The 274,829-nt window shown below is 34.3% G+C and overlaps 43 protein-coding genes, 1 non-coding gene and 1 pseudogene across 66 annotated transcripts; 19 read left to right on the top strand and 26 right to left on the bottom strand.

The window, feature by feature from the left end:
* Positions 1-6,068: 6,068 nt before the first annotated feature.
* LOC110819194 (Outer membrane OMP85 family protein) lies at positions 6,069-13,165 on the bottom strand. Of its 2 annotated transcripts, XR_002540629.2 has the most exons (5): positions 12,422-13,165; positions 11,239-11,724; positions 10,180-10,680; positions 6,375-6,516; positions 6,069-6,281 (listed from the first exon to the last, which is right to left on the bottom strand). XR_002540629.2 is itself a non-coding variant. In XM_022048306.2 (4 exons), the coding sequence occupies exons 1-4, from the start codon at positions 12,986-12,988 to the stop codon at positions 6,436-6,438; spliced, it is 1,635 nt and encodes a 544-aa protein (XP_021903998.1). In that variant the 5' UTR covers positions 12,989-13,165; the 3' UTR covers positions 6,069-6,435. The 2 variants fall into 2 exon arrangements, 1 of the variants encoding a protein (XP_021903998.1); XM_022048306.2 differs by having other exon boundaries at positions 6,069-6,516.
* Positions 13,166-13,990: 825 nt separating this feature from the next.
* Positions 13,991-18,564, top strand: LOC110819302 (Mad3/BUB1 homology region 1). Of its 2 annotated transcripts, none has more exons than XM_022048440.2 (6): positions 13,991-14,224; positions 14,328-14,472; positions 14,834-14,991; positions 15,968-16,049; positions 16,126-17,321; positions 18,187-18,564. In XM_022048440.2, the coding sequence occupies exons 1-5, from the start codon at positions 14,124-14,126 to the stop codon at positions 17,311-17,313; spliced, it is 1,674 nt and encodes a 557-aa protein (XP_021904132.1). In that variant the 5' UTR covers positions 13,991-14,123; the 3' UTR covers positions 17,314-17,321; positions 18,187-18,564. The 2 variants fall into 2 exon arrangements, with proteins under 2 accessions (XP_021904132.1, XP_088068912.1); XM_088212786.1 differs by having other exon boundaries at positions 18,178-18,564.
* On the bottom strand, positions 17,871-18,395 carry MOP10 (Pollen Ole e 1 allergen and extensin family protein). Its single transcript, XM_022048360.2, has one exon. The coding sequence runs from the start codon at positions 18,393-18,395 to the stop codon at positions 17,871-17,873; it is 525 nt and encodes a 174-aa protein (XP_021904052.2).
* A 1,979-nt stretch (positions 18,565-20,543) lies between the features above and the next one.
* LOC110819213 (putative inactive receptor-like protein kinase At3g56050) lies at positions 20,544-24,651 on the bottom strand. Its single transcript, XM_022048333.2, has 9 exons — positions 24,396-24,651; positions 24,173-24,311; positions 23,458-23,529; positions 23,196-23,339; positions 22,962-23,102; positions 22,314-22,708; positions 21,831-22,021; positions 21,614-21,746; positions 20,544-21,326 (listed from the first exon to the last, which is right to left on the bottom strand). The coding sequence occupies exons 1-9, from the start codon at positions 24,502-24,504 to the stop codon at positions 20,728-20,730; spliced, it is 1,923 nt and encodes a 640-aa protein (XP_021904025.1). The 5' UTR covers positions 24,505-24,651; the 3' UTR covers positions 20,544-20,727.
* Positions 24,652-40,013: 15,362 nt separating this feature from the next.
* On the bottom strand, positions 40,014-41,018 carry LOC110819338 (uncharacterized protein At5g39865). The gene has a single exon (XM_022048496.2). The coding sequence runs from the start codon at positions 41,016-41,018 to the stop codon at positions 40,278-40,280; it is 741 nt and encodes a 246-aa protein (XP_021904188.1). The 3' UTR covers positions 40,014-40,277.
* Positions 41,019-41,622: 604 nt separating this feature from the next.
* Positions 41,623-48,344, bottom strand: SYN1 (Rad21/Rec8-like family protein). Of its 4 annotated transcripts, none has more exons than XM_088212783.1 (21): positions 48,075-48,344; positions 47,817-47,885; positions 47,637-47,695; positions 47,485-47,529; positions 47,361-47,380; positions 47,152-47,228; positions 46,707-46,824; positions 45,298-45,373; positions 45,137-45,215; positions 44,776-44,930; positions 44,190-44,242; positions 43,948-44,100; positions 43,378-43,531; positions 43,227-43,300; positions 42,981-43,137; positions 42,780-42,866; positions 42,602-42,680; positions 42,310-42,440; positions 42,126-42,210; positions 41,886-41,998; positions 41,623-41,756 (listed from the first exon to the last, which is right to left on the bottom strand). In XM_088212783.1, the coding sequence occupies exons 1-21, from the start codon at positions 48,125-48,127 to the stop codon at positions 41,674-41,676; spliced, it is 1,920 nt and encodes a 639-aa protein (XP_088068909.1). In that variant the 5' UTR covers positions 48,128-48,344; the 3' UTR covers positions 41,623-41,673. The 4 variants fall into 4 exon arrangements, with proteins under 4 accessions (XP_088068909.1, XP_021904051.1, XP_088068911.1 ...); XM_022048359.2 differs by having other exon boundaries at positions 42,981-43,155; positions 48,075-48,343; XM_088212785.1 differs by having other exon boundaries at positions 42,981-43,155; positions 44,833-44,930; positions 48,075-48,343.
* A 520-nt stretch (positions 48,345-48,864) lies between these two features.
* Positions 48,865-50,929, top strand: LOC110819130 (Peptide-N4-(N-acetyl-beta-glucosaminyl)asparagine amidase A protein). The gene has a single exon (XM_022048209.2). The coding sequence runs from the start codon at positions 48,931-48,933 to the stop codon at positions 50,734-50,736; it is 1,806 nt and encodes a 601-aa protein (XP_021903901.2). The 5' UTR covers positions 48,865-48,930; the 3' UTR covers positions 50,737-50,929.
* A 1,138-nt stretch (positions 50,930-52,067) lies between these two features.
* LOC110819391 (S-adenosyl-L-methionine-dependent methyltransferases superfamily protein) lies at positions 52,068-56,945 on the bottom strand. Its single transcript, XM_088212781.1, has 8 exons — positions 56,392-56,945; positions 55,343-55,492; positions 54,866-55,136; positions 54,617-54,727; positions 54,259-54,430; positions 53,840-54,094; positions 52,933-53,127; positions 52,068-52,510 (listed from the first exon to the last, which is right to left on the bottom strand). The coding sequence occupies exons 1-8, from the start codon at positions 56,839-56,841 to the stop codon at positions 52,318-52,320; spliced, it is 1,797 nt and encodes a 598-aa protein (XP_088068907.1). The 5' UTR covers positions 56,842-56,945; the 3' UTR covers positions 52,068-52,317.
* Positions 56,946-57,313: 368 nt separating this feature from the next.
* Positions 57,314-62,100, bottom strand: LOC110819234 (putative methyltransferase PMT22). The gene is made up of 8 exons (XM_088212780.1): positions 60,718-62,100; positions 60,177-60,326; positions 59,595-59,865; positions 59,336-59,446; positions 58,924-59,092; positions 58,352-58,600; positions 58,020-58,214; positions 57,314-57,786 (listed from the first exon to the last, which is right to left on the bottom strand). The coding sequence occupies exons 1-8, from the start codon at positions 61,264-61,266 to the stop codon at positions 57,603-57,605; spliced, it is 1,878 nt and encodes a 625-aa protein (XP_088068906.1). The 5' UTR covers positions 61,267-62,100; the 3' UTR covers positions 57,314-57,602.
* Positions 62,096-62,177, bottom strand: TRNAS-CGA (transfer RNA serine (anticodon CGA)). The gene has a single exon. It is a non-coding gene; the product is annotated as a tRNA-Ser (tRNA).
* Positions 62,178-62,814: 637 nt separating this feature from the next.
* LOC110819155 (protein MID1-COMPLEMENTING ACTIVITY 1-like) lies at positions 62,815-66,246 on the top strand. 2 transcript variants are annotated; one of them, XM_022048242.2, is made up of 7 exons: positions 62,816-63,384; positions 64,257-64,609; positions 64,698-64,813; positions 64,975-65,046; positions 65,363-65,469; positions 65,668-65,761; positions 66,023-66,246. In XM_022048242.2, exons 1-7 carry the CDS (start codon positions 63,004-63,006, stop codon positions 66,073-66,075), a joined length of 1,176 nt encoding a protein of 391 aa, XP_021903934.1. In that variant the 5' UTR covers positions 62,816-63,003; the 3' UTR covers positions 66,076-66,246. The 2 variants fall into 2 exon arrangements, with proteins under 2 accessions (XP_088068904.1, XP_021903934.1); XM_088212778.1 differs by lacking the exons at positions 65,668-65,761; positions 66,023-66,246 and having other exon boundaries at positions 62,815-63,384; positions 64,975-65,158; positions 65,363-65,470.
* A 74-nt stretch (positions 66,247-66,320) lies between these two features.
* LOC110819153 (histidine acid phosphatase family protein) lies at positions 66,321-71,732 on the bottom strand. 3 transcript variants are annotated; one of them, XM_022048240.2, is made up of 12 exons: positions 71,312-71,732; positions 70,627-70,714; positions 69,597-69,890; positions 69,291-69,449; positions 68,952-69,092; positions 68,765-68,821; positions 68,319-68,457; positions 67,663-67,767; positions 67,269-67,459; positions 67,027-67,068; positions 66,853-66,940; positions 66,321-66,715 (listed from the first exon to the last, which is right to left on the bottom strand). In XM_022048240.2, exons 1-12 carry the CDS (start codon positions 71,431-71,433, stop codon positions 66,693-66,695), a joined length of 1,449 nt encoding a protein of 482 aa, XP_021903932.1. In that variant the 5' UTR covers positions 71,434-71,732; the 3' UTR covers positions 66,321-66,692. The 3 variants fall into 3 exon arrangements, with proteins under 3 accessions (XP_021903932.1, XP_021903931.1, XP_021903933.1); XM_022048239.2 differs by having other exon boundaries at positions 66,321-66,940; positions 71,312-71,722; XM_022048241.2 differs by having other exon boundaries at positions 66,321-66,940; positions 69,597-69,906; positions 71,312-71,702.
* Positions 71,733-72,481: 749 nt separating this feature from the next.
* On the bottom strand, positions 72,482-75,468 carry FER4 (ferritin 4). The gene is made up of 8 exons (XM_088212779.1): positions 74,933-75,468; positions 74,456-74,539; positions 74,309-74,369; positions 74,137-74,224; positions 73,339-73,400; positions 73,082-73,147; positions 72,926-72,989; positions 72,482-72,827 (listed from the first exon to the last, which is right to left on the bottom strand). The coding sequence occupies exons 1-8, from the start codon at positions 75,262-75,264 to the stop codon at positions 72,772-72,774; spliced, it is 813 nt and encodes a 270-aa protein (XP_088068905.1). The 5' UTR covers positions 75,265-75,468; the 3' UTR covers positions 72,482-72,771.
* A 15,274-nt stretch (positions 75,469-90,742) lies between these two features.
* LOC110819157 (LOB domain-containing protein 12-like) lies at positions 90,743-91,909 on the top strand. The gene is made up of 2 exons (XM_022048245.2): positions 90,743-90,956; positions 91,314-91,909. Exons 1-2 carry the CDS (start codon positions 90,801-90,803, stop codon positions 91,686-91,688), a joined length of 531 nt encoding a protein of 176 aa, XP_021903937.1. The 5' UTR covers positions 90,743-90,800; the 3' UTR covers positions 91,689-91,909.
* A 2,204-nt stretch (positions 91,910-94,113) lies between these two features.
* On the bottom strand, positions 94,114-106,631 carry ENGASE85A (Glycosyl hydrolase family 85). 2 transcript variants are annotated; one of them, XM_088212775.1, is made up of 12 exons: positions 106,020-106,631; positions 105,357-105,494; positions 104,952-105,061; positions 104,697-104,808; positions 104,517-104,624; positions 103,826-103,938; positions 102,856-102,937; positions 102,666-102,746; positions 102,408-102,463; positions 96,868-97,000; positions 95,909-96,626; positions 94,114-94,598 (listed from the first exon to the last, which is right to left on the bottom strand). In XM_088212775.1, the coding sequence occupies exons 1-12, from the start codon at positions 106,386-106,388 to the stop codon at positions 94,537-94,539; spliced, it is 2,082 nt and encodes a 693-aa protein (XP_088068901.1). In that variant the 5' UTR covers positions 106,389-106,631; the 3' UTR covers positions 94,114-94,536. The 2 variants fall into 2 exon arrangements, with proteins under 2 accessions (XP_088068901.1, XP_088068902.1); XM_088212776.1 differs by lacking the exon at positions 94,114-94,598 and having other exon boundaries at positions 95,704-96,626.
* Positions 106,632-108,039: 1,408 nt separating this feature from the next.
* LOC110819152 (P-loop containing nucleoside triphosphate hydrolases superfamily protein) lies at positions 108,040-112,833 on the bottom strand. Of its 2 annotated transcripts, XM_022048238.2 has the most exons (11): positions 112,221-112,832; positions 111,627-111,863; positions 110,694-110,954; positions 110,507-110,586; positions 110,321-110,426; positions 110,106-110,219; positions 109,839-109,937; positions 109,618-109,707; positions 109,400-109,506; positions 109,165-109,308; positions 108,040-108,842 (listed from the first exon to the last, which is right to left on the bottom strand). In XM_022048238.2, the coding sequence occupies exons 1-11, from the start codon at positions 112,485-112,487 to the stop codon at positions 108,575-108,577; spliced, it is 1,773 nt and encodes a 590-aa protein (XP_021903930.1). In that variant the 5' UTR covers positions 112,488-112,832; the 3' UTR covers positions 108,040-108,574. The 2 variants fall into 2 exon arrangements, with proteins under 2 accessions (XP_021903930.1, XP_088068903.1); XM_088212777.1 differs by lacking the exon at positions 109,839-109,937 and having other exon boundaries at positions 112,221-112,833.
* Positions 112,834-113,899: 1,066 nt separating this feature from the next.
* Positions 113,900-115,980, top strand: LOC110819399 (RNA-binding KH domain-containing protein). The gene is made up of 2 exons (XM_022048570.2): positions 113,900-114,039; positions 115,121-115,980. Exon 2 carries the CDS (start codon positions 115,140-115,142, stop codon positions 115,785-115,787), a length of 648 nt encoding a protein of 215 aa, XP_021904262.1. The 5' UTR covers positions 113,900-114,039; positions 115,121-115,139; the 3' UTR covers positions 115,788-115,980.
* A 1,946-nt stretch (positions 115,981-117,926) lies between these two features.
* LOC110819184 (autophagy-like protein) lies at positions 117,927-132,131 on the top strand. Its single transcript, XM_022048280.2, has 11 exons — positions 117,927-118,300; positions 119,349-119,391; positions 119,663-119,716; positions 119,845-119,908; positions 120,132-120,188; positions 125,626-125,732; positions 125,851-125,889; positions 129,453-129,541; positions 129,651-129,729; positions 130,478-130,525; positions 131,663-132,131. Exons 1-11 carry the CDS (start codon positions 118,116-118,118, stop codon positions 131,741-131,743), a joined length of 846 nt encoding a protein of 281 aa, XP_021903972.1. The 5' UTR covers positions 117,927-118,115; the 3' UTR covers positions 131,744-132,131.
* Positions 132,132-134,036: 1,905 nt separating this feature from the next.
* TBL33 (TRICHOME BIREFRINGENCE-LIKE 33) lies at positions 134,037-137,348 on the top strand. Its single transcript, XM_022048492.2, has 6 exons — positions 134,037-134,505; positions 134,696-134,924; positions 135,774-135,945; positions 136,159-136,358; positions 136,476-136,634; positions 136,885-137,348. Exons 1-6 carry the CDS (start codon positions 134,301-134,303, stop codon positions 137,222-137,224), a joined length of 1,305 nt encoding a protein of 434 aa, XP_021904184.1. The 5' UTR covers positions 134,037-134,300; the 3' UTR covers positions 137,225-137,348.
* Positions 137,349-152,148: 14,800 nt separating this feature from the next.
* On the bottom strand, positions 152,149-153,195 carry LOC110819232 (abscisic acid receptor PYL4 pseudogene; annotated as a pseudogene).
* A 2,799-nt stretch (positions 153,196-155,994) lies between these two features.
* Positions 155,995-163,486, bottom strand: LOC110819231 (SNF2 domain-containing protein CLASSY 1-like). Its single transcript, XM_088212774.1, has 6 exons — positions 163,089-163,486; positions 161,907-161,990; positions 161,193-161,443; positions 159,136-160,521; positions 158,813-158,950; positions 155,995-158,284 (listed from the first exon to the last, which is right to left on the bottom strand). Exons 2-6 carry the CDS (start codon positions 161,953-161,955, stop codon positions 156,368-156,370), a joined length of 3,741 nt encoding a protein of 1,246 aa, XP_088068900.1. The 5' UTR covers positions 161,956-161,990; positions 163,089-163,486; the 3' UTR covers positions 155,995-156,367.
* Positions 163,487-165,467: 1,981 nt separating this feature from the next.
* On the bottom strand, positions 165,468-168,071 carry LOC110819350 (dehydration-responsive element-binding protein 2C). Of its 2 annotated transcripts, XM_022048510.2 has the most exons (3): positions 167,879-168,071; positions 167,769-167,797; positions 165,468-167,173 (listed from the first exon to the last, which is right to left on the bottom strand). In XM_022048510.2, exon 3 carries the CDS (start codon positions 167,111-167,113, stop codon positions 165,983-165,985), a length of 1,131 nt encoding a protein of 376 aa, XP_021904202.1. In that variant the 5' UTR covers positions 167,114-167,173; positions 167,769-167,797; positions 167,879-168,071; the 3' UTR covers positions 165,468-165,982. The 2 variants fall into 2 exon arrangements, with proteins under 2 accessions (XP_021904202.1, XP_021904203.1); XM_022048511.2 differs by lacking the exon at positions 167,769-167,797.
* A 3,428-nt stretch (positions 168,072-171,499) lies between these two features.
* On the top strand, positions 171,500-175,542 carry LOC110819331 (cation/H(+) antiporter 15-like). 3 transcript variants are annotated; one of them, XM_088212772.1, is made up of 4 exons: positions 172,158-172,285; positions 172,484-172,553; positions 172,938-173,930; positions 174,044-175,542. In XM_088212772.1, exons 3-4 carry the CDS (start codon positions 172,986-172,988, stop codon positions 175,196-175,198), a joined length of 2,100 nt encoding a protein of 699 aa, XP_088068898.1. In that variant the 5' UTR covers positions 172,158-172,285; positions 172,484-172,553; positions 172,938-172,985; the 3' UTR covers positions 175,199-175,542. The 3 variants fall into 3 exon arrangements, with proteins under 3 accessions (XP_021904181.1, XP_021904182.1, XP_088068898.1); XM_022048489.2 differs by lacking the exon at positions 172,484-172,553 and having other exon boundaries at positions 171,500-172,188; XM_022048490.2 differs by lacking the exon at positions 172,484-172,553 and having other exon boundaries at positions 172,046-172,285.
* Positions 175,543-175,772: 230 nt separating this feature from the next.
* Positions 175,773-178,602, bottom strand: LAC5 (laccase 5). The gene is made up of 6 exons (XM_022048397.2): positions 178,404-178,602; positions 178,112-178,263; positions 177,613-177,857; positions 177,336-177,464; positions 176,260-177,219; positions 175,773-176,173 (listed from the first exon to the last, which is right to left on the bottom strand). Exons 1-6 carry the CDS (start codon positions 178,524-178,526, stop codon positions 176,043-176,045), a joined length of 1,740 nt encoding a protein of 579 aa, XP_021904089.1. The 5' UTR covers positions 178,527-178,602; the 3' UTR covers positions 175,773-176,042.
* A 4,389-nt stretch (positions 178,603-182,991) lies between these two features.
* MRLK (meristematic receptor-like kinase) lies at positions 182,992-186,614 on the bottom strand. The gene is made up of 2 exons (XM_022048225.2): positions 184,377-186,614; positions 182,992-183,842 (listed from the first exon to the last, which is right to left on the bottom strand). Exons 1-2 carry the CDS (start codon positions 186,310-186,312, stop codon positions 183,211-183,213), a joined length of 2,568 nt encoding a protein of 855 aa, XP_021903917.1. The 5' UTR covers positions 186,313-186,614; the 3' UTR covers positions 182,992-183,210.
* An 11,419-nt stretch (positions 186,615-198,033) lies between these two features.
* Positions 198,034-199,228, top strand: LOC110819201 (PRA1 family protein B1-like). 2 transcript variants are annotated; one of them, XR_002540632.2, is made up of 2 exons: positions 198,034-198,764; positions 198,995-199,228. XR_002540632.2 is itself a non-coding variant. In XM_022048318.2 (2 exons), the coding sequence occupies exon 1, from the start codon at positions 198,034-198,036 to the stop codon at positions 198,685-198,687; it is 654 nt and encodes a 217-aa protein (XP_021904010.1). In that variant the 3' UTR covers positions 198,688-198,730; positions 198,995-199,228. The 2 variants fall into 2 exon arrangements, 1 of the variants encoding a protein (XP_021904010.1); XM_022048318.2 differs by having other exon boundaries at positions 198,034-198,730.
* Positions 199,062-201,916, top strand: LOC110819200 (Tetratricopeptide repeat (TPR)-like superfamily protein). The gene is made up of 2 exons (XM_022048317.2): positions 199,062-199,202; positions 199,718-201,916. The coding sequence occupies exon 2, from the start codon at positions 199,897-199,899 to the stop codon at positions 201,742-201,744; it is 1,848 nt and encodes a 615-aa protein (XP_021904009.1). The 5' UTR covers positions 199,062-199,202; positions 199,718-199,896; the 3' UTR covers positions 201,745-201,916.
* Positions 201,917-203,296: 1,380 nt separating this feature from the next.
* LOC110819146 (neuronal PAS domain protein) lies at positions 203,297-205,026 on the top strand. Its single transcript, XM_022048227.2, has 2 exons — positions 203,297-204,177; positions 204,256-205,026. Exons 1-2 carry the CDS (start codon positions 203,330-203,332, stop codon positions 204,893-204,895), a joined length of 1,488 nt encoding a protein of 495 aa, XP_021903919.1. The 5' UTR covers positions 203,297-203,329; the 3' UTR covers positions 204,896-205,026.
* A 181-nt stretch (positions 205,027-205,207) lies between these two features.
* LOC110819230 (biotin/lipoyl attachment domain-containing protein) lies at positions 205,208-211,384 on the top strand. 2 transcript variants are annotated; one of them, XM_088212769.1, is made up of 9 exons: positions 205,208-205,775; positions 207,359-207,568; positions 208,027-208,103; positions 208,559-208,612; positions 208,992-209,252; positions 209,351-209,413; positions 209,820-209,888; positions 209,975-210,020; positions 210,921-211,384. In XM_088212769.1, the coding sequence occupies exons 1-9, from the start codon at positions 205,742-205,744 to the stop codon at positions 210,980-210,982; spliced, it is 876 nt and encodes a 291-aa protein (XP_088068895.1). In that variant the 5' UTR covers positions 205,208-205,741; the 3' UTR covers positions 210,983-211,384. The 2 variants fall into 2 exon arrangements, with proteins under 2 accessions (XP_088068895.1, XP_088068896.1); XM_088212770.1 differs by having other exon boundaries at positions 205,214-205,775; positions 207,368-207,568.
* Positions 211,385-212,165: 781 nt separating this feature from the next.
* LOC110819208 (protein RETICULATA-RELATED 6, chloroplastic-like) lies at positions 212,166-217,279 on the top strand. Its single transcript, XM_022048326.2, has 8 exons — positions 212,166-212,952; positions 213,187-213,316; positions 214,018-214,548; positions 215,158-215,265; positions 215,595-216,143; positions 216,369-216,482; positions 216,613-216,760; positions 216,915-217,279. The coding sequence occupies exons 1-7, from the start codon at positions 212,285-212,287 to the stop codon at positions 216,757-216,759; spliced, it is 2,247 nt and encodes a 748-aa protein (XP_021904018.2). The 5' UTR covers positions 212,166-212,284; the 3' UTR covers position 216,760; positions 216,915-217,279.
* A 395-nt stretch (positions 217,280-217,674) lies between these two features.
* On the bottom strand, positions 217,675-220,996 carry LOC110819121 (cation/H(+) antiporter 3-like). 2 transcript variants are annotated; one of them, XM_022048194.2, is made up of 4 exons: positions 220,578-220,996; positions 219,222-220,229; positions 218,551-219,126; positions 218,288-218,438 (listed from the first exon to the last, which is right to left on the bottom strand). In XM_022048194.2, exons 1-4 carry the CDS (start codon positions 220,821-220,823, stop codon positions 218,424-218,426), a joined length of 1,845 nt encoding a protein of 614 aa, XP_021903886.1. In that variant the 5' UTR covers positions 220,824-220,996; the 3' UTR covers positions 218,288-218,423. The 2 variants fall into 2 exon arrangements, with proteins under 2 accessions (XP_021903885.1, XP_021903886.1); XM_022048193.2 differs by having other exon boundaries at positions 217,675-219,126; positions 220,578-220,995.
* Positions 220,997-222,784: 1,788 nt separating this feature from the next.
* Positions 222,785-223,635, top strand: LOC110819325 (protein EARLY RESPONSIVE TO DEHYDRATION 15-like). The gene is made up of 2 exons (XM_022048480.2): positions 222,785-223,129; positions 223,237-223,635. Exons 1-2 carry the CDS (start codon positions 222,847-222,849, stop codon positions 223,401-223,403), a joined length of 450 nt encoding a protein of 149 aa, XP_021904172.1. The 5' UTR covers positions 222,785-222,846; the 3' UTR covers positions 223,404-223,635.
* On the bottom strand, positions 223,462-224,387 carry LOC110819326 (Heavy metal transport/detoxification superfamily protein). The gene is made up of 3 exons (XM_022048482.2): positions 224,224-224,387; positions 224,024-224,099; positions 223,462-223,897 (listed from the first exon to the last, which is right to left on the bottom strand). Exons 1-3 carry the CDS (start codon positions 224,230-224,232, stop codon positions 223,749-223,751), a joined length of 234 nt encoding a protein of 77 aa, XP_021904174.1. The 5' UTR covers positions 224,233-224,387; the 3' UTR covers positions 223,462-223,748.
* A 300-nt stretch (positions 224,388-224,687) lies between these two features.
* Positions 224,688-226,535, bottom strand: LOC110819300 (peroxidase 4-like). Of its 2 annotated transcripts, none has more exons than XM_022048435.2 (4): positions 226,153-226,535; positions 225,904-226,020; positions 225,408-225,573; positions 224,688-225,283 (listed from the first exon to the last, which is right to left on the bottom strand). In XM_022048435.2, exons 1-4 carry the CDS (start codon positions 226,384-226,386, stop codon positions 224,883-224,885), a joined length of 918 nt encoding a protein of 305 aa, XP_021904127.1. In that variant the 5' UTR covers positions 226,387-226,535; the 3' UTR covers positions 224,688-224,882. The 2 variants fall into 2 exon arrangements, with proteins under 2 accessions (XP_021904127.1, XP_021904126.1); XM_022048434.2 differs by having other exon boundaries at positions 225,829-226,020; positions 226,153-226,534.
* Positions 226,536-227,843: 1,308 nt separating this feature from the next.
* Positions 227,844-230,241, top strand: CAN (Ca-2+ dependent nuclease). Its single transcript, XM_022048341.2, has 9 exons — positions 227,844-228,109; positions 228,519-228,574; positions 228,697-228,811; positions 228,884-228,994; positions 229,078-229,265; positions 229,354-229,410; positions 229,508-229,667; positions 229,768-229,836; positions 229,926-230,241. Exons 1-9 carry the CDS (start codon positions 227,963-227,965, stop codon positions 230,022-230,024), a joined length of 1,002 nt encoding a protein of 333 aa, XP_021904033.1. The 5' UTR covers positions 227,844-227,962; the 3' UTR covers positions 230,025-230,241.
* A 2,154-nt stretch (positions 230,242-232,395) lies between these two features.
* On the bottom strand, positions 232,396-234,895 carry LOC110819131 (uncharacterized). Of its 2 annotated transcripts, XM_022048210.2 has the most exons (4): positions 234,268-234,877; positions 233,911-233,980; positions 233,701-233,791; positions 232,396-232,748 (listed from the first exon to the last, which is right to left on the bottom strand). In XM_022048210.2, the coding sequence occupies exons 1-3, from the start codon at positions 234,601-234,603 to the stop codon at positions 233,739-233,741; spliced, it is 459 nt and encodes a 152-aa protein (XP_021903902.1). In that variant the 5' UTR covers positions 234,604-234,877; the 3' UTR covers positions 232,396-232,748; positions 233,701-233,738. The 2 variants fall into 2 exon arrangements, with proteins under 2 accessions (XP_021903902.1, XP_021903903.1); XM_022048211.2 differs by lacking the exon at positions 232,396-232,748 and having other exon boundaries at positions 233,708-233,791; positions 233,911-233,964; positions 234,268-234,895.
* A 1,030-nt stretch (positions 234,896-235,925) lies between these two features.
* Positions 235,926-238,538, top strand: LOC110819400 (LURP-one-like protein (DUF567)). 2 transcript variants are annotated; one of them, XM_022048571.2, is made up of 3 exons: positions 235,926-236,321; positions 237,578-237,799; positions 238,167-238,538. In XM_022048571.2, exons 1-3 carry the CDS (start codon positions 236,073-236,075, stop codon positions 238,305-238,307), a joined length of 612 nt encoding a protein of 203 aa, XP_021904263.1. In that variant the 5' UTR covers positions 235,926-236,072; the 3' UTR covers positions 238,308-238,538. The 2 variants fall into 2 exon arrangements, with proteins under 2 accessions (XP_021904263.1, XP_021904264.1); XM_022048572.2 differs by having other exon boundaries at positions 235,928-236,321; positions 238,176-238,538.
* A 1,858-nt stretch (positions 238,539-240,396) lies between these two features.
* Positions 240,397-241,947, bottom strand: SAG20 (senescence associated gene 20). Its single transcript, XM_088212768.1, has 2 exons — positions 241,091-241,947; positions 240,397-240,883 (listed from the first exon to the last, which is right to left on the bottom strand). The coding sequence occupies exon 1, from the start codon at positions 241,793-241,795 to the stop codon at positions 241,433-241,435; it is 363 nt and encodes a 120-aa protein (XP_088068894.1). The 5' UTR covers positions 241,796-241,947; the 3' UTR covers positions 240,397-240,883; positions 241,091-241,432.
* Positions 241,948-245,912: 3,965 nt separating this feature from the next.
* LOC110819305 (uncharacterized) lies at positions 245,913-247,911 on the bottom strand. Its single transcript, XM_022048445.2, has one exon. It carries the CDS (start codon positions 247,771-247,773, stop codon positions 246,091-246,093), a length of 1,683 nt encoding a protein of 560 aa, XP_021904137.1. The 5' UTR covers positions 247,774-247,911; the 3' UTR covers positions 245,913-246,090.
* Positions 247,912-249,569: 1,658 nt separating this feature from the next.
* Positions 249,570-253,967, bottom strand: ALPHA-SNAP2 (alpha-soluble NSF attachment protein 2). The gene is made up of 9 exons (XM_022048523.2): positions 253,631-253,967; positions 252,828-252,877; positions 252,617-252,689; positions 252,293-252,372; positions 251,937-252,088; positions 251,010-251,169; positions 250,823-250,870; positions 250,464-250,544; positions 249,570-249,839 (listed from the first exon to the last, which is right to left on the bottom strand). Exons 1-9 carry the CDS (start codon positions 253,773-253,775, stop codon positions 249,759-249,761), a joined length of 870 nt encoding a protein of 289 aa, XP_021904215.1. The 5' UTR covers positions 253,776-253,967; the 3' UTR covers positions 249,570-249,758.
* A 589-nt stretch (positions 253,968-254,556) lies between these two features.
* LOC110819354 (amino acid transporter AVT6C-like) lies at positions 254,557-256,597 on the top strand. Its single transcript, XM_022048516.2, has 5 exons — positions 254,557-254,999; positions 255,179-255,331; positions 255,468-255,668; positions 255,779-256,244; positions 256,393-256,597. The coding sequence occupies exons 1-5, from the start codon at positions 254,621-254,623 to the stop codon at positions 256,499-256,501; spliced, it is 1,308 nt and encodes a 435-aa protein (XP_021904208.1). The 5' UTR covers positions 254,557-254,620; the 3' UTR covers positions 256,502-256,597.
* A 649-nt stretch (positions 256,598-257,246) lies between these two features.
* LOC110819272 (amino acid transporter AVT6C-like) lies at positions 257,247-259,877 on the top strand. 2 transcript variants are annotated; one of them, XM_022048401.2, is made up of 6 exons: positions 257,247-257,356; positions 257,520-257,944; positions 258,116-258,268; positions 258,657-258,857; positions 258,958-259,423; positions 259,565-259,877. In XM_022048401.2, the coding sequence occupies exons 2-6, from the start codon at positions 257,572-257,574 to the stop codon at positions 259,671-259,673; spliced, it is 1,302 nt and encodes a 433-aa protein (XP_021904093.1). In that variant the 5' UTR covers positions 257,247-257,356; positions 257,520-257,571; the 3' UTR covers positions 259,674-259,877. The 2 variants fall into 2 exon arrangements, with proteins under 2 accessions (XP_021904093.1, XP_021904092.1); XM_022048400.2 differs by lacking the exon at positions 257,247-257,356 and having other exon boundaries at positions 257,409-257,944.
* A 1,122-nt stretch (positions 259,878-260,999) lies between these two features.
* On the top strand, positions 261,000-263,244 carry LOC110819311 (amino acid transporter AVT6C-like). Its single transcript, XM_022048456.2, has 5 exons — positions 261,000-261,696; positions 261,794-261,946; positions 262,111-262,314; positions 262,395-262,860; positions 262,950-263,244. The coding sequence occupies exons 1-5, from the start codon at positions 261,336-261,338 to the stop codon at positions 263,074-263,076; spliced, it is 1,311 nt and encodes a 436-aa protein (XP_021904148.1). The 5' UTR covers positions 261,000-261,335; the 3' UTR covers positions 263,077-263,244.
* A 993-nt stretch (positions 263,245-264,237) lies between these two features.
* Positions 264,238-268,852, bottom strand: LOC110819310 (ARM repeat superfamily protein). Of its 3 annotated transcripts, none has more exons than XM_022048454.2 (8): positions 268,540-268,848; positions 267,843-268,036; positions 267,028-267,186; positions 266,842-266,905; positions 266,500-266,607; positions 266,219-266,317; positions 265,774-265,899; positions 264,238-264,587 (listed from the first exon to the last, which is right to left on the bottom strand). In XM_022048454.2, exons 3-8 carry the CDS (start codon positions 267,055-267,057, stop codon positions 264,442-264,444), a joined length of 573 nt encoding a protein of 190 aa, XP_021904146.1. In that variant the 5' UTR covers positions 267,058-267,186; positions 267,843-268,036; positions 268,540-268,848; the 3' UTR covers positions 264,238-264,441. The 3 variants fall into 3 exon arrangements, with proteins under 3 accessions (XP_021904146.1, XP_021904147.1, XP_088068891.1); XM_088212765.1 differs by lacking the exon at positions 264,238-264,587 and adding an exon at positions 264,619-265,092 and having other exon boundaries at positions 268,540-268,852; XM_022048455.2 differs by lacking the exon at positions 267,843-268,036.
* A 550-nt stretch (positions 268,853-269,402) lies between these two features.
* Positions 269,403-273,837, bottom strand: LOC110819261 (Nop53 protein). The gene is made up of 13 exons (XM_022048384.2): positions 273,416-273,837; positions 273,033-273,211; positions 272,172-272,341; positions 272,038-272,086; positions 271,925-271,950; positions 271,672-271,752; positions 271,472-271,582; positions 271,248-271,339; positions 270,734-270,853; positions 270,529-270,651; positions 270,003-270,069; positions 269,807-269,886; positions 269,403-269,609 (listed from the first exon to the last, which is right to left on the bottom strand). Exons 2-13 carry the CDS (start codon positions 273,199-273,201, stop codon positions 269,603-269,605), a joined length of 1,095 nt encoding a protein of 364 aa, XP_021904076.2. The 5' UTR covers positions 273,202-273,211; positions 273,416-273,837; the 3' UTR covers positions 269,403-269,602.
* Between the last annotated feature and the right edge of the window lie 992 nt (positions 273,838-274,829).

Here is a 274,829-nt window from a genome sequence, read left to right as displayed (position 1 = left end):
ATAAGCATGACTTTGAATACTATGCTTTCACATTTCTCACAATTTCTTGCCTATATCTTGCTGGTAAGTTAATACAAAAGGCTGAGATTTATTTCTCATATATATATACACTCCCATATATAATTCTTTTCAATATTTATATATATATATAGTAGCAACCGGGAATATTAAGGGTTGGAGAGTAATAATAAATTGGTCCAAATCAAAACCCTAGTCTAATTGGGAAATAAAACCTGATCATCAGCTCCCTAACATTTTTTTAATAATCTAAAGTTGTGTATATTTGTCATTATCTACATCCATGTGCGTTTATACATATTATACATAAATATATATACAATATTGCATATTATAACGTTTATCATAAACCATCAAATTAGCATACCTTAAATTCTAATTTTTGAAAAATTGAATGAACAAAGTATGTGTATAAAGAAAAACAGGTAGAGAAAAAGAAAAGGCGAGGGTTGTGAGCTCATGATCCCAGAGCTGTAAACCAATTCAAGAAACACATAAGAACATATTTTCTTCAAGTACGTTTTAGGTAATTGATTGGGAGAAAAAAATGTGCATGTGCATTTGTGTTGAAATTGAAATTCACTGCTGAACTGTCAGTCACTCATTATATATACATACATGTGTTTTTCTGTATATACATATATATATATATATATATATATATATACATGTATTAAACCAAAAAAAAAAAAACATTGACAGAAATACTGGTACAGTCATCCCGTCGAGAATCACGGATTCTTTGTCTCTTGTCTATATACACACACACATATATATACATGTAAGGATGTTAATTTGTATATACATATATATGCATGGTTACATGTAAGGATGTTAATTTTATATATACATATAAAAAAAAAAAAAAAGTATTCGAAGACTTGTGAGAGACTAAAATTGTCAACAGCTAGGCGTTAGTATAAAAGCAATGCACGGGCAGGTCAACTGTGAGACCCAAGCAAGAATCTTGTGATCAATCAACACATAATACCCAGCATTAGCTCATCGAATTTTAAATTTAATATTAATATTGATTAATCCCAAAGTTAAGAAATTTATTTTTAAACAATAAATCTTTTATTATCTTTATATATATATATATATATATATATCAAAGTAATCGATTAACCAGAAACTATATCATTTCCATTAATGAACATATACATATATATATATATATATGTATGTATCTTTTGAAAACAATAAATATACAAAGAATATATATAATATAATATATAATTTTAATACTTGTTACTTTATTTCATATTCACATTAAAGTTTAACTTTCGGTATAATACTTTAATAAGTTCGTCACATTATTCATGCAAGAAACTGTAATATTCCATCCTCGTGTGTCCTCCATATTCATTAATTCTTTTCGTGTACCATGACAAAAGATTGACATGAGACCACAAAATTAACTGATATTAATAATAATTCTACAAACCCAGATAGAAAAAAAAATATATATATATATATGAGAAAACCAATCAAATGGTGTTATATATCCACATTGGTGTTTTTGAATACATATAATTTAAAAGTATCATTTTCTAAATCAAATATCAAATAAAAATTATTTTATGTTGTGTAACAATTATATATAAGATGATAGTAACATTATATTTTCAATAATAATTTGAAATTGTACCCATTACATACAATAGTTAAGGTTGATCTCATGGTTTTTAAGCTTTGTACAACCCACAATGGAGAGGACCGTAATTTATTATGTTGGGGCAGCTAGAATCATAATAAGAAAGCGATAGGCTACACTTTGATTTAAATTTAAACCCAAGTAAAAAGGCGTGCAAAACTCACAGGCATCTCGAGAGAAAATCACACACCACCCATAAAAAGTATTCGTCGTTTGATAATATATATATATATATATATATATTATATGCTGTTGCTATAAATTGTCAATTGAGAAGTCAGTCTAGTGGGTATTGAAGACTGAAGTTGGTCACGCAATTTGTTGCGCTTAGGCCGCTACAGTTATACAGAAATGCAATAATTTGCATTGACAAACACTAGTCAAGAATATACAGGACATTAGTTCAAAAATGTGTACAACATCATCGAAAGAATAAAAACAATGTTCAATTAATATTTGACTATGTCACTATCTATATACTGCCTTTTTTATATTATGAATATAAAGATAATATTTCACAAGTTAGGAGATATTTAAATCAACTTGTGCATATTTTAATGAAATCAAATTTTAATTTAACTAAAGATAATTTTAATTACATCATTGTTAGAGATAATAACAACAAATGTTCACTATAAATCTTAAAGAACTTGACTTATTTTTTTATTAATATAAGAGATGATATGAAATATTTATAATAATTATGAATATTCGTTTTACTAATCTCTTTTTTTGGATGGTCATAGTATACTTAAGTCAATTTTAGCATACACATACTAAAATTTCATTTTGGTATGTGAAAATATTTAATATTCGTTTAATAAATTTATATGCTTATGCATATCTTTATCTATAAAAATACACCCCAAAAAAAAAATTGCATTTCTGTGGAATAATTAAGCATAAACAAAATAATTTTCTAAAAATCACTAAATACAGCACCTTAAAGCTCTTGTTTGTCGTCTTTTAATTTTTTATGTTCTAAATTTATTCATATATTTTTCATTCACAAAATCTTACCAGTTAATAATTATAATAAAGAAAATAATCATAGTATTAAAAAACTTCAAAAATATTATTTTATATTTCGATAAGCATAGAAATTGTACATGTTTATATTAGTGAAGGTATATGTATAAACATTAAAAAAATATAAATTAAAAGACACACTCATGGTACATAGTTGATCCAATAAATGGTTTAGAAAGATAGCAGTGTTTTTAATAATTTATTAGTGAGGTTAATTATGCAATTTAATATAAATGTGGGGCAGTAATAACCAGTTAAAGCAAATTAGATTATTGCTAATAAGCAATAATAATAAAAATAATAATAATTACAAATTATCTTGATAAAATATTGTTTCACGTGTGAATTAATAAAACTAGTTAAGCAACGGAAATGGAGAGGCAATTGGATGAGCAATGGCAGTCTGGTTGGGCTGTGAAGATAAATAATATAAAAGGCCTGACAGATTCGGCCTCAACCAACCTGTAAAGTCAACCAACCAACACTCTCTATCTTTTGCTTATTACATTTTTTAAAAAAAAAAATACACATACAGACATAAATTTTAAAATATTAAATTAATCTACGTTCTATTTTTAAATATTTAAATTAATTTATGTATATATATATTTTATAATTTTAATACCTATAATTTTTAAATATTTTTAATTTAATATTAAACTGATAATACAAACTTAACACCTTTAGTAGAAATATCACATAAAAATAATTTAAACATGCAAAAATGCATAGCAAAATTAAATACAAGTAGAAAATTGGTGTAAATTTTTGGATGCTTCATCTGAAAGTTATGTTATTTTATATTAAAATTAATGTAAGGATTATCCAAGAATAGAATAAAACAAGGTAAATGGATTATAGATTATCTATTTTAAAATATTTATTTCAAATTATATTTAAAAGAGAATCGAACGCCCCCTATTAACGCGGATCTACCACTTCCATTCTCTTCTCTCTTAAAACCACAAACAGAGAAAGAGGATGTTTGTCTTTTCTTTCATATTATTATCTGACAATTTGTTTCTAAAGAATCCCCCACATCATCATGAATTGTTTTTCTAACGTACATGGGACTATAAGAGGATGACATGACATGACATGACATGACATGGCATGGCATGCATACCATGAAGTACCTACATCATCATACATGCTACTACCAACCCCCCCTCCCCCTTCAAGGAATCCAACTCCAACATGACCTCCACTCTCATGAACCATATGCTTTGTCAGAGCCACAGCTGCTGGAATAATCAGTTTATGGGTTTTATCACAAGGGGTAGAAAACTTTCGTACTACCAGATTCATAGTCCTCGACTTCAATGGTGGTATATGCTTAACTTGCTATGCTCTAAGTTCATGGTATACTGCTGCCCAGATAATCACATATTAGTTTTGGGTTTTTAAATAGGCCAGTGGATTCATCAAATAGTCCCCTACCGTTTTGTTCTAAGTATTAAGAGGCTGAGTTTCACCAAATGGGCCCTTTTTTTTTTTTTTTGGATAAAAGTAGCATGCTTGCAATTTTTTCTTTTTAATGTTTTCATGCTTCAGATTCTTTTAAACATTTCTTTGGTATCTAATCAGGTACCCAAAATCAACATTTTTGCAGAATGAATTTACCTAGATAGATGAAAAACAATAGTTTTGTTAAATACAAAACCAACTTACTACTTAGAAGTATATTATTATAGTTTTTAGTAACTTTAAGATTTTATTCTTGTTAGTATTTAGTTTCCATATCTGTTCCAATTAATATTAGTATTCTTTGATCTAATTCTATTTGCAAAAGATTATTTATAAAGTATTATAAATATCTTCATAATTTTATTCTTATTTCTTGTGATAGACTTTGGTAATTCAATAAAATACTTGAATTTTTCAATTGTAAGGTTGTACATGCAATCAAACCTTTTATTGTGATGCTACGACTTTTTAAGCAGTGTAACAGCTAAAAAAAATCCTAGGCAGACCCTAATTTGAACTACATTAAACCCCTAACTGCACAGTATTTAGTTTTCACAACTATCATACCTTTAGAAAAAAAACTTCATATGATTTTCGAATTCTATGCAATATTCTTTTTCATTTAACAGTTGGATGCACGAAGAGACTCAGACTATGAGCATTTCGCAGCATTTGTCTACAATTCTGTACCACTTTTGTACCATACAAGTCAGCATGACAACATCCATATCAATGGCTTTGTCGTGCAACCCCAATACAGTCCTGGAAGCAAAGCCATTTCTTGTCCTTACTGAAGTTGATGGGTGTTCGATAAGAATATAGCAGATAAAAGAGACATTCATTGTCATGTCTCCATGCACCAGTAAAAGACAATATATTATTTTTTTTTTGTGCTGTCCTAAAAGTATACCCTTTATCTAGTCCTGCAGCTATATACCTTCGTCTAAATCTAGGGGAATTAGATTGCATAATTTATCTTAGTCCTGTAACATAACACTACCAAGATTTCCTTTAACTAAATCTGGGAAAATTATGTTGTACCATTTATCTAGTCCTCCAATATAAACTACCAAAAGCAACTTCTGTAAACCAAGATTTGTTTTCCTTATCAGACTTACTGCAAGTAATGCTGTAAGAAACCTAACCCCCCCCCAACCCCAATCTTCTATCAGATAGAGAAAATTATAAATGAAAATTTTGAAGATTAATACTCTTTGAATGTTATTATGTAGCTTTTCTTAGATCTCATAAAGCATTTCTTAGAGCAAAAATTAGATGTTAGCAAATCTATGTCAATCGCATGCTCAGTAACTGACAGGCTAAATAAAAAATCACAAAATGATGTTGGCCAAAATTAGATTCTCATGCTCATGGAAAAAAAATATATTTAAAATCCATGTCAATTGCATCTAAATGCACAAATGTCCATCACATCTACAATGCACAACTGCCAGCAGTACGTCAAACTCCCACATACAAATCCTTCGTTTTTCAACAGAAATTAACCATAAGAATACCATATCTATTTATTATAGGTAGAAACTCATGAACAAGTGAACTTATAATTATAGATGCATGGGTTGTTTAACGGCCCTAAAAAAGCTTTTGTCAATAACCCAGGTTCCTAAACCAACTAACGGTAAAACCTTAATGTAAGCCATTTAACCAGTCCCAAAACCATTTAAACGAGTGAAACAACAGATGGCTGCTTAACTGATCAGTCTAATCAAGCTTGCATTTCTATCAGATTTCTTGGGCTTTTCTTTTCTTCATTCTGAATTCATAATTTATATCATAGCAATAGCTTTAAAAACTCTCAGGGAATAATAACATTGCAATTTTATGGGGAAAAAAAAAGTCGATTGCATTATGATCACCTCAAGATCCTCTCCTGGACTTAAAAAGAAATAATGACGTATTCCTCTTATTTTCCCACAAAACCAATAGTGACAATAACATCCTCTGGGGAAGTATAGGAACTTGACCATTCAATGGTTTTGCCAAACACTCAACAGATGGGGTTACTATGTTTATGCTAACGCCTAAGACACAAAAAATCATTCTCCCCCGTTTGTGCATCATAAAATGCCTGCTCTCTGACCTTTACAGTCTGGGTACAAAACACAAATTGAAAAATCAATTTGTCTAAACTGAGATCCAGTGAAAAAGCAGAATAATCAGAATTATGGAAAGACCCTACTACCTGAAGTGACAGTGTTCTATGTGTCATCTCCAGTGGTAGACATTAAAAAGAGTTCCAACATCTATGAAGCAGAGAAGGTCAGGAAAAAGCCGGACTTCCCATGATCATGATCGAATTTTTTAAGTATGTAGCAGTAATTAACCTGAAATCAAAATTTAACCACATCAGTAAAACAATATAGAATGGAAATGAATAACCAAACAAATATTAGAACAAGGGGAATAAGGTGAAGGAGGTTGTTGTTCCTAAGATTTCCTGCATCTTCGTGCCCATGCAAGGACCACTAATGATTCTTCGGTTTGAATCCTATTCAGTCTTCAAGTATTCATTCTTTTTTAGTACTAAAAGAAAAGATAGTCTTTAGTTAAATAAAATAACTTAAAACTATCATTCATTTTCTTGTGAATTTGTTATATTATCTCTCATCATATCCACTCTATGATTATTTCTCCGTCATATAACCGTTTGCCCATGTTTACTGACACCAACTTCAAAAAGTTACAAATGAGTAGGTATCATAGCTATTTCACTTGCTATTTTTTAGTTCTTTTTAAAGATAGAGATAGTCATTTTTTGTACAGTTCGTAGTTTGGGATCCAGTTATCAGTTAAGATATAGAAAGATAGAATTGAGGTTTTTGAATAACTAATACTAACAGTTTGTAAACACTTAAATATCCAGTTATCAGTTCGAGATCTAATGCTAACAGCATTTGGAAGAAAACCCATAAGGGTTTTAAGCATCGGCCGCACAATTCTCCCGCCCGAAAGTAATTAAGGGACACATGGCAGCACCCACGGAGATCTGGAGGGACGTGTGTCACGATCATGGAAGAAGTATTTAAAACTCCAAAACCCAAGTTTGCTGGACTGCCTTTTCTCAGTGAACCATTGAACTGAACCGTCTCCATTCGGGGAACCAACCCTTCCCCTTCCTTTCTCCATTTGGTGCACCCGACGCCTCTAAACCTTTACTCTCTGATTCCGTGGTGGTGATTGGTGTTTTGAAGGGGATGTTCATGCATCACTCCATGTATTTAAAGTGTTCTATTGTAAACTCGAATAAATCAAGTAATTATTCAAGATTAATCTCATACTTTCAATCCCAACCTCTCTCTCTCTCTTTCTCTCTCTCTCTCTCTCTCTCTCTCTCTCTCTCTCTCTCTCTCTCTCTCTCTCTCTCTCTCTCTCTCTCTCTCTCGCTTCTCTCTCTAAACTCTATGTTTCTCCAAATCTCATTCTCCTTCTGCTCTCATCTTCCCCAGTCTTCTTCCTCCTCCCTCAGCAATCTCAATCTCGATCTTTCTCTTTTTGTTACTATTCTCTCTCTACTTTTTTTCTCTTTATAACTCTTTCTCTCTCCCGATCTTCCCCTACTTCCATTTTTCTCTCCTGATCTTTGTCTCACTTTTGCTTAATTTATTTCTTTTTTTACTGTCTCGTGGTTCCGACATGTCAAGGTCAGCTCCTAACAACTTGGTATCAGAGCCAATGGAATCCAAAAAGACTCTTGAAAACTTTATTGTTATGGCTAAGAACAAGGGAAAAACCATAATGGCTGAACCTCAAAAGATGCAAGCTTTGGGAGAAAATATGCGTGAGGTGGACCAAAAGCTTTCGAATGTTAGGTCCAAAAATGTATGGATCTCAGCAGCAAGCCCAAGCCATTATAGACCAAGATTGGCTATGCTCAACCAACAATTAGAGAGGCTCACCAATCTCTTGCAAGACAATGCACAGCTAGGTGAAACAGCCGCAAAGGTAAGCCCCTTTGCTTCTGTTTTGAATGTTGATAGAGGAATTTTACCAAGCCTTAGACGGGGTTAGCAATGGGTCGAAATAGAGGAGTAACCAAGCAAGAAACCCTACCCTGAAAATTAAAATACTTGACTTTGAAGAAAAAAACCCTAAAACTTGAATTAGAAGAAGTAAACAAATGTTTTCATGTTTTCAACATTCTAGAAGAAAATAAAGTAAAAACAGCTTCGATGTATCTAGGGGACAGAGTGGAAATTTGGTTTCATGGGCTAGCAAATGACCCTCAGATGTTTGAATGAGAAAATATTTGAGAAGGAATTGTGTAGAAGGTTTGGAGGACTAGTTGGAGTAGACATTGTGAAGGAATTTAACAAATTGATACAAGAGAATACCATTCTCAAATATCAAGAAAGTTTTGAAGAAACGAGGTCGTTGTTATTGACTGAAAACTCCAGACATTCTTAAAGATATTTTATTTCCAGCTTTATAAGTGGTCTAAAGGAGAAACTTAGATCGACAATGAGAATGTACAAACTGCGCACCTTGATTCAAACATTTGAATTGACTCTATGACAAGAACAATCAGTAGATGTCATCAACCATCATAATAAACCAAAGCACTCAAATACCTTTACAACTTTTTTAAAGAAAATCTTCCCAGCATTCAAAATTTTCAGGAAGCACCACCCTTGAGGGATCCAAATCATCCAGAAATGAGGAGAAGCAATATTTGCTAGATGCAGGTAAAAATGCTTCCCAGGACATCAGTGTAAAGAAAAAATATTTATGACCATGGAGAACTGTGAAGAAGAAGAAGGACAAGGTGAAGAGAATCAATCTTTGGAGGAAGAGCAACAAGATAATGCAGAAAATCCTTGACCTTATCTTTGCAAGACATAGCAGGGGGTTCTTCAAGTAGCACGGTAAAAATAAAAATTAAAAATGAAAAAAAAAATTAAAAACGAATAAATAATAATAATAATAATTCTTTGGCACCATATATTTGGAAGCTGAATTTCAACATTGGAGACAAGGTTAATGTTTAAAGGGAGAGTATTGTTGAGAACCTGTTGCATCAGAATAAAAATAAGCAGGGAAGTGTAGAATCAGCAAGGAAGCAGAATACTAAAGATGAAACCGACTGCAGAAAAGCAAAAATCAAGCAGCAAAATATGAAAGATACAATCGTTTGCAGGGAAGCAAAACCCATAAGAGTTTTAAGCGTCGGCCATGCAATGCTGCCACCCGAAAGTAATTAAGGGACATGTCATGATTCTGGAGGGGGTATTTAAAATCCCAAAACCCTAGTTTGTGGAACCACCATTTCTCGGTGAACCGTTGAACCAAACCGTCTCAATTTGATGAACCGACCCTTCTCCTTCCTTCCTCCATTCAGTGCACCTGAAGCCTCTGAACCTCAGCTCTCCAACTTCCATGGCGGTGATTGGCATTTTGCAGGGGATGTCCATGCATCATTCATGTATTTAAAGTGTTCTATCATAAACTCGAATAAATCAAGTAACTTGTTCAAGATTAATCTCATACTTCCAATCCCAAGCTCGCTCGCTCTCTCTCTCTCTCTCTCAACTCTCTTTCTCCCAATCTCACACTCCTGCTCTCATCTTTCTCCATCTTCTTCCTCCTCTCTCGGCAGTCTCTATCTCTCTCTAAATTCTCGGTCTTTCTCTTTCTGTTACTATTCTCTCTCTGTTTGTTTTTCTCTCTCTATAACTCTTTCTCTCTCTCTCTCAATCTTCCTCTATTTCTATTTTTCTCTCCCGACCTCTTTCTCACTTTAGCTTAATTTATTTATTTGTTATTGTCTCTCTGTTCCGGTGAGTTACATGTCAAGGCTAGCTCCTAACAATTGCATCAAATCAAAATATAATATCAAAAACTTAATTATTTTGAAGAAGCAGCCAGTCAGCCAACATGAATATTCCTTCCTAACCATAGAATGACCCAGTAAAAGGAAACATAATCATTTATAAAAAGAAATAAAAGAAACTATCCAGAAACGAGAGGAAAAACAAACAGAACAGAACTACCTCCATGCGAAATAGATTTGTGGGAACAACAATCCCAGCTCCCACAGAGCTTCGAAATGATTCCAAGAACTTCTGTCGAGAGAAATTTCGATACTCATTCTCTGTTAACTTGGCAAGATTCCCAGCACTTGCAAAAACATGTCCATGGATTCCCTTTTCTCTAAACCACCTCAATGGAAAATCAAAAGAAACATCAGCAAAGGTAGTAAATGCCAGGTCTCCTCCAAGACAGTCCCTTCCAGCTGGGTCAGCATCCTCATCATGAATTTTCCTTCTTGGCTCCATAGGGCCAAGTCCTCTAGTCTTAAATCCCCACAATGCTGCTGGCCCTCCCAAACTGCAAACAGGAGATATGTTGCCACCCAAGAAGAATCTCTCTGGCAAGGACGAAGGCCTGTCCAAGTATCCACTTCCCCAGGGAAAAATAACACCACAAGAAACCCCAAAATTGAGTGCAGCATGATAAAATCCGAGAGGAAGAGCATAACGCAGGTCAAATTCCTGTCATAAACATCAAAAAGATTTTTAAGAAAACAGTGATTCACGTACATAAAGATTTAAATATTCGATTAGAGTGAATAAGTGTCATGTTTATTAGCAATTATCAGTAAACTAAAGCGACATTGTTGGCGGTTAGCCACAAAATTAAAGTCAAGCAAATATATGGTGTTATGCCAGACTTGCAAAAGCTTCAAAAGCTTTGTGAAGGGAATAATAGTTTACATGAGAGGACCAAGAGGATCCATCAAAGATAAGCCAAACCCCCAGGTATTTCAGACTGGTAACACAAAATAAGAATTCGTGACATGATGGGGTCAATGTCTTAGATTAGTACAATAAAAAGCCTGTGAAACTCTTCCTGAAACATCCGGCAATGTTAGCATATCTTTTCCTTGGATCGTAAAATTTTTTCAAAATACAATATACTTCTAAAAACATTATCTTCAAATACAGAAGGGAACATATCATGTAAATACTCTTTGCTGCAACAGAGGAGTTAACACAGTAAATGACTTAGATTAGTACAATAAAACCACAAGGAAATGAATTGTGCTAAACCTGGCGTAAAAATCGTAAGCTCCGACTATCAGGTGCAACGCCACCAATTTGAGTGGTTGATGCAAAAGCATATCCCCGAGTTGGCCTCAATTGAGAATTTCTCCGATCAATCTTAAATGTGTACTTCAAGGATGAAAGTAAATTATGTCCAAGTTGCCTCCTTATTGATTTCGATGACATTTGAGATGGATCAGTCAAGGTACGCCATGCAAGATTGTATGCCAAGTCATGGTTCCTACTTGAAAATAAGCCAAGAGAAAGACCTAATGACCTTTCTTTGTAAGAAGAAAACTTAAGCCAATCTTGGGACAGCAAGTATGCTCGTGCGGTCAGAGGAGTTACCAATGCTCTGAATCTGGGCAAATACACACCAAAACTTACCTCTGCAGAATGGTCACAGCCATAAGCTAAAGAACCATCCCAAATATCTCCATATCCAAAAATGTTTTTGTACTTGAGAGATCCTTCTATACTTGAAGATCTAGCCTACAACAGCATTATATAATTTCAGAAACCATCTATACATAGCAAATCCTTCCTAGTAACACAATTTAAGCATCAGAATTTAGAGAAAATCATTTAGATAGCTTAGCTTCCGAATGTATTCTCAAATAATAAGTGGGATTGGTATTACACAGGAAAATACATGAAGTTCTTGAAGTTACAACTCGTACAAAAACTAAGACTATGACTCCTTGAAGAAAAGGACATGAAGCCTATACTAGTGATAAAATGGATTATGCAAATTTCTATTGGCCATAGCTCTGCACATCAGTTCATAACCCAATCAGAAGTAAAATAGGTAAATGTTTTAAACACCATTAACCATCGATTACAACAAAAAACTGACGTTATTCCACTCTATCAAAATAAGAATCTTATATAGAACTATTACTGTTAGTCTAGGACTCTAAGTTCAACATATCTCAAAATCAGTACAAGTGAAACAAACAATTTCTCTTCGTTTCATTCCATATTTTCCTTTTCATTTCCCCCAATTTTCTCGGCAAACAAACTTAAACTAATTGATTTATTAAAAAAAATAAAAATTAGCAACATATACTATAATCCCAACAAAGCCTTCCGGCACACTTACTCCAAATTTCACATCAACCAAACATAAAAACGTATATCCCACCGAACCAAATGCAATGGACACACGCAAAATCGAAATGAACCATACCTCAGGTTTCGTGTATGCTCCGATTTGACCCGATAAAGGGCTTTTGGTCTCAATAACATCGATAATAACATTAGCGGTGCCGGGAAGCTCGGGCGGGCCAGAATCGAGCGTTATCTTGACGGAATCGAAAATCTCAAGAGCTTGAAGCCTGAAATTGACAAGTCTCGCCACGTTAAGGAGCTCTTGCATGGAGGTCACTTGCTTAAGCGATTCCAGCTCAGCCTCTATCACCTGATCCTTAGTCTTCGTGTTGCCCTTGACGATCACATCATGGACGCGCACTGGCACGGGCCCCGCTTGCATCCGCCGAACCAGGGCCTCCGTCTTGAGCCTCTCCTCACGGGATCGGGCCACCGAGGTTTGGGGGCTCGGTGGGGGCGGTTCCTCTTCGTATTCCTCTTCATCTTCTTCTTCGTCCAGTTCTCCCACTTCGACGTCGTTTTGGTCGTCTTCTTCGATGTCATCCAGGTCTTCGTCCTTGTCAGCAGCATTCGGGCGTTGCTGAGCTTGAGCGTAGGGCTTGAAGGCTGAAAGATTCGGGTCCAGTTTCATTTCTGGATTCCCCATGAGAGAGAGGGGCGACGAAGGAGTGGAGTAAAGAGACACAGAGGGGTTTTAGGGAAGTTACTTTCTGCCTTGGACAATGACGATCGTCTGCAGTCTTTACTACCAGAGTATTTGCGGTGGTCACCTAACTTATTCGTATTTACGTCCCCATTTCAGGAGTTCTGTACTTTTTATCTGGTGTTTTTCTTTGAAGGCTTTTAAACTAAATGCTTTTTTTTTTATTGGCTTAAATACACAATTTGTATAATTTATTTTCTTCAAATTAACTTATGTATTATAATTTATTTAAAAAAAATTATACATTTAAAATTTATTTAAATATTTCAACCGTTCATATATTCTATCACATTATTCTACATGTAATTGCATATTTTTATTTTATATCTTATAATTATAATATGGTGCTATGCAAATACACACTATGCATTTTTATCTCAATCTTATCCTTTGTTTTTTTCATCTATTTCATAGGTCAACCTAAAAAAATTTAGTTTTACAAATATGACAAAACTTAGCATAAATTAATAAAATTAAACATTTTTTTTAAACTATTCTTCATTTTTTTTTCAGTTCTCACATATCAAATAGTTATTAATATTTTTAAATCATTATTTAATTTAAAAAAAAATTCAATAAGGTAACTATGACAGATTATTTTTTTATATTATAGAGTAATCAAATTAAAATTTATCGATTATAATTTTATTTTTAATCAAAACTCATGATATTTATCAAACCCTAAACTCCTCCTTTTTTTATTTAAATATAATTGAAAATGATTAGTTAATAATACAATCAAAAAATTTTAGAGTAAAACGTAATTAATTCAGAAATAGTAATAAAAATTCAAATTTAGAGGGCTATGTCTACATGGGCTGCAAACGGATGGAGGGGAAGTCACTGGGATGTAACAGCGGGCTACCCTGCAAAACGGCGTCGCTTCGATCATTTTTAAGAAAATAGAGTGGACGTAAGTCCAAGTACGGTACCGTTTTAAGCACCGGCTCTAACTGGTTAGAGGGAATTCCATTAACGGGCCGCGTCAGTTTTTTCAAATTCAAAGATCTTGGCTCTCAGCCTTCCACTATCGTCACTGTTCTTTTGGATTTTCCGATTGAAAAATCACACCTCCCAGATGGAAACCAGCAGCAAAAATCACCACAATGAACTCTTCGCTTCGCTGATTTCAGACATCAAATCCTACTCTGGCAAAGATCCTCTTCTCCCATGGCTAAGGTATAAGAACACATGCCCACACCTTTATGTACAGCTCTTCTTGCTATTTGCTTCTCCTTTCACTTTTGGTTTAAATATTTTATGGGTTTCAATTCTGAAACAGAGGTATTAAGAAGATGAAGGAGACGCTGCCGGGCCAGATTTTAAATGAGAAGCTACCTCGGTTTCTGCAGAAATGCGTGCAATCTTTTGAGTCCGATCGGCGATATCGAAACGATTTACGGTTTCTTCGTGTTTGGTTACAGTTGGTAATTCAGTACCCCCATCTTTTTGCTTATTTTTATCTGTTTATATTTTGCTGGTGATTTAATCATGGTTTATTCAGTTCTCGGTTGGATTATTGAGCACCATTATGATTTACTGGATAGATTGTTTTGTTCGTTGAAGATATGAAGTTTTGCAGTTAATAGCAAAAGAGCTGCAAATTTCTACTAGGTTTAGTTCATTGATCTTTTATGAATCCAACACGACATTAAAAATAAGCTTAACTTGTTCTACATTTTCTCAGCTAATAATAAGGTGCTGACTGGTTTCGGGGTAAACAGATGTAAGCAATATAGAAATTAGAATCGTTTTGATTTTTTGTTAATTCTTTTGGGATTTGAGTAGATGGATTTCGTGGATGATCCCAAGACACTGTTAAGAACCATGGAAGCCAAACGGATTGGAACAAGGAGATCTTTGTTCTACCAGGCATATGCTCTTTACTATGAGAAGATGAAGAAATTTGATGAGGCTGAGAAGATGTATCATCTTGGGGTTCAAAAGTAAGCTTTCTTCTTGATTTAGATGTGTTGAGATATCTTGGACAACTAATGGTAGATGTTTAAACCTCTAACATTGCGTTTGATTCAACTTAATTTATATTCTTATTCAGTTTGTAGATTCTAGCTATATGATCAATAAATGATAATCATACTTTATATATTTGATCTATAATTAGATGAACTTTCCTCGTATCTTCAATTTTTTAACCATGATTTTATAGTCTCACCTCTCAATGAAGGAATTGGAAGAAAATATGTAATTGGAATTGGACATGAGCTTAATTTTGAATTAGACTACTACTTTTGTTTGAATTTTCATTGGAATTTGAACCAAAATATTATAGCTACTATTTGTTATATCAGTCTTATGTTTGTGGTGCCTCTTTTCCTAAAGTTATATGTGAGTTTAAATATTTATGCTTTTGAAAGTCTTTCATGCATCATGTTGTTCTGGAAAGAAACAGAAGATAGTTACTGTGTTCTTTTATGTCTAATTGTAATGGCAGTTAGTTTAATCCCTTGTTCACTGGGGAAATTGTGATTTTATTGCCTTTATATAACATAGTTAATTAGGAGGGTGTGAACTACTTCGCCAACACACTTCTTGAAGCTATGCTGCATGCAGCAGCCAAATGCTGTACACAAGTTTTTAGGTTTCTTGGTTCTATATCAAAAAGACAGTTTGGGGATGGGTTGGCACAAGCCTCCACACCTTCTTGTATTTATGATATTTCATTTGATTATTCATGAAGTCCCTTTTCTTTTTGTTGGTTGAAAAACTTTTGAATGGAGGGCTACTCACCTTATTTGTTGTGAGAACAAAGGATTAAATATAGTCTTAAATTTAATATTTCATTAAATTATTCTAGAGTTCACTTATACTGCTACCCATTTATTTATTCTAGAGTTTGTGTTAGAGGCTATTCCTCTAAATACAACCTTGAGGTTACTCACCTTCTGTAAACTAATTATGCAGCCTTGCAGAGCCTCTTGATAATCTTCAGAAAGCGTATGAGCAATTCCTTCATCGTATGGAGAGACACAAGAAGAAGATCCTGGTAGTTCTTTGTGTTGCTTGTGTGTTATTCTTGCATTAATTGGATGGCTATTTAACAATTGCTAGATTTCTTACAGTGCTATGAAAGAAGAACTGCCAAGAGGCCTCTGGGTCTTCGCGTGGAGATGGAGAACTGTGAAACTATATGTAAACTTGAGGATAGGCCTAGAAGAATCATGAATGAAGGATGCATCCATGAAACAGTTGCTTATGATGAAAATTCGAGGCCAGTTGGGACATCTAACCATAACAGAATTCTGGGAAACTCTCGTACAAGTACAGAGAATAAGCAAGTGATACCTGAAAGGAAATTGAATGAACCCAAGATTCTTTGCAGTGATGACACGGTTGTGGTGAAGTTTGTTGATAATGCAGTTATAGGAAAGTCTGAAGCAGAAGATGCTTGCCATCACGGACTTCTAGATCCTACAATAAACATGAAAGAGGCCATGAATGATATTAATAACATGTTTCGAGAACCCATAGAAGCAGCTCCAGTTCGAAGGAGATCACAAAGAAGCAAAACTGAAGAAGATCATGTTGAAGAAAATGGATTTAAGATTTTCGTTGATGAAAATGTGGATAGTAGAATTGAACTGTTAGCTCAAAAAGAAAAGGAGAACTGGGGAAGAACTCAAATAAGTCACCCTAACCAAGAGCCATTTCAAATATTTATTGATGATGAAGAAAATAATGAGAATGTGGAGGCAAATGAAAAGCAATGTAAGACAGTTAAGGTTGAGGTTCAGAATTTTCCAGAAGATTCTGTCCCATCTGCTTCGCATCCAAATGCTTTTGTTTTTCTCTGTCCCAAAGATAATTCATCTGAAAGTTCGGATGATCTTGATTCAGAGGCCTCTGTGAGATTAAGATTTAGAGAGGATACAGTTGTTCACAGGTTTGTTGGGTCAACCATCTTAGATGCGCCAGAGGTTGAAAATGTTTGTCACCATGGCTTGGTAGACCCTACCATCAACTTGAAGGAAGCTATGGATGACATCAACAACATGTTTGGGAAGCCAATAGATTTCGCAAGGGCTAAAAGACCTAAGAAGCAAGAAAAGGCACCTGTTCGGGAAGAAGATTTTGGCAGATTCTCAATACTCCCGGATGATGACATGGAATATCAACAATGCCAGCCAGTCCAGCCCACAGCCAAGGCGTCAAACAATTTAAAGGAACATGATTTGTTTGAGCCAACTATTTTTACTAAGGAAGCTCTGGATGATATAAATAAGATGTTTGGAATGCCCTTGGACTTCTAGGACATGAGGTATTTGTTATTTGTTCCATATTTGTTGCTAACCAGAATTTATTTTTAGCTTTTATGCTAATCTGGCCTAGATGGATAGCAATGATGGTGATCCTGCTTGGTAAAAATTTTCTGTGATTCTCTTCCTGATAGATTATCTAATGTCCAATAGACATGTATGTGGCCAGTGATGAGTACAAAATCTGAAACTTAGGTAGCCATCCTAAGGTGCCTAAGTGGTAGAAATTATTGGACTGAAGACTTAACAAGTTAGAGGTCCTCAATGCAAGCTGTAATCCACTCTATTTGTTGCTTAGTGAGTCTCACATTATAATTAGGTTTAAAGGGTTAGGAATGCAGTACTCCTTCCTCAAAGTGAGTCCCTTTAGGAAGAGAAGAAAAAAGAATCTAGTTTAAAAAAAAATAACATGCTGCAATCGAGCAGAATTTTAATTTATTCATGAAACTCAACACAATGCCTTAAATAAGCCCTTGTACTGAACAGAAGATACAAAAAGGTGAAAATTATTATGTAGATCAGTCAAAAAGATGAGAACTCATAGTATAGTATTAGTGGTGAGCTGTAACAGGGCAATAATTTGGCCGGAAAGCCAAAGGACCTGCAGCATATATCACAGGCTCATAATACTTCTCCTGCTGTTTCTTCTCCTCATAACGAAGTGGGGCGCCACTAAGTCCATTGTTAATGTTGGTGAGGAGACTGCAGTCCTCAAGAGGAGATGAAAGGAGTTTGACATGGCATGACTGCAAAGGATGGTCCAGAAGATAATGGATCATCTTGAAACCATCTAGGCGTGCATAGAAGTAGCCATTTTCGTTTGTTTTGAAAACCTTATAGTAGATTTGATCTCTAAAGTTCTTGCAGATAACGCTGATGTTTGCATACGGGATTGGTTTGGCTTCAGACAAAGACCATGTTCCATAGTATTTACAGCTCTGGCAATACACCATACCTTCCACAACTACATCAATTTTCTGTTCTGCTGCTTTTCCTGGGACATATGAATTGGTTGCTGTGAACAATGAGAGAAGCAACACCGATAAGGTAACAATATTGAGATTCTTGCCTGCCATTTTTCTTGGTGTATTTTTGGCTTTGGAACTTGAAAGAAAATGTGAGAAGAAAGCTAAGTGAACTCTGTGATGGATAAATAGAAGATGAAGTGAGCAATTATATAGTTTGCTTCCTTTTCTTATTCACACTCCCTTAATTAATATAAGAACTCCTCTCACTCTTTTCAAATAGTCTGTTTTACAAAGAAAGGACAGTATCAATAGTAAAATTTGGAGTGGCAATAGGACTTGCCTTTAGTTTAAGCTTTCTTGAGTCCTCTTAATGGACGTGAAGGCAACTAATTAAGGTTTCATTGTCTACCATGAAGTTCTTGGTGCATTATTATTGTCAACGTGAGGGCCATTTTCCACTTACAGATTATTAGGAAATAGTTCCACCTACACATATTTCTAATATTTGCATATTAGCCCCTCCCAAAAAATTATTTGGATATTGATGCCAGACAAAGTAAGTCCTTTTTTCTTGTTCTCGGCCTGCTGGGCTTCCATGTGAAGGCCCAGAAATTCGTCTATCAAATCCAAACCTCAAGATGGTTGAACCAGAATGCGAGCAAAATTAGTTTTATTATTGGATAAAGCTATTAATTTTTATTATTAATAGAATTATTGATTTATTATATAATATTTTATTCTAATTTTACTTGAAATTTTATATAAACTAAAATTTTTATTATTTTTTTAATAAAATCTTCATTCCTTTTAAATTTTCTAATAATTTTTCCAAAATCATGTGTGTATGCCTATCCCTGTCCCTTGTTGATGGGATGAGTGCTAGCTAAGCTGTAAACTAGAAATGGGGATAGGCTGGAAAGTAAATATTCATCGTGTGTATGTGTGTATTGCGTGTGTGTGTATATATATGTATATGACTTATGATATACATATACATATATATATATAGAGAGAGAGAGAGAGAGAAATTTTAATAGATAAAATACATTCCATGCACACTTATTGAATCAGTCAGCCAATCGTAAACTTCTAATTCCATTAATTATATTTTCATACATTCCATGCACACTTATTGAATCAGTCAGCCAATCGTAAACTTCTAATTCCATTAATTATATTTTCATATCTGAGAGCTCTTCAAGTTCCAGCTAGGAATAACTTGAAACGCGGCAATGGCTGAGCATTGACCTTGCAATTTCAAGTTAAAAAATAGTAAGATATATATACTCAGTATATATACACACACACACACACACACACACACACACACATACACTGACAAGACAGGATAACGCATGATTTGCTCAATTGAAAATAATCAATTCCTTGTTTTTATTTTCAATAAAAGAAAGCAATTGATTGTCGCCACCAACTTTTTTAATGGCAGTTGAGGGAGACCTTGAAACAGTCTACAGAGAGAGAGAGAGAGAGAGAGAGAGAGAGAGAGAGAGAGATGAGAACAAAATCATATGCATTTGTTTTTGTTTTTTTTAACAAAAGGGGTGTAATATATGGAAAGAAAATTTAAGATGGAAAACTGAATTTAATGGGTCAAATCAGTCACCTTAGGACTAAGTCATTTCTTTTTTTATAAAAAAATTTATATAATTATTTTAATTGAAAAAATTATTTTTTACAATTTTTTTTAAAAATATTTTAATTTATTGAAATAAAATCTAATTTAATGAAAGCTCTAATTTTGAATTTCTGATTTCTAAGTATAACACATGAATATTAATCACTAAATTATTATTTTGTAATAAAAAATTATATAACAAAATTTAATATATATTATTATTTTAATTTATGAAGACGAATGTTAATTTTTAAATTTTATAAAGAATAAGAAAACAGAAATTTGAGAAACGTATAGATAATTCTGTATTATTTTTACTTAAATTTTGCAGATTATAATTAAAAAAATGAAAAAAAAAAGATGTAAAAACTATTTTTCTGTTTTTTTTTTCTAAAGATTTCAAGTCTTGATTCATGTGTAACAGAAGCTTTGTGTTTTAATCTTTCAACCACAGGAATAAAAATATCCCCTAAATTTTAAAAGTGCAGCTCTCTTGACATGAAGATTGGCCAAGTATTCACACTAGCCAGTGATCACACTGACAAATCTTGAATTTAATTGGCAAAATAAACTCTTCTTGTGAATTCTCTCACAGCCAATTCATAGCAGCAAAAACAGGATGAGGAAGAATTTATATTATATACAACTAGTTTTACATTACGAGAAAAGATTAATACATGTAATTTTGAACCTAAAAACGCAAAGTACTTGGTTTACATATCACCCACGGGCACCATGGAAGATCAGAAAATTTCTTTGCAACTTAATACTTACAGTCTGAACTTCCACATCTAAGCTAGCTTGCTAGGCTGCTTCAGTCGACAAAATCTCAAGCTCTGCCCACCAAAGTGGAGAAAGTTTTGGGATTGACCCATCTGGTGTTAGTCCAGTAATCTCTCTCAATCTAGCTGTGACTTCCCTCATTTTTGGTCTATGTTTCGGTTCGGGATTGACACATAGTTTTACCAATTCACCAATGTCCGCCAGCTGATTTTCATCAAAAGATTTTAGAGTCTGATCCACCATTTCTCCAAGGTATTGGACTCCCGTTAAATAGTCCGATGCCCAGTTTTCGAGTAAGCCATCGTTGAGTGAGAAAGGAAGCCGGCCAGTCATTATTTCGAATAACAATACACCAAAGTTGTAAACATTAGTCTCTGTGGAGATTGATGGTGCATGGATGAGCTGTTTGCCCTTTATTTCCATCTCAGCTGCAGCCATCTCATTCCAGAAACTGTAGTCTGAGACTTTGGCGGCGTAGTCTTCGGTGAGGTTGATTGATGAAGAGGTTATGTTGCCCAGAATTACTGGTGGGTTTTGCTGGTGCATATGCTCAAGGCAGTAAGCCATGCCCATTGCTATCCTCAGCCGCATCCCCCAGTCCAAGTGCTCTGATTCTCTAACTGCAATAGCAAATTGAATTATCTTATAAGACATTAAGCTAAAGCTTAGTATCAAGATGAATCATCAAGTGACAAAATAGGGTACCAAATACAGTGTATAAACTTGTTAATAAGAAATGTTTTCAATTAAAAAATAAATTTATTAATAAGATACAGAAAAGAGAAAAGACAAGTTATATTACGTTCTTACAATGCATCGCTAAGAAAAAATAGTTCTTTCTACTAGAAGTTATCAGTTAAGGTTGTGATGACCTCTCAGTTCTTAAATCAGGAAGTTAGGTACTTACTGTGTAAATGCTCATAGAGTGTTCCATTTGGAGCATACTCGAAAACCATCATCCTGGTAAAGGGCTCATTTTCCTCGCAGTATCCAAGAAGGTTGACAAAATTCTTGTGATTCACTTTTGATAATGTGTCAATCTGGATTGATAAGCATAGAAAATGCTTAGAAGTGATAACACCAATTGGAATCATTTACAATTATATATGAAGTGCGGTAGGTACCTTCTTCCTAAACTGCACTTCTAAATTTGCTGACCAGTCCTTAATAGATGTAACAGCAACTGAGACCACAGATATTTCGGTTCCGCTAGATAGTGTCCCTTTGTACACCGTACCAATTGATGAAGAACTAATTACATTACTAAAATCTTCACAAGCTGCTTCAAGCTCTGATCTCTTAAGCTTTGGTACACCTGAAAGATATGTACATAATACATATATAAATCCATACAGTTACATACAAAATGAAAATTTCAACTGAAAATCCAGAGTTTGGTGGTGTAAGGATGCTGATCTATCCACATGATTAACATGAAATGCATGAGGCAGAAGTTTACAGTTCCATCATGAAGAACCTCGTATCCCAACATTTACCAAACCAAATTATTTAATCCAAACCAAATAACTACGCCTTCAATATATTTGGAAAAAAATATGAATGTCTAATCATCTATCAAATTGTCCCTGATAAGAAGGAAGAATTACCAGTTATGAATGCTTTCTGAAGTTGTCCACTTAATCCTGTCCGCCATGGTTTAACAGCACTTACAGTTTTGTTTCTGTAGAGATATATTCCGACTATCAAGATGAGAAAAGCAACAGCAGCCCCAATAGAGACACCCAATATTAAAACTTCGGGAGTGTTTGAAGGGGGAGAAAATCTTTGTTGAGGAGAAGGAAGAATGGTAGGAACAGTTGGTGACAAAGCAGGCACTTTCGGTTCTGGTGCAGGTGAAGTCTGATTAGTTAAGACAGCAACAGATCCTGATGGTAGTGGGGATGTCGAAGGAGAATTAGGGTTCATTGAATTATTCGATACATTGGAATTTTTAGTATCCAGTAGTCTCCTGTAAACTGCATGCTCAGTTTGGATGATGTTCCTGAAAAGGATAGAAAAGCATTAAATGAAAGAAGCATAATAATAGGTACAATTCTATATAAAGGAAAATTCAGAAGAAACAAGACCAATATCCTTCACTTTATCTGACTGATGTTAAAAGGAACTAGCAAACTTTACAAAAGATGGGGGGTGATCACTTCCTTCCAACATCGTTAACTGGTCAGTTTCCAAATGTGTTAAACTACAAACACATGCTAACATTCTGGATCTTCAGATTCAATGAAGAGACATACCATGTACTGTATCTTTTGCTGGAACATGATGTCTTAGCATGATTTGAGAGTTTCTTTTCATCTACTTGAGCTTCAGAAAGTCGTTGGAGTTCATAAATTTCAGGAGAGAGACCACCAAGAAGCTCATTGTTGTCAAGCAAACTGGAACACAAGCAGGAATTATGTCAGGAAAACAGTAGGAAAACAAAATTTCCCTGGCACTTAGATTTTGATGATTTTAAATTATCAACATACAGGATTGTTAGTGACAAATTATTGCCAAGGTCCCGAGGAAGGGGGCTGCTGAACTTATTATATCCCAGATCCAACTCCTCTAGTTCCTTCAGCTTTCCAAGTCCTTCTGGAATAGTTCCACTGAAAATGTTGTTGCGCAAAATGCTGCACGAAACATGAATATGATGATTTGTAGCAAAAACGTAACAAATCTAAGGGAAAAAGCTTTACAAATGAGGCTTATAAGAGATGATGCATGTGTGAATGAACTAATGAATCTTACATTGACTTCATATGGACAAGGTTTCCGAGTTCTGGTGCCAATGTTCCTTCGAGGCAAAGATCTTTCAAATTCCTGCATATTTTATCCTCTATGAGATAATTATGAGATTACATGCACCTTATGCTCGACAATTAATAACCAGATTATAAAGTAAACAACATAGAGATCAATGTTCGATGGTCACACACATGCCGGAAAATAAGTTCAGTAATCACCATAGTAAAGCCTATAAAACTCACAGATCTATTCATGGTTCCAAACTTGTTCCCTTCTGATCTTTTAAGAATCTATATATAAAGTGAATACCTACCAATATAAATTGAAGACCCAAAAAGGAGCAGCAGGAAATTACTAATTAGAAACCTTGATTTAGGATTTTCTCAAGTACACAATTGATAATCATATTCTCGAAAAGAATCATGTTTTCTTCATCGATGATGAGTTTTATTTCGCTTGACCTCGTTAACAGTGCGTAAATGAAAATCTTTAACTTCGATTTGGAGATCGTAACACCGAAGTAATTGCCGGTTCTTCCTTGAAATTTAATGTTACAACTGGTAAAAATTTTAGTTCTGCTCCCTGAGGAAAAGGATGGGATGAAAAGCTTATACCTTCCATTTTCTCGGCAACCAAACAGAACCACTAAGAAATCAATCATCAGTAAATTAAGTTCAGTTTCCAGGAAGTAAAAAAAAAAAAGAAGGTAGGTACTTACAACTGCACAACTTTTCCACCGGAACACCCAACACCGAACCACGAACACGGGTCAACCTCTCCATCATCATCATTCCAATTGGATAACGCGCCAAACGGATCCTTCACCACTCTCTCTCTAAACCTCAGCAAAGCCACACCTGCAAACCCCAAACAATTTCCTTCATTTTCCGGCTCACCAAACAGACAACAGAGAAAAATAAAGAACAACACAATCACGTCACCTTCATCATTCAACGACCAGCACAAGGTGAAATACAAGCACATAAAAAACAACACCGAAACTTGCATTCCCGGCCTCAACCGAACGAACTTCCAGCTCTTATCCATCATCGTTTAAATCGAGATTAAACTCAACTCAAAGTTAACTTCAAGACCACCAGGTTATCCTTAATCAGCTTCAAATAGTATCTATACTGAGTCCAAAACCGCGCGTAACTGAGCTAAATCGAATGGATAGTCGAACTTGAAAATCCAAATATTTCCACCGGATTTAAATTTCTACAAATGAATCAAAGAAACAAACAAAAAAATGAATCTGTTGGATCAAACTGAAAACAGAAGAAGCAAAGAATAAGAGAAAGAGATAGAGATGAACATAGAAGAGAAGGAAGTAAAATGTTTTCGCGTTACTTCAGGGCACTCTACTTTAGACCAGAACTCCGAAGCTTTGAAAACGCGCTTACACCCCAAGTTGGGCAGTAAAAAGTAAAAAGTAAAAAGGTAAAAATTAAATGCTTATTTTTTATTTTTTGAATTTTTTTCTGAAAACATGATAAACACTCAATTTATTTTTACTAGTAAATATAAAAACTATAACAAATTACTTAACGCTATTCATCTCATGAAGTCAGAAATATTTATTTATATTAAAAATGTGAGAGTGTAAAATTAAATTAAAAAATAAAAATAAATTGGAAGAGATAACTTCATAGACTGGGTCATTTTCGTCCTACGGGAGCCAAGGGCCCACACGCCTTGTAATGTAGTAAATGAGACATTAAATATAATAATTATATAATTAATTATTTACATTGAAATGAATTTTATTATGGCGTTGATCGGGTGGGTGATTTTGTGTTAGTTTCCTTCATCTTTCCTCTTAAATACATTGGACAAGTAATATAAATGAATATTATTATATATAAATGAAATATTTTTATCACAATTTATTTTTTATTTTTGAAAAAAAAAAGTGCGAAAATAGCCACTATCAGAGAAAATGTCAACTTAAATTTTTATTATTGATTAGAAAAAAAATCATTAGATTATTAATATCAATAAATAAACTTTAGTATTGATTGTTATATATTTAAGAAATATATTTTATTCGTGACGATATCTTTTAAATTTATAATTTTTTGCAATTAAAAATATAGTTGTGTATAATTAATGACATTACTTTTATACAATAAATTTAGTTTATAATAATAATAAATTATTAAATGTTATAAAAGTATAAATGAGTTGACAAACCTTGCAATATAATTGATGCACTTCAAATTTTATTTTCGTAGATTTTTAGTAAAGATTTAGAATAAATTAATTATATTTATAAAATATTCTAACTTATTGATACTTCTTAAGTTGACTAAATTAGATTACCGTATCTAATAGATAAAAAAAAAAATTATGAATAAGAGTGTGGAATTGAGGATAACTAAATAAGTAATTTGCATATAATTTCATAGAATATGTTATACCGCTCAAGTTAATAAAAAAATAAAGTATATATAAAATAATAAAATATAGGTAATGAGATATTTAAATCACTTATTAGTAAGTATTTATAGAACTTCTAGTTTATGTTGTTCTTCTATAATTATTAATTTATAACAATAAATTTATTATAAAATATTAAAAAATTACTAATAATTATAATATAATAATGATAACTTTATAAATACTGAGTAAAATTAAGAATTTACGTTAATTCAACTGATCGTAAAATAAATATCATAACATTTATGTAATCTGTAGTTAGTTGTATGTTTATTATTTGTATGATTTTTTAATTAATAAATAGATATGATTATATTTTAATTATATAACTAATTATGAAATTAAGGTAAATTATTTTCAAATAAAAATAGTAAAACTACTATTAGTTTATATTTAGATTTTGAATGGAATAATCGATCAAAAGCTGTGTGCCACTTTTGTATAATATGTCCAACCCATGTAGATACAAATACTAGTATGCACAAATTAAAATTTTAATGATAATTTTTTTAAAACTAATTAAGTAAGCCGTCTTTAATTGCCTTAATACTCACATAATAGTCCCCATTCACTTATTACAATTTTGACTTATTTTTTATGGGGTTTATTTGTAGGATTAGGTATTGACTTGATTTGGTATTTTTTATTTTATATATTATTTTAAAGATATAGATTCGTAATATTCTAATTTTATCTTAATTATTTTTCTATTTTTATAATTTTTAAAAAATTAATAAAAATTTAAGTTGACTAATATTATTGTTAACGTTATTATTACTTAAATCTATCTACTTACTGGAATTCTTTAATTTTTATCATTTTAGTCCGAACCCAAATTAAATCCCTATTTCTTCTAAGAATTAAACTTCTCTGCAGAGTTTCATCTCATAACAATTTAAACAATTATAGTTTTTTTTTTTTTAATATCAAAGTTATTATTTCAAAAAACATTCACATGTCTAAACATGAAAATTGAAAGTTCGGAATGCAACAAATCAAAACTACAAAAAAAAAAAAATTATAAAATTATATTCTTGAAAATAAATAATTTTACGTGAAGTGATAAAATTTAAATATCAGAGATTAAAATACTACAAGAGAATTTACAGAATATGAATTACTATAGAACAAATAATAGGAGCTAGTAAATCTTAATTTCTTCTTTGATTTAGCTGGATATATATATATATATATATATACACACACACACAGAAAAATATGGTATTTAAAATTAGAAAATAAAAATAAAAATAAAAATCCAGATTAATTGAGAAAGATAATAAAGAAGAAGCAGCAGTATTGAAAAGGAATTGTTGAATAGTGTTATATTTCATAAATGAAGAGAGAGGAACAAGAACATACTCATAAAACACAGTGGAGCAAAGTCTTGGTCCCCACATGACTTCTTCTTAAAGTCTCTACTACTTATAATTATGGGTCCAAATTTTGCACAATTATTTTATTTTTAGCTACATCTATCTCCAAGTTTTGTCATTTTAAGTTATAAAAGATTGGAATTTTTTTGAATCTTTTTAAAATATTATTGAACCATGAATAATACTTCTCAACTTCAACTTCTAATGTAGATATCTCAAAATAATTGATTCATTTGAATTATGTATATATTGATTGCTTAATTTTTTTTAGAATAGTTCGCATTAACTTAATTTCATTTGTGTAAATATATACTGATATACGTGTTTTTAATTTTACTATTAGTTATATGTTTTTGGTTTTAGGCTTGCGCGTATGCATCGATTCTTAATTAATTAGCTCTAATATTCAAAACCAATGTGCAAAATTTCAATCTACATGCAAGAATTTGGTCCTTCCCAGAACTTCAAATGGAGATAATATGGACTAGTTGATAAGATTCAAAATAAAATAAAAATTAATGTCTAAATTTGACTTAATCCACTAGTAAAAAGAATATTATAGATTGTTGAAAATAATTATTAAAAAAATGATAATTTGGATAGTATTTATGGTTTCTAAACGCCTTTTTTTCTTGATAAATTTGAAAAGGAATTAAGATTTAAAAATTGAATTTTATTGAAATTAAATCACTACTCTAGGTCTTATCCTAGGATGGAATTTGAAGTAAAATTATACCATAAATATATGGGATAGTTCACTATAATAAAACTTCACAATTATAAAAAATAAATAACTATGCTACTTTAGTAGCCAATGTAATTATAATCACATATGTTTAATTAGGGATGCTATTCAGCATTCAAACCCACTTAATATGACTTGAACACAATTTTAAATATTTATTTTCTTTGTTAAGTGCATGTTGAAGTTGAAATGGGTTCAAATAAACGAGAAGAGAAGAGCAGGTTGGAGCTCGGATTTCGTCTTCATGAACTCCTATGAATCTAATTGAACCCAATTTTGAATACTTTTTTTTGTTAAAGTGCATGTTGAAATTGAACCGGGTTAAAATAAATGAGAAGATTGTTGGGTTTTGGGTTCTCTCATAAGTGGAAAAATCTAAATCATTTTTGAGCCCATTTAATTTTTGGCCCATTAGAGTTATCAGAATTTTTTTTTTATATATACCATTTGAACCCTAAGAAATAGTATAAAACAAGTTTTCAGTCACCAAAAGGTAGAGAACAAAAAAAGAAAATTTTTGCTGAAAAAATTACATCTAATGTATCTTGCTTCTTTCCACGATCAGACATTGATCTTTATTCATATTAGGCTGAAATTTGATGGGTATTTAGAAGACTCAATTTTCTTCATTCTAACGATGGAGATCGAGTTTGAATGATTGGATTTTCGGTACTTTTAGTTCAAAGTTACTATTCAAGTTTTTCTTCTCTGCATCGACCAGTTTGACTCTCTCCGACGATTGGATGGATATTTGTGGTTTGATGAGGCTGAAATTTGATGAGCATGTTCGGGATAATTATTTTTTAATCTGAACGGTGGAGATCGGATTTAAACAATCAGAATGCATCCGTTTTGCATGAATAGTAGCTGCTTTTGTGATATTTCTCCATTCCCTTGTTTATCTCTTGTTGTTTAGTTGATTTGTTATTGAGTATTTATTTGAAGATTATATTGATTGCTGTAAACACTAATTTTTATAGTGGAGCTCTTTTTACTTTGACCAGGAGAGGTCCCGTATTTTTTATCTTTCATATTGAATGGGTTTTCAACGTTAAAAATTTTGGAGTCTTTGTGTGATTGTTTTTGAGCATCTTCGGGTAGATCTTATCATGTTTATTTTGACTGAATTTTTGCTTAATTTTTACTCCTCATAGATTCATTCAAGTGGTTCCCTACAAGTGATATCAGAATCAGGTTCACTAATTCATTGGTTGATTATGTATTTTCTTTTGCTTGTTTGAATGATGGAGGTAAATGTGAGTAAAATAGTTTGTTTGAATGACACAAATTATTACAAGTGGAAAGAAAAAATGAGGGATCTTTTTGCTGTGAAAATGTTGCATTTACCTGTGTTTGCTCATCAAAAACCTGAGTCTAAATCCGATGAAGATTAGGAATTTGAGAACTTACAAGTATGTGGTTTTATTTGACAATAGGTAGAATATAATATGATGGATCATATTGCTAATGAAACAAATGCCAAAATTTTGTGAGAAAAGGTTGAAACCTTATATGCTTCAAAGAGTGAAAATAATAAGTTATTCTTGGTTAAACAAGCTATACACTTACAATATAGAGAAGGTAGTTCTATACTTGATCATGTGAATGAATTTCAAGATATCTTTGATCAAATGTCTGACATGGGTGTCAAATTTGATGAAGATGTTATTGGACTTTGGTTGTTGACTACCATTAAAATTTAATTGCATGTTTCAGGTGCCGTACTTCGTTGATCCCAACACTGGCACCCAGAGTGGCGACTACAAGAAGATCTTGTCTTATTTGTTCAATACCTATTCAGCGGCCAACTTATAGTCTTGGCATTCATTATTAGATGTTTTACCAAATTGATATCAACTAAGGTGTTTTCAGTCCATCACCTTCTGTGAAAAAATGGAATAGCTCACAGATGATGACACAGAATAGAAATCATCAAAGACAAAAAAAGACATGTAGTTTATGAATATTGTCCGGTAATCTATTGTGTTTCCTGCCATGATTGTCAATCTTGGTTCCGAATGCAAGCTTAGAGTTCATACTTGTCAACTCTATGGGTTGGAAAAAATATCTCAACTTGATTCGCTGGTTGTAACTCATGATGTTGCCTATGTTCTATTATCTCAAGTCTTGTTTGCTTAAGATGTAAAAGTACATCGAGGATGCTACTGCAATTATCACAAGTTGTTAAATTAAGTTGCATTTTATCTCCACTAGTGAGCTTGATGATATGGCTATTGCAGCACTTTTAATGATGGACAATATAAACTCAACAAAGGTTCCTTAGTTGTAGATAGAGGAAAGAAGGCTTCGGACTTATATTAGTTGCAAGCTTCAATCTCTACAGATCTTGTTAATGCAGTTGAAGATGATAACTCATCATAATTATGGCACAAGAGACTTAATCATATTAGTGAGAATGGACTTGATTGTCTAGCTAAAAAGAATTTACTTTTAGGATTAAAAAGTGCAAGATTAGACAAGTGTACTCATTGCTTGGTTGGAAAACAAAAGTGGGTTTCTTTCAAATATCATTCTTCGTCCAAGAAAGATGATTTGCTTGAGCTAGTGCATTCAGATGTTTGTGGTCCTTTAAAGGATAAGTCATTTGGTGGTGCACTTTACTTTATGACCTTTATTAATGATCATTCAAGAAGACTTTGTGTTCGTACCTTAAAGTCAAAAGATCAAGTACTTGGTGCATTTAAAGAGTTTCAAGCTTTTGCTAAGAAAGAAACTGGAAAAAAGTTGAAATGTATTTGCATTGATAATGGTGGTGAGTATTGTAGGCCATTTGATACATATTGCAAAGAAAAGAGTATCAGACATAAGAAGACACCTCTTAAAACTCCTCAGTTGAATGGTTTGGCAGAAATGATGAATAGAATATTGATAGAGATAGTCAGATGTGTGCTTTCAGAGGCTAAATTATCTAACTCTTTTTGGGGTGAAGCTTTGTATACTGTCACATATGTGATCAATCTAACTCCCACTGTTGCATTGGGAAATGATGTTACTAATAGGTTCTGGTATGATGGAGATGTTTTTTATAAATACTTACGAGTGTTTGGTTGTAAATATTTTGTGCATGTTCCCAAAGATGAAAAGCCCAAGTTAGATGCCAAGACTAGGTAATGTATCTTCATTAGCTATGAGCAATACGAGTTTGGTTACAGATACTATGACCCAGTTCAAAACAAAGTTGTCAGAAGTCAAAATGTAATCTTTATAGAAGATCAGACTATTGAAGATATTGATAAGGTGGAGATCTAAGTGAATCAAACCACCAATCTAAGTCTTAGATTGGTGGTTTGATTGACTTAGACCCATCTCCTACAACTTATATGCCTGATGCAGTTGAGGTTCAGAATCATGATGTACAAAATGACAATCATAATACATATGAGATTGGTGCTCCTGAATATGAAGCATTTGATGTTCAACAAGAGGCACATGTTGAGGAACTTAAAGTTCCACTTAGAAGGTCTACTAGAGATCGAACGCATTCTACCAGGTATTCACCTAATGAGTACATATTTTTGATAGATGAAGAAGAATCTGAATGTTATGAAGAGGTAATTGAGAGTGAGTAAAAGGTAGAATGGATTACAACTATAAAGATGAAATGCAGTATTTACTTGATAATCATATATTTGAATTAGTAAAGATTCCTAAAGATAAAAAAAATTAAAAATTAGGTGGGTCTATAGAGTGAAGCAAGAAGAGAATTATAAATCTCCACGATACAAAACCAAATTAGTTGTCAAGGGCTTCGGTCAGAAAACGAGAGTTGATTTTGAGGAAATTTTCTCACTAGTCATCAATTCGTATTATTTTGGGGTTAGTTATTAGTCTTGATTTAGAGGTTGAGCAAATGGATGTTAAAACAACTTTCCTTCATGGTGACTTAGAGGAGGAAATCTATATGGAACAATCTGAAGATTTTGTGCTAAAAGAAAAAGAAATTATGTCTGAAAATTAAAAATAGTTTATATGGGTTGAAACAAACACCTATGCAATGATATAAGAAGTTTCAGTCAGTTATGATTCAACAAGGCTACAAGAAAACTATTTCTGATCATTGTGTTTTTATGCAAAAAAATTTTAATAGTGATTTTATCATCCTGTTACTATATGTTGATGATATGCTCATTGTGGGTTCTAATTCTTCCAGAATTGATAGCTTGAAGAAAGAATTGAGCAAATCTTTTGTAATGAAAGATTCAGGGCTAGCAAAGCACATTCTTGATATGAGAATCACTCGCAATAGAAAATGCAAGAAGGTGTGGCTATATCAAGAAAAGTACATTGAGAATGTACTACAACAATTTAATATAGTTAGAGCTAAACTTCTAAATGCAACTCATGCTATGTCTTTCATATTGATATATTTTTCATATTGTATGTTATGGTTTGTACTAAACCAGATATAGCTTATGCAATCGGTACTGTTAGTAGATTTCTATCTAATCCAGGACAAGAGCATTGGAATGTCGTGAAGTGGATTTTGAGATATCATTATGGTACTACTAGTTTGAAGTTGCATTTTGGGATTGAGAAGCCTATTCTCAGTGTTTTTATAGATTCTGATTTGGCAAGGGATACAGATTCAAGAAAGTCTATTTCTGGATATCTGATTACTTTTTGAGGAGGAGCTGTGGCATAGCAATCTAGGTTGCAGAAATGCACTGCATTGTCTACTACAAAAGTTTGAGTTCATTGTAGCGACTGAAGCATGTAAAGAATTGCTCGGGATGAAAAAGTTTGTGAATGAGCTGGGTTTTACACAAAAGAGATGTCTTATTTTGTAATAGTCAGAGTGTTATTCATCTTGGTATGAATCCTACTTTTTATGGTAGATTCAAACACATTGATGTGAGGTATCATTGAATTCGTGATATTTTGGATTCTAAACAACTTGAATTTGAGAAGATACACATTGATGATAACGGTTATGATATATGCACAAAACTTTTACCAAGAGTGAAATTTGAAGCATGTCGAATGGTTGCCGGTTTGGCAAACTCTACATAGTCGGGAGGGAGAGAATTGTTGGGTTTTGGGTTCCCTTCTATGTGAAAAAACACAAATCCTTTTTGAGCCACTTATTTTTTAGTCTATTAGAGTTATTAGGATTTTTTTTTGGTATACCATTTTAACTCTAAAAAATAGTATAAAAATAAGTTTTCAGCTACCAAAAGGTAAATAACAAAAAAAAAAAAAATTTGTTGGAAAACTTATATCCAATGTATTTTACTTATTTCTACAAGCAGACAATGATCTTTATTTCGATCATGCTGAAATTTGGTGGATATTTAGAAAACTCATTGTTATTCATTCTAAGCGGTGGAGATCAATTTTGTACGGTTGGATTTTTGGTACTTTCAGTTCGAAATTACTATTCACGTTTTTTTTTATGCACTGACCAGTTTGACTTTCTCTGATGATCGGACGGATATTTGTGGTATGATGAGGCTGAATTTTGGTGAGCATGTTCGGGATAAGTTGTTCTTTAATCTGAACGGTAGAGATCATATTTGAACAATCATAACACATCCGTTTTGTAAGAACAGTAGCTGCTTTGTTGATATTTCTCTATTCCCTTATATCTTGTTGTTTGGTTGATTTGTTATTGAGTACTATAATGGTTGCTTATTGTTACGGTAAATACTAAATATTATAGTGGAACTTTTTTTACTTGGACCAGGAGAGGTCCCGTGGCTTTTATCCTTCACATTGAAGGGGTTTTCTACGTTAAAAATTTTAGAATCTTTGTGTGATTGTTTTTTAGCATCTTGGGGCAGATTTTATCATATTTATTTTAGCTGAATTTTTGCTTAGTTTTCACTCTTCATAAATTCATTCAAGTGTTTCTCTACAAAGAGAAGAGCAGGTTGAAGCTGTAATACCCAGGCCCGAAAAATGACATGCGATAAATTTTTTTCCCTTTAATTATTAATTTAAAATATTTGGTTAATTTATTTTATTTTTATTTAAGTGAAAATTTTGAAAAAATAAATAAATTAATGACGAAATTGAAAATAATTTTGAGAAAAATGAGTAAAAATTTAGATTCTATGGGTGTTATTTAAAGAAAAATTAAAAATATAGGGTCAAAGTGCAAATAGAGAAAGTTTGACCACGTAGGACTGTCCAGTCAGCAGCCTCGACGAACCGGAAAGCGCTGCGTGGCAAGGTGTGCTAACATTGGTGCCACGCGGGTGATTCGCGTGCCCCGCGATCGAACAACTCAGGATCGATCACGCGCATGTGGATGACCTGGATCCATTTCTCCCTTAGGCGCAATCGGACGGTTGAGATTAATCGCAATGAACGATATAGATTTGTTTCCTCCTTAAGCGTGATCGGACAGATGAGATCGATCGCGATGGATGGTCCAGATCAACGCGGGATAGTTATAAATACTTCGCATCATACGAGAACCTAAATCTTAGCTGCCAGCTCCCACCAGAGAATAAAAATCAAATACCGAAAAAAGAGGCCTACCACTTAACGCCGCCACCCCGGAGCCACCGTCGACCGCTAAAAAAAGTAAAAATTCTCCATACCCGCTCAAAATTTGATTTCGAGTACCTCTGTGACCAAATTATGGTAAGAGAAATGACAGTGAGCTGGAAACTGCGGGCAAAGTCCGGTAGAGTCGTTGCAGCTAAAACTCTAAAATTTCTCCAATGAACCCCTTCCTGATTCCCGTTTTACGTAATTTTTTGATTATTGTATTCACTGTCCTTTTTTGTGTTGGGTAGTCGAAGAAAGAACCTCAGCCAAGAAAGAGGACCGACAGACTCGCCACACTCGGAGGTCCTCCTGCCAATAGGTTCGATTTTTTGTGATTTTTCGGCCAACTGAGGCCCTTAACGTGTTTTTCTGCAGGGATACGGCTAAAACCGACCATGTCGAGGTGAACCACCGCTCTGGGTGGCGAAGCCAGTGCCGTATCTGGTGGTGCCATTGTGCTAAAACCCCAAAATTGGTCAGAATTAGTTTTAAACACTGATTTTAGATTTTTGAGGTATTTTTAGGTGTGTGACGAGTGTTTTGAATTTTACAGAAAAAATTCAGGGAAATCAGTACCCATTAGGAGGTGTAGTAAACAGCTCGACATCTCAAAACACCGATCCAGATAAAGATTCCTCACTTTATTCTCCGTTACGATAAATTGAGACTTAACGATGTATAATTTTGTATTTTAATGAAAAATTAGAAAATTTTAAAAATAATTACAGGTCATTAGTGGAACCGGAATTCGTTAATTCACAATTATCTTGATTCTTCTCTATTTTTCTATACTGTTCTACTTACTTGATTTTCATGTAGCACATGTTCTTAATTTATAGTTCATTAGTTTTATCAACTCATCTAGTTATTTTGTTTATATACTATCAGTATGAATGTAGTTTGATTGATATGTGAATATGATATAAGATATTGGTATAAGTTTATTGGGTGTTTACTATGAGAATTTTTATGTGAACGACTTACTGGGTACTTAAGGAAAGGGTGGACGGAACCGGTGCATAGAAAACCTTACCGCGATTGTTATCTCAGTCGGACGGAGCTAGGAAGTTCCTTATTAGGAAGGTTTGGGAGATATGGTTCACCCTCATACCAAACAGGGTATCGAGACGATGAAATATTTGACACCCATTACTAGATAATGTATAAGGATTGCCGGTTAATTGTTAAAATTGGATATTGGGTTAATGAGTAAGGGGGACAACCTATGGACCCCCAAAAGTATCAGTAAACAGGTAAGAAAGGAAAATTATTGTTTCTCATTATCTTATGTGTGAAAGTGAAAAGTGACATGGATATAAGTTTTCATAGGTTATTTTTGAAAAATTCGTTACATTAAGTACGAAATAAATGGTTTTCTTTATATTAAATGAATTTACTCAAATTAAGTGTTCTATTAGTTATTTTATGATTTTTACCGATATTCAATTTTTTGTATATGTGATTAGTGTGATATTTTTACTGGGTTAATATAACCCACCATTTCATTAACCATTTTAGATCAAGAGTACTAAGATCCAGATCCCGATCAGTAAGAGAGTTATGAGTAGCTCATTATCCAGACTCCCTTGAAGTGCTAGCGAATGTTGTCCTAGGATGTTTAGTTATTCACTTTTTATTTTATATTTTTAATTTTTGTCTGTTTTTTAAAATGAATATTCTCGTAGTACTATTGGACATTTAAAATTATTGTATAAGAAATGTAAACTATAACTCTATTAATCACTTTCATATTAAATTTATGAATTTATTTCTCTTTAAGTTTCGGGTCTCTACAGAAACTCGGATTTCACCTTCAAGAACTCATATGAATCCAACTAAACCTAATTTTGAATACTTTTTTTTATAGTTAAAGTGCATGTTGAAGTTGAACTGGTTTTAAGTAAATGACAAGAGAATAGTGAGTTAGAGCTTGGATTTCACCTTCAAGAACTCGTATGAATCTAACTAAACAGAATTTTGGATACTTTTTTTCTTTGTTAAAGTGTAGGTTGAAGTTGAATCGGGATTCAAGTAAATGAGAAGAGAATAGTGGGTTGGAACTCGGATTTCACCTTCAAGAACTCGTATGAATCCAACTAAACCCAATTTTAATTACTTTTTTTCTTTGCTAAAGTGTATGATGAAGTTGGATCGGATTCAAGTAAATGAAAAGATAAGAGTGGGTTGGAGCTTGGATTTCACCTTTAAGAACTCGTATTAATCTAACTCATTATGTATATATATATTTAAATTTTTATTAATATGAATTTATTTTTATATTATTAAATATAATATATTATAGAAATAAATATAGTTATACTTGTATTAATGAATATATATGTATTAATAAATAATTTTAATTTTTTAAATATAAATATAATTATATTTATGTTAATATAATAAAATAATTATAACGGACTCAAGTTAAATAATCTATAAATACGATATGATCTAAAATTTAAAGAAAAAATCAAAATCAGAATGAGTTCAAATTTGCTCTTCATAAATGGAAATCTAATGTTGGGTTTGGGTTTGATAAAATTCATCTTGAGCTTGTTCTATTACCATCCTTAAATTCAAAGATGTTTTTATTTAAAATTTATTTCACAATCATTAAGAAATAAACTAAATTCAAACACAATTTCTGGAGTTCTAATACATTATAGAAACTAATATATAATTATTTATTAGAATGAAGTAGACAATATGGTTAATATATAATGTATTGAAGTAGACATGATTGATAGCTTTTAACAAGGTCTTTAGCCATCTCAGGAAGACTTCTAGTAACTAATCTTCACCAAAAGACTTACATCTTTCTAAGATTTTGGTCTTCCATAAATGTTTTCAGATTTTAGTTTCTCATCAATAGCAATTGAATCAATAGATTCAAGAAACTTGTAGCGAGATATATATATATATATATATGTATGTATATAGACAATTGTTAGAATTTAGTTATTAGAATGTCAGCCACTAGCTTAATTTTTATAGTTGTGTGATTATCAAATATACATACATATGTGTATGCTTTTTTTGTGTGTATTTTCTCTTTTACTTGCTGGAGATTGGATTCTTTTTGAAGTAAGGAATACGACCAAGTAAATAATGAAAGATTGTTTAGTATCTGCTGATTAATACTTTTCTGCTAAGATGAGTGGTTACGATATCATCATCTCAACTTTTGCATGAGATTAAATATTACTCCAAGTTTAATTAAATGTAAGTCATTTATGTCTCACACTAAAATATTCATTCTAAAAATACATATATTTTTGCCCAAAAATGCCGAATTATAGACCGTACCTATAAATTAATGTTTGATTACCACTCAGTTAATTTTTCGAATTAATACGTCTTATTTTATGTAATAAGAGAACTTATCAATTTATATATTTCTTATATAGTATATAATGTACGATATTTTAAAATATACTATTTAAATGATTAACTTATCTAATAAATACTTGCATAAAATTTTTTATGGTATATAATTTTAAACAGCTTTAAATAGATATTTTTTAACGTAATTGACATAAAAAAAATAAAAAAAAATGATTTAGTCACTTATTTATAAGTACATAGATAGATAATTTTTTTATGATATATAACATTAAATGATCTGACAACTTTTAACCTAATTATATGAAAAATAAAAATAAAAGGAGTACGTCTAGTGAAAGATACAATATAAGCTCAAAATAATAATTCAGTTATAAATATCTTTATTAATCGAATCAAATTCTAAATGTTGGATTTATTTAATAAAATTTATAGTGTGTAATATTGTAATATTTTAAAATATATTACTTAAATGATTAACCTATTTGCTTAAATACATGCATGGACAATTTTTATGGTATGTAATCCTAAACAATATATGCATACATGCTTTGACGAATAGTTCCTTAACATAATTTGCATGAAAAATAAAGAAGATGAATTAAATCTAGTGAAAGATGTAATATAAATTCAAAATAATGATTGTTAAATACACTTATTAATCGAAACAAATTATAAACATGACGTATTTATTGATGTTTGATTACCAGTAAACTTGTTTCTTGGAGTTGATATGTTTTATTTTCTTACTCATATTATTCATGTAATTTTATATAAAAATTCTAAATATATGATAATTTGAATAATAATTATTAGAAAATAGTCTATTTATACACTTTTTATATAGTATGTAGATGTTTGATACTTTAAAGTATATAACTCGTAATAATTAAGTTATCAACATAAGTACATGCATAGGCAATTCTTATAGTATATATGTAGTTTTAAGTGTTTTAGTTTATGGAGGCATGCTTAATAAATAGTCTATTGACTTAGTTTACATGAAAAAGAAGTCTAGTTGCTAAAAAATATTTATAAGCTCCAAATATTATAGAACATTTTCAATCTTGAATCACAGTCTAATATTTAACTCAAAGAAAGAGAGTGTACAAACAATACAAAATCCATAAGTGTCTTTTTATTCATAAACCAAGACATTTACTAAAATCTTTTAATTAAACATATTATATAATGTTTTCATTAGTTTAAAATCTAATTAACATAAAAAAATTGATTAGAGAAAATGAACATATTCTCCATAAACAAGATGTTAGTGAATATATATATAATTGAAAATTTTAATTGTATGGATATCGAATGAAAGTTAAATTTAAAATAGTTATAGCTTTATATGTATCTCAAATTAAAATTGTACCTAAACGTAAATCAACAAACCTTTAAGACTCTTAAAATTTATTGTTTGGATGTGTTTAATCTATAGTATATTGTACGCAGTTTCAGATTAATATGAAGAAGCTCTAAGAAGGTGGCAGATCAATAAAATAAGTATTATTTTGACTAATAAAAATGAATAAAGTGATAGCCAAATCAAATAATAGATTTATTTATTTTCAAATAATGGTTATATAGCTAGTTTGACTAAAATAAAACAGTCAACGATATTTATATATTAAACATATAGAATGTTATTAAATAAGATTAATAGTATTATATATTTACTTTTTTTTAATAGAAAAACTTGAAATTTTATTGAAATTTTTTTATAAAGTATATTATATTCAACTGAGTTACTTTACAGATACACGTAACTATTTATTAATTTATTATTATTTTAATATATTATAATTTTTATTTAATTATATATAAAAATTTATATGAAATGATTCATTTAAAAGTTACATTAATTCACAATGACAAACATCTCAACAAAAATAAAAAAGAAATTGAGTTATTCACTTGATTCTCTTCCTATATTTTATTTTTCAAAAGGGAAAAATAGGAAAAGAGAAGCTAGGTTATGAGAATCGTTGACCAAAATGAAAAATACCAGGCATTCTCTATTTTTAACAACTGAAATTTAGAATAAATGCAAATACCATAATGACAAAAAAAAATCAGCCCGATTACGTGATTGATAATCATTCATCAAATAAAGTATACACGGATAGTAAAGAAGCATAAAAACAAAATCAAGGATAATATGTTTTTATATTAATATATCGAAGATATCATTCCTAATTAAATAAGAATTTATCAACAAGTAGACAAATCCATCCGTTTTTATCAGACTGAAAAGTCAGAACTGCTCTTGGGATTTGTCCCCATTTAACTGTGGTTTATGAAGAAAATAAAAAATTACTTGAAATTAGAAAGAAAATCAGAAATAACCATATTAGGGGCCTATTGTTGTCTACTACGACAGATCAGCACTGGAGGAGCCGCGATCAGATGGATCGGCGGGACAGGGGACAGCAAGAGGAGCATCTGATCAGACCATTCAAATTGCAAGCCATGCAGCGGACGAACCCTCTGCGAGAGTAGATCTTGTGGCTCCCACAGCACTGTTCACATACGACGAATCTCAGTCCTCCACAGAGATCACACACAGGGGTGGGGTCTACGAAGGTCAACCGACCAATCAACATCGAGAGTTCGCCACTCTCGTTCAGCTGCTTAACCTCCTCCGCACCACCAATGTACCTCCCGCCAATGAAAACTCGGGGAAGAGACAAGTCTTTAGAACCAGTGATCTCCTGCAACTCGTCCAGGAAGTCAGCGTCCATCGACAAATCGCGTTCGTCGATCGGGACGCAGAACCCCCTGAGGATTGATCTGACTGTCCTGCAGTCCTCGAAGGTCCTGCGGACAACGCGGAGACTGGTGAAGTAGACGATGATACGACATGGATCGACGTTGGGGAGGGTGATTGACGGCTGTGGTGAGGAGGGTGAGACCGCATTGCTGCTGCGGCGGGTAAAGGCTCGGAAGAAGGATCTGGATAACCGAACCCGGTTGAAAATGGAGATCCGTTTGGGAGATTCAGGTTCAGGCTGGGTGTCTTCGTCAAGGACTGCTTGAATGTCTTTGAAAGAAGAGAAAGAGAAGCGCGATGATGAGTTCGGTGTCCTGGGTGTGGGGGGTTCAGACCTCCTACGAGTATGTGACTTTAACCAGTTTGACAACATGAGGGGAGACAGTCTTGAGAGTGAGAGAGAGACAGAGAGACGGAGAGCTTAGGTGGAGGAGCAATGTGTGGGTTGGTAATAAACTAGGGGATTAAATTTATATTTCTTGGAGATAAGGGAGATTAAATATTAATCAAGAAATTGGGTAGGATAAGTCTTAAAAAAATTTCAAGGTATGAAATGACCTTCCAAATGAAAGGGCATCCGAGATAAGAAGGGAAATGAATTGAGCCCTTCTCTTGTTTTAGCCTTTAGTGGTATAAATAATTATAATTGGTGGTTGGTTGTTCACTAGCCAATACAATCTTTGTCATTATTAATCTTCTCTTTTTGGCGAGAAAATGGTAAACCCGCTTTTTTTATTAGTAAATAATTGAATAATTAGGCGACCCGGCTACCACCAGAGATAAGAGAACTTGTACTCCTCAAAAAAAGGAAAAAGAGAAAATGCTAAGTCCAAGAAACAATGGCGTATATTTCATTGATAAAAGAGAGTATTCCAGTCTTATGCAACTAACAGGTTTTAGATTTAAACTTAGGTTCTTGGAATTTTTTAGTTTTTAGTCATAAAATCATAAGCTAGCTGCAAAATTACACCAAGAAAACTAACAGAAGAAAATTTTCAAAGTTTAGATTGTGACCTGACTCTGTCCCGTCACATCTTTGCTCCTCTAGAGATGAAAATGTCACCGTAAGGTACATTTTGTTCAACTGTCAAGTAATCTCGGGTAGCAAGCACTGTTCACAAGTTAGTTTATGTTGGTAATTTTCATAGTCTATTATCTGGTTGTAATTACTGGTTTTAATTAGATATCAATGAAAGGATAACAATATAATAAACTGGACGTAGAAATAAAAAATGGGTACCACAAGTCTGATAAAAGAGCTGAGCTGCTGCTTTTCTGTTCATTCCAGCTGCAAGCTTGTTCAGGGATTCCACTTGAGCAGTTCCTGGTGTCTCAAAATGAGCTTTCATCTGCCTGTAAAATTGGGTTCCGAGTTCAAGAATCAGTAAATTTTAACCATATACATAAATATTATACATATACATGGCATGCCTGTGCATGCTTAAGTAAAGTGATGAAGATATTGAAAACGAGGTTATACATTCGGATACAATCAGTTAGCTTGTCATCAGAGTGGTTGATATTTGGATACTGAGTTTGTGTAGGTCCAGTTTCCACCAATAGTTCTGTGGGAAAAAAGTGAGTGACAAAATCTTCTTAAATGAATAAAAAGAACAATGATTATGATTGCTACAGCAAAAAAGAGGTTTCCGAAGCCATTGTACCTTGATCAGGTATCATGCCATTTTCTGTCAATGAAGACAACTTGAAATTTGGGTCAGGATACTCTTCAGCTACTGGTTCAAGGCCATGTCTACTGTTTCTAGATGAAGAATTAGGACCTCTCCTGTTGGATCTGTTAACACGTGGGACATCCAATAACATATTTCGACTAAGCTTTTATGGTGCATAACTCTAGTCTTCCAATTTCAAGACAGAAATTATCAGAGCATCAAAGCGGATTTTCTCAGAAGACACTTTTGTTCTTCCTTGGGTGAAATGATATCGTGTACCAACCTTCCTGAACTGATTTCTGAACCGTATGATGGCATATCTTGTCCAGGTGCTGTACTTAGGATGGATCTCAGTTGATCCCCTGTAAGTTTGCATCAATCAGAAAAACCTCAAATTATCATTCGTCAATCCTCAGATAAACGGTTAAGACCTCACAGGAGTATTTTGGGAAGACTATTACCTGACATTTGTCCTAAATTAACTTCTAAATTATATGATGGTAAACGATGTCCAGATGCTGAGCTTGGAATGGAGCTCACATCATCGGCTTGCAAGTGCACATGGAGCAAAAATTAAGATCATTAATCTATTATTCACTGAGAATTCTTAAGGCTTGTTAGAAGAGAAGTGAAAGTAGCTAAGGTAGTGGCTATTAAGATACCGAAGTCCATAAAATTGACGGCAGTTGCTCCAGAAAAATTGTTATTAAGATTGCCTATCAGCTCATCAGGTAAGCCCTCTCTTGATATATCAGCCTCAAAAATTGTTGCTCGTTGCCTTTCTGTTGGAGCACCAAGGGATTGGGACCCGGCTCTGCTCTGAAAGTCCTCCAACGGCTTGGCATTTAAACTCTCAATTAGAGATAAATATATGGAAACCAACTTAAAGATTTGTTTTAGTAACTTACATCTCTCACTTGCTCATGATAATGCCCTCTCACTGGTGGTGAATGTTCTGGGGGTAGGGGAGGAAATGACCTCTCTGCATACAGTATGACAAACATTACACTTTCATCCCGTGAGAAAATTTCAAACGCAAAAAAATGGGTAAGCTCTAACCAGGAGACTTGGTATGTTGCAACCAGAGATTCAAAAGAGGTGCAGGGTAAGGGACATCTCCATTTCCCATTTTAAAAGAATAATCTGTTTGTGCCACTGGTGGCAGCTTCATCAGGTTATTCAGTTTCACAGTTGAAGTAGAAAATCTGCGTTTCTGCAACACAGAGAACATAAGAACCTCATGCCGGCTCCCACTAATTTAACTTATGATATTTGTTGGAGTTTGAGATTCTTTCTTGTCAAACTTTCCTAGGATTATATGTGTTTTTGTCCAATATTGTTTACAACTTCTATTTGGGGTTAGTTCCCCTTTTTTGGTTTATTTCCTGCTATCATGGATAGCCAAGAAGACCAATCTAAGTTTGTATTTAAGTTGGACAGCCAAGAATACTCCTGCACCATATGTTCTTCTCTAATTAGTCCAAGGCGAATAATATTGTTTATAAACCTTTCACAAGCAAAGTTCGTATGAAATCCACATTTTTCTACTGAAATCTGGAATTAGATGACATGCACACACCGGACAATCCTAAAAACATGATAGCAAATGTGTAAAAACTCTCTACTTACCCTTCTCTGATTTCCTCTTCTGAAGATAATATCCGAAGTGTTTTGAAGCCAAGACTGGTAAACATGGCCAGGGATAATTGTTTGTTCGTAATCCATGATAGATGCTGTCTTCATTCTCGCCTTTTTTCTTACTCGTGCTTGCTTATTCTGGTCCTGCACGAAACCAAATTCATGTCAGTTCTGTTGTTTAAGTGCTTATACTTTTATCAGGGTCTTTAATTCTTGAGAACGTTATTAAATACCTCAGTTTCTTGTTCAACTTGGTATTCTTGTTCTCGAACTTCAAACTCAGCAGCTGCAGTAAGTCTATAAGTTAGTATAGGTATTTAGGCTTCTAATTTTTACAATTGGTTCTACTTACTGATATAAGTTTCGTATGTGCGATAAACAAAAACCTTAATCCGTGTCTATGCCCTTCACAGAAATACTAGCTAGATTATAGTGAGAAATAGAACTACATGCTTTGAAAGAGGTTATTATACATGGAAATGCCAAGTACTTGGCTTACTTAAGGACTTCGTGCATGCGTGTACACTAGCACCAGCCGATAAATAAAATATATGCATATATAGATTAAATTTTTGATTCCATATGTACAAGGCTAAAGTGCATGTAGATCGCGGTCATGAACCTAACGTATTTCGGTAAGAAAAATAAGGTAATCAAGCTTTTACTAAATATCTGAAACATTTAATGTCTGCTATAGTACATAACAGCGAAAATTGGAGTATTGAAACACAGGATTTGAGCATGAGGAGAGTTTTTCATCGCTAACACTCAGTATACTTCTTAACTATACAGTAAACAGATGTGATAACATATATTTACTTGCAAAGATTCCAGAGTGCTTAAGACATAATGTTTCATGACCTCTTTCAGGAGCACCTTGTGGCGGTGAAGATGGCTTCTGAGTTGGGATTTCACATGAATGATCTACTGAAGTGAAGTTTATCGGCATTTCGTCATCCCCTTCAACTTCAAATCTGCTCCATCATCCAAGAAAACACAGAAAACAGACAAAGAATTATCAAATTCTAGAGATATATTGCAAGGATAAAGAATCGTGTTACTTTTTTTTGGGTGGAAATTGTGTTTATTTATATATGTTAATTGCCAACAACTTATTATATTATGAAAACTTAAAAATAAAAGAGGGAGAAAAATCAAGATCAAATGATTGAGAACTAACCTTTCAAAGTGATCGTGCATCTCCATATTCGTTTCAAAGAGATTAGCACGATCCCAAATTGTGATCTTCTCAAGATCAGCTACGAGGGTTGCAGAAATTAGCGAGAGGAAATATATAATTTGTTAACTTCAATCTGTGGAGTAACAAAATTAAAAGAAGACCTTGATGAGATTGTCTGTGTGGATCTTCCTCTTCAATATTGTTATATATATAAGACTCATCCACACTGTCTAACCTCTGCAAGCACATGAAGGTTTTGATTAAATTAGCTTGACGTAAAGAATAGCAGAGAATTTCCCTAACAATATCATAACCTTATTTCTTTCCATCACTAATTTTCACGTTCAATGATATTTTGAACTAGAAAAAAATTAGATGTCAGAAGAAGAAATATTCTCTTACTGGTCATAACTTTCCAGAAAAGTAGGAAAGCTCAACAAAATCTCCATCATGATGGATACTATTGAAGGAATCAATTCTATACCGAAACAAGCGAAACAATGCGAGAACAATGTCTAGGAGGACGTTAGAAATACAAGTGATGAGCAATCTCCTTAAGATAATCCTATAGCTATTTATAGAATATAAATTGAATAAATATATCTTAACTCAACTTTTTGAAAACAAAATAAGTAAAATATACACAAACATACATGCAATATATTTAATTCGAAGGCAACGAATATAATGCAACTCATACATAAATAAAAGCAAAATCAATACTTTAAAAATTATTCACGTTATATTTAATTTGAAGACAACCTGAATAATACAACCATGCATAAATAAAAGTAAATAATATAACCATGCATAAATAAAAAGAAGATTGCAGTTCAATTTTTATCATAAAAACCTTTAAATAAAGTTAATATTAAATAAGGATTCATAATTTTATTTAAGATATAAAATAATTAATCGCATATATTTAATAATAATTATGCTAAATATGAGAGAAAACTAATATTGTATATGCCTATATAATATTTCACTTCATCTAATTTTTTAAATAAATAAATTTTTCATTCTTATTTTAATAACAACCATTCCAAAAAGAAATAAAATTAATATTGCATATATTTACAAAATATTTATTTCGTCTAATTTTCTAATAAATAAACTTATTCATTCTCATTTTACACATATTATATTTTCTTTTGGGTTCAAGGGCAAATAACGCAAGGTAGACGAGCTAACTTAAGCTTTAACACATTATTCTATCCCACCCCCTGGTAAAATTCTAAAATATGTTTTTCTTTTTAATACAGGGGAGAAACCATTTATTAGTGAGGCACATGGAATTTTAAGACTTTCATCCTGACTTACAAGGACGACGAGGTATCGATGGGTGATGTGTATAATGTTTAGATCCATGTCCTGGCCAATCGGCATCCATGTCTGATGTGTGAAACGTTTAGCTTCCACGTTATTTCTCATTATAATTAACGTGTACATAAATAATCTTAATCCAGCATAAACATGAAGGCTCGAGGATGCTATTCCAAAATTAAGTACGTTTAGTTTACTTTATAAAAAAAAAAAAATGGAAGGGTTATGTGTAAACAAACTCTACCATCGCAATATAGTCCATGCTTTGGAACCTCATTACGGTGTTTCCATTAGAGAAGTCAAGTGACTGTTCATCTCCAACATCTAGCTCTCGGACGTCAGAGAGGGTAACTGCTTCTTTCCTGCAAACATGAAGATCCCACAAAAGCCAATTCTATTTTAACTACCATTCTACCATTTTTTTTTTGTTTTTTGTTTCTCTTTTGTCAGATGGTGCAGAGAAATTAACATAGTTCATCTGCCCAGTTGTAAAACAAAGATCACAGATGCTTTAGACCAACTCAAGAATTATTAGTGTTATATGCTCTTCTCAAAATTAAAGCTAATGCTAAAAAATTCTTCCGTGAAAAATCATTTAGTTTTTCTTAAGTACGAATTGTACGGCCACAGTGTTTCGAAATTAAAATATGGTTAGACTGGAGGGGAGAAAAACAAGAGGAGATGCGCACTTGGCTTGGGTTCTTCCCTGAGGAAGAATGGTAGGATCCCTTTCTGCTTTGACTTTCCATGCATGGTTTATTTCAATCTGCGGAAAGTAAAAAAGAAGATCCAATTGAAACTAGAGAAGGAAAGAAAAAGAATATATCAACATGCTTACCTTAATCGAAGAGGATGAGAAAAAGTAAGAAAGGAAATAGAGGATATATGATTGATTTACCATGAGACGGGTAGCATCCTCTGTGATAAGGGGATAAAAAGGTCATTAGATCATGCTTATTCTAAGTTGCTTCGAAACTCAAATTTAAATTTGAGAAATAGAGAATACGGATTCAAAAAATTACCATAGAGTAACTTCACTTTTCTCTGGTATACAATAACTACGCCGCCTGAGGACAGAGAAAATATGCGTCTATGTTATGACTTACATTAGAAACATATATTAAGGCTGAAGCTATCACATCCAGAAAACAGAGGTTAAAACTGAAATTATCACCCATAAGAATCCCTGAGAGCCTAAGAGCCATGGGAATTGAAGGATTCAAGATCTCTTCACTGTCAAAGAAAAATCACCAAAATAATTTTAAAAAATGAAAAATAAATATAGTAAGCTCATTAGATAAACTATATCGAGGGGAAAAAAGTGGAGAAAAATCAATCGAAGAAAAACATTAACCAGATTTTGATCAGATCAAGCTTGTCTAGCTTCCTCCGGTTTATCTTCGCATTCATAGTCGCAGCCCGCCTTTAGTAAAGAAGAAAAATGAGAGAGAAGCCAACAAATAAAGGTTAAATGCTTAAGAGAACAACGCCATTTCAGAATGTAGCATTCTTATATTCTCACTAACATGAATTTTAGCCTGACCTTCACGCAATGAGAAGAAAAACCATAAGAAAAGATCAGAATAAGCTAAAGAAGAAAAAAGAATCACACCATATCTGGCCGAGAGGAGCTTTGCGAGCTAGTAGCTGGTGTGAGTAGAACATATTTCCTCGAACAAAATTTTAAAAAATAATACAGTAGATAAACAAACAGAGGCAACAGAGAGTTGAGAGAGCTCAGAGGTTTGTTAATGGCGTTTAAAATAACAAGCTCAAATCTCACTCTAAAATTTTCGCGTTTGAAAAAAATGAAAGGTATTGTTAGATTTGTGTGCGAGAGAACATTGAAGACAGAGGAAAAGCGCGGGTTATAGAGTTACCAGCGGTTCACAACAGGATTCAGTTGCCTTGGCCTGTAAAGAGAATTTCTGGGGGGACACGTGTCTACAGGTGAAAAAGTAGGTTTTGTGCTACAGGATGTCAAATAAGCATATACTCCTTTTCGTTACATAACCGTTTTTTGAAGTAATAATATAATGATATAGCCATATGGGACCGGAGTGGCGAATTGGGCTGCCTTGGTTCTTAATCTGGCCAACTCAGGCCCGCCTGTTGACAATTTTGAATGAGTCAGACAGAGTTTAAAGCAATAAAGGCCAAATTCCTTTTTGCTTAGATTTTATTTAATTTCTATGCGATTAAAACATTCTTATCCTTAAAATTGTATCATAAAAATAATATATATTTTAAATTAACTTTATTATTGTCAAAAAAAATTTATGTATGTATTAAGACATATTTAAAAATATAATAATTTTGTTACCATGCTTAATGGCCCCACCATCATGGCCCACCATAGCCTCCTTTTGCCCGATAAAGACTCCTTAAGTAACCAGAGTCTCAATACAACTACACAAAAAAAAGTTACTAAAACAGAAAAAAGACGGAAAATTCAAAAATCGGAAAAAATGGAAACATTTCTGTTTCTCATCTTTCTCTTTCTCACCGCCAGTGCAGCTTACTCCCCTTTCCCTCCTCCCTCTACGGACCGTTTTATCAAATCTTCCCAATCCTGTGAACTCAAACCCCAAGAATATTTGGAGCTTACGCATCCTCTGCCGTCCGATTTCCACACGCCGTCATGCAATCTGACGATCATCCACCACTCCTTCGCCAACACCATCAACTCCCCTCCGTTCACCACGCCTTACTCTCCCCCGTCCGATTGCCCCTCCCCGTGGTCCCGCGTGGTGCTCGAATTTCATGCCGAGTCGAGCGGGGAACAGTATGACCGCATCTCTGGCTTGTGGCTCGGCGGCGTCGAGCTGCTCCGCACCAGCACGGCCGAGCCGACTCCGTGCGGAATCTTCTGGAAAGTCCGTAAGGACGTTACAAGGTACTCCTCTCTGTTATCTCAAAATGGACTCAATGTCTCCATGATGTTAGAAAACGTCGTCAACAGAGAGTACACCGGCGTTTACCATATCCACGTTAATCTCGTCTTTTATACTAACACGTCCGTTAGTGTCCCGTTAATTTTAAACCGAACGTCAAAATTAGGCTTCGTAAACTCTCAGATAAATCTAGGTGATGATAATGGTGTTATGGTGCGGGGTTCGTCGGGATTGTTTGGACAGGAGTACCAATCACCGGCTGATTTGATAATACCGGTATCGGATAATGGGGACAGGGGCTTTTGGTTTAGAATTGATAGTGAATCGGATATACATTATAAGAATATTCGAATTCCGCGCAATACTCGTCGACTTATGCTGGAACTGTATGTGTCTTTTCATGGAAACGATGAGTTTTGGTATTCAAATCCACCAAGCTCATATATTACAACGAATAATTTGACTACTGGGCGTGGCAATTCAGCTTACAGAGAGGTTTATTTTACAATTGATGGGAATTATGCAGGATCGGAGGTGCCATTTCCAGTTATTTTCACAGGCGGAATCAATCCATTGTTTTGGGAACCTGTTGTGGCCATTGGTGCATTTAATTTACCTTCATATGATTTTGATTTGACACCATTTTTAGGGCTTCTTGTGGATGGTAAGTCTCACCAAATTGGGATTGGAGTGACAAGTGGCATTTCATTTTGGCTTGTTGATGCTAATTTGCATTTGTGGTTAGATCATGTATGGCCTAAAGTTGTAGCAAACTCTGTGGTATATAGTAGTCCTTCTCTTAGCATCAGGCGACGCGAACAATTTAAATTACTTGATGGGTTATTTCAGATTAAAGCAAAGAGAAGCAGTAAGTTTTCTGGGTGGGTTTTCTCTAGTGCAGGTAATTTCACCCACACTGTTTCACAGGAGTTTAAGATGACCAGCTTGGTGAAATTCACCAATAATGGAACTTATAAAGTGGCACAGCAGAGAGTTAAGTCAGAGAAGGATATGAGGTTGAAAACAGAATTGGGTGCTTCAATTATTCGTGTGAATACTAAGAGGAAATACCCTTTAGATGTAATTACTCGGACACTACCTGGTTTTAGCGGTGAAGACACATATTTGCTTATCACCAATGTTTCTCATGCATTGAATGAGAGACATTTTGTTGGTGGTGTTTTGTGTAATGTTCATAACAGCCAGTCTTCTTCTGGGTGGATGGAGATTAGGGATCACTCTGTTCTATCAGGTGAATCAAGAACCAACCAGAGTTACAGTTATGGAGATGAGTTCATTTGCTACAATAGAGATGTTGCAGCCTTAAATGGGAGACTTATCGAAGACAATTCAACTTTTTTATGTTCCTCTTCCATTTAATTTAGGTGCTAACAATTAATCTGCACTGTTTTTGCTTGTGCCAACAAATTTCTCTGTTGCGCGGATAATCTCCATTTCTTGTTCGGGTGTGGTGTACTTCAGTTTGCACCATCTTTTCAACTGTAAATAAATCATGTTGTTGAATGTAAATTTCTTGTTTCAAAATGTTCGAATAATATTTGCATTCATGGTACTTCATATCCTTTTCCTTTTTGTTAAAGAGCACTAACATATTCTGGGTACTTGATAATTACTGTGCATGAGATTAATATACAGGTTTCAATAGTGTTATATATTCTGAGCACTTGGATCTGCATTTTGAGACTTAATGGCTCTGATAGACTTTTCCATGCCAAGCCACTTGAGTCCTTTGAAGCAGACAGCCATCCTTTAGCAAGCACTGCACTTGCGTTGGACTGGCAGATGCTACAATAGGTAGAACCTTTTTTTCAAAGAATAATTTCTTGAAAAAAATGGAGGCTTATCATGTAGTTGCTCTTTTCAACTCGAATTACCTTTATTACCGGATTCTATACCACCCCAACGCGATATTATTCAGGCTGAATAATTGGGTCCTGTATTTGCAGATATTTGCTGGATATTATTGATAGAAGCAGCTTGTAATGATCAATTTCGGGTGTTGCTGTTTATGTCGTGTAATGAAGTGTGAAGGTGAAGGAAAAACAAGGTGTGCTGCGGAACAAAGAAACATACAAAGCACACTGGATAACATGCTTAGAGTTGGAGGCAAAGGCCGTGGCCATGAAGCTTCAGTGAAGGAGCACAAATTTGTCTGGATTCATGGATTAGGCAGTTTCTGCTAAAGTCGAAGGTGCTTGGTAGAACCATGTGACCAAATCATCCCACTCTCAACCAAACCAACCAAAGTTCTCACTCTGGAAAATGCTGGATTTTCGGGATTTAGTTTAGTGATAATCACTGTCTTCTAACTAACTTAGAATTAGTTATATTGTTGATTGAAGTAAAAAATTGCTAAATCTTGAACAAGATAATTTTATCTTGAGTTCTTAGTTTGAGGGTATACTTGCCTGTCACGAATTAAAATTAAATTTCTAGTAGTGCTTTTGATTTGAGTGCAAACCGGTTTAATTTCCTATTGACTAATTAAATTATAATTTAACGAGTACAAGCTCAGAAATTACAACCTAAATAGCAGAGTTGAAAATCTCATCTTACCTCAAATTCAAAGCTATTCAGATCAACAAAGTATCTTTTTTGTTATTGTTGTAACCTTAGACAATATCAATACTTGACTGTAAATTTAAACAACCATAGAAAGTGGCAAAACTTATATCTGATGCTTACAAATCTTAATAGGAAATAGGCTAAGTTAGTTATTTACTTTTGTTTAAACCCCAAAACATGTACTGACAGTATCTTGTCCAGAGCAAGTTTACAAAGGGAAGAAAATGCTTGTAACCTCTATTTCATGTTTTTGTAAAGAGTGGGTCTCGAACCCAATATAGTAGAGGGTGGGGAAGCACCACCACTACAGACCCAAATGGCTGGTACTACTCTACGATTCTTATTCATGACTTGAACTCTTATTCATGACTTGATTTAGGTAGCCTGCGGACGCCAAAAACTTTTCTTACCAACTAGAAATTGGCCTTGATAGAAGTTAACTGACCACCTAAGCGATTCAAGTATTGGTCTCAGTTTCTTCATCATTTCCATAGTGTCCTGGATCAGAACATATCCACCAGGTCGCAGTATGCGGTCCATCTCCGCAATGACTACTAACAAGTCACACCTGAGAAAATGCCAAAACGTCAGACAATGAAATAACCACAAGCCTAAGTAATCTGCAAATTGGGTTCCGGTCATGATTCCCAAGCAGCAAAAAGAACTCAGGTCATTGTGGCAATGACTCGGTACTATAGCAAGTTGCACTTACCTATACTCTATTCACACCAAATTATAGGTTTACTCATCGTAATTTGACCTATTTTAAAATAAATTGTCGTTTGTAGTAATACTTAACTAATTTGATTACTTAATTAGTTAAATAGTTTGTTTTCTGAAATTAGAACTTCGATATCAAATCAGTTAGACTTTGTCTTAACAAGTCAATTTTATTATTGTTCTCTTAGTTAAGGACGGTCTAAGAAGCAAGAGTTAATCAGCTAAGAAAACAAAAAGACCAAAGCAATAATAGTTGTGATTATACTGTACCTTTGTGTAAGATTTCTGAAGAGAAAACTGGAATGTAGTAGATCATATGTTCGAGGGTAAGTACTGAAAGACTCACACCAATCATGATAAATCCCAATCAAGCCCCGGTCGAAAATGATAGGGAGAGTATCTTGCATCTCAATAGGGATGACATTCATAACCCAGACAGGTTGATCAATAAGTGCTGCAGCAAATCTGTCAACAACAAAGCCATAAGATCCTATTATTTTCCATGAATATGAGAGAGGACTTCGTAAAAAAGCTGTAGAACAGAGTCAACCCTTTGAAAAAACAGTAAAACAACAGTTTGGATGTTAATTTCTTTTTTATTAGTTTGATATATAAGATTATGCAAGTTCCTAAAACTCCTCACTGCAATTTATGCAAAGGGAATACTTTTCAAATGTTATAACTGTTGGCCTTCAGTCCCGAATCTGATCTGTCAGTATGATCACAATCTCAAATTAGAATCACTCATTTAGGATAAAATTTAGACTTTATAACTTCTACATATGAATAATATAATTGTAAGAGGAAGTTCTCAATTTCATCTCTCTGCTTTAGCTTCTTGATCTGAAGCCTCAGGCCAGAACACGAGCACCTAAACAACAAGACTTCCCAAGAAAGGGGAGGTACGTAAGCTCTAATTTTTCTGAACTACAAAAAGTAACTGTGTCTAACTACTTAAACCTAAAGATATCGTTGGTGAAAAAATTGTGAAAAAAAACAGCAACAAGTTCATGCCGTATAAAAATTTCCAAATGTACCACAAAAGAACTCCCCTACAAGATATAAGGCAAATTTATAATTAATTAGAACTCTAAACTAAAAGAAGTTAAACCAAATCAAGGCAGGGAAGAATGCAAGAAATAAAAACTGAGATTATTTGCAATTACTTATCTCTTACCCTCCATAACCCGCATTCATGTCCATTACATTTCGCACGCTTGACCAATTAATAGCAAGCCCATCCAAATAAACATCTGACACAAGCGCAGACCAATGTTTGGTGTCCTCGGAGAATATTTCTTCAGCATCTGGTTCAGTTGGGAGACTTGGAGGTTTACTGCTGAGTCTCTCAGGCCAGGAAGAGGGCCATTGATACAAGTTACCGTTGTTATCAACCGGAAGTCTGGAAAGACATGTGCTAAGAGGTTCATACCTACGTTGTAAAAATGCAAATTATTAATAGGCAGAACGGTAATGTAGGCATACTATGTGATTGAGATGGATCCTGGCTGATATATGGGTTCTATAGTCTCCTTTTGCATGTGCAGGGGTGTACTTCTATACTGCCAAGATGGAGATAAGACATTAAAAGATTACCAAGAACTGTTGTGGTCATCTTTCTGATCACATAAAGGTGGATTATCTTCTTTGCGTTTATTATAGCAGGAATACGAGTCTGGCTTCTGATAGATTACAAGACCAATTCCTGACAGATCAGAAGTCTTAGCCACAACCTTCCAGCACATGGCTTCAGTTAAAGTTACCATAGCTGCAAGAAAAATGGAATATGAAGATCCAACTTAGATCAAGCTCACATATGCAAGGTTCTGTAATGAATATATTCCTGGGAATGATGATTCTCCAATAATAGGATATCACAGGGCAAGTATTATAAATAGGAGGGGAGAGGAGGGAGGGGAGGGGTACTCAGAAGGAAACGGAAATGCTTACAAACCATTCCAAATATTACGATCCCTTTCATCATCTCTGTAAACTGGCGTGGCAGACCATACAAAAAAACCTCCTGGCCGAAGAATTCTGTTCAGCTCCGACAGCGGCTTTCCCCCTGCCATTTTCAAGAAAAAACAACATTATCAAAAGAAGAATTCTTATTTGGGTAGTAGAGAGAAAATCAACGTAAGTAAAAGAATCGCATAACGGAAAAAAGGACTTCAAACCAAACAAAAGAGTTTATGCAAAATACCATCTGCGTCCCAGTGAACTCTGCATCTTGCACAGTGAATTAAATCATATGCATTACTTGGAAATGTAAGCTTTTGTGTGCCGATCACAGAAAGTGTAGCAGGAATTCCTCGCTCCAGAGCAAACTGTATCTGAGCTTCATGTTCATCCTTTGGGGCAAATGACATGGTAATTACATTTTTGTCCAACAAATAACCACCAAAGCTCGCAACACCACAGCCAACATCCAGAATAACTCTAATGTGCTTCCCCCATTGAAGAACTGGTAAAGTCTGAAGCAGAAAAGAAAGTAAAATAAGGACAGCACTCAATGAGGAAGTCATTATGCAGCTTAATGCTGAACAACGATGTACCACATTGTCCTAAAGAAAGTGTACACCAAATTAAAAGAACAACTGAAAGTTGAAAAGTTTTTCAACAGTATTGCACGGATGTAATATTTAAAAAAGATATTTACGCTTGCATATCTGCTTCATACCTTCTCTATAAACTCAATGTATTTAGTAACCCCATCCTTAAATTGAGTGCCACCTCCAGGGAATACAAGATAATCACCAGATTTACGCACCCAATTCTGGTCCTTTTTGTACTCAACAAGCTTAGGATGAGGGACATTGTCATACCAAATCTGGAAATAGAAGCAAGATAGTTCACCAACTCTTCCAAACAATTAGAGCATAACAGAAGTGGACATATTTAAAAACACTGTAACTATCCATGTTACATAAATAAAAGCAAACTTTCTGTGGTAGACTATAATAAACACATGCACAATTGATGAAAATAAAGAAAGCAATGCCCAAACATGAACATCTACTTGACAGAAAAATAAGAATTACCCTTTTTCAGTTCTGAGTCCATTATAAGATGCACACATTATGAACCCTAAATAATGAGTATACCCAATATGCGAACCAGAGAGCTCAAACCCTCTTCCTCTTAGAGAGGAAGAGGAGCACCAACAATCCCTGCTAAGTGCAGTTAATAGGCTAAGCTAGTACAGATCAATACAATTTTGTCTTTGGCATTTCCTTGGTTTGTCCATAGATAGCAAAAAACATTGGGTTTTGAGCACTGTTTCTAGAAAGTAGAGTCTTAATGCAGTGTTCCCATTTTGGTTTAAACTATATAACAACCCCAATTTGGCAATTCAACATTACAGAAATTGTAAGCAACGGAATATACCAACGCATTTTGTAGTCACATTATATGGTAGCTAATAAGCATCCACTTCACTGAATTTCTAAGATACTATTAGGTTATGTTTGACTCGATTTTGACTATATACCCAGATCCAATTAACTACTGCAAGCCTAAAGGAGACTTCTCTCTTTTAAATTAAATAAAAGGCCAAATAAGGCACCAATCGGCTCCATTTGCATTCTCAGCCTTGCTTACGGAAAGGGCAACCCATTAAACAATTCTTCCTAACTGATTCAGCTCGTACTCTAAAAACTGAAAAGTAAATTAGACAAAGAATCCAATAAACAACTATAAACAAATCTTACCAAAACCTATCAGCCTCACCATGTCCCTGCTCTTCGGCCAAGGAACCGGCATCTTATACCCTTTTGGCAAAGGCAGCAGACACCGCGGACTTGGCTTCGGACAATGCCTCTCTCTGTGCTCCATATGCCGTCTTGACTTCAACGCTTTGATCGCCTCATAGTTATCCAAACAGGGTATGTAATCAACATTCGCTGGCGCTTGGCACAATTCCCATTGGAAGCTCGCATCGTCAACCGAGCTTTCGTTGCTAGGAAATAACGCGGAAACGGCGTCGTCTTGTACTGAAACAACCGGGGTTCCAATGGTGGCGTTTTCAGGATTTTGGATCGTGGGTGTCGGTTGCAGATCGTTGGAGATGGAGAAGTCAGGCGATTTGGCGTAGTTGTTGGTGAAGAGGAAAATAGTAACGAATATGAGCAGTGCTGAGAGACCGGAAACGACGACGTTGTGTACGGATACCGCGGCCATGGTCCTGTTCTAGCAGAGATTGATAGTGGGAGGTTCCCTGTCAGCAGACTAGTGAAGGAGCTTGTCAAAGATTCAGTGAGCTACAGATTTTGAGAGAGAAAGAGATAGATGTGGTTAAAAAGGATGGTAAGTTTTAAAAAGTAGTTACATTACGATTAGAACCAAAAAAAAAAAAACATTCTTTTGAAGGAAAGGTAAGAGTTTTTTTTTGTTTTTTTGACCTTATTTAAAGTTTACATTTTTCAATTATATTTATATTTATTTTTACTTTTAAATTACAAAAAGGAATAATTATTTATTTTCAGTATATTTAAATTAGATTGAATTTAAAATAAATTATTTTTTTTAAGTAAGACCAATTCAAATTATTTTAATTTTTTAATAATTTATGTTAAATTGAATATTAATCTATAATAATAAATAACAACCTTGTCAACTCTGCCTAATCACTTTTGATGCGTATGTTCTCTTTTCATAGTCTGTGTTCAAAGTTCATTAAACATGATAATTACATGTAATTATAAGAAATTGGTAGGGATTATTTAAGCTAAAAAAGTTACAGTGATTAATCAGAAAATTGGAAATTCTTTAACCCATTTTACACATGGAAACTATTCAATAAATTTTCAAAAACATAAAAAGAAAAATATGAACCCAAAACATGTAAAATGAATTGTTACTCAGACCAAGTTTGCTGGGGCTAGTGATCAGATGATTGGCACTCTCCTTCCATGGCCTTGGCTTTAGCCTTCTATGCAAAGCTATGGACGCCAGAAACTCTTCTGACCGACCAGAAACTGGTGCTGGTAAAGTTTCGTCGACCAGTGAAGCGAGCGGAGAACTGGATTAAGCTTCTTGAACATTTCCATGGTGTCTTGAACCAAAAAATATCCTCCTGGTCTCACCATCCGATCGATCTCCACAACTACGTCTATTATGTCACATCTAAAATGGGAAACCAATGTGTAAATCAAAAGGCAGAAGTATTATTAGCTCTAAAACACAAGCTTTGGGAATCATTTCATCAGAAATTTTTTGTTATATTGTATGGAAGTCCTTGAGTGTGTTACTTATTTTTAAAAAGTATGAGTCCAAATGTAACTATAATTATACGAAAGTCTTCATTATAATTTATTCACAAATTTATCAATTTAACAGAAGCTATAATGAAAAGGTACCTTTGGGTAAGGTTACTGAAGAGAAAACTTGAATGTAGTAGATCATATGATCGCGGGTAAGTACTGAAAGACTCACACCAGTCGTGATAGATTCCAATCAACCCTCTGTCAAAAATGATGGAGAGTGTGTCTTGTGAATCAATGGGGATGACATTCATAACCCAGAGAGGCAGATCAATAAGTGCCGCAGCAAAGCTGTAAAGAACAAGCCTATTATTCAGTTTAAAAAGCCATAGCAGCAGAGCCAAGAAGCAGTTAAAAACTGATAACTAGGTATAAAATGGCCAAAAGAAGACTGCTTTGTGTAAGAAATTTGCAACTCTATTTCTTACCCTCCATAACCAGCATTCATGTCCATTACATTTCGAACCTTCGACCAGTTTATAGCGAGTCTATCAAGATAAATGTCCAAAACAAGTGCCGCCCAATGTTTGGTATCTTCATAGAACAGTTCCTCCGCATTGGTTGAAAGGCTTAGAGGTTTGTTTCTGAGCCTTTGAGGCCATGGCAATGGCCAGTTTCGGAACTTGCCCTTGCTATCAACTGGAAGTCTGGAAAGACAGCCACTTAGAGGAACATACCTATCTCACAAAAAACATATAAAAAGCAATTTCAGCATATTTATGTTGCGTTTGGTTCAATCCCCCTTTAACTTCTACATAATTTCTTATGCTAATTTTCATATTAGTGCAATATAAGTAAAAGTAGAGATTGATTAGAATTTAATAAGTATTTAACCAAATCCAACCTTAGAGTTTAGATAGTTAAATCTGAATCAACACTATTAGAGCACAATGTCACATAAATGTTGCTTGGTTTGATGTTGAAGCTTATGAATACTAATGGAAGTGTGTGTTAGTCCACATGGAATGGAGATGATAGGTTCCAGTTTCCAAAAGATTACCAGGAAGGATTCTGATTATCTTCCTCATCACACAAAGGTATGTTGTTGTCTTCATGTTCTTCATAGCAGGAATTCGAGTCTGGCTTCTGATATATTACAAACCCGACTCTTCCAAATCTAGTCTTGGCAACTGCCTTCCAGCACATTGATTTCGTAAGAGATACCATGGCTGCAAGACAGATGAAACGGAAACATCCAATTTTGATTAACGGAAACTCTAAAGCTGCATTGCAAACCTATAAATTCTACCGGCACAATAAATCAATTAGTGAGACTATGAGCTATGAAGTGCTTAACTCATCCGGAAGAGTTCACCCAAAAAAAAAAGTCATCTGGGTGAATTAATGGAAGCAAAAAATTGTATATGAAGTTTGATAAAAGGAAAAGTAGAGGCAGGGTGATCTTCACTAACAATTCCAAACATTACGATGTCTTTCATCATGTTGATAAACTGGTGTAGCAGACCATACGAAGAAACCTCCTGGCCTAAGAAGCCTGTTGAGCTCCAAAAGTGGTTTCCCACCTGCATTTTTCACCCAAACTTTTTCCTCAAATGTTGGAAGAAAGATTAGAATATATTGAAAATAAATCAAAAGTACAATACAGAATTCAGACTGCAAATCTTTGCTAAGAATTCTATTAGTCCATTCTGAGAAAGATAACTGGAGTACCATTTGCATCCCAGTGAACTCTGCAACGTGAACAATGAATCAAATCATAAGCATTACTAGGAAATGTCAGCTTCTGTGTTCCAATCACAGCTAGAGTAGCAGGTAATCCACGCTCTAAGGCAAACTGTATCTGAGCTTCATGTTCATCTTTTGGGGCAAATGACATTGTGATTACACCTCTCTCCATCAAATACCCACCAAAGCTAGCAACACCACAACCAACATCTAGAACAACTCTAATGTTCTTTCCCCATTTAATTACTGGTAATGTCTGGGTTAGCGAAACAATAAAACAGAAAACAGAATGGAAAAGTTAGCAAAAATAAAAGGTCCTATTAATACAAGCAATTGATAGGACTTTTCTGTTTTTCAAATACTCAATACATGGTATAGAGTTTGAATATATTGCCCCAAGTTTTAATTTAAAAGTAAATTCAGCATAAGGTTTGGAATGCCAGTGATCAGGGCACACATTGTTTCCTACTAAATTAAGTTTAAACCGGTTCAACTTTATTATTTAATATACTCAAATCGGAACAAAGATTTTCAGCGGAAGATCAGAGGAAATTGCATCTTAATTACCTTTTGTAAAAAGTCGATGTAATTGGTAACTCCATCTTTAAACTGAGTTCCTCCTCCAGGAAATACCAAATACTGACCAGACTTGCGAACCCAGTTCTGGTCTTTCTTGTACTCAACAAGCTTTGGGTGGGGAACGTTATCATACCAAATCTATATTTTTTGAAAAAGATAAACAAAGAAATCATAATCATGCCATCAAAGCAGTCCAACAAATTAAATCATAAAACAATATTTTAACAAGACAACAAAAAGTGTTTATAGGTAGCTAAAAATTTGTTAATATTACTATGTCAAACTAACTGAGGTTTTCACACCTCAGAAAACAGAGTAAGACTCTGGTTCTTCCTCTGTATTGAAAATCATAAAAATGGCGATATAACCAACACTGACGACAGAGAACCAAGCATACCAATAAATGAAACAAGCTTTGAACGCATGAGACAATGGCGTTAACGTATGAAACTAAGTAGCAGTAAAAGATTTCAACAGGAAAAAAAAAAAAAAACAGAAATAAATCTTACCCAAAAAGTATCAGTCTCACCATGTCCCTGCTCTTAGGCCACGGAAGGGGGATCTTATACCATTTAGGCAAAGGCACCAAGCACTTGGGAGTCGGCTTTGGGCAATGCCTCTCTCTATGCTCCATATGTCTTCTAGATTTGAGCCTCTTGATTGCCAGCATGTTATCCAAACACGGTATAATATCCACCGCCACCGTCCCTTTACACCTCTCCCACTTCACGCTCAACCCACCATTCCCATCATCGAGGTCAGCTTCCCCGTCATCGCCAGCGTCGTCATGAGCATTTATAAGTGTAGGAATTTTCTCAAACGACAAGGCGTCGTTCCGAGATCCGGGAGAGAAAACGGTGACGTTTTGAGGAAGAGGCGGCCGTGGCTGTGGTGGTGGTGGTGGTTCAAGGGCTGAAGAAGAATAATATCGTTGGAGGTCGGAGAGAGATGAGATGAAAGAGAGGCGGGTAGTAGAGGTGTTGATCGTGATGAGAATAACGACGGCGAAAAGGAGTAAGCCCGAGAGCGCGAAAACGAAGGGGAGCTTTCTCTCGGTGAAGACGCTTCGGACTGACATTTTTGCAGGTTTCTGCGACTGAGTTTTGTAGATTGTGTTCAAATCTATAAAGAAAGGGATGATGATGACGATGATGATATGGTGAAGTATGATGTTGTAAGAGAGAGGAGACTAAAAATGGAAAATGGGAAGGGTCAAATTCGAGTAAGCAGAGTAGATAACACGTCTAGTAGTCTAGTGGAAGCAAAGAGGAGCTCACCGTAAAGGAAGCAAAGCTAAGCTAAGCTCTGGTTCTGTTCTAGCCATTCTCGTCAATGCTAGTAATGGCCCAGAGGACGAATAGACGCTGATTTCCACTTTGTTAGTTGGCGGAGAAAAGAATCGGTCTGAAGTCAGGTTTAGATTTTACCCCTCTGTAAAAGTCCAGACTCCCATTTGGCTAACCTTAGTTAATCTTTGTCAAGACGATGATCCCGTCAGATCTGAAATGTCGTTAAACATGGAAAGTAGGATTTGAAATGCGTTTGCTTAGATACAATGAATTAAGGAGAAACGTTTATTCGACAGATTAAATTTCCATAATATTTTAACCGAAAAACAAGGAATAACATCAATTCATTTTTGTCAAGACGAAGATCCCGTGTCGTTAAACATGGAAAGTTTTGAATTTGGTTCGTGTAGATCACTGAATTTGCGAGAAAGGGAATTTGTTTATTTGACTGAATAAATTTCCATATTTTAGTAACCGAAAAAGAAGCAGTTAATCCAAAATGGAAAAACGAAACGTTGAAGGCAGGACCTGCGCGGGAAAGCCTAACAGATTCGACTTTGTTTTGAAGGTATCGAGAAGGCTCAAGCAGCAAAAGAGAAAAAGGAGAAGAGAAAACCACGTCGACAGCAGGATTCGAACCTGCGCAGGCAAAGCCCAACAGATTTCGAGTCTGTCTCCTTAACCACTCGGACATATCGACTTAATTGTTATCAAGGTAACCATAAATATTTATAGAGAGGTCTCACCGTGTAGTCAGGCCTCTTCTGTTTCTTTTCAACGCCATGTTAACTAATCTGGAAGCTGAATTCTTTAGCAAAAAACAAAAGATTCAGAAATATTGTTTTCCTGTGAAAAGTTATTAAGATGCAATATATAGTTTTAGAGGAAGAAATAGTGATAGACTAAAGCTCACAAAATTAATTATAAATATTATTTTTTTCAATTGTTAGATTTTAATATTTAAACTAATTGTAGTTTAACCATTAAAATTATAAAATATAGATTTATAATAAGACTATCTTTTTTTTTTTTTATAGATGTGTTAAAGTTGGAGTGAGTCATAACAAGGCTAAATAAGTACTTTCGGAACAAATATCAAAACATTTAAAGCGAAAGAGTTTTGATGATAGAAAGAAACCATTTTGCAACTTTTTCTTTTTGAACTTAAGCAAGAAGGAATTTTGATAATGCATACCTACGGATAAGAATATATATATCTATATATATATATAATATTTGTTTCAGTAATTTTTCAGTTTATAAGTATGTTTTTATTAAGCATATATTATCTATACTGTTAGTAAAAATAAAATTATATTCTAATTATTTTACATTTTCTCTTTTAAGTTATATAATTTTTATATTAACGGTGCGTCGAGAAACCAATAAATTAGCAATCTTCATTAATTCGATAATTATTACATCAATCCACACATCCTGTCCTTCTTTGCCCGGAAAAAATTTTAAGCGCGCACAAATAGTCTCTCTCTCTCTCGAGTTAATTATTTCCAGTACGTCGCATTAGTATGGCGAGTATTGCAGCGGCGTCGGGGGTGGAGGCGCTAGGGCTGATCAGCCTGATCGTATCGTCGGCGAGGAATGCTACGATGCATCGCAGGAATTGCGAGCAGCTTGCGGAACACGTGAAGGTGATAGGAAACTTGCTGGAGCAACTGAAATCGACGGACCTGATGGCTCTGCCGGCGATTCGAGAGCCGTTGGATGGAATGGAAGAGGCGTTGAAGAGAGCGTTGGAGCTGGTTAAGAGTTGCAGAGAGAAGAGCTGCCTCTACATGCTTGCCATGGGATGGAGCGTAGTGTATCAGTTCCGTCAGGTTCAGGACGAGATTGACCGGTACCTTAGGCTCGTACCGTTGATCTCGCTTGTACATGAATTCTGCCTGCAGGTGCGTTGTATCGAGCACTATCATATATATATATATATATATATATATATATCTCACTATTCGTGTATATGTATGGTCAAGTCGTTAGGCACTACTAAGTACTCTCTTCTTCCTTTTAACTGCAAATATATACGTATACCTATATATACACACACTTACCTGCAGATAATTATGACATTTAATTTTGAAATTTACATCTGGATTCAAAATTGGAAGACAGCTATTAGATTTGACATTTCTGCAACAAAAACAGTTTGACGTTTTTGAAAAAGTGAATTCAATCGTGCTCGATATTCAACGTGAAAATTTTTGTTTTGCTTTGGTCCTAACAGAAAATAATATCCGAAGGGAATTGTTAGATACGATAAACATCGTAGAAGTGGCCCACCGTGCAATAAGAACAGCGTAGATTCTTACTACTATTCTGGATAGCCTGAGTACAACAGCGAATTATTGAAAATATTGTCGGTGCCAAGATCAAGCACCCAATTAATGGATTAGTTATAATCCACACATAATGATCAATTCACTAAATAATTAACTTAAATTTCGTTTCACCTAGTTATGATGTATAGAAAAAGTAAATATTCTATGATATATAAATTCTTTTAATTAAAGTAGTTATAATAAATTAAGAATCTGATTTGTATATAAAAAAAAAAACTGATAAATCTGAAATAAATTGTTATAATTCTCTATGATATCGTATTTTTTCCTTTCTGACTTCTTATAAAATTTATGTCTTAGTTAAACTAATTTAAGGAAATTTATAAAGAAATTATATTAAAGTTTTAAATATACTTTAAACATAGCCTAATTAGTTGTATTGTTTTCAAGGATCTAACTAACATAGTGTAGTGCCTAATTAACAGAATATGAAGGAAGGTCTGAAAGTAATAGAAGAGGATCAAAGAGAATACAGTCTTGATGGAAAAGATGTAGAAGCACAGAGCGTGATATTAAAACCAGACAGAACAAAGAAGGACGCCGCCATTTTAGAGAAGTCACTCTCCTGTAAATATCCTGAATTAGGGTTCTACCAGGCTCTCCAAGAAGAGAAAGAGAAGCTCCATGTCGAGCTGCAAAGATCTAGAACCCTAAACGACACCAAGCAATGCCGTATCATCGAACATCTTATTGATGTGACTGAAAATGTTGTGAATGTGCTACCGGGGAAGAAGGTGAACAAGCTTCTTGTCAATGAACCAACATATGTCATTTCGGGGTAAGTATTATTAACAAGTCAAATGAAATTTTAATTGGAATTAATAAATTAAAAAATAAGTTATATGCTTTAGTTAATCAATGAACAGGTATATGTCTAATGCAAAAGCCAGCCGTGGAGCACTTGGGTTAAAACCTGACGAGGATCAAGGTCTAAGTGAATGGCAGGTTGATCTTTTCGATTGTTGCAGGGAGCCTTGTTTGAGTAAGTTTCTTGTGGAGTTTCTTATAATTAGGAAGGAAACTCAAAAATATTAATAAAATTAACCATTGACTATGTGGGTTTAATTTTAAATTATTTGGATTTCTTTGTATAATAAACTATAAGATTTAACTCATCTCTGTATCTTGATTTTCTCCCTTCAGGCTTGAAGGCCTGCATTTATCCCTGTGGAATATTTTCGAGGATAGCAAATGCGGTCTCGGGAGGAAAAATATGTAAGATTAATGTTGAACATTTCGAATGGAGCTGTCATAAAAACATGTATAGATATGAACATCATCCTTTACCTAAATGGTTGATATCTCAACTTCTTCTTTTAAAAAAATTGTGAGTTTTAAATTCATCATCCTTTGATTATATTGTTTTCCTATTAGAATATTGATTGTGTTCTTATTAGTATAAATATGCTAATTAATTATTAAAATTTATGAATTTCTAAATAAATAAATAAAAATACTAACACGGACACATACATAATGCAAGTTGGTAACTATTGTCTGTTGATGATTTTCTTCCCATTTGTAAGTACAGCTCGTGAGAAAGCAATCAACGACCTAATGGCCTACTCTCTCCTCTGTGGATGTTGCTGTTATTCTTGCTGCGTGAGGACAAAACTGCGAAAAAATTTTAACATAGAAGTATCTTCTTCTCAAATTTCTTACTGCAGTCACTTTGTTGCTAATAGTTGAACAACTATTTAAGTATAGTTTCATAACATATAATTCTTAAATTTAAAAGGAAAAAAAAAAAGTAGTAAAGAGATGAAGTCTAGCCACCATTACAGTAAAATGGTTCAAGAGTAGAGCACGGTAATTTCAGTTTAATTGGTTTTGCAGGGAGGGGTATGCGATGATTTCTTAACACATCTCGTGTGTTTTTGCTGTGCAATGGTTCAAGAGTGGCGTGAGCTTGAGGTCCGAGGCTTTGCAGGTAAGTTGAAAATTCTCTTTTGTCCCTAAACTCACTGTCATGGGCTCCAATCTACTATTTACCGAAAACCAAGATCTAGTTTCTTCCCACAATATAGTGCTTTTCAAAACATTGGCATTCCTAGCTGACCAGCCTAAGTAGGAGATATTTTATGATGTCTCATAGGTATAATGCCACATACTAATTCAATGCTACTTTTAACATTAGGAATTTTCTCGGGCCTTTTCTGCTCCTATTAATCACAAATTGGTTTCTTTGCAGGTTGTCAGGGAAGAAAGATGATTCCTCCACCTTATCAGTATATGAAGCCATGAATGCCCTCATTTTGTGATGACATGCAGCAACTCTGTAAAGTATAGATAAGGAGAGCGAAAATACGAGGATATGGATAGATTATATTCTATGATATCTATGTTTATGAAAGAACTACCTGTCTGTAACAAATGAAATTAGCAACAATACATAAAAATTAAACCATATTCTCATTTTGACTAGTACTTGACATTTTGTGCTTATTTGAGGCTGTTTCAGCAAAAAGTGCTTAAGAAAATAATGGTGATTGATGAACCAAAATTATTTTATTTTCAAGAAACTAGTACAAACCTACAATGGAAGGAACCTACCTAAAAAAGTGAAGATCATATCTTAAGCCCTAGATTCCAAAATCTGCCAAGTATCTCTATGAGAACATCCATCCAGGAAGGCAGCGGACTTATGTAGGAGGTAAGAGTAAGTGATGGGACTATTGATAGAGAACAGGCTTGACAAAAGTACCAACAAGGACTTAAAAGACTTAAAAATTGAAAAAATGCCGCGAATATCCCATACAGACTTGTGCAATAGCTCAGGAAACAGAAACAGTAATTGTGTGGTGAGAGAACGGTATCCATATAGTATTAGCAGTAGGTAGGATCAGTTGAAATGCACTCAGCTAGGAGGAGGCCCTGGTTGTGGCTGAAATTTGCATCAAGTGCCAATAAGTAAGAATTATTTCCTCACCTTTGTGAAAGTAAACTATAATTCAGCTTTTTGCACTGGAGAATCATCATTCCAGGTCGGGAAGAACCAACGGAACAGTGGTGATAACTTACTGATCACAGGTTTCTGTTTTTGTTCTTCAGGCTTAATACTGCAGAGTGTATTGTAGTCATGCCTCATGTGAGGAGTTGCTATTCTTTCCTGAAGGGATCAAAAGGAAGTCATACGGTGAGAGGAATAGAACAAGCTATCATCTATGTATAAACTGGATGTAGATGCTGTGGTACCTTGAAAACTTCGAAAGGACAAATATCACTTTGATTACAGCCCTGTTAAGGAAAAGATGGAACTAATAAACACCAATAAAAGGGCAGGCACAATTATGATCGATCAAATCCTAAAGCAGTTGAAAAGTAGTGAAATTTATAAAAGATGAAAGGAGTGCACGCATATTTTTAGTTTTATTAAAACTTTAAAGCAAATTTCATATTTTTAATAATCATAAATAAAAACAACAGTCAGAGCTTACCGGCACTGGGATGGGATGTTCATTGTGCAGAACTTGCACGAAGTACTCACTTGAAGAATTAGCTGGGCAACTGTATAGAACCAGCATGTTATTCCCACCAAAAGGTGCCACAGTGCTGCCCCTCCAATTTCTTTTCTTGGGAGGCTTTGGAGGGAGTTCCAGAGGTTGTTCCTTCTGTATTCTTTGGAATTCTGAAATATTTGAGAACTCATTAAGAAACAAATTCTAGCAGAAGCTCATACCCAATTCAATATGTTTTGGTATGGAATACTTAAAATATACACACATGCAAGCAACACATCTCTGAAGGCAATTTAAAAGCCAAGGCACTCACCACTTTCATATACACACACATACACATCATTGAAGGCAATTTAAAAGCCAAGGCACTCACCAGATCCTTCAAGGAAAAGACCAAGAAGACACGAAAATGGAACCACAGTTTCTGCATGTGCAAACCTAAGCCTCGCCTTCTCATAACTTCCAGGAACAAGATTTTCTACAAAAATAAGAGGAAGAAATAAATATCAGCAACTGGATCCATCTTCTGGTGAACCAAACTGCTAGTCCTGGTGAACAAGATCTTTTACTTTTCTCTCTCTCCTGCTCCCAAAACCCAGACATGCAAAAATACTTCATCTATGACTAAAAAATAACTCGAATTTCCAATAGCTCTCCGAAATAATAGCAATACTTATGGGTCCAAAAAGAAATGGATGCTTGATTCAGATCATATTTGGAAGCACTTGGGACATATATATGGAAAATCTTGAACACCAATAGCAACAAGGTAGAAAATATTTGCAACAACTACATCCCTAAAAGAACAAGGCTGCCAGCAATAGTTGGTGCCACGCCCCAGATAGTTACCAACACTACAACAAGATGAAAATTCCAAAAATATTTAGAAGGCAGTACGACATAGAACCCTTCATCAGGTCTTTTGTCAGAAAAAGATTAACAATGTAGCAAGCGAGATAGACGAATTGCGGAATGCAAGAATGAGAAATAAGGACCAGAGCACTAAAAGTTTATACAATTTTCCAGTACCTTCTTTAGCCTTGATTGCTTCTTCCATTGATTGTATAACATCTTTAAGAAGTGGCACTCCCATTCTGTAGTTTAGTGATGTACCATAACCCTTTAGTATAAACACCTCCAAGTCATCTGCCCACTCCAGCAAAGCAACCTTAATATGCAAGCATATCATGCAAAACAATTAGTATAAAGCATAAAAAGGACACAACAAAACACTATTACCAATGAAAATCATAGGAAAGAAATATTCTTGAGATACTCGTGATTCAACCACAAACAATCTAACAGAAGTTTCTGAGTTTGAGGTAGAAATAGGTAAACAAAATTATTAATGTGCAAAAAAAAAAATTAGTAAGATCACATGTCATTTACAAGTTAAGAATTTCATGCACAGCAACATACAATGATGGAAACATAAACTATGCAAAACAATGCTGGATAATATAGACCGCCTGCACCTCATCAGGACTGAAGAGCCCACAAGCTTGATCAGTAATATCCAATAAGGATGCTTCCTGCAAAATGAAGAATTGTAGTAAAACAGGTATGCCTCAACTAAGCAAGTAGAAGAAAATTAGTTTTATACTCATGAGACAATAGAATCTGTTTCCTAATAGATATTCCAGAACTGCAGACAACAATCACCTGTTTGCATAAAAACCATAGAGAAGAAGTATCCTGTCTTGTGAAGTTCAGCTGAAATTTTTTGGTTAATGCTGATGTTATTTCATCCAGGATAGGTTCCTTAAGCTTATCAACTGCAGGCTCGTGATTCTTCCTAAACGACTGCGTCCATATAAAATATTGATGAAAAACAAAGCAACTAGACAAGCAGTGGAAGAAAAAGAAACTGCACACTAGTATCTTGACTAAAGATCCCTCTGCACATGTCTAAATTTCTCTTCTTAACTTTCTTTCAACATCTAATAGATTCCATGTTGGATATCAAAAAAAGGATTTGAGTCTGTCCAGCAAAACTCATACCTTGTAGCTTTCACAACAATCAAAAAACCTCAGTTTTATATCACTTGCACGGCTTTCACTTGTAACAGCAAAAGCCCGATGCTTTCCCGGCCCTAGACCTCCTCTCTCACTAAACAGCCCCATACCAAATGCCACAGCACTAGCAGATGCCCGAGGAACCTATCTCATCAGAAAAGAGAGAGATGTGTTAGTAGATTAAGAAAGAAAGATCACAATGAGATAAGGACCCTAAGAAAATAGGTAGACATAGGTACTGTATGCAAGGCACTCAACACCAAAAGCAAGCGAGTGTTAGATATAGCTAACCTGTGTAGCCTTTATGGGATAAACATCTGGGTGGTATTCGTCACTAAACAGACCAGGAAATCGTTCTCTGATCCTTTTCCCAAGTTGATAGAGCTCCTCTTCCCCTTTGCTAACCAATTCCCCACCCTTCAATTTTCCTTTCCATGGAGATTCCCATTCCCTTAACCAAGCAGGAAGTTTTTCCAAAGACGATCTCTTCTTTTCCACATCTCTAATCAGTTCTTTTATATGAAGAGCCAATCTCTCTAACTCTCTCATCCTTTTTTTGGTTGGAGAACGAGTGCCATGTCTTGCCTGTGATACAGAATTACTATCGGGTTGTTTCCATTAAAGGCTTACAATAACACAAGATAGCATCATCTTAATAATTACACTAGCACGGCATTGCAAGAGTAACATAAATGATACCTTTTCTTGAAATAAAAATTATCATGTTAACAAATGATACTTTTAATAGAGGATAACCAGTAATGGGAAAACAAAAGGTAAAGTGATAAGTTAATATAACATAAGACATGGAATTTCCATAACAAACTTAAATACAATAAGTTAAAGACAGTAACACTCACAATCAACATATTTTTTCTTAGGTCCAATTGTACGACCATGATGAATTTCTATAATAGATAGTCAGAAAAATAAAAAGACATGTATGTAGTGCTTCATGCATGCAGTAGAAATAAAACTAACAGATAGCCCAACCAACATATCAATACGAACACAATTTGCTTACTCATCCATCATCTAATAAAATTCATTCATTCTCTAATAAGCTATAAGCATGTCTTATGCACTAAAATTTTGCAAATGGTTTTCGTCAAACTTAACAATTTAAACCATCAAAGTCAAAGGCCAAAAACAAGATTTTCCATTTGCATGCATATTCCATCACCCAATAAATAATGCATTCTTTCTCAACTAAACTATAAAGAAATCTCATGCAATAGAAACCAAGACTAGATATTATCCAATTAAAAAAGGCAAACCATCAAACTGAAACATCAGGAAAAAAACGGCCAATAAAACTTACAATAAGGTTTAAGTGGATAGGATTACACCCATCCGGAATTTTAGATGGTATAAAGGAACTGGGAGCAACATTTTTCATTACACCATATCTGCACGGAAAATATTCCAAAATCAAGAACAATTAGTAAAATAGCTATGAGCTCATTTCTTCTCCATAACAACAATACTAAGCAATTAATGAATGTCTTAGGATCTATTCAAACGGAAATTCCATTTTTATGATAGAAAGAAGAAACGAATGTGTACAATTCAAAATGTTATCCCAATTTTTTTTTCCCTCTATTATCAGGGCAACCAAACAGAGGACGAAAACCAAAGTACCCGGTTCTCACTATACTGACACACCTAAAAGCCAGCATCACTAGATCGCTAAACACGAATGATAAAATTAACTAGCACAACAGAACCGGAACAACCAAAAGACAATTCAGAATTTTACATCCCCTTTCCTTCCTCAATTTTCAACAACGACGAAAACCGAAGTATCTGGTTCTCTCTGTGTTGAAGCACGTAACATTCGCTTACGAGCAGATCGTTAGATGCGCTAATTATGAAATTAACTAAGGCAAAAGAATCGAAACCAGAAAAAGCTAAACCCAAACCCCGATTAGATGGAGAGAAAAAGACTCACGCACAAAATCGCAATTATATCTATATGATCATGAGCAGAAAGTAAAACGGCGAACCTTGAGACAGTTGATAGGTGTTGGCGAACATCGAAGTCTTGATCGGCTCTTGATTGCATTAACATAGGAGACAAGAAGAAGAAGAAGATTAGAATCGGAGACATACGCATAACCTTTTTCATTCTTCAATCTCTCGATCTTCCTCTTTAAATTAACGAATGAACTTAAGCTGGAAAAGGAAAGGAAGCACTAATTCTGTTCTATGTGAACAATAACAATTGTACAGGCCATGAGATTATACCACGGTCTAGAAATTATGATTTATTTATACTGCAACGGATTTAGCCTGTGTAGAGGGATGAAGTGACTGGTCGTGCATTGATTCGAGGACCAAGATGGTGACTAAAGCTACGACGTCGTTTTCACGCACAGTACAAGATGATGACATCCAACCAATCAAATAACGCCACGTGGGCAATTTTTTTGTTGGTTGCCTTCTTGCTGTTCGGGTTCCAGTCCGTTTCTACCAGTTCAATCCGTTCTCTTGGTTCTTTTAAACCTACACGGCTCAAAAAAATTGGGAAGGATCGATCTCTGTCGCGTCCGCGGGGCGGGCTTTTTTTTGTTCATAGGTAGTATAATGAACAGACTTAGGCATACCCGAATCTGCCTGACCTGGGTGGAACAAAGACCAATCCGCCAAAAAAAGTTTCCTCAATTAAATTCCATTTGAAATCCATTCGATTTTGGATGAAGCCCAACCAGTTCGAATCTAATTAGACGGGCCGACGTCACTCATAATGCAAATCATGTCATAGCCTCACATGATTCTTCAAGTAATTGAATTTTTTATGAACAATTTTAAGACAACGTAATATAAATCAAATCTCCTTTCATTCATGAAGAGCAGCTTGTAAAATGCCGGTTACGTGAACCTACGTTAGTGCAAGCTCATGCTAAACATCTTTCTCTCCAAACAATATTGAATTGTTTATAATTTACATAACAATTTATATTCTCTTTAACTTATATTTAAATATTTAATTTCATATTACCACCCCGTATGAGCTCTAGCAAATTGTGGGGGCAATTCTTGAGAAGCCCCAACTAGGCCCACGAGCCAGATTTTATACATCAATCTACAAATGATTACATGAAAGTTTTCTTTGTTTGATCTATATATCCTTATATTAGTGGTCCACTGTAAGAGTATCGACGAGCAATGCAATATGAACCAGCTATTTCCAAATATCTTGAATTATGTAAAAGGTGATTATCACAAATCTCTTTTTCTCCCTACTGGCATAGAAGAAGAATCCCTCTAAAAGAGCAATCCTCCATGTGTTTGTCATCAAGCTTACAGCCATAACAACTAAAACAAGCAACTAAAACATATCCCGTCACCAACACTCTGGACAAAAATTCTAAAAGCTAACTATTATTAGAAGAGCACATAAAAGTACCCCTGTGAGACAGCAGCACTTTCCTCCTCCCTCTGGATCTTAACTAGGGCATCATCATCAAGCAACAACTTCTGCTCCCTCTTGGAGAAGCATCTGATCAAAGTGCCAGACACCTGAAATTCCAAAACGATCATTTAGACCAGAAATCACCTCAAGAAATGGAGTAGAACAAACCAAGTTAATCGAACAAAAATTCGTTTTGAATGCTTACCATGTCCTTTGCCCACTCTTCTTAGCTGAGCAACATACTCTGATATTTTCTTGATGGCTTCCACCTAGAATAATAACAATTAGAATACCAAGATTAAACATGATGATGCATAAAATTCCCACCATCTTGACCACAAAGAAGGAAATGACTCCATACCTGTTCGTTCAAAAACTCACTTTCGATAAAATCTGTCAACTGCACGTCATTGTTCTTTGCAGCCACCTGGTTAGTTAAAATAATGAGAAGCAAGTCATGAATCAGAATGCACAAACATTTGCTGGTCAACCTAAGTCCTCAGAAGCCAAATGTTTTCATCAGAAAATGTTTCAACACAATAGTATCAGATCCCACCTCAATGACTTGATGGTAGATTAAACAATGTGACCATATTTTATTAAAGAAACTAGACTTACACTGTGTAAGTTCAGCAGCTTTTCATTGGTAAGTTTCTCCAGAGACAAAGCAAGCTCCATTGCTGAATCAGAGAAATCATATTCAATTAGTTAATGGTAAATAGATGTTTAAAACAACAACCAAATAGATATTCCAGCATCAACATGCACAATCTATAACAGATAATAACAAAGAAAAGCCGACTACTCAAACTAGCAGCTAGCTCCACAAATAACCCATCCAAAAGCCTGTATTCCACTAAAAAAAATCTTGTGAATATACAGTTTGATTCTTCAACTTTATAAATATAAGTTCACAACAAAAAGGCACTGTATATACACTTCAGTATTCTACTGCAAAATAATATCCTTCACAAGCCAAGTATTCATTCATGCTACAAGTCCACATAGAAGTTAATCCCCATGCTAAACATATGCATCCATCAACAAATATAAAGTATCTCTTTCTAATGCATTATTCTCATTCTTGAAAAGAAAAAATGCACATCACACCTCCAGATAAACTACTGCGTGACAAGTCCACACATCCATATTACCATATTTCTATTAATATCTTAATGAATTTGATCTTACCAACAAAATTCATGCACTGAGATTTTAGTTCTTAATGAAAAATGTATAAGAAATTTCAAAAAACAGAAAGAAAAAAATAATAAACAAGAAAATGATTTATCTATTCTGCATTACATAATTTCACCCAAGAATCATAATGCACCACCACATTACACAATTTCACATCAAGATGCCATTTAATCGGTAAGAAAAGCATCTTTATATCAAATTGGCCATGGAACTCACCATACAGTGCATCTCCTTTCTCCGCATGATCAAACTCAGAGAGTGGCATTACAATTGACTGAAGCTTCACTCTCCCACCCCGTTTGTTCTAACAATTATTAAAGAACAGATCAATACAGAAATACAATCATTTAACCAATAGAACTTCGGGACAACAAAATGAAATAAACACCTGGTATTCCATGAATTTTTCAGCGTGCTCTCTCTCTTCAATACTTGATTCCTTGAAGAACCTATAAGCAAAAAAAAAACTAAACTAAGCCAAAAACTCAACAACGATTAGAAACCAGAATACCTCTAATATTCTCCAGAAACTTACTTGGCAAGACCCTTGAGCGCCACGTTGTCCCTGTCAAAGTAGGCAAACATGCCATGGTACACATACGAGACATTGTATTCCACACTGCGATTCAAAAGATATAAACAGATTCTTATCAGCATAATCGAACAGAAAGAGAGAAATTAAACAACAAGATAGCAAACGCGTCAAGCAAATTTTGAAATCGTTAAACCAACAAAGAAACTAGAAAAGGTTTATCGGCAAACAGAGGCAACCATTCCAGACACATACACATCAAGATTCAATTAAAGAAACCAAAGATTTTATATCAAAATCTTAAGAAAATGAATGGAAAAGTATTTTACAGATGAAACGATGAGCCGAGACAGGAGGGAGGGATCAACCTTTTCAGCAAACAAGAAAGAAAAAACAATATCCAAAAACAAGAAGAATCTTCGTAAACATGTAACAGAGAGGAAAAAATCAAGAAATATTATCAGAGACAAGGCAACTCACTTGATCTGCTCGTTGATTGCAGCCTCACATTCATTTGCGTACTTCTGTCGAGCGAGAGAAACTTGAGGCACAGTAGGTACAAGATCGAGCTCCTTCTTCACTTCCTCGAAGGGCTCGAAAACGACGCCGGTTAAAGGCCGATTGTTGGCCCCTTTAGTGGCACAAACCACAAATCCACTCCCGGTCTTCGCCGACGGAAGACGAATCAAAGACGCCGCAGAGGACGAAGAGTTCAACAGTGAATTCTGCGAAAAAACAGAGGAAGACACAGAACCCAGACTATCGCCATGGGTGCTCAACAGAGAGAAAGCAGGAGCAGCTTTGAGTAGCATACTTGCAGAGAAATAAGGAGAAAGGCTATAGAAAAAAAGCTAGAAGAATTTTCTCGAAAGACGAACTGAGAGAGAGAGAGAGAGAGAGACAGAGAGAGAGAAAGAGAGAGAGAGAGGTGAAGAAATTTCAAGAAGATGAAAACTGAAACGAAGGGTCTTGAGAGAGGGGAGGTCGTTCTGTGGTGTTGAGATGAAATGAAGAGAGAGGAGGAATATAGAGAGGTGGCTGCTGGAGAGGATTGCGGTGGTCCATTGGATGGAATACACGTGGACGGATCATATTGAGAGGTGGGTGAGGGGAGCGTGGCATGCTCGTGGTTTTATCTGGAGATATCTGACGCGTTTGGATTCATTTGTTTGCAAATCTGTGGAGCTCAAATCCAAAAACGGCACATCACGTCTTGCGTATTCTCAGTGCAATAACTGTTTATTTGTGTGGCTTTCTTCTTCTTTTTCTTTTCCCTTTTTTCTCCAATTTTGTGGCAAAGGAAACAGGATACCGAAGAGAAGAGAATATCTTTTTGGTGGGAAAATTAAAGTAAACCAAAAAGGTTTTTTGGTCTTTTAATTATCAAAATTCGATAAAAAAATTGAAGTTTTAGTTTTTATTTATAATAAAATTAATATAAATTTTGTTTGTACTTGAGAAACATAATAATTTTGCATATGAAAATAAATTTAGCTTTAAAAATAATCCGATTAAATTAGGACATGCACTTGAATTAGGGCACATACATGATAAGATTCTTTGTCCTGACATTTGCTGTGTGACCCATTATTTAACAAGTCAATGGAATGAACATTCCACTTTTAAAAAGGGAATTTTAAAAAAGTGAAATAATATATTTGTGATATGTGATATGTATTTTGTTGAGGTAAAAATATACAGTGAGAAATTTTTATTTTAGTTTATTTTCAAATTTTCTTAAGTAAAAATTTTAAGTAATTATAAAATTATAATAGAAAATAATTAAAATTATCATTTTTTTCTGGTGTGATGCTCTTCATAAATTTTGAATATTGTAATAATAAATTTAATAAACTTAAAAATAATAATTTATTTGTTTATTTTGGTAAATAATAATTAAGTACATTAGTGAAATTAACATTGTTTTCATTATATCTGTTTCTTTCACAATGCGTAAGTAAATAAATAACTTATCTACGAGGGCCAGCCACCTCGTAGATAAGTTGGGCTTTCCTAGATTTATTTACTTCCAATATATATATATATTTATTGGAATATCTAAAGCCCAATAAGCCAACTTAAGGCATATACATAAAATACAATAAACATTGTCGAAACAAATTGGTCCAATAATTTTAAAAAGAGAAGGGCTTTCGATTGTGATTAAACTAAGTTCGTCAAAGAAGCTAAGCCCACATATAAGCTTCAACTTATGCTTTTTCCCCATGATGTAAATGGTTTGGATGATTTGTTGTATGTATCTATAGGCCATTTGGATTGCCGTAAAATTTTTTTAGCTTATGGATTCTTTTTTAATGAGTAAAATTATTAATTAAATAAAATTATAAATTAGAATAAAATACATTGAATAGAAAATAGATCAATGAGAAAAAAGAATTTATTTGATTTAAAGGAAGAAAAATATGGGCTTATTTAGCATATAAATATATATATACACTTTTAATTTTATGCTTTATACATATATATACTAAAAGAGAAAAATAAAAATAAAATTATATTTATATATCAAACTCAATTTTATATTTTCTCAAAATAACAACAATTAAAATTCCAAAAAGGGTTTCGTTCATTATAACTTTTTTAAGAAGGGTAGTGTAAAAATATATCAATCACCTATATATATATAAACATATCTTAATTTACATTGTAAAGGTGCGGAACTTAAAAAAAAATAAATTTATAATTTAAATACAGAAACGAATAATATATTAAAATTTACATTCCTTACTCAATAAATTAGAATGTCCAATAGAGATACGAGAATGTTTTTACTATAATGGCGCGCAAAAAAAAAATAAATAAATGATTTAAAATAAATAGATAAATAACATAAGGTTAACCTCCACTATCTCTTCAAGAAGTTTGGGAGGTAAACTACTCACAGTTTTCTTACTGATCGGGGTTTGGATCCTAATCCTCTTGATATGAAATAGTTAATAAAAGGATGAACTACACTACCCCAATAAGAATATCACACTACTCACTGATATGGAAAACTAAAGATTGATACAAATTAGAAAAATAAATAATGGAACCCTTACTTTAATTAAATACATTAAACTTAAAAATATTTGTTTGATATTTATTATTACGAGTTCTCTAAAAAAACAACTTATGAAGACGAAAATTTTTCTCTCTTACATGTTTACTAGTACCCCTGGAGTCTATAGGGATGTCCTCCAACTCGTGAACTAAATATCAAATTTTAATAATTAACTAGTCGTCTCATACCCTGTCCAGTAATGGGCGCCAAATATTTTATCGTCTCGATACTCCGTCCGATATAAGTGAGAATTATATCTTCCGAATCTTTCCAGTAAGGGACTTACCAGTCTCGTTTAACTTAGGTAATGTTCACGGTAAGGTTCCCTATAAATTGGTCTCGTCCGCCTAGGTACCTAATAAGTCTTTCACATAAATCAATTAGACGACATTTATTCAGATAATATAGCTTATCATAATAAGGGATCGAGTAATCAGATAATCGAATAAATTAGATAAATCGATAAGACCATAGAAACTATAAATTAAGAACATACACAATATGATAACAAACAAGTAGGACAGTACAAAAAAATAAACAAGAAATTAGAATAATTATGAACTAATCGATTTCGGCTCTACTAGTAACCTGTAATTATTTTTAGAGTTTTTTAATTTTTTCTAAAAACACAAAATTATACATCGTTAAGCCTTCTTTTACCGTAACGGAGACTAAGGTGAAGGATCCTTACCCAGATCAGTATTTCGAGACATTGCCCTGCCTACTACGCCTCCTAACGGGTCCTGAATTTCTTGAATTTTTTCTATAGATAAAAAATACTCATTACGTAACTAAAAATACTCTAAAAATCCAAAATTAGTGTCCAAAACTCTTTTTGGCAAATTTTAGGGTTCCAGCACGTCACTGCTACTATGCTCCGACGTCAGTTCCGCCACCCACGGCGCCGATTCACCCTGACTTGGCCGATTTTGACCAATTTTTACCAGTTTTAGCCGATTTTACACATATCCCTGCAAAAAAATACGATAGGAGGCCTTGGTTGGTAAAAAAATTACAAAAAAATGAACCTACTAGCGAGGGCTTTCCGGGTACGGTGGCTCTGCCGGCTTTGCTCACAATTTTCGGCTCACTCATTATCCCTCTTGCTCTGATGTGGCTACAAAGAGGCTCATAATCGAATTTTGAGTAAGTAGGGGAAAATTTAACTTTTTTAGCAATCAGCAGTAGCTCCGGTGCGGCAGCAATCGGCGGTTGGCCTTCTTCTCCAGCGCCTGGTTCTTCTTCTCCGATGGGAGCTGGCGGTTAGGGTTTGGGTTCCCCTGCGAGGCAACATATTTATACTCATCCCGCATCGATCTGGACCGTCCATTGGAGTCGACGTACAGCGAAGAGGGTCATCCGATCTTTACTTGTTTAGATTGATTACATGGCGAATTTGAACCGTTCATCACGATTAATATTGTTCATCTGATCGTGCCTAAGAAGAGAATGAATTTGAGTCCTTCACACACACGTGATCGAACCTGGATCGTCGAATCGCTGAGCACACGGATCACCCACGTGGCCTCCTGCGTGGCGCCAACATCAGCCTACCGGTCTACAATGCCTACCGACAGCTCCTCATAGGATAGATCCTCCCATAGTGAAAGGGGCTCGTGGGACAAGATGTGTGAGAGGTGTGAGTTGTATTTGCGTAACATGGATACGTGGAACACATTATGAACCTTGTATAACACTAGAGGTAGTGTCAGTTTATAGGGGGTCATACCAATCCTGTCTGAGATCTCAAATGGCCTGATGAACTAGGAATTTAATTTCTCTCTCTTGTCAGATCTACTGATTCTCTTAAAATAGGTGACCTTAAGAAACACTCGATCACCTTTTTCAAATTCTAAATCCCTTATCCGAGTGACTGCATAACTCTTATGCCTGCTCTGAACTGTCTTGATGTTCTTCCTGATTTTAATTATCTTGGCTGTAGTCTCCTCTACAAGATTTGAGTTGAATAATTTTCTATCACCCACCTCTTTCCAACATATCAACGACCTGCAGGAGCAACTATATAGTGCCTCATACGGAGCCATGTCGATACTTGCTTGGTATCTGTTATTATAGGCGAACTCTATCAAATATAGGTGATCATCCCAATGGCCCCCAAAGTCTAGAATACAAGTTCGGAGCATATCTTCTAGTGTGCGGACTGTCTTCTCTAATTTTCCATCGGTTTATGGGTGCAATGCGGTACTATGGGACAGTTTCGTTCCCCTAACTTGCTGAAAACTATACCAAAATCGAGAGGTGAACCTAAGGTCTCTATCAGATACCATTGTCACTGGAACTCAAAATAACCTGAGTATCTCTCGAATATATATTCTTACTAACTTCTCCAAATGGTCGGTCATCTTGATAGTCAAGAAGTTAAAGGACTTAGTGAGTTGGTAGACAATTACTCTGATAGTATCATGTCCTGAGCGGGCCTTAGGCAACCCAATCACAAAGTCCATTATGATATGTTCCTACTTCCACTCCGGGATCCGTAATGACTAAAGTAGTCCACCTGGGTGTTGATGTTCTACCTTAACCTATTGACATACTAGACACTTAGAGATAAAATTGGCTATCTCTCTCTTCTTCCTACTCCACTAAAATCGAGGTCGCATACTTTGATATATTTTTGTACTTGCAGGAGGTATGATGAATTTTGAGATGTGAGTCTATGTTATGATGTTCCTCTTTAGTTCACTATCATCTAGAACACACACTCTATCTTAAAACCTGAGTAACCCATCAACGGAGACTTGAATTTTTTATTTACTCCCTGTTCTACATCATTCTTGAAAGTTGTTATGGTGGAATCGGTTGATTGAGTTTCTTTTATTCTCTAAATCAATTCAGGTTGAACAGTCAGATGGGTCAAGCATGTAACTCTATTTAAATTCTGAAGTCATATTTGTTGTGCGACCTCTATTATCCTGTATTCAAAGACCATTAGTTGAGTTAACATACTTACACTTTTTCTGCTAAGCGCGTCAGCTACCACATTTGAAATTGCCCAGGTGATACAAAATATTGCAATCGTAGTTCTTGAGTAACTTTATCCAACACCTCTTACGCATGTTGAGATTCTTCTGAGTAAATATGTGCTTCAAGCTCTTATGGTCGCTATAAATCTCAAAAGTCTTCTCATACAGATAGTGGCACCTGGTCTTCAAGGCGTGGATAATGACGACAAGTTCTAAGTCGTGAGTGGGGTAATTTTTCTCATGACCCTTCAACTGCCTAGAACCATAGGCTATGACTTTGTCATGCTGCATCAAAACACAATTCAACCCCAGATATGATGCATCACCATACACTGTATATCCATTCGTCCACCCGGTAAAACCAATGTGGGTGCAGTAGTCAACCGCTTTTTGACCTCCGTAAAACTCCTTTTACAATCATAATTCTATTCAAACTTAACTTTTTTTTTGTGAGCCGGGTCAAAAGAGCAGTTAGGCAAGAAAATCTTTTAATAAACCTACGGTAATAACTTGTCATTCCCAGAAAGCTTCGAATCTCCTTAACCGATGTTAATTTTTTCCAACTAAGTACTGCCTCAACTTTTTCGAGATTTATTGATACTTCATCCCTTAATTTGATGTGTCCTAGAAAGGTAGTCTACTAGATGCAAAACTCATACTTGCTCAATTTTACATACAGTTTCTTCTCCTTAAGAACCTACAAGACCTGAGTTAGGTGGTAAGCGTGTTTCTTTCTACTCTTTGAATAAATAAGGATATCATCGATAAACATAGTGACGAACTAATTTAGGAATTATCTGAAAATCTTGTTCATCAAGTCCATAAAAATAGCTAGTGCATTGGTTGATCCAAATGGCATGACTAGGAACTCATAATATACGTACCTAATTCTGAAAGCTGTCTTGAAAATATCCTCTACTCTGATCTTTATTTGATGGAAAGCATATCGCAAGTTTATTATGGAGAAGACCTGGGCACGCTGCAATTTATCAAAAAGGTCATCAATTCTGAAGAATTGGTACTTTTTCTTGATCGTGACCATGTTCAATCCATTGTAGTTAATACATAATCTTAACGTCACATCTTTTTTTCTTGCAAATGTGAATCCAGCATCCCAAAGAGACACACTATGTCAGATGAACCCACTATTCTGTAATTCATTGATCTGTTTACTCAGTTCTTCTATCTCAACCTGACTTATGCGGTAAGTGGCAACCGAGATACGTTGGGTGTCAAGCTGAAGATCTATGGAGAACTCAATTTTTCTATCCATTAACAGTCTGGGTAATTCATTAGGGAGTACATCTAGGAAGTCTCACTATCGAGATCTTTTGAATGCAAACTTCTTTCTTAAGTTTGCCTAATGTAGAGAAGACAACCGAGTTAAAATACTATATAACAAGAAAACTGCCATGAGAGAATAACATTTTAAAAAAATTATTAACTTGTAAATGGTTTCTCGTTAGGAGGGTTGAATAAAAGTTTTTTGTGAAAATAATCTACGGTGGCATGGTACGCAGCTAACCGGTTCATTCCTAGGATTACATCAAAGTTCCTCGTATCAATACCTTTCATTCTTATTACTTTTTCAATATGAAAAGAAAAAGAGAAAAATGAAAAGGTCGTCTTATTCAAAACCCCAATTATGAAATCCCTTCTCTCCCACTTCACACCTCGGAACGCACCGTTCTTATAGAGAGAAAGGTGCTTTCACATCTTCTTAACTCGAAATGGCTGGGGAGAGAAAAAGTTCCTTTTTTTTTAGGGTACTCCTGGGAACAGATCCAGTGGAGACGAGGTGGGGCCTGTAGCTTAGAGGATTAGAGCACGTGGCTACGAACCACGGTGTCAGGGGTTCGAATCCCTCCTCGCCCACAACTAGCCCAAAAGGAAAGGACAATCTCTATAAGGTCCAGATTCAATTTTTTATCTGTTATGTCTATAATACAAGATTTATAGATAACCTCTTCTAATAGTGTCCTACTTCCAGGAGTAGATACAAACAACACATAATCAAGTCTTTCATGTGATACATTCAAGTTTGTGTAAAAAAATGTAAGACAAACGAATGTGAAACATCAGTATCAATCAAAACATGTGCAAGGTGATTACAGATAGAGTATGTACCTTGTATAACGTCCCGGTTGGCTTCAGTATCCTGCTAAGTGAGGTTTTAAGCTTTGCCCTATATAAAGGTGTGACATGTTTCTGATTTTGCGGTCACTCTCTCGTGTAGTATTGGACATTCTCACATATACGGTAGGTATTATTGAGATGATAACAGGGCCGATCTCCATGATCCTTGCCACATAGCTGGCAAGTCCTACCGCATCCTGTTACTGAAGCCTGAGAATGAGCTTAAGTTACTGACCTAAGCCTCTTGTTCTACTGAACCGGTGCAATGGGTGCTGGTCTGCGGTCTGAAACCGAATGTCTAGGATTCCCCACTACTAGAGGAAAGATGTGAAGGTTCTTCTCCACTAGTTGTATCTTGACTAAAATGCATGAGTAGGTAATGAGCTCAAATACGTACAACTGATGTCTCATATCAGAACGGAGGCCTCACTCGAACTTCTTTATCTTTCTACCTCCATCCATCATGCTCTTAGGGAAATACTGACCGACTCTAGGAACCTACGGATATATTTCGATACAGTCATATCACCCTGGATTAGGTATGCAAACTCCATTTTCTTCAAATACCAGAGGTGCTCTGTGTGGTACTCTGCATTGAAGGTCATCAGGAACTATTCCTAAGTAACTGGAACAGGCAAGGTGGTCTGCTTGAGCGGCCACCAGCAACCTGTCTCTCCCACAAGTATGTAGGTGACAAGTATAACTTTTTGTTCGGAAACCACCCTAAGAGTCGCGAATGCCTTCTCTGTCTTAACTAACAAATATTTGGCGTCTTCAAAAGAGGATGATCATACAAAGATAGATGAGTTTAGTCTTTTGTACCTTTCAGTGTATACTAGGTCCATCATGGGTGGAACTGGGTCCCATAGAAGAGGGACTAGATTGTGCTGTGGAGGAACCGGGTGACTCTGTGGTGGTGGTGGATGATATGGTGGAGGCACCAGATTGTACTATGGTGGTGCCGAGTGATATAGTGGAGGATTAGGGTTGTATCGGGGTGGCTCTGGATCTTCTCGCTGTAAATGTGGCTCAAATTATGGCAACGAAGAAGGGTCAAGCAGCTCCCTCATTTCCTCACACTCCTGCTGGCAGAGATGAGTCTCTCCAGCATCTCAAAGAGTCGGTCAATATCCTCTCGAAGTAATCCATTCCGAGCAACTCGGTTTAGTGGGAGCCTTCCTCTCTTCATATTTTTGTACCTGCTTTTTACAAGTAATGGTTGTGCGATAGTTTGTATTTGATGTTTTTAAGTCTTTATGTAACGAATGGTTCCGAGGAACGCAGTTTTGATATCAACTGTAAAGGCTCGGAACCTTAAAAGAAATGAATTTATAATTTAAATGCGGAAACAAATAATATATTAGGGTTTATATTTCTTACACAGTAAATTATAATACCTAATAGGGATACAAAAATGTCCCTACTACAGTAGCTCGCAAAAAAAGAAGCAAATAAATGATTTAAAACAAATAAATAAATATCCTAAGGTTAATCTCCACTATCTCTTGAAGGAATCCAGGAGGTACACTACTCACAACCTTCTTACTGATCAAGGTCTGGATCCTGATCCTCTTGATCTAAAATTGTTAATGACAAGATGAGTTACACTAGCCAAATAAAAATATTATACTATTCATTGATACGAAAAATTAAAGATTAATAAAAATAAGAAAAACAATTAATGGAGTCATTACTTTAATTAAATATATTTAATTTAAAAATATTTGTTTGATACTTACCATTACGAATTCTTCAAAAAAAATCTACGAAAATCCATATTCATACCATTTTTCATTTTCATGCACAAGAGAATAAGAGACGACAATTTTCCTCTCTTACTTACTTACTAGTACCCCTGAAATTCTATAGGGATGTCCCCTTACTTGTGACTCAATATCTAATTTTAACAATTAACCGATCGTCCCTATACCCCGTCCAGTAATAGGTGCCAAATATGTCATCGCCTCGATATCTCGTCTGGTATGAGAGTGAACCATATCTCCCGAACTTTTTCAGTAAGGGATTTTACAGCCCCTTTCGACTGAGGTAACGTTCAATGTAGGGTTTCCCTGTGAATCAAGCCCGTCCGCCCTTTCCTTGGGTACCTAGTAAGGCTTTTAGATAAAGATTTTTATCAATAAAATAACCAATAAACGCATACCAATATCTCATATTATATTTACAGATCAATTACATGATATTTATATAGACGATATAGCTTATCATAATAAGAGATCGAGTAACCAGATACCCGAATAAATTAGATAAATCGATAAAACTATAAAAACTATAAATTAAGAACATGCACAATATGATAACAAGTAAATAGGATAGTACAAAAAAATAAACAAGAAATCAGGATAATTAAAACTAACCGATTCCGACTTTACTAATGACCTCTAATTATTTTTAGAATTTTTAAAAAAATTTCAAAAACACAAAATTATACATCATTAACTCTCATTTTATCGTAAAGAAGAACAGGGTAAGAGATCCTTACCCGTATTGGTATTTTGAGATGTCGTGCTGTCTACTACATCTCTTAACGGGTTTCAGATTTATTGAATTTTTTCTATGGAATCTAAAACACTTGTTACGTACCTAAAAATATCTCAAAAATCTAAAATCGGTGTCCAAAACTCTTTCTGGCCAATTTTGGAGTTCCAGCACAGCGATGCCATCGTGCTCCAGTGCGATTCTGTCACCCACGACGGCAGTTTACCCCAATCTGGTCTGTTTTAGCCGATTTTATATGTATCCCTATGAAAAAACATGTTAGAGAGCCTCGGTTGGCCAAAAAAATACAAAAATTTGAACCTACTAGCGGGGGGTTCTCTGGGTACAACGGCTTTGTCAGTCCTCCTTCGTGGCTGGGGTTCTTTCTTTGACTAACTTGCACATAAAAGGATGGTGAACACAACGATAAAAAAAAAAATCACATAAAATGAAAAGTGAGAAGGGGTTCATCGGAGGAATTTTTGGATTTTGGTCGCGGCGGCTCTGCCAGCCTTTGTCTGCAGTTCTCAGCTCACCCGCCATCCCTCTTGCCCCTATATGGCCACAAGGAGGTTTGGAATTGAATTTCAAGTAAATAGGGATAAATTTTATCTTTTTTTGGCGGTTGACAAGTGACTTTCTTTTCCGGCGTCATGTTCTTCTTCTCTGGCAGGGGCTAGAGGCTAGGGTTTGAGTTCCTCTGTGACGCGAGGTATTTATACTCTTCTTGCGTTGATCTGAATTGTCCATTCGCATCGACGTAGAGCAAGGAGGGTCGTCCAATCTTTACCTGTTTAAGTCGATTGCATGGGCAAATCTGGACTGTTCGTCGCAATTGATCTCGTCCGTCTGATCGCGCATAAGAAGGGAGCGAATCTGAGTCGTTCACGTATGCGGGATCAAACCTGGACCGTCGTATCGTTGGGTACGCGGATCGTCCGCGTGGCACCGACATCAGCGTATTTTGACACGCAACGTGCTTCAGTTCGTCAGGGCTGCTGACTGGGCCGTTCTATGTGGTTGAATTTTTTTTTTTTTTTTTGCATTTTAACCTCTATTTTTAATTTTTTTAAAAAAAATACCCACTGAATCTAAATTTTCTCAATTTTTTTAAAAAATTATTTTCAATCTCATTTCAAATTTATTTTTTTTAAAACATTAAATTAAATTAAATTAAATAATTATTTTTATATAATTATTAAATAATTAATCTAATAAAAGAACTATTCCGAACCCATTTTTAGACCAGGTTATTACATACCTTATCAATGTAAAATTAAAAAATTATATTGAAATTTTTTAGAAAACTAAAGCCCGAAAATGAATCTCCAGAGCCACGATGTGCAATTAATGCATATGCATCGAAGCTAGTTAAATCATGTTTTCCCGCTAACATGTTGAAGATGTCTGTTTTTTTTTTCCTCCTAAATTAATTATTCTTTCTCTCAAAATTCAATAAAATTAAATAATTAAATGGTCACAAAAGTTCTTCTATTTTCTTTTGAATATTCTCACTTCCCTATGAGCTTAGTATTTTGATACAACAATATGTATATATATATATATATATATATATTTAGAATTTTCACTTTTGTTTTTATTTTCTTTTTAATTAATTATTAATTAGCATAAAATATAAATTAATTACAATATAATACTTGGTATTGGTACTTGTGGAATATTCTATTTAATTTCACTATAGGTTATTTATGTTTTTGGTAAATATATAACTCAATATAAATTAAGTCAATATAAAAGAAAGCAAGGATTTTCTTTTGATTTGTAGAGCTGCCTCTTTTTTGTTTGAACTCGTTTATTTGCAATAATTTTATTTATTTTATGTTCATACAGACATATGAATTAAATTTTTTTTAGAATATTTTAAATTTATACCAAAAGTTATTTAGAGTATGACTTTATTAACAACAAGGTGTATTAGAAATTTTGTAATTTCTCGATGATAATAACTAATTATGCATTTTTCAAATATATAATTATAATAAATAAAAAAATATGACTTTATTAAGCACGAATGAGACACCAAATAATAAATAAAAAATTTGACATGTGTATATATTATTTAACATTAAAAATTAATTAATTAATATAAAACAAAAGGCACGTATATATATATATATTTTTTTTATTATTATAATTTTCGTATTGAAATGAGAGAGAGACCAACATGCAGTAAGCGAGAGGATTGGACAGGTGTCTGATTTTTATGACAGAAGAAATTGAGGAAGCTTGGGAATCACGTGACGGGTAATTAATGCAAGCACTTAGGGTTTCTACAACTATTATATTAATTAATATTGGGTTTTAAAAATTAATTAATCACATCGATTTTATTTCTAAAATAATATTTTTAATTTTAAATAATAAATAATATGAAATTATATGTCAGGCTGACATTAATTTCTTTGCTAGTCTCGTGTCTTTCCTTTCCTTCGAGTTCAAATTTTTTTATTTTTTTATTCTGTTCCAATAATTTTATTAATTATTTTTATAATTTTACTAACAAATATTTGAAATTAATTAATTAAATTTATTGGGTACTTTGATATAAATAGATATATATATATTTGGGATAGTTTGTAATTACTTATAAATATATAATATATAAATACGTGTCGTTAATGTCATCAAATGGGTGTTTGAGATGTAAAGATGCTAATGATAATTTTATCAATCTTGATAACACACGAACCAATTGGTAATTAAAGTATATGATAATGCTGTATATTATTGTTATAGGATTATACATACAGACATGCACATGCACATATAATTAATTGGTCACAGGATCAGCGGACTAGGTCAACAATATATCATCAAACCGTGACCAAAATCTGTATGTTGGTATTTATCCAAGTTGATATAGTTGAGTAATGAGTGAAAACGATTGAAGTGAGTCTAAGCTCACGAGATCAGTCTCCACTCACATATTGAATATTCAAAGTGAACCAAAAAAATTCGAGAAAATCGATTGGTGCATAATATATATATATATATATATACATGTATTACATTATTCTCATTATTATTAATTAATTAATTATTGGAATTGCCTTGATACGGAGTATCCATATTGTAGATTAAGATAATTCATTTTGTCTAATTAATTAATTCAAAGTTGCCAAAATATCTAGATAATGAACCAACCCACACAAATAATAATAATAATAATAAATAGTGTAATTTTGTAATTAATATTATAATTATAAATTCATTATTTTGTAATTATAATTATAATTATAATCAAATTATTATGTTTTTGTCGCAAAAAAATCATTTATTTTTAAATAATATTTAGTTAGCACCCCAAGTTGATATTACCTAACTATGTGACCAATATATATTGTTTGGAATTTTATTATTATAAATTAATAAATACGTCACATATTTTTATGATCATTGGTTCATTTAAATATTAATTAGGATTAATTTAGGTGGGTGGATAATTAATGCATGTATTTGTTTGAGATTGTTTTTGGGTGCGTTCACGTGAATGTTTGTATTTGAATTTGGTCGAAACAAACATTCACGTACTTGAGCCTTTTTCAAGGTCTCTTGGCTATTGCTACATTCAATACTTAGTTTTTAAAATTAATTTCTTGAATATTAATTAATTATTTGAAGAGTAAATTTCATAAGAGTTTATAATTTTTTTTATATAATTATGATTACATTTTTTATTTTAAAAAATTATAACATAATATCAAAAAAAAAAGTCCACACAATCTTTAATTTTGTAGGAATTGGTAGTCTCTTATAAAAAATAAGAGAGAAAGACGGTCAAATTCATAGTTTTGAAGAATATTATAATTATTCGATTCAAATTACATTGAGCTACGAAGAAACACTTTTGTTAATTATATTTTTTTAACTTAATTTTTAACAGATTATAACTATTTCATTAAAAAAATTTAACTTTTATAAAATGTTTCTTTTATTCATAAATAAAAATAAATTTGTAACTCAATTGATCAAAGTAACCCTATTAATACTAGTGGCTTAAATTATTAATTTTATTTAATTAAATATTATAATATAATTGATCATTATAAATCAATAAAATAATAAATTTTATATTTTTAATGAGATATGTTCTTATAAAATATGAATTTGTAATTTTAAAATAAAATATAAGAATTTTAACTTTTAGAATATGGTTTTATTAGTATACTAATTGTTTTTTATTGATGAAAATATTGAGAGATTCATTGAACTAATAAGTTTGATATTTACTTTTTTTTTAAAAAAAAAAAACGAAACCTAGTTAAAATATGGGCTATAGGCATAGAGTTCACTCACTTCTATTATTTATTATTTTTAATTTTAGTACACCATTTCTTTTATATATATATATATATAATTACTTGAGCATTTGAAAAATCCATAAATAATAAATAAAACATAATTGGTAAAAATACAGCCTTAAATTATGTACCATACATAATACATAACACGGTTTTGCGGCGGTCAACTATTACTAGCTGATTTTTACTTGGTCATGGGCTCAATGAAGCTATATGCTAATTCTATAATTAATCTAACTCCCATTTATTTAAATCTATATGTTTGTATATATACATATATATATATATATTATTTTTTAAGAAATTGAGTATTTATGTGTGAGTATAAAGATATATATATATATATGTCCAAAAGAGAGACTTTGGTTTAAACTTATTTTGCTCTTTACATCTTAAATATTTAATATATAACAATAATTTAATTGCAATTTAGATGATTAATATATGGTTAAATAAATTTTAAAGATGAAGTTTTCTTCCTCTAGATTGGTATTTGTTCCGTCCTCTAGGCTGAACTTTAAAGATTACTAGATGAACTAAAGTTAGTTTGAATATTGGGCGCTTGCCACTATATTTTAGAGATGTATAATATTATTGAAGTTCAAATCCTTAATGAAATTTTAAACAGAAAATCAATTTCTATAAATGTTAATTCCAACCTGCTTCTAATTTATACTATCAGTATTTTCCTTTTACAGAGTTCATTGAAATTATAAAGACTGATATTATTAGAATTTTCTAGTTTAAGATGTGTAATATTTAAGTTTATCTTATTTGAAAAAAAAAAAATTTTATTGATATTTTTATTTTTAATTATAATAAATTTATAGTATTGGTATCTAATCACGAAGATTGATGGTGTCTTTCACCCAATTGATTAAAACAGACTTGTTTGACTGGAGTTACTTAAAACTAAATTATTAAATTAATACACCACTTAATCTGCTCCATATATATAACACTGTTTTTGATAATCGTCCAAACTTCTGATTCCTCTCTGAATTTTGTTAATCTCAATGAAATTCATAAAAATTATGGTTCTATTTTGGAGGTACATTTGACCTCAAAGTCCCAAAAAATTTAATTTAAAAAATTACAAATTTTACAATAAAATAAAAAAAAATAAAATAATATATCTTAAATTTTATTGTAATTCATTCTTTTTCCTATTTATTAAATAAATAATAATAATTAGGCGTCACTACTGATCACACACACGTTTCATTATGTGGTTGGCAGTATAAATACAGTACAAACTCTTATCTCATTCTCTTCAACTTCAAAAAGCTTTTCTCTGTTTTCTTTCTCTTCTTCTTCGTCTTCTTTTTTTTTTTCTACTCGGGAAAATGGGCGGAAATTCGCCATGCGCTTCCTGCAAGCTCCTACGACGTCGTTGCGTCAAGGACTGTATCTTCGCTCCTTACTTCCCTGCTGATGACCCCCACAAGTTTGCCATTGTCCACAAGGTCTTCGGCGCCAGCAATGTCAGCAAAATGTTGCAGGTCCCCCTCCCACCTCTATATGTATATGTGTATATATGTATATTTACATATATGTTATCTGCTTGCTTTGCTATGCTACCCCCTTTTTTTTTTTCTTGATACGTGTACACAAACACACATACACACATATACAGACAGATCATGCATGATAGTTCTATATATATGTATATATGATGGATATGTATTAAAGGTGAATGACTAACCTGTATATATATGTGTGGGTGTGTGCGTGTACCCTTTTTGCTCTTGATACGTATATACAAACATAAACAGAGAGATACAGATGGGTCATGCATGGTAGTGCTATATATAGGTACATACGACGTATATATTTATGATGTATATGCATTAAAGCAGGAGCTTCCGGTGGAGCAGAGAGGGGACGCAGTGAGCAGTTTGGTGTACGAAGCAAATGCGAGAATGAGAGACCCAGTTTACGGCTGTGTGGGAGCCATTTCTTATCTGCAAAACCAGGTTTCTCAGCTTCAAATGCAACTTGCTGTTGCTCAGGCTGAGATCCTCTGCATCCAGATGCACCAAGACCCAATCAATACTATCACGCAGACTCCCTCTCAGATTGATCATGATCATCGTGATGACAAGTCTTTTCTTCTTGATCATCATCATCATCATCATCAGTACTACAATTTTGCCTCTCCTGCTGGCAATGTTGTAATTCAAGACTCTCTCAAGAGAGAGTCACTTTTTGGAGTACATGACTTGGTTTCTTAATAAAAAATTAAAATTAGTTACCCTTCTTTTTAAATCCTCCATTACCTCCTCTTAATTATATATGTATATATTATAAATTATACGAATCATTAAATATTACAGACACCCACATATATACGTACATCTATATGTATAAGCTAATGAAAAATTAATAGACACATCGAGGGTTGTCGTGTATCATTAGATGCTAAACGACGGTATAAGATAGTTGATGGGGTCAACTCTAGCATGTGATATCATTAGATTTTCTGATTCATTTTTATTTGTTATTACTCAAATATTTCATATAATTATAAATTAAGCTTCGATTGAATTAATTGTACTTAAATATGAGGATAATATATATATATATATATGTCGGAACGATCACAAAATACATCACTGATCATTTGTGCGTATGACTCAATATATACATATACATATATATATATATATAGTCAGTTCCACTTCTGTGTCTCTTAATTAATTAAATTAGGTAGGAAGAAAATTACTACTAAAAATCATAATCAATAAAAGATTTAATAATAAACTTTGGCATATACCAATGTCTCTTTAGATCAAATATCATCTTCTTCCAGATGAGTCGGTTCACGTGGAGGGCTGTGCATGAGAAGTGCAAAATTATGATACATGTGTGTGTGTGTGTGCGCACATATATATATATATAATAATGATATAATTTATTTGGTAAAAGTTTATTTTTTTAAAAAAAATTAAATTTAAAATATTTTCAGACAGTTTTTGTGAATTCAAACTCAGATAATTAAAATTAAAAAAATATGTCTTTTTACAAACTAGACTAACAATTATTAAATAAATTTTACTATTTAGTTGTATTTATATTTGACCTTTTTATTAACTATTAAACTTTATAAAGAAAAAGGTTAAATTATTACTTAATCCATCGCTCCCTTCAATTACATGTAGAATGAAAATCATATTTTAAAATAAATTTTTAAAAAGAAAAAATTAAAAATAAAATAAAATAAGGTCATAAAGAATCTTTAATTAAATAAATTCCCAAGTCAAACATGAAACTTTTCTTTGCATCCTATCAAATTCAGCCTTTTGTATAGGCTACTCTTGTGCCTTTATAATAATCATAATTATAATTTTCTAATTGCAAATTAATAGTGTAGGTAGCTGGCTAGTTTGATTAATTAGTAAAATTAATTTGTATTATTAATTATTAATGGAATTTCCACTAAGATAATGCTTGATATTTTTTAACAAACTTTTCAAATCAATTACTTTTGCTGCCTTGTCTTCTTCAATACATGCTATGTTTTAAATTTACAGTAACTTCTACTGTAAAGTTAAAAATAATTTTAAATGATTGTAAAGCTTCTAACATATCTTGTATGATGATGGGTCAAATTTTGGATCAAAATCCAAGTAAATTATGAACTTAATTAAAGTTTATTTGTTAAAAAAAATATTTAATAAGAAAGGGGTATAACATCCTATAAACAAAAAGATTTTATTACAAAGACCCACATAAATTCTCTATAAAGGAAATTTGTGATACTAACATAATTACAACAACAAAAAATCTATGAATAGATCGAAGATCTATAAATAAATTATCGATATTTAAAATTCTACATATAACAGTAATAATCTAACTCAAATTTGAACAGATAAATTTTATGAGTTAATTACAAGTTTATTGAATTCCTACTAAAGACTAGTCATGGATTTGTGAACTTAATTTATTAGAATTTCAATATAGAAAATGACTGAATTTGGCCAAGTACATGAAACTTTCATAGTGGGATTAGAGAGTATTAGGTGATATATAATCGAGTTTTAAGTAAAAAATAAAAATTGAATAACCATAAATAAACAAAACAATATATATTATTATAATTAAAGTAATGTAAAAAGTCATATAACAAGACAAAGGTATATATCTCTCTCTCTCTCTATATATATATATATATGTATGTATATATGGTTATAAAGTTTGAATGGGTTCTTTTGGAGACAAGAAAGGGATAGTGGGATCAAGGATGTTTTCTCGTTTGAGGGCTCGAGGAGGACATGAATACTTCCAAACAAAGGTTTAGAGTTCAAATATCATTCCCTCATTTTAATGGTTCTTCTTCAAGTTTCTTTTTCCTTCGATCTAATTGTCCAAAGTGAAATGGGTAATGGATTTTTCTAGGTTTGTCACTTTGCTTCCATGCCAAAAAATGACCACTTGATTTGTGCGAGTTTTATGGTAAAAGATAACTAAAAAATCACTCTATAGTGAATATATATAATCGAATTTATGGACCCTCTTTCCTTAATACTACATTAGCTTTATTCGATTTCTGATTATGGTATTAATCTTAGCATGCATAAATAATAGAAGTACTACTCTTATTGTTAAAAGTACTAATAACTTCGTGTTGGGTATTAACGTCAAGAACATTATAAATACATAAACTTTATGAATTGCAAAAAAGATATTTAATTTTAATGAACTCATAGGATATTCTCTGGATAAATTCAAATACTTTAGCACAAAGTTCTTCATAATTTTGTTTTTTGGGCTGCAAAGAATTGTCCCAGAAAAACTTAAGCTCAAGTTGGATACAGATTGGCTTGAACCCCTAATAAAAATCAATGAGTCACCAATTATAATCATGAAATATATTTTGAGGATAGCATTCTGAGGAGGAACTAACTCTGGTGTAGACTGCAAAAATCACACTTTACCCTTCCCTCTTAACTTCATTTTGACTGCTCCTCTACTACTATGCTAAATCTTACCTTCTAGGAACTAAATGTCAGTAAAATCAAAAGATGTCAAAGAAAAACATGGAAGCTCCTGAAAAGAAACTTCCCGAGGTGCGCACAATTAGTTTGAATTGTTAAACCTGAAAATATTTGCGTCATTTCTGATATGTCTGCATAGTTCATCTGCAAGGTAGACATAAAATATTTTAAAAGACATCATACACATTTGGTTAGAATTTTTGAACAAAACTTTTCTCATTTTTCACATGTCTGCAAATGGGTGCTTGAATCATTCTATTTTCTAATTGTGGTGCCCACAGGCCTGCAAATAATTCCAAGAGAAGTCTATTTGCATTTCACAACCTCATGATTCAATAGTGCAAGATCAGATTATACAATCCATAGCTTTAACATTAATACTATTCTACTCAGAAAATGGGGACAGTTCAATGTATGCAATTTCAGATGTCTTCTAATAACAACAAAAAACTTAGACAAATATGGTATAGGAGATATCAGACATGCATAGAAGGAAATATATGATATTATGCTCATGCGATTTATCATGGTAAGATATGCATAGAAGGAAAGAGCCATCAACTGCACAGACTTGAATAATGAAGTTCGAGAGTATTAGTGTCAAAGGGAATAACTAGTACAGAAACATACTAGGCTTCGACTTAAGTAACTTCAAGAAACTCCTGCAACCTTGTTAGCTTTTCTCCTGTTTATAAAGCCTTGTTCTGCAAGTTTCTCAGCATAAATATTATATTTTGAGAACAAAGAATCATTTCCATCCTTCTATTTTTATTTAACACTTCGCAGCTAATTTGGGTTCAATTCTTGTTTAACTTCTATCCGATCTTTTACTTGACTGCTATAATATCCTTGTCTATAGAATTGAATTGTAACTTTTTATATTTGAATCTATCCTCTTTTTACCTTGAATCTACCTGACTAAGTAGGAATTATTTTCCTCAAAAGTTCAGATTGTAATATGGTCAAGTGAAATAAAACACTCTGTCTACAGCAACTGGATTCTAATCCACAGGTTTGACAGGCTTAGGACTGTAATATACTGCACGGATTTCTGACAATGTGAATACATTGTCTAGGCATGCAGCACAAAGTGGTAATTCCTGTTCTGTAACTTATAAACGGAGAAGCTTTACATGGACCATACTAAAAATGTTGATAATATTCTCAGAGAAATTGGGCATTTTCAGATAACTAATTGTGACAACATATAACTTGAAAGATATGCAGTAGGGAAAACATCATCAGCATATCCAAGATAAATGCATAATAAACTACTATTTATTTCCATTTTTTCAGATTGAACTGCAGAAGATAGAAGGAGCTGCTACTGCTCAATACAAAGCACATCTGCTTGTTTATTTCCATTGTAACATGATACAACTATAGTCAGACGAAAAGCAGAAATTCTCATCGAAGAATTCATAAGAAATCTGAAGGCAGTTCACATCACTGACCTTCGACTTCAAGTTGAAGAGATGGAGAATCATCTAGCTTCTGATAAGAACCGTCAACAGTACAGGCTTGGATAAAGAATTTAAGACTGTTAGTACCAGTAGGAATTTTCAGGTCAGAAACATAATACGCTTCCACTTGTGAGACTCCGAGATACTCCTGCCTCCTTGTCAGCTTTTCTCCTTGTTTTCTAGAGCTTCCCTGTGCTAGTTTCTCAACATAAATATTGTATTTTGAGAACAAAGAATCATTGCCAACTTTTAGCTTCCAAGTTAACTTAAAACTAATGATCCTTGAACCCTGAGGATCTGAAGACCATTTAAGATACTGATACTCAACAAGCCAAGAAGACGATGGAGGAAAATCTATTTCCCTGGAGTTCTGCTCCAAAGTTTTAATTTTAAGATTGCCAAGCACGGCAAAGTATCCTGCTGGATGGGAACTGGATTCTAATATGAACCTATGTAGGTCAGTCTTGGGCTTGTAGCACAGAGCATGGATTTCAGTTAGTGTGTATCCAATCATTGCAATGCTACTCTCTAGTACAACCCATCCTGCAGCCATATCTGGAGATTCAACTTGAAGTGGCACAATCACATCACTGAATTTTCCGGAGAACAGCTTCGTTTCCTTGTATGCCACAACTACCGACTTTCTTTCATTCATGCTAGAAGAGAACTGAAGAAGAAGACCCAGTTGAGAATTACCCTCCGACTTCACCTGCATTAGTTAAATAGTTCTTGGTTAAAAAGGATGAAGCCAGATACAATAAGGACAGGAATATGCAAGAAAAGTGTTGCTTATTAGTTTGGGTCTCTCTGTCACTCTGTGGATGTTATCCTATAACGTGCTAATCTTCTTAAAATTCGCAACTGGTATCCTCCATAGTTAAACTCTTATTAGTAATATTTTATGAAAGTAAAATGCTTTTAAAAACTTAAAACCATAAATAAGAACTTACAGAATAGGTTAAGTAAATGGGTGAGTCCCCCAACTTAAGCTCTCCCTTAAAAAGTCTTGTTGTGAAATCGGCGTCTTCAAGAGTTCCTTTAAATGTGATATTTCCTCCTCCACTATAAGATGCCTCCTTCAAACTACGATCGTGAAGGCATAATGTGTTCTTTTACTATGATTAGATTATAATAACTAAAATAATACTTCTCCAAAGAAACAATGCGTTGTTCCAATCATGCTGAAGGAATGGATAGTATATTCTGTCTAATGTCATGAAGAAGATGAAAAATAAAGAACTTGAGAATAAGAAAAACTTCTTTTTTCTTCTCACTCTATTTTTTTTTATTTATCGATAATCAGCAACATTTTATAAATAAAGGAAGGAAAAAAAAGACAAAAGCTAACAAACTTTTCTAGTAGAAGGGAAAAAACAGCACAACCTGACAGTAACTATTTTGTTATATTGCCAGGTTGTAAGAGATAGAAAAAAGAAAAATACAAAAAAATAATTATACACTCCCCTTCAATTTAGGTTACATAAATATTTAGTAAAACTAGATTGGATATTAATTCGTTGAAAAGTTCTTTGGAAAGTGTTTTTATTAAAATATCTGCAGTTTGGTTATTAGTAGGAACGTGGAGTATTGTAATGGTCTGATCTTCAATCTTCTCCCTGATGAAGTGCATATCTATTTCCACGTGTTTAGTTCGATAATGATATACCGAATTTTTAGCTATGCTGATTGTTGCTTTATTATCGCACCATACTTTCATTGGAGTAGCAACCAAGAATTTCATTTCCATTATAACTCTTTTTAACCAAATTCTCTCACATATTACATGAGCAAGTGACTGAAATTCAGCTTCTGCGCTCCTTCGTGACACAACAGATTGTTTCTTACTCTGCCAAGTGAATAAATTTCCCCAAACGTAAGTATAGTACCCAGATGTAGATCTTCTTTCAGTTATAGAACCCGCCCAATCAGTATCTGTGTAGATTTCAGTATTCCTGTTAATTGTTTTTTGCAAAAATAATCCTTGTTCTGGAGTTTTCTTAAGGTATCTTAAAATCTTATATACCATATTCATATGAATATCAGTAGGTTGGTTCATGAATTGACTTGCAGTACTTACAGCAAAGTTGATGTCAGGTTTAGTATGAGCAAGATATATAAGTTTGCCCACAAGTCTCTGATATCTTTCTTTATCAACCGGCTTGCCCTTTTTAAATCCAACTTTTGTACTTGTTTCCATGAGAGTTTCTGCTGGTTTACACCCAAGCATCTCTGTTTCTTTTAGCAGGTCAAGAACATATTTCCTTTGTGACACAGATATCCCCTTTTTAGAACGAACAAATTCCATTCCCAGAAAATACCTAAGTGCTTCAAGATCTTTTATCTCAAATTTCGTGGCAAGAAAACTTTTGAATTTTTGAATTTCCTCTATGTTATCACCTGTTAAAATAATATCATCAACATAAACAATTATGATAGGTTTCTTACCAAAGGCACTGTTCTTGACAAACAAAGTATGATCAGACTGACATTGCTCATATCCCATATGTTTAACTGTTTTGGTAAATCTTTTAAATCAAACTCTCGGAGATTGTTTTAGACCATAGAGTGCCTTTTTGAGTTTGCATACCTTGTGAGTTTTATATGTGGTCTCAAGACCTGGAGGAACTTCCATATATACCTCTTCTTCTAAATCTCTATTGAGAAATGTATTCTTTACATCAAGTTGATAGAAAGGCCAATCAAAATTAGAGGCAAAAAAGAATAATATTCGGATAGTGTTGTGCTTAGCTACTGGGGCGAATGTCTCCTGATAATCTATCCCGTAGGACTGAGTGAAGCCTTTAACTACTAGACGAGCTTTGTATCGATTCACACTTCTATCAGGATTGTGTTTTACAGTAAATACCCATTTGCACCCAACTTTATGTTTTCCCGGTGGAAGTTCTATCAGTTTCCAAGTCTTGTTCTTTTCAAGAGTCCTAATCTCTTCTTGAATAGCACCTCTCCACATTGGTAATGTAAGGGCTTCATGAATGGTTTTAGATTCAGTGGGGCTACCATCAAGTTTGCTTATATATACATGATACTTTAAGGACAAATTGCCGAATGAAATAAAATCCTGTATAGAGTGTTTAGTACAAGATCGAGTTCCTTTCCGCAAAGCAATAGGTAACTCAGTATCATGATCAGTGGTGGTAACGGTATCAGAAATTGTGCCTGAAAACTCATTGTCTGATGTGTTCTTACTGCTTGGAACTGGAATAGACTCATGGCAATGTGTAGTTAATTCCGAATCTTTATTAACGGGAGTTTTGTGCTTCCTAATATAGATACGTAACTCTTTGTTGATAGTAGGAATAGGTTTAGTTTCAGACTCTTTGATATTTGATTTCAGAAAAATTTGATGAGGACTCGGGAATAGTGAGGGGAGAAAAAGTGAGAGGTGGTGTAGTGAGAGGTGGTGTACTTATATTCCATATTTGATATTCTTGATTAGGATTCTCCCCCTGAATATCAATAGTGGGATAAAAAGACTGGTTTTCAAATAAAATAACATTCATAGTGTTGTAGAAACAACGGGTCTTGGGACAAAAACATTTGTATCCTTTTTGACTTGGTGAGTATCCAATAAAAACACATTTAATGGCTCGTGGGTCAAGTTTAGCCCTGAGATGAGTATGAACATGAACATAGGCGGAACAATAAAAAACGTTATAGGTAAGGGTATGAAGAATATGAGATTGCGGAAAGACTCTGAGGAGGATATCATAGGGTGTTCGAAATGAGAGAGTTCGGGAGGGCATACGGTTTATCAAGTATGCAGCGATGAGAACAGCCTCTCCTCAAAGAAATTTTGGAATGTGGGCAGTGAACATGATTGATCGGACTACTTAAAAAATGTGTCTATTTTTCTCTTCAGTTATGCCATTTTGTTGTGAAGTATTGACACAAGAACTTTGATGGATAATGTCATGGCCAAAAAAATATTGGTTCAAAATGGTTTCAAAGTATTCACACCCATTATCTGACCTCACTATTTGGATGTTGGTGTGAAATTAATTTTGAATCATAATGTGAAATTTTTTAAAAATCTGCCCAACTTCATATTTTTCTTTCATGAGAAAAATTCAGTTAATTCTAGTATGATCATCAACAAAAGATACAAATCATTTTATTCCGCTAATATTAGTGACCCGATAGGGACCCCATACATCACTATGAATTAACAAAAAAGGTTTTGTGGGTTTGTAAACAGAATTGGGAAATGAATTTCGAATATATTTGCATAGCTGACATACTTCACATTGAAAAGAAGTTGGATTTTCATTTTGAAACAAACTAGGAAATATTTTTTTCAAGTACACGAAGTTAGGATGTCCTAAACGGTAATGCCATAATATGATAGGGCATTCTATATTTAAATTGTTTACAGATTTAGGATTAGTACATACTGCATGATGAGTTTGTCTATTAAGAAAAGAGTTATCAACTTGCAATACATAAAGACCCGAATCCATACTAGCATTGCCAACCGTCTTTCCCGAGTCCAAGTCTTGAAATTCACACGGTTTAGAATTATGTAGCCACACAATTCAAGTTTTGTGATAATTTACTTACTGACAGGAGATTGTAATCCAAATTTGGAACATATAGTACAGAGTACAAAATTAACTTGGGTGTCCGTACAATTATTCATGTTCCTTCGACCTGGGAGTTAGAGCCATCAGCAATTTTAATTGAGAATTTATTTCTACACTTACTATATTTCTTGAATAATGAGATATCCCCAGTATTATGATTAGAAGCACCTGATTCAATAATCCGTATTCCCCTTTTTGTGGAATAAATTGAGAAACCAGAAAAATTACCTTTGTGAGCTGTAGAAACATTACTGAGAACCATATTGGGTGAAAACAATTTTTGAAGGAGGCTGATTTGTTCAGGACTAAATAAGGGACTTTCGGTAGAAATTGCTGCAGTGGATCCCTCCTCTGTTGAGATAAAATTGCCCCGATGAATTTCCTCCATTTTCTACTTTCGTGTTTTCTTCTTCTCAGCCGATTCCTTCTCAGCTGGTTTCCCATGAAGTTTCCAGCATCTTCCACGAACGTGTCCTGACTTTTTACAGTATTCACACCATGGCCGTCCCTTTTGCTTAATCACCCGACTTGTGAGAACAGTACCAGTCTCGGGTGAAAGATATATGCTTTCAGCAGGGTAGGGTAGAGTTGCGAGTCACCCATCATCACTTTCTTCCTGCTTTCTTCGCGTCGCACCTCCGAGAACACCTCTCTAATGTTCGGGAGAAGTTTGGTTCCAAAAATGCGTCCTCTTACCTCGTCGAGATTTTTGGTCAGTCCGAAAACAAACTTGAAGATTCATCTCTGTTCCACGATACTTCAGAATCTCCTGACATCCTCTGGGTAGCTCCAAGTATGTTCCTCAAAAACATCAAGTTGCTGCATTTTCGAGTAAGAAAATTGTAATATTGAGTTACTGTTTTTTCTTCTTGCCACAGGTCATGAAGGTTTGCTTTAATTTCAAAGATGGCGGAAGTGTTGTCGCAAGTGGAGTAGAACTCACGAGCTACGACCCAGATATCGTGCGCAGTCTCATAAAAGAGGAAATTTTCGCCAATCTCAGTGGTCATTGAGTTCACCAACCAAGACATAACAAGATTGTTCTCAACTTTCCATATCCGAGCATTTGGATCGTTCGTGAGAGGAGGTGAGAGCTCTCCAGTGAGATATTCATCTCAGCATTTCTTTCGGATGAACATCAACACTGAGGACGACCACCGAAGATAGTTACTGTCATTTAGTCGATAGCCAGTAACGAAAGATGGAGCTTGATCAGCCAGAGCATGGCGGTCAGGCACCGGAAGGTGAGAGCCCAAAAGAACTTCGGGCGGAGAAGGGGTCTGTTCATCCATTGTCTATTGAATGCAAGAGGGATGCTGAAGAATTTGGATCAGGTTTGCTCTGATACCATGAAAAACTTGAGAATAAGAAAAACTTCTCTTTTCTTCTCACTCTATTTTTTTTTATTCATCGATAATCAACAACATTTTATAGATAAAGGAAGGAAGAAAAAGACAAAAGCTAACAAACTTCCCTAATAGAAGGGAAAAAACAGCACAACCTCGCAGTAATCATTTTGTTATATTGTCAAGTTGTAAGAGACAGAAAAAGGAAAAATACAGAAAAATAATTTTACAAAAAATATGCAATGGACCAAAAGAAACATCTGTTACTCGTGAATTTTTTAGTTGCTTATCTGAGTGAAAAGTTTGCTTATAAAAGAGATTCAATCATAAGATGGCCCTCCCTTTAACCCGCAGAGTACATAGAATAGATGTCAATCTAACATTTTATGACAAATCAAAACATTTAAAACACATTTAAAACTGCATATCATCAACTAATAACTTTTTTCCTTCCAACATAGTTTATGAAAAAAAATCATGATATGATGTATTGCATCCCTTATGTCATGAAAGATCACCTACTCAAAGACAATTTAAACTTACTTGACAAGGACTTGGATGGGATCTTGAGCAGGCTTGTCATTGAACTCAAGGAAAGGCTGCCATGATTAGAGAATTAGGAACAAACTTGAATAGGTTAAACATGGTCAGCACATTAAAAAACAATGGCATATTGGCTAATAACATAAATGGCTTACATTGCAGAGGAAGTTTAAGTCATGAGTACAGGTAGTACAAGACTGCTAAAATTCATTTTTATCGTTACATTCAGAATAAAGAGCAACTCTGTTCAGCACACACCTGCAAGCCTTGGCAAGAAATGTTATCCCAAGGCACATCTGACACTTGGCTTCCCTCTGAGGAAATATGAAAACCGTGACCCTGAATAGTATAAAAGGCAAGCAATAAGAATATCAAGATGCAGAATATGCTACATTGTAGCATCCTGTGTTGAATCAGAGGCAGGAATAAGAATTCAACATTACTACACCTGATCAAAATTTGAGTAGAATGGTAGCATTTTTGGATAAGTTTGTAGTGTTCCCCAAGATTTCTCGACAAGAGACCACCATCTTCAAAACCCAAACCAGTTCAAAGTTACGCTCGAGAAGCAGTTATATCTTTTCCAATAGAATAAAAACAACTTTGTTGTTTGCAGGTAGCAGCATCAATTCATTTTTTTTTGTTTTGGTTGTAACAGTATCAATTATTAGAATAAGCCTTCAGCAATAAATGGATAAGAGGCATATTGTCATAAGAAACTAGCAGTCAACCGACCAAATGATAGAAATAAAAATGGAAAAGATGAGTTCTGAAAATCTAGATAATAGATAAATTTCTCTATCGCAACAGCATAAACTGCAAAAGAGCAGTCAAGAGGTATCGAGACTCTGACAGACAATAAAATAGCATTAGCCTCTATGGAAATGCATATACCACTAGTAAAGGTTTTGTATCACTATGCTTGTCAATTTAAGATACAGACCGACCAAGGCCCTTCTAGTAACTATGAAAATTGATGATTTCCCTGACTTATGCCACGCAGAGATGGGATTGATCTGGTGCACATCTGGGCTACAGATCCCAGGTTACTGGAGGGGATCTCAGCCAAACTAATGCTAGTTTGTATTAGAATAATATAGATGTCCAGTATGTGACTAGAGAAAATCATAAAAACTTTTAGATGCAAATTTTACAACATCAAATAATTGTTCAATCGGCATAATTATCTTCTAGAGTTACAAAAACTGAAAAACACTAAGTGGCCAGCCATTTGAAAAACCAATATTTGCTGCTTTTTTAGATTACACAGAAAAGGAAACAAAATATATGAAAACTTCAAAGCTTGGAAGACTGATAAACAATTGTTTCTTGAAAGATTTTGTAAGAAAATTTCAATTGTATGAAGCTGTATAAAAAGAAAGGCAATGCTCAGTAAATAATCACAAATAAGTGCATACTTATTTTGAGCTGTCTGAAAATCAGGAGGTTGGTCGGTCTCATAGATCCATCCCGGAGCAAATAAAGCAGCTGATACATTATCCTTCTTCAATACATCAAGTGCAACATGTGTCTAATGAATAAACAGTCAGTAGTCAGCAACTAAGAAAATAGAAATCCCTATAATCTTTAGATTTCCTAGCTTAAGAATGAACTTTAACATAGAGGGAAAAGAAGAATGCATAAAACTTAAACACATTAATAAACATGACAATTTACTTGATGAAATCAAGTAACCACATATGATAACAACCATGCATTTCTTAACTCCTCATGAACATCCATAATATATCCAAGAAGAAAAAGTTAATGTTCTATAAAACTGCATTCATGACTGGACTCAGTAAAACCAATAGATCTTAAGCAGCCGCAACAGTCTAGCTTTGTGGCAGCAGCGCTCCTATGCTGGATGTGTACAACATGTGTGTGTGTATAAATAGTGTACAACAGTTTTGATTTTTCTTTCAACAGATAATCTTTATAGAATGAAACCATTGACAAATTTCAACAGGTAGCATCATCATTTCTTAAGAAAAATATTATACATACTATGAAATCTCCAAGCATGGACCAAAGAGATAGAAATTAAAGAAATGAATCAGAAATCTTATTATGGATTTATACATGCAAACATACTCATGAAACACATACGTTCCATTGTCCACCGCCATAACTGCCCCTTCCAAATATATCAATTCCCAAGTAAACATCAAACTTTCGATCTCCGGCAACATCTGCTGAAAGCTTTGGGTCATCTTCCTGCATGATGCAAACAAAATTCTGTGAGGAGAAAAAAAGATTTTCATGAGAAGATGAAGAACAAGGCATAACCTTCCATGTATAGTTTACAAATATGCCATCACAAGCATCAAAGAATAGTTTATTCTTTTCATTCAATTGATTTTGCCAGTTAAGCTCTCCTTTAATTGTAACGCTATCATACCTGCGTAAATCAATTTCATAGAAAAGTACTCAATCAAAATACATCTAAAATGTTTCCCAGTAGCATATAATTTTTTAGGATCAAGAATGACAAAGAAAAATGTTGAAAATTTGATGTTAAAGGTAAAAGTTCATAACACTTACCAGATCACCATAGATCCAGGCACTGAGGAATGCATGGTCTTGGTTAGATGACTGACAAATTCTTCCAAATTGGGGACTTGCTCTGCATCCAATTTATTCTCTAAATTGAGCTGTGAGTAAAAATGATGATGTCAATTCTAAAAGGATTTGTGATTGAACTTCAAAAATAGTTTGTAGAAACCATAATAATAATAACAATAACTGTTATAAATTTCTTTCCTTTCCCTCCTCTCCCTCTCACGAGAAAAAAAAAAGCATCAATTTATATATTAATTTACATAAAACCAAAAGCATGAAGGACACAGCATGTGGAGCCTACCTAGCTGAGGTTCAAGATAAATGCTGGGACAAAACCTATTGGAAATGCAAGAAACTAAAAATCCATGCAGATTCATATAAATATACCAGCCATCCATCAAATCCCAAAGCAACTGCAAGCTCAGCCAAGCGCTCGGCATACATTTGTGCAGACTCTTTACTTTCGAGTAAAGTATTGCAAATAATTGTTCCCTCCTCCCACTCTGTAATGAATGTCCCTAATACCTTCACTTGTTCATCAGCAAAAATGAGAACATATCAAACATAACCACGTACACATTCATTAGAATCTTTCAACACGTCCATTTCTGGCAAAAATATAGCACGAGTGAAAAACATTCCACAATTGAAGACTCTAGAAGTACCCTTTTAGCTCTACCTGAGCTTACACCACGCCACGTATTGACAGTGTTAAGGTTCATCATTTCAAGACTTCCAATCTCCAAGTAAAATGTTGGAAAAGCCAGAGTTACCACAATTAAACAAGTAATCAACTCATCTACATTACATTTCATAACCAGAAAACGAGAAAAAGTCATATAGCTATTTGACTACTCTGCTTCAAATGCCTAATGATCAATGTCCTTTTGAAAGAACTATTTAGAATCCACCGATTTTAAACTTCCATTGAAACAAAAGATTAAGTAATTCCAAACCAAGACTTCAAATCTCCACCTTGTAAAATTCGGTCAGTAAAATATTAGCAGCAAATCCAAGAATAATTTAACAAAAAAACATTTCAACAAACACCTTTACTCCATGCCTATGAGCAGTATTGGTCCAACAAGGAGGCGGCAAAGTAACCAGACTATGGGAGAAGTAGACGAAAACATCCATTAAATACCAATGCCAAAGCGCAAACCCACTTGCGTTTTGACCACCTTGAATCCACTTATCGTCCCCGTAACCCCCCTGCATATCGTGGCACACCAAAATCCTCGGCCTATCTGGCAAGAACTGGTTCATTTCAAGAGGAACGGAGGACTTGTTAAACGGGTAGTGAAATGAATCGAAATAAGATCGCGAGGCGAGCTCTTCGAGGGTTTTGATAGGGTAAGAGATGGGAACTGACGGCTCTAAAGGGTCGAAAGCGGGAGGATCGTCGGATGGAATTGACATTGTTTTCTTCACTGGGTATAAGCGAAAGCGAGCGAGGAGTTTATTTTAATCGAAATGGCTATGGAGCTGAGTAATGTAGAGGAGATAGCACGTACTTGATAATACGATGAGTAAAATGAAGTGGAGAAGAAGAGGAAGAAGAGAGCTTTAAGTAGAAGAAGAGAAGAAGTGACGATGAAGCTTTGGATGCAGAGAAGAGAGTCGTTGACCCATACTTACCGCGCCATGGACATGCAACTTCCATTGTATTTGGGTTTGAATATATATTTACATTTTATTATTAAATTATAATTATCTAATATATAAAAATTAGTATATGAATTATATTTCCATCTTAAAAAATTTGAAATAGATGTAGGAATAAAATTAAACAAATAAATTATATTTAAATATCATATAAAAATTCATAGAAATATTAGACAGAAAATGAAATTAGTTAATCATAAAACTAAACAAAATAAAATCAAAACAGATACAATCATTACATATTATATAATATATGCACATTCAACACATGATATTAGATATTTAAATAAAAAAATATGTTTTATATCTTATTTTTTAAAATAATATAATGATAATGAAAGTTGAATTTAAATAAAAACTTAAATTTAAATAATTAAGTTAGAGTAAACTTGGTGTCATCTATCTGTCAATCAAATAGTTTAACTAAATTCATTTATATATGCTACTCATTGAATAAATTTTGATACTTGTATTTTCATTTAAATATTATTATTTTATGTTTTAATCTAAAATATTATTTTTTTATAAAATAATGCTTTTAATAAAAAAAAAATTTAATTCATCTTCAGTTTTAAGTTTTTTTTTTATATATATTCATCTTTTATCTGTTAAAATTAAAAATGAAAGTAAATTATTTTTTAACATTAAACTTATCTGTTAACATATGATTTCTTAATAAAATTAAAACAATCGTTGTTTATAAGAATATTTCGAATTCACTAACAATAACCTTAAAAACATCATCAATAATTCGAATAATAAAATTTATTATACGAACGACTCGCTGGTAAAACAAGCTACTAACGTAACATAGCCCAGTTTGACTTCTATAAGAACTTGAATCAACAAATTCATATATGACAACAACTTTACAATAACTTTCACTTAGTAATTCAAGCATAAATCTCTCGACCTCCAAAACGAACCACAATGTCTGGTTGAAAACGATGTCAAAAATATTATTATTGCACTAGAAAGGAATTGTATGGATAATGAATAGCATTTCAACGAGAGATATGATGATGGTGTTTTGAGCGATTGATATGTGTTTAGGGTTTGTGGGGTTGGAGCAAAGAGCAAGCATGATTGGATGAGAGTAGATCCAAATAGAAGAGTGATTCTATATTAAGCCAATATTTAAGTTTCTAACTTTTATTGGTACTTGTGATTCTTATAAATTTTACCACTACGGCAAATTATTTAGTACATTATCGCAAATTAATCTGAAGAAAGTAGATTAAAATTTAATTATATAAAATAAAAATAAATGCACAAAAAAATCATTAAATTGATATCCTAATTTCAAATTAATTCTAAGATTTAACAAACAAAAATACAAATTCTTGTAAGATTTATAATTATAAAATTAAAGATATAAATAATTTAATTCATTAAGCATGAAATATTGAACTAATAATTAATTATTTATCATTTAATCAAATATTCGATAATTCTTTTGGAACTAATCACCTAAATAACTCCTAACATTAAAAACCAAAAACCCATTACCCAAAATATAATAAAAAAAGAAGGGTGTCAAATTTCTATCTTGCACTACCTCTTTAACTATGAAAGATTTAACCTAACTCTAGGCACCTATTTTGGCAACAGTAACTACAAAGCTTTTCTTCTTAACCAAACAAAAATTTCCCATGTAAATAAATCAGCATAATAAACTACTATCAATGAGAAGTAACTGTGACTTGCTTTTCTGGTGCCCCTGTCTCAAAGCAGAAGCTAAAATTGAGCTGAGTGCCACTTTCCTTTCACCAGCAAAGGTCATCAACCAAATTAGCTAAAGCTAGATTCCTTGACACCCGGTTCTCAACATCCATAAGCCCAAAGGATGTGATAAGTTTCCAGAAAATAGGTTACTAATTCAATTCTTGCCTTCAGAATCTAATAACAGCTGGTAATACGCAACCTCTAAATCTTGCAAGTCAAAGTAACTCTTCGATTCCTGTTAATTTTGCATATTCACTCTCATCAATGGCTCCCTTTTTCAGCTTTTTAAGCAGCCGGTATTCTCGGGTCAGTTCCTCTTCGTCTTCTATTGTTTGTGCAGCACGTCTCTGTTTTGCTGTTTTCTTCTTCATGATAGTAGGAGTTTGTTTTGAAGTTTTGCTGACCTTCTGGGAATTTTTTTCTTCTTCTTTTTCTTTTTTTGCTTGTAAATTCTTCTTCCTTTGCTTCTCACGGGATTTATCCCTAAATCATGACAATTTTTAGCAAGCAGCACAGACTAATATATTGGAAGATAGCAAAATATAATTTCATTATCTTCCACAACCATCATATCATCTAACATGTAAAAAAGATGAAATTTCTTCAGGGCGACCAAGATGATCTTGAAGCTATAGAAGAAAGGAAGTGATTTTGGTTCAAGGAAACAAAATATAAATTGTTATAGGTGAACGCATCTATGGATCTTTTCTTTTCCCACATAAAGAAAAAAAAAATAGAGAGAGGCTTCCATTTCCTAGATTCTATCTACTTTATATAGCATGTTAAGCTCTTAATGAATTCTTACTTATACTTGATGTCTGCCAAATTTATGTCCTCAACTGGAGTGAAACCCTCAGTAGAAAGTGAGTGATTCCTTACTTCAGGCATCGATGGAAGCTGTAAAAGACCATATCCCATGGCTAACTTTCCAATTTCGAGTTCTTTCCACCTGTAAGATGATAGGTGAAAAAGAAAATCACTTCAAACATCAACGCAGAGAAGATCAAACAGTTCTTAGTTAAGATCAAGTGCGGTCAGACCTGAAAATGTAAGAGCAGTGATGTTCTTTATATGCACGGATGTAGGATACAAATGCTCTCAGTCCCTTTTCCATGACATCACGGTCCTTCCTTGCACCAGATCGAATCTGGAGAAGTTATGATTTTAAATCAATAGCAAAGAGAAAGGGTTAAACAAACTGTAGGGCCCAAGAAAAGATAAAGAAAAGAAGAAACCATGTGTACAGAGGAGAGCTCACATGAGAGACAACATCCACAGCATCATCTGTGCATTTTCTTTCTTGAAGATGAACCCTTCTTATGTGCAGGAATTCCACATAAGCTTCCTCCTAGATGGTATGAAAGAAAGCATATTCTCATAATTGAAAATTTATATGAAGTGAGACCTTAACAATGAAGATAGAAAGAGGTGCGGGACTTAATCAAACAAGCAATTAGTTACTATAGACAAAAATTGCACCTTTGGCAATAGAAAAATAATGGCATTTCCTTCTCTACCTAACCTAGCTGTTCGTCCAACTCTGTGAATGAAAACATTTGGATCTTGAGGAGGATCATACTATAAAAGCAACAAAGAAAGGAACCATCAGCACTGGCTGTTGAGATTAAAAAGTGAAAAACAGAAGCAACTCAAAACAGTTATTTACTGATAGAACTTTTTTATTCGCTTTCACTGATAGAATCAGAATAACCACGGGATTTACATTCCCCACAGTTGCTAAGCTACCTGCACTATACAGTCAACTCCTGGAATGTCAAGTCCACGTGCTGCAACATCAGTACATAGAAGGATGCCACTTGAAAGTGGAGCGAATGAAGCTAGTGCTTTCTCTCTTGCTTTCTGTTGTAATAAAAGAACATAACTATTGAAAATCCACATGGATAAGTCTGCAAACACTGCCTTCAGATAATTGAAAAGTATGCTAATCTTCAGCCGCTTACCTGCTTCATTTTCCCATGAAGAGGAATCAAGGAGAAACCCCTCAAGATAGTAAGTTGTGGAAGAACAACTCCCCAGTAATCAACACAGGCACATGTCATGAAGTATCTGCAAAAGTGAGAAGTATCTTTACATAAAGAATATTTACATAAAGAGTATAGTTTGAGATACACATGTGCATAACTTACACTATAACTTTTTTAGATTTGTTCTTGATAAGGAGATCAACAAGTTGAGATGGTTTATTATCTGCTTCACATTCTAAATACTGCAGATCCAAACAAAGAAATGAACTTGCAAACAAATTAGAATTATAGAGGAAATCATGTGTATTCATATATACTAAAATATATTCAAGCATCACAAACAGTATACCTCAAGATGAAGGCCTGAAGGTGTTTTAGAAGAAGCTAATTGTTGCGCTGATTCTGAATCATGCATTGTTTTTGTTTCAGCTCGAACTTCAACCCTTACAGGGTTTCTAAGTCCTGCTTTTGATAACTCTTCAACAGCCTCAGTTTGTGTAGCTGAAAACAGACCAGTCCTACGAAGCTTTGGTAAGCGAGATAAAATGTAATTTATCTGCTTCTGGAATCCCATATCTAAGAGCCTATCAGCCTCATCTAAAATCAAAATCTGCATTAACAAATGAAAATCCTAATGACAATTGTAACCAAGCAAAACATCAAACACAGTGCACATTCCATTCATTCTCCCAAGTCCAAAAGGCAAAAGGTTCCTCATAACTTCCCTGAATTAAGTAATCATGTTTTATACTAAATAACACCACCACAGACAAGATATGCCTTCATCAAGAGATTAATAACCTTTGAAGTTGGATTCATACCAATATCTTGCCATAGGAACCAAAGTTTTGCAGCTGGCGTCAAATCATTATACCATTAAAACTGATACTCATACAGTATCAAATAATTAAAAACTATTTCAAAAAAAAGTATCAAATAATTAAAAATTGATACTCATAGAGTATCAGATCATTAAGAACTGATAATCTTGTTGGTGAGATGATAATCCCCGTAACCTGGTAAAGTAATCTAAGTTTTCAACTAGATAACATCAGATCATTATAACATGAAAAACTTATATTTTTCAAGTATCAAACTTTACTTGTAAAAATCGACTCAAACACCACTCAGATTAGAAAAACTGTCAATTCATATCATGAACCAAGAACTGAGATTTGCAGTCAACACAACAACCATGCATTGTCTTTAAGCTAACAACCATTCATTCATTAGGAAAAATTCAAATGCACCAAACAAAAATAACCAGGATTCCATAAACTACCTCGAAACTCCGAAAATCCAAGATACCCATTCTCTCCATTATATCATATAATCTGCCAGGAGTGCCTATCAACAAATTAGCTCCTTCCGCCTCTATCTTCTTCATGTCTGTCTTCACATCTCCACCTCCAACAAGCAGCACACCCTTCACATTTGCCAGCGGCGCTACAAATGGCTGGGCCACGTTGAATATTTGCGAGGATAGCTCCCTTGTTGGTGAGATGATAATCCCCATAACCTGGTAAAGTAATCTAAGTTTTCAACTAGATAATCTAGCAAAATAAACATGACGATCCTCGTGAAACTTAATAAAGAAAAAAGCAGATGGCTCTAGTGATATAGTTACGCGTAATTAACTACGATAAATCTCAAATCAAACTGAAACAACATAGAAAAAAATATATGGCTTTAACGATACAGTCAAGAGTAATTAACTACGATCAAATCACAAATCAAACTGAAATATTCTCGCTAGAGCTTGAAATCAATCAATTAAACATAGTCTATGCTTAATTACCTACTTGCTTGAGCTAATATAATTAAGAGGCTCCCACTTTTTCACAGTAGCGAGAGAAAGTAGGAGAAAAATGAGGACCTGGTGAGGCTTTGGAGGGTAAGAGGAGGATCGACGCAGGACTTCTACCAAGGGGACAACGAAGGCTAGGGTTTTCCCGGAGCCGGTGGCGGCATCGACGGCTACGTCCTTGAAGCTGCATAGCAAGGGGATCGTAGCAGCTTGAACCGGCGTGCAGAACTGAAACCCTTCTGCGCTCAGTGCTTCCAGTACCGGTTCGGAGAGCGGCGGCTTGAGGTCGGAGAAGCGCGTCTCGGTTAACGCCTTATTGGGATACGACGATTCCATGAGCTTCCCTGGCGGCCTTTTCTCTGACAAATTTCACACTTTTGTACCCCAATTGTTAAGTTTGAAAATACTAAAACGACCCCATTTGAGGCTTTAGCTAAACAGCGTTGTTTCTCTCCAGCCTCTTTGGTGCCTTTAAAGAAACAGGTCTTAAACTGAAACCATATCGTTTCCCTCAAATAAACATGTCTCTTCCATTGTATTTTCTCTCACTCTTTTAAGCTGCAGCTGGAAAGTCGAAAAGAGAGGAAGTTGCTTGTATCAGGCGACTTCTTCGTAAATTCACTGTTTCGGTTTCTGGTTGATGGTTTTATCAATTAGGTCTTGAAATACATCTTTAAACTTCGATGAAACATAGATTTTTATGTTATTGGTTGCGTTTTTTTTTTCCTTTGTTTTTCTTTTTGCCTAAATTGTTATGGAGGGCATGTGATAAAGTAATATTATTTCAATAAGTTGTTTCATAATAATAATGATTCTTCAGTTTGTTGCTAAAATTTGTCTTAAGAACAACTTAAACTTGGTGAGGAGGAGCTTGCAATTAATATAAAAAGTAAGAACTAGTTCTACTTACCTTGCCACTAAGATTACTACAATATGACTTCTAATAGATTATTTACCTGATATCATACTTAGTAACTTCTTCTAACAGCGTATTTTTACGATATGCAAAAAAATTTATTTGAATAGGCTTATGAAATAATAATTTACTCTCTCATTCTTTTTAAATTAGATTTTCTCAACATATTTTGTTATGATAGAAAGTCACAGTTTCATTTTGAATAGTAATTTTTTATTTTTCATTAAATATATACTATAAAGTGTTTCTAATAATCTTTTGTAATATTTCAAAATTTACCACCTCATGAAATCAGTATTCTAATTTTATTTAATAAATTTTTGAGTTCGTAACGAGTTCAACAAAAGAAAAAGTGTCAAAAGAGATTCTTGATATTTTTTTTTATTCTAAAATTTATCTTTTAAATATTTGTACATAAATTATAATATTTAATATTAAAATTTAGAAGATGGATTAAGTTTTTGTTCTTAACGATAAAGAATGTGTAATTTAAATATAGACTCTCGTTTATTGAGAATGAATTAGTTAATCTTGTGTGTTCGTCTTTTATCTTCAATGGGTAGTATCTATTAGGATGAGTTTTCATGATATTCTAACTTTACATAATTAAATGAGAATAAAATGTACATAGAACAAATAAATTGGAAATTGAATTAAAAAAGTCAAATTCTATATTTGTGTAATGTATATCAAATGTAACATCCATGTCAGATAAGCAAAACCTAGCCCAGACGGCGTTTTGAAGCACTCTAAACGACGTCGTTTTGAGAAGCTCAAAACGGCGCCGTTTGATTGGAAAAAAAAGCAAAAAAAGGGTTTAAAAACAGAAGCTGCGATTTGGAAGAGGAAGAGGAAGAGGAAGAAGGGGAGAAAGAAGGGATTCGGCGCGTCAAGGAAGAGGAGAAGAGGACTGGGCGCGAGGGGGGAGAAGTGTGTGGCCGTTCCCGTTCGCGTGATCGACTTCTGACTCCGGTAAGGATACCCGAACCTCCCTCGTAATCGTTTGATCGAAGTTTGGGCTTTAAATCGTCTAGTTAGATTGCGATTTTTGGTTAAATTCCATGTGAGATGCCGAGGGTGATGCTAAAAATCGGTTTTGTGCATTTTTGTTGTCCGATTGATTTTTGTATGTTTGTTTTTATTATCTGATATCCTGTGTGCTGTGATGAGTTGATAGACAGTTGCGGGTTGGTGTGCGGAAAGGCCTTTCATGGCTGTTTGTGTGAATGGGGTGCGTGCATGTGTCGGTATGTGTGTGTACGTATTTCCGTAATCATGTGTTCAGGATGTGTGAGTGGGTGTATATATCAACTGTAAATATGCGCATCAGTATATACAAGTCCGAATAATTGCAGAGATCTGTAGACAGAATAGTTTAATTTCGTTAGTACTCCTACTAAATTCTAGTAATAGAAGCTTATGTACATTGCCTCATGTATTGGTTCTCGATTACAGTTTACATGTACCAGGGATATGTAATGTAATGCTCTATTATGTTGTTGCGCACTAGGTCCCTGTACATGTGATAGTGTCAATTCTCGTCAGAGAAGTGGGGTCGTTACAAACAACTAAAATCTAGGAAGTGAACGAGAATATAAGTGCTGGGAACCAGATGTTATAGTTTTATCTTTTGAGGATTGGTTTTATTGTAGTTTATACTTCAATTTTTTTTAGTTTTTTTCTTCTAATTTTTTTAAAAATTTGTTCTTACTGTACGATGGATATGTTTTGTGTTGAACTTTTTAAAACAAATTACTTTAGGGACATGGACAAAATACTGAGTTCCGTATGGTTATGAAAAGTTCACAGGTGCATGATTGCAATAAGACCACGCTCCGTTGGTGCAAATCTACTTTGTCCAAATTTTTGTTCATATGAAATCATTTGATTGTACTATCCTGTTTAATTTTCTGTTGTATTGCTGATAGATGTTTTCAGAGATGGTAGATTCCGTTAATATGAGTTTTTACTGCTATGAAAATTCTGCTGCTTGTCGGCAATCTAGATTTCTGTGAATAATGGTCTTTAGATTTTTATTTTCTTTTCATTGCAGAGCTGCAAGCTACTGCAAAATGGAGGTTCAAATGCTTGCATCTGATACCAAAACTGAGAATGGATCTTGGCCGCCAAAGCCAACATTTGAGCCTTTGAAGGCTCATGAAATGTCTGATGGTCGAGTTCAATTTAGGAAGGTGCCTGTTCCACCTCATCGTTATTCACCTCTCAAGAAGGCATGGATGGATATCTATACCCCAGTATATGAGCAGATGAAGGTTGACATCCGTATGAATCTCAAGGCTCGGAAGGTTGAACTGAAGACTAGATCTGACACACCAGATGTAAGTAACCTTCAGAAGTGTGCAGATTTCGTGCATGCCTTTATGTTAGGGTTTGATGTTATTGATGCAATTGCTCTCTTGCGGTTGGATGAGCTATATGTGGAATCTTTTGAGATCAAGGATGTTAAAACGCTTAGAGGCGAGCATTTATCTCGTGCCATTGGGAGATTGTCAGGTAAAGGAGGTAAAACAAAGTTTGCTATAGAAAATGCTACAAAGACAAGGATTGTGATTGCAGACACCAAGATTCACATATTAGGATCTTTTGCCAATATAAAAATTGCTAGGGATTCGCTTTGCAGCCTCATTTTAGGGTCCCCTGCTGGTAAGGTATATTCTAAGCTTAGAGCAGTTACTGCTAGACTAGCAGAAAGGTTTTGAGGATTCTTTTTTTTTTTTTTGTACTCGACTAATGGCTTTTGTTAGTTAAAATATGCCTTGAGTGCGAAAATGTCGCCTGATGGCTAGTTTTTCTTCTGTTAGCCGTCTAAAACTACCATCACAAAGATATCATTGTATGCATTTTGCTACCTTATTTACAATCAGTAATTCAGTAGATTGGTTTTCTTGTGTATTCATATTTGTATCATGTGTGCCTGTTAATTTTAAGTAAGAACTGCTGCTTATGCTTAAACTTCTATTTTCATACGAACTTCTGTAGAAGCACCTACGATGTTGAATTTTAGTGGTCTAGTAATCATGCTGAGTAACCAGACCTCCAAAAAACATGTAAATAGCCCCCGATCTGGTTTATATATATTCATGTACTTTACATGTGTAACCAGACCTTGACCAGTGAAGGTCATAGTAAGTTTGTTCTATGGCCAGTCATCCTATATTATCTTTGGAGGTTTATCTGCATTAATGCCCACTATGCCCCATGTATGTGCCAATTTGTGATGCTCAACTTCCAAATAGAGGGTATTTACCAAGCTAAACTTCTGAGTGTAATGGTGGGTAGGTTCCATTGTTATTCTGTACCAGGGTTATTCGCAAATATGTATTGTTTAAATCTCGGGTTTGGGACATTACACAGTTTGGGATATAAATCAGTCTCGTTGCAGACTCAATGCTTAGAACTATACGATTCTGTATTATGGGGCTCAATTTGTAACCGTTTGTCGATGATACTCGATGATACTGTTTGTCGAAACATGATTTGAAAACAAAAATAATTTACTATTCTTTTTAGTCCCTCGGAAACCAAATATAAATATAATAATTCTATTTTATTGTGTTGTGCCATTACTCTTTCACTGTTAAATATATTCTTAACATTAATTGTACATAAAATTGTGAAAAAAATGTCAAATTTAAAACTCAATCACGATTATTACAATGATAAAAAAAAAAGGTGTTAAAAGTAAAAGTATTTCGTTAAATGATTATAACTCGATTCGGGTTCATGTATCTAAATTTAAATATAAGAAATGTTTATGATGTAATGATATTAAAATTAAATAGCATTGGGAACTATACAATTTTTAATATGTTAAAATTGATAGAAATCGTATAGGAATGTAGAATTGATGCACTGAAATTATTATTATTATTTTTTAAAAAATAAAGGATAAATGATTAAATCAAAAATTAAATTAATCAAACTTAATCCAATCAGTTCAATTTTGATTGAACAAAAATGAATGTTTATAATATTAATATTTTGTTTACTTTTATTATTTATATATAACTAAATTGCTATAATATTTTGAAAGATATTAACATATTCAAATTTTGTTAATTTAGTTTTGTAAATTCAGAACCAAAAAATTAACAAAAAAACCGAATAATCTTGCAACTAATCAAACTGAACATACCAAATAAGTCGAAATGATTTAAAAAAATCAATTCAGTTTTTTTTTTTTTTTTTTTTTTTTTTTACGTTCTTTCAATTTAAACAAATTTTACATATTTACCTTGAATTTTTCTAACCATTTCCTCAAATATTTAATAATTTTTTTGTTAAAATTAACAGTAAAAACCCAATTAATAGTAAAATAATAAATTCGACGAATAATTTTGTATAATTGAATTTTACAAGCTAAAAAAATAAATAAGACATCTCGAATTTTAAAGTCAATTAATAAAAACATATGATATAAAATTTTTAATCAAAATATTAACTTTAAATATTTTAAACGAGTTTCAATTAGAAAAAATATCTTACATGATTTTGTACCATTTAAATAAATTTAATTATGCTTTCTGAATAAAATACATTCAATTAAAAATAAAAATTTAAAATTTAATAGCACGAACTAAAAATTTAGTTTATATATAAATTATAAAAATTAAATATTATTACTAGTTAGTACTTCTGATAAAGGTTTGAGTTTTAATTTGTATGACTTCTGTTATAAGATAAGAAAATAATTAAAAAAAAATAAAAAATAACAATTTTCAACTGAGCCAAATCGGGCGTCCCAAGTAATTTTCCAAACTTTAGGTGCTCAAAATACAATTAAGTAATAGTTGTGGTGGCTTTGGTAATTAATCCTTAGTTTAAATTCCAGGCTCCTGACAGAGTAAAGGCTGTACGCACAAGAGCCCACAGCCTTGCCTCATTTCCCATCTTGGACGGACCTTTCTTCAAATCTCAATGCAGCAATGAATTTACAATAATCAGAAAATCAAAATTAAACTTTGAAAATCAGAAAGGGGTTTTGATTTTCAACTGAGGAAGTCGGTTGATCTTTTTGGGAAGAGGAAATGGGAAGAATAGGAAGGGATTTACTACTGCAATGGTTTCTCATCGTTGTCTTCACCACTCTGAACCGAGTTAACTCGGACCCTGCTTTATGCCAACTCAGTTTCGATAGCGGTTACAAGCTCTTTAACTTTAGCTTGGCCACTCCACTGCCCAAATTCCCTCATGGCATACTCAGCGAAGATGGGTACGTACTCGTACTTCATCAATTATGAATTTCTCTTAACAGATTGAGTTTTGGCTTAAAAATTTATCGTCGTTATTATTGTTATTTTGCTTTTTGCTTTTTGCTTTATATTGTTATTCATCCTCTTCACTTAATGGTGAACTTGGGGAACTTTATTGACACTTGCGATTGATTTGTAAATCTTTGGACATAGGTGGGCACTCCTTGGTCCCAAAATATCAATATACGCATTACACTTTTATTTTATTTTATTTTTAGTTCTCTTGGGTTTTTGATGAATGATCGTATGATAATGGAAAATTTCCTTATTTGTTTCAATGGTTTTCTGTTGAGTGTGAGATTTATTCTACTAATAGAGCTTGCTGTAAAAAGTACGGAGCCAGGATTATTCACAAGCGGGGCGGCAAATATATTTTCTCTTCTGAAGATATATATAGCACTCATAGCTAGGAGGAGGATTATTGTGAATATATATAATATATACGCATATAATATGTTGTGATATTGTGAAGACATATATGAAAATTTATATATCTTTCAACGGTTAGAAGAGGGTGGGAGTAGTATTTGAGGGATCCCAGCCCCTCCCTAATTAAAGATTAATTGGGGGAGGGGCAGTGGTGGGTTGCCTCCACCTCCTCCACTACTGGCTTTCAAGTGTTCCAAAAAATTGGGGGAACCAGTTTGGTAATACTTTAAAAACGAATTTTTAATTATAATATAGACCCTTTTCCTAATTTTCTTTTTAAGAAAACTTTGTCTACTGACCTTAATTTAGGAAGTTTTTGGTCCTGTTGTTAGACAAATCAGTTATAGTTGGAGGGGTTTCTCTTGGGTAATAGCAGTATTGATTAATTATTGTGTTATTTATATTGGAAGCCACTTCAAATTAAACAGTTAAGTAAGGCAATATCGCATTTGGATAAGTTGCTTGTTCTACTATTTCTTTTTTTCTTGTGTTGTTTTGTGAAAGCTGAATTGCTTGCTTAACTTCCGTTAATTTTGTTCTGATCAACGTGGATACCTTTTGTTGGTGAAACTACCTCAGGTTTTATAAGGTACAAGGGAATGAAACAGTGCTCTGGTTTCAGGTTGGCTTCATCAGGTTACATATTTTTTCTCTGTTTTACATGCAATCTATTTCCCATTAGCTCACTTTTATTTACATATATGTAGTTCATCCATTTTTATACTTAAAATGTTTGTGCAAGGCATATGTAAAGTTCAAACATATTGATATGGACTTGATACTATTAGAGTAACTTTCAAACATATTGGTTGGTTAATTTATGAGGTCTTCACTTGATTAATAAAAGTTTGAGAGTTAAAATGACCTAGAATATATTTGACTTTTTGGAGCAGCTTTGCGATGGAATGATTTTCAATCATGATCCACCTAGATGTGTTGGCTGCATGGTAAATGCTCCTGGAATTTTGTGAGTCATATTTTTCTTTAATGTGAACTGAAGAATGACAACATTTAGCTCGGTTCATTGTCAGCGCAAATTTCTTACTTTTCTATTGACTCCATCATTATATCATAGGGTTGTGGGGGTCCATCACGCTGCGGGATGGAATGTAGTGCACTTGTGTCAAACAACAATGGAGGTAAATGATTTTGGAAAGTGTAGTTTATAATATGCTTATGTATATCTAAGCCATATGGATAAATTTTTGGAAATTTGTGCATTTGCACTGATCTTCTTTTAAATTTCAACGAAAATCTTTCCCAATCTTGGTCTTTTGTTTCCTTTTTCATATATCTTTATTGCAATACACAAAAGTGGAAGAGCATTTCATGCTTAAAAAATGATTTGTATGGTGTTTGCAGGTTATGATGTATGCACAACTTTAGGGCATGTATCAAGCACGAAAATTGATGTCATTGGTAAGGCTAATATTTCCTTTTATTTTGGGGTATTTCAACCTGGCTAGAATATGCGTAATAGGAGTTTCCTCTTGATGATTGAAGATTTTGGAGAAAATATATTTCTAATTTTATTTCTTATATTTTGTGTTTACACTTAGAAAATATATATAGAGTAATTATCTCTATTATAGTTGAACTCTAATCATAAGATATAATTATACTATTAGAACTTTAACTAATATAGTATTTTACTTACCATGAAATTTTTATCAAGATTCTCCTTCAAGTTGGCGTAAAGATATCACATGTATCCAACTTGCAAATCAAGTTTTGAAAAGATTTGTTGTATAGTTCTTTAGTGAAAATGTCAGTCACCTGCTCGTTCGAAGATACGTGATATAAGCATAGAGAGTAACCAACCACCTTCTCTTTTATGAAATGTCGATCAATCTCAATGTGATTTATTCCATCATGTTGAACTGGATTATGAGTAATGTTAGTGACTGTTTTATTGTCCCAAAACAGAGATAATTTCTCATCTTTAAGCAGTTTTAACTCCATTAGTTTTTACAACCATAGTAATTCACATACTCCTTGAGTCATTGCTCTATATTCTGCCTCCGCAATGAAGCAGACAACCACACTTTGTTTCTTATTTTTTCATGTGACTAAGTTGTCTCATACAAGTGTGCAGTAACCTGTAGTTGATCTTCTACTATCTAAGGATGCAACCCAATCGGCATCTGTAAACACTTCTATTTTAAGATGATCATGCTTAGAAAAGAGCAGACTTTTTCCTGGTGCAGACTTCAGATTTCGTAATATGCGGAAGACAACATGTAAATGAGTCTCATAATAATCATGTATATACTGGCTCACAAGACTAACTGCATATGCTGTATCATGTTTGGTATGTGAGATAAATGAGTCATTCAATTAGTTTCTGGTATTTTCCCAAGTCAACTGATGTATTACTACGTTCTTGCAATTTGTGGTTGTTCTCAATAGGTGATTATGTCGGCTTGTAACCCATCATAACAGTCTCTTCTAGTAAGTTTAAGATATACTTCTTTTGAGAAATAAAGATCATTTTATTGGATCTGACAACTTCAATTCTCAAGAAATATTGTAATTTTTCTAAATCTTTTATTTCAAACTCTTGAGCAAGAAGTTCCTTCAACCGAGTCATCTCATTTATGTCATCTTCAGTCATCACAATATCATCCACATAAATAATGAGAAAAGTGACTTTACCCTCACGATATTTGATAAACAGGGTATGATCAATATTGCTTTGTTGATATTCGAAAGAAATCATAACTCTTTTAAATCGTTTAAACCATACTCTTGGAGACTGCTTTAATCCGTGTAAGCCATATTTTAATTGACAAACTTTTCTTTACGTTCTCTCATCTTCAAATTCATGTGAAATTTTCATGTATATCTTTTCCTCTAAGTTTCTATGGAGGAATGCATTTTTTACATCAAACTGCTGTAAATCCCAATCAAGCTTAGTTGCCCAAGACAAAGGTATTATAATTGTGTTCATTTTCGCGATAGGTGCAAATGTCTCCTGATAATCAATCCCATAGATCTGAGTAAATTCTTTAGCCACCAATCTAGTTTTGTACCTTTCGATCGATCTATCTAGTTTGTGTTTTACACCCATTTGCAATCAACTATTTTCTTTCCCTGTGGAGGTGAAATAAGTTGCTATGTTTTATTTTTTGTCAAATGCTCTCATTTCTTCAATCATGACTTTTTTGCACTTAGGATCTCATAAAGTTTCTTTTCAATCATGTGGAATAGATACAAAGAAAACAGATAAGACAAACGCTCTATAGGAGGGAGATAGAGAGTCATAGGAAACAAAGTTAGATTTAGGGTACTTAGTGCAAGCTCTCGTTTCTTTTCTAATAGCAATAGGTTTATCTGAAAAATCACAATAGAAAGATAATTCATCAGTATCTTTTGTAACCAGAGAAGATTCGTGATCTTGAAATGGCTGCATGATGGCTTTTTCAAATTTCTCTCATTGAATACATTTTCAAGTCTGGTTTATCTAAACGTTTAATATTGTCTTCTTGATTAAGACCTTCTGCAATAGAATTCTCCTCTTGGATATGACTCTCAATTGTTACCCAATTAGGTATCACTTCTTCCTTCTCACTCTCTTCTTGAAGAAGTGTTGAGTTTGAGTTAAAGTAATACTCATTTTTCTTAAAGGTAATATGCATAGTTATAAAGTATTTTGTACATAGTATATGATAACATTTGTAGGTTTTGTAAATAGAAAAATATCCAACAAATATACACTTAAGAGCTCTAGGTTCTAGCTTACCCACATTTCTAGCATGAAGAAAGCACATACATTCAAACACTTTTGGGGGAATAATGTAGAAATTTTTTCCTTACAAAACCTCTATAGGACTTTTAAAATTCAAAACCCTTAAATGCATTCTATTGATAAGATAGACAGCTGAGGAAACTGCATCTCCCAATAACTCTTTGTAGATTAATGGTGAACATTAGTGACCGAGTTACCTCTAGTATGCGTCTGTTTTTTCTTTCAGCAACTCCATTTTGTTTATTGGTGGAGACACAACTTGTCTGATGAATTATCTCATTTGACTTCACGAAACCCACTATTCATATATTTTGTATCATTATCAGTTCGCAGAATTTTAACTTTAGCATCAAGCTGTGTACATATCATTTTATGGAATGATTGGAAACATGAAAATACATCACCTTTTACTTTTAACAAATAAATTCATGTTAATCTAATACAAAAATCAATAAAAGTAGCAAATCATCTATGACAAAAAAGAGAGGTATTCTGAGTAGATCCCCACACATAAGAGTGAATAGTAATAAAATGATCAAAACTTCTATTATTATTTAAATGATAAGAGTTACTCTTATGTTTAACAAGTTCGCATGCATCACAAAACAAAGACTTTATGAAAGTTCTTTTAAATAATTTAGAATATAATTTTTTTAAAACAAAAAAGGAAAGATGACCCAATTGTTGGTGCCATTGTAGTATTTACAGATTGACTTCTTTATTCCCAATGATTGCTTGATTTCCAATTAAGTTTAGATGTGTATGTAAGACATATAAGTCATCTTGAAGTCTATCAGTCCTAATGCTCTTCCTGGTTTGAAGATCCTGAAAAATGTAATGATCAAGAAAAAATTTAATTTTACAGTTGAGATCTCTAGTTATATCACTAATAGATAAAAGATTATCAGAAAAACTAAACACATATAAAACTGAAGACAGTATAATAGTAGAAGTACAATTAATAAAATCTGTTCATGACATAGGGTTGTATGACCCATCTGCTATACGGACATTATCCCATTTAGTAAAAGAAAAATAGGTTAAGAATTCTTTATAAGAGTCTGTCATGTGTCTGTTAGTTCCGGAGTTTATAATCCAATTATCAAAAGTGGAAATAGAATGAGTAATACCTGATTTTATCATATTTAATGCGTCAACAATTGATGAAGAGTTAAGTTGACTCAGAAGACGTTTCAAGTTTTGAATTTCTTTTATGGAAAATGCTCCAATGGATGGTGAATCAGGTGCTTCTCTGGCTTCAACAAAATTTGCTTGAACTCTTGTAGTTCTACCTCTTCTTCCTCCCCGACATCTAATTGGTTTTTCAAGCAACTTCCAACAAGTTTCCCTAATGTGTTTTGGTTTGCCACAATAATCACACTTCCGTATATTTTTGGATTGATAAGACTGAGCAACTAATCCAGTTTTCTCAACTGTACAATATGAAACATGACATTTTTTCTACTTTTTTCTTACTGAATATAAGATTAAGATTGTTTTAATAAGGAAAAATGATTTTTACCAAGCACTTGGGCCAAGCACTTGGACCTGTATTTGATCATATTCGGTGTTCAAACCAATTACGAAATTATAAATTCGTTCTCTTTCTATCAGTTTTTGAAATTTGACTGCATCGGAATCTTGATAGTAATCTAACTCCTGTCATAATCCATTTAGTTTAGAAAAATATTAAGAAATAGTCATCTCTTCTTGTTTTGTGCCATGAACTTTATTCTGGAGTTTATAAATTTGAACGTCATTACCCATCTGTGAATATGTAAGGGATGCTGCATTTCATATCTTTTCGGCAGTATTTAGTAACAGATATGTTCTGCCAATATAGGGTTATATGGAATTAATGAGTCATGACATTACTAAAAAACTTTCATAGTCCCATATATTATATTCTAAACTATTAACATTTGGTTTTTTCACTTCATCAGTAATGTAACTGTGCAATCCTTTAGATTTAATGAACAATAAATAACATTTCGATCAAGTAAAATAATTAGTTTTATAAATTTTTACGGGATTGATTTGTAATGAAGGAAAGACGAACCTTCTAATATGTACCAAAAGAGTGAAAAAAGGACCAGAAAGCTGAAAAAAAAGCTGAAAGCCCCATAAATATATCTGGCTCTGCTTGGCAGCAACTCGAACACGGACGGCTCGGCTCAGGCGCGGAATACCAGAACAGGTCGGTTTGGCATGCAGAATGGTGAGATCGGACGTCCCGTGTGCGGAAAGCTGGAATGGTGCGCAGAAAGCTGGAAGACGTTTGTCTGACAATGCAGCACGATTCAATGCGCGGCCGGAGTGGGGTGACGTGCGGGAGGTCTAAAGGAGTTGCCTTAGGGTGCGGAACAGCCGGGAAGGCGCGGTTCAGCAGATTGGCAGAATGTGTGCAGCCACGTGAAATCCGAAATCTCGACGCGTGATTTGTGTTGGATCGCGTGTGAAATGCCAAAAAAGGAGCTAGATCTTGGTGTGTGACGATCGTGCGACACGATTCCGGCCGAAATGAGGTGATTCTTGACGGCGCGTGGGGTTCACGCGCTTCCACTACCGGCGGCGCGTGTGGCTCACGCGCGGCAGAGATTCCTCCAATCTGGTGTTAGGAGCGGCGGTTCCGTCTGGGTGGTTGGTCAGATTGGATTTTTTGATAGGTGAGTACTAATTTAACTTATTTTGTTATTTTAAGATTTTGAAAAACCTCTGAAATTAGAATCCTAAAATTAGTCTTATTTTGGTTATGATATTATTAAAATTTTGGAGAAAGTAAATTTTTAATTTTATTTATTATATTTTATATTTACACTTAGAAGATATATATGAAATAGTTATTCTTATTCTAATTGAACTCTAATTATATGATATAATTATACTATTAGAATTTTAATTAATATAGTATTCTACTTAACATGAAATCTTTATCAACATAATTTCTCTGCGTGATTTACTAATGCAAGTTGTGTAATTCATCAATGGGGCATGGGAAATGCTAATAATATTTGCATGCTTATCCTTGGTTCCTTCTTCTTGATACTGTTATTTGCCATGTTTCTCTTTGAGAATATTAATCTTGCTCTCCTATCATGAACATGACAGACAGAGAGAATCCCCATAAGGGTGTTATTGTGAAGATGTCAGGTTCAAGTTCAAAGTACAACTGTTCCCTTTCTATATCTGTTATTTGTGATGCAAATGGAGTTAAGGTGAAGAACTTTTTTTTCTGGAATATGATATCATAAATGATAATTTTAAGTTTCTTTGTATAGATTATAGCTAGTTCATTGACATAATACTCTTTTCATTATTTTGTTTACCTCAAAGGGGCCGCTTGTGTTGGAGAAATTGGACAGATGCAATTATGTGAGTAGCCAGAAACTCGTCTATTCTCCCTGATTTCATATTTTTAATAATAGGTACTCCTACTGTTGCTAAAGATAATTAATAATTTCTGGGCCACAAGAGTAAATAGTTTTAGATACAGATGCACTATATTTGGACCTTTTTCTTGGCTTAAGATCAGCTCATTTTAAAAACCTATAGTTTGAGATCGGATCAAGAAAAGCTCAGTAAAAAGTCAAGCCTGAATGAACTTGAGCTTGAGCTCAATCTTGAAAACTAATCGAGCTCGATAAAGAGCACGTTTAACTTTCAATTTACCTGATTTATTTTAAAAATGTGTGGATATATTTGCTATACAATTAAGACATACTAATCTTAGAGACATATTGTGTATATAAAATATACAAAACATATTTCAATTATTAATAGATGATTCATGAACTTTTGGACAAAATACCTTCAAGCTTGAGTTCGGCTCATTTAGCTAAAGGAACCTTTTTCAAGCTTGAATTCATGCTCAAGTTCGAGTTGACCAATATCAAATGAACTTGAGGTGGCTCAAACATGAATCATTCATGAACTTATTGTTAAATCTTGAGAAGAACTGATCCCGCAAGAGAGGTCCATTTGAAAAACCTGTCAGCGTGGGATCAACAACAGCAGTAACAGAGGGAAGTACACTTTCCTTTTGGGCTTTGTTGGCTGAAGATCAGCTGGAGTTGGTAGGTAGTAGCGTTCCTTAAGAACCAATTATGGAATTAGGTAGCTGTTGAGTATTATTATTAGATTTAGCTTGGAAATTGGAGTAAAACATGATATAGAATCTCGACTTGTAATAGGGATCTAATTTGGTTAGATACCCCTAGAAGTAAACTTATTATGATGAACAAAATTATCATCTACTAGTGTAGAAATATTAAGAGAATTTAGGAGGAAAGATATAATCTGATGTGAAAAGACGGGAAAAAATAGATAGTGAAATATATGCCAGAATTATGAAAGTGGAAACTTTCTTTTATTCTTTTTGAGTATATTTTTCAGATTTTGAGGGATACCAATTGGATATTTTGCTACAAATTGCAGAATAATTAGAAGAAAACAACGAATAAAAAATTCAGTTTTTGTTCATGGTGTTTGAACATGATTCTCAAATCCTTCTAACCTAAAGCTTTCTTCACATGCCAAAGATATGGTATGACCAGCCAGATCCAAAGTTCAAAGTCGGAAACGTGTATCCAAAGGAAAAAGTTTCAGTAGGAAACAATAATTGGACATAAACTGAACTGGCCTTGGTCGCAATCCATCCTGATGTTTATTTGTGGGAAAGGAAAGGAGGATCACCTCACAGGAGTCGCTGATCCACCGCCATAAATGACCCAAGATTTCAGGTATGGAAGATTGAAGACTGTATAATCATGTGTTGGCTTATGAATTCAATGACGAATGAGATAGGAAAGAATTTTCTTCTGTTCAAGACGGCAGAGGAGATCTGAGATGCTGCCCATGGAACTTTCTCAAAGATAGACAACACACAAAAACTTTTCGCGTTGGAGTGTATCCTCCACAACCTGCAACAGGGAGAACTGGCAGCAGCTCGACTTGTATGAGGAACAAAGGTGGAGCTGTCTTGAAGATGGGCTCCACTACCGGCAAATTGTGGACAGAAGAGGTTGTACAAATTTCTTCTCGGCCTAAATAGAGAACTGGATGATGTTCACGGGATGATTATGAGAATCAAACCAATTCCTAGTATCACGAGGCCTTTGCTGAAGTATGTAGGAAAGCCTGAAGAAAGTAATGTTCGGATGTTCCTGTTCCTAACTCCTCCCCGGGTCGTTCCCAATGTTTGGCACTTTCCATACTTCGTGGGTGAAACATCAACAAATTTGCTCATGATCAAGTTACAACCTAAGATCTATGACCATATTATGTTAACTGTTCGTATTTCGTTCATTCCATCGGTATGCTCCCAGGTATCTGTAATTGTGATCCGTTTGCCAGAACCAAGGGGTCTTTCTGTGGAAAGCTCCACGAACAATCGTCATTTTTTGATGGTTTTTCTGCTTCTCACAGCTGCTCTTTCCACACCTCCGGATATCTGGTGCCAAATCGTCGCCCGTTTCCTTATTTCTTTGATAATAGAGTTGACTATTTTTGTGGCATGTACAAGTTCATGAAGAGGGCTGGACGAGTGGAATGAGGGAGAGCGGCTCGATCGACAAAAAAGAAGAGTAGCCCCCCTAGAACCTGGCAAAGTCAACCCTTTACCAATCTTTGACTCCAGAAAGCTAGGCGCTCTCTGTTCAAGGATTACACACAATGCAGAGGGAAATTGGGAACTTGGGAAGGCACCTCAGCTTTTGTTGTGGTTGTGGCACATAAGGCACTTTCTCAATGTTGGCTTATTGCCCCTACCAAAGGATGGCCCTTGGATTTTATGGACCCTTGAAATTGTGGAAAAAAGCGGTTATCTGTCCTACCTATTAGCATTACCTAATGAGTCTTGACTGGACCCGGTTTTCCACATCTCGTCTCAAAAAATTCCTTGGTGATAAATATGCACAGTCATCTCTGCCACTAATCACAAAGGAGGAACTGATTCCTCAATCTCATGGCATCTTGAACCAGAGAATAAGCATTGGACACAATAATATTTTGTGGTGCACTTGGTGGGTCTCTCCTAGGCAGATGCTTCTTGGGAAAGTGCAGATGACAGCTTCGAGAAATATCCAACTATAGTACTTGCGATCAAGCTTCATTTTGAGGAAAGAAGAAATATTACATCTCTAGAATAGCAGGTTCAGTAAGATCCGTTCACTGGAAAAACCAATGAGGGTGAGACCATGGCAGCAAAATCAAAGGGAAGAACACTTCCCATTGGACTCTGCTGGCTGAAGATTGCTGGAGCAGTTAGTTACATAGTAGGTTTCCTTGAGGGCCGAAATAGGTTTAGCTATTAACTATTATAGTTAGATTTAATTTAGAGATTAGAATAAAATAGTTTCTAGGGGTTCTGTACTGTAATAGGGAGCAGTTAGTTACATAGTAGTTTCTAGGAGTTCTGTCCTGTAATAGGGATCTAGAAACCAAGAGTTTATCTTTGAAAATCAGACATTATCTTCAAAGAGCCCCACCATAGTTTGGCAAGGCTGCAATCTCGAGAGCAGGCTGCCAGCTTGCTCCGGAACTTCACCATAGCAGCCCTGTCACCTAATCAAAAGCAAGGGACTGTGAGTCCCTGATAAACCTATTTGCCTTGTTGCCATCTCTGCTGCTATCACTAGTTGGAGTCCTACTTACGGTTTGGTTGGGTAATGCAAGTGTTCATTACGGTTGGGATGTCTTTTTGATAGGTATCTTTGTTTGTTTCTCTCTTGAATTTATTCTTTTCAGATCCAAAAAGGAAATTAGCTTTCCCTCGAACTTTTTTGTTTGTGAGACACATTCAAAATTAAATGTAAGTTAAAAAGCAGAGGTGCAAATAAAGAAGAAAACAAACAGAGTGACCCCTCCTGGAACTTGAATGATGTATGAATGATTCGTACTTTAAACTTCCAGTTTTTTTTATTTTACTTCTTGTGCAGGCTACAGTGCTGCGACATCCCTCTGGTTGCGCCACAGTTACTACTGTTCATGGGAGTGGATGGGCCTGGTTTGGTACTTTAATAGCAATGTGAGGCTTAACATCTTGTATCTTATTTAACCTTTGGCAAAAAGAAGCTATTAGCTAAACAGTTTTGGTTTGGATGTGATAATATGACTGACTGATTGCTTGATTTCAGTATTGCATGTCTCTTCATAGCCTATCTGCTGGTGGGTGCATTTTATCGATTTTTTGCCCTCGGGGTTCGCGGTATAGATGTATGATTCTATCTTCATCTTCTTTTTTTCTTCTTTTCTTTTTGGAAAAAGAAAAGGAGATTCCTATCTTGCTTTGTATGCTTGGTTGTTAAACACGCATGGCATGTTTTGCTGATCACATCTAGATCTTAATTTTTACTTAGTTCATTCTCATTTAGTTCGTAGTTCTATTTCTTATATAAATCCTAATATACATCATTAGAATATGGTTTGTTGCTAATGAGTTACCACTACCATATCTTAAATCCATTGGTAGTGAGAATTTAATTCCTGCCTTTTCAGAGTAGCAGTTGAATTCTAACTGTCAAAGAATTTTAAAATGAGAGCAGTTGTAACTGTAACTCTATAAATTATGTTGTAGCTATGCACATTAAAGCTACTATGCAAATTAAAACTAGATACTAACTATGAATTGGATGGGAAAAGTACCAACTGCATAAGTAAAATGAGAAATGTGCCAAATGCAGCTTTACTTCTCTGAGTTGGAAAGTTGCTTAATCATATAGCCAGTCCATATTACTCTTTTGGCTTCACTTTTTCTTTTCATGTACTGGAACTCAGAAAAAGAGCATTTTTTTTCTATATACCAACAGTCTCTTGGGAATAATAGACTAAAAGAGTCTCAAATTGCAAATCTTACATTATTTATGATATTATGGGCTGCTATGCTTTGTCTTGCTCTTTTGAATCTCTCTTTATGTTTTCTTTTTGGGTCCTTAATTCTATTATATTATCTCCATTTCTGTAGGTAATTCCAAATTTGGACTTATGGATGAGCTTGCCCCATAAAATACAGGTATTGTTTACATCCATCCATAAGGCTGTGGTATCTTGCATTTTTCTGTTAGAGTTGTTGCATGAAATGTCAGCTATACTTGTGCAAAATGAGAAGACACTAAAGTGGATATAGTGCAATACTAAGGGAAATTTTTGTAATTGTAATGTTTATGTATTATTTAGTAAATAGTATCTATAGGCTTATTATTGGTGTGCGTTTATTATTTCATAGTAATTGGGATCCAATTTAATAATTCTTTGGTACAGGCATTCAATTAATTAGCTTGTTTTTCTCTTTGGTAGTAATTACCCTTAAAAAGTTCTTATTTGATTGCATTTTGATGCCTATAAAAAGGGTACCCTTGGTAATTATTTGGTAGATTATTCATTATTATACAAACATTGAGTATTGATTTGACTCTTGAGATTTGAGATTTCCAATTTTGGTTCTCCATAAATTTTCTCTTAGTACTGTTTGCAAGCTGTTTTTGTCCTCCATCATGCATATTATTAGAAATAACATTCTTTTAGATGGCAATAAGACTTTACTAGTGTTGGCTCTGAAGATGTTTGAGCTGTGTTCCTGATGCTGGGAACTAATCTAAGGATTGGTAAGCAATGTACTCATTGAGCTCAGTTCCTGATATGAGGAGTTTGTTTCAGAAATTGTGCAATGAATAGGAACAGACTAAGCTTCTTTTTCTCTCTCGCATATTGTTTGTTACGGCCACTAATATTCTCATATGTTATGCTATGCTTAGAGGAAAAAATTAACCTTGGCAGAACATTTTGGGAATGAGATATTGTGTATGTAACAGTCACAATCTTCCTTACCGTTGCACCCTTTTTAGGCAATTTTTTGTTATGCATACACACAACTTAGTCTGTTTGATCTTTGTTGATATGTAATCTACTTGGGAAGTCTCTTAGTTTGTAGTTGATAAGTAATTTAAAATAACTTGTTTTATTGAAATATTTATTCTGATGAATGTGGAAAAGGAAGTGCCTTCCAAGATTTTAAAAAAAAAAAAATTAAAAAACAAGTAGTGAGCTTGTTATTCATGTCAGTGCAGAACAGAATCCACATTAGACTGCAAGCAAATAGGGCTTTATAGGAAATTGTAGATGTCCAACTTGTGTTTTGTTTTCCTTGCAGAATTGTTTTGTGTCCTTGGTGCGGAGGTTTAAGGGACCTTCACATGGTTACCGGAATTATTCTTCTCCAGTAAACTTTTGAGCAATTACAACTTTGTTAAAGATTTGATGCGCAAAATAGTTTTGACAAGTGGCAGCTTTTGTACGAACTTTTAGAAAGAGGAAAAAACAGTAAGTTTTGTGGACCGCAACCTTCATTTTACCCTGATTCCTTTGTCGAAGCAGATTCTTTAGATCCAGTGAGTGGTGAGTTATCGTTACTATCCGACACATACCACTGCATAAAAGATGCATTTTTTTCTTTCTTGCTCCATTAATGATAAGCTTTTTTCCCACTCGAAAAGATTCAATTGTATTTAATTGATTATAATCTTGGTTAAAATGCTTAATGTAAACAGTATTACCATTTTTTTTTCTCCTTTTATATTGACATTCTTGTAGTTCTTGAGGTAATGAATGTACTTTGCTAATTTGAATGTGTCACGTACTTGCCTGTTGGGTATGCATTTGAGGAAGCACTTACGATATACTGCAGGATAGAATCGTTATCTCGTCCTTCTAACTTGTCTTGCTATTTGACTGAATTATCGGGTAGTGGACCAAACCCATTCGGCTACGAAAGCCAATTACGATCTTTTCATATAAGTCGTGCTGGTGTGGCAGACAGTCCCTGATGTACACACAAGATGCTGAAATAGTCAGGGGTTAGGCACAGGAGCAGAAAAATCATGAAAGCAGGTTTAGGTTTTTCCTGGGAAGCTAAGATGGTACCTTAATTAAGGGACTGTTTGGAAGGGTTTAGAAGAGGGTAGGAGAGAGGAGAAAGTGAGGTTTAATTTGGTTTTCACAGGAAATTTTTGGTTTATCTTTTATTCAATGTGTATCAGTTCTGAACGGAACTGGTGATTTTCACCTCTTAGGCCAGAGAGAGAGAGAGAGAGAATATGTTCTCCAATTAAAACTAGATTTGGTTCTTGTACATACCCTGAATTAACCGTAGTTTCTTGCATTCATATATATATATATGCATATATATGCGTGTATACATATGTATTATATATATGCCATACCATTTGATACTAATTTTCTCTTTCTAGCTGGTCTGTTGCTTTATGTAGTTTGGCTGATTGGATATCTGGATTAGATTCAACTAATTTGATTATGATACTAAACTGCCTCGTTTTATTTTTATTTTGTTTTTCGACAATACAATTCATTTGGACTCAAAAAATTTCAACTCACTCACCAAAAACTGAGATTTTATTTGAAGAATAAACAAAAGCTGTTACCTAACAATGATTCTCAAGGGATTACTAATTATTATTATTATTATTATTATTATTTCATTTTGTAAATATATTTTTCTCAATAATTCTCTCCTTGTAAAAAAAAAAAAAAAAAGATATATCAAATTTACTTTATTCTTAAGAATTTATAGCACCAAAGGAAATTCAAGAAGTAATATATTTTTTTTTTTACAAGAAATTTTCAATTCAAATAATAGAAAATTCTGTCAATTAATTTCAAATATTTGTCCAGAAACATTTTTGATTTTGAGTTTTATCCAAATCCATATTTAAAAATCTCTTATCTTTGTTTTTATCTTTTTGTTTAGTTTCAGGTAGGATAATTAATATTTGGTTTTAGTTGACCCATCCCCCTTATATTTCTGGCAATTAGAAGCTGAAATGCTACCAAATATTCACCTAATACTCCTTATAGTAATTTAATATAAAAGTAATTATCATAAACCATAGTTTAATTTCGCAATCAAATGATCTTTCTCATAAGTTACTGTAATTATGGACCACCCACAAAGTAATTCAAGATAATGACGTGCGACCTTCAGATATGCATATTTGTATATATAGATATGGAAACCCTTGACGTAGAAGCCAAGCGAAATTATCACCTTTTCATCAGCATCATGAAACCACCTATTACACTTCTTCAGAATATGTTATTAAGTATTTAAAATCCAATATACATATACATATGTATGTACCTTAATGCTCGAATTATTACCGTAATTACTATATATGTAGTAGTTTATATATCTACAGTAATTACATATAATCCATCAGTATTATCCCCAAACACCCACCTAATATCTCTTTTCAATTAATTAAATTCCTTAATTAGATCAGCATTTTAAGTTAAATCCAACCAACAAAGTAAGACTATCTGAATCGCATGATAACTCACTAAATTTAGGTGATTACTTCAATGTTGAATTTAAACATGCATAATAAACTATATATATATATATATATATATATAAACTGCATCATAAATAAACTTAAAACGGTAGATATTAAGACATACCATATATGACAATTTGACATCTTCAACAAAATAAAAACGGTTTAAGTTGAATTAAATTCTTCAAAACCTCTCCTCCCCTATATACAGATACCATATACATATCTGTGTATATTATAGTAATGTAATTTGCTATAATTGCTTCAAACACACACAAACACACACACACACACACACACACACACATATATATATATATATAAACAAATCTTCACATAAAACCTTGGCGTAAACACTAACATAACCCCCGTCATATAATCATTGGATCAAACTCCAGAAAACAACCCAACAGAAAATAACTTCAAAAAAAAAACACCATGAAGCAGATTCTTCAGCCATCTTCAATCTCTTCTTCTGCAACTAGTCCTCTTCTAAGAAAACCCCGTCTCTCTCCTTACCTCTTCACCTTACTCGCTTTCATCGTCTTCGTCGCCATTCTCTACGGCGAGGATTTCATGTGCATTTTCAGCCAACTCGAGCCCAGCAGCACCAACTCGGGTCGACCCATCTTGCGAACCACCGGTGAGTTGCGTCGAGTCAATACCATCGACCCAATCGAGTATCAATATACATAAATATATACATTTATAGTAACCTCCCGGTTGATCAACAACAAATCGAGTCATGCATGTTTTTTTCCTTTTTTTCTTTTAAATTTTCTGGTTTTCTTGAGTTGTTGATGACTGAGTCGGGCGTGGGGTTTTGGAGTTAGAGAAGAAAAAAGAAAAGCTGCCGTTCGCTATAGGGAGGCTGCAGGGGAAAGCCATGGAAGAGTGCGACGTGTTCAGTGGGAGGTGGGTGAAGGATGAGTTGACTCGGCCGCTTTACCAGGAATCGGAGTGTCCGTACATTCAGCCTCAGCTTACATGTCAAGAACATGGCAGGCCTGATAAGGAGTACCAGTTCTGGAGATGGCAGCCTCATGCCTGCTCTCTTCCCAGGTTAGTCTACTCAAATTCTTCTCTCTCGTTTTAACGTTCTGTTCTTGATCTCCATGTTTCTTGTTCAACATAACGCAACTTAATCCGTTCTTAATTCTTTTGTCATGCTTAAACATGAATTATTAATTGTTGAAGAAAAATTTAGGCTAGTGCAATTTTAATGGATTAATCAGTTCTTAAGCAAGTGTCCATTTGTTAATCAAATATAAGGTTCTATTAATTTTGGTATTAAGTTGTTTAATCTCGATTTCTACAATTTACATGTGTTTTACAGAATTAATTTTAAAATCTATTCATATAACTATAAATTAAATAGCATATTGTTAAATATTAGCGTTAAATTAAATAGCTTCCGGGTCGGTTGAATTGGTTGATGGGTTCGCCGTCCAGCCGGCTCGTGATGCCCTGTTACAAGTGTCTGAGAACTCTGTGTGTGTGTGTGTGTGTGTGTTACATCCTGCCACGTGGAGATCAGTGGGTAAGAGTTATTGGAAGTGGGACCCACGTCTTGAGTTGAAATTTTGGTGATCATTCGTGGATGTGCGCGCATTAACTTTAATTTCATATTTAATTAAATGAAATTAAAAATTATAAGTTTGACCATTTATAATAAAAGTAATTATGACAGATATTGAATTAATGTTCTTCCTAGGTACGGTATGTTTAGATAATGCAAGCATGTAGTGTCCTACTTACCAATATATTTTTTTTAAATATTAAATATTATATTCACATTTAAAAAATTATTTTATTAATTATTTGTGTAAAATCTATAATTTGTTAGTCGAATGTTAATTGTATAATTAATTATTTGTAAATTAAAAATAATTATATTTATAAAAATTACAGTTTTAATGCAACGTTGATGCTGGAAAGCCTAAGAGGAAAGAGGATGATGTTCGTGGGAGACTCATTGAACAGAGGAATGTATGTTTCCATGGTCTGTCTTCTTCATTCACTCATTCCTGAACATGCCAAGTCCATGAAAACCTTTGATTCACTGACCGTCTTCACAGCCAAGGTTTGTTTTCATGCACATCTATATACATACATACACACACACATATTATAATTATTTCATCTTTTAATCAAATCTTGTTAAATATAATGAAGGAAAAAACTATGGAAGAGACATTTTACTCCTCTCGCATAGTTAAATATATATAATTGTTTGTGGGACTCACCTGTTATATGAAGAGAGATACGTAAAAAAAATTCTGTGAATATGATGTAGGAGTACAATGCGACAATCGAATTTTATTGGGCACCATTTCTTCTGGAATCAAATTCAGACAACGCAATAATACATAGAGTATCGGATAGAATAGTAAGGAAGGGGTCCATTAACAAGCATGGCCGCCATTGGAAAGGTGTTGATATATTGGTATTCAACACTTATTTGTGGTGGATGACTGGTTTGAAGATGAAGATCCTGTATGTTCTATTTTTTTTTATAAATTATTTTATTATTTATCAAATATGATATGATTTTACTATAAGAACTATGTATTTTTTTAATTAATCAACTGTCATATTATAATTAATACATAGACAAGGACCATTTGACGAACAAGAGAAGGAAATAGTGGAGGTGTCAACTGAGGATGCTTATAGAATGGCAATGAAGAGTATGTTGAGATGGGTGAAGAAAAATATGGATGTCAACAAGACAAGAGTTTTTTTCACTAGCATGTCACCTTCCCATGGAAAGTAAGTTTTTATTATTTTTTTTAATTATTTTTTTACCCAACTCCCGATGCTTCTATTTGAGTAATTCAAAAAAAAAATGTATTAGTGTGATTTGATTTAAATTAAAAAAATCTATTTAGTTAATAGAACCAATTAAATACACTCAATCTAAATAGAGGTTATTAAATTAAAATTTTATTATATAAAACACATCTTATTTAATAATAAAAATAGTTATCTTCTTATAATATGTCAACTCTAACTGATGCAGAAGTATAGATTGGGGAGGTGAACCGGGCCAAAATTGTTATAACGAAACAACAATAATCAAAGATTCAGAGTATTGGGGCTCAGATTGCAGAAAAAGTATAATGAAAGTAATAGGAGAAGTGTTTAGCAAATCAAAAGTTCCCATTACATTTCTTAATATCACACAACTTTCGAGTTATCGCAGAGATGCACATACTTCTATCTACAAGAAACAATGGAGTCCATTAACACCTGAACAGTTGGCTAACCCTGTAAGCTATGCTGATTGTGTGCATTGGTGTTTGCCTGGCTTGCAAGATACTTGGAATGAGCTTCTCTTTACCAAGCTCTTTTATCCTTGAATTCATTAAGGTTTTTTTTTTTTTTTCTGGTTTGGAGATGAAGTGGGAAGGAAAATGAAAAAGATTAAGAGAGAAAAATTGTAAAAAGAAATTATATACAGTTGATTGATCCAAATTTTTTTTTTACTAATTCATTAATTGGTAGAATTGATTGTTTATCAAACTTAATATAATTGATTATCTTGGGAATTGATTTTTTATACATGTTCTTCATGTTTTTAGTAAGATGATTTGTCTCAAATTCAAGAAAAGTTTTATTAATATAGAATTTATTGAGAAATATTTACATGCAGACTTATTTAAAAATATGAATTATTGCTTAATTTAGTAATTAATACGTCATTTTTTTTATAAGATATCATTAAGTTTGAGTTGAATTTGCTTTTATGTATATGCAAAATTGTATTGTTGCTAAATGTTTGTGAAATTTATCAAAAATATAAAGAGTGAACACAAAAAAGGGGTATTATATTATGTATGAAAACAAACAGATTTCTGGAACTATTTTATTGACGTTGGGCCTCATTTTCTGTCTACTCATCACTTTGAGCCGAAGCTACAAATTCTCGCGTAGCACCATGGGCTTTAATTTAAGACATGGATATATATACATATATTGCAATACTCTGAGTCCAGAATTAATTTTAAAATTTTAAAAAAATATATAAAAATATAATTTATAAATTTTTATTTAATATAAAATTAGGAAAAAAAATAAGCGGATTATGAAATTAAAAATAATTTTGAAAAAAAGTTGTGAAAATTTGGATTCGGAGAGTATTTTTGAAATAAAAATTAGAAACTAGAGGTCAAAACGCAATTAAAAAAAATTGCACCACGTAGAACCACCCAATCAGTAGCTCCGACGAATCGGAGCGCACCGTGTGGCAAGGCACGCTGACTAGGTGCCACGCGGGAGACCAGTTGGTAATCCGCGTGCCTACGATCAGACGACTCAGATGCATTCCTGCGTGCGTGGACGGTTTGGATCCGTTCCCTCCTCATGCACGATCGACGATCGCGATTAAACACGATGAATGGTTCAGATTTTTCCCATCTTTAAATGCAATCATACGATCCAGATCAAATCGCGATGAACGGTCAAGATTCATTGTCTCTTTAAATGCAATTGGACGGTTGAGATCAAATACGATGAAGAACCCAGATTTAAGAAAGACAGGTATAAATAACTCATATCACACCGAATCCAAACCCTAGCCGTCAGCTCCCCCGCCGGAGAAGAAGAACCAGTCGCAGGAAAAGGGAGCTGACAGTCGCCCGCCGCCGCGCCAAAGCCACCTCCAACCGCTAAAAAATATAAAAATTCTCCTATCCGCTTGAAATTTGATTTCGAACACCCCCATGGTTAAATCAGAGCAAAAGGAACAATGGATAGTGGGAAACTATGGGTAAAACGCGGCGCTGCTGCCGTGGGCAAAACTCAAAATCGCCTCCGATGAGCCCCTTCTCGTTTTCCGTTTTGTGCGATTTTTTCACAATTGTGTTCACCATTCTATTTTTTACAGGTTGACCGAAGAAAAACGTCCAGCTGCAAAGATGGGCCAGCAGAGCCGCCGCACCGAAAAATCTCGCCGCCGGTAACTTTTTTATTTTTTGACTTTTTTTGGCCAACCAAGACCTCCCAAAGTATTTTCTAGCAGGGATGGGTATAAAACCGGCTGAACTGGCCAAAATTGACCAAAAACGGCCAGTCCGATACAAACCACCACCGTGGGCGGCGGTGCCGTCGCTGGAGCACTGTAGTGACGTCATGCCAAAATTTCAAAATTGGCCAAAAAAGATTTTTAACATCGATTTTAGATTTTTTTTGGTATTTTTAAGTACGTGAATTGTGTTTTAATCTTCATAGAAAACTTTAGGAAACCGGGGACTGCTAGTAAGCGCAGTAGAAAGTTCAGTATTTCGAATATCGATTCGAGTAAGAATCATTCACTTTATTCCCTGTTATAAAATTGAAGTTTAATTATCAATAATGCGGTATTTTGCGTAATTTAGAAAACTTCAAGAATTAATTACAACTTACTAATGGAGCCAGAACCGGTTATTTATTATTGTTTGTCTTGTTTAATCAATTATTTTATTTTACAGCTTTAAATGCATGAATATACTGGAATTGGTAAAATAATTGAGTTGTGTTTCTTTGATGCACGTATTGTTTGTCTTGCACTAATTTACGGTTAAATTATGAAACCGAAAATTAAATGTAAACAAAAAATTGATTGGTTAAGTGAATTAATGAATAATAGCCTTACTGGATATCGTGGGAGATGATGGACAGACTGGGTACATAGAGAATCATATCGTAAACATCACCTCATACCGAACAGGGTATCGAGAATTAGTATTTTGAGGCTCATACCGGATGGGGTATGAAGACACCCATTTCACCCTTACACCAGATGGAGTATTGAAGGATGATATTTTTGGCACTAATATCGAATGGGGTATGGGAACAACTAATTAGTTGACAAGGTTGGATGTTGAGTCACACGTAATGGGACATTCCTATGGACCCCTACAGATACCAGTAGGCGAATAAAAAGAAAAAGTTATTAATTTTATTTATTTGAATATGAGATTATGATGTTGTTAAGTTATTGTCTCTATAGGTCAGTTTTAGAAATCTCACAATGATAAGTATGCAATAAATGGTTTTACTTATGATAAATAAATTTACTTAAATTAAGGGCTCAATTGGTTATTTTTATGATTTTTACTAACATTCAGTTTCTGTATCGGTGAGTAGTGTGATATTCTTACTGGGCTAGTATAACTCACCCATTCATTAACTATTTCAGATCAAGAGGATCAAGATCCAGATTCTAATTAACAAAGGGGTTGTGAATAGTTCACCACTCGGACTCATTCAAAAGTTAGTGAAAGTCATCTTAGGATGCTCAGTTGTTTACTTTTCGTTTATTTCATTGATTTTTGTTTGTTTCTTTAGAACATACATTTTCGTACCCCTATTGGGTATTCTAATTATTGTGTAAGGAATGTAAATCTTAACTTTATTATTTCACTTCCGCATTCAATTTATAATTTATTTTCTTTTAAGTTCTTGGTCGTTATAATTGGTATCAGAGCCGCATTCCTAGAAACCATTCCTTACACAAAGACTTAAAAACACCAAATACGAACTATTGCTTAACCCTTCCTTGTGAAAAATAAGTACAAAGACATGAGGAGATGAGGTCTTTTACCGAACATAGCAGCCCGAGACGAGTCACTTCGATAGAATGTCAATCGACTCTTCGAGATTTTAGAGAGACTCATCTCTGTCTAGTAGGCCATGGATGAGAGGAAGGAACTATCTGACCCTCCACCACTTCCACAATATGAGCTACCCCTACAACGAGAAGATCTAACGCCACCTCGATGCAACCCTGCTCCTCTGTCGTATCATCCGACATCGTCACAATACAATTCAGAGCCCCCATCATATTATTCGGCACCGTTACAGGGTCACCCGATCCCTCCCTAGTAACATCTGGCCCCTCGTTAAGGGGACTCAGTTTTACCCATGATGGACCCGATAGAGATTGATACAGGAGACTCTGATGTATTTCTAAGAATGAATTGGTTAGCGACGTATCATGCCATTGTGGATTATTTTCACAAGAAAAATTATATTTAAGCCTCCTAATAAAGAGTCATTTACAAGCTAATAAAGACTTTGAATATTATTTCCTCATAGTAATTTCTTTATTATATAGCACTTTAACTCAATTATTTTCTCTAACTAGGCAAACCTAAGAAAGAAATTTACATTCAAGAGATCTTGGTAGTCTGAGACTTCTTGAACTTGTTTTCTGATGAACTTTCCAAACCACCAATAGACAGAGAAGTTAAGTTCACTATAAACCTTTAGTCTGATGCGCAACCTATCTTAGTTTTTTTTTATTGCATGAGTCATGTATAGATAGAAAAGTTGAGAAAACAGATCAATGAATTGCAGGACAGTAAATTCATTCGACATAGTGTGTCCGATTAGAGTGCTGCAATCACATTTACGAGGAATGGAAAATGGGATGTTAAGGTTATGTATTGACTACAGATGACTAAACATGGTCACGATCGAGAACAAGTACCCCATCCCCAGAATCAATGACATTTTTTTTCAACTAGGTACGGACACTATGAGTTCCTGGTTGTGTCATTTGAATTAACCAATGCACCAGGCATCTTCATATATTTGATGAACAAGATTTTTAGATAATTCCTATATCAGTTCGTCATTGTATTTATCGATGATATCCTACTCTATTTAAAAAGTAAAGAGGAACACGCTCACTATCTGACTCAGGTTTTGTAAGTTTTCAGAGAAAGAAGTTATATGCAAAGCTGAGTAAGTGTGAGTTCTACCTCGAGCAGACTACCTTCCTATGGCACATTATATCAAGGAATGAAGTATTAATGAACCCCAAAAAAATTGAGGCAGTATTCTGCTAGAAAAAATTAACCTCGGTCAAGAAGATTTGCAGCTTTCTGGAGATGGATTACCACAGGTTTGTGGAAGAATTTTCTAACTGACACATATTCACTAAAAGAATCTCAACATGTGTCAGAGAAGATGGATAGAACTTCTCAAGGACTACGATTGCAATATCTTGTATTACTCCGGTAAGGACAATGTGGTAGCCGACGCATTCAACAGAAAAAATGCAACTATATTAGCTCACCTATTGGTTTCAGAATGCAGGATAATAGGGGTCACTTAACAGGTATGACTTCAGGACCTGAAAAGAGTTACATGTTTGGCCCACCAAACTGTTTAATCTAAGTTAATGCAGAGAATAAAGGAAGCAAAGTCCACTGATTCCACCCTAGCAACCCTAAAAAAAAATGCGGAACATGGAGTAAATTCAGAATTTCAAGTCTCTACCAATGGGTTGCTTAGATTTCAAGATAGAGTGTGTGTTCCATGTGACAGTGAGCTGAAAATGGATATCATGACAGAGGCTCATAACTCAAATTTTGTCATACATCCCAAAAGCATTAAGATGTATCAAAGTATGCTACCCTGATTTTGGTGAAACATGATGAAAAGAGAGGTGGCCGACTTTATTTTCAAGTGTTTGGTATGTCAGCAAGTCAAGGCAGAGTATCAATGCTCAGGCAGACTACTTTAGGCATTACCAATTCTGGAGTGGAAGTGGAAACACATCATAATAGATTTTGTGATAGGATTGCCTATGACACGTTCGAGACATGATGTATTTGGGTAATTATTGACCCGCTCACCAAGTCTTCCCACTTCTTGGCCATCAAGATGACTAACCCTTCAGATAAGTTAGTAAGAATGTATATCCAGAAGATAATCAGGTTACATGGAATACCAGTGGCAGTAGTGTCTGACAGGGACCCCAGGTTCACTTCTTAGTTCTGCTCTAGTTTTCAGCAAGTCATGGGAACGAAACTATCCCTTAGTACTACATTCCACCCTCAGGCCAATGGACAATCAGAAAGGATGATTCGCACAATGGAGCATATATTTTGAGCTTGTGTTCTTGACTTCGGGGACCATTGGGATGATCACATACCCTTAATAAAGTTCGCCTACAATAACAACTATCAAGTAAGTATCGACATCGCTCCGTATGAGGTGTTATATGACTGTCAATGCAAATCACCGATATATTAGAAAAAGGTGGGTGATAGAAAATTGTTCGGCCCAAATCTTGTGGAGGAGACTACAACTAAAATAGTTAAAATCAAGAAGAACATTCAGACGGCTCAGAGCAGACAGAAGAGTTATGCGGACACCCGGATGAGGAATTTAGAATTTGAGAAAGGTGATCGAGTGTTCCTTAAGATCACTCCTTTCAAGGGAGTCAATAGATTTGGCAAGAGGAAGAAACTAAATCTCCGCTTTATTAGGCCATTCGAAATCTTAAACAAAAAATTGGTACCACCACCTACAAACTGGCACTATTTCTAGAACTATTCAAGGTCTATAATGTGTTTCATGTGTCTAATTACGCAAGTACAACCTGAACCCCTCTCACATCTTGGCCCACGAGCCCATTTCACTCCAAGAAGATTTGTCCTATGAAGAGGTACCGGTGGGTATTGTGGACCGAAAGAGTATAGTACTCCATAACTAGGAAATTTCCTTTGTTGAGGTTCTATGGCAAAATCACACATAAAAAGAGGCCACGTGAGAGCTAGAATCAGACTTCAGAGCGTAGTATCCCCAACTGTTTGATTGAATGAGATAGAGACAAATTTGAGGGACCAAATTTCTTTTAAAGGAGGAGAGTTGTAATACCAGGATCCGATATTTGGCCCAAAATTAATTTTAAAATTAAAAAAATATATAAAAATATAGTTTTTAAATTTTTATTTAATGTAAAATTAGGAAAACAAATAGGTAGATGATGAAATTGAAAATAATTTTGGAAAAAATGCGTGAAAATTTGAGTTCAGGAAGTATTTTTTAAATAAAAATCAGAAACTGAGGGGTCAAAATACAATTAAAAATAATTGTGCCACGTAAGATGCCCAGTCAGTAGCCCCAACAAACCAGAGCACGTCGTGTGGCAAGGCACGCTAACTCGGTGCCACACGGGAGGCCACGCTGGCAATCTGCATGTCTGCGATCGGATAGCCCGAATGCATTCCCGTGCGCGTGGATGGTCCGGATCCGTTCCCTCCTCAGGCACGATCGAACGGTCATAATTAAACAAGATGAACGATCTAAATTTATTTATTTTTTAAACGTGATCGTACGGTATAGATCAAATTGCGATGAATGATTTAGATTCATTTCTTCTTTAAACGTGATCGGACGGTCGAGATCAAATGCGATGAACAGTCCAGATTTAAGAAAGACGGGTATAAATATCTCACATCACACCGAATCCAAACTCTAGCCGTTAGCCCCTCCGCTTGAGAAGAAGAACCAGTCGCCGGAGAAAGGAGTCGACCGCTGCCTGCTGTCGCGTTAGAGACACATTCGATCGCCAAAAAATGTAAAAATTCTTCTATCCACTCGGAATTTAATTTTGAATATCCCTATAGTCAAATCAGAGTAAAAGAAATGACAGATGAGCTGAAAACTGCGGGTAAAGCCTGGCGGCGTTGTTATGGGAAAAACCCAAAATCGCCTCCGATGAGCCCCTTTTTGTTTCTTGTTTCATACGATTTTTTCACAATTATTTTCACCATTCTGTTTTTTACAGGTTGACAAAAGAAAAATACTTAGCCGCGAATGTGAGCCGGCGGCGCCACCACACCAGAAAATCCCGTCGCTGATAAGTTTTTATTTTCGATTTTTTTTCGGCCAACTGAGACCCCTAACATATTTTCTCGCAGAAATGGATATAAAATCAGCCGAAACCGGCCAAAAATGGCTGAAAACGGTATGTCAAAGGTAAACTGCGGCCACAGGCGGCGGTGCCATTGCCAGAGCACAGCGATGCCGTTATGCCGAAATTTTGAAATTGGCCGAAAAAGGTTTTTAACATCGATTTTGAATTTTTTAGGGTATTTTTAGGTTCGTGAAGTATGTTTTAATCTCCGCATAAAGATTTAAGAAATCAAGAGACCGCTAGTAAATGCAGTAGAAAGTTCAGTTTTTTAAACACTGATTCGAGTAAGAATCTCTTACCTTACTACCTGTTATGAAATTAAAGTTTAATTATCAATAATATGATATTTTGCATAATTTAGAAAACTTCAATAATTAATTACAGGTTACTAATGGAGACAAAACTGATTATTTATTATTGTTTGTCCTGTTTAACAGATTGTTTGATTTTATAGCTTTAAATACATTATAATATACTAGAATTGGTAAAATGATTGAGTTGTATTTTCTTGGTGCATGTATTATTTGTTTTATGTTGATTTATGGTTAAATTGTAAAACTAAAAATTAAATATAAACAGAAAATTGATTGATTAAGTGAATGAATGAATGGTAGCCTTACTGGATATCCTGAGAGATGGTGGACGGACCGGGTAGGGAATTCTACCGTAAACGTTGCCTCATACCGGACAGAGTATCGAGAATTGGTATTTTTGGCGCTCATACCGGATGGGATATGGGGACGACCCGTTTCATCCTCATACCAGACGAGGTATTAAGGGATGGTATTTTTGGCGCTCATATCGGATGGGGTATGGAGACGACCGGTTAGTTGGCAATGTTGGATGTTGGTCCACGCGTAGTGGGATATCCTTATGGACCCTCATGAATACCAATAGGCAAATAAAAAAGAAAAATTGTTATTGTAACGGCTCCGGAAATTAAAAGAAAATGTATAAATTTATTCTAAGTGTGGAAGCATAATAAAATATATTATGATTAACATCCCTTATACAATAATCAAAACGTATTAAAGATATGAAATAATAAACTAACTAAAGTAAATATTATGAATAAATACTATAAGGAAAACTAATAAATCTTTAGGCTTCTACTCGCCGTCTTCCTGCAGAACGGGCTTGGGAACCAAGTCCTCCTGATCTGAAATGGTTAAGTGAGTAATGAGGTACACTAGCCCAATAAAGATGTCACACTATCTCACTGTCACAAAAGTAAAGGTTGGTAGAAAACAAAAACGACCAATGGAGCATAATTTATAACAAATTTATTTATCAATAATAAAACCATTTACTGTCCATTTACCTTGGTGAGATTCATGAAAACAACTTATGAAAACAATAACATTATAATATCATGAAATCATACACACTCTGTAACATAACACATGTCATACTTTTAATATTTCAATCATCAGGTAACAAATTCCCTCTTTTACCAGCCTACCAGTATCCATGGGGATCCATAGGAGTCCTCGCTACACGTGAACCATTCACCTTAATAACTTAACTCCATGGCCGTCCCCATACTCCGTCCGGTATGGGTGCCAAAACCATAAACCTCAATACCCCGTCCGGTATGAGGGTGAAGCGGGTCGTCCCCATACCCCGTCCGGTATGAGCGCCAAAATATTTAAAGTCTTTATACCCTGTCCGATATGAGAGACAACGTTCCCGGTAGGGTTTCCTATGGACCCGATCCGTCCACCATCTCTCAGGATATCTAGTGAGATTGTCAACTTATCCATTTATAAATTCACATACCCTTTTTATTTTTCTTAGTCTCAATTACCCAATCAACATGAATACGTAAACCAGTAACGCACACCAAACAAGGCAACACAACATCAGGTTCACAATAATTCAAACCATAGTAGATTAATCAGTGATTCATGCATACGAAACCACAGAATAAACAATCAAATACTATACTGTATTTAGACAATAAAATACATCAAACAGGAACAGACGGACAATTACATCAATTTCGGGCCCCATTAGCAATCTTAATTAATTATACGTATCTATTAATTCATAAAATACCATTTTATCATTTATTAAGCTTTAATGCCGTGATAGGAAATAGGGTGCGGGATCCTTACTTATTTCGGAGTCTAAAATCAGGTTCTCATTGCGCCTACGGGCAGTCCCTAGATTCCCTGAATTTTTCTTCAAAAACTGAAACACACTTTCGGTACCTGCATATGTCTCCAAAAAACTCCAAATCAGACCCAGGGCCTATTCGGCCAATTTTAGAATTCCGGCACGGCAGCGATCCGCCTCGAGTTGGCCATTTTCGGCTGAATTCGGCCAAACTTGCATTGGTTCCTGTGATAAAACACCCATAGGGCCCTCGGTGGGCCAAAAAAATCCAAAAAAACCGAAGCTTACCAGCGGCAGAGCTCTCGGGTGCGGTAGCCCCTCCAGCACGAGTCGCGGTTTGGTGTTTTACTCCGGTCAACCTATAGAGAAAAGTACGGTGGTCATAGTGGTATAAAAATTACATTGAACAGGAATCGGGAAGAGCCTCATCAGAGGCAAAAATTGAGGAAACCCGCAGCGGCGCTGTTGGCCTTCAGAGGTGTTTTTCGGCCAATTGGCCAGTGGTTTGGCTACAGGTGGGTTCAGCATTGAAAATCAAGCCAATGAGAGAAATTTTACCTCGTTTGGCGGCCAAAAAGTGCCCCGATGCGGCGGCGGGTGGCGGCGGTCGGTTCCTCCGGTGGCTGGGCTGTCTTCTCCGGCGAGGGCTTTGGCAGTTAGGGTTTGGGGTTGGGTGTGGATGAGATTATTTATAACCCTCCCCTTTTAATCGGAGCCGTCCATCACGATTTAATCTGGGCTGTCCGATCGTGATTAAATTGGAAATGAATCTGAGCCGTCCGCACGCGTGCAATCTAAGCCGTCCGTGCGCGTGAGAATGGATCTCAGCCGTCCGATCACGCGCACGCGGATCGCCCACGTGGCCCATTCCGCGTGGCCTTCCGGCGTCAGCGTCTCTACCACGCGGCGTGTCCTGGTTGGCCGGAGCTACTGACCGGCTGCTGACGTGTCGTAATTTTTCTAAATTGCGTTTTGACCCCCTGATTTTTTATTTTCTTTTCAAAAACACCCACATAATCCAAATTTTCACCCCTTTTTCTCAAAATCATTTTTAATTAAATCCAAAAAATAATTTTACCCATTTTTATCATTATTTTTATTTTTATTTTTATTTAATTAAATTAAATTAAATTTAAAACCATATAATTATTACCTAATAAATTAATTATTAAAAAAAATAAAATCAAAATAATTCTAATAATAATAAAAATAAAAATTTGGGTGTTACAGTTATTCTTACTTACTTGAATATGAGATTATGATATTGTTGAGCTATTGTCTTTATAAGTCAGTTTTGGAAATCTCGCAACGGTATGTATATAATAAATAATTTTACTTATAATAAATGAATTTATTTAAATTAAGAGGTTCATTAGTTGTTTTTATGATTTTTACCAACTTTCAGTTTCTGTATCGGTGAGTAGTGTGATATTCTTATTAGGGTAATGTATCTCACTCCTTCATTAACTATTTTAAATCAAGAGGAACAAGATCCAGATCCCGATTAACTTGGGGGTTGTGAATAGTTCTTTACTAAAACTCTTTCAAAAATTAGTGAAAGTCGTTCTAGAATGCTCAGTTGTTTACTTTTCGTTTATTTTTTTTATTTTTATTTTTATTTATTCTTTTAAAAATGACATTCTCATATTTTTATTGGGTATTTTAAATTATTATGTAAGGAATGTAAAATCTAACTCTATTATTTTAATTTCATATTTAATTTATAATTTATTTTTTTTTAATTTCGAGTCATTACATATATATATATATATATATATTTTTTTTTTTATAAGTTTACCCTACCTAATATTATTTCTGGCTATCATTTTCTTACCCAGTATATGGGGATGCTTTGATATGCAACCCAAACAAGTAAAATAAAGAATAAAGAAAAGAGTTTATATATGTATGTATTTATATAATTTGAAAAATAAAAGGTAACCAAAAAGTTTTAAACAGTGAAAAAAAATATGGTTATGAAAAAATGTTCTAAATTCTAAGAATTATAGGGGGGGGGGGGGACATAAAGAACATTACAAGTTTTTCAAGTTGATCTGAACAAGATTCCACACTGTTGAAAACCATTAATACTTTATGCGATAATTGATTTCCAACATTCTACTCTTTTTTTTTTCAAAAAAAAAAAAGGGATTTTACGTTAATATTATTTATTTTTTTTATTACTAAATATAATTATTATTAGTGTAATATATATATCAATAATAATATAATAAAAATAATTTATAAATTATGACATTTATCAAAATATAATATGACTTAAATCTAAAATATTTTATAAAAAAAATAAGGTAACATCTGTTCAACTAAACAATAATTTATTTCATTTATTTAATATTATAAAAATCTTATTTAAGCTCCAACTTAAATAGTTTCTCTCAAAATTTCTTTTAAGAAATAGTAAATATTTTTTTGATTATATTTCTTCCAACCCGATTTAATTAAATAATACTTAATAATAAATTGAGAAGAAATGATAAGAAAAGTAAATATTGTATGAATTTTTTTATCTGAATTTTCAGCTAGTTACTTAGTTTTTAAATAGATAAATTATAGTAAAAAGGAAATAACTACGAAATTTTATAGATTAAATTCAACATTTTTCATCTTCTTGTATAATAAATAAAATTCTTATAGATGAAAAATAACACTTATTATCTTTTTAGACGATAAATACTTCAAATGAATTGATAGGCCTGTAAATAATAAATATTAAAAACATGTAAATTTATTTAACAATACAAGTTGTAAAAATGATTTTATTTTTTAATAAAATTTGAGTGTATATATATATATATATATATTATACATATTAAAAATTGTCCACTAGTATTAAATGGGTTTATGGTAATTTCATGGTTCTTGTGGGTTGGGCCGACAAAATTTGATTCATGTTCTTGCTTTCTTAATGTCAAAGGTAAGAAATTGTTGTCATCAACTGTCTTCTTTCAACTTGGTGACCTAATTATCTCTAATACGTACACTATGCATATATATATATATATATATATATGGTACAGAGGATTTACATGATGTACACATATATGTAGAAGCAAATTGTGTATGTAGAGGCAGTCATTGTAGCAGAGAGGAGTAACCCCTCTCTCTCTCTCTCTCTCTCTCTCTCTTCTCTTCTCCTGACAAATACACATGCAGACTATAAGTATAGTTTCCAAGAAAAAATTCCAGCTGTTTTTAAAAGTCAGAGATATTGCATGATCATATTTAACAAGTTTCTTCTTTTTTGGTACAATATTTAACAAGTTGATATATATACATATATATACACACACACGTAAAAGACTTGTCAAATTCAAATGAACGATAACCACACAGATATATATATATATATATGTCAGTTAGCTAATTTGTATATTGTAAGATTTAATGTACAAGATTTATATCTAATAAGTACACCGGCATTATATGTGTACATACATATATATATATAATATTTATTGAAAGAAGTAATTAATTATTTTTAAAAATTAACGCGTAATTAAACTATACTTAATTAAGTAATGCCTATTGCTTAAGACACGTTTATTCTAAAAGTTCCAACCAGTACGGCTCTTTAAGTGCTTTTTAGAAATAAATAAATTTCTTTTTGATTAATTTTTCTTTATTTATATATCTTTTTCTAGAAAAAAAAAATTAATTTAATTGGCCACTTGACAAACATGATAATTATAGAGAGTAGTGGAACTTTTTCACGAAGACTCTGGGAGAAATTTCCCAATCGGCCAAATTAGAGAAATTTACATATATATATATATATATATATGTGTGTGTGTGTGTGTAAATATGTGTATGTATATATGCATGAGATGGGGGAGAGAAAAAATTAATTTTAATTTATTTATATTAAGTGGGGGAGGCAAAGTCTTGATCGGTCAAAATCATCAATTGAGACACAAAAAATATAAATAAAAATAAAAAATAAAAAGGTGAAAATTTTTTAATATTATTTTTTTATTGTAAATTAAGACATTAATAGCCTTCTTGCCCACTTGCTTATCAACTTGCACCCAAAACAAAAAAACTTAATTATGCACCTACTAATAATTATTTTTTACCATATTTATAATTAGAGCTTTAAATATCCGAAATTTAAATTAAATTTCGTAAAAAAACAAAAAAAAAAAAATTCTTTTATTTAAAAGTAATTATGATATTCAACTATAATTAATGTAAAAGGAAATTATTTTTTATTTTTTTCCTATTTAGATATTATTATAAGATAAAAAGATGCTTACAATATAAAAATTTGTTTTAATAAATTCGTTCTCTTCCAAATTTAATTCTCATCATCATTTTGAAGTTAAAAAAATATTTATAATATGAATACGTTAATAATAGAGTTTTAGTGATTATATAAAAATATTAAATATAAAAAAATTAAATATGTAATTTAGTATATAATAAAAAAAAAAAAGAAGGGGAAGAGCAAGTGGGAATTTGTTTTCCTTGAACAAGTTGAGTTTAATTAAAAAGCCAAGTTGGGCATATCATCTATGCAAAATCATGTTCAACATTCAAACCCTAGGTAGAGAGGTCCATGCGTTGGTACAGAATCATTCAAACTAATATGTTTTTTTTTCATATATATATATATAAAATATATATATATATGTAGATATAGAGTAAAGTTGAGTTATAGATACATTAGATCACATAAATATTTAAAATATTTTTTAAATACATATAATAATTTGGGGGGTTTGAATTCATATATATATATATATATCATATACACTTTCACGCACGTTAAAAATGACCATGATTATTTAGTTGGATAACTTATTCTCGTATACTTGATATATATAATCATACACGGAAAATAATTGTAACGTATAAATTTATACACCGTTATTGATTTTTTTTAAGAAAAAAAATTAATTTGAATAATTTTATTAAAGCAAAATAGTTATTATAAAAATGGATTTCTAATATAAAAATTAAGTAAGAAAAAAAAATATTTCCTAAAAAAAAATTTAAAAAAAAAAAAACATTTTTAGTATAAAAATATAAGATCATTCATAAATGAATTTCACATATGTTTTGATAAAATTCAAATAACAATATTGATATGTGTAATTTATACTTACAATCTGCTTGATTTTTGTGCTACATATACATATATGTATATATCTATGTATGCATTGTCCTCCTTAACAATTTATGATATATATATGTATATATTGTGGAGTTAAACATGTTCAATGCGTGCAATATTGCGTGCAACACATTGTGCATTAACTGAGATTAATTATACCAACTGGATTCTTATGAGAATTGTGATGAAGAAGAAGGAAAAAAAAAAAAAAAAGAAAAGGAAATTAATGGTAATCTTCTTCATCTTAATATACATATATATATAAATATATATATATATATATATAAGATAAGAAGATATATATAAACTAACCTTCAAACCACCATGAAAATGATTAATTACAACAAAAATAATTTTTTTTTAAAATCAACAACGAACACAAACACATAATTACAATTTACATACTCATAGATAGATCAATGAAACAATACTCAACCAAAGATCTTATAAGCTAAACCATGGCAGCCAAAGCAAAAAAAAAAAAACAAAGGTTCCCAGACTGTATCTATATGTATATGTAATGTACCTTTGATCTACGAATTTTCCATATGGGAGATCGAGAACCAGATAGAGACCCAACAAAACCCACATCGAAAACAAAAATTACTATCCAAATATAACCAGAAAAATATGGAATTTACGAAGATAATTTCTTCTTCGCCGTGTTTACCGCGACTTGAGCCAACGACTGCAAGTTGCAGCGAACAATGGTGTCGACGAAGACGCATGTGTCCTCCTTAGTGTTACCTGACGGTACGTCGACGACGTATGATTCGACGACAACTGTCCCCTCCTCGTCGGGAGACGCGTGGAGGGTGGTGACGGATCGGTAGTTACGTAGCCGATGGTCACCGCCGACGATACGGAACCCGATGACGTGGCGTTCTTCGTCGAGGATCTCGAGTCGCTCCGTGCTGGAGGCAGCTGGCAGGCCGGAGACCACGTGGACTTCCCGGAGACTCCCCACGTCGACGCCGTCCCCGAAGATGACGTGGCAGCTTTTTAGAAAGTGCTTGTATGCCTGCGGCTTGTCGAAGCGGCGGACGAGCGACCAGACGGTTCCCACCGGCGCGTCGACGGACTGCACGAACGCGGAGCCGCATTGGTTGGGACCCAGAGCATGCGTGTGGTAACGCGCTACGCCGTCCGGAACCGAAGACATGCCGCGTGTGAGCTGTACTACGCGTACGGTAGGGTGCGGCTGTTTCTGATAATCCCCCGTCGGCGACGAGGTGGACGCGGTGGTGGTTCTGTGAATCTGTAAAGAGGTACTGGGCATTTTTCTTCTCTCTTGGGGGGGTGTTTGTGGTGTATACGATATGTTGTAGGTATATATATATATATGTGTGTGTGTGTGTGTGTGTGAGAGAGAGAGAGAGAGAAAGAGAGGGTTTAAATAGTGTGTACTTGTCGGTTGTGAGGAAAAGGTGTGCAAAAATCAAAAGCAGCTTATAACAACAAGCAGGAACTGCAAGTGGATAGGCAACTTGCAAACTTCTTTTGGACTTAGTTTAGGTCGGATTATATAATTATTTTATTTAAGATTTATTATTCTTTACTTTTCATTTTTTTTTTTCTTTTTGGTAATTCTGATTTTTTTTTAATTTTAATTTTCCAAAATTTTAGGGCAACATTTTTTTATTATTTTTTAATTATCAATTTTTTTTTATTTAATTGAATTTTATTGGAGATGATGTGGGATAATCTATTTAATTTGGATTTTTTTTCTTCCATATATCCATTTAAGTAGCTAAAGGGATTTATTTCTATCTATTAAAAGGAAAAAGAAGTTTGTTGAGGTTGATATTTTGGTATATGTACATATATAGAAGTGAGTTAAACTTAAAGAATTTGGTTTTACTCTATATAATATATATAGACATATATAGGTCGATAGATATTATATGTGCACGTATAATATGTATTTATATGAAACTTGCATGTATGGAGTGATGAGAACTTTGTTGTTTTACAAAAGGGTGTGTGTATATGTATTTAGCTACCATGTGATCTAATAGAGTCATTTTCAATCTTAGTCAATTATGAGGATTAGAACATTGTGTTTGCAAATTTTCGCTTTATAAGCAATTTAGACATATATATATATATATATAAACCATATTAAATGTATCTACTAATATTATATGTGGATATAAAAAATTAAGCTTATATACATATCAAAATATTTAATTTAATTATTTCATTTATAGTATTTTAATTTCTTCTAAGGGTTTAAATTTAGTACGTATGGATAAATATATACTATCAAAAAGTTTGAGAATTCTTGATAAGCTTACCAGAATCAATTTTTTTTTTTTTTTAAAAAAAAAGCTAGGAAAAAGAGATAAGTCCGATCCAAATAACTATTTTTTTTAGGAGATAAATAAATATTGTATTAACAAGTTTCACAATTAAATTTAAGTTATCAAGATTATACAATATTAGAAAATATATTAAATGAAAAAAGAATATCAAATTGGCCGTACATAAACAAAATATGTGCATGTACATACCCATATTGTAATTATAATATTCATGCCGTATAATATATATATATATATATATAGATATATAGATATTGGAATTGTAACCTAATCCAAGTTATGAACTTCACGAGAAGAATTCGTAGCTAGCCTCAACCAATTCTTTAGAAAGCATGAAAAAGAACATGAACAATAGCAAATTGCTTATAATCATATATTATAAAAAAGATAGAGAAAGGTTGGTGTTTGGTACGGAAATTATTCTAGTGGGATTAGTTTTTCCAACTTGTCCCTATTTGATTACCCAAACATATTTTTACTTGTGACTTATTATGATTATTATTTATTTTAATAATTTATAATAATCATATATAAATTAAACTTTGTAATTAATTACTAGTTGAGGTTTTAATTATTTACCCTTTAATTTACTAATTTCCTCTTTACTTAATTATTATATATATATATATATTCTTTAAAGAACAAAATTAATTAATTATCTTCGTAGTTACTATTGACTTGTAGAAAATATGATTCCAAGTCCTTTCTAAAACTCTTCCTGTTTGTCTTTTCTTCGAATTTCCTTGTTCCCAACAACTCCTATCACGGTTGATATATTTATAATATTATATATACATACACACATGTATTTATCTATGTTCTAAGGAAGGGTGGTAAATTAATTAACCACGCTTTCTTTGTGTTTAATTTCACCAGAAAACTTGGTAGCTGAAATTAATCAGTCTCCTAACAGTACCATAATCATACACCTGATAGAAGATATCGTGACTGTTAAAAAATGAAAAATGATACATATATATATATATATAGCTGTTATAGATAAGAAAATAAATAAAATTCAAAGCTCCAAAAAGTAATTTTTTATGTTGAAATTTACAAATTATTATTTTTAACACACACTAGTTTAGAATTTTTCAAACTTCACATGCTTCTTTTAAGTACCTTTAAATGTCAGCAGGCACTCGATGAATTTATATCCATCAGGAAAAAGAAAAAAGTAGAGAGAAAATTTGCAACTGGTACAATTTGAATTTGTTTTAGACTATAAAGCATTCAAGCTAGTAGCATTTATGTTACCCACGCAGAAAAATCAATCAAGTAGAACTGCATGATAATCATCAATGGTAGCCAAGTTGATATATATATATATAGTGTGTGTGTGTGTGTGTGTGTGTGTGTGTGTCCAAGTGGATAAGCAAGCAATGAATCTGCTAGAGGCCTGTGCTACTTTATATACAAGAGACTTCAACCAAGTTGTAATTGCAAATAAAAGTAAATGAATAGTACAGTTACGCTGTGGTGGATGTAAGCATAACAGTTCAGATAGTTTCAAAAAGCTCTGCATTCGAAAATGTTAAAGATGCTCGAGCATACTGCGCAAGTATATGCTGCTACTACAACCTCCAGAAAAGAAACATATGCTACTACTCTAAAGGGTTGGAGATACCGGATTTTTCATCAATTTCAACTATATCTCATCATCATTCGACTATATTTCATTAATATTTTAGTTACTGTTTGTACCATTTTCGCTGTTAGTTAGTTATTCAAATATTTGAATAAAAACGTAGTTAATAATAATCGGGGTGACAACGAAACATAGCCAGCCAGCTATTAACTATAAATAGCAAAACATACTGGGGCTCCTGTACCTATAAATAAGCACCAGTAATGTTGTAGTTGAAGCAACAAGTTAAATTTGGATTCATAAGAGGTGAATCAGCATATTGTGGGTTATAGAACTGGAGATAATCAACTTAGTTCATTCCCTCAACTAAACAACAAGAGGTAACTCTCATTTCACTCTCTCCTTTGTGAGGGAATAGAATCCCACCTTAATAGTCATAACATCAGCAGATAAACCTGTCCCTTCATTCTCTCAATTTTTATGCATGAGCAAAAGTTGATTGGAAGTGCTTATGTACCACAAATGGCTTATAACTTATCTTGATTTGAAAAAAGAAAGGCTATGTATGAGACAGAGAGTTCATACCTGTCAAGAAAATGATTCTTTTGCTTCTACCTGTTATTATATGGGAGAGCTAGCTGCTCATCAAATAGTTGAAGTTTTTTCTATTTTCAAGAGCTTATGGAATGATTTAGATCTATCTTCTTCCACAATCTCTCTTAAAACATCATCTTCAATCTTTTCCAATTGCCATTGTGAAGGATCCTCCACAAATTCTTCACTGAAAATCATACTTGAAACCCAGTCCTTCCATGTTGTTCTTTTATACTTATCTTCCTCGAGCGTACCTGTTGCTAAGAGCTGATACACATAAACCACCTTCTGTTGACCAGGTCTAAAAGCTCGTGCCATAGCCTGCTTTGTTTTGGAAGGATTCCACTCTGAATCCAAAAAGATGACCCGTGAGGCTGCTGTCAAACTAATGCCTTCAGCACAAGCTGTAATTGAAGCTAGTAACACTTTTGAAGATCCTCCTGGTTCTTCAAACTTATCCATTACCCTTCCCCGCTCGAATAACTCCAAGTCTCCAGTAAGAACCAACAATTCTCGACCTCTCTGCCATCCAAAGAAGATCTCAAATAGTTCCAGAAACAATCGAATGGGTGCAATGTTGTGGCAAAAGATCAAAACCTTCTCCTTCTGGACAACTCGATACACAAGATTTAAAACAAACATCACCTTTGTCCCTTTTTTTGGCTCATATTTAACTTTCTCAAGCATAGTTAATGCTTCCTCACTGAAAAACCTGCTAACACAGTTTGAAGTTTTAACCAACCAAGGATGCATTGATGCAAGGGTAATCAAAAGCTCCAATTCCAGCGGATATCCATCATATCCACTCATAATATCGTGAAGTTCTACCAACATGTGATGTTGCATCTCTGTTACGTTCATCAGCAAGGTGTAGATTTGTAAACCTGGTAGTGTGTCGGAACCTCCACCTTCATACATATCAATAAACCCACTAGTAATGTTTTTTAACATGTTTATACCCTGCTTCCTTTCATCTCCTATGCCTGAATCTATCTTCTTAGCAATGGTGTCTAGGAAGAATTTTCTTGCTCGGGCTTCTAACAGATGTCTTGCTTTTTCCACCTTGCGCTTTCTATTCTTGAATTTTGGATCCAATTCCATCAACACTTCATTTACAAACTTTGGTCTAGCCAAGCAGAGGGTATTAAAGTATTCGCAGAAATTGTTCTGAAATAATGTACCTGAAAGCAATATCCTCAAGTCTGTTTCAACTTTCATCAAAACCTTCCGCAACCTCGATTTCGTACTTCTGGGGTTGTGACCTTCATCTAGTACCAGTAGCCCTGGACTTTCTCGCAAAACTTTAGCCATGTATTTTCTGTGAGCAAACTTCGCATCTTCTCTCATTAATGTTAGAAATGAAGTGTAACCCATGACAAGAACACTGGGTTCAGCATGCCACTTATGTATTTTCTCAAGGCAATCCAACACATGCATAACATCTTGACTAGGTCTTGGAACTCCTTGAAACTTCACTGTCTTTTGCTTAATTATTCTGTAACTTCTACGACCATGGATCAAATGAACTGGTATAGGAATCTTCCACTTAATAAACTCCTTGTGCCATGTATAGAGAGTTGTTTTTGGAGCAAGAACCAAAGGTCTCTTTCCTGGGAATAACTTCAAGTAGCTAACAAGGAAAGCAATGATGAGAAATGTTTTTCCAGCTCCAGGAGAATGGGAAACAACACAACCACCTATATTATCTGATTTTGATTCCATTTGTGCTGGCACCAAATCCCCAGCAATATTTCTCCACAGAAATTCATAAGCCCTCTTTTGATGGAGGTGTAATTTATTCCTAAGTTCAGGGATCAAGGCCCACACGTTATCATTTTCCTCTGTTAAGAGCCTTTCATGGGAAGTATGATTTCCAACAAGATTCAACTCTCGCCCTGCATAAGTCATATTCTTGTTATCTTCTTCATTTTCCCACCTATTTTCTGCAACATAGCTCCTGAATTCCATCTAGATAAACAAAATGGACAAGAGTCAGATATGTCTGAAGTAATTCAATTAGATCTGAAATGTCTAGTTGGCAAAGTGGAATATAAATGAATTATTAGCAAAAATTAAATGGTCCCAACTATGAGATTGAAGTCACAGATATGACCGAATTGAAAGTTTGCAGTGATTGGATAAATGTGTGAATAATCAATCACCTTCTCCCTCCCACTGCCGCCACCCCAGGGGTGGAGAGGAAGAAGAAAGAGGCATAAAAGCAATGTTGAAATGAAAAAAGCCTTCAAAGAAACAGAAATAAATATTTTCTCTCTCGACAATCATGAAGGCCAGCATTAATTCATAAATTGTCCAAATCCTACAGCTTAAAAATGCTTTTCTGCTCTGCCTAGGTGCCTATTCAGAAAATGTTGCAAAAAATTGCTATATGATATCCATGGTCTAACTGGAAGAAAATATGGGAAAGTGAAATATTTAACACAAAATCATCAAAGAAAATAACTTATCACTCATATAATTTCAAGTTTTACTTACAAAAGGTGCTGTCATATATTTTATCTCAGTGCTGATAAAGCCACAGAGAAGGCAACACATCCCAATTTCTTCATTCAATCTGTAACTGTGTTGACAAACTTCAGTGGTCTTTTGAATATTTTCATAACTAACTCGCACCTGAAAATCACTAAATTAAATTAAAGGGAAGGTAACAATGACATCGAGAACATTGAATTTTGTAATCTATGGAACTACATAAATAGATCTGCCTGCCTCATGGAGAGAGAAAAAAAGAAAAGTGGCATCAAGAGAGTCTTGTGCATTAATGAATCATATCTTGGTAAAATATTAGAGATCCATACCTCATTATCCTCGAGAAAATAAGCTGAAGCCATGGACAGTTCCATTTCTCGCCACAACATTTCATTTTCTGAGGATTCTCCTTCATCCTCACTTGAGGATTGTTCTATTTCCATCCTTTGTTCTGGGAAGCTTGCTTTCTTAAACTCCTGCCATTGGTCAATAATATGTGGCTCTTCTTTTATCATTGTAGAATCAATGTTCTTCATATATGAATGTATCAGTTTATCATATGCACCGGCACTTAAAGACTTTTTCTTATAAGTTATTGGTTCATCAAAGTCCTCCTTTGAAGATATGCCTCGATGCTTTCTAATTTGGGCCTTTCTATTAGAACCCTTCCCCTGTATTCCCTCCCATCTAGGGACTAAATCCATATCATCTATCTGAGAGAATTTCTTTCTCGAACTGGTTCTGGAACATTTCAGACTATTGTATCTGAAAGAAAGTTCTTCCACCCGTTTTGAATTATTTGCAGAGAGGTTGGCATGATAGTCATGGTGCTCACTGGCCAAAGGTTCAGGTTCGAGCTCGGGTACATTGGGCACAGGAATAATAGCAAGTTTGTTTTGATGTTCCACTTGATCAGCTAGACCTGATTTTACATCCTTTGAGTATTTATTGCTCTTGTACACGACAAGATCTCTAGTTTCATTCTTAGGTTGCTCTTTTAAATAAAGTGGTTGCATTTTAAACAAGCGAGATAGTGGCAAGAACATTTCATCTTCTTCTTTCCATTTGTCAGTCTTGATTGGCATTTGTCGGACCCAGACACTATCTGACTCTGTAAGTCCTTGACCACCAATGAAACGTTCAGGTTGTACATTTCGCCGCTTAGAGCGCCGCAACTCCACACCCCCATTGGATGAACATGGTCTAGGTTCACCAGAAGCACGGCATTCCTGAATGCTATCAGCTGGAGTAAATTGGAACAGATTGGACACTGAAAGACCATTATCTTCTCTGAAACTTACAGCACTTATATAATTATTAGATTTTGATGGGCTCCCATCATCATCGGCCAAAATTTGATAGACTATCTTGTATTGTTCAGTTCTTACCTCAAATGCAACCTGCTTTAGGACTGATGCAACAAGTAACCATGATAGATCCGAAGAAAATTTTCCCAAAAATAATTTAGTTCTTGATAAGGAAGAGCAGTCCTCTGAGAGACTCCATCTATAATATTGACCTTCACAAGGATGTTTTTCAAGCCTTTGGAGTATAAGAATTTGATCAATTCCTAATACTTTGGTATCTTTATCAAGTTCTAGTTTCTCAGAACCTAGAGGACCTTGGTTAACATACAAGTTAACATAAAATTGGCATGAACATTGAGATTCATGCGGCTTCCTCTCAATCGATCTTATTTTAGCATCAATTAACACCTACATTAAAAGAATATCTGGGGATCAAACTAAAATAGGGAAATCATAAACGTTTATCTGCTGGTTTACCAAAGACATATGTCTAAAGAATCTAAGAAACATGAGCTTCTTCTTTAGATTTAAAAAAAAAAAAGTGGAAGAAAAGAAGAAGTCTAGAATTGAAAAACACTCCAATACTAAAATATTGAAGAAGTGAGATCAAACTCAGAGCATGCTTATACATATGATATTAATCTTTTCCAAAAAAAATATCAAGTGTAAAAGAATAAAATGAATACATATCATCGTACAAACCAATGAACTTAAACATTGAAATGAAAGCAGTTTGACTTTATACTCTAATTTAAAAAAAATATATAGTATGTACAATTGATTAACAGACAATAAGAGGATATCAGCTCGTGTATATATTATTTACATATCAACTAAGATGTCAAGAAGATGCTCTAAATCCCCCCATTAAATAGAGAAAATAACCCAAAACTAAGAAACCAAAGTCTGGAATCATCTATTCCTAACCTTATCAAGAACTTCATCTTCCCCATCAAAAGTTCTCATATTTCTCTCTTTCCATACCACCAAAGACTACATACTCTAATTACACATAGAAGAATGAAATTTCTTAAATTACAATGCATATAATAATTTAGCCTGAAGGAAAGGTAACTTACAAGCTCCAGATTTGCTTCATCTGAACTTGCCAAATCTTTAGATGGTATAAGGACACAAACATCAATTCCAGGTCTCAAAAAGCAAGTGCAGTCAGTTAAATTTGCTTGCCTTGACCTGACTCGGAGTTCGGAGAAGGGACGCTTCCTCTTAATCACATGTCGACCATCTACAAAACGTAAAGACATAGTTCCATCTTCAATTCTTATGCAGTCCACCATCCGCCATGAGCCCCGGGAGAAGGCCTCAAAAGCTGTCAAACATAAATTCAAGTAATGTAAATATTAAGTCTTTGAAAAGAATGTCACTCGCTGTGTAACAAACACTTTACAAGTTTAGCATTCATACTAAAACGATATTTCTTAGCTGAGCTTTTACAGCTAATAAAATAATCTATACTCAGACTAGCTATTATTACTTTAGCTTACCACTCATTTGATATATATATATATATATATATATATATATATATATCAGCTAATGATAGAACTTGAGTATTTTGTCTAAAATACTATGTGAACCCAATATATAGTGCATCAGTGACAATGTGAAACAGGTTATTTCAACTAGGGACTTCTCTAGATTATAACAAGTTTGTAATATCCCTTAGATGTATCAATTTAGTGAGGTTGACAGATAATATATAGGGGCTTGATCATTATTCACATACTTCAGACACAACAAAAATTAAAAGATTAGAAGGAGGAAAAACTTACGATGCAATCCGAAGGGATGTCTTGACTCGTATAGACGTCGTTTCCTCATTGTTGATCAGGCAATAAGCATGAATCTGCCCGGTACTATGACCAATGGACAGTTTATGGACAGTTAGGCACATTTTATCCTCCAATAAACACGAAATAAAGATAATCTAGTATTCAAAGGTCTTTTTATCACAAATTGCTCCTTTTTCCACCTCTCTTTTTCTTAGCCACTAATCCCCAAACATGATCAAGAAATGAAATGACAACGTAAATTAGTTAATTACCAATAATGGAAACTATAACCTAACATGAAAGCATAGATGCAAAAGTTTTTCTTTCATTTCCTGATTGTACTTCCAACTACCTTTTAAAGGCGTTTCTTTGAAAGGAAAAATGTGAACAGAAGGAGTTGTAAAGCCTCCTTGTAGCCCATATATAACATCTCAAGATAACCTTAAGCATGTATAGACAAACATACAGACCCACACTCTTTTCCCTGAAAGAAACCACCATGACCCAATAGCCATGGAAGCTTTCCTTAAAACTGTTTCGACGCCCACTGAGATTCTTGTATCTTTCCAGTTATTTATTTGAAACTGTGATATTATTACTCCGTTTTAGCTCCACAGGACACTGTAATCCTCACATTAGCCAAAAAGAGTTGAAAAGAAAAATAAAAAATCTTAGCCATAGAAGGGTTGAGTTGGAAGCAGATTGCCACATGTGCAACCACCCCGTCAAAATGATGGAAGCAAATTCTACTTGGAAAGGAAAAATATAGCATGTGACTCGAGAAAACTTTTAGACGAAAGCCTAAACAGAGAAGAATGATCAGACGAAGAAAATCTATCAAACAGCAAAGAACACAACATTTTAAATTCTAAATAATGGAATACATTGGCAAATACAAGCTTCAAGTCAGCATCAGTCCACAGTATTATCAAAACGAAATCAAACAGAAAGAGTCGAGATTCTTCAAACAAAACCCCCTAAACGATCAAAATGCAGAAAAAAAATAAACAAAAGGAAATCCGAGCTCAAGCAAAAGTTTTACCTCAAAAAAGCTTCTGCCTATTTGATCAAAGCGAAAACAAAATGTAATACCCCACCAAGATTCTCCGAAAAAAAACCCATTAAATGATCAAAATGCAGAGAGAAAAAGAGAGGCAATCGGAGCTTAAGAGAAGTTTTTACCCCAAACCAGCTTCTGACTATTTTGATCAAAACGAAACCAAAATGCAACCGATCACCAAGATTCTCCAAACAAACCCAGCAAAAATCCAGAGCTTCTAGGTAGCCGATCAAACTCGGGGTCCGTCGGGATAGAGCCTCGACAACAAAGAATCAAGCAGAGATGATGCTTGAAAATGCAATCCACAGAGAAAAAAGAAAGAAAGAGAATTTAATGGAACGCAGCAGAGCAGTGAGTAAATTTACTGAGAGGAGTTAGCGAGTGATGTGAAATGAGAGAAGAAAAGGCGAAGAATTAGAAAACGACACATGAAAAGCGCAGAATTCAATATCAATGTCTGCTGAGGATCTCGAGGTCTGTGCATAATTTTTTTTTTTTTTTTGGTTGCATGAGTTAAATGGGGGAGTGCTGAGCCAGAGGGTCGTTGAGACGTGAGAGTTTTGCACTAAATGGCAAGACGTGTAAATACGAGTAGCCGATGAGGGTATAATGGGGATTAGGAAGGTATGATGGATCAACGGCTATGATTGATCTTGAAGCGGAAAGTGGTTCCCACGTGAAAGTTAAGATTTAGGAGTCTGATTTTATGGAAGTGGGGTCCATCAAGTAAACTACCCCTCAGCCTTTCTTTGGTTGGCCAGAAAGTCAAACATTTTCTCACTTGTGTTTTGTGCCCACCTAGCAGTGCTCAATTTTTTTTTTTGCTTAGTTTTTAAATTAGAAACTTAAGTTAAATTAATGACTAAATATGGTAATTAATGATTTACAAAATTAAATATCAATAAATAATAAATAAGATTACATTATGAGAATTTATATTGCATTTAGTTAAGTTCATTCTATTTTATCTTAGTTTTCAAGTCCTAATTATTTGATCCGTAAAAGTTAATTACATTTAATGCATGATCAAATAATTATACCCTTTATCATAATTATTTGTATTCTTATTTATCAAATGATTAATTATAAAAACATTTAACTTGAAATTAAAAGGTTATTTTCCTTTTGAATTTTTCCCTATTTAATATAATTTAATGTTTCAACCTTGGTGTAAAAGATTTTAGATTTCAGTATTATGTAAATTTTTTTATAAAAAAAAAATTGCGAATTACATACCTAAAATTTGTTTAAAAAAATAAAGATACTAAACTTTTTAAAAAATTAGAAAATAATAAATTCCACTTTATCCTTGTTTTCAAATAATAATTTAAATTTATTATATTAAAATCCAATATAGTTATTTAACAAATATCAAATAAATGTTAGATATTATATTGAGTATAACCTATATAATAAGAAGAATGATAATGTGAAGTAATTTTTGTTTGAGAATATATATATATATATATATATATATATATAACTATGATTTATTCAATTTAAATTGTGAAAAATAATTTATTTTCTATAATTTTTTTTATAGTCACATTATTAGCGACCACCTACTTATTGGAGTTGGACTTGTTAATATTATAAAAAGCATGTGTATAAAAAGAAAAAGAAACTAGACTAAAAGAAAAATTCATGTCGCTACCATAGTAACAACATGTATAAGAGCCAAAATAAGAATAAAACTTTTCATCACATTAGGTAATCATACATGAAGAAAAAATTGACAGATGAAACAACTTTTCACTGATATGAAAAATACATAAAGTATCGAATAGAAGACGAATCTCATTATTATAAATCAAGTTATTGAATATTTCAAACAAATTTTAAAATTCAAAACTATCTGTTATTGAATATTTATCTACAATTTTTAATAATAATAAATTATTCTCAATTTTTTATGCTAAAATTGTAATTAATATTTTAATAATCAATCTCATTATTTTAATAACTCTATATTTAAACTTTGGTCTATAGTTTACAAACTTATGGTATCAATCGAGTCATTAGCAAGCTCAATTAGAAATGATTAATGGACATGGAAGGGTATACTTGGGTGAAAAAATATGTGGATTTTATTTCGCCTATTTTTTTATAAATATTTTAAATAAAAAATAATAAAGAAACTTTTAAAAGAATTGACGATATAGAGAATTTTAAAAAAATAAAAAGCAGATGATTTTAAACTTTTAATTTTATAATTTTATGTTATTTTTTTAACTCTGTAGAAGCTTAATACCATTTTTCAATATTTGTATATAAGTTAATATCTCTTCTATATTTATTAGTATAATTTTATATTTTCTATTTAAACAGACTTTTCTAAATTTTCTTTTAAAAATTACTTTCTCGTAACATATTATATTATTAATACTTATATATCAAAAAATTAACAAATACATAAATTTTTATGTCTTTATATCAATAGTTTAATCTCCGTCCATATCTTTAATCACGGATGCATTTAAATTTCTACTCACAAAACAAAATGATAAATATAAAGATTGTTATTTATATAATAATCTTTACAAATTATATTCCAAGTACTTCACCAGCATAATCCCGACTGATCCTTAATAAATAGGTATAATAGCCACAGCTACAACAAGAAAGGTTATAAAAAGAATGGAGAGAGCAACTCAAAAAGAGTCAAATTAAACTAAAACTTCAATTAAATTTACAAAACCTCTAAAGACGCACTCAACTCTCCATGTCTATATACAAAAAAGAATTTTATATGAAAAACTTTTTCACTCAAATGGGTAGCCATAAAACTTAGCAAACCCCTTTTCCATTGATAAAAAGAGAAAATGTCATGGCTAAATTCTCCATTCTAAAAAACCACTGAGATTTAGCACATCCACAACTCAAGTCCCCTTTGAATCAACACCTCAGGGACCAGCATGACTGTATTCAAAACTAGAAGGAAGAAATAAAAACTTCAATCCACCAACATTCTAGCTTTTGCTACTTGATGCTACGCAATTCCCTATGTTCCATCTCCTCAAAAGTCTAAATCTTCCAATCCTATATCCATATCCATAAATCCTTGACCGTCCAACTCAATATTGTTATCCCCGTGCTCTTGTGCTTGCAAGAGAGCAAGACCATAATCAACAGTTGAAGGCAACTGCTCCATATGATGGAGACTACCAAGCAACTTAGCGTCCGGGTTCTGCAGTTGGTATGCTAAAGCTGATGATTTCTCACTCTGCAAACGGCTATCTGTTATCCCTACTTGAACTGGAGGATAGTCAAATTCTTGCTTCAATCCTGTGCCAACAAGAGGATCGTTGTCTATAGCACCTAAAAGGTCATCCACATCAAACATTTCATCCATTGAAAATGTCTGCCAGTAATCCTGTGACTCGTCCTCCTTCCCTTCTGATTTAACATCTTTGGAATAATCAACTGCTTCTCCTTTGATACCATGATATTCACCCGAATGGAGCTTTTTGATATTTGCATCCCCATCTTTTGCTTCTAGTTTCATTGTACTACTTGGAGTTGCAGTCTCAATAACTGCATGAGGATAAGCATTGGGTCGAGCTTCCCCTTGTCCATCTTCTTTCTTCAAACCAGGGATAGCAACAAACTCTTGCTTAATATCATCTGCTGCACATACTTCAGAGTGACTGGATGTCGTTGTCGAGTCTGAGCCAGAAGGTGTTGCTACTGAAGATCCTGAGGCAGTCCCAAAACAAACTAGGTCCTCTGCATGTGGAAGATTTAGGAGCGCACACGGGCCATACATAGCCTTTGCAGCTTCATCATATGCAAGTGCAGCTTCAACTGCAGTAGGGAAAGTGCCAAGCCACAGCCTACTTCCCCTGTTTGGCTCCCTAATCTCAGCAACCCATTTGCCCCATGTCCTCTGCCTAACACCTCTATAGTTGCACCTCGAATTCTCAGGTCCTCCTTTACCCTTCATACAACCTTTTTTTGATCCCTTTGCAGGAACTTTCCTTGCTGGTTTTCCACCATCACCACTAGCATCAAGGTGTTCATTATATTCTTTCCACTTCTTCAGAGTCTCAGCTACGCTAGTACCATCACGCCTGCTCCGGGACTTCCTCTTTCTGGAAGAGTCCACTGCAATAGAAGTCACGTTTGGAGCTTGATCAAAAGTACCCATGTTCTGAAATTCTGTATTTGATCAGATACCAACTTCCAACTTGATCAGTTTTCTCACTACCTGCAGCAGGTTAAGAAATTAAAACCCCATCAGAAACCCAGTAAAAGTACAAACCGTTGCAGACAAAATCACTTCCTCTCTAACTTCTTAAGGAAATCCGCAGCTGGGATTTTCTTAAGGAGCAAGCACGAAGAAATTTCTAATTTTAAGACAATTTTTCCAACGCCTACCAAGACAAGAGTTTCTTGAATTACAAGTAAACAAAAACTTTAAATTGTTTGAATTCCTAGAAATGATTCCCTGCAAAAAAAACCCTAACTGAACCCCAAATTTACATGTGCTAACACAATATAAAGCCCTAACTATTCAAGGAACCAATTCTCAGAGACATATCAAACCTTAACGGAACCACAAATTTACATGTACTAAAATCACAATATAAAGCCCTAACTGTTCAAGGACCCAGTTCTCAGTGACATATCAAAAGCAAAAATGGCCAAAACCCATCATTTCCTTTTTCCCGAATCTTCTTCTGCTAATAACAGCTAAAACCCTAATTACAAAATAAATCGGAAGAGACCCAAAGGAAGAAAAAAGGAACCCACACAAACCAACATAACAGAAAGAGGAAACCCCCCAAAATCAGAAAACTCACCATTAAACCAAAATTCCAGTAAATCCCATCTGAATAAACAAACGAATTACTCAATCAGAAAACAGAATCACATAAAAGATTGAGAAAGAAAGAAAGAACAATCAACCTACCCGTCGATACTCTCAGACGACATGAGAGAGCTGGGAAAGAACCCCTCAAATCGGATGCTCTCGATTGCTTCTGTTTTTTCTCCTATTTTCTGGTTTTCCACTGATATTTTCTCGAGAAGATCTTTTTCTTTTCTGTTTTTCTGTTAAGAGTAGAGTAGCAGACACAGAGGTAAAGAGAAAATCTTTTTAAGAAAAAGAGACGTAGGTGATATTTATAGCCTTCTCTAGATATTTCTGAATTTTTTTAATGGCGTTATAATTGATGACGTGGCAGTTTATAAGTAGTTTCACGCCGTTTGCCCTAATCCCAACTATATGACACGTGTCACCCGAACCTTCCCGAACCACAGGCTCGAAGTAGTCCAGCTTGTTGCTGGCCCCTTGTTTTCCTACATTGCTTTGCGCTGAAGAATTCCCGTTTTACCCCCCACTTTTCATCAAATTAATGTTTTGACTAATTGTAATTAACTAATTAATTTTAAAAATATAATAATATGATTTATTAAGCTATCAAAATTATTGGGAAAATATAAAATTAACATTATTCTTAATCAAGAGATAAAAAAATCATTTAAAAATAAATAAAATTAGAGACATATTATATTATCTCAAGTTTAAAACAAATTTCATAAAATTAACTAACCTTAATTTAAAAATTAATAAATCGAATTGACTAAATCTCTTGGTAAATTAGTTCGGGTCTATTTAATTATAAAATTAAAAATTATTAACTAAAATTAAATAGAATTTAAAGAATATATTAAAATTTAATTAACAAAATTCTCTCTCAATTTCAAATTAATATTTTCCTTTAAATTTTTGTTTTTTATTTTTTTAAAAAAAAAAAAAAAGGTTATTACGTATTTGTTTAGGACACGTGTGCGCCAAACTGCAAACAAAATGCTTCTCGTGTTTTGCTCCGTCCCCATGGCCGAGAATCCTGCCTCCGTGTTTCGTCATCCTCATCGGAACATAGAATCCAACCGTTGCATGTCAGCCACGTGGTTTATGGATTTACCGACACGTCAGATAACGGCTGCGATTAACGTGGACGGCTAAGATGTCATCTCTGACATTCGTTAAAAGCTAAGTCTAGAAACGTGAACGTACGCGCGTACTACTAGCTGACGCCTGTAAGAGTGTAGAGTCTTGCAGTAACGTGTAAATTAGTTTAAATTCTAATTAATTTATTTTTATTATTTTTTAAAGTAAAATGACTCATGACTCCTTATCAATTTTATTTAATTAAATATAAATTTAAGTTAGGAAATTTATTTAAGTAAATGCAGAAATTCCTTCATCAAATTTTTATGGAATTCAAAAACTTAATTCCATAATATGTAAATTGAAAATTGTGGTTCACAATTATTTTAAAAATATTTTTTTTTTGAAAAAAAAAATTATTTCAAACAAGTTTTATAATTATTAAAAATTTACTGCAAAAAATATTTATATTTATTTGAAAAGAATAAAATATTGAAATAGAGTTAAATACTCCATATACATATATAATTGATTAAAAAAATTATTAAATCTATGTTGTAGATTAATATTAGTAAATAAAATTTGTTAAAGTAGTAGTCATGAATTTAAATACATATTTTTCATTAAAGAACTTTAAAACCCATATTTTCTTATACAACTAATAATAATCAAATAAATAAAAACATGAATTGCCATAATTTGTTTTGATTATTATAAAAATATTATATATGTGTATTGATATTGTTATTTATAAACTTGAATAAATAAAATAAAAACAAAAATACTTGATTTCAAAATTAATAAATAACTTCCAACTAGATAAACTTTGTATTTTTATACTGATTATACCTAAAGAACATTTTTTCAATAAATTAATCATCATATAATAATAATTAAATTGGGAGACCAAAATAATAATCAACTTTCTCGATCACTAAATACAATTTATTAGGGGGGAAAAAACATAAATACCTTAGTAAACTATGTTTATTGTGTTAAATTATTTTAAAATTCAAAGTTTAAAAATTAATCATAACATCTTCTTAAATATTTTACCTAAATTTACAAATATTTTGGATGATTTAATTGAAATTTTGAATTAGAAATCAACAGCCCAATTAAGAAGAGAATCACATGACTGGATCAAGTCCTTGAACCTGTGACTGGAATTATTGGGTTAGGCCATTAGCTTTAAGCCCAACATGGGTCAAATAAATACTTCAATCATTATTTTGAAATTAATTTTATACGTATTTCAAGTTTAAACATTATTCAATTTTGATCAAATTTGTGTATTTTATTATTGTTTTAAGAAGTTATAGATTCATTTATATACATATTCCATGTAGTATATTATATATTTATTAAAATAATAAATATATTAAAACGGTATAAGAAAGTACATTTTTAAAATTACATTAGAGTAACGCAGAACTTAACTGTTATAATCTTGATATGTGAAATTTTATTCAATAACTTCTTTATTGCTAAAAAAAATTAATTCTCGTTGTATATTTCAATCTCATATCAAATATATAATTGTTGAATTTCATATAAAAATTTAAGTCATATATTATCAATAAAGATTGATAGTTTAGATTTAAAAAGTTATAACACAATAGGCACTTAAAATAATAATTTAAGTTTGTAATAGTTTAAGCCACAAAAAAAAAATATGCGATTATTGAGTTTCATAGAAGAGTTTAAGTTACATATTATCAATAATTTAAGCTTATACTTTTAAAAACTGATAGTTGAATTCAAAAAATTACTAGACAAGGGTGTATCACGTCAAAAAAAATATGTGATTCTTGAGTTTTATATAAAGTTTAAAGTCACGTATTATTAATAAGTTGAATTTAAACTTTTAAAGATAAATGGTTCAAATTCAAAAAATTATCAAACAATGATATCTCATATAAGAAAAATATGTAATTTTTGAGTTTTATATAAAAATTGAAGTAACGTATTATTGATAATTTGAGTTTAAATTTTTTTAAAATCGATGGTTTAAATTTAAAAAATTATTAGACAATAATGTTTAAAATAATAACTTGAGTTTATAAGAGTTTAAAGTCATGAAAAAAAGATGCGTGATTGTTGAGTTTCATATAAAAATTTAAATGATATATTCTCAAAACTTGAGTTTATACTTTTAAAGATTGATGATTGGATTTAAAAAATTTTAAACTGTGGTGTACCATATAAAAAAAATACGTGATTCTTGAATTTTGTATAAGTATTTAATTCATATATTATTAATAATTTAAATTTAAAATTTTAAAAATAGATGGTTTAAATTTAATAAATTATTAAACGGTAGTGTATCATATAAAAAAAAATATGTAATTTTTTAATTTCATACAAGAATTTAAGTTAATATTTTGAAATTATATTTTTAAAGAACATGGTTCACATTACACTCACGATTTTTTTATTCCTAAAAATCTAACTGAATTGCAAAGGTCTACGTAAAATATATATGATAAAATAAAATTGGTATTTGTAAGAGACCAAGAAGCTTTGGCAAATAAGGTTTGTTTGCTGAACTTGCCAACTGGACACCTGTGAATTCTCCTACAAAGTCTGAAATAGAACAAATGGCCACTGTTAATATCGACAATTACATATTTGGAGAAAATCAAGAAAATTTACAAGTACATACTTATATTTAGTCATATATATCGCAGCAGCCACGAACGCTATCAAATTTTAGCCAACTGGTTGGTAGATTTCTTCTCGTCAACAGAGAAAAAAAAGGGTTGATCAATGGCCGACTTGGAGATTAATCTGATGCTGAGAATTTTCGCAGCCACGACCATAGTCTTTGGGATTTCAACTGGCATCCCAAATATCAATATCTCACCCAGAAAAAGAAGGAAAATTTTCTTCTGGGTCTGGCTATTTCCGCGAATTGATAAGAAAAAACAAGAAAAGATTCAAAAACTCATGCCAGCTAATCTCCCACGGCATCATCAAACATCATCAAAAGCTCGAGATTTTTGGGGAAAGCAAGGCTCTTGCTGGTTCCAGGTACCGGTAACATGTAATGCGAATCTGGTTCTTCTTCAATCTGAAGAAACAAGATGTCTAGGGGCGAAGTCAATAATACACTGACATCAGTGTTGACTAACTGGGCGGAAAATTATTGTATAACATATGACAGAGGCATTTACAGATCAAATGGAATCTTTTATGGAGATGACCCTTTTCGTCATCTTCTTCCTGTTTTCATGGCTCAAATCATCATGGCATTCATCGTCTCTCGAACTCTCCACTTAATCCTCAGGCCATTGAATCAGCCGAGATTCGTGAGCGATGTGTTGGTATATATGCACTGTCATAATCCTTTTTAGCCTCATTTTATCTGTTGTTTTAATCCTCAGGCCATTGAATCAGCCGAGATTCGTGAGCGATGTGTTGGTATATATGCACTGTCATAATCCTTTTTAGCCTCATTTTATCTGTTGTTTTTTATTGGATGTGGTTGGGTTGCTCGCTACCTGTTTGTTGAGTTGCTTGTTAGAAGAAGACATGTTAAAAGAATGGTAGTTTTTAAGGTCTAACCTTCTGAAAAAAGAAACTGCAAGAATTCAACCAGACATATGCTAAAATTTGCAGGTTTTAGGTCCTACAGAAATTTCACATATATGGTTGGTTATTGAGATGCTGCGACTTGAAGGTTTTACAGGTTTTTTTTTTTGTTTTGTTTTGTTTAATCATGTTTAGATTATTACTACTACATGATCTTCCCCCGAAATCTTTTATTGATTCTTTTCTTCCTTTTTGGCATATATATAGTAATCAACCTGTCAAGCCAATGACAGGCTTTTTCATTAGTTTTGGTGGGTTAAGAAAATTTATATCAGTTTCTTGAAACATATTTCTAATCAATGAAGACATAGATGATTGGTAGACTTGAAGAATTAGAAAGTGAACTACCCACAAGGAGTTGATTGGTTTGCATTTCTAAACATAATGGAGAACTACAGATCATTAGACAGTACTTTTGCCATCTGTACTTCAAGCAAAGAAAATATGGACTCGAGTTAAAGCTGATAATTTTCTTTTCCAGGGTGGCATTGTCTTAGGACCTTCTGTTTTTGGGCAGAACCAGGTTTACATGAGCAAAATGTTTCCACCAGAAGAATTGGGTTTGTTCAATACGATGTCCGTGGTGGGTATGGTGTACTTCATTTTTATCACTACCTTGAAAATGGATACAACCATTTTGCTAAAGAAAGCAAAGAATTGTTGGATTATCAGTTTATCATGCCTTGCTATTCCTTACACGTTAATTGCTGTTCTCACTTCCAAGCTACATAGTGAGCTTGGATTTATTGGACCGCCCTTCAATTTCTTTTTAGCTGCTGGTTTAACAATGCCTCATCCTTCTTCTGTTGTTTATTCCATGGAAGAACTTAACTTGTCAACCTCTGAGTTGGGACAAACTGCTCTGGCTTGTGCAGTGCTTTGCCAGTTATTTGGATTTCTTTTTTTAGTTTTCTCGCTTATTATAGAGCAAAAATCATCCAAGAACTCGTATAAGACTGCACTTTCGTTGGTTGGATTCATACTTTTCACGCGCTATATTGTAAGGCCAGCAGTTGAATGGATCATAAGAGTAACACCAGAAGGGAAACCAGTGAAGAGAGTCTATGTTGTAGCGGTTTTGTTAGGAACCTTAGTTATGTCACTTATTAGTGACCTCATAGGTGTTTCATACATCACGGGTGCATTTCTTTTGGGACTAGTTGTACCAAATGGACCACCTCTCGGCACTACAGTAATAGAGAAATCTGAGCTCATGATCATGGAATTTTTTCAGCCTCTCTTATTTGTTCGCATGGGTTATCTTATGGATTTTACTACAATAAAGGACTGGAGGACTTTTACCACATTGCAGTTCATTGTTTTGATTGGCTATGCAGGGAAGATCTTCGGTATTTGTATGTATTCATATTTGTCAAGTAGTTGTAACCTTAGAAGTGCCTTCTTGCTTGGTTTGGTTTTGAACATAAGAGGTTCAATTGACCTTATCTTTTTTATCAGATGGCAGATCCGTAAGGTATAATTATATGAACACGTGTTGAAACTCTTATATTCTGTTTCTTTTGATTATATCCACACTCCTTTACAACTACGTGTTTCAATCTTATTCTGCTTATTCCAATTCTGCAGTTTATAGATGAGCCATCGTATTCTTCTTTTGTGCTGTCTGCTCTGGCCGTGAATGGAATTGTAACACCTTTGATAAAAATGCTGTACAACCCCAGCTTGAGACTCTACTCATCTGCTTCACTTAGACAAGCCACTCGATCACTCCAGACAACTCGAAGCACTGGCGAATTGCGAATTCTCGCATGTGTTCACAGCGAAGATGATGTCCATGGCATCATTTCTCTCCTTGAAGCGTCCAATCCTTCCGGCATTAGTCCGATATGCGTGTATGTCATCCACATGATTGAGCTCCTTCGTGGTGCAACACCAGTTTTTGCGCCTTACAAGAATCGAAATCAGGAGAAGAGGATTAGGTTGAGCTCCACTGATCACATCATGCGTGCCTTTTCAAATTACTCAGGGAACACTAATGGGCATGTCATGATGAGTCCCTTCAGGTTGGTTGCTTCATATAAGGGTATGCATGAGAATATTTGCAGATTAGTTGAAGATCAAGTGATTCCTTTGATTATAGTCCCTTTCCATAGAAGACAAAGGCGATTGTGCCACATCAACCTGCAAGAACACGGACCATGTACAATTGGGATTCTGGTAGACAAGGGCTTGTACCAGAGTGCAAGCCTAAGACGCCACTCTTTTAGGGTTGCAGTGCTGTTTCTTGGGGGAGCAGATGACCGTGAGGCATTAGCACTTGCTGCTCGCATGTTAGGCAACCCTAACCTGAGCATCACTTTAATTAAGATCAACTTGAAAGGGAGAGAGAAAGAGCAAAATGATTATGAGAGGTTGCTTGATCACATGTTGCTTAGAGAATTCAAGTCAAAGGGCCAACAAAGAATTGGCTTCAGGTATCAAAAGGAGGCAGTAGAGGACACTAGGCAAGTGTTTGATGCAATTCGTTCACTTCAGAACAACTATGACCTCTTTATTGTCGGTAAACACCATGCAGCCAGATGGCAGCTGGGTGAAGAAATTCTGCCATGGATCGAGTATCCAGAGCTTGGTGTTATCGGTGATATGATTACTTCACCAGATTTTCTTGGAGGTGAGATTTCTGTGCTGGTGATTCAACATTGTAAGGATTCTTCTGTAGATGTTGAAAACATGAGAATTCTAGAACATAACAAAAATCTAGCCTGTGTTCTCAATCTCTAGCTCATTAGAAATCCTATCCTAAACACTGTGTATAATAATAATTATAAGCGGAAGGATTCCAATTCTTCCATTTTCAGTGTCTAAAACATTGGAATCTTAGAATTAAGATACTAAACACGATTTTCTTCTCTACTTTCTTTCTCACAAGAAAGATTCTTCTTTCTTTCACACTACTAAACTACAACTTTTTATAGAATAAAATGATCTGGGTTTGGCTAAATTTGTTTTGGTGTATTACTTGAACCTTTTACTTTCCCATTGTCCATTGTTGGAAATCTTTTACTTAGTGAGTGTTGTTGTACCCACATTGACTCCTTTCAGATTAGCAATCACCTTTTACTTGAGATTTACTCTTTTGCGTTTCTATTCCTGAGACGCTTTACTTGAGATTTAGATACTTGCTGTTGGACTGATGATCAATTTCTAAAAGCTATACATTTTCCCGTGGTACATGCGTTTGAATCTTTTTCCTTCAAGAACAGATATAGGATGATTATAGCCTGAAACTGGTGAATTTCATGTTTATACTACTAAAAACTCTTGTCAATTTCATAGATTTGAAAGGAAAAGATAGTAGAGAAAAGCTTATAACATTAAGTATATGGGAAAAATACATGAATAATATAGTAGTGAAGAAACATGGAAAGGCTCCCATGGTACTATTCTCTCTAAACCCGTTTTTTATCTATCAAAAAGAAGAATGGAACATAACAAGAAGTAGATCCCCAAATGCAGGGAAAACAACTATACTCGAATTCATATAAGAATTAATAGACGAGAAAAAGAATTTGTGAACCTAGTTATTAGGTTTCATTATTTTATTTTTTCGGTGATGAAGATCATCCTAACAGATCGGCAAATCTGGTGGTGGTGCTTCTATAGATTGCAATTCTCCAACTCCATTCTCTACTAGGAAAGCCATGGCCAAACCCCAAGTGATATGAACATCTAAGTGACAATGCATTATCCACACACCTGTGAAGGGAAGGAAAAAAGAAAGAAGAATTGGTAAGTTTATTGATCAAAATAACAAATATAATTAGAAAATCATCAATAATTACCCGGATTGTCTGCAACAAATCTGATAACAGCCCATCCATTAACAGGAACTGCAACAGTGTTTCTGAGAGGTGGATCTATGAGGTTGAATTTAGCAGGGTCTTTTCTTGGATTAAAGTTTCCAAAACCTTCTGCAATGATGTAGAAATCATATCCGTGGAGATGAATAGGGTGATTTTCAGGTGTGACAATGCTAGTGTCCTGCAATACAATTTGCACTGTAGACCCATATTTAAGCTTATAGAGCTTAGTTCCTGGAACAGGTTGAAACAAAGATCGACTGACGTTGCCTGTGTAATCGAATTTCAGAGGCGGGTTTGGGGGAAAATCTGTAGTGAAAACTCCTGGAATTCCTTGATAGTGAGCCTGCAACAATGAGAAATTTGACGGTAAAACAAAAGACACATTGTTCATGCTGGATGTAAAACGAGTGCCATTAGGCCCTTGGCATCTGCTTGGCTTGAAGTTTTTGGGACAATTGTTGAGTCCTAAACCGATTGTGAAGAAGAGATTTTCGTCGATTTCTGTAGGGACTTCGACTCTTCTAGGAGATCTAAAGCTTCTGGAGAAGGTAGTAGCAGTATTTGTGTCGTTAAAAGCTGGAAGAGAAGCCATGATCGGAGTGCTCGATATGCCTTTCTTGGCTGGACAAGGAGCAGACTTATACTCGAGGATTGCCGTCGTGGTGGTGTTACCAAACGGTGCATTTTGTGCGCTTTGGTAGGCACGTGCAGCCATGTAATACCGGTTTGGTGGTTGGTCACCAGAGATCAAAACATCGGTGGTTTGCCCCGGGCCAAGCATTAGGACTGATGTGGTAAATGGCTTAGTGTAGGAGGCATCAGCACCCACCACGGTGAGCTTGTGGTTTGCGATGGAGAAGAAGAGTTCTTGGTTTAGGGCGGAGTTGACAACGCGGAGAAGATTGGTCTCTCCAGAGTCAATGGGAATTATGGTTGTGCCTGGCCAGTTTGGAAATTACATTTCAAATTTCAGTTATTACAGTAGGTTGAAGTAATTTTTTCTTTTGAAAATAAAATTTTTTTTAAGAAAAAAAAAAAAGCAAAAGAAAATTTACCTTTGCTTGAACATTTGTAAAGATCACCAGGCTGACCATTAATGGTGTACGCATCAGACACTTGTGGAGCTGCTCCTGTTCTGGTTGCTCTTCTCACAACATCAATAGGGTTACCATCCCACCATTCACCTACAAATAAATTCGTACATTTTATTAATTAACTAATACGGATATAATATATTAATAAATTCAAAAAATGGAATTTTATAATTTTTTATCGAAAAAAAATATATACTAATTATCCAATTGAAAAAAAAAAAAAAGTTGTAAAATTTACCAAGAAGCAAAGTGGCTTGGCGGCGAGGAGTAGGAAAAGGGTAAGAAGAGCCATGTTTGGGATGGATGATAAGGGCACCGTAGACGGTGGCTCTGAGCCAAGAGCTGTGAGCATGCCACCAAAGGGTGCCTTCTTGACCTTGAATTGTGAACCGGTACGTGTAGCTGCTTCCTGGTCTGATAGGACACTGTGTCACAAATTCTGGACCATCTGCCCACCCAGTTCTCATCTGTCTCACACCATGCCTATACACACACACACACACAGAGACAACATAGTCAAAATTAAGTCAAAATTAATTATTTGGAGAAGTTAATGAAAACTGTCACAGACCTAAGGGACACGATATAAGTTGGTTTGATATAAAAATTATTAAAATGTGATTATTTTATAAAAATCATTAATTATTTGAGTATGAACATGCATAGATATGTGCATGCATGAGTATGCATATACAGTTCTTCATAAGGATTATATGTGTGTGTGTGGATATGAGTACCAGTGAATAGTGACATTGTAACGAGCTCTATTGGTGACTTTGATTACGAGGGTGTCTCCATTGTTGATCTCAAGCGTTGGTCCAGGGAACATGCCATTCACAGTGATTATGTTGTGGGTCTTGCACAGCCTCTTCACTGGTGTTGCTTGGACCTGTCCAATTCAATTCCAATATTAATTTTATAGCTTTTTCAATTCTTATAGTAACATTTTAATTGTACGCACACACACACAAATTAACATGCAAAATTAGAATTATGGGAAGAAAAAAAGAACTAACAAAGTAAACGTACAATGAAATCATGGTAGTGGGTCTTGACATTTGCCAACGAACCGTTAGCAAAGAGAAGCAAAAGGCACGAGATGAACAAGAACACAGAATTGCTCAAAAGGGTCTTCATGTCTAGATTACCCATTGAGCAAAACCAGTTAAAACTTAGTGGGGGAGGGGGATTTAATTCGTGTAATGCAAAAGGCAAAGGAGGGTGGTGGGGGGGGAAGGGGGAATTGGGAAGTCAGAGAAGTAGTGAACAAAAAATGGGAGGAGATGGGTGTTTTTATGGGGAGAAATTTGGAGCAAGAGAAAAGAGTTGTTTTGAGGTTGGCGGGATTAGGTTTTGATAATGGCCAGTTAGATTTAATTTTTCTCATTAGATGAAAAGGAAAACAAAATTAAAACTTTGATTTGAAACATTATGAGTTGTTGTACCCACTAACCCTATTAAAAGTGAAAATAATTTCATCAATATTGCTTGATTCACAAGTCTTTTTTTTTTTTTTTTTTTTTTTTTTTTGATAGAGCAAAATTCTGAAAATGGGTTTAATTCCCCTTATAATTTCATAAGGGAAAAATTGAATTAAATTCTCATATGGGAAAAATTAGTTATATAAGTGTGTGTGTGTGTGTATTTTAGCTTATCATTTTGTGCTTGTTTGATTTCCAAATTGGAGATAAATGTAAGTTTTACTCTTAATTTACCCATAATTGTCTTTTACTTTGGTTTAGGAAAGTAATTAATCAAGAATATTAATAATCTAAGTAATGAAGACAAGTGCTAAATGGATAGAAAGAAACAATAATTTTCATAAATCTCCAAACAATTCATTTTAATATGGCAACTTTTAGCTTTTTATTAATGGTCATGGCTTCATAGTTATGTATATATATATGTGTAACTTACTTGTTCATGCACTTTTCTCTTAATTAAACAAGGGGTTTCTTATATTTTCTCTTTAATATATATGTGTGTGTATAAGGCAATTCTTCTAGATGCAATGTTTATTTTAATCATAAGTATGAAAGTATGAATAAACTAAAATATAGATATAATGTGTGGCATGCATCTACGTATCTTCCTTTTGACTGCTGCTGCATAACAACTTTTTGGATATTCAACACCCTTGAAAAAGAATAAGATCACTTAGCATATACACTTATTACAAATCAACAATAAAATTTCAAATTTTGGTTGAAGGATACACATACTTAATTCAAACATAATCTATTCATTGGTATTTATATATATATATATATATATATGTATACATATATTTTTTAAAATCTTATATCTTATATATATATATATATATAATTGAAGATTTCCCATAATTTTTTATTTATAAAAAGTCATTTTATTTTACGGAATAAAATTCTAATGAAATAGTATTTTGTTCAAGTTTGTGTGAACTTGATATCAATGTTCTATCTATATGCTTACAATATTAATATAAGAGTTATATTTTTAATAAATAATTAAATTAAAATTTTAATTTATTCCGACTATTTTAATTAAAAAAACTTATAAATATTTGTTTAATCCAAAAATATAATAAATTTAATGAGATTTAATTTAATTTAATTACTACAGTCTTACCGATACACTAACGAATTCAATTTTTGGTTTTACTAAATCAAACATTATAAAGTAATTACTGTCAATTCATAATATATTCATAAAATGACAAATTATATTTTCTTAATAATGTTTGAACTTTTAGTCTTGAAGAGCTAGTTTAGTCGGTAAATATATATATATATATATTTTTTGTAATTTTGACATATTAAGTTTTGATGTTTTTAGCTAAGGTAATATTTTAGAAGTAAAATATTATATGTATTATATTGATATAAGAGAATGATACATTAAAATCTTTGAAAAATTTAGTGTTAATGCACAAAAAAACAGATTTAAAAATACTCTAATTACTAAAAAAAAAAATTTATTTTGGTTCAAATGATATCTATATGTTTTTTTTTTCAACTAACATGAAAAATTAGCCTCTAAATTAATTATCCTCCAAGAAAATCAAATTTATTAATTAATTAATTTCGTTTATGAAATTATCAACAAACTCTGAAAACAAAATTCTATCATTTCTATTCAAAGATGACTTTTCCTAAGAATTGCATTAGTTGGAAGGATGGGAATTAAGTAGTGTTTGGAAGCCGAGAAAGTTGACAGAAGGCAAATAGCTTTTGCAGTAGCTCAACTTGATATATATTTTCCTTCCAATAATGAAAGTGGAATTTTTTTTTTTTTCTTTCCATAATTCCATAGATTCTCTGAAACATAAGTATTTCATGTAAGGGAAAAAAAAAAAAAAGTAATCATGAAGCAATTTGGTCCACTGCTTCAAACGATATATACATATATACACCCATATATATATATATATATATATGCATATATCCAAATTTCTTGATAATTTCCCGTTAATAATTGGGATTTTATTGCATCCCCATAACTCTTTAAACCATAAATTAAGAATGGTGACGAAATCAATCTTCTTAATTTTTTTATATTAACACTATAAATTAACAAGTAATTATTCCTAAATTATTAATTATGCTTAAAAGAAAATTATATTTCATTATTAACTATAATTAAGAACTCAACCTATATATATATATATATGTATGTATATATTATTCATTATTACCTTCAAGCTTCCATAACAGCGATGGTAATCGGTCAAACTTAACTAGATATGTATTGAGAAATAAAATGTTGATGAGCAAACACCACTTTCAAAAGAGATATAAGCTGTGAAGAAGTCAGAAAATTAGTTAGTTAGAATAATTATATGTATGTATAAAAATGCAAGCGGTCAAATCTATATATATATATATATATATATTAGTCTAGGTTAAATGTGGACTGAAGCAATTAAAAAGATATTATTATAAGTGCATATATAACTTAAGACTTTTCTTTAATTTGGTGGCAGATAATAATAATAATAATTATTATTATTATATTATGAATTATTAATTAAATATTAACATGAAAGTTGAAGATTTGATTGAATCTTAACAAATTTCCTAACAGCAAACCAAGTACTTAGATACTTCAATAGGTAGAATCCAATTGGACTTTAAAAATTATTATATATAACATATATATATATATATATGAGTTAGGTGAATTGTGCTTTAGTAGAATTCTTAAAAAACATGAAGATGATCTCTTTGAAATATGTTGGCATGTTTGATGAACAACAAAAGAACCCATGTGTAAAATACCCACTTTAATTTATTAATTTTTTTTTTTTGCAATTAATTAAGTGGTGGGGAATTCCAATTGGGGAATTAGAATATAACATAAATTGTATTTTTATAAAAAGTAAAAATAGAAATTTAATTCTTTATTTTTTAAAAATAATTTAATATATTTTAAATATATTAAAATAAAATTAATATGATAGTTTAAATATATATTAAGATGATTTTTTTTTTCTTGCAAATAAAATCTATTTGGTGGACAAAATTAATTTCCTTGAAACATAAGGGAAAACGATTTAGTGTTGAAAGCAATTCAATTATGGCCTAAATATGTCTACAAGATAATAGGGATGTTTGCTGGGAAGACAAAATTCATGCTAAACAATATATATATATATATATATATATATATATTGTGTGTGTGTGTATCAACAAGGCACTAACTTTATAATCTCTTTAAATTTAAGCATCTGTCAACAAAAGAATTATAGAGAGAGCAAATATTAGAAGGCTTATGATTTTTTATCTTTTTATCTAAAATAAATTATAAGTATTCTATATGGGTACTCTATAATTATATATTTTTTGGAATTTTCCTAATAAAATTTCTTATTTTTTCCTTAATTTTTATGTGTTTAACCTTAAACTTCTATTTATTTATATTTAGAAAGGTAATGGGTGTAGACATAATCCAAAATATTAATGACTTGATGTAAAATAGTAAAAAAAAATTAGCTACAAAAACTGCATCTTTATATATATATATATATATATATTGGTTGAATCCAATAAGATTAAACTGGGAGATAACACCAATTTTTTTCAGAAAAAAAAGTCTGAACAAAAAAAAAAAAAAGGGATTAGGATTAGATTGGTGAACAAGAATTAAAGAACAATTAACTAAGTTGGTGTAAGTTTGTTGTTGACTTTTTTTCTTAATAATTCTTTAGAAGGAAAAAAAACCAAGAAGGTCGTTATAAGTAATGCTAAAAGAAAGTTGCAAATTGAAAATGAAAGAAAAGATTGATTGAAGATCATGCAGAAGGTTCCTTGTCAAAGTTTTCTGGTTCTGCTTTCTAGGGGTTTCATTTTCATTAAGTGGTTATTGGTGGGTGAGAACTTCCCACCTTGTTAATTTCATTATTTCAATGGATCTAAGTCTGTGTGATGAAGATTTGAGTGATTTCATTTTGACCCATATAAATTTGAACTGTCAATTAAATTCATTCTTTTATGATCCATCACTTGGTATAATCTGAATTTTAAAGGATTCATGAAGAATATCTTGTTTGGTTAGCTGCTTATTCAACAAGGAATTGAAAATTTTACTGATAGAGGAAGTCTAACTGAGATACATTACTTTCATCTTGAAGAAAATATGAGGATAATCAATGAATCATTTCAAATAAAATTGTTTAATCTTGGCTTGTCAATCTCGGAAGAAGCTATCACAAATAACTTCATTAATCCAAAGCAAACTAGTGGTATTTACAGAGAGTTGAAATTATGGTAAGCAAAACTCAATATTCAAGAATGAAAGAATTGCAGTGTAAGAACAATTGAACTCCCCACTGCTCAATTTTCTTTCTTTCTAAATTCTAGTCACTTGTTGAAGCAACTCCAGCTCCATTATCACCAGAAGGCTCAGAGCTGAGGACTGGTGGTGTATCGGGTCTGATCTCTTGTAGCTGCTGAAGAACTTGCTGAACCTCTGGCCTTGAAGAAGGTGAAGGATCAACACAATGCAAGGCCAATTTCAATGTGTTAAGCAGCTCATCTCCGATTGTCGATGCATGTCTCATCAATTCCAGATCAAACACTTGATTAGTCCATTCTTCTTTCACTATGGAGGCAACCCATTGAGGCAAATCCAAGCCTCCATTCATTGAATCTGCAGGAGATTTCCCCGTTAATAGCTCTAGAATTATAACACCAAGGCTGTAAACATCGGTTTTCGTGTTGGCTTTCTTGAGCTTGGAAAGCTCTGGTGCTCTGTAGCCTAATGCACCTGATGTTGCGATCACGCTTGAATTGGCTGCGTCTGACATTAGGCGAGAGAGGCCATAGTCCGCTATTTTGGCAGTTGTGGCGTCATCAAGCAATACATTGCTTGATGTTAGGTTGCCATGAATGATGTTTTCATGGGTGTGGAGGTAGAACAAGCCTCTTGTCATGCCCTGTGCTATTCTCATTCTTGTTGGCCAATCAATTAGTGTTTCTGCTCCTCTAGCTACATTCAAATATAACATGGAATTTCAGCATATAAAATTTTAAAGAAGGTTTTGTATCCATCAACAGTGGTATTGTGTGAATCTACTCTTGAGAAACACAGTAAAAGAGTCGCTACAAAATATATATATATATTGCAGAAATAATTTAGAAATGCACTCAATGAAAGATATATCGTAAAATAAAAAATGAAGTTACGAATAAATGAATCCATTTGATGCAATATATGTACATACAATCAAGTCATGTTCTTCACTAACCAAGCCATGTTTTTTCTACCACTAACTTTTCCACTAACCAAGTTATGTTCCTTAATTTTTTGTCACTAACTTCTCTGTTAACCGTCATGTTCTCTGTCACTATTTTCTCCCTTATTCTTTACCACTAACTTCTCCCCATATAGTAGAAACAAACCCTAACATCTATTTTAACAAATCAAACTAAAAGAGACAATAAACTCAGATCAAATAAATGCGACATACTGGCAGATGTTGTAACTTTAATATCAAAAATGAATAAAACTCTAAGTACTTACCATGGAGGAATGTGGCAAGACTCCCTTTGGGCATGTAATCAAAGACAAGGAGTTTCTCTCCCTTAGGCCCCAAGTAATAAGCCCTTAAAGCCAGAAGATTTGGGTGCCTAATTTTGCCAAGCAAATTCACTTCACTCTCAAATTCTTTCTGACCTTTCGTGATTTTTTCTCTCAATCTTTTCACTGCCACTTGATTGCCATCCTCCAATGTAGCCTTATACACAGTACCATAAGTACTTTTCCCCATAATCTCTGCTGTTGCACACAAAAGATCATCGGCTGTAAACGCCAATGGTCCGTCGAAATGGACTAGTTTCCCTCCACCTTCACCTCCTCCTTCCACTTCTCTGGCCCCCGGAGGCACCCCTTTCTGGGTCCCCACGGCAGCCCCTCTTGCTTCCCCATTTTTTGCTCTTGATGCTGCAGCCTTTTTCCTAATCAAGCAGCAGAGAAGAACAAGGAAAAGTATGAACAAAACAGTGAGTAGAGCACCAGCTGCAATGAGGATTATGTCTTTGGTGCTGAGTTTTCTATGGTGTTTCCTTGATTTCTCTGCTGGAAGAAAACTTGGAGGGGGTGCTGCAGATGGACATGGAGTTGAGCTACTGTATCCACAGAGCTGAAGATTACCCACAAAAGAACTTGAATTGAATTTCCTTGTGAGTGGTAAAGGAACAGGACCAGAGAGGTTATTGTAAGAGACATTTAAAAAACTGAGACTTTTTAAATTAGATATGGAATATGGGATTTCTCCGCTGAGATCATTTTGAGAGAAATCAAGCATTCTAAGAGTTGAAATGTTCCCTATACTTGAAGGAATTTCGCCATTAAATTGGTTTCTCCTCAAGTTGAGAACAGAAAGGTTGTGCAGTCTGTAAAGGAATTCTGGGATTTGGGTATCAAGCCTATTGCTTTCTAAGTTCAGAACAACAAGAGATGAAAGATTAGAGAGACTAACAGGCAAGCTTCCATTAATTGAGTTATTGGATAAGTCAAGAGTCCTAAGTCTAGAGAGTCTCCCTATACTATCTGGTATTGGTCCAGTTATCTGATTATGGCCAAAGGAGACCTCTCGAAGCTCACTTAACCTGCCCAGAGAAGCAGGAATTGTTCCAGAGATTGAATTGCGATCAAGGGATAAGTACTGAAGTTGAAAGAAAGTAGGATTGTTTTGTGTTGGACCCCAAGAGTCTGATAATGAACCAGAGAGGTTATTGCGTTGCAGAGCAAGAAAGATAAGAGAAGGAGAGCGAGAGAGACTAGAAGGGATCGAACCCGAAATCAAATTGAAGCTGAGATTGAGCCTGTAAAGCTTGGTGGAATTTGAAATGCTGTCTGGGATTTTCCCTGTGAGTAAATTGTTACTAAGATCAAGAGTTTGCAAAGCTGGAGAGAGGCCTAATGATGGTGGGATGGAACCTGAAAACCGGTTATTGAAGAGCTGTAGGCCTCTGAGATTAGGCAATAAACCCAAGGATTGAGGGATTTCACCACCAATGACATTGTCATGGAGACTGAGCTTTCTGAGAGCATGAAGTTGACCAATTTTCTCAGTTATTTTTCCTCCTAGGCCCTTCCATGGAAGCTGAATTACTATGACTTGACCTTGAGCGCACTTGATTCCAATCCACCCACCAGAGCAAGCTCCGTAACTACTGCCATTCCAGCTCCTTAAAAACCCTTTTGGATCAATAAGTTCACTCTTGAATTCTTGTAGAACTTCGAAGTCAGCTTCAGTGACTATAACACCATCCCATTCTGCACAAGAAGCTGGTTGAACACAGCAAATGAGCAGCTGAAGATAAAGGAAGAAATAGGCAAAAACCAAAACTTTATTCCATTTCTCCATCTTCTTGTTCCTATCAACGTCTCTTTCATTCAAAAACTCAAAAGGGTAGTCACAAAATCTAAAGAGAGTCACATTTTGACCCTCCATTGTAATAGGTAAAGCAAGAAATGAAATGGGTAAAAGGTAGAAGAAGCATAGAATAAGAACAAGAATGAAACAGGGAAAAGTTTAAACAAGGTGAGAGATTCAAAATGGGGTTTCTGTAAGAAAGATCAAACGTTGGAGCTTTCTCTGATGAATTTCACGTGAAGATCTATAGAGGGAGGGAAGGAGGGAGGAATCTTTCAATTTTCTATTAGGAGAGAGAGAGAAACCAGAGACAAAAATGTCAGGTGGGCACAAACAATAAGTGAACCAGAAAATTCTCTTTCTTCTCCCCTTCTTCTTCTTCCTTCCATCAAACCCAAAAAAAAAAAAAAAAGCACAACGGCTAGTTCCATTTTCTCTCTTTAATTTCCTTTTTTTTTTTCTTTTTCTTTTTCATTTTCAATTTTTTTTTTTTTATCTTATCGATGCACATTTGCATCAGTACTTGCTACCAGTTCTTTCATGTGTTTTGAGTCCGCTGGTGTGTTATTGCGCCAAACGCTCCTCTTCTAAAATACAACGGCTATGTTTCTGGTGTTTGTGGGTCCATAGAAAGTTAGGTTTTTTATTAAGAAAAACGATTAAAAGGAGAAAAAGATCAGATTTTTATTGCACAGTTTTTGTGGGTTTGTGGTAATAATAAACAAAGGGCATGGGAATGGGAGTGTTTGATTATGTAGAAATACGAGGTTAAAAGACGACATGATGACATATCTCTGTCTCATTTTGTCTTGACCACATACTTATACAGATTACTTAAATAATTAATTTTATATATTATTTAAATATTTTTATAATATATATATATTCATCTATTAAATAATAAAAATATAATAATTAACACAACAACAAATATTTGATTATTTTTACCCATCAAAATTTGTAATATCTTGATTTTAAATATTACTAATTTAATAATTTTTTAAAGTGAGTCAATAATTTAATAATTATATATTTTTAATATATAAATAGATATCATAATTTTTATCGCTTAAATTTTTTATTTTTATTATATAATTAAAAATTATAATTTAAAAACTTACAAAGTCTAAAATCTTATGATTAATTCATTAATTTTTTATGCTTCAATCATTAATTTTTAAAATATATTACAATATTTATCACTTAAATTTTTAATATTTTCGTTAATATCATACATAATATAAGAGTTCATAAAATTCAGAATCATAGCATTAGTTTATAGACCCAAATCATTGCTTCTTAAAATCTTAAGTTCAAATTATTGGTATTAGATAATTTTAATGTTCTTATACGAATTATAATTATATTTGCATCTCGAATTAAATTATAATTAGATTTGAATGACAATAAATTCAGAAAATAAAAATAAAAAATTACCGTTGTTGATTGCTTTTTGTCTCTGTACGGACCTTAAAAGTCTCAACAGAACAGGAAACCAACAAGAAGTCACCGTCGTCAATTAATCATGAACTCAGCCTGGGGTTAATCGTCGTCTTGTTGTGTCATGATCTGATCATCATCATGACATGCATGCATGGTTCATACGGCCATCATCATCTTTCAAATTTTTTGAATTCCCAACATTATAATTATATATATATAATTACAAAAGCCCATTGGAATGTGACCCATAAATACACACCCATGCATATTACAAAATAGTTTTTACTATTTTTTTAAAAATAAATTAATTAATCAAATAAAATCATAAAATTTTGTGACAATTCAATTGTGTAAGTTTTAAGTCAATAGCATTTTCATATTACAATTAAATGTTATATTTTTACAAATAAAAAAATATATTATGATTAATTAAAGATTTTATTTTATTGGCATTTAGAACTAAATTGAATCGGATTAAATTAGATTAAAATTGAAATGAAAAAAAAAAAGTCTAAAGTGAACTAAATTTAGCTGATAAAAAAATTTTAATTTTTAAATAAATTGTTTATATATTTAATATTTTAATTTTAAAGTTAGGAAAATAGATATATTATTCATGTGTTTAATATTTAAATATTCCATTTGTATAATATAAAAATTAATAAAAAGAATCTCATAAATTATTTAAGTTTTTATATTATTTGCGAGTTATTTGAAATTATGAGCCCTAATTCATTTAGCTCAAAATATAAAACATATTTGATCCTCATAAAATTGTAAGGATATAAAAAAAAATTGTCACATCTTATACTTAATGTACTTTTTTAAGTATATTTGACTTAAATTTTTATATTAAAAATTAAAATTTTAATAATATTAATAAATAATTATGCATGTTCTTATATTAATATATCTAAATCTTATTCTAACAATTAACGATATGATAGTTTAGTAGTAGTTTAAATTTAATTAAAGAAATAAAATTTGTTACTTTATAAATATATATTACGTATTATGGTAGTTGATTTATAAAATTTAATTTAATGAAAACAATAATTTAATTCATTAATATATTGTTGAGATTACAATGATCAAAATATTTATTTTTTATTTAAATATTAATATTTAAAATGTCATTAAAAATAAAAAATTTATTATTTTGTGAATATATATTATGAAGTATCAACGTTGATGTATAGTACTTAATTCAATAAAATTTAAATTTTATCTCATTAGTATATTGGTGAATTTATAATGATCAAATTAAATTGACTCTCAATAAGTATATTACGTTTTTTTTATATAAAAAAATATTTTATAGATGTTAGATTTCATTAATTGAATAATCACAATTAATTAAAAATTATATTTAACTTTTATCATAAAAAAAACCTTACCTAAATATATTATACATAAAAAATAAAAAATAAATAATTGAGATAAAACACATGTTTATCAAGTACATTAATCATTATGGGTTATAATCGTAGCTCCTAATCTAATTAGTTTTTGTAATAATTTCACTTAATTGAATTGGTAATAAGTAATAGTTAATATGTACATGAACTATATACTTAATTTAGTATGAATTAATGTAACACTCCGTTTTTTTTTTCCTTTTCACTTCTAATGGCGTAGTTAAAACAAAGTAATTTCATGATCAAATCAGTCATGCATATAGAAACACTATCATGATCTCTTATTCAAAGTCAAGATAAACCGTATAAATGAGACATCGCATAAAGTACAACCGTATACACTATCTACACTACTATTAGCTTTTACACACTCAATTCTGCCAAAAGAAAAAGAAAATCTTTATCATGTCACTCTATACACTAGGTTCGGACACTAGCAACTTCGATCAGGACTCCGTTCCTACATCATCTGTGAATAATAAAGAGTGAGTTCATATAACTCAGTACAGTAAAAATTAAGTTACATGTATGAGATGCAACAATATAAAACCCCATATTTCTACAGGTACTTCATTACTTAACCTAAGCCCTACCTTACTATCACCATGAGACTACTCAGGACTAAAGCTTACCCCGGTATTCTAACGATCATACATATCAAGGGTGACCGTCCCCTAAGGCTACCCCAAGCGTACCAACATTATCACCCATCACTAAAATTGGCGACCATCATCCACCTCTCGACCCCTAACAGGCCACACACGCACACCATTATCATTCTCTCTCGTCACCAACATCGGTGACCATCATCTACCTCTCGACCCCTAACGACCACACACACCCACAGTTATCATTCTCTCTTGTCACCAACATCGGCGACCATTATCTACCTCTCAACCCCTAACGTGCCACACACACACACAGTTATCATTCTCTCCTGTCACCAATATCGGCGACCCAGCCCCCTATCCGTCGGGATCTCCCGACTAACACCTCTATCGGTGACCAGCCTACTCCCTCTAGTCGTGACCACCATTGTCAGCGTCCCCCTATAGGGCACTCAATAACATTTAACAAGCAGACAACCGCAAATTCCCCTTGCCAACCACTAAATTACAGCAACCTATATGTAATTCCCACCGTACACACTCCACAGGTCTCCCTTTCCTACTCTCTAATTTTCCAGCATACCTCTACTCCCAACCATGTTTTCCTTTTTTCTTCTTACACTAATTCCATTCTCCCACAGTTCCTCGTTCTCCCTCTTCCCGCGGCATACTCTAAGTGTTCCTACTCACACCGCGTTCCTCATTCTCTCTCCTCCGACAGTCTCCTCCAGGCATACTCACACAAATCTTCTCTCTCTCACAAGTCTCAACAACCCCACTCATCTCCCTCACAGACCTCACTCACACCGCATTCCCTCTCCATCACAGACTTCACTCACCCCGCCTACTCCTTCTCTCTCCTCCCTCGGTGCTCACTTGAATCTACTATCTCTCATAAAGCCCCAACAATCACACTCCTCTCCCTCACGGACCTCACTCACACTACAATCTTTCTCTATCACAGACTTCGCTCACAATGCATCCCTATCTCTCATTCAGACCTCACTCACACCTTCTTCCTCCTTCTCTCTCCTTCTGCGGTGCTCACCCGGACCTGCTCTCTCTCACAAACCTCACTCACACCGCACACTCACTCCCTCCACGGCTTCCTCCGTATACCGCCACCTCCATATGCACTCACAAATATACACTATATCTCTAACAAAACCAGATTTCTCACCAGCATTCAAATCTCAAATCCACACATGAAACTTAAACTTTACCGTACCTCTTATTTCCATCTTCTTTCCTCTCGCCGATTGCACTATCATTGTCCTCTGTCTTCTTCTCTCTCCCTTCTCGCTCCTCTCTGCTCCGACTCCCCTCTCTCTCTTTCTTGAATCTTCTTTTCTCTCTTCTTTTCTCCTTTCTGCTCTCTTCCTTCTCTGTTTTTCTCTTTTCTTTCTTTTTTTTTCTTCTCTTCCCTCTTCTTTTCTTTCCCGTCCCCTATTTATATCCCAGGGGCCCCACGACGAGCACCAGGGTTTCACCATGTGCCACTCGCTCTATTTTCAGGGCTGCTCCTGTGCCACACCGTGCCCCCTCCCGCACAGTCGAGACACGCTACTGGTCCATCGACAACCCATGCAGAGTAGTCCGACGTGCAACAAGAGAACTTGAATTGGCTGTGCAAAGTGGTTGAGAGCCTAGCTACTATGATCAGGGATAGAGAATTATGGTCGGAGACAACATCGGTGCCACAACAGGGGATTCACTTAGGTGTAGTGGATACAAGCAACATTGAGAAATACCGAAGGCTGAACCCTCCTGCCTTTAATGGGGGTTCTAACCCATTGGTGGCAAAAGATTGGATAAAAAAAATAGAAAAATTATTTGAAGTGATAACTGTGACCACATAATAGAAGGTACAACTGGCTACATTCATGTTAAGAGGATCCGTCGAGCGTTGGTGGAAATTGAAAAGAGGAGCTCTGATCTCCCCAATCACTTAGGAGGTGTTTTTAGAAGCTTTCAATGCAGAGTATTTTCCAAATTTTCTGAGACAGAGAAAAGAAACAGAGTTTACCGAACTTAGACAATGAAGATTGTCTGTGGTGGAGTACGCCGAGAGATATATAGATTTGGGCCGGTTTGCGCTCGAGGTCATGATGAATGAAACAAAGAAGGCCAGAAGGTTCGAGAAGGGGTTGTGGTCGGAATTGTATCACCAGGTGGCTATGTTTGCATTACCTACATATCAGATGGTATTGGAAAAGGCACAGTTAGTAAAGGCACTGTATAAGGAACATGCTGACAATAATAAATGACCTTCCAGTTATAGACGACCACCACCATCATCCGGCCAAACAGAGAAGAGGCAGAGAATGGTACAAGAGGCAGCCCCGAGTCATCAGATGGCTCTGAGTAACTCGATGTGCACGCGGTGTAGTAAAAACCATGGGATCGGCCATTTATGAGTGGCGGTCGGGGCTGCTATCGGTGTGGGAACACACAACACTTCGTGCGGGATTGTCCACTGCCGAGAGAGCCTGGTAGACCGTTGGTTCAAGGGCGGGTGTTTGCCATAACAGTTTCGGAGGCAACCGCTACTTCAGAAGTAATACAAGGGAACAAGGGTAAGAGACTTACACTCCAGGAGATACCAGTGGTAAGAGATTTTCCAGACGTATTTCTAGACGACCTTCCGGGACTGCCACCCAATAGAGAGGTCGAATTCACTATAGAACTCTAGCTCGGCACCAAGCCAATCTCCAAGGTTCTATACAGGATGATGATGTCAGAACTAATGGAGTTAAGTAGACAGTTACAAGAGTTACTGGATAAGAAATTTATTCGGCCGAGCATATCACCGTGGGGAGCCCCGACATTATTTGTTAAAAAAATGGATGGAACTATGAGAATGTACATTGATTATAGAGAACTGAACTAAGTGACAATAAAGAATAAGTATCCGCTACCTAGGATCGACGATTTATTTGATCAGTTGCAAGGGGCACAAGTATTTTCAAAAATAGATCTGCATTCAGGGTATCATTAGCTACGGGTAAGAGCCGAAGACATTGCTAAGACAGTATTCCGCACCAGGTATGGGCATTATGAATTTCTGGTGATGCCTTTTGGATTAACGAATGCTCCTGCAGTATTTATGGATTTGATGAATCGGGTGTTCAGACCCCTACTGGATCGCTATGTCATTGTCTTCATAGATGACATATTGATTTATTCAAAGAATTCAGGAGAACATGCAGAACATCTAACAACTGTGTTAGGGATGCTTCAGAAAGCTAAACTGTATACAAAGCTCAGTAAATGTGAGTTCTGGTTAGATCAAATAACATTCTTGGGGCATATGGTGTCGAGAGATGGGGTATTAGTTGACCCAGTAAAAATAGAAGCAGTGGGAAAGACCAAAGACTGTAACAGAGATCAGAAGTTTTTTGAGGTTGGCGGGATATTACCGTCGGTTTGTGCGAGGGTTTTCGAGTATTGCAGCACCTCTTACCAAGTTAACAAAAAAGAATGTGAAGTTTGAATGAGATGAGAAGTGTGAGGGTAGCTTTCAAGAATTGAAACGCAGACTAACTACTACCCCAATATTGGTTATTCCGTCGGGAGAAGGTGATTTTATAGTGTATAGCGACACATCTCATGTTGGATTGGGTTGTGTATTAATGCAATAAGGGAAGGTTATAGCGTATGAGTCTCGACAGTTAAGGACACACGAAAGGAATTATCCAACACATGATTTGGAGTTGGCTGTAGTAGTCTATGCTTTAAAACTGTGGCGACATTACTTATATGGGGAAACATTTGAAATTTATACATATCATAAAAATTTACAGTACTTGTTCACACAGCGGGAATTGAATATGCAACAGAGGAGATGGATGGATCTGTTGAAAGATTTTGACTATAGACAGGTATCACCCCGGATGGAAAAATGTTGTGGCAGATGCTCTCAGCCGTAAGAGTGCCAGGGTGTTAGTTTATTTGATGGTGTCTGAGTGGTATTTACGGGAAGCCATGCAACAATTATATATTCAAGATGGGGAAAATGGAAGGTATGTGGCTAGTTTGAAGGCACAACCTACCTTGGTTCAGAAAATAAGAGAGGGGCAATTGGTGTACATCGAGATGCAGAGGATCCAGAAAGGGGTAGAACAGGGGACAGTGAGAGATTTTAGGGTGAAAGATGATGGGATACTCGGATTTCAAACCAGAATGTGTGTTCCCAGTGATCATACGATACGAGAAGAGATAGTCAGTGAGGCACATGACACCAAATTTTCTATACACCCGGGAAGTACTAAGATTTACAAAAACCTACAGAAAAGTTTCTGGTGGAGGGGCATGAAGAGAGATGTGGCCGAGTATGTGTTAAGGTGCTTGATATGCCAGCAAGTGAAGGCGGAACATTAGAGGCCTAGGGGTTTGTTACAGCCCTTACCCATACCCGAGTGGAAGTGGGAACATGTCTCCATGGATTTTGTGACTGGGTTGTCAGGTAACCTTAAGAAACATGATAGTATTTGGGTGGTGGTTGATCGTCTAACTAAATCTTATCATTTCTTAGCAATGAAAGTGACTGATTCAGTGGAGCAGTTGGCCAGACTGTATGTCAAGGAGGTAGTAAGGTTACACGGCATTCCCGTATCGATTGTTTTCGATCAGGATTCCCGATTCACCTCCAGATTTTGGAGAGGGTTGCAACAGGCTTTGGGTACTAAAGTAAGTTTTAGCACAGCTTTTCACCTATAAATGGATGGGCAGATGGAGAGAACGATACAAGTATTGGAGGATATGTTGAGAGTTTGTGTCATCGATATGGGGGGAGATTGGGAGGACATACAACCCTTAATAGAATTTATATACAATAATAGTTATCATGCCAGCATCGGAATGACTCCTTATAAATCTCTGTATGGTCGACCCTGTAGGTCGCTGGTGCGTTGGAGTGAAGTGGAAGAAAGACAGTTGTTAGGACCAGAAATGGTAAAGGAAACTATGACTAAGGTGTTGATGATACGACAGAAGTTACAAGCTGCTCAAAGTAGACAGAAGAGGTACGTAGACAATTGCAAGAGAGATTTGAGCTTTGAAGTAGGGAATCATGTGTTCCTGAAAGTATTTCCCATGAAGTGTTTATTGAGATTTGGGAAGAAAGGGAAGTTAAGTCCCCGTTTCATATGGCCGTTTGAGATTCTGGAGAAGGTGGGGGTGGTTGCGTACAGGGTAGCGCTCCCTCCTCGGTATAGTGGGGTTCACAATGTGTTTCACATATCTTTACTATGAAAATATCACTCGGATCCGAATCGTATTCTAAGATATAATCGTTACTATTGGAGAAGGATTTGTCTTATGAAGAGGGGCCAATTCGGGTTCTTGAGCAACAAGAAAGGAAGTTAAGAAGCAGGGTGATACCTATGGTGAAGATACAATGGAGGCATCATGCGACGGAGGAGGTAATATGGGAACGAGAGGACGAGATGAGACAAAATTATCTGAGATTGTTTGGAAGTAAGATAACAAAATTTAAGGGACCAAATTTTTTTTTAGGGGGGAAGTATATGTAGTAACTGAAAAAAAAAGTGGGGGAAACGACGTCGTTTTGAATGAGGGGAAAACGACGTCGTTTTGAAAGGGGGAAAACGAAGTCGTTTTGAAAGAGGGAAAACGAAGTCGTTTTGAAGGGAGAAAACGACGTCATTTTAAAGGGGAAAACGACGTCATTTTGAAAGGAGAAAAACGACGTCGTTTTGAGGAAGCAGGTGGGATATAAATAAGGGACGGGAAAGAAAAGAAAGAGGGAAGAGAAGAAAAAAAGAAAAAAAAGAGAAAAACAGAGAAAGAAGAGAGTGGAAAGGAGAAAAGAAGGTTCGAGAAATAGAGAGAGAAGGGAGTCGGAGCGGAGAGGAGCGAGAAATGAGAGAGAAGAAGACAGAGGACGGTGATAGTGCAATCGGCGGGAGGAAGGAAGATGGAAATAGGAGGTACGGTAAAGTTTAAGTTTCATGTGTGGATTTGAGATTTGAATGCTGGTGAGAAATCTAGTTTTATTAGAGATATAGTGTATATTTATGAGTGTATATGGAGCTGGCGGTATACGGAGGAGGCCGTGGAGGGAGTGAGTGTGCGGTGTGAGTGAGGTTTGTGAGAGAGAGCAGGTCCGTGTGAGCACCGCAGGAGGAGAGAGAAGGAGGAAGGCGGTGTGAGTGAGGTTCGAGAGAGAGGGAGGGATGCAGTGCGAGTGAGGTTCGTGATAGAGAAGGATTGCAGTGTGAGTGAGGTTCGTGAGGGAGAGGAGTGTGATTGTTGGGGCTTTGTGAGAGAGAGTAGATTCGGGTGAGCACCGAGGGAGGAGAGAGAAGGATTAGGCGGGGTGAGTGAAGTCTGTGATGGAGTGAGTGTGGGTGTGAGTGAGGTTTGTGAGAGAGAGCAGGTCCGTGTGAGCACCGTGGGAGGAGAGAGAAGGAGGAAGGTAGTGTGAGTGAGGTCCGAGGGAGAGGGAGGAATGCGGTGTGAGTGAAGTCTGTGATAGAGAAGGATTGCGGTGTGAGTGAGGTCCGTGAGGGAGAGGAGTGTGATTGTTGGGGCTTTGTGCGAGAGAGAGTAGATTCGGGTGAGCACCGAGGGATGAGAGAGAAGGAGTAGGCGGTGTGAGTGAAGTCTGTGATGGAGAAGGAATGCAGTGTGAGTGAGGTCCGTGAGGGAGAGGAGTGGGGTTGTTGAGACTTATAAGAGAGAGCAGATTTGTGTGAGTATGCCTAGAGGAGACCGCCGGAGGAGAGAGAATGAGAAACGCGGTGTGAGTATGAACACTTAAAGTATGCCGCGGGAAAAGGGAGAACGAGGAGCTATGGGAGAATGGAATTAGTGTAAGAAGAAGAAAGGAAAACGTGGTTGGGAGTAGAGGTTTGATAAAAATATAGAGAGTAGGAAAGGGAGACATGTGGGGTGTGTATGGTGGGAATTACATATAGGTTGCTGTAAGTTAGTGGTTGGCAAGGGGAATTTCCGGTTGTGTGCTTGTTAAATATTACTGAGTGCCCTATAGGGGGACGCCGACATTAGTGGTCACGACTAGAGGGAGTAGGTTGGTCACCGATAGTGGTGTTAGTCGGGAGATCCCGACGGACAGGGAGCTGGGTCGCCGATATTGGTAACGGGAGAGAATGATAATTGTGTATGTGCGTGGCCCATTAGGGGTCGAGAGGTAGATAATGGTCGTCGATGTTGGTGACATGAGAGAATGATAACTGTGGGTGTGTGTGGCCGTTAGGGGTCAAGAGGTAGATGATAGTCACCGATGTTGGTGACGAGAAAGAATGATAATGGTGTACGTGTGTGGTCTGTTAGGGGTCGAGAGGTGAATGATGGTCGCCGATTTTGGTGATGGGTGACATTGTTGGTACGCTTGGGGTGGCGTTGGGGGACGGTCACCCTTGATAGGTATGATCGTTAAGATACCGAGATAAGCTTTAGTCATGAGTAGTCTCATGGTGATAGTAAGGTAGGGCTTAGATTAAGTAATGAAGTACCTGTAGAAATATGAGGTTTTATATTATTGCATCTCATACCTATAATTTAATTTTTACTGTACTGAGTTATATGAACTAATTCTTTATTATTCACAGATGATGCAGGAACAGAGTCCGGATCGAAGTTGCTGGTGTCCAAACCTAGTGTATAGAGTGACAGGATAAAAATTTTCTTTTTCTTTTGGCAGAATTGAGTGTGTAAAAGCTGATAGTAGTGTAGACAGTGTATACGGTTGTACTTTATGCGATGTCTCATGTATGATTGTAGGTTTATCTTGACTTTGAATAAGAGATCGTGATAGTGTTTCTATGTGCATGACTGATTTGATCATGAAATTGTTTTATTTTAACTACGCCATTAGAAGTAAAAAAAAAAAAAAAAACTGGGCGTTATAATTAAATTATTAATACTAGTAGAACTATGATAATTAATTCGAATATAATATGAATACGATTATTATATTTTTAAATAAGATATTGGGGATGGTTAGATTTTTTTTTAATTGAAATATTTATGATATATAAAAACTCAATTATTACAATTTTATATATATTTTCAAACAATTAGTTTATTATAAAAAAAATTTTATAAACTTCATTTGTTTGAAATTTATGTAAATTAATCACTCACCAAAAAAGTTATATAAATTTGTCTAAACTAAGTTCATATAAATACGTAATTGGTCGTTGGGCAGCTATTATTGGAGGAGACTTGAGTCAAAAGAAATCTCTCTCTCTCCGCACTCGCGTAGGTGCCTCTTCCGAGTTCCTTCGTCCTGAAAAACCTAAATCACGACACGCGCCACCACTCCCTAATCGCACACGCCGCCAATGGCTAACCCTCCCACGCTGCCGATCTCAACTGCCCAGGCAACCTCAACGGGCGCGACCCAATCGCAGCCCCCGATAGCCACGCCGGCATTCCGCGCATTCATTTCACGCCTGTCGGCGTCGATCCGAAGTGGCCTCTCTCAACGCCGGCCATGGTCGGAGCTCATCGATCGGACCTCCATGGCCCGACCGGAGTCCCTAACCGAAGCCTACTCCCGGATCCGCAAGAATCTCTCTTACTTCAAGGTGAATTACGTGACAATACTGTCAATCGTACTGGCCCTCTCGCTGCTTTCTCATCCGTTCTCTCTCCTCGTCCTCCTTGGACTCCTTGCATCGTGGTTGTTCCTCTACATCTTCCGGCCCTCCGATCAGCCCCTTGTCATCTTCGGCCGTACGTTCTCTGATCGAGAAACCCTAGGTGCGTTGGTTGTGCTGACCATTATTGTCGTGTTTTTGACCAGCGTGGGATCCCTCCTCATCTCTGCGTTGATGGTTGGCCTTGCGATCGTTTGTCTACATGGTGCGTTTAGGGTTCCTGAGGATCTGTTCTTGGACGACCAAGAGCCTGCCAGCGCCGGATTCCTCTCATTTCTAGGCGGCGCCGCCTCGTCCGCGGCCGCAGCGGCTGCCCCAGTCGCTGCACGTGTGTAAAACCCGGAGATCGGAATCTTGGCCGCACACGTCTTTGTATTGGGTAATTGGTTTTTTCCCCCAAAATTTTGTATCAGGTACTTCAAGCGTTAATTAGGGATTTAGTTTTTTGTTCTTTTGGGTATGTAGATTGGATAAGGAATTATGCAGATAACGAAATTATATCAGATTGTTCTTTATTCGAATTGTTGTATTATTTGCTGAAGTAGTTCTGGTTATGGTGGATTTAGCTTGATGAACAATGATTGTTATGATTATTTATTCCTTTTTCTTTGTTCTGCAAGTATTGATTTGGTTTTGGTGGCAGGAGGAGAGTCTTGTTGAGACATTGATTTTAAGGTAATATACAGTCAGAATTGGGTAATGGAGATGCACTGGGCTTAAGAACGGCACTTAACAGAGAATAGATCTTCATGAGAGCTATTTTTGTTTCCTGCATTTTCATTTTCTCCCATATGTCTAGATTCAAGAGAAGTAATGTCTTGCTAAATGGAGGCAGAGATAATCAGTTCATGGTAATATATCCTTGGTTGTTTTAGCATATGATGAAAATTCACATGGCTTATTGAACAAATTAGAACGTGATAGTTATTTGCAGATTGTGTATGGATAGAGTGGGTGTTATTGAAACTGATGCAAAGGTAAACAGTACGAAAATCCCAATTCCAGTAGAAATTTTAATCAAGCTGATGAAAATAACTCACAGCACAAATTACAAAATTAAATGGATTTGTTAGTTTGATATTTGTACAACCATCACCCCAAGTGACTACATTTATATATAAACTTGGCATATTTTATTTTAACTTTTCAATTTAATCATTTTCTGACAATAATAAAATTATATTTCCTCCAGAAAATTTGAAAAAAAGAAAAAGAAAAACTTCAATTATTAATGAAATTTTATTAGCCCCTCTCCCCCCACTGTTTCCTGAATCAGTCTATATATAAAGCTTTCCTCGTTTTCTATGTTTCACAGTTTTACTTCCCTCTTTTCATACTCAAAGACCATCACTTGGACATTTTTCAGCTATGTAACTCGGTATCCACCGCGCAGCCGCCGCCGCTTCATCTGTCAAAAGCTTCAATACGCCATGACTCGTCTCCTGACTTACACTATCTAATCAGATAATTTTATCATGTTAATCCAAATCTCATCACTCTCTTTTGCGTCTATCATTTTAAACTTGACCAAATCATTCGCTAGACATGAGCTCCTTGAGAAACGTCGTCAAGCACCCCATCTTATCTCTTGTAGACTCCACCACCACTCTCAAGGAGCTTAAGCAAATCCATACTCAGTTTCTCATCAATGGAAACCTCAATGAACCTCAACTTGTAGGTCAGTTCATCGCTTGCATTGCTCTTAACAACCCTAACAATCTCCATTATTCAAACCAAGTGCTCGACCGCTCTGACAATCCCACTCTCTTCGCCTTAAACTCCATGATAAGAGCCCACTGCAAGAGCTCTAATCCACAAAACAGCTTTCACTTCTACGACAAAATTCTTCATTCCAAAAACAATTTATCCCCCGATAATTACACTTTCAATTTCTTGGTTCGCACGTGTGCGCAACTTCTAGCATGCGATACTGGTAAGTTGGTTCATGGTGCTGTAATAAAACGCGGGTTTGAGCATGACCCACATGTCCAAAGTGGATTGATATTTATGTATGCTGAATTGGGTCATCTAGTTTCTTGCCACAAGGTCTTTGAATCAATTAAAGAACCAGACTTGGTGTGTCAAACTGCTATGGTTAGTGCATGTGCAAAATGCGGAGAAATTGATTTTGCAGCGAAGATGTTTGATGAAATGTCGCAAAGAGATCCTATCGCGTGGAATGCGATGATATCTGGGTATGCGCAGTGCGGGAAGCCAAAGGAAGCATTGAGTTTGTTCCATTTGATGCAATCAGAAGGCGTTAAGGTTAATGATGTATCTATGGTTTCGGTTTTATCGGCATGTACTCATTTAGGCGCATTGGATCAAGGGAGATGGGCTCATGCTTATATAGAAAGAAACAGGATTAAAATGACAGTGACATTAGGTACTGCACTCGTTGATATGTATGCAAAATGTGGGGATATGAACAAGGCCATGGAAGTTTTCTGGGGCCTGAAGGATAAGAATGTGTATACATGGAGTAGTGCCATGAATGGACTAGCTATGAATGGTGCTGGTGTAGACTGTCTTAAGCTTTTCTCGCTTATGAAACAAGATGAGGTTGTACCCAACGGAATCACATTCATCTCTATTTTAAGGGCTTGTAGTGTGGTTGGACTCGTTGAAGAAGGTTGCCAACATTTTGATTCTATGAGAAGAGTTTATGGGATTGAACCTCAGCTTGAGCATTATGGGATCATGGTGGATTTGTATGGTCGAGCTGGGCAGTTAGAAGGGGCCATAGATTTCATCCATAGCATGCCCATTAAGCCCCATGCTGGTGCGTGGGGAGCTTTGCTCAATGCTTGCAGAATGTACAAAAATATGGACTTGGGTGAGCTTGCTTCAAGAAAGATAGTGGAGCTAGAGGCCAAGAATCATGGTGCTTATGTGTTGTTATCAAATATATATGCTGACTCTAAAAACTGGGATGATGTTACAAATGTGCGGGAAGCCATGAAGGCTCAAGGTGTGAGAAAGCCTCCTGGATGCAGTGTCATAGAGGTGAATGGAGAAGTTCATGAATTCTTTGTAGGGGATAAGTGTCATCCAAGGTATGGTGAAATTGAGACAATGTGGGGAGAGATATCTAAGAGACTGAAGTTATCTGGGTATGTGGCCAATACTAATCCTGTGTTGTTTGACATAGAAGAAGAGGAAAAAGAAGATGCCTTATGTAAGCACAGTGAGAAAATTGCCATTGCTTTTGGTCTGATCAGCTTAAAGGAAGGTGTCCCCATCAGGATTGTCAAGAACCTCAGAGTTTGCTGGGATTGTCATGAGGTAACAGTGATGATTTCAAAAATTTTCAATAGGGAGATTATTGTTAGAGACAGGAATAGATTTCATCATTTTAGAAACGGTGAGTGCTCTTGTAAGGGCTATTGGTGAAATAATCAGTACCACTCCATATATTTATATGTAAGAGAAGATCATGGTATTATTAGTATGTAAATGAGAAAAAGAGATATATAAAGTACAGAACAAATAAATCATGGAATTTATCTGCAGGGTCCAATTTTTATGCAGAAATAGTGCTGTTATTGCCTTGTCTTTTGCCAAATGCTTCTGATGTGTTTGGTTTAATTTGATTCCTTTTTTGGTAAACTAGTTCGACTAGGAAAAGCATTCATGTGCATAATCACACATATTCAGGCTTTCCGGGTTTATAGGTACTTTTATATGGTTACGAGATATATCTATCGAGCTTAACATAAATCAAAAGGTTATGGAGATTTTCTATGATGAACAAAGTGTAATACATTTAACCAAGAATCGAGAGTTTCATAAAAAGATAGTTTATTGATCTCAGGTATCATTTTGTTCATAAGATCATGATTCAAGGAAGTATAATTATGAAGAAAATTGCTACTTCATACAAAATCTCTTCCTGGTGCTAAGTTCAGGAAGTACCTAAAAAATGCATTTCTTTAAATGAGTTATACATTATTCATCCATAATATTATTTTTTAGTGTCAGATAAAAAGATTTCTTAGGTGCTTCGAAAACATAAATAACTTGATAGATCTTATCAATACAATTCATAGACTTTAAAATTTGTTTATAAAATTTTTAAACAATGATTTTGTTAGGATCTTGAACTTGAGCTCTAGACATAAAAGGAAATATAGAATTTGCATTTGAAGCTCGTTAGATAAAAATCACCATTTTCAAACTTGTTAGATAAGATTTATTTTCTTTTACAGTACCCAACTGTGCCTAACCCAAGATACAGTAATGGAGCTTGAATTCTAATATTCTTTTGGCCTAATATGTTGCAAAGTTGATACGATACATTTTTGAAAAAGCATTTTGATTCTCAAGACCACATATATATACATGCTTGGCTGACACTCCAAGTTTCCTTCTAAAGATTTTAAAGAATAATTCTCTTTTTTGGGTAGAAAAAAGAATTATTCTTTGTGATTGGCATATAACCACCCTCATACTACTCATCCTTTTTTTAATTAATCCATAATTAATGATTAATATTATAATTTGTAAAATTAGTATATCTTTCACAAAAATATAAGACATCTTTCTTGAAATAATAATACTAGGAACTAAATTATCTTCATAGGGTAAGATAATACGATTTAACAAGCATATAAGATTTATTAAAAGCAATTCAATTTCTAGACGATTTGGTAAATATTAATAAGTTAAGAAATATTATTTTAAATTATTAAAACATTAAATATGGCAAGAAATCTGCGTATCTAATTATAGTCACCAACCTTATTTTGCAAACTATTTTTTAATATATGTATATACATATGTCATGCACAAATAGTATTTATTCGGCCTTATCCAAGTTCCTTTATTTCTTGAACTTTAGACATTTATTGCCCAAGAATCTCAACTTTTAATAGTCTAACAATCCTTAATACTTTTAGGCATGCATGGACATACACATACTCAGCACATATATAAAGAGAGAATTGAGGGTGTAAAAATTAAAGCTTAGGTTGTTCTAATGGCTTTTTGTAGTTCTTCTGACATATTTACTTGGCTTCAAAATCTTCCACCAGTTACTCAATGGAAAACCAATTCAATGTCCATGTGCATATGTCGAACTTCACCTCTACCATCCCTCAATCTCTCTGTGGTTATAAATGACCAATCTCAAACTCTTACTTTTTTTATAATAGCAAATCTCAACATGCCCATAATTCTTTGGTCTTCAAAACCATTCAAAGTTTCCACCAAATCCTCCAATCTATTGGATGAACAAACCATTTCTAATCTCTTGATCAATCTCATTGAAGTTATCCTCTGTTATGACTCAAACAAGAGTAATCAATCATTTGTCAAAATTTCGACATCGTATTTTATTTCTACCATCAAAGACATATTCAATTTTGTATTTCTCACTCTAGCATTCTTAATATGCATCTATGAAGCTCCGACAAATCTCCGTTCGAGTTGTTTAAATATTTTAAAGAACAATCTAATTACTTGTCGAATGAGGGAAGCTTCAAAGTCGCTTATGAAGCTCTTAGGATCAAATCTTGAAGAACAATGGATGCGATCACTAAATCTTGCAATCACTAATTGGATAATTGAACTTCAAGCCACACACCATAGTCTCAAGACACCATCACCACTATTTTCTTATGCAATTTCAACATATGGGTTGTGGAAAGTTCAATTATATTGTCCTCTCATTGCCATGGATATTGAGCATTCAAGTAATCCGTTATCAGATGAAAAGCTACAATTCTCCTTGAACTACCACCAGCTTGAAGGTGTAATCCAATTCAATTACCGAGTTATACTTCAAGAGAAATATATTAACTTGATGGTAAACACAGACAATATAAGGTATATTTCACTTACAAATTATATATGATCATTATTCTGTTATACATATTAGATCTATCTAATTAATTTTCTTAGCAGATATAATATTGTTCGAATTATAAATGAGAAACTCATGGTTGAACAAGGAGTTGGTGCAGAAGAAAAGCATTTTCCTTCACGAATATTTCTACAACTCACTCCAACTATTCAAACAAATATTTTAAGTGTTTCTGTGAGCAAATCCTCAAACAACCCACAAAGAGAAATTGAAATAGAGAAAAACCTTGAAGCTGCATTTGATCCACCCAATACTTTCCTTGGCCTCAAGGCAGCTGTTGCAGAAACCACAACAACAAGCCTAAAGCCTTGGAAATTTGAGCAATCTGTTATTGGCTATAGTGTTAACTTGAATTGGTTTCTTCATGACAGTATTGATGGTAGAGAGGTTTTCTCTTCAAAGCCTTCAAAGATTTCTCTACTAAATCCTAGAGCTTGGTTCAAAGATAGGTATTCAAGTGCTTATAGACCTTTTACAAGACATGGAGGTGTGATTTTTGCTGGTGATGAATATGGACAACATGTGAATTGGAAGATTGATAAAAGTGCCATAGGGAGCACAATGGAGTGGGAGATAAGGGGATGGATTTGGGTAACATATTGGCCTAATAAGTATAGGACCTTTTACAATGAGACTAGGAAGTTAGAATTTAGAGAACTTCTTAATGTTGAGATTGTTTAGCTTACAAATTAATTAATAGCATTTATATAAAAAAAGTCAAAAGTAAGTTCATATTAGTCTATAAAAATATGATGTCTTTTATTTTGTAAAATATCATATATTTAATAATATTATTATTAATTATTATTTTATTTATTTCTGTTCTTATTTTTTACGAAAATTTCATGTGTTATTTGACATTAAATTTATTTAAAATAATTTTTTAAATAAATAATTGTAAATTTTTAATAAAAAAATATAAAGTTAGTTATTTGTAATGAAATATATTCAAGTTGGAACTATTATTTTTAAAGATAACTTTGTTATGATGTGATAAAATTTGTTGAATTAGGTTGGCAATTATTAAACTTGATTTATTAATTTTTCTTTAACGGGCCGGGTCAGTATCCGGATCCATTTATCACATTGACCGAAAAAGTTCGGTCTGGGCAGTCTCACTATAATATACATAAGTTCAGCCCTATTGCATACATGAGGAAGCAGAATTCATGAGCTACATAAAACGGTGCGTTTAGAAAAAGAGGAACTAACTCGAGCTAAGCGCGCACCAAGCGTACGTTAGTAACAAAGATAGAGAGAAACGGTTCTTTTTTTTTTTTTCGGTGGAGAAACTGAGACTCGACTGAGGTAAGGAGGCGGACATTTCTAAGCTCTCTCTCTATCTGCCCCTCAACTGCTTAGCTGACAATCATTTATAAATCTTCTTCCTTCTCTTTTCTCGAATTTGCCACCCAAATTTTTTCTCCATATACAAAATTTCTCCTCTCTTTTCCTCTTCCATTAACAAATCTCTCTCACTCGCATTTCTTTCATTTAATTGCCTTCAACCTCTCTCGTTTTCTCTCAATGGAGTCCTCCGCTGTTCTACGATTCGCTCACTGTAAGTTTCTCCTTCTCTCCGTGCATACATATGTCCGTTTCTGCGCTTTTTTCTTATATCTGTTTGGTTTGGTTCGATAGTTTCTGAGCTTGTGTACTTCAATTAACTTCTGTTTGATTCCTTGCAAAATGAAAAAGGAGTGGATATGGAAAAGGAAATGTCAAATGCGCTTCAAATTTCGTTTTCGATCGTTTTCATCTTATTGTGGAATATAAAACGTTATTCTACTCTATTATATTTCGGTTGTTGTCATGTTACATTCCGTCGATAATTAGTGGAAATTTGGATTCCGAGAGAGATTTGGCTTGAGCTAGCGAGATCTAATGTGATTTTTTATTTGAGATTCAGGAGTTAGTTGATATTTAGTTATTAAAGATTCTTCAGTAAGTAGTAAGCTAATTGGATCTCATTGTGAATAGGAAACAAGAATGAGCCTCGGCACTTTGTGAGTGGCTTGTGTTAAAAATTTTAGTCGGAAAACAAGAATCTATTTGATATTGTAGTCTATTTTCTGATAATTTGTCGACTATTCTTAAGTGCCTCAGGCAGTTGGTTTTGGTTTGAATCTCAAACTGAAGAGAAAAGGAAACAGAAAAAAGAGAATTTTTGTTGGAAGCCTTCCTTTATTAGGACTTTCTAATTCATTTATGTGTCACAAGTTGTTTAGTGGAAACAGACTAGCGTAGGTAGAAGATTACTGAGATTTAGTTGCTATTTTCATTAGTGAGAGTTTTTGAAAATTTTCTAAATCTGCTGAAAAATTAATTAAACAAGCTTCTGCACGATTGCTTCAGTTTTGTTGAAAATTATTTGTAAAAAGTACAATTTTTTTTCTTCTATGCTGCATTTCCACGGTCATTGAAATTGGGAAGGATGAGTTTTAGATATTTTATTGATAGAATAGGAAATTACTTCCATAACCCAGTGTCCTTGGCTTCAGATAAAATAGAAGCATTGTTGACCGAGGTGCAGCTGTGCAAATGAATCCTGGGGATATTAGTTTTAGGCATCATTAGTTACAGTGTTATATATATGAAACAATTTTAGAGTCTATTTGTCTACATGATTTATTCATGCTATGCTTTTGGAGTTGTTTAAATCTCAGTGATCCTATAAATACTGACCTTAATCACTAGTTATTCCTTCTTTTCTTGCATCTTTTATCATTAAACAAATCACAACTTGAACTACTAATCATCCAATTCAAAGCTGAAAAGCAATTCAAAAAATTTAAATATGACTGTGCTTTTGGAGTTGTTTAAATCTCAGTGATTCTATAAATACTGACCTTAATCACCAGTTATTCCTTTTTTTCTTGCATCTTTTATCATTAAACAAATCACAACTTGAACTACTAATCATCCAATTCAAACCTGAAAAGCAATTCAAAAAATTTAAATATGACTTTGCTTTTGGAGTTGTTTAAATCTCAGTGATTCTATAAATACTGACCTTAATCACCAGTTATTCCTTCTTTTCTTGCATCTTTTATCATTAAACAAATCACAACTTGAACTACTAATCATCCAATTCAAAGCTGAAAAGCAATTTAAAAAATTTAAAGATGACTTATTGGATGCCAGATTTTGTAGGTTCTGCTTTACATGCACAACACATGGTTGAGAAGCCTAGTAAGGTTCATATTTGTAACGGCAGCTGGCCAGTGTCAGGTACTTCATACATCCAAGGCTTGACAGTTGGCAAAAAGCTCACCTCTTCTCCAATAAAGAGAAACACAACAGTAAAATTGTGTGCAAAGACATCTGACACTGCAGTAACAGCTAAATCTGATGGTAAGGTTATGCTTCTTATTTTGCTCCAATGACATTTTATCTGAATTCTAATAATTGTTAACGCTGGGATTAATTATTCAGAAGGTTTAAATAACTTTTAGCAACTTCTTTAATTGTAAGGAAACTCCGCTCTGATTAGGGTTTCTATTCACTGATTTACTAGTGTGACCTTTGATCCTGAGCTTATACCTCTTTCATTTTTGTGTTTCTAGCCTCTTGTTTTGCAAAAATGCTCTATTTATCTGAATTCTGATATCTCTTTTACTGGGATTAATATTTCAAATAGTTTAAATAACTTATAGGAACTTATTTGTAAAGCTTCACTCTGATTTGGGTTTGTATTCACTGATATATTTCATCCTCCAGACTTGGATTCTTCGAGGAACCTTTTATACATGTGCAGGATTATTTGAGAATTTATGCCTTGCATCCTAAAATTTTTCATCTTACTAAAACAGTTTCATTAGAAAGCACCAAGCCGGTTCCAAAGGAGAAAAAACCTCTGCAGCGTGCAACTTTTCCAAATGGATTTGAGGTTAGTTTTATATTAAAAAACTCTTGTTTTAATGTATGCTCAGAAAAAAGATGGATGTTGTTCTTTTGCCGCTATCTCTAAAGCTTTTGAAACTAAACATCTGGCTTAGCAGTAGATTAGGTTATCGATGCAGTTAAGATTCATGACAAAATTCACTAGCGTTTGCATGATAGGACAATATGGATATGTACTTTTACATATGTAAAGCAAATTTAAGATTGAATCTGTACCACAATATCTTCAACAATATTAAGCACTTCACTTAATCGTAGCCTCTTTCTTACAACATATCCTCGTTGATTTGTGCCTTATTTGTGTTTGTATTTTTTCCCTTAAACTGTCTTTAACTCCCTATGATTAGCTTGACATTTGAATTGCTAGGTCCTTAATAATATATAATTAATTAATTTCTCTCATTTTGTGTTGAAGCATGAATTTTGTTGTTCAATTGTCAGGCACTGGTACTAGACGTATGTGATGAGACAGAGATTGCTGAGCTGAAACTTAAGGTAGATTTCTACTGCCTAAGTAAGCCACTTATTTGTTGTTGCAAATCTCATCCTTACTTCTCTAGTATATCCTTTCAGGAAAATGGTTTGAATTGTTGATAAAACTGTAGCGTATAAATAATAGTTATGTCCTTTTTGTCAGTTTGTGCTTGTAAGAAAATGGGTTAACTTATTATTTTACATAATATTGGAGTCATAAGTATGGTGTTTGCATCCTTGTTTGATAAAAATATAAGTGAAAATCATAAATAGCTAACACGTAACACTTCAAAAGTACTAGTAATGTTACCAAGTTTTTGTCCTTCTTTGGCTGTACATATTAGAAATCAAGCCATTTAGCACTGTTCTCTCTTAATGGATCACATACATTTTGTGATAGGTTGGTGACTTCGAAATGCATCTAAAGCGGAATGTTGGAGCGACAAAAGCTCCACTGTCCAACATTTCGCCTACAACAGCACCTCCTATCCCTAGTAAGCCCATGAACGAATCAGGTCCTATTACCCCTGCTCCACCAGCACCAAAACCCTCTCCAGAAAAAATCACTCCATTTACAAATACGTCGTTTGGCAAATCATCTAAATTGGCTGCCTTGGAGGCTTCTGGAATAAATAATTATGTTCTAGTACCTTCGCCAACGGTAGGTGATCTTTTTGCAGAATAAAGACCATTTTTTAGAAAACTTGTTCTTCATTGGACTTGTCTTTATACTAATGATGCAATTTATTCTTTCGCCAGGTTGGTTCGTTCCGGAGGAACAGAACAGTGAAAGGGAAGAAGCAACCTCCTATCTGTAAAGAGGTATACTGTGCTTCAAAAATCACTGTTGTTGACCACTTATAAATTGTGAAGTTTGATGTACTATGTGTCTTGAATTCAGTAAATTGCCTTCATATCTCCATGTGCTTGTGCTTGTCTGTGTTCACTGATACAGAGTAGTAAGGTTCTTAGAATGCTTAGAAGACAAATTGGTCTTCTCAAGGTAAGATAACCCTGTACAAGTGAGAACTTGGAGTCTCTACATTGAACAGTGATTTGATTGTTGGTATTTGGTACAGCTCATATTTAATTGGCAACAAAAATTGCTAGATTTTCCTTTTCCTTGCCTATTTACCAAATGCAACTAGCAAAGTACAAATATTTTATGGAGCTGCATAATTTCAGTTAGTCTCTCTTCATCCTAGAATGTTGCCAAAAAAAATTGTAGGGTGCTGTTATCAAGGAAGGGCAGGTGATAGGATATTTAGATCAGTTTGGTACTGAGCTTCCTGTGAAGGTGAGTTTGCTGTTTCAGTTCCATGATTGTCTGCCAGTCTGATTTCAGATAGATATATGATGACTTATTCTTGAATTATTGAGCAGTCTGATGTGGCTGGAGAGGTCCTAAAGCTTCTCGTAGATGATGGAGGTATGACATCTACAGTTACTGTACTATTTTTATGGGACCTTTTTGTTTGATCCTATCAGCAAATTTGTTGTGTTCTCATTGCAAAACCTAGGTAGGTTTGAGATACTTTCTCCACGGCATAGTTGTTGAATCGAGATTCCGAACTGTGAATCAGAGACTTAATTTATTAATCAAGAATCATGAATCACGAATCAAAAATCAAACCTTATGTCATTTATATATAATTTCTAAATAATTTTTTTTTTGAAAATTTAAATATTTTAAGAAATTTATACTAAGATATGAAAAATTATGAGCTACTTGTTTCCAAAAGAAAGTTTATGTAAATATTATATCTTATAATTAAACGAAAATAAGTCATCTAAATATTAGAGTAGAATACCATCACCCATAAAATTTAAATTATTTGTTACTGAATCGATACTAACAAACATATAGGTTACTATAAGCTGCAAAGGTGTTGGGGCTTTTATGTATTAGCCAGACAGATTTTTGAAAAATCTAATAATTTCTCCAGCTTATCCCAGTTCCCTCTTGTTCTTTGGCGTAAGTATTTGGTAGAAAATATATGTTTCTAAGTGCGACAATCTTAGTAATGGCTATAGACCATAAGAACATAAGCTTCAAGGAAAGATGGAAATTTATGCAGGCACCTAGGCTTCTGGTTGCACACATTGATTCTTCATTCTGTTTTATTTGGTAAGATGAGAAATTTTACCATCCATGTAGTATAGATTAGAGTAGAATGAGGCTGATGCATTCTTCTAGTTCCATGGGTGATGCAAATAATTAATTTGGGTCCATATCTATATACTAGTTTCCATTAATGGATGGATTGTTGAGCTTGACTAGGCGTGGGATTCTATCTCACTGTATTAACTTTTTTTTTTTGGTCTATAGATGCTGTTGGCTATGGGGATCCGCTCATTGCTGTCCTGCCATCCTTCCACGGCATCAAGTGAAGTGCCATAAAATCTAGCGTAGTTTTACAATTTGCAGCCAGAGTGTTGGAAGAGTTTCGAGATTCAGAATTTGTTTTCTCAGAGACCAACTTGTATTATTTTTTGGGCTTTGCTTCATACAATCTTTAGATGCAGGTGTAATTGATGACTGTACTTTGGCATTGCATCTCTAGATTAAGGAAATAATCAGTTTAAAAGGCTTAGGTGTTCTGGAGAAAAAGGTTTATGATTTTTGTTGGGTGACAATTTTGTATACCTGCCTATGAAAGCCGTAGTTTGTCGATTTGCGTAGGCAAATTTCATATAGAGGATGTTCTGAAGGCTTTCATTCCATTTTGCACCTCTATGTTCAAAACCCTAAATAAATAGATTTAGCATCCAAAACAGGATCTAATTATTGTAGTTAGAATCTATTTACATGTTCTAGTATAGGATGCCAAGTAGAATTTCGGCATGTTTAGTTAACAATATTAGTTTGTTCGTAATTTTTTTTTTTTTAATTTTAAAAGCATTGGTTTGGAAGAGACTAGGGATGATAAGGTGTGGATGACGGCAAGTTATCATCTTCCTTATGGGAAGATTTGTGGTGCTGCCTTAGGTGGCTTTTTTTTATAGTAGCTTACTAATATTATATGATAACTAATTAATACTATGAAATAACTTATCATAAAATAATACTAAAAAATTAAATATTATAAATATGATTACTAATAATTCATAACAAACTTATAAAATAATAAATTTTATATGCTTAGAGACATTCAAGATTTTGGTGATACAAATTTCGGCCACCAAAATTCCTATGGGGTGCTGGAAAGTGGGACCACTAAATTTTTGTCCTCGGCTTAGTCCGTATGAAATGCTCGGAACCAATCTTAATGTAATGTTGTACGTGTGGACGTATATCCGTCATGACAATTACCATTAAATACAAATTATAATCAACCAATAAAAAAATTCGTTGATTTTCAACGAACCAAAAGCCACGTCATTTCAGATTCTATGGATAAAATTATTGACACAAATTTTTTATAATTTATTTGATGATCCTCATATTTTTGGTTTTTGTCCAAATTGGATAAATTAATCTTTGTATTCTTCTTTTATTAACGGCGTTAAATCTGCTGTCAAGTATTGATTATTTTTGTAAAGTACTAAATCGTTATGTTTGCATAAAATCATTTGTAGTGCAGCTCTCTTCTCTCTTCTCTCTCTCTCTCTCTCTCTCTCTCTCTCTCTCTCTCTTTGTGGAGGTGCTGCCATGTAATGGAGCGGTTATAGCGTTCCAGACCTGGAAACAATATGAAGCCGCACCACCATGCGCCGGCGCTTTTAAATTCCAGTTCCGGACCAGCATGTCCATGCTCCACTCTCCATACCAAGAGCAACCATCCTTCAATTCGGCGCCGTTTTGGCCATCGGCACCCATTCCTTACCAACCACCAGCAACTCTCCTTGGGAAATTCCCGCCAATTCAATCTCTCCCTTAGCTCCCGCCGCTCTAATCTTCCCCGCTGCTCCGCCAATGTTGATTTCGATCAGAATCGAGCCGCTTGGACGCGCCGGGCCGTCCTGCTCGCTCCTCCGTTCCTAGCAACCGCCACGTGGTTGTTGGGGCCGGCGAGCTCCTCGGCGGATGGTGAGAGCTCCTTGACCCCAGTGGTGAATGTTCCAGTGAGTCCTCCGAAGGAGGAGGTAATTGCATCGAGAATCTATGACGCGACGGTGATTGGGGAGCCGATGGCGCTGGGGAAGGACAAGAGCAAGGTGTGGGATAAGCTGATGAATGCGCGAGTGGTTTACCTCGGCGAAGCCGAGCAGGTCCCAATCAAGGACGACAAGGAGCTTGAGCTGGAGATAGTCAGGAACTTGAGGAAACGATGCATTGAGAGTCAGAGGCGGCTTGCCTTGGCCATGGAGGCATTCCCTTGTGATTTGCAACAGCTCCTCGATGAATACATGGAGAAAAAGTTTGCTTCTTCTTTCCTCTTTCTCCTTTTCTTGTTCTCTCATCAACTGATCTGTGTGTTTGCTTCTTTTTGCACCAATTTTTTCATTTGAATATGGACTGTGAAATTGTTATGTGTTTTGATTTTGAATCCAATGACTTTCTGCTTTGGCGTTTCAGATTTAAAAGTTTAAATTTAGTGTGTGAATAAATCAATGAGTGTGCTCGAGTTGAAACCTGCTTTTCTGGTTGGCAGGATAGATGGGGAAACCCTGAAGTCTTTCATGTCGCATTGGCCGACAGGACGCTGGGAGGAGTATGAGCCTCTCTTAAGTTATTGTCGTGATAATGCCGTCCGTCTTGTTGCTTGTGGTGCTCCACTCTCGGTCAGTGTCTAGGTCTGCTAGAGCCTTGGTGGTATTCCTACTCGTTGCTTTCATTGGACATCACTGTTACTTGTTGAAGCATGATGGTTATGGACTATGTAGCTTTTCTTAGTCTGGCTAGCTTATGAAGTGCTGATCCTAAGCTGCCATGTTTCTAAGATTAACATCCATCACATTGAGTTAAGGATGATTTTATTATATTGGTATCATTACTATGGATGTGGCACTGATTTGCTTGGCAACAAGGATTTTTTCCATGCCAGCATCAGATATTTGAAGAAATAATTGCTTAATAAGGTTATACTTAAAAAAAAAAAATTATGGATTGGTTTTTCTATTTATATTACTAATACCCAAGAGAGGGATAGTACCAAGCTTCCTCAGTAGACAAGCTGGGAGTGCACCAAATAGACTGAACGCCCAGGTCTTTACTTATGGCTAGATAATGCAAGAGACTGCTCTATGATAAGAATAGCTGATCTTGTAGAAACTGCTGGTTAATTTTCTTTCTTTGAGCTAGGTGGAAGTTGGAAGAATTTTAACAGTATTAAATTTCGGCTGTTGTCTTCGACCTTTTTGTGTTATATCCCAGAGTATTTTAGTGCAAGCTGTACTGTCCTAGTAATCAGACTTTTATTTAGAAGCTTTAATCATAGGTGGCTTTTGCTCCATAAAGTGTTGACTTAATGATTTTGATATAGGTCGTGAGGACTGTCCAAGCAGAGGGTATTCATGGCCTCTCAAAGGCTGACCGCAAAGCATACACTCCTCCAGCTGGTTCGGGCTTCATCTCAGGCTTTACTTCTCTGTCACGCAGATCATCAATTGAACTGAATTCTCCTTCTCAGATTGTTCCATTTGGGCCAAGCTCATATTTATCTGTGCAAGCAAGGGTAGTTGAAGAATATACCATGTCCCAGATTATTTTGCAAACAGTGGCAGGTGGAGGAGCAAATGATATGTTAGTAGTGGTGACGGGTGCAAGCCATGTTGAATGTGGATCTAGAGGGACTGGTTTGCCCGCAAGAGTTTCAAACAAGATGCCAAAGAGAAACCAGGTTGTTATATTACTTGATCCTGAAAGACAAGACATACGAAGGGAGGGAGAAGTTCCTGTTGCTGATTTCTTGTGGTATTCTGCTGCCAGACCTTGCAGCCGAAATTGTTTCGACCGAGCTGAAATTGCTCGAGTAATGAATGCAGCAGGCAGAAGGCGAGATGCTCTACCTCAGGTCAGTTGCTCTCAATAGGTCTCATGAAATATGAAAGTAATCATCTCCATGTACATGATTTGCTATTACTTTTCTATGCTTGATTGCATAAGTTGGTTCCTTGGTTTCTAATATGGTCCGGAGTTGGATAAAGTAGTTCTAGTTAAGACATGTATTTGGACACTTCCCCCTCTCTTCTCATGAAGAGTGAGGATTCAAACCTGCTCACACGTAGACTTCACTATTACCAAAAAAAAAAAAAGCAAATTTTGTGATTTGGGATGGATCCTTCAAATAATAACATTAATTTTATTAATTAATTTGTAAGATAATATTAATTTGTAAATAACTAGTTTGTAAGATAATATTAATTTTATTATGAAGTTTCTGTTAATTCATGAGAAATTTTGTGATTTGGATGAATCCTTCAAAGGGAAGTTTGAAGTTAACAGTTTGGATACTTCTATGGTTTAGTTGAGAATTAACAACTTCTAGGTACCTGTTCATGTTTTTGTCGTCAAGAGAACATCAAGCATATGCATAAAATGTTACTAACAATTATTAGTACTGCACATTGAGGATGATTCTTTCGTGTTCTTACAAAAGATTATACTGTAACATGCTTTCCAGGACCTTCAGAAAGGACTAGATCTCGGTTTAGTATCGCCTGAGGTACTGCAGAATTTCTTTGACCTGGAGAAATATCCTATTATTTCAGAGCTTACTCATCGCTTCCAGGTAAACTTTCTTGAAGAGATTCTTCTTCAGTATTCAAGATTTACAACAGTATATCATAATCTACAGCAAAGCTAACAGTAAGTACATAAGTAAGTCACAACCCGGCCGTGCACCTGTGCGCACCACCCACTGATGTAGTTTTCATTATCAGGAAGTCCCCTGAAAATGAACAAGCTTGCTATGCATATAATTTAGTCCTGGTTGCTTTTCAATGATAATGTTATTTCTCTAGATGGGGCCTTGTATATTTTGCCTGCTAAAAAACAGTCGACAGCAGGATAGGTAACATTGAATTTCGACCAGGTTGACCTTGGTTCATTATGATGCAGGGTTTCAGGGAAAGGTTGTTGGCAGATCCCAAATTCTTGCATAGGTTAGCTATAGAAGAAGCTATATCAATAACAACTACCCTCCTTGCACAGTACGAGAGGCGTAAAGAAAATTTCTTCGAAGAACTTGACTATGTTATTACTGACACTCTTAGGGGAACAGTTGTTGACTTTTTTACCGTTTGGCTTCCTGCCCCAACTTTGTCATTCCTTTCACAAGTTGATGAAATAAGTGTGTCTGATAATATGGATGCCCTAAAAGGTCTACTTGGGTCCATCCCAGATAATGCATTTCAAAAGAATCTTGTTGGAAGGGATTGGAACCTCAGTCACAGATTTGCTTCAGTGTTTGTTGGTGGTTTGAAACTTGCTGGTGTTGGATTTGTTTCCAGCATTGGTGCTGTTGCCTCATCCAATATGTTGTACACTGTACGCAGATTAATCAATCCCGAGTTTGTTACTAAACAACAAACTAAAAGATCACCAATATTTAAAACGGCAATTATTTACGCATTCTTCCTTGGAACATCTGCAAATCTCCGTTATCAGGTATGTGTTGCTTAAGCCTGAAATTTACCAAGCTATCTTCTTAAGACTGAACTTGGTAAGTTATCATCTGTAACATCTCATGATTTCTGGAATTTTCATTACTTGTGTTATGCATGTCTCAGCATTGTTTATAAACATTATAAAGTGTGAAAAAGGGTTGACACTTTAACCTCTTAGTAGTATCTGCAGTTTCTTTGTATTGACATCAAATAAATTGAAATGCAGATTATTGCCGGAATCATAGAGCATCGCTTTTCGGACTTGTTTTCTTCCCAAGCTTTACTTGTAAATATGCTGTCCTTTGTTGCTCGAACAGTTAACTCCTACTGGGGAACTCAGGTAAGAATCATATCTGTTTCAATATATTTGTCCTGGTACCAGCTACTTTTTGTTTAATTCTAGCTGTGCCTGTGTTAAACTTTCTGGGATATAACTAATCTGGTTCTGTTTGTTGCCTAAAATGCTATAGCAATGGGTTGATCTTGCACGCTTTGCTGGACTTCAATCTCGGAAGGATGATACAGCTTCTTATCAAAGTCCAGATTGTCCAAACCATGCTGCAGTACAATGCAACACCTCAGAAGAAACTACTATTGATGATATCGATAATCAATGAGGTCATTGTTAGACTTTACAATGTTATACCTATTTGGTTCGAAAGTTGTTGGGTTGATCTTAATTCTTTATATGCCTCATCCACAAATACACCGTAAATTTCCTCTTTCCCCACATCTTTATCATTCTTAACAAGCCGTGATAAATTTCTTGCAGAATCTATAGACCTCAACAAACAGCTTCCCGTTATTGGCCACGCGGAGGCCCCAGATGAGCTTTTTTGATGTTTCTATAGTAGAGGATGTGAAAGGCAAGGATATACATATATAGAAAATGAAGGGAACAAGGAGGGTTACCCCCAACTTCCAGTTCAGAAAGGATATAGTAAATGCCAATCGATGAATACATGAGATTTTGTTTTGGGACCATTTCACTAATGGATTACACAGATGTTATAGTTATCATTGAATTGATTTATGTGAGTTCCCTTTCTCTTGGTAACTTTTTCCAATCTAAACATTTTGGTGTCTCCTAAAAGCTACTGTTTCATGAGAGAAAATGACACGATTTTTTTTTTTGCATTCTGATAGCTAAGGACTAGACTGAAAAATTATGATTCATGGAATCATATTGATTACAATCCACTGTTTAGGTTTGTGGATAAACATTAATATTTCTCTTGTCAAGCAATTAAAATGAAAATTTATGACTATGGTATGGGGCTTCCACGAAGTGCATGGATGGATTTGCTCTTACTGCAGTAATTATGACTATGTTTTGCAGAGCGTGAAAAGTTGTGTTATCAGCCAAGAAAATTTACATAAATTCAATTCAAATGGTACCTAAAGTTTACCCAGATGTTGATTAAAGCTGCTGTTAGGGAACAATATGCCGTACTAATTATTTTTATTAGAAGAAAACGTCCAAAGGCATGTTTCAGGAATCTGTCGGAAAAAATAGAGATTGGAGACAGTAGTATCCATCATGAGAACCTTTACTAATAATCTGATTTATACAAAGAGCTGAAGAGCAGCGTACAGGACTAACAACAGTATCGATGCATATAATACATTGCTTATATTCACAAATATGGACAGCAACTTAAAAAATATCTATTTTTCCTACGGTATAAAAAAGAATTTGGAAACTGGAATCTTTCTGCAGCTGCAACTGCTACCTACATGCAATATCCAATTGTTAGGTAGCTAAGCCTGTCTGCCATGAATTAATCTAGCTTGATGTACATGTAAGCCTTTCTCTCTCCCATGAACTTTAGCTAGTTATAACCCTGTCTGCCATGAATCCGCGCATGTCATCTTCAAACGTTACGGATGACTTGTTGCTGCAGTATCAAGACTGAACAAGTATTGCAGATGTCTGCGGAAGCAAGCATGTCGCCAACAAGTCCGAGCTCCGGCAACTCGCAGAATTCAGAGAGGCCAAAGGTTACTGGTGAGTGAGTTTCGTGGCGTCTCCCCACCAAAACAAGGTTGTATTCGGAAGCCACTGATTTGATAAAAAGAGAAGTTTCTGCTCCATCTCTCACAACTCTCTCCTCACAAGATATGTTGTCATGCTTGCAATGTCTCAGCATGTCCTTGGTGTACTCTTGATGTAGTATATTCTCCCATACATTGTGGCCGTAGCTGTTGACAGCGACAAATTTGATGATTGTGAGATGAACTGTGGGACACCTGGTGATCCATCGAGCAAATGCAAGTGCCTCTAAATCATCCTTACCTGCCATTGAAAGAATTGCAACACGGTAAACAGATGAGGCTACATAAGGTTTAATGCGGATTTTGCTCCTATCGATATAGATTGCAACAGAGCAAGGAGCCTTGTCCATTACATTAGAGTTGAGAAGCCTGGCAGCATTGTTTTCCATGACAACATTTCCTTTAGCATTCCATTTCTTGTGAAATGGAAGGATTATGAGGGAGACAGAGTGATCAAAAGCGACCCAAGAGATATGTTCATGCATGAGTTTGGAAGGAGAAATTGCAGTGAAGACTTTGACTTGTGCGGATTTGTCATGTTTGGACTTGAATAAAGTGAAGACATCAATGACTGGTTGCCAACGGGAACCTCCAAAAGTAGAGAGTTTTTGACCTAATTGATGATCAAGAATGAGAGGTGTTGATCCTCCTACAAGACTTTCAAGATAGAGACCAATGACAAACAAAGGACTTTCTTTGGTCGGAGCAGTTATATCTAGTAGCTTGGCTGCAGCCAATGCATCATCTTGTCTATGTGCAGAGACAAGAATTCGGAGTCCTTCTGCTTCTGTGGAGTGCACAATGGTTCTTTTCTGGTAGCCCAAGTACTTTTCGGAGGGATCATAGACGCTGCTGATGATCACTGGTATTGCTGTTGCCAGGACAAACACTGTTAAAACTGCTATCGTGAATTGCCCAGATGCCAATGGCTGAGAATCGAGAATATTTGGGCGGTTACTACTGACAATAATAACACTGAAGGTCAATGTTTATTTGGGTTAACGTTTAGAGTGGGAAATCATACCTGCTTATTAAAATTGGTGATGAATACTCCTAACTGGACAATGCTCTGAGCAGAACATATCAAAGAAAGGAGAGCAGCATCCCTTCTAGGCACACGACAACATGATGCAGGAATAAAAGTTGAAAGCAACTTGACTGTAAAACCACAGCTGAGCATAAAAGTGAGAAACATTGGAGGTGAATGCTGCAACTCCCACAAATTTGATCTGAATCCACAGAGAGTCGAAATCAATGGCAATAGTAGCCCTGTAACAATTGTGTCTAATCTCTCTACCAAGACTGATGCCAAAGGAGGTCCTGTAGGCACTATCAATCCAAATATAAAAGGTCCATATAGAAACTGCAACCCGACATTATCACCAATAATTCCCACAAGCATCACCAGAATCACAACCAAGAATACGTAGTTGCTCCTCACCGGCTTCCCTTCCGGTGTTCTTCTGATAATCCAGTACATTGTCGATCTCAAGAATGTCACTATAACAATAATAAGCAACATGGAAAGGAATATGGATTTGAATCCTACCCTTGGAGACACTCCAAAGATTAGCTTCAGATAACTTTCAAGATTGATTAGTACCACAGAGGTTGTGTCACTGACCAAAGCCGATGACAAGGCAAGGTGTCCGAGCTCTGAGTTTATGATCTTCAAATGTGTCAGGAGAAGTGCAACCGCCGGGAATGAGGTGATCATGAGGGTGCCTGAGAAAACCGAGACCCATTCAACTGCAGGTTCTGGATATTTATCAGAAGTTCTGCTTATATCTTTGGCGATTGTCACCATTGTTAACATAGGTACAAGGGTGTTTATGGTGCCTATAACCCATGATTTTGATCCTGATTTTCTCAGCAGGCCTGCATCCATCTTTACTCCAATCAAAAACATGAAGAACAAGTAACCAAATCTCATCAGGGTTGAAAGAATTTTCATGGAGTCTGGCGGGAAAAAGATTGTTGATAATCCAGGAAAGTACTTCCCAATCAAACTTGGTCCTAGAATCATCCCAGCCTGCTCATCAAAAAATCATAAACCAATACCAAATTATTGCTACAAATGGCATGGGCCAAACACTAGTTTCTGCGGCACATTTAATCAAACACTTAATAGAGTCATTAATTCAACCTTCATATACATATATACATATATATATATATATATATGTTTTTTTATTCAACCTCCACGTGCGCACATATGTATGAATGTAAATATAAATGCGAGAATATTCATACGATAATATTAGTTTTACGTACATGCAACAATATATTAGGATCAGAATTTTATGCGAAATGAATCATAAAAAAATGAGATACACACAAATTCAGATAGAAATATAAGATTAAGAAAGGAATTAATTACCAAAATTTCGGCGACAATGCGGGGCAAATGTATGCGTCTGAGAAAAAAATGTATGAAGGAGGTGAGGAAGAAGATGATGGAAATTTGAATGTTTAGACGAACAGATGAATGCTTGAGAATGTTTTCTTTATTTTGCAGCATTTGGTACCAAATTCCATCTGAATAAACTGGTTCAAATTTCCAACATGATCCATCCATCCGGTATTCTGGATCCAATTCATCCGCGATTGAACCCGTAGTGTTCATGGATACAATTCTTGTTTTAAATTGAAAAAAAGAAAGAAAATTTGTCGAAAAGAACAGAAAAACGGTGGGAAATGGAGATCATAATCTAATTGGGATTTGATGGAGGAAGACCTTTGCCTATTTAGTTTTTGGGTTTTTTTTTTTTTTTTGTTCATATATTTCGAAATAATATTACTTTAACCTATGAGAATGCTCTTATATAGATTTGATGCTTTTGGGCACAAAAATGGACTTCCATTGCTTATTGTATTATTTGTCATTGGTTATTATGGTATAAGTTTTTTGAACAATATTTATATTCTTTTGTATTTATTAATTTTATTTACGACTAATATTTTTATAAAATTTAATTTATCATTAATAAATTAAACTAATTTTTTCACTAAAATAAAAAAATGATATATATTTTTTTTATTTTCTTGATTGATCCAAAAAAAAAAAAACATCGGTTTAACTTTATTTCAATATATTAAATTTTAAAAATATTACATAAATTGAAAAACTATAAATTTTTAGATAACTAGGAAATGACTACTTGTATGTATATGTACACCCACATTCCTTTAAAATTTTATGAAATTATTTAATAAAAATTTCTTCTAAGCATTATACAATATTCTCTTAGGATTTAAACCAAATAAGATAATATTTTTCTATAATTTTCAAATCTAAAATTATTTTTTTTATATTACTTGATAATCTTATATAACTATTCATAATATGTATTTATTAGATAGTAAAAATTTAAGTTGATTGTCATCCGCAATCAATGTTAACATATTAGTACTAAATTTATTCTATCAAAAATAATATATGAGTCTTTTTGTGATCGTACTCCTATAAAAAATTTTAAATACCTAATATTTTCAAGTGACTCTCTATTATAAATCGGAGGATTTTAAGTAAAATATTAAGTTTCTGCTTGTCATTATACGTAATTTTAATAAACGTAAATTTGATCTTAATCAATTCTATAATGTAACTACTGACTCATTCAAACAATGTATTTATTCTTGCATGATGATAGTTAATATCTAAATAATTTTGGAGCCAACATATCTTATTGGTTATTAATTTAGATTTTAAAATTATTATTACTTACGTCTCGAATCCTCTAAACATTCACTTATTTAAAAAGTTAAAATTTGAGAAATTTTGTATTTACTAAAATGATAATTATAAATTGATGCATCATAACCAAACATGTTTTAATTAAAAAAAAAAACATTTAGTTCTCGTTTTGAACGTTTTAACTAATTTTTGCAGATTAAAAATTAAAAAATATATATATATATAACCGACCCTAAATTATTTATTTTTAGAATATGGAAGTCGTGAACTTTTTTTTTTTTTAAAAAAAGAAAAAGAAATATCGTTATTGTATTAACGAAGGGTTGTAATTTTGTTTTTTAATTTTCTTAATTATTAATCAATTAATTGTGTTCGTAGTTTGGCGTGTCTGCCATTGACAGCGGAGTGACACCCACGTGAATAAAGGATTAGAACAATTACGTGTCATCTACTAACTTTTGGATAACGACAAAATCCTATCGTCACCCTACACGTGTCTCAATCTCCATCCCCCTCTAAAAAATCTGTGCGCTCATCAGAAGCTTCTCTTTTCTTCTTTCTTAAAAACAAAAAACCGACAATGTAATCAGTACTGTGCTTTAAATTTGGGCCCCACCAAAAGATAACAACCTGGGCCCTACTCCTCTTTGTTAAAAACGACACCGTTTAGCTCGGTTCGTGAATGTACATTATATTTTCATTTGAGATTTGAAATTATTTAATTCTTGATAGCCAAAATCTCAATTAGGATTCTAAATCCTATATTTATTTTATAAAATTTAAGACGATAAAATGCGAAAAGAGGAAAAAGCACGGTGGCATATTCGTAATAAAAAGTAAAATGAAGGCCAATTCGTAAGATCATCTGCTATATATCGAGCAGAATACCACTCGTCGTTCTTATCCAAATCTTTGTTTTCTACCTTAAAAGATTCTCTTTTTCTGTGTGGCAATGGAGGTAATTTCCAGCAGATCGACGTTGAATCCCAATGCTCCGATGTTCGTACCGCTAGCTTATCGAACGGTTGAGGATTTCTCCGATCAGTGGTGGGCTCTCGTTCAATCGTCCCCTTGGTTCCGCGACTACTGGCTCCAGGAAAGATTCCAGGATCCCCAAAACGACCCTTTCTCCGATATTTACGATCCTGTCCTCCCGGACTTTGACGCTCTCTTCGACGAAGACGACGACGTTTTCTTCGAAAACATGGAGATGGAGCTCCGCGGTACTCCGAAAGGTAAGTGAAGTGAAAAGGCGTGAAATTAACCTAACCTTTTTTTTTTTTTAAATCTCTGAGTCATCTCGTCCGAGTCGCTAGGCCAACTCAGTCTTTCCATTTTTCAGTTGCGGAGGAGGAGGAGGAGGAGGTGATGCGGAAGCAGTTGGTTGCAGCCGGAGCTTTAAAGTGGGGTAAGGATCGCAGTCATGGGAACGCGCCGAGGTTCGCAGAGAAGGCGCCTAAGATCGTGAGCGGGAAAGTGAGTCCTAGGATGATACAACAACCGAGGTGATTCACTGAGTTGAGTCGGTGTTTTGGCGGTTGGTTGATCGAGTTGCTTCTTCTTCGTCTGTACATAAAACCCAAAAAAGAGGGGAAAAAAAAAAAAAAAAAAAAAAAAAAAAAAAAAAGGAGAGAAATCCGTGTTTTTCATTTAATCTTTTTAGATGCATCTCTGTAATTTCATCAGTAAATTTAGGTCCCTTTAACTTTAGTGTTACTAATAAAGCTTCGAATTTTCAGAATTCAGGTAGTTATGTTCTTCGTTGTTAATTAGTTTGGTTACAATCGAGAATTGGAAATTTGGGAGATTACAGAAAGTGATTAATTAAGAATTGGGGAATTACAAAAGAAGCTTTTAAGTGGAAGCAGTGATTGGTTCATTATCTGCCCAATTACTTGCTGTTTTCCCAATTTTCTGAAGAACCCTAATGACTTGGTCGGTTGTAACGTTGCCAGTGACAGTCACCTTGTTCAGCTTCGTGTCAACGTTGTATGCCTCAATATCTGCTCATTGGAAACAAATAACAAAACAGACACAGATTTTAAGAAAATTACAACTAAACCCAATGATAACTAGCAAGATTTTCTTTATGTGATACAAAATCAATATTTAGATAGAGAAGAAATTACCTTGTATTTTCTTGATGGCTTTCAAGATTTTCTTGATGCATTCTTCACAGTGCAAACCCACTTTCAATTCCACCATCTGTTGCAAAATTGAAGAAGAAGTAATTTAATCTAGAGGTGAAATCTCCCAAACTCTCTTTTTACTGAATTAGACTGGAGATATATGTACATGTATATGCGTACTAATATGTATGTGTACTTACACTGGACATTTTAGTTGATTGATCTTGAAGTGGCAAAACCTGTTACTAGTAGCAGAAGAGAAGAAGAAAAAGAAAGAAGGGAAATTTTGGGTGTTTGGAGACAAGACGAGAAAACAACTATGATATATATATATATATATGTATATATTGGAATTTGATTCTTTGCTTCAAGAGGAGGAATTCTACTTTTGTTAAAAAGCTAGCTTTATTTTCTACGGACAAAAACAAAAGAAAAGCTAACTTTAAGATTCCCTTTCGTGCTCACTTTTAGGCCTTACTCAAAGGCACTTTTGCTAGTGGGACGTGCCGACCTTACCAGTCCAAAAATTTCTGATAGGCCTTAAAATAGCCCAACCCAAGACGGACTTCTCATGAGAAATAAATGATTACGGAATGCAAGAAAATAAGTTTATTAATTATAAGTCTGAATTTATTAAAAAGGTTATAAAAATTTCTCAATCCAATACAACAAGCAATAATTAATTGATAACTCATATATATTATATACATGCAGCCCAGTTGCATACATGCCCGTATACATCTTCCCTAAAGAACGTACATGTTTTATTTCCCCAATTTGAACCATATATATATATATATATATATATATATTTAATTAAAAAAAAACAAACAAACACATATATATGTGACACTGACTCTCAATAATTCACCCTCCTGCAATTCTTCCTGATCTCCCCGTCTGATCCAGTGAGAACCCCGATGTCTCCCATCTTGATCATGGCAGCGGCGAAATCAGAGGCGAAGGTGCTGGGTTCGTAGCTGTAGGTGAGCACTATGGAATCAGTGGGTCCAGCGCCATGGTTGTAGAGTTGCTGGTCAGAGTGGAGTAAACCCTTATTGTTGACCAGGTTCTTGAAGAAGCTGTTGTCAAAAACTCCCGGAGTCTGATAATCAACCGGCGCCAGATTGTTGTTTCCGGTCATGTTAGATCTCGGACACCTGCATCGCCTTGTTCTTGAGAAGGACATGTCGATGTTGGGTTCGTTGTAGATTCGAGCTCTGTAGTTTCTGCACCTTGCTCGTCCAATTGTATGACCTCCTGATCAAACCAACATATACATATATATATATATATACATATAGAGAGAGGGAGAGAGAAAAGGTTTGTGTGTGTGTATGTGTGTGTGTGTGTGTGTGTGTGTAAGAAAGAGAGAGAGAGAGACCAGTAAGGGCAACCATGTCCGTGATGGAAAGGCCACGAGAAGTGAAGCTAGAGATGAGTTGAGTAAGGTTGGAGGTTGGAGGAGGAATGCTGGTATTTGCAGCAGCTTGGCTTGCACTCATTGCATCTCTTCTTCCAAGTTTTACATCCCAGTATGGGCCTCCAAGCTATAACAACAATATTATCATCATACATATACATATACGTATATTACATATATATAAAATATAACATCATGAATTAATGATGGGAATTCAATCATAGCAATAATTGAACCAATTTTTGTTAGATGGGATTTCAATGTTATATACGTAATGACCTGTCTTTGCTTGTATATAGCAATATATTGAATTGAATACATAAATTAAAAATAAATATGCTATAAGAATGAAAGTTTGAAGATGATAATAAATGCCACTCACAATAGTAACTGCATCTCTCGCAGCAATTGCTAAAATATCAGCACAAGAAACAACACCAGGGCACATATTTTCTACCTCATCCTTGATATTGTCAATTACATAAAATCCACGAGCAGAACCACGATTCGGGCTTGCTTTTTTTTCTCCGATAAAGGTGGGAGTATCATCAAACAGATTCGAGGCATCGCATCCCTGTGATCACCATGAATGATAGCTAATACAAACATAATAATTTAACAAAACTATTTAAACCTAAGCTCTTATAACATATATATAAAGTAGGACAACAGTAGATAAGTATTGGAGAGAAGAAAAGATGGTTACTTTGACGAAGCAGTCATGGAAGAACAATCGAAGAATGGAGGCACCTAATCGGCCTTCTCTGTTAATTGCGGCTTCCATGGTGGATTTCACTGTGGGGAAGAGTTCAGGACAAGAATGGGAGTAGAAATCTGGTGAAAGCTGAGCATAAATGCTTCTGCTACCCACCAAAACAATAAGAATTAATGACATGCAATATCTGGTGAAAATCAACAGAGAAGCCGCCATTGATGACATATAATATCTTTGTATATAGAGAATCAGTAGGGTGAATATTATATTGCAGAAATGGGCTTATACATATATGTGTATGTATCACTCTCAGCTTGTGTTGATGAGAACATTTGAGGGAAGAAGATCAATATATATAGAGATGTTTTCATCATGAGACTGATGATTAATAATATAACATCATTATTAAAACATGAAGAATCTTCTTCTGCATGCATGGCATTTTTGCACGTAAACGATTATAAATAGAAAGACACGTAATTAACAAGAAAACCGTGAATTCATGTGTTAAGAAAGCAATTTAAGTTAATTATTTTATTTTCCTGGGTTATTAAGTAATTATAAATAAAGTAAAGTTTTCATTCCTTTAATTTTCTCGAGAAAAAGATGAAGAAAAATTTTAGAAGACGATAAGGTTCGAAAAGGTGTAAATTTGGTGTGGTGTCATATGGTTGCTGGTTTTAGCCTTTGCTTCTACTCATGTCTTCCATGATTATTGACTTCTTTTTTTGTTAAAAATGTGATATACTTATCTTTCCACTCAATCATACATTGTTTATATCGATGTTTCAATTCAATTATATATATATATATATATATTAAAACAATTGGAAGGTTAAATAATTTTTTAATTATATATAAATGCTTTTCTTTTTATTATTTTTTAACCTAAAAAATTTAAGTAATATTTTTAATTGAATAACTAAATTATTATTCTAATAAGTTGGGATTAAATTCAAAACTAAGCCTTATGAATAAGAAGGAAGAAACCAGAAAGATAATGTTTATCTCATTGGTTATATAATAATGCTTTGATTTAGTAAAAAGTATAAAAAAAAAAAAAAAAAACTTAGAATATGATATAAATTTAAACAAATATGATATTATAATTTCACAAGTCAATTCTATTCTTAAAAAATGAAAATAAAAATTTATTACTGTGGAATTAATGATATGAATTTAATTATGCATTAAATATACAATAATGACATGATTTATGTAGTTATATATATATGTAGTAAATGGGAATTTAATTGATTATTGATTCCCTTCACCTATATGTTTACACTTAAGGAGGAAATTCTCTAGTAAATTACTTTATAAAAATTAATTTGAAGGAAAATTTCATTGTCACAAAGAAGAATTTACCTACCACACACTATGCAATTACCTTTTAGTAATGTTGAAAACTCAAAAAACTTTTCAAAATTTGAGTTGGGATCTTTCAATTTTCCAAGAACTTTTCATCATTTCCAACTTTGTTTTTTCCCACTGACCAAACAGGACTTGTTGACTAATGAGCGAGTAACACAAACCCATCACGCGTTCAAACCAAGCTACATATATACAACTCTTTCACTTTCACTATTGCTACCCAATTAGAAAAAGCCACGTGTCAACCTCTCAGGAAATCTCTCTTTTACGCCGCTGGATTCCTTTCCTTCACCAATAAAAATCTAAACTTTTTCTTCTCCAAAACAAGTTTCCATTTGGAGCTTTCCTTCTCGCAGGCTCCATCCTCTGTTATTGAACTCCAACCAGAGAGTAGCTCAACAAATAAGCATCTGATAAAGAAATCAATATGGGTAATGTTCTTCGGTTTCTTTATGGAAAATGCTGTAGACCCACAACCTCCGATGAATCGCTTGGACCCCATGGTGTATCAGCTTCCACTGTTGGTGTTTCAGCCCTTGCCCGTGATCTCTTTCAATTCGAAATCACGTCGCAGGTCTTGATCTCTCCAAGTTATCACCATTAATGTTATAATGCATCCCTGCTTTTGATTTTCCTTGGGTTAATTTGGTTTCTTTACGGCCTTTATGGTTGATTTTCCCGTTGCATGAACAACCAGTTATGGGTTAGTTTCTGTAATTTATGGATTTTGTTTTGCTAAATAAGTTGCTTTTATTAGATTTTTTTTAGGAATTTATTGGGTAATTTAAAGCTAATTATGTTATTACTGCCATGATCGAAGCTCACTTTATATATAGATTACCCCTTCCATTTTCAAGCTTATATAGTGATTTCTTTACTTAAGGTCACAAGTAATTGGGGTTTATGAGGTTTCTCGGGAAAAATCAGAACGTTTTGTTAAATTTTCTTCAAAAGGAAATAATCGGAAAGTCAATTTTCTGCAGGTTCCCGAGGGACTTAGCAGACATGTTGTGTCCTCTAAGAAGGCTCAGGCTAACTGGTAAAATTATTGTTGTATAACTTCCCGGCACTATTGAATTTCACTGAGCAATTACTCGTATTCTGCTTAATTTTATGAATTTTTTTTATTAACATTAATGTGTTCTGTCCAAAATTTTGAAGGTATAGAAAACTGGTAGAGGCATGGAGAGAATCAAAACCACCTCCGCGAACACCTGAAGAAGCTGCTAGGCTTGTTATTGGCACCTTGAAGAGGCACCAGAAGGCAGATATTGAGGTACACAAAAATTTTGAGATTGCATAGAGAGGTATATAATGCAGGTTTCTTCACTGTTGAAAAAATTTGCAGGGATTGTTGACTTTCTATGGTCTCCCTCTTCCCCATACCCTAGTTGAACTCTCTACAGTGGTTCCTACATCATTGCCAGAAGAAGTGCAGTTCGAGTTGCAGACTCTTCCGGTAAGAATATTTCGTTTTGAACTCAGAATCACCATAGCCATTTAGTCATGTTTTGAACTCAGCCCACATTTTAATGAAACCAGGTTGATGCAAAGGCTGTAGCAGATGGAGATACAATCACTGTGTATGTCAGCACTGCAGATTCCAGAGAATCGACTATCGTTCCTAGTAACGTGCAGTTGGCAGCTGTTGAAAGAACAAGAGCAAGAGCAGCCAAGAACTATGCAAAAGCAGACATGATTCATAAGGAGATTATCGAATCTGGATACCGGTTGGTTTTCCTTCAGTTTCTCACATGAATTCCTTCAACAAGTTGTGTAATTCATACTAGTGATCTACCTTGAGCTGCTAATTTGCAGGGTGTTAAATCTCCAAAATGAAGAGATCCTTGCAAGAAAGTATAGGATTCGACTACGGTAAAGTATTTACTTACAAAGGACTCTACTAGTTGTATCTTGGGTGCAATAACAAAAAGTTGCCAATGTTCCTGATGGATTCTTGGTGAACAAACAGAGGAATTGATGCCCCGGAGAGTTCAATGCCATATGGAAAAGAGGCTAAGGAGGAGCTAACTAAGATTGTTCAAGGGAAGTGTTTGAGAGTTCTGGTTTATGGGCAAGATCGATATGGTCGATGTGTGGGTGATATCTACTGTAATAAAGTGTTTGCACAGGTAACCTAACATTAGATTTTCTGGAAAACTCTAACATGACTTGGTGGGAAATCTGGAGTTTACCTTGCTCCTCGTTCTCATAAATTTTCTCTGTTAATAGGAAGCAATGCTGAAGAAAGGTTGTGCATGGCATTACACAGCCTATGATCAGAGGACTGCACTTGCAACAGTAAGCAACTAACGATACTTCTCCAATCCAAACAATTCAACACATGAGCATAAAAGGTTTATTTTCTAACTCTGAATATATGTTACCAGTGGGAAAAAGAGGCTCGGGCAAAGCGAGTTGGCTTGTGGGCTTTGTCAAATCCTGAGAAGCCATGGGAATGGAGAAAGGCAAGACGAGAATGCAGATGATATCTTCTGAAGTTTTAGCTTCTTGGTATATGATGATGAAGTAATTGAGTCGTTGTATAAAGAACATAACCAAAAGGAAGGTATGACAATAGGACATTTGTAACACATTTATCATTGTATTAAAATGATTTAAAAATCTTATTTATTCGGTTCTTTAACCGCGTTAAATTTAATTAAATTACACTAAATATTTATCATAATTCGTAATTTTTGTTGATTTTTATTTATTTAATTTTTAATTTAATTTAATTTATTTTATTCTAATTTATTTAGATTAAATATAAAAATTGAAAAAAAAATTAAAAAACGACGAATTGGGAAGAAAATCTTGCTATGAGTCTAGTTGCTTGCACGGGTGCTAGGCACTGTGCACGCGCGTATGCGCGTACATCCCCTCCGCATGCATGCACAGTGCGCACGTTCCCTCCACACGCACGCACAGTGTGCACGTCCCATCCGCAAGCACGCATGCATGGGACGTGCGCACACGTCCCTTTCGCGCGCACGGCGCGGGGTTAGGACAGGATATGCGCAAGAGGGCCGTCTGCGCGTCACCTTGCGCACGAACAGGCGCTGCACACTGTGCGCGCGTTGTCTGCATAGTAGGCCTGCATGAATAGGCCCTGTGCATCTGGGGCTTGCGCGCAGTAGCCCTGCACGTGCGACTAGGCCTTACGTGTGCAATAGGAGGCCTGTGCGCCTGTAGGCTAGCCTGCAGTGCGCCACCACCGGTGGAGGAGGCCCTCCTCCTCCTTTGTTTTTCATGCCGAGCATCTTTTTCTCCTCTTTCTTCATCGGATTTTGTCACTTGGCGCGAATCCGACGGTTCTAAAACTTTATAAATTGTCCTCTCCCTTCCCTTCCTCTCTATACTTTCATTATTCCATTTTTCAAAAGTTTAAAGAGAGAGTGTGTGAGAAATAGTAGTCCAGTGAGAGAAGAAGGGAAAGAAATGAGAACATTGAAGGAGAAAACATCAAGGTTTCGGTAAAGAATCTAATAGTTCTTTCGATATTTTAAGAAGTATTTTAAGAAAAACTAAATTAATATGATTGTTGTTTTACTTGTTTTGTATGCCTCTGTATTCAGTTAAATCGAATTGTTCTTGTTTTTAAGCATATTATGTGAATTGCAGACACTTGATAAATTTGCATGTAATAAATATAATATGTAATCGGTAAAAGTAAAAAGTATAAAAAAAAAATAGAATTAAACATGTATGATCCGAAATGTATTTGTATTGACATGCATATTGCATCAAGTGTCTCGTTAGGTTTTTTATCTCTGAGAGATATTTGTTCCTTTTACCCTTCGGAGTATCTATTTTCTCCTCCCTTATCTGGTCTGGAAAGACGTAATAGAATTGTTTCTAGTGGATTACGGCGTATTCTCCGACGAGAGTGACGTCCCACTATTTGTATAGGTCACTTGTGGCTAAGTAATGTCATGACTATAAATATCTATTTAGATCACTATGACTGGTACGGTTGTGGTCATAGATCGTACTATGGTTTGGTCGGCCGGAAATGGGCTTAAACAAATTGTCATATCTGTATTTAATCTGGTCATTCCACTCGATAGTTAAAAATCTGTATCTGTTCTCAAATATGGAAGTTGTAATGATTTCGCGAAATATGACACGAAAATTTGAGCATTTAATGATGCATTTGATTTTCTCTATTATTTAATATGATGTATGTTTGATTTTCTGTATTAACATATCATTTTCTTAACAAATAAATAATTTTCCATAATGTGAGATAGATAAACGATGAAGTTAAATAATAAAATAATTAACTTTTAAAATTTTACAATGTTAATTTAATATTATTTTTCTTATTGAGCATAATAAACTTACTCTTTCCATCTCCTCCCCTCCTCTTCCTTCCCCAGATGAGGAAGAAAGTGAAAACCCGTAGGCTGACCTACCTTTAGAAGTTTATGAGAATTTCGTGGATCCACAAGTCTGAATACATAATTGTTTCCGCTCTCTGATGAGTCCAATAATATAGTGAAAGAAATAGTCCTTATGTTTTATTTTGTATTTTGCAATTACTTCTGGTCTCAATATATGTATGTTTTGAAACTCATATAAATTTGTAAAGAATTTGTAATGATTTTATTTTGCTGCATAAATTTTATTATGCATTTGTTATTCTTAATCTATATCTGACATCTATTTACCTTAATTAGCACTTGAAATGTCACAACATCTAGTTCAGTCCAATCCAATTCATGTTTAATGAATCATATAATATTTAAAACAAGCTTTATTCATTTTTCTTCTTTGCTGTAATCTTATACCACATTTGGGATTTCTCACATCAATGTGAAAGATTTAATGCAGGAAAAGAAAATCAAACATAGTCTATACTTCAATTATGAAATTATATTTATCATGATTACATTGAATATCAGAATTAACCATATAAACAAATTCTCCTTCATTTACAGAGTCAATCTATAACATCATCTCACCCTCAATCCCCAAAAGCAAAAACAAGAGTAGATGAAATAACTTCATGAAAATTAAAGACTCCCGATAAAGAAACATAACAATGCAACAAGGAAAACCAAAACAAGCCAACCCAGTCTTATACAGTATTGCTTGTCTGGAATGAATAAATAAAGTAAACAAGAACTTGGAAGGCTGCAAAGAAATTTTTAAAAAAATCAGACAGCAGAAAGTGTCGAAATATCACCATGGTGCAGGAAGAGAATTCACTGCAAAAACACAAAAGTTTAAGACAAACGCAAAATGTTATGTTCGCTAAAAAAGATAAAATTAGATGTAAAGCAGATATCTTTGCTCAATGCAATTTATCCTCCACAACCTTCAAAAACAATGAGCCAGTTTTCCCTGTATCTCACATGGCTACATCCTTAATAAGCTACTTTTTCGTGTAATGAAGTATATATGCTGCAATTTTACTCATTTTCTTTTTCAGCATTACATTGATCATTCAGGAGATTAGCTAATTCCATTAAGTAATTAGATAATGATTTGAAATTTCTTTTCCTGACGACTTGAGTCACATTATGTACTATAACATAAAAAGTCCTCTAGACAAGGAGTACATGGGTGAAATTCCCTTAGGAGGGGGCGTCATGATAAAAGAAAAGTATGACTGCCTAGCATTACATAACCTCAGTTATACTCACAATCAACATTGCAAGGAAGTTCTGAACAAGGAAGATCAAGAAATCTCTCAGGTAAAAAGCGAAGGCTTAACAATTGAGCACACTTCCAGAAAAAGGAAAAACAGAGCTTGGGTTTTTCTTTTGTGTTTTCTTTTTTAGGGTGGAGGGAAGGCACAGTAAAATTCTCTTATTCTCTTGGAAAAGACAACAGTTAAAATGTAATAAAGAATCACAAGGAAGTTGAATCTTACATGAGTTGAAAGACAGGATGTTATCTAACAATTCAAGCTACAATCACAGAATGACACCATAAACAATTACAAGGGGAAAATCAAACAAGAAAAAAGGAAAATAACATAATACGATATGGAGATAGTTAGAGATGAAAACATAATTTCCTCTACCATTAAGCCATTAAACTCTTACCAAGCAGCCATGTAAAAGAATCCTTTTAATACTAGCTCAAACAAAATGTACTCTGTATTAATCAAGAACTTGGGTAGTCAACCGAAGGAATAGCAGAAATTCAACTTACATTTTAATGGTAAGCCTAACAAGAATTACATTTTGAGTTTATTTTCCATCTTCCTTAGAGCCATCGGGATCTGATTCACTGGCATTATAACCTTCAGAAACCCAAAAAAAAAAAAAAAACCAACTAGGTTGAGCAGATCAAAAGTTAATCAAACAGCATGAAAAATGAAGGGCCAGAAGGACCAAGGAGAAGGAAAAAGAGAGCAACTACCTGGATGTTTATCGCCTGCTTTCCAAACTGAAGAACGGCCTTTTGAAGCTCTATCTATCCAAGCACGACCCTTATTTTATAAAGACATTATTTATTCATAAAAAATATGACAGAAATATAGTCTTTAAGATAAGAACAAGGACGATTAACTAATAAAAGGAAAATTAAGCATCACTTAGCTTCTTAGCTACCAAGTTAAGAGAAAATTATGAAAGACTGAAGCTTTCTCGCATTCAGACAACATTGAACTCAAATTTTTGTATCACACAACCATGACACTGTTCACCAAATAAAAATGCCATAAAAAAAAAAATTAGTGAAAAGAGATTTTTTTCTCTGGGGAAAAGAATCAAATACCTTTTGGGTATCTCTGGTTACACCGTAGCCAGTGTTATACATCTGACCAACCAAGACCTGCATGGCGATATCACCAGCTCTGGCCTCCTTGAGTGTCTCTTCAAACCACCTCTTTACACAATCAGAGACCACAGCAGACAAAGGCACCTTACCCTCCATTCCTTTCTGCTTCGCTCGCCCGGGGTCGACTCTGACCCCGCTCGTCCTCCCCGCTTCCTTGACAGAAACTCCGTTTCTCGATATGGGTTTCGCGCGTTCTGCACGCGGAGGCTTGTCGAATGAGACTATTCTGGAAAATTCATGGAGTCTGGTCGTGCAAGGAAGTGATTTTCCCATATAAACAAAAGGGAAAAAAAGAGAAGGAAAAGCTGAGATTTTTAATTTTTAAAAAAAAAAAAAAAACGTTTTTTTAGTGATACGAATTAGGGAGAAAGTGAGCTTGTGCTTGCTTTTTGAGCTTTTAGATGTTTTCTTTTATGTGGAATCATGCTGGCTTGGTGTTTAGATCTTTCTTCTTCGAGAAAAAGTACAGAAGTTTGGGATTTTTATTTGATAGAACACACGGACATGGACATATTTTTTCAAGCAAAAATAAAGTTGAATTTAAACTTTAAGCCTATATTTTTATTAAATAGAGCAAAACTAATATCTTATACCAGGTGGAGAGTTGATGAGTTATTTTCTGCATTAAAAATATTATGATTGCTGTGATTTTGAATTTGGATAATGCATTTTTCTCTGTCTTCTTTTAAAAAGGTTGTGATGTAATGGTTGTGTATTTATTATCTAATAAATAAAATATATGTGTTTCTGTTAATTATTTTACATTAAATAGAAATTGAATGTAAGAGGTTAGATGGAAACAAACCTACAAATCTAAATTTGTTGATGTTAAATTGGGGGAAATGGCTACATTTATTGGGTTTGTTAGACTCCCATCATAGCCATAAAAATCACTAGTGGAAAAAAAGCTCATGAGTTGTATTTTTATTTTTTAAATATATATATATATATATACAACTTTTTGAATTCAAAGGGTACTAAAAAGTAAAAACAACAAAACCCTTCTGTCTCCTAATTAAAAAAAACAGAAATTTTCTATATATTTACCCAATTCCTGTTCCTTTCTTGGCCCTAATATTTTGCTCTTGATTATTGAAGAACACCCAGTTGGATTTTTCTTTTGGATTTCTTCATTGAGGTGTGTAGATCATTCAACAAAACCCAGTTGAATTTTCATTTTGGATGTCTTTCATTTTTTTCATTCTCTGTAATCATTTTTTTTATATATATAATTAAGATTATTGAATGTGAAGTTTTATGTCTTTTTCAACATCATTATCATCGAAAATGTTGATATTGTTTGGAAAATTATTTTTATTTTTATTTTTTTAATAATATTCGCAATTTCAATGTTGAATAGTTTGATTTTTGATGTGTTGAAAAAATTTTAATTATGAATTTCTTATGACTTAGTAGATTCATCTAATCTGGGTTCATATCTTAAATTGTAAATCAATTTTGTTAATCTTCGCAAGAAATCTACCTTGGTATTAATTATTTCAATGATTGAGGCTTATATATATATATATATATATATTATATGTGAAAAATATTTTTCAATGACCTAACTGCCGCGTTTTCATCATTCAAAACAGCTCTCGAGGAAACTTTGACGAACGCTCGTTTTCATTTGGCAAATCATTCCATTTCTTAGCTTGTTATATAAGCAGATCAAGCAAGCAATTCTGCAACAACATCACCTTTTTCTTCTTCTTCTTCTTCTTCTTCTTTGAGGTGTATCCATGACAAAGCAAAAGGTCGAATGGGGAGTTGGGGATCCGACCATCAACGTCGTTGGGGATCGATTCTGTAACCCTCACCCTCTGGAGCTATCTGTGAAGAGGAAAATGGGTTTGTCGCTCACCACATACGACGTCTATGATGTTAGCGGAAATCTGCTTCTCCAGGTCGATGGTGGTGTCTGGAGGCTTGATAGGAAACGGGTCATGCGCGACCCGGCTGGCTTCCCTGTCCTCACCATGCGCGGAAAGGTCTATTCTCTTTCCTAATTTCTCTCCTCACAGCTTATGGATTAGACAGCAGTAGAGTTATAACTTTCTATTCTTTGTTTTGCTGGAATCAAATTCTAGTTCTTTCGTTTCACATGATTGAATTCTAGTTCTTTCGGTTTGTAATTTTTCTGTTTGAATTCGTCTTAATCTTAATCTTTCGGAATGAATTTCTGATATGGGTATTGAGCGGGGTTAGATAATGCTAGAAAAATGAAGAGTTTTTGACACATAAGTCATAGATTATGTTTGTGTAGAAAATGATTTCAACAGCGATCACTATATGTTTACTCGTGCCTGCTCATTTTTTATGCAAGGATTGAATATATGCAGAAAATAATGAAAACCCAGAAATGGTCACCAAATATATGTATACATGTGGATCTATATATACATATAGATATATATGAAAAGTGTGTTCATATATATATATATAAATGAAAATTCTATTTGACTGCTCGATTGTATTGGAAGGTCTGTTGTTTCTTAGAGCTTATATCCATACAAGAAAAGGTATGCAGAGAATGATTGGAATAAGCAATCAACACATGTTCTTGATTGTAATATGCACAAATGAATGAAACAGCATGTTTATGCGTAGGGGGGGGTCTCTTTGTGTATGTTTGTATGACTGCAAATACTAGTCAAAAGAAGATTTTATTAGAAGCTCTGTTTTCTCTAGAGCTTTCATACAAGAAAGAATATATAGAAAAGTATTATGGTATAAATGATAGATCGATCCCCTCAAGGAAAAAGGATAGATCAAGTCATTTTTTATAATCTTTGAGTTTTTGGAATAATTGGTGAATCTATTATTTCAAATTTTGTTAAGCGAAAGGTGTAGACGAAGTATAAAGTTCAAATTTTGTTATTCACATTTTTAACCTTGTGCTTAGTGGAAAAGTTTAAATCCTAACTAGCCTATTGACATTACTCCTGAGGGAGCTTGTGAGAGCATGTTAGATTATAAGTGATACATGAAGTGACTTTTTCTAAGTTTAACCTCTTAAAATAATTCGATGTAATCAATTATTTCACACAATAAATTATGGGAAAAAGAAGTTGATATAAGTTCTTGATTTTAATATGCAGAAGCTAACGAGAAACCAACATATCTATGCATATGCGTGTGTTTTAATGTTTGTGAAAAAGCTAATCAAGAAGATTTGTGTTTTGATCTGTGTTTATGAATACTTGAAAAGTCTTTGACATGGAGTGATGTGTTGCTTCTTGTTCAGGCACTCTCACTGAGAGACAAATGGAGTGTTTACCATGGCGAAAGTAGCGAGAACAGTGATTTAATATTCTGTGCACAGCAATCTAAAGCTCTGAAATTGAAATCAGAATTTGATATCTTCTTAGCTAACAATTTGGGGAAAGAAGTTCGTGATTTCCGGACTTCTGGAAGTTACACCAATTTATCCTTCAAAGTCTACAAAGACAATGCTGTCATTGCTCGGGTAACTTTCACTTCCTTAGTTTGTATTACTCCAATACTCTGTTTAATTTGCCTTGAGTTAATTTTTTACAATTAAGTTTTTTTGCGCTTCTTGCATCCCTATTAAGAGGTTGATTCTATTATTTTTCTTATTAGTAGGTTAATTATGTTGGTATTGATGTTCAATTTGGTTGAGTTAATCCTTTACGATTATGTTTCTTTACGCTTCTTATATTTTTGTTACGAGGTTGAATGTGTTATTTTATTATTAGATGATTATGAATGTGCAGATGTCACTTAATTATTTAATAATTAATGATTTATAAATAAAAGTTTAAAAAATTACTTTTAACTTATGATTCATATATATTTGTCTAATGGAAAATTAGTTTTCACAGGTAAACCATAAGTACTCGTGGAAAAGCTTTAAAGGCCTAGACACATACAGTGTAAAAGTGAATCCGGAGGTTGATTATGCATTCATCATCGCGCTGCTCGTGATGATCGATGAGACTGAATATCAATCTTGATTTCTCTTTTCTTTTCAAGAAAAATTTCTTTTTCGTTCTCAGATTAGCACACAGAAATCTTGTTCTTGAAGAAATACCATATACTGATGGAGATAGAAATATAGTTTTCTCTTCTTTCTTTTGAGGGTTGAGTTTGTGTAATATATGTTATTTATAGTTTGAAATTATGTTTTTTATGTATTTATTTATTTATTTAAACTAGTAAATAAATCTAATTTGATTTTTTGTGTGTATTAGTTTTCATTATCGAGAACTTTTTACTTATATGCTCGGAATTTTGGTCGCAATCCCATTTGTCCAACAAAAATCTAGTTGAGGAAAATTTTTTCTTTTTAAAGTTATCTTTTTTAGCTCATATTTATTCTTTTTTTTTTATTAAGAAGTTTATAATATTTGTGATACTATAATTTTTTTTGTTGGGATAATCGTAACGAGTTAAAAAATTAATTCAATCTTTTTTACAAGAAATATTTTCAATTTCTCTAACCATTTTTTCTAACTTAAATGACTATTCATAAAATGAAGCAAATATGGGTATGAAATTACAACTTTGTAGCTCAATATATATATATATATACACACACACAAACACATATTTCAACCAATTTTTTTTTTTTTTTTGTAATTTAAAGAGATTGAAAATTAGAGAAAAAATTGAAAGGAAAATTGAATGAATTATATTCATTCAAATATTTAGTATTGATCTCCTTATCACAATATATATATATATATATATATATATATGTACATGGGTGTGTGTATATATAAAAGGCTAGATAGGCATCATAATGGTGATCCCTCGAAGAGAATATATTGATTGGATATATAGAAATTAAAGAATATACAAACAAAATGTGTGATACATTCGCATATGTCGATATAAAGGGATCACACCCATTTGTAGAACAATTCTTAAAAGAGAAATTAAACATTCGCATATAATTAAAAGTATTATTCCACATACATTAATTCTCAAAATAGACCGCCAATACATTTGCAAGTGCATTAAATTGGATTACTTCATCATAAATAATTTTAACATACCAAGTGGGAAATTCATTCCATTAATCACCCCCAGTTGTATTAGTAAAAATAATTTGTAATTAATTACTTTAAATTTCAAATTAATCTAAAATCTTGTTAAAAGAAATTTTCCCATACCGGGAAGTGTTCTTTCGGCACACGCAAACTCAGCTTGAAAATCTGGAGCCCACCAACACTGTTTCGTGCTGCGCGGGCCCCGCTTTCACCAGTTCCTAACCAGGATGACTGGTGGTTGCCTACCCAGATGAGATCGGACGGCCAGATTTATCCCACCGCGTCACTTTCGTGATCGGAGAGGGACCCACCGGATCAGGCACGAGCTGTAGGTCCGTGAGCCAGATAATGAACGTACACGTGTCTGCCGCAGAATTATTTGACGGAATGATTAGAAAATTCCAAGGTTAGAGGGGCTGCTCAGTTATAGCCGTCCCTGTGTGATTGGAACAAGGATGTCTAGTGGTACGCAGTTGCCGCGGCAGACTATTCTTAGCGCGCGTGGATTCTGTTCCCTTACTTTTAATTGTATTCCCCCACCGAATCATATTATTATTTTTTTCATTTAACGGAGAATATGTTCAGCAACGTGACATAATTTGTACTTAATTAATTAAGTATATAACTTGTTTTTATAACACTGAGTATGATTTTTATTAATATTGTAATAATAATTTGTTAGTGGGCACATACACATAGGGATAAGTATATGCATGTATACATAAAAGTGACTGATATTTTTGCTACGGACAATTTGATTATGTTGTGCACGTCCCCTTGAATTTAGTATATAATTACTCAAACTTCGTCATCAAGGGAAGGAAAAAAACCCATCACACCCAGCTTTGACATTCTTCTTTAATTTCTATTTCACGTAGTGCATCAATTCTCGAATCAATTACATGTAGTTGATGATATATATAAAAATAAAATATCGTATTATTTAAAATTAAAATAATTTTAAGTATAAAATTATTCAATCTTAATTATTTAATAAATAAATAAATAAATATATATATATATATATGTATGTATGCACATGAATCCAAAATTGAATCAGGGATCAAGCTGTTAGAGTTAATTTCTTTGACGTGATGTTTGACTATTCATTCAAACAGATGCCAACAGTGCGGGCTCTTTCCAATTTGGTGGATTACTAACCACCAGAAAACAATGGACCCCAGAGCCATCCCTGCGGCCTGTTTGTGGCACCATAATACATAATTTCTGTATTTTCAAAATAACAATACACTACTGTTTTATTTAAATATCATATAATTAAATTTTAATAATTTATTAATATTGTGTAATTAATAATTAGTACCATTTTTTTAATAAATATAATTATTATGTTAAATTAGATTATTGTAAAATATTTTTAAAAAAATTGTTTTGTCCAAAATTTAAGTGGGTCATAGCCAGGGGCAACTTCATCCATAAGTTGAAGGTTTTCTGATCTTAAAAGTGCTTCATATGTTCCAGTTTGTGGCTCCCCCAGTAACATCCAAATATATGTGCTGACGTGGCTCCATCCTCATCTTCAATCAACATCCACATTCGGTTAGCACAATCTAATAATTTAATTATCTACCTTGTTAATTGTACATTTATCCGGCGTCGTTTTGGGGACTGCCACCACTTGTTTTTTTTTTTTTTTTTGCTCAGATTAGATACGGAAGAAGTAATTAGCATGAGAAAATCATTATTATTAGCAATGAAATTAAGATACCAAAGAGCAGACACACCAGGAAATGGCCAACTGGGTATCCCCATCTTGGTTCCACTCATCCCCATCATGCTCTGGCAAACACCAACCACACTAGAAAACAAAAAAAAAAAAACAAAAACATAAACACGGATTAAATAAAACGCGAAACCAAACAGAACCTAAAACCCAAACACCGCCTTACTATAATGGCTCACATCTCTCGTCTTTTAGAATTCTCAGCCCATCAGTTACGAACCAACCAGGAGCTGACACGTACACACTCCTTTTTTTATTTATTTATTTTATATATTATCCGTAGCTGATCGGAAGGTTCGTTCGAGAGTGTGATTTTGTGGCGGGGTTTGATTTTTCTTTTTGTTTATATGGCCAGGACCAGACCCGGCACGGATTTACCGACCCGATTGGAGAAACTGCTCTCCCAAACGGACGGGCAATGCAGAGGAGCGATCTCCACCGTTGATGAAGAGGACGAAGATTGGTAATCAGAGGGTGAGGACTGGCTGTTACCTAGGCGGGTGACAGTAAGAGAAGTATTGAAGTATTCCCTCACCTGTGTAATTATCCCATTGGTCACGGTCCAGGCGTGAACCCAGGAGATTGCGCGCGCGTGATCGCAGCCTTCGACGATGACAGTGGAGCCGAAGGAGGTGACTGAGAGAGGGACGAATTCGAAGGAGTCGGATGCTGACGTGGCGGCCACTCCGGTCAGTAGGCGCATCATAAACTGGTGAGAAGGCGGGCCATGGAACCACCACTCGAGATCTGGAGCTAGGATCTGGTGTACTGTGTCCACGTCTCGAGATCTTAAGGCCTCATAGAGGGCAAGAACCACCACTTGGTTCTTGGATTCGGTTTCCTCCAGAATTTTTTCCTGCGGGTTAGCCAGTTCTTGACAATAACAAAAATAAAAAGAAATGAAAACGAGAAAATGAAGTTCAAGAGAGATGGTGAGAGTTCTAGAAAGAGCGAAATGAGAACCAGGAGGGACTGGTGAGACTTTACGCGGAGAGGAAAAGATGGTTTATATAGAGGCGAGAAGAAGGTGGGTTTTGATTGTCTACGTCGTTTCTATCGTATTCTTTTTACGTACACCAATGAAATTCAAAATGTTAGACTCGTTTCATCTTCCTTTGGTCTTTTTGGTCATTCTGTATGCCAACAAAGAAGGCTAATTTGGGGATACCAAATAGATTGACTATCCACGTGGCAGACAATAAGACGATCCACGTAATATGAGATTGGTGAGGGGGGACAATAAACGTGAGGAAAAAGTCAAGCCAACTTTTGTTGACCTCATTATAAATTTTTATGCAATTAATTTAATTTTTAGATTAATTACCAAATTCCTTTCATTTTTATTGTTAATAACTTTTTTTTTTATTTTAATTTAATTCTTAATATTTTTATTTATTTAAAAAATATTTTATTTTTCAACCAAAAAATTAGAATAATTCAATAATATTTGAAATTTTTTAAAAAAAATATTTTAAAAAATAAATTTTATTAATTAATTAAGTTGATAAAAAAATAAAATAAAAATAAAAACAATATTAAAGTTTTAAAAGCATGATAATTATTTTAATTTTTTGTTAAAAATAAAAAATGTGGTTTGATATTAAAAAAACATCAAATACTAAAATATAATAAAAAATAGATGTAACAAAATTAATTTAATAGTATGATCACGCAAGCTAAACTAAATAATTACTTGTACGAATTATGATATGTGGAAAAAAGAAGTGTAAAGTAATTAATTAAGTCTTGGCGTAATTGATAAATAACATAAATAGACTATGTTAGCCTATTCACTTTTTCATTTACCCCTACATCTATGAATTAAATTATTATATATATATATATATATATTGTAAACATGCCATCATGTTGCATTGAGATTTAAAGTATGAATTTAAATAATAAAAAAATTGTGAATCACATTGAATATTAAGATTTTAAACGATACATATTGCACAATTAATAAATAAAGATTATACATAATTAAATATAAAATTGAATATACGTTAAATAATTAATTTATGGTGTTTTCTAGTGCAAAATGTAGAGCCCACTCTTAATATTTGTTTTTTTTTTTTGGGTAAAGGGGTAATGCATCCTAAAAAATTGAAGAGGAGGGTTGCATTAATAGAAAAGAAAGGGACAAAAATTGACCTCTAATTTTGGCCTTATATTTCTAATTCTATTTTTATTAATTCATTATAGTAATTTAAATTGGAAATTTTGGCCACATGATTAAAATCAGACGGCTATCCTTAATTGAATGTGGAGGGTGTTTTGGGTATCCACTGGATTTAGAATTATATTTATAGAATTATATTCAAAATTAGTTTTAATTAAGAAAATACGTTTCCTTTTAAATTGAGTAATTTTATTAAATATAGTAATTTGAAACAATATATATATATATATATATATAAAACTGTGGAACTGCATTTCAATTTATAAAGAGTGTATTTATGACGTTTGAAATGACTTGGGATAATTTTCTTTTCAATTCATAATTACTCTTGACTTTTGATTTTTCTATTTTAGCAATAAAATTGTTTTTTAATTAATTTTTTCACATTAAATATTTAATATATTATGACTAATGACGTAATAAATTCTTTGAGATTTAATTAAATTTAACTACGAAACACACTAATTATTATTATTATTATATATATGTATGTATGTCTTCATGCATGCACCTGGTGATGATCTAATCAACCAAGATAATGATGAAGTTAACTTTTTAAAAAATATTAAAAATTAAAAGAAAAAACAGGTTGAAAACAAGAAGGAAGAATTTAGGGAAGGGCGTGGAGCTTTCATGGTCTTCCACTTGTATTTTGTCGTGGTCTGGTTGCTGTTTTCTGCATCTCACCATTATCAAAAACTTAATGTAAGCTTCTGACGATATCGTCTTCTTTCACCACACCAATCAAACTGCTCCATTGCTTCAACACCAATCATCCTCCATTGCCTGACACGTGCAGCATACATATATATATATATATTGTACACACACATACATGCACAGATAGAAATATACATATAATACAGGCTAACCAAGAATAGCAACAAACCCACCAAAAAGTCTGAGGTAGATGGCAGGTACAGCTATATAGAGATCTACAAAAGGTGTACCCATAAGTTCATCATGATCAGCGCCATTCTTTTATCTTGAATCCTTTAATGGTAAAAAATTCAACCTCTTCACTTGAAAAGGTTTAAGAATTGAATGAGAATTAAACAAAAACTCCACCAGTGTGATCCACGTCTCATCTTTGTCATTTCCTTTTTGTTGGGATGAGACTCGGCAGAGTTCTATCTCTCTGTCATCAAGCAGAATGATGCACTAATCTTCTTGTCATAATTAACTTTTAAACAAGATAAGATTAATCATGCACTATTCTATTCTATATTCCAAACACAGAAAGCCATAAACAAATGGAAGATATGAAATCTACTGTAATTCAGGTCTGCAGAGTTTTACAACCATGAAATGAGGAAACCTAAGACCAATGATGAAGCTCATAGCAGACATATTAACAATGATGGGTGGCTTGAAAGCCTTTGGCCATGATAGTGATGTATCATCTCAATAATCAGCTGTATAATCGCTTATACGCGTTTTCTGTGCGTGTGGACATGCACTTGTTGGCGCAGAGGGAAACTTGCACGTGTGAAATGTCTTGTAAAACAGGTCCAGGTGCTTCTCCATGGCAGAAAGCATAAGAAATCGGCCTTTTTTTGTTTCATATGCCAGAGTGCTTCTCCATCAAAGAAAGCATTACAATTGGAATAATCATTAAGAAAAAACTGAATGAAGGGAAATTGAAAAAAGAAAAGTAGCAACCTTCAGTCTCTCTGGCAATTCAGGCTGCTGATGACAAAAGCAGAAACTAGCAATTTCTCTAAAGTTTAGCAAAGCAACATGGACCACAGCTGATTTTTCAACGTTTGATGAATCGGGTTAAACACCCACTTTCATGAATTATAGGTACTAGATAAAGAATGATTCACTGGGTCTGCATTATCCAAGGTCAACTCTCAAACTAAATTATGAATTAGAGCCGATCAGAATTTAATGAAGCACTTAATAGCTTCCAATGCTAAGATTTAAAGAAATGAGCTTATGAGACAGATTGTTTCAGGACATGAATTTCATGAAGTTTTGCCAAGAACTTCAGCTGGACTCTCTAAATATTTTGTACAGGGACGACACCCACTCGGTGTCAATTACATAATAATACACTTTCTTTTTATCTAAGAAAAAAAAAAGAACTTCAGCTGGACTCAACAACTCTATCTTGATCAGCTATCCTGATCAGCTTTCAGCTCCATTAAGGTTCGTGTAACTTACAGTTCATGTTAAACGTATGCCAAACTTTTGTCACTTAACTCACTCTTCTGTATTGTGAACATCATCACCTTCTCAACTTAAACGAATATTCATGATAGCAGTAGACACGAGAAAAGTTTCAACACCTCATTTTCTTTTTTTTTTTTTTTCTAAATCTGAAATCTTTCAGCATTGCATGCTAATAATCTCAATCTCTCTATCCTTGCAAACCAAGGGCTATATAATAAAAATGGAAGTTCTAAATAAAACTTGAAAAAAAAATTCTTTTAACTTTTCTTCCACCTCTTTTTCCCTCTCTTTCAATGAAAAACAAACCTCCTTCACCTGGTCTACACAGAGTCAAGATTACAGTTCACATTCATACTGACAGCCTAAGAGAAGATCAACCATAATGTCAAGCAGTTGGTTTGGTTTATGCATGATTTAGAGCAGGAACAAAGAGGGAAAAGAACAGAAATAATAAAAAAGATGGTAAAAAATAATCAGAATAATGTATTATCATACTGACAAAAGTTCTCACTGAAATCGAAACTCCTACGTAAAGCATGACTCATATGGTGCCTAAAAAGTGCTCAAAAACATGAATTTACATGGACCAGTCCATATCTTTATCAGACACCAGAATAAATGGTATAGTTTTATTTTCCCTTCTAGCTGTCTCTTCTCTCTATCATTGGGGGAGCAGGTGGAGTCATAGCTTCATGATTACCTAATATGTAAGGTTCTTCTTTCACCACAGAAAGCCCATCTGGACTATTACTTTCCTTCGAGAATCTGCTTAGGCTCAGAGAATTAGCTACGATAAACTTGGAAGAACCGGGGTTGTTCTCAATTGGAGTCGCCGGGCCAGATTTAAGCTCAATCACCTCATCTTCACGAGGTGACCTTGGCAAATGCTTGCTTTCATCCGCTTGTTTTTTGCAAAATTTATCTTCCACTATGTTGTAGGAATTCCCTGTCCGGACTTCCTGAGCAAGAGAACACCAGCAACAGAACAGCCAAAGAGCACAATCAGTAACTGCTGGCTTGCCACAACAAAAGTTATATCCAGGCAAATTGAATCTCTTTCTCATTTGAATCCTCCAAAATCCACCATAGAGTAAGCCAAAAACACATAGCACAATGCCAGTTAGACTGAGAGCTTCTCTGACTGTTTCGTTATCAATGTTAACAGCAGCCAAGTTGAAAATCCAAAAAGGTGCCATACAAAACAGCAGAAAAGTAGCAACATGGACATACATGTTCCCAAACCCAAGTCTCTCCATATTCCACCCGAAGACACAAAAACTACAGACGAGAGAGAGATATGCTAGAGAAATATCATCCCAAAAATCAAATATCCCACCACTCCACAATGGTCTGTTTTCAATTATCACCTCCCCATCCATCCCTGCAAATGAATATCGTTTTTCCAATGATTTCAATATTAATTGCTCAGGCTTCTTCTCTTCACCTGCGTCAACATGAACCTGTGCTTCCTCATCCATTTCAGAATCATAATCCTTCCCAAGAGGGCTGATAATGGAGTATAAACCAGCAGCTGCCGGTGCAGCGATTGCAACAGAGATGCAGATCCCAACTCCTATTGCTGGTCGGTCTGATCTCTTGTAGCCCAAGTTTAGACCACAAAGGGCATACTGAGCAAAACAGTTCAAGTGGAGTAAAATAACAACAACCATCATGTGTGCCCATTCATGAGGCTTATAGGTCCCATTTTTGCAGTATATCTTCCTAAGTTTGGAAATGTCTTCTGGTTTCCATCTGCAAAGAAGTACAAGGTGATAAAACCTCTTTGGATGTTGGTAGAGGCACATGAGTGTAAATAGTGCATTGAGAATCTGATTGTTGACTTCGAACCAGGCATTTCTCTGGGACTTTTTAGGTAGAGCGTGGTTTAACATGCCAGTCATGACAAGGAACAGAATTGCTCCAGAGACAGCAACACAGGTGATCCACACGAAAAGAGCCATGTTCATCGGGTCCCTAATCCATTCTTTGCACATTTTCATCAGTGAAATCCAGTCTATTTTCCGAGTGAACACCCCGTTTATGCGTTCTCGCAATCCATGGCCACTGGAAGAAGGCACTGAACGTGAAACCTCGTCTTTCTCCACAGCTATCCTCTTGAATTTGGCAGAAGCTGAGCCAAATTTAAGGAACTTTATCCTCTCATGGAGAGGAGAAAAGACCTTCTGTAGCTTTCTTTCATGGGCCTCATCTCGCAGTAGCATCCTTCTAGATGTTGGGGCATCAAAAGGCGATTGAAATTTTGTATTTCCACCATTGGAGACCTCAATTTCCTCTTTGTGATTCCCATTATCAGTTGCAGCCATAAATCAAAATCAAGCTTTCCTCAAGGAAAATAAAACCAGGACAAGAAAGACACAAGATTTATAACCAAACACAGGGAGACATCATCACAGACTAATTCTAATTGCTAGAATTATCCAAACCAGATGAAACATATTATCGATTTTGCAGCCATCAGAAACTAACATGGCCGTCAAATGATTAAGAGAGACTCAAGGAATCTACCCAGTAAAGTAAAATCAAGTGATGAACAACAATCACAACCAAAGACTAGAATCTGATGAATTAGAGCAAACCCAACAGACAAATACAATCAGACAACAAAAAGAAAAAGGAGGAAAAAGACGAAGGATGCAGTAGCCTTCAGTTGCTCAGCTCCCATAACCGGTCAAGATCGATGCTTACCCGAGACAGATTCGTTACAAAGAATTTCCCAAAAGCACCCATAAAGCAAGTCACCCAGAAAAAATAAGAGGGTAGAAAAAGAATCTGAGCTGGACTTGCTTATGCATATCACGAATGAAAAAAGAAAAATAAAGAATTCAAGATGAGAAACCTAATGAAGAAGCAAAGAAAAATAAAAAAGTCAAGATGAGAACCTAATGAAGAAGAAAAGTATATACTAATACCTAAAAGGATTGACAAAAGAAAAAGAGGTAAGAAACTTTAAAGGGTGTTTCTCTCCGTCAAAACTGTTGCTAGTTGTATAATAAGTTCTTCCATTAAAGCAACCGGATTTAATCAGCAGAAATGGCTGAACAAAACCTCAGCAAAAAAAAAAAAAAAAAAAAAAAAAAGTTGTAACTGCAAAAGCTAGAAACTGTTCATCCACCTTTCTAAGAGGCTTGTAACTTGCTTTTTGTCGTGATGAAAGTGAAGCTCTTGGTTGGCAGAGACTCCAAAGGCGACCAAGTTGAGCTAGTGGGCGGCTGACTGACTGCGGAGAGACAGAGCAGCAGGCATACGCGTATATTAAAATAAAAAATAAAAAATAAAAAAGGAAGGAAGGAAGCTGAAAATATCTGTAAAAATTACAATTAATTAGTATGTCCTCAGACAGAGAATACGTACTCCGTTATGTGTTAATATTTTGTATTTAAGAAGCTAAATGGGTAATATTTAACAAATAAATTGTTAAATAGCAGGGCAGTACAAATAATAAATCATATGGTTTTGGGTATGAATTTTCAATTAGTTGTAATCTGAAACATAATAAAGTTTTAATATTTAATGGAGAACAATCTGGTAGTTGCTTGGTCGGGACACTCTTTGAGGCCAACTAACTACTTATGTTTTGTTTTATTTTCTATTGCATTAATTTTTAGTTAAATTAGTGCTGATATAAATATTTAATAAAACAAATTATATAAAATTATACATAACAAAGTCAACAAAAAATTTGTAAATAAATTGAAAAAAAAAAAATTTAACACAATCTTGTATCTTTTATGAAGGAGGAAGCCTTCCCCTGTTAAACAAGTCTTTTTAAAAGGGCAGAAATTAGATAATTATTTTTCATAAGCACTTACCCTTTATATTCAACACTGAGACCACCACCTCGTGGTTCTATACATATAAACCCAGGTTAGGAGAATTTAAGTCACCCAAGTTGGATCTTTCTAAAATCTGATGAAACATACCAAGATCAGAGTAAAGTTAATTCTATCACTTAGGAGCAACCAAGACCAGGATCTCACCAGCAAACAAAGGCGGTAAGAAAAAAGACCATAAACCTTTTGGGTTCAACCCTATCGAGTTTATCCAGCATTTTATCTCACTCTCGCTTTCATACGAAAGCGGAAAGGAGGATATGAGAAGATAAGAAAACATTGTCACTTGATTACAAAGTATTTGCTCATCATTCAAGAACACACTGATCAAAACTCAAATCAAATGCATTTTTTTAAGCAGGCAGAAGCTGTGAAGTGATGCAAGTCAACACAAGCTCATAGTATAATAGTACAGTCATCCAGACAAACGCCAGAAGCACATATTGAAATAAAAATTATTATGTAAGATCATCCTCTTCCATCTCTTTGACTTTCAACATTTCTTTTACCCTCAACAAAAGCGTTGTCTTCCAGGGATCCTACAACATCCAGCATCGGAGTAATATCATCAGAAAATAGCAGTATTGAAACATTGTAGAAGGGAAAGTAGGTAATTGGGATTTATTCTTGACACATAATGCATCACTCTATTATCAAATCTAAAGTTCTAAGAGACATAAAAAGATTTATGTGTGGCTGTGACCAGATAAAATTGATATTTTCTGAACTATATAATAAACTATTCAGAAGTGTCATCAAATCTAGCCTTTTCTTTTTCAAATTAGATAAATATTTAAACATGGCTCTCAGCGGCACTAGATTTTTGTTTAATGAGTGATTTTCCCTCCATGATTAGCCTCATTTTACTCTTCTGCATTAGTCTTTGAATTCAAAGCCTAAATTCCAGTGCTACGAAGTAAGTTGTCCAACAAGGACTTTAGTTTTAAAACAATTGACCTCAACCTTATTTCTGAAAAAAAGAAAGGAAAAAACACATTTTGAAAGATTTCCACAGTTACAATTTCACTGGTGAGTGCATTATGCTAGATAGCAGATCATTTATAATATTCTAAATGCAATTATGTCTTATTATTTCCAACAAACTTAACACCCTCTATCTGCTGCTTTAATAAGAAGAGGTTTTAACGGTAAAGAGGATGTACCAATTTGGTCATGCTATCAAACTCCTTGACAACATCAGTAAACTTTGTGACATCTTCTTCATCAATAGCAGCAGCAATATCCTGACACAAAAGAAGTTATCTATATGAAAATGATAAAAAGAAGACAGCATGATTGCCAGATCATTAATTTAGTTCCATCTACAAGAAGCAACATCAGTATTAAAAATGCTTCGCAAACTAATCATAACAAACATTTTTAAAGGAAAAAAAGAGCAGAAAAAACTGAACTATTTGATATCCAACATATTTTAACAACCATCTGCTAACAGAAAGCTCCCATAAGGAGATAAAAAACATAGTGGATAATGTGGAAAAAAAATCCTCCAATCATCACTCACCTCCAAGAGTTTTTGTTCACGTGTTCCAGAAAATGTTGGATCCAGATCCTGCAAAAAGTTAGCATGATATGAAAATTAACTTGAACATTGAAATTTCTTAGACCTAAAAAAAATTTAGATTTTCAAAGGTGGTGGAAAGACTAGATTTAGACACTTCATAATGGAAGAAAAATAGTAAAATTCAGACCTGATATCGCTCTAATGCATTAGTTATGGCAACAGGATCGCCCTTGCAGAGTTGGCAAATGCCAGCATTAAGAAGATGACCTTTAACTCCATACTTCAGTAAGTTATTGTTGAGGGAGTATCTTGCTATCTCTTCATAAATTTCGATTGCCTTCTGATATCTGCAATAATATTGTAAGCAGGTCATTCAAATCCCAGTTAGCAACCTTGTCAACCTCCATCTCCCTCTTTCTCAAAGAAGAAAAAAGCAGACTCTTCTCAGCACTTTCTCAGGCATTATTTAATAAGTAATATTATCCCTCTAAGGTAAATGAAATGTTTATGGATTTCATAGCTCTCTTTTGTCATCCTACTTCTTGCTATGATTATCCTGTAACTACTTGAAAAATACATTAGAAAATGAAATAAGAAATATATGCATTAACTGTATGTGCTATCAACGACAGTCTGTGATTAGAAGCCTGGTAACAATATCACATACAAATTGACGGCACTGTTAAGATAATTGGACCACCATCTCTACCACATTCGTACTGGTAGGAGTCAGGATGTAATTACATTCCCTGTGAAATTATTTCACTTAAAAGTTCTAAAGTGATTGCATTGCATCCAAGGCCTTCCTAAGATGTGTGGCCAAAACATGCATGGTATTCGGACATGATTGGCCTATATGAAGTACCAGTTTAAAGATTTGCCATACCATGATAAATCAACCATAAAATATAAAACATAGCTGCATAAATAATAAATTATAAATGAAACAGCATTTTAATATTTACAGTGATACTAGTAATTATTATGTATATCTACCTTTTTTTATCCTCTTACCAAAGAACTTTGCACTAGCATACTACTTAGTACAAATGAGAGATCCAAGATGATTAAATGCAATGGTACATAATGATTCTGCAAGAATAGGTGCTCTTACTGTTCTAGCTGGGCAGCAAACTGGGCAACTTTTTGCTTGCATTGGTTGGCAGAAGTGGTTACTTCCTCACTTTGGAAGAAATCAGCTGATTTTTCATAGTAAACAATAGCTTGCTCTAGATTCTGCTCAGACTCATAAAGCTCCGCAATTTCCTGAATTTTAAAAAAAGTGACAAGTCATAACATGTTCATAGAAATTCTTAAAACCATACTCTTTGCAATAACCCCTAGATTTAAAAAGATAATAGAAAAGAGGGGGATGGGAAAAAAGGATAGAGCAATCTTCCCAAGTCATTTTCTTCTCTAAAAAAAAGAAACAATTAACAAACATGTGCCATCACAAAGAGCTTAAAGTACCTTATAATATCTTGCAGCCATGCTTAGCCGTCCAATGTCACAAAACAAGATTACTGCCTGGTCCAAGCAAGCTATGGATTCTGCAAGAAGATAAATTTCCAATGAGGTTATATTCCCAGAGGAAACCAAATACTAGAGATGTAATAAGCATATGAGATGCAAAGAACATCGATATTGTAAGAAATGACAGTTAGGCAACCAACATCCAAAGAATGTAATACCAACATCAACATAACAAACACATTAATGAAAAACCATATTAGTCCTAAATATCTATATTTGCCACCGCTAAAAAGCCACAAAGTAAAGCAGCGCTGTACTTACCAGTTGTATTAGTTTTCTTATAGCAATGTGCAGCATCAACATAAGCTTGGGCAGCTTCATGTTTGCTATCCAACTACAAACAAGAAGATCAACATTTGTTTTTGAGATAAAAAACAAGACGATCAACATCATTGTGCTAGTTTACAGAATACTCCATTTGTAGATAGAATGTGAAGTAAAGGTACAATTTGCCAATTGATCAATAAGTTACCTTCAAATGACAGTTAGCCAGCTTTACATAAGTTGCTCCTGCTTTATCCCCTAAAAGAATAAAAATAGATGATGAGTAAATCGCAGTCTGTATCCTCTATAAAACAAGGTTTAACTCCTCATTCAGAGGTCAGAATCGAATGATCCAATAACAAAAGGTCGAATCCCCCAAAATCTGTTTCATCAAGTAATACTAGCAATCAAAATCACCAAATGAACTTGTAAGATTTTTAGTTACTTCAGTCAATTCCTTTTCACTGCAGAACAACTTGTAATTGATATAATTACAACAAAGTGTCAGTTCTTTAAACACTTCATCTAATTTCACATTCTGAAACCTATGCACGTCAAACAAATCATTGCACACCAAAATACTCTCCCATCTATCACACATCATCAATTAATAAGATCTAAAATTGAAGCCTTCCATCGAAAACCAACCAAAATAAGCCCTACATGAAAAACCCCAAAAGCATGATAAAAGAACACAAACTATTTATCTGATCATTAAGCAATGACCGGAAAACAAATCCTAAAGTAGCAAAAAGACAAGCCAAACAACCAACTCGAAACGCATTACCGAAAATCGGATAACCAGAAACTCATCAACATCAAAACATGCGTCATCGACAATTTGCATAAGCGATAATAACAAATCCCTTTACAAGATCCGATGTTTCTGTTTCCGCGATATAATATCGCAATACTTTTCTCGGGAAACAAACAGACCACAGAATGAACAACAACGACAAGACAGACGGAAGCCAACAAACATTAATATAAAAATAAAAATAAAATACATACATGATTTAGCAAGCTTGAAGCAATTAGCGGCCTTGTCGAAGAGATCGGCGGCGTCCTCGAATTTTGAGCCGAACAATCCCCAACCCGTAAGCTTCTTCTCGGCTTTCTTCTCGAATTCCTCTCCTCGAGCTAACTGATCCCCCATTTTTCCTGTCCCTCAATTTCTCGTCTCTTTTTTCCTTAAATTTTTTTTTTTTTTCCCAATCAATTGATTTTTAAAATTTTTCTATTTTCAGATAATATGTTTTTGCTGGTTGAAGAGAAAAAATGAAAAACCCAGCAGAGAAAATGAAGAGTAGTTGCCGTGATGACGACGGAGATTGTTGATGCTGAGAAGGAAAAGTGAATATCCTTAAAATTGTTAATGTCAAGGTTGGGCCGTTTGGAAAAGTCTTACGGGTCGGGTTATTTTGACCCGCGATGGCCCAAAGGGCAGCCCAGAAAACCAATTTCAATATCCATAATTGAAGATTAGTTTAATCTTATCGTTATTTAAAATTTTATAAATATTTGACTATCGTAATTTATTCTAATTATTAATTAATGTTTAAAACTAAAACAATTCAATATTTTCCTCTGTTAATGTGTGTGTGTATATATATATATATATATATGGTTTATTTTTTTTTTTTGACAAAAAAAGAAATATTAATTTAAACATATTTCTTAATCTTATCCGAATTAAATGGATAAACAATTTTTTTTTTTCATTTTTTGGGAATTTATTTATTATTTTGAATTTCTTTATTTGATTTTTTTAATCCTTTTTTTTCGCGGCAATATTATCTACCAACAAACCAGGAATTCCTGCATACCAAATTAATGTATTTGAAAAATTATTTTGACAAGTTATTTATGATAATTTGTACTTTTTTAATTAAATTTATTATCTTTTATAATGGTATCCCTTCACGTTCGAAGTGTTGGAATTCAAGAAGACCATTTTATTTTCCATCCGAAGTCAAAAGAAGAAGACCATTTTTCCAAAGCATGGAGAGGAAGAATAACAGTAGCCAAGATCCAATCCTTGACATCCCACTCCTCCAAGAACCTAATCATGAACCAGGAGGTGCAACAATGTCAAGTGCAGTGTTTAACGTTTCGACAACGATGGTCGGCGCCGGGATTATGTCTGTCCCGGCCACGATGAAGACGCTAGGAATCGTTCCCGGCTTGATATCAATTCTGATTGTTGCGTTTTTGGCGGAGGTGACGGTGGACTTCTTATTGAGGTTCACTCGGTCTGCCAAGTGCACCACCTATGGTGGGTTAATGGCCGACTCGTTTGGACCATTTGGGTCTGTTGCAGTGCAGATTTGTGTCATGATAACCAATCTCGGTTGCCTTATCATTTATTTGATTATTCTTGGTAAGCTTTTAGGATTCTTAATTTCCAAGATTTTTCTGCCATTAATGTCTTCTTCAATGGTGTTTTTCAAATTGTAATTGATCTTGTAAGAATGGGTGATGGGGGATGGGACCTCCCATTTGGCCCCGTGTTAATTTAAGGCAAATTAATCCTACTCTGACAAACTTCGAATTCTTTAGGGGATGTTCTCTGTGGAAATCGATCCGGAGAAAGCATACATACTGGGATTTTACAAGAATTGTTTGGAATTCACTGGTGGAACTCAAGAGCTGTTGTGATTCTCCTTGTTGTTCTCTTTGTTATGCTTCCATTGGTCTTGTTACGCCAAGTAGGTAAGTCAGATTTCTCTGTTAATAAACCAGTATTCATTGAGTCATATAATATTTTAACATTGTGTATATATGTATATATTTGTAAGGAATGAAAGAATTTACGTGATACATATTGGATTATACTTGAAAATTACAGATTCACTTAGGCATAGTTCAGCAGTGTCCATAGGACTTGCGGTAGTGTTTGTTGTGATAAGCTCAGCAATGGCTATTCATGCTCTATGGACTGGAAAAACACAAAAACCAAGACTAGTACCAGACTTTACCAAAGTCTCAGTGCTTGATCTTTTCACAACGATTCCGATTTTTGTCACAGGCTTCGGATTTCATATGGTCGGTAAGTTCATACACTGTGAAATGAAGAGATTTTCTACGAACTCAACATATACACGGTGTATTGTAATGTAGTTTCTAATGAAAGAATACTTTGTTGTCAATGAAATGCAGTTCATCCAATAAAGGCAGAGCTTCAGAAGTCATCTGATATGAGTTTAGCTGTTAGGATTTCCTTGCTCATCTGCATTGCCATATACTTCACCATCGGTTTTTTTGGTTACTTGCTATTTGGTGACACCATCATGCCCGATATGCTGGTGAATTTTGATAAGAATTCAGATTCATCCACCGGCCTAGTGATCAATGACATAGTTCGACTGAGCTACGCGATCCACCTAGCATTGGTTTTCCCCCTTATGAACTATTCTTTAAGGGCAAATGTTGATGAATTTCTCTTCCCAAAGAAGCCTGCTTTGGCATTAGACACCACCAGATTTGTGTCCTTAACTTGTGGTTTACTTACAATTACTTACACTGTAGCTGTTGCCCTTCCAAACATCTGGTATTTTTTCCAGTTCATGGGATCCACAACCATTGTTTGCCTCGCATTTATATTTCCTGCTGCAATTGTTTTAAGGTACAAATTCTTTTCTCTTCGTTTTCCTCCACTCTTCGATTTCTTTTCCCTGTTTAAATTATTTAAGCACGTAAAAGGATCGATATAGTCAGCGTAATTGAGGTATTTTACGAAAAATTTGAAGAGAATTTATCTTGATTTTTAACAGGGATGTACATGGAATATCGACGAAGAAAGATAAGATTATTGCAATACTAGTGATTATCTTGGCTGTGATGACAAGTGCAGTTGCAATTTACACAAACTTGCTGAGTTGAATGGAAAAGGAAAGTCAGAAATTAGAAATTAGCTATTAGATCTCAAGACGATTTACTTCAAATTCAGATATTGATTATTTCGTATATATTTTTTAATAATTATCTTAATTTTCTTTTTATCGTCATCCTTAATATAAATTATAATCATGATTTCAAATTAAAAAATAAATAAGTATAAAATTAACTATAATAATACAAAAGTTATGAAGTAAATTTTAAAATTTTTTAAAAAATAATTACAGATCAAACTATGAATTTAAATTCACTTTTAACAAACTAATAAATACAAACAATCCCAAATTAATCATAAACTTGGATTCTATAATTAAGTAAATACTTAAATTATCTCCTTAATTAATACTGTATAAATCTTTTTATTTGTAGATAAGCATTAGATAAATTTGATCTTATCATTATTTAAAATTTTATAAATATTTGACTATTGTAATTTATTTAGCACGTGTTTTTTTTTTTAGTTAGATTTTAATATCATAATGTATATATGTATATATTATATATTAAAATGAAGGGTAGGTGACATTTCTAAAAGTTTATTAGAGATCAAATTTTCTCTCTAATTAATAATCCTAAGAGCTTAAAAATATATTTTTCAACAATAGAAAGTTAGGAATGCTTAAAATTTTGTATTTTAATTTATTCTAGTTATTAATTAATGTGTTAAACTAAAACCCATTTCATATTTTCTTTTGTTAATTGTATGTATATATATATATATATATATATATATATATACATATGGTCCAAAAAAGAAATGGACAACTTCCACTCATCACTCAATTCTTATGTGCCAATATTATCTACCAACAAACTTTGAAATTCTGCATACGAAATTAAGTAAGTTTTATTTGTTTTCAGCAATATATTTAATATATTTGAACAATACCATTTTGTTTGGCATCAACTAATTTATTATATTTTGTATTTTTCTAACATCTAACAATTAAATTATTCTCTTCTATAATGGCATCTCTTCATGTCCCGAATCCTGGAATTGAAGAACACCATTTTATTTTCCATCAAAAGTCAAAAGAAGAACCATTTTTCCAAGCATGGTGAGGAAGAGTAACAGCAGCAGCCAAGATCCAATCCTTGGCATCCCTCTCCTTCAAGAAGCTACAGGATGTGCAACGATGTCAAGTGCAGTGTTCAACATTTCGACGACAATGGTGGGCGCCGGGATTATGTCAGTTCCGGCCACGATGAAGACGCTAGGGGTCATTCCCGGCTTGATAGCGATTTTAGTTGTTGGGTTTTTCACGGAGGTGACGGTGGAGTTCTTATTGAGGTTCACTCAGTCTGGAAAGTGCAGCACCTATGGTGGGTTAATGGCCGAGTCGTTTGGACAGTTTGGGTCTGTTGCAGTGCAGATTTGTGTCATGGTTACCAATCTTGGTTGCCTCATGATTTATCTGATTATTCTTGGTAAGCTTCTGGGATTTTCTTCAATGGTGTTTTTCGGTTTCTTTTTCTTTTTCTTGTTCTTATCTTATCAATAATGGGTGATGGGTGATGGGTCCTCCCATTTGGCCCTGTGTTGATTTAGGGCAAATTAATCCTGCTTTGACAAAGTTATTTATATTGCAATTATGTTAGGGGATGTTCTTTGTGGAAATCGATCTGGAGAAAGCATACATACAGGAATTTTACAAGAATTTTTTGGAATTCATTGGTGGAGCTCAAGAGCTTTTGTGATTCTCCTTGTTGTTCTCTTTGTTATGCTTCCATTGGCCTTGTTACGCCAAGTGGGTAAGTCGATTTCTCTCTTAATAAACCAAGATTTTCTAAAATGTACAATTGATTGAGTCGTATACTTTCTGACATGATTAGGAGAATTTTTTGTGTATATTTAGAGAATATTTTAAGGAAAATTTTAGTACTATGTGTGTACAAGGATATACAACTCTATACGTGATGTACTCTTATTTTTCATCGGAGTGGAAAAACTCTTTAGTTTTGCCTGTAGCTGTAGGGATACTTGTTGAACTCTGTAAATTTTATATTTTTTCTTGTTTTACTCATTACTTTGTGATTGTGCATATTGATGATTTAATTTCCTCAACATTAACATTTTATATATATATATATATATATAAGAATTGTAAGAATTTACATGGGTTATGTTGCAAAATTGCAGACTCGCTGAGGCATAGTTCAGCAGTGTCCATAGGACTTGCGATAGTGTTTGTTGTGATAAGCTCAGTAATGGCAATTCATGCTCTATGGACTGGAAAAACACAGAATCCAAGACTAATACCAGACTTTACCAAAGTCTCAGTGCTTGATCTTTTCACAACAATTCCGATTTTCGTCACAGGCTTCGGATTTCATGTCGTGGGTAAGTTAATATATTCTGAAATGAAGAGATTATCTACAAACTTAACAGATATATAGTGTAGTTCATAACGAAAGAATACTTTGTTGTCAATGAACTGCAGTTCACCCAATAAAGGCAGAGCTTCAGAAGTCATCTGATATGAGCTTAGCTGTTAGAATTTCCTTACTCATCTGCATTACAATATACTTCACTATTGGCTTTTTCGGTTACTTGCTCTTCGGTGATGCCATCATGCCCGATATGCTGGTGAATTTCGATCAGAATTCAGATTCATCCATCGGCCTAGTAATCAATGACATAGTTCGTTTGAGCTACGCGATCCATCTAGCGTTGGTTTTCCCCCTTATGAACTATTCTTTAAGGGCAAATGTTGATGAGTTTCTCTTCCCAAAGAAGCCTGCTTTGGCATTAGACACCATCAGATTTGTGTCCTTAACTTGTGGTTTGCTTACAATTACTTACATAGTAGCTGTTGCCCTCCCAAACATTTGGTATTTTTTCCAGTTCATGGGATCCACAACCATTGTTTGCCTCTCATTTATATTTCCTGCTGCAATTGTTTTAAGGTACAAATTCTCTTCTCTTTGTTTTCCTCCACTCTTCGATTTCTTTTCCCGAAAATACCCTGTTTAAATTATTTAAATACGTCGATTTAGTTGAAGTATTTTACTGAAAATTTGAAGAGAACTTTTCTTGGTTTTTAACAGGGATGTACATGGAATATCAACAAAGAAAGATAAGGTTGTTGCAATACTAGTGATTATCTTGGCTGTGATGACAAGTGCAGTTGCAATTTACACAAGCTTGCTGAGTTGACTGGAAAAAGAAAGTCCAAATTAGCAATTAGCTAATTAAATCAAGATGACTTATTTCAAATCGAGATATGTAAATTATTTCGGATACGATCTTCGATAATTGAGTTAATTTTCTTCTTTTTCTTTATCCTTTGTACAAATTGTATCGATGATTTCGGATTCAATGAATCGATAAAAGATGAATAGTATTTTGCACTTTAGATAATATCAATCCTGTAAATTTAATTAAATTCAATTATAGAAAAATTTAACTACCAAGTTTGAAATAAATTAGTGCAAAAGTAAACATAAGAACACAAAATTTTGTGCTAATCTCTGCAATTTAGAAGGGAAAAACCATGATTCTGAATCAAATTCACTGTTAAAAAATACCGGCTGGACTAGTTTTTTCTACTCGGTTCTCTTATATGTACAGTCATATATATATATATATATTATCTTTTTGTATAACACGGGCTGGACCCACTTAAGATTACGTGCATTATCAAACTTTTTTGGTCTCTTTCTCGTTGAAGTGGAGAGATATATTTGTTAATTAGCTAGAGGGTATACTTAAACAATTAATTAGATTATTAAGCATACAAATAATTAAGCTCTTCTATAATTATATATTAATAAATCTGATTCTACATAATCTCAAATAATCAAAGATTAACTTGTCGAAATTTAGCCGTAAAAAGCAACATGGAGGATATCTTCAACCCATTTTCTGAAATTTTGTTGGAACTCACAGCATGACTTCAATTTTCTCGGGCGAGATTTCAAATCTCTCTCTCTCTCTCTCTCTCTCTCTTTCTATATATATATATATATATATATATATATACATATGTATACACATGTAGACACATATACATATATTTTTATCCTATATATAGATGTGTACATACAAAAACACACACACACATAAAGACACACACACAGAGACATAGACGTACCATTTTGTTAGTGGGCTCGGATGTCTGATAAACTTGAATCTTTACGTATGGGATTGAATTTATAATTAGCTTTAGGTCTTTTTCAAGTTTTGGATTTAGGGTACGTATGAATAAGCTCTAAATCTTATGTCTTAATGGTTTCTGTCTCTGTTTACTAATTTTAGCTTTGATTTTTCAATGATCACAACTTTAACTTCAATTTACACCTTATATTCCAAATAAATTAAGAATTTTTATGAAATTAATTTGGAAATTTCTCTCTTTTTTTTATGTAACTTCAACTTTTTTGTATAATTACATTAAAAAGTAATTTTGTCATAAAAATTAATATAATATTTTTTTAGTACGTTAATGTCTTTAAATTCATGGTACACAGAGAGACAATCAATCTCCTGTTTGGTTCTTGGCCATCCAAACTGGACCCTTCATACCACCTCTTTTTCCGTCCATATACATTTTCTTTTATAAGATTTCATATGATTCCAACCTGTCGTCTCCACAATTTTCCTAAACAGACCAATCCCGATTCTCTCCTTCATTTAATTTTTCCAATTATCAATCCAATGATTTGATTTTGGTCATTAAACAACTCAAGTTCATTTGATCTTGGTTTGAACCTTGTATTATTATATATATGACAAACATTATTCTACCATTACATGCTATAACACATACCCAGAACAAAGAAAAAAGAAAAGAACTTACTTTTCAATCTTGCCGGAGGAATGTCTCCGGCATCTGGATCAGAGGTTCCGCTCCTACCAGACCACCGGAAGCCGGGGAGGCAAGCTTCGTTGTCCGGGGCTGTGTTTAATGTATCCACGAGTATAATTGGAGCTGGGATTATGTCAATCCCAGCCACCCTCAAAGTGCTTGGTGTGATTCCAGCTTTTGTGTTGATTGTGATTGTTGGCTGTTTGGTTGATATCTCTGTGGAATTCTTGATGAGATTTACGTATTCTGGTGTTTCCACTACATATTCTGGTGTCATGAGGGAGTCATTTGGACGGCTAGGATCTGTTGCTGTTCAAATATCTGTGATGATCACTAATCTTGGATGCTTGATTGTTTACTTGATCATCATTGGTGAGTGCTTAAGATTCAAGAAGCTTGTTTTAGTTGTCTTGATCTGAATTAGTACTGTGTTTTTTAATGGGTAGATTTTGGTTTCTTTTTTTGTCAGGGGATGTTTTATGTGGGAATCAGCCTGAAGGATCTGTTCATCTGGGTGTTCTGCAAGAATGGTTCGGATTTCATTGGTGGAATTCGCGGGTTTTCGCATTGCTTTTCATCACTATCTTCGTAATGCTTCCACTGGTTTTACTCCGGCGTGTAGGTAATTCATTCCCCCTCGGGTTTCCTCTTGTCTGGTATTTAGATTTCAGCTGTTACATAAGTCTTATAATGGTAATAGAGTAGAATGTTTCGAGTTATAATATCTATCATTATACGATCAGGTTTAAGTAGATACGGCGATGATGACTGTTTTTCATTCCGCAGAATCATTGAGCTGCAGTTCGGCAGTAGCTGTTCTACTGGCTGTTATATTTGTCGGTATAACCTCAGGTTTGGCAATAACTGCACTCGTGGAAGGCAAAACAAAGAACCCGAGACTGCTTCCTGAATTGGACAATGGAGTTTCCTTCTTAAACTTGTTTACTGCAGTCCCAGTTATCGTTACAGCTTTCACATTTCATTTTAATGGTAAGAACAAGCAAAATTTTTTGTCTGTCGAATTATCAGTTCTGGTGTCTTTACAAGTGCTTTTTTGATCATTCCTGCAGTTCATCCAATTGGGTCTGAACTAAGCAAGCCTTCTGATATGATATCAGTAGTGAGAATTTCGCTGCTGTTATGTGCTGCAATATACTTCACCATAGGCCTTTTCGGGTACGTTCTTTTCGGAGAATCAATCATGGAGGACATACTTGTTAACTTCGATCAAAATTCAGATACTGCTGTAGGCTCATTACTTAATGACATAGTCCGATTAAGCTATGCATTGCATCTTGTTCTTGTGTATCCTCTCTTGAATTTCTCTTTAAGATCGAACCTGGACGAGTTCCTTTTCCCGAAGAGGCCTCCTTTGGCAACAGACACTCCCAGATTTGTCGCTCTTACAGTTAGTCTACTCGGTTTTTCTTACCTTTTAGCCATTGTTGTCCCAAGTATTTGGTACCTTTTCCAGTTCTTGGGATCAACTACTGCAGTTTGTCTCGCTTTCATCTTCCCGGGCGCTATCGTTTTAAGGTACTTTTCCAGAAGAGCACTTTGCCTATCGATCAAATTGTGGTTAATCGGATTATTCTGATTCTTATTTTCGTCTTTTGTAATGACAGGGATGTTCATGGCATATCAACCTCCAAGGATAGAATTATAGCGGTGATAATGATAGTTCTGGCTATTGCAACAAGCATAATTGCAATTTCCACCAATATATACAGTTTTATGGGCAACAAGTCATGATTCTTTTTTGCATTGAAGATCTTGTAGTGCTTGTATTCTTCAATTTTCCAGCGCAGATGTGAATTTTTCGTCGGTGTTTGATTTATGTAATATAGCTTAGCTTGATTCTTTCTCTAAATATGTAAGAAGATTTCTTTGATTAATCAATGACCAAGGACGTTAGAACAACACAGAGAAGCTGTACTAAGTACCAAAACACAAATCTAGGACACTTGTGTACAAAAATGTTCATAGCCGTGGAAGAAGGTAAAACACAGACTATGTATAGCATTAAATCATTCTCACTGATAATTATTAGAAAGGCTGAGGAGTTGCCATGGAGTTTCCCAGAAAGCTTTCAAGAATGGGTAAGGCACTCACTTGATAATTTTATCTTTGAAAGCAGAAGAAAATTGATGTATAGTAGGTAGTTTAGTTGATAAAATCCTTTTTCATGATTAAAGAAGACTGTATCCTTCTATATATCTTATATTGGCTAGGTAAAAGAAAATTTCCTGGAAAGAGAACTTCATACTTCAGGGGGATAATCCGGTAATACGTTTTAACAAAGATTGAACTATCTTATTTATAAGTATTTGAATCTGTTCCTACTTTCAATAGAACTGCTTACAAACATTCTTTCTATTTATTATTATCTAAAAATAATTAAATTATTAACGAATAGATGAAACCAAGAAATAACCCTTCGTTCGCGAAATCATAGAAAATCTCGATTAAAATGAAACAATTCCATCAAATTGAATATGATTGTATGGGATTTTCAAATCTTAGAAAAACTTTTCTCATGCCATTTTCTTGTTCATCTCACCACAATTATCCCAGTCTGGATAGTGTTTTCAAGGCACTCTTTGGTATGCTTCTTTCATTAATTGACCAAATTGGTTTAGGGCAATCTTCAAAAGCAGATACAACTTACATATTCCTTTATATTTGACTGAATTAATCATAGCCGGTATGAAAAGCAATTGATTTTCAATGTTTCTTTCTGAGATTAATTTTCTTTTTTTTTCTATTTCTATTTTGATTGAAGATGAGAATGATCTGGTGTGAGCATGCAATCATGCAGCAGGATCATGATATTCTATGCGAATACAGAATTTAACTTGCTTGCAGTACAATGGAAGCACTAGGGTCTGCTAGGAGCATTCTATGCACTCCATATAAATCGATTCTAACTCAGGTGGGTATATTAAGGTCTCTTAGATGTATCATATCTCCCAATAATTATCTTACTTTTAGTGACTTTTTATAGTAAGTGAAACATTATTCAATTGAATAGAAAGATACAAGAGAGTTATCCCTCAAAACTCTAGCCTCCTGCAACATTTAGAAAAGGTTTTTAACCCGAAAATACTTTACCACAACTCAAGACGGTGTATGATATCTTAAGTCTTCAAATCTTTTCAGCAAGCTTGACTTGTATTTCATAACATCAGCATCCTCAATAGAATCTGGAATAGACTTAACGACTGAGATTCCCCCAGCTCGATGTAAAGTATCAACAGCTCCATCTGCCAGGAAAAGGAAAAAAAAAATGTGGATTGTTCAAACGTCCTTGGTAAACGATCTAGGAACTTAAGTTTAACAGCAAGGATTTCCATATGCCCTAGTTGCATGAGCTTAGCAGTTACTTGGCAATGACCTTTCATTTAACTATTTCTATGGCAATGTTTTAGGTTTTTTCTTGATATTCTACGTTATCCAGTTTCAATTTATAATATACCTTTTGCTTTTCTACAAAAACAACTAAAATGTTTCTTTGAGTTATTACCTTCGACATGCCAATTTTTGGTGTTATTCTATAAATAATAGAGTGAATATTTTCTATTAACTTACACTTCTAGAATAATTGCTCATACTAAATTACTTCATATAGTTTGAGAGCCAAATGTTTACAATTTGAATCTTGACTGCCACCTTCAATTTCAGTTACTTAGATTTCAGCACAAGCCATGGAGGACTTGTGCTCGTCAAGCTTCCAACCTAGCAAGTTTGTGCATGAGGGAGTGTATTGATCTGTAAGTAATAGATTGAGTCATTTTCTGAGTTTTTTTAAGTTATTGACACAATTAATTATTTTGCATAAGAGTTTTTTGAAACTATTAACACAATTAATTATTTTATACTTTTATTTCAAAAGAACAATTAATTATTTTATACTTGGAAGGCCAATGCGAAAGTCATCTTCATAACAAAAGATGCACAAACAAATCATGAATCCCCAAGAATTCATTATCTTTAACACACTGCAAGAAAATTATTAGCGTATTCAATGGAGAGTTGAGGATCAAGCTTATTTATTTGGAAAGAAACCTCTTGGAGAAATTCGTGATGTAAACCTAGGAAATATATCTGCATTTATTTAAAAACCATAGGAATTTCTCAACTCAACTATGGTTTGACCCTCCTCTTTGCAATGGGAAAAAAAGCCTCAAACATTGAAAGATTCTGTCAGCCCCACTTAAACACCTTAATCAATTCATGGAAATAAGGACTAGGAAGGATTTTGAGAGAGTCCAATGTTTGAAGCCTCTCATAGACTTATAATGACACAAGAATTTGATACAAAAAATGAAAAGTTAAACATATCTGCCTATACATGCATGTTATAGATGCACTGCCTGATTTGCAACAATAATGTGATCCTGTAAGTGTATATTTTAACAGAAATGAAAAAAAAAAAAAAGCAAAACAAACCTGAGAGCGAGAGGGCGGCAAGAGCCTTTAGAGCTTCTTTCCGTGTGCGATCATCTTTAGCAGCTCCCAACATATTCAAGAGCTCTTGAGCCCCACCCATATCCACTATTTTCATTCTTCTCTCATCTATGAAATAAAAAAAAAGGAGACCAAAACATATTATATGAGATGCAGTCAAGAAACAACTGGCAAATCCTATTTTTTTTAAATAACAAATGGCAAATATTTGATACATGCTCTATTAATTTCAATTGGTAGCATCTATAGGTAGGATCCAAATCTTAGGTTTTGTTCTTCCCAAACATTTCTAAATGCCACGTAGTCAATGTAGCTATATAACACTGCATCATTTGCCTAAAGTTATCAAGGGAAAAAAAGGTATCTTTCGAGTATTCTCGACAAAGTTCTAAAACTGTATCACTTCTGTTCAGAAAAGGACACTAACCATCTATTGCAAAACGTGCCAATCGTGAAGCTCCCATTCTTTTAAACAAAGGATCCTTGATTTGCAACAGTGATACAGACTGTTGAATCAAATTATCTCCTGAAACAGCAAAGCAGTGTGCGTATCAGAAAAATAGGTTTTTCAGCAATAAAATCCAGCCAAATGCTGATCTCAGGACCAATTTTCAGCAATATGATCTCATAAAATGGTGAGTTTACATTTTACAACCAATTTTCAGAATATAATGTAGTCAAATACTGAGTGGAAAGAAATTTACTTACCCATGTAAGGGAAGAACTGGTAAGCAACAACTGTTGCAGTCCCTGCAAAAATCAGTTTCAGTAACCATCCAATTTTCCTTTCAGCTTCCTCTTCCATAGACAGTTCATCTATAAATTCAAGCAACTTTCAACAGTGAGAAAAATGGGACCATAGCAAGCCAAATTAAAAAACAAATCATAAAAAGTTAAATACTTCCAACAAATTCCTCATGTAAAGTATCATATTCATGCAGTTCTCTAGGTTGATCTTTATGGATCAAAGGAAAACAGATAAGAGAAGCATGAAAATAAAGAGGAGAAAAATAGAACAGAATCAGTTATGTAGCTAAGAAAAAGAGAAACCTTTTCTATTAAAGGATGAAAACTTGCAAGACCGCAAATACCCAGAATTTCTTCTAAAGAAGTACTGCAAAAATATTTAATGCACGAATTATAACAAACTCATAAAGCAATTTATCAGGAAACAAACAGAAAAACTGAGAATGTTCCTGCAAATTGGAAAGTTGAAAGAGTGGAAGGGATCATAACAGTATTAAGCTGGGCTGCTAAAGCACGCATGTTGGGAAGCGGAAACTCTGTATAGCTGAGCTATCTAAAAGTGAAACTCCTGCTGCTATGAGCATCAATGTCCGTCCCCTCTTCTCTATTGGCAGTGTCACAATGGGAGCGACACGAGGCAAAGGACTCCTGGAAACATAAATTTTAAAAAAATTTACAATTAAAAGGAGCTGTCACTGATCCGACTAGAAGCAGAATCAGATGCTAAATAGTACATTTGTCAAAATCCGAGATCTGAGTCCAAAATAACACAGGACACGAAGGTGTGAGGCACCTCACTGTATACTAAAAGTGCTTTGCATGCATTCTCAATAATTTAACTATTCTCTGATGTGTGAGTATGACATTAATCTAAAAATTAATAATTATATTTGTGAACCATATGGGGAATTACGGGTTAAAATACATTGAAAATAAAAAATAAGAAACAATGGAAAGAAGACTAAAAAACCTAGTTGAATTCTACCATTGGTCATCTCCTCAAAATTCTCCATTGCTTCATGCTTGGCAGAAGAATGGACATCACGATTTCCCATATCATTTTAATCCAAGCCAGCAAGATAAAGTCACTCTTTTTATTTCTCATTATCTTTTGAAAATTTTCATGTTACTATTTACTATTCTTGTTATCTGTTATACTTTTGACCATGTGAATGTACCAAGCACACCAAAAATACATTCAACAGACCCTTTAGAAATGTAAAATAAGAAACAGAATATGCAAGACTGGTGTAGGGTATGCAAGCTGTTTTTTCAGACAGTAAACATAAGAGAAAAATACATACCAAGCTTATCACATTTTGTATTGGTTCAAATGAAAGCAATCGGTTGCAAAATACGTGCTAAACAGTACAGAGCGCAAACACCCAAGCAATCAACCAATTGCCTTTTTACTGTTGACATCTGTTTCAAAATCTATTCTGCACATCCTTTGAAAGCATTATCCTTTATACCGTTGACATCGGGTTGAAAAGCTATTCTGCTCATTGTTTGATTTAGGATTTAGAGTTCAAGCAGTAAACAAAACAAACAAAAAGGAGATAAAGCTTAACTAGATTCCCTTTCTTAGCTCGGATCAAGACAGTAAAAATAGAGAAATAAAATGAACAAAAGGAAGCAGTACAGTGAACTTCGTGACATCTATTAACCAAATGAATACCACTTGCTCATGAACATCCTATAACCTTATGAGATAATAGTGAACTTCGTGAGAATGAAAGGATAATGCTTCCAAACAATGATGAAATGACATCATAATAATAAAGAGCCAAAAGCAACCCATAACAAAATATAATCCTGATTAATAGCGTCTCAACTAAAGCAAGGGGATTTGAATAGATTTCACAAAACATAAACTTGAAACTCTTCATTCTATAAGGAAGACGATAATTGTGATCGACGAGCACTACATTCAAACAATTTCTAGTATGAGACACAGAAAATTACAGTCGAAAATGAAATTTGGAAGAAGATGAAGTATACCTAGACACTGAGAACTCAGCTTCCTCTCTGTCTCTCTTTTTTTTTTTTTGCCCCCTTCTTTTTGTTCTTCCTCTGCTGATAATCTCTCTTGTCTTCCCCTCACTCTCTCCTTCTATTTCTCTTATACCTCACCCTTCCATCTCAATCCTTCCAAAAACCTAGAAGATCTCCCCAAATCCCTAAATTTTCTCGGCTCACTGTCTCATTATTTTCCCCTAAATCACTCTCTGCTTTCCTCTATCTCAAATCGCATCTCCCTTTCCCCTCTCTGCCCCCGCGGTGTACGTTTCGGCAGCTCTGTTTCTCTAGCCATTTTTCAGCAACCAGGCAAAAGAAAAGAGCTTAAACGGTGGCGTTTTGGACTAAAAGATGATGGGCTGGGTGCAGTTTAAATGGGCCGACTTGTTTGGGTTTCCTTTTTTGATATAATAATACTAATAATTATTATTACAATAATAGTAATTAAATAATAATTATGATAATAATGACAAATTTAAATTTTATTTATAAAATTCTGGTGTTACAGGCAGAAATGCAACCGAGAAGAAGGAAACGGCGTATATGAAAATATTTTATTTTTTGGTTTTTAACTTATAATATACATATATTAATAAATAAAAAAATATTTATGTTACTTGACACGTACTACTCATGCATAATATTAAATTTTTAGTACAATTTAATAATGATATTTTAAAATGTATCATATTTTATTTTTGTTTTTTGAAAAATTAGCTTTATTTTTAATTCTCACACATTTGTGGTAAATTATATTTGATAGTTGGATAAAACCATACATTATTTGAGTCGGGAAATATTATTTCTTTCTAAGAAATAAAAATGGATTTGTTTGTAATTGAAAATTTGTGGTAAATTATATCATATTAAAAAAAACACACACACAGTTGAGCATAGAACAAAAAAGAGTAGGCCATCAAGAGGCTCCAACTTTGACCACAAGTAAAATACAAAACTGAAAGCCTTAATACCATGGGAAAAACTAATCAAAACTAGAAATATCTTCTCCTTCTGCCATGACTAGGTGCGCATCTTCAGTACGTTATTATTTCCTGTCCAGCCAAAAATGTGTTCCAGTTGAAGTATGAGAAGGGAAGAAATGGATTTTAATTTAGCAATAGATTTCTATATTTATAGCTGCAGTGCCATTACATGCAAAAATGGTAAGAGTACGAGGATTTAAAAAGAAAAAAATTATTCTATTTTGAGCTTCAATCGGGCGCAAGACAGAGGGAATTAATTAACTGACCTTCTATTCTTGCCTGTTGGTACGATCAGTCCTCTTTTCTCGAGACTTTTAAACCGATCCCTTGCAAGGGTACAACACCCCTGTATGTGGAAACACAAAATAGAGAGATAAGGTAAAGATTTTCAATGTCTATCCAAAGTGAACATGAAAACAAAGCAAAAAAGCTTTGAAAGGAACGAGGAAGAGCAGAACATACTTTCAGCTTCCGGAGGGAACCAGTGATTTCTTCGGATAAAAGGACTTGAACAGGAGCAGGTTGAAATCTATAATAGAGAGTAAAAATTATTCCACCAAACAGGATTCATAAGTGTCACTGTCTCAAGCTAATTGAAGCAATGCTCGATGCTTGTAAGATTTGTCACCACCCACTATAATGCCTTAGCTTGGTGGTGGGATCCTCTCACTAATCGTGAGACCAACAGTTTATACAGATCAGCTAAATGTATGCAATTATATAAGCAATATCCAGAGATAACGTTTGATTATCTTATTTCAACAAGTCAATCTGAATAGTTTGTCAGCGCAGGGAGAAAAAACTTCCTCCAGCTTTAGTAGGGTTAGGAGTTACAAGAAAAGAAAGAAGTTTTACTGCCAGAAATTTCCAAATGCACGCTATTTCTTGTAAACAAATCAACCACACAAAATCGGAATTGGAATCAAAGGCTGATGAAGTTTCCTTTTCCTTTAGCAGACTGAATGTTTAATAAGAAAAGTTAGCTTACTTGTGCTTTCCCAACCGAGGTGGACATGACTTTAATCTTTCTTGCTTGGCTATAACTCTCCTCAGATGTCTCTTGTTCTTCTCTGCATCCTCTTCGGCTATTTCTTGTAAGATATCTGGCAAGCTGCAGAAAGGTAAACCAGCAAAATAGTCAGTGCATTTTATTTATCGAAAAATTTGCTAAGAGATGCAGGATAACATATTACCTGTCTATTTCTTTTGAAATTTCCTCCAGCTTTTTTGCCTCCGCTTCCTTTTTTTGTCGTTCCTTCCGTCTAGCTCTCCTATTCAACTCCACTCGCGTTACCCTCTTTGTCTTTGAAGAACTGCAGAATGGTTATTCAAAAAACAAATCCACAAATATTAAAATTTGATCATTCTAACTCCTAATCTAAGAAAAATTATTTCCACTAAAAGCTCACAAATTATTTTTGACAACAGGCTTGAGAACAGTTTGACTGAAGTCTATAGATACTAGCACAACAGGCAATTAGCAAGAAAAATCATCTACTATGTATTATTGGAAGATACATGCTTGATGCCTGCTCTCATCAGAGCCGTTGCTAAGGAACCAAAGCATGTTTTGAGGTTGCAGAAGTTTCAAAGGGATGTTCTCTTCGGTGAAGATTGAATTTTCTTCCCCCAAACTCTTGATTATCTGGATCTATCTAGTGGAGGTTAAGAGTACACTCACAACAGAAACCATGGCAAAGAGCTTACCTTTTCTTGGATGCAGTATCCTCATTTTCACTCGAGTTTTCCATATCTTTATCATCATCATCGCTTCCAATATCCACATCAAGAAATAACCTCTGAAAAATTAGCTGGATTTTGTAAGAGTTCTGCTTTAAGTGCTTACTTCTAGATGCATGATATTGTATCACCTTTATGCAGTTACAGCCACATTTTGGTAATAATGGATGGAAGCAACAGCATACACTTACATCTTCGTCATCAATCACTTCCCCAGGAACAGTTAATGGAACAGGCTGGGGTCCCAATTCATCCTGATAGACTTTCTGCATTTCTTTAGCAACTGCTTCCGCCAAGGCATCCTGCACAGAAATATAAGGCAAAACCCTTGTAGTAGTATCAGAAAGGAATAAGAAGCACATTAGCTGCATACAGGAATAAGAAGAATTACCTGATGACTTTCAAATGTCGGATTGTATGAGCATCCAGGATGCTCAACTTCTACTGCTGGAATACATGTAGGTTTGGTTACCTGCCAATTACTGGCTCATCAGCTACGGCACCTTTAAAACTAAAAATGCGTAACATAATAGAAATAACTGAAGTACTTCCAGGTCAAAAAAGAATCCCCTACATCGACTACATGAAACAAAAAATAAGTCATTAGAGTCAAATTCCTAAAAATAGTTGCGACAATGATTTACCTTTCTAGCATTGTTATTATGTTCACCTGCAAGAGAAAGAAGAAACCCTTTAAAAAAAATCTCTAAAAACTAAAAATTGAAAATATTAAAATGTAAGGGCTGCAATATAAAACCTTTATTTTCCCACAAGTCAATCATGTCAGATGCAGGAACAGAGTCCTCCTGAAGGAACAAATTAAGAGCAGAAAGTTAGCTCCATACAGTGGTAAAATCAAAAGAATATTCTTCTAACATAGAAAGTATCCACCTTGGAACCACCCTGAGCCACAACATTTTCTTTCACGACTATTTTCTGCTTTTTCTTGGACTTCTGTTTTGAAGACGGAACTGCCTGAACAAAAGGATTGCATTGCAGTATGCTCTCAAAATGGAGCACTTTTTCTCTGTGCTTTTCAATCTTACGTTTCGCTGAAAGATCTGGTACGAGAGAGCATGGATGGATTCCATTAAACAGTGCAAAGGAAAAGAAAAGTTACCGAGAAAACAAACCATGCAACCAAAAAAGACAAAAAAATGGGAAATAGTTAGTGAACAAAAGATGTCACACAAGGCCCAAAGCCAACACGAGTAAGGAATTGATACTTCACTCTGCTTATTAAAACTTCCATTTTTTGGATTAAGAAAATGTATACTTCTAGTTCACAAGGCTAACTAAAATACATGCACATCTGATAGTATGTCAAAGGATCAATGCTAACCCTCTAACATGAAATTCAAACTCAAATCAGTAAGACAGGAGGATCCTTCCAATCCATTTCTAAGCCATCTCTCTTCCAATTTACTAGAATCACCATGGAAATAGCAATCAATAACCTTATGATTATCTATAATAAACCAAAGAATTCATTGATGGAAATGAGTTAAGCATCAATCTGTCACTATTAACAGAAGGGCATATATCAATTGATAAATAACCATTTCTACATATTCATATAAAGGAAATTCAAATGACAGGAAACTCATCTTATGCAAAGCTACCACAAAGATCAGAACAGCATAGACATAAGATGAGACACATGATCAAGCTAAACATCACATATTAATATATACCCAGGAATCAAAAAAGAAAAGTCAGTAAAAAAAACAAAATAAGGATAAAGAGAGAAACCTTGCGACTTGTCGATGAAGAACATGGAATCACTAGGAGCAGAAAAGAGGTCACCGCCAGAGAGAGCATCCTTGGTGGACTTCTCATAGAAGTCTTCAATATCTTCTGTGCTTATGTTCGCCCTCCATGCTTTCTTTCCCTTCCTCGAGCTCTTAGCTTTCTTTCCCATATCTGTCTCTCTGCAAATATAGCAAACAATACAAATACTTCAAAAACTAAAGCTCGTTTGAATCAAAGTCTATTCTATACCATCCTATCCTATATTTTAATAGTTTGATAGCTAAAATTTAGTCATTATTTGTATATTGAAGCATAATTGAATTATCACCCTGTTCTCCTTAAATTTCCTCCAAAAAAAACATTAATTTTCACTGAGAACATACCCGAAAAGCCTTTCTCTTTTCGCCCAAACTTCTTCACCCTCGCTCGACTTCGCCGCTCTTCTCAAATAGCCTCTGAACACAGTGAACTCCTCTTCGACTCTACTCTATCAGGTGGCCTAATCGCGTTCCTCCAATTATTAGCTTTCACTCTCAGATAATCACGCGTTTCAGCTCTATATCTCTTTCCTCTAAGGACCTCGGCTTTGCCAGCTCCCTCTCTAGATTCTTACCCTTTCGAACTTAGGTCTAGTGCTTCGACGGGCCTTTTTATATCACCCTCATTTCTCCTTCTTCTACTTCAACACCTCAGGAATCAAAGAAAAAGACAGAAGCCGTGAAAACCCTTCTTCTTCTCTCTTCCTTCGACAGGCCTTTTCACAAAACCCTAGAAACAGGTTTACAAAATCCTGAAACGGTAGCTTTTCGCACTTGACAGTAAGCTGGGTTGGGCTGATTTCATGGACTTTCTTCAAACGTCTCAACTAAACCGAAATTAAAAGTCACCAGGCCCACATTTCAAACCCGGCCCAAGCTCATTTGTCCCATCTCTAAACGGCATCGTTTAGAAGTAACTTCATTTTTCTCTGGTCGTTTGAAGAGGAACGACTTTCTTCTTCACTTTCATTTCAGGGAAGACAAAAGAAGCAAGAGGAGGCATGCTCTCTTCTTCTTTCTGAATCTGGGTTATCTGTCATTATTTAGAAACAAGCCTTTTTAGTTTCCTTCTGGTATATATTTTGTTGATTTTTAATCATTCGAGCTTCAGGCATGTTTGCTTTAGTTAACAGCATGGGAAAATGATTGTCCACGGGTTCAAATGCATTTTTCTTGACTCTCTCTGAGGTAAAAGCATGAAGTATTTAAAGATTTGTTTGGCAAGATGGCCGCCAGACATTCTGCTCATAAAATCTGTCTTGATTGCATTAGTAGCCGTCTTTGTTTAATACTGTTTCAATGGTTGAAAAAAATTTAAAAGATTAATCAAGTTTGCTGCTTAAAGGATTCCTGCTGCCCCTTCTTAGCCTCTTAGTTCTAATATATGGTCTTAGCAGTATATGCGAGTAAGTAGTTACTGTTCATACGGATGATGGGCTGCCGGAGATGGCGAGAAATCTAGTCATTCTCTCAAGGTTATTTTAGCGTTCCAGTTTTGTTTTAACTCGATAAGAACTGTTTTGAATCTCTTGTTTACATTTTTAATTATCTTTCATTCTTCTATTTGGAATTGTGAATGAGAGAAAAGGATTACTTGGAAACCTAAAAATGCGAAGACAATTTGTTTTGAGCCTTTAAACATGTTTGGTTGGTAAATCTTTTGAGGCCTTAAACAAGATGAATGTTTTGTTTGAATTATGATTTAATAATGATGGTATGATTTTTTCATAATTTTTTTTTATTTGTTTGTATTTTTAAA

This window comes from Carica papaya, chromosome 2 (assembly GCF_054855325.1).
Source record: "Carica papaya isolate Zhongbai chromosome 2, ASM5485532v1, whole genome shotgun sequence".
Lineage (NCBI taxonomy): Eukaryota > Viridiplantae > Streptophyta > Magnoliopsida > Brassicales > Caricaceae > Carica > Carica papaya.
This window is presented reverse-complemented; position numbering and strand designations above follow the sequence as displayed.

What these genes read in the sequence shown, in the direction of transcription:
- LOC110819234 (XM_088212780.1), bottom strand. Translation starts at nt 61,266, where the DNA reads ATGTCAGTCCGAAGCGTCTTCACCGAGAGAAAGCTCCCCTTCGTTTTC. An exon ending in ACATCGACTTTTTACAAAAG is followed by an intron (nt 59,866 to 60,176) that starts GTAATTAAGATG and finishes TCGCTAACCCAG; the next exon opens with ACATTACCAGTAATTAAATG. An exon ending in ATGAATGCTGGTTATGGAGG is followed by an intron (nt 58,215 to 58,351) that starts GTAAGAAATAGA and finishes TGTTCTTTACAG; the next exon opens with CTTTGCTGCGGCACTTATTG.
- ENGASE85A (XM_088212775.1), bottom strand. Translation starts at nt 106,388, where the DNA reads ATGTCAATTCCATCCGACGATCCTCCCGCTTTCGACCCTTTAGAGCCG. An exon ending in CCTGGATCTATGGTGATCTG is followed by an intron (nt 104,809 to 104,951) that starts GTAAGTGTTATG and finishes TGATTTACGCAG; the next exon opens with GTATGATAGCGTTACAATTA. An exon ending in TTTCTTGCCAAGGCTTGCAG is followed by an intron (nt 102,464 to 102,665) that starts GTGTGTGCTGAA and finishes TAATCATGGCAG; the next exon opens with CCTTTCCTTGAGTTCAATGA.
- LOC110819201 (XM_022048318.2), top strand. Translation starts at nt 198,034, where the DNA reads ATGGCTAACCCTCCCACGCTGCCGATCTCAACTGCCCAGGCAACCTCA.
- MRLK (XM_022048225.2), bottom strand. Translation starts at nt 186,312, where the DNA reads ATGGAGGGTCAAAATGTGACTCTCTTTAGATTTTGTGACTACCCTTTT. An exon ending in TCTTGCCACATTCCTCCATG is followed by an intron (nt 183,843 to 184,376) that starts GTAAGTACTTAG and finishes ATTTGAATGTAG; the next exon opens with CTAGAGGAGCAGAAACACTA.
- SAG20 (XM_088212768.1), bottom strand. Translation starts at nt 241,795, where the DNA reads ATGATGCGCCTACTGACCGGAGTGGCCGCCACGTCAGCATCCGACTCC.
- LOC110819194 (XM_022048306.2), bottom strand. Translation starts at nt 12,988, where the DNA reads ATGGGGAATCCAGAAATGAAACTGGACCCGAATCTTTCAGCCTTCAAG. An exon ending in GAGCATACACGAAACCTGAG is followed by an intron (nt 11,725 to 12,421) that starts GTATGGTTCATT and finishes ATGCTGTTGTAG; the next exon opens with GCTAGATCTTCAAGTATAGA. An exon ending in CAAATCTATTTCGCATGGAG is followed by an intron (nt 6,517 to 10,179) that starts GTAGTTCTGTTC and finishes TTTTGATTTCAG; the next exon opens with GTTAATTACTGCTACATACT.
- LOC110819213 (XM_022048333.2), bottom strand. Translation starts at nt 24,504, where the DNA reads ATGATGGATAAGAGCTGGAAGTTCGTTCGGTTGAGGCCGGGAATGCAA. An exon ending in GGTGGAAAAGTTGTGCAGTT is followed by an intron (nt 23,530 to 24,172) that starts GTAAGTACCTAC and finishes TAAAATATGCAG; the next exon opens with GAATTTGAAAGATCTTTGCC. An exon ending in AAGTGCAGTTTAGGAAGAAG is followed by an intron (nt 21,747 to 21,830) that starts GTACCTACCGCA and finishes TTATCAATCCAG; the next exon opens with ATTGACACATTATCAAAAGT.
- FER4 (XM_088212779.1), bottom strand. Translation starts at nt 75,264, where the DNA reads ATGCTACTCAAAGCTGCTCCTGCTTTCTCTCTGTTGAGCACCCATGGC. An exon ending in GCGCTCAAGGGTCTTGCCAA is followed by an intron (nt 74,370 to 74,455) that starts GTAAGTTTCTGG and finishes TTTTGCTTATAG; the next exon opens with GTTCTTCAAGGAATCAAGTA. An exon ending in GTGAGTTTTTGAACGAACAG is followed by an intron (nt 72,990 to 73,081) that starts GTATGGAGTCAT and finishes TTATTATTCTAG; the next exon opens with GTGGAAGCCATCAAGAAAAT.
- LOC110819230 (XM_088212769.1), top strand. Translation starts at nt 205,742, where the DNA reads ATGGAGTCCTCCGCTGTTCTACGATTCGCTCACT. An exon ending in TTGCTGAGCTGAAACTTAAG is followed by an intron (nt 208,613 to 208,991) that starts GTAGATTTCTAC and finishes ATTTTGTGATAG; the next exon opens with GTTGGTGACTTCGAAATGCA. An exon ending in GCTTCTCGTAGATGATGGAG is followed by an intron (nt 210,021 to 210,920) that starts GTATGACATCTA and finishes TTTGGTCTATAG; the next exon opens with ATGCTGTTGGCTATGGGGAT.
- LOC110819231 (XM_088212774.1), bottom strand. Translation starts at nt 161,955, where the DNA reads ATGAGGAAACGACGTCTATACGAGTCAAGACATCCCTTCGGATTGCAT. An exon ending in ACATCCCTTCGGATTGCATC is followed by an intron (nt 161,444 to 161,906) that starts GTAAGTTTTTCC and finishes TATGTTTGACAG; the next exon opens with CTTTTGAGGCCTTCTCCCGG. An exon ending in AATATATGACAGCACCTTTT is followed by an intron (nt 158,285 to 158,812) that starts GTAAGTAAAACT and finishes TTGTTTATCTAG; the next exon opens with ATGGAATTCAGGAGCTATGT.
- LOC110819302 (XM_022048440.2), top strand. Translation starts at nt 14,124, where the DNA reads ATGGAAACCAGCAGCAAAAATCACCACAATGAACTCTTCGCTTCGCTG. An exon ending in CCTCTTCTCCCATGGCTAAG is followed by an intron (nt 14,225 to 14,327) that starts GTATAAGAACAC and finishes ATTCTGAAACAG; the next exon opens with AGGTATTAAGAAGATGAAGG. An exon ending in TATCATCTTGGGGTTCAAAA is followed by an intron (nt 14,992 to 15,967) that starts GTAAGCTTTCTT and finishes CTAATTATGCAG; the next exon opens with CCTTGCAGAGCCTCTTGATA.
- LOC110819155 (XM_022048242.2), top strand. Translation starts at nt 63,004, where the DNA reads ATGGCGAGTATTGCAGCGGCGTCGGGGGTGGAGGCGCTAGGGCTGATC. An exon ending in TTGCAGGGAGCCTTGTTTGA is followed by an intron (nt 64,814 to 64,974) that starts GTAAGTTTCTTG and finishes TTCTCCCTTCAG; the next exon opens with GCTTGAAGGCCTGCATTTAT. An exon ending in TGAGGTCCGAGGCTTTGCAG is followed by an intron (nt 65,762 to 66,022) that starts GTAAGTTGAAAA and finishes GTTTCTTTGCAG; the next exon opens with GTTGTCAGGGAAGAAAGATG.
- LOC110819331 (XM_022048489.2), top strand. Translation starts at nt 171,949, where the DNA reads ATGTCTAGGGGCGAAGTCAATAATACACTGACATCAGTGTTGACTAAC. An exon ending in GATTCGTGAGCGATGTGTTG is followed by an intron (nt 172,189 to 172,937) that starts GTATATATGCAC and finishes TTTCTTTTCCAG; the next exon opens with GGTGGCATTGTCTTAGGACC. An exon ending in TCAGATGGCAGATCCGTAAG is followed by an intron (nt 173,931 to 174,043) that starts GTATAATTATAT and finishes CCAATTCTGCAG; the next exon opens with TTTATAGATGAGCCATCGTA.
- LOC110819325 (XM_022048480.2), top strand. Translation starts at nt 222,847, where the DNA reads ATGGAGGTAATTTCCAGCAGATCGACGTTGAATCCCAATGCTCCGATG. An exon ending in GCTCCGCGGTACTCCGAAAG is followed by an intron (nt 223,130 to 223,236) that starts GTAAGTGAAGTG and finishes TCCATTTTTCAG; the next exon opens with TTGCGGAGGAGGAGGAGGAG.
- LOC110819272 (XM_022048401.2), top strand. Translation starts at nt 257,572, where the DNA reads ATGGTGAGGAAGAGTAACAGCAGCAGCCAAGATCCAATCCTTGGCATC. An exon ending in GATTTATCTGATTATTCTTG is followed by an intron (nt 257,945 to 258,115) that starts GTAAGCTTCTGG and finishes CAATTATGTTAG; the next exon opens with GGGATGTTCTTTGTGGAAAT. An exon ending in CTTCGGATTTCATGTCGTGG is followed by an intron (nt 258,858 to 258,957) that starts GTAAGTTAATAT and finishes AATGAACTGCAG; the next exon opens with TTCACCCAATAAAGGCAGAG.
- LOC110819300 (XM_022048434.2), bottom strand. Translation starts at nt 226,386, where the DNA reads ATGTCATCAATGGCGGCTTCTCTGTTGATTTTCACCAGATATTGCATG. An exon ending in TCCATGACTGCTTCGTCAAA is followed by an intron (nt 226,021 to 226,152) that starts GTAACCATCTTT and finishes TGGTGATCACAG; the next exon opens with GGATGCGATGCCTCGAATCT. An exon ending in GGACATGGTTGCCCTTACTG is followed by an intron (nt 225,284 to 225,407) that starts GTCTCTCTCTCT and finishes TGGTTTGATCAG; the next exon opens with GAGGTCATACAATTGGACGA.
- LOC110819399 (XM_022048570.2), top strand. Translation starts at nt 115,140, where the DNA reads ATGGAGGTTCAAATGCTTGCATCTGATACCAAAACTGAGAATGGATCT.
- MOP10 (XM_022048360.2), bottom strand. Translation starts at nt 18,395, where the DNA reads ATGGCAGGCAAGAATCTCAATATTGTTACCTTATCGGTGTTGCTTCTC.
- LOC110819311 (XM_022048456.2), top strand. Translation starts at nt 261,336, where the DNA reads ATGTCTCCGGCATCTGGATCAGAGGTTCCGCTCCTACCAGACCACCGG. An exon ending in TGTTTACTTGATCATCATTG is followed by an intron (nt 261,697 to 261,793) that starts GTGAGTGCTTAA and finishes TTTTTTTGTCAG; the next exon opens with GGGATGTTTTATGTGGGAAT. An exon ending in CCGGGCGCTATCGTTTTAAG is followed by an intron (nt 262,861 to 262,949) that starts GTACTTTTCCAG and finishes TTGTAATGACAG; the next exon opens with GGATGTTCATGGCATATCAA.
- LOC110819153 (XM_022048239.2), bottom strand. Translation starts at nt 71,433, where the DNA reads ATGAAAAAGGTTATGCGTATGTCTCCGATTCTAATCTTCTTCTTCTTC. An exon ending in ATCCCATAAAGGCTACACAG is followed by an intron (nt 69,450 to 69,596) that starts GTTAGCTATATC and finishes CTGATGAGATAG; the next exon opens with GTTCCTCGGGCATCTGCTAG. An exon ending in AACATCCCATCCCAGTGCCG is followed by an intron (nt 67,069 to 67,268) that starts GTAAGCTCTGAC and finishes TTTCCTTAACAG; the next exon opens with GGCTGTAATCAAAGTGATAT.
- LOC110819391 (XM_088212781.1), bottom strand. Translation starts at nt 56,841, where the DNA reads ATGGCCGCGGTATCCGTACACAACGTCGTCGTTTCCGGTCTCTCAGCA. An exon ending in GATGACCACAACAGTTCTTG is followed by an intron (nt 54,095 to 54,258) that starts GTAATCTTTTAA and finishes TTTACAACGTAG; the next exon opens with GTATGAACCTCTTAGCACAT. An exon ending in ATGAATGCGGGTTATGGAGG is followed by an intron (nt 53,128 to 53,839) that starts GTAAGAGATAAG and finishes TGTTGTTGACAG; the next exon opens with ATTTGCTGCAGCACTTATTG.
- LOC110819121 (XM_022048193.2), bottom strand. Translation starts at nt 220,823, where the DNA reads ATGAACACTACGGGTTCAATCGCGGATGAATTGGATCCAGAATACCGG. An exon ending in GCATTGTCGCCGAAATTTTG is followed by an intron (nt 220,230 to 220,577) that starts GTAATTAATTCC and finishes TTTGATGAGCAG; the next exon opens with GCTGGGATGATTCTAGGACC. An exon ending in TCACCAATTTTAATAAGCAG is followed by an intron (nt 219,127 to 219,221) that starts GTATGATTTCCC and finishes CTCGATTCTCAG; the next exon opens with CCATTGGCATCTGGGCAATT.
- LOC110819326 (XM_022048482.2), bottom strand. An exon ending in AGCCATCAAGAAAATACAAG is followed by an intron (nt 223,898 to 224,023) that starts GTAATTTCTTCT and finishes TCCAATGAGCAG; the next exon opens with ATATTGAGGCATACAACGTT.
- LOC110819305 (XM_022048445.2), bottom strand. Translation starts at nt 247,773, where the DNA reads ATGGCTGCAACTGATAATGGGAATCACAAAGAGGAAATTGAGGTCTCC.
- LOC110819310 (XM_022048454.2), bottom strand. Translation starts at nt 267,057, where the DNA reads ATGCGTGCTTTAGCAGCCCAGCTTAATACT. An exon ending in TAGCAGCCCAGCTTAATACT is followed by an intron (nt 266,906 to 267,027) that starts GTTATGATCCCT and finishes ATATTTTTGCAG; the next exon opens with TACTTCTTTAGAAGAAATTC. An exon ending in TGCCGCCCTCTCGCTCTCAG is followed by an intron (nt 264,588 to 265,773) that starts GTTTGTTTTGCT and finishes TTTTCCTGGCAG; the next exon opens with ATGGAGCTGTTGATACTTTA.
- LAC5 (XM_022048397.2), bottom strand. Translation starts at nt 178,526, where the DNA reads ATGGGTAATCTAGACATGAAGACCCTTTTGAGCAATTCTGTGTTCTTG. An exon ending in CCCACTACCATGATTTCATT is followed by an intron (nt 178,264 to 178,403) that starts GTACGTTTACTT and finishes TGAATTGGACAG; the next exon opens with GTCCAAGCAACACCAGTGAA. An exon ending in CCAAGCCACTTTGCTTCTTG is followed by an intron (nt 177,465 to 177,612) that starts GTAAATTTTACA and finishes ATTTATTTGTAG; the next exon opens with GTGAATGGTGGGATGGTAAC.
- SYN1 (XM_022048359.2), bottom strand. Translation starts at nt 48,127, where the DNA reads ATGTTCTACTCACACCAGCTACTAGCTCGCAAAGCTCCTCTCGGCCAG. An exon ending in AGGATGCTACCCGTCTCATG is followed by an intron (nt 47,229 to 47,360) that starts GTAAATCAATCA and finishes TACTTTCCGCAG; the next exon opens with ATTGAAATAAACCATGCATG. An exon ending in AAGTTGAACAAGAAACTGAG is followed by an intron (nt 44,101 to 44,189) that starts GTATTTAATAAC and finishes GGTTTCGTGCAG; the next exon opens with GACCAGAATAAGCAAGCACG.
- LOC110819152 (XM_022048238.2), bottom strand. Translation starts at nt 112,487, where the DNA reads ATGGAATCGTCGTATCCCAATAAGGCGTTAACCGAGACGCGCTTCTCC. An exon ending in ACCCTCCAAAGCCTCACCAG is followed by an intron (nt 111,864 to 112,220) that starts GTCCTCATTTTT and finishes TTACTTTACCAG; the next exon opens with GTTATGGGGATTATCATCTC. An exon ending in TTATTTTTCTATTGCCAAAG is followed by an intron (nt 109,708 to 109,838) that starts GTGCAATTTTTG and finishes CATACCATCTAG; the next exon opens with GAGGAAGCTTATGTGGAATT.
- LOC110819184 (XM_022048280.2), top strand. Translation starts at nt 118,116, where the DNA reads ATGGGAAGAATAGGAAGGGATTTACTACTGCAATGGTTTCTCATCGTT. An exon ending in AAACAGTGCTCTGGTTTCAG is followed by an intron (nt 119,392 to 119,662) that starts GTTGGCTTCATC and finishes TTTTTGGAGCAG; the next exon opens with CTTTGCGATGGAATGATTTT. An exon ending in GCTTGCCCCATAAAATACAG is followed by an intron (nt 130,526 to 131,662) that starts GTATTGTTTACA and finishes TTTTCCTTGCAG; the next exon opens with AATTGTTTTGTGTCCTTGGT.
- LOC110819208 (XM_022048326.2), top strand. Translation starts at nt 212,285, where the DNA reads ATGAAGCCGCACCACCATGCGCCGGCGCTTTTAAATTCCAGTTCCGGA. An exon ending in GATGAATACATGGAGAAAAA is followed by an intron (nt 212,953 to 213,186) that starts GTTTGCTTCTTC and finishes TCTGGTTGGCAG; the next exon opens with GATAGATGGGGAAACCCTGA. An exon ending in CTTGTGGTGCTCCACTCTCG is followed by an intron (nt 213,317 to 214,017) that starts GTCAGTGTCTAG and finishes ATTTTGATATAG; the next exon opens with GTCGTGAGGACTGTCCAAGC.
- ALPHA-SNAP2 (XM_022048523.2), bottom strand. Translation starts at nt 253,775, where the DNA reads ATGGGGGATCAGTTAGCTCGAGGAGAGGAATTCGAGAAGAAAGCCGAG. An exon ending in GTGAACAAAAACTCTTGGAG is followed by an intron (nt 250,545 to 250,822) that starts GTGAGTGATGAT and finishes CTTTTGTGTCAG; the next exon opens with GATATTGCTGCTGCTATTGA. An exon ending in TTGATAGCATGACCAAATTG is followed by an intron (nt 249,840 to 250,463) that starts GTACATCCTCTT and finishes TGGATGTTGTAG; the next exon opens with GATCCCTGGAAGACAACGCT.
- LOC110819400 (XM_022048571.2), top strand. Translation starts at nt 236,073, where the DNA reads ATGACAAAGCAAAAGGTCGAATGGGGAGTTGGGGATCCGACCATCAAC. An exon ending in TCCTCACCATGCGCGGAAAG is followed by an intron (nt 236,322 to 237,577) that starts GTCTATTCTCTT and finishes CTTCTTGTTCAG; the next exon opens with GCACTCTCACTGAGAGACAA. An exon ending in ACAATGCTGTCATTGCTCGG is followed by an intron (nt 237,800 to 238,166) that starts GTAACTTTCACT and finishes ATGGAAAATTAG; the next exon opens with TTTTCACAGGTAAACCATAA.
- LOC110819131 (XM_022048210.2), bottom strand. Translation starts at nt 234,603, where the DNA reads ATGGGAAAATCACTTCCTTGCACGACCAGACTCCATGAATTTTCCAGA. An exon ending in TAACCAGAGATACCCAAAAG is followed by an intron (nt 233,981 to 234,267) that starts GTATTTGATTCT and finishes TTATAAAATAAG; the next exon opens with GGTCGTGCTTGGATAGATAG. An exon ending in AGCAGGCGATAAACATCCAG is followed by an intron (nt 233,792 to 233,910) that starts GTAGTTGCTCTC and finishes GGGTTTCTGAAG; the next exon opens with GTTATAATGCCAGTGAATCA.
- LOC110819338 (XM_022048496.2), bottom strand. Translation starts at nt 41,018, where the DNA reads ATGTTGTCAAACTGGTTAAAGTCACATACTCGTAGGAGGTCTGAACCC.
- LOC110819261 (XM_022048384.2), bottom strand. Translation starts at nt 273,201, where the DNA reads ATGGGAAAGAAAGCTAAGAGCTCGAGGAAGGGAAAGAAAGCATGGAGG. An exon ending in ATAATAACAATGCTAGAAAG is followed by an intron (nt 271,753 to 271,924) that starts GTAAATCATTGT and finishes AGTAATTGGCAG; the next exon opens with GTAACCAAACCTACATGTAT. An exon ending in CCTCGGTTGGGAAAGCACAA is followed by an intron (nt 270,070 to 270,528) that starts GTAAGCTAACTT and finishes TCTCTATTATAG; the next exon opens with ATTTCAACCTGCTCCTGTTC.
- LOC110819200 (XM_022048317.2), top strand. Translation starts at nt 199,897, where the DNA reads ATGAGCTCCTTGAGAAACGTCGTCAAGCACCCCATCTTATCTCTTGTA.
- CAN (XM_022048341.2), top strand. Translation starts at nt 227,963, where the DNA reads ATGGGTAATGTTCTTCGGTTTCTTTATGGAAAATGCTGTAGACCCACA. An exon ending in AATTCGAAATCACGTCGCAG is followed by an intron (nt 228,110 to 228,518) that starts GTCTTGATCTCT and finishes AATTTTCTGCAG; the next exon opens with GTTCCCGAGGGACTTAGCAG. An exon ending in AAGTATAGGATTCGACTACG is followed by an intron (nt 229,411 to 229,507) that starts GTAAAGTATTTA and finishes GTGAACAAACAG; the next exon opens with AGGAATTGATGCCCCGGAGA.
- LOC110819157 (XM_022048245.2), top strand. Translation starts at nt 90,801, where the DNA reads ATGGGCGGAAATTCGCCATGCGCTTCCTGCAAGCTCCTACGACGTCGT. An exon ending in ATGTCAGCAAAATGTTGCAG is followed by an intron (nt 90,957 to 91,313) that starts GTCCCCCTCCCA and finishes GCATTAAAGCAG; the next exon opens with GAGCTTCCGGTGGAGCAGAG.
- LOC110819350 (XM_022048510.2), bottom strand. Translation starts at nt 167,113, where the DNA reads ATGGGTACTTTTGATCAAGCTCCAAACGTGACTTCTATTGCAGTGGAC.
- LOC110819354 (XM_022048516.2), top strand. Translation starts at nt 254,621, where the DNA reads ATGGAGAGGAAGAATAACAGTAGCCAAGATCCAATCCTTGACATCCCA. An exon ending in GGTCTTGTTACGCCAAGTAG is followed by an intron (nt 255,332 to 255,467) that starts GTAAGTCAGATT and finishes TGAAAATTACAG; the next exon opens with ATTCACTTAGGCATAGTTCA. An exon ending in CCTGCTGCAATTGTTTTAAG is followed by an intron (nt 256,245 to 256,392) that starts GTACAAATTCTT and finishes GATTTTTAACAG; the next exon opens with GGATGTACATGGAATATCGA.
- TBL33 (XM_022048492.2), top strand. Translation starts at nt 134,301, where the DNA reads ATGAAGCAGATTCTTCAGCCATCTTCAATCTCTTCTTCTGCAACTAGT. An exon ending in GGTTTGAAGATGAAGATCCT is followed by an intron (nt 136,359 to 136,475) that starts GTATGTTCTATT and finishes ATTAATACATAG; the next exon opens with ACAAGGACCATTTGACGAAC. An exon ending in ATGTCACCTTCCCATGGAAA is followed by an intron (nt 136,635 to 136,884) that starts GTAAGTTTTTAT and finishes TAACTGATGCAG; the next exon opens with AAGTATAGATTGGGGAGGTG.
- LOC110819146 (XM_022048227.2), top strand. Translation starts at nt 203,330, where the DNA reads ATGGCTTTTTGTAGTTCTTCTGACATATTTACTTGGCTTCAAAATCTT. An exon ending in GTAAACACAGACAATATAAG is followed by an intron (nt 204,178 to 204,255) that starts GTATATTTCACT and finishes TTTTCTTAGCAG; the next exon opens with ATATAATATTGTTCGAATTA.
- LOC110819130 (XM_022048209.2), top strand. Translation starts at nt 48,931, where the DNA reads ATGGAAACATTTCTGTTTCTCATCTTTCTCTTTCTCACCGCCAGTGCA.